At 38.6% G+C, this 288,358-nt stretch overlaps 1 protein-coding gene across 4 annotated transcripts; it reads right to left on the reverse strand.

Moving 5' to 3' along the window:
- Positions 1-57,354: 57,354 nt before the first annotated feature.
- Positions 57,355-201,252, reverse strand: SEMA3D (semaphorin 3D). Of its 4 annotated transcripts, none has more exons than XM_082308691.1 (18): positions 201,202-201,252; positions 154,837-155,027; positions 136,664-136,824; positions 124,001-124,063; positions 122,154-122,273; positions 117,903-117,996; positions 114,445-114,573; positions 108,914-109,056; positions 94,866-94,980; positions 94,374-94,443; positions 92,889-93,033; positions 80,131-80,353; positions 76,383-76,471; positions 74,653-74,694; positions 73,239-73,396; positions 70,991-71,055; positions 68,615-68,754; positions 57,355-58,820 (listed from the first exon to the last, which is right to left on the reverse strand). In XM_082308691.1, exons 2-18 carry the CDS (start codon positions 154,949-154,951, stop codon positions 58,407-58,409), a joined length of 2,286 nt encoding a protein of 761 aa, XP_082164817.1. In that variant the 5' UTR covers positions 154,952-155,027; positions 201,202-201,252; the 3' UTR covers positions 57,355-58,406. The 4 variants fall into 4 exon arrangements, with proteins under 4 accessions (XP_082164817.1, XP_082164816.1, XP_082164815.1 ...); XM_082308690.1 differs by having other exon boundaries at positions 201,146-201,246; XM_082308689.1 differs by lacking the exon at positions 201,202-201,252 and adding an exon at positions 201,102-201,150.
- Between the last annotated feature and the right edge of the window lie 87,106 nt (positions 201,253-288,358).

The raw sequence follows: 288,358 nt of genomic DNA on the forward strand, positions 1-288,358 counted from the left end.
CCCCGAAGCGTTTGTGGCTATGGATAAGTTCATGCCAAAGCAGGTGTATCTCAAAGCATCTATGGCCGTGGCTATGTCTGTGTTGCAGCAGATATACCTCTGAAGAGATCGTGGCCCAAGGATAAGCCCACATTGGAGAAGGTACACCTGTCTGTGGCTGTAGATAAGTCCTTGTTGCAGCAGGTACACCTTGAAGAATCAGTGGCTATGCATGAGGTCATGCTGCAGCACCTCAAAGTGTGTGGCCATGGATAAGCCTGTGACAGAGCAGGTACTCCCCTGGAGGGACTGCAAGCATGGGTAAGGCCATGTTGGAGAAAGTTTACCTCTGAAGGGACTGTGGCCGTGGTTAAGGCCATGCTGGAACAGGTGCACCTCAAAGTGACTGTGGCTGTGGATAAGTCTATGCCACAGCAGGTATAGACTGAAGAGACTGTGGCTCATAAATAAGGCTCCACTTGGAGCAGGTATACCCCTAAGGGACTGCAGTCTGTGGATAAGTTGAAGCTGGCGTAGGGGCAAGGGGAGGACTTCATTGCAGTGTTAAACCCTATAACCTGGACCAAAGGGACCAAGGTTGGAGATTGTAACGGAAATACCTTTAAATTGTTGTAACCCATGATTTGAGTTGCACGTTATAGGTATTACTGTAGCAGGACCCACCTGAACCAATGGCAGACAAGCCTTTGAAGAAGCAGTGCAAGTGGAGCAGTGACCCAACCTGATCTTGTTTTGGTGCCCAGTAACTCCACTCAACACACCACCTCTCCTGTCCTGAGTGACCACCATATCAGATGGAGCCCAAAATCATGGACTAAATGAACGCCATGGACATTTTGTGGACATTTGTGGACATTTTATAGATATTTCACAGGGGTGGTCCCTAGACTAAGGGAATGATATCTGTGTATTATATCAAAAGATGGGAAGGGGGAGGGTGGGGGGGTGGTCAACGAGGATGTATTGGATAGTGTGGTACCTGAGCATGATGTAAATGGTATGGAATAAGGGGTGGAGAATATGATGGTTTTGGCTGGGATAGAGTTAATTTTCTTCATAGTAGCTAGTATGGGGCTATGTTTTGGATTTGTGCTGGAAACAGTGTTGATGATAACACAGGGATGTTTTAGCTAATGCTGAGCAGTGCTGACACAGAGTCAAGGCATTTTCTGCCTCTCACCCCACCCCAGCAGCAAGGAGGCTGGGGGTGCACAAGAAGCTGGGAGGGGACGCAGCTGGGACAGCTGACCCCAACTGACCAAAGGGCTATTCCATACCATATGATGTCATGCTCAGCATAGAAAGCTGGGGGAAGAAGAAGGAAGGGGGGGACGTTCAAAGTGATGGCGTTTGTCTTCCCAAGTAACCGTTATGCATGATGGAGCCCTGCTTTCCTGGAGATGGCTGAACACCTGCCTGCCGATAGAAAGTAGTGAATGAATTCCTGGTTTTGCTTTGCTTGCATGTGAGGCTTTTGCTTTACTCATTAAACTGTCTTTATCTCAAACCACAAGTTTTCTCACTTTTACTCTTCTGATTCTCTCCCCCATCCCACCAGGGAGGAGTGAGGGAGTGGCTGTGTGGTGTTTAGTTGCCAGCTGGGGTTAAACCACAACAACCAGACATGGAGAAAATGGTAATAGTTTTGTCTCCCTTTTTAGCAAGACAATGTTAGATCATTTCTGTAGGAAATGGCATACCCAGGTTCCTTTAGGCTGGATCTACCTCTGACGGATGAATCTTCTTTCTGTTTACCATGAGAGTGCTCTGCAGGTTTATGGGTTTAGTTGTCTGGATGTACTAGCTGGATATGTGATGATTAGTCACTATATTAAAGAAAAAAAAAAAAGGCAGGGGGGAAGGGACATGAGCTTAAAACAGAGCCTGGAAGAAAGCAAAGAAAACAGAACATGATCCTATAACATCTTTAGCCTCTTCAGGGAAGAACCATCTTGATTTGGTGTTGTTTATACAACTTTTTTTTGCTTTTTTAATCCAGAACACATAAGAAATCACTAAAACATAGATCAGAACAACAGAGTATATGTACAGAAAAGAGTCTCAGTGGGATGAGAAATAAAGCAGTAGTCCAAATCACTTGACATTATTCTTTAGCAACACCTTAGTTTGTATCAGAGTAGAAAGACCTTGTATAGTTTAGTTTAACGCAGACATGATTCACTATGACAAAAGATACTTTCATATCACTGAAGCACACATACATCTTCTAGAACAATAATGCCTTTATGCCAGCTGACGCAGTTGAATGGTATTGTGACATTAAATAATAAGGTAATGAATTTAAAATATTTGTCATTCCCTTTTAGTAACTACTTTCCTACCTGGAAAAACTCACTAAGTGGCTCTCATTAATCTTACTGTGAAAATGGATATAAAGGCAAATAAAAACTGCACACCTGCATTCTGGAATTGAGCTGTCTTTGAAAAAAAGAAGAGGAGGGCAGACAGCAGCTATAAAGAAGGAGACCTTCCCTTCAATTATGTAATAAATTCAAAGGAAATGCCAAGAGGGTGGCAGGCTACGCAGCTGAGGAAGAAGAGATAAACCAAGAAAACCAAGAAATAAAGACATTAGGTGACCAGATAGACAGAGGTATGTTAACACCCTGGGAGGAGGAAGGAAGCATTAAAGATCATTCCACCCACTAGCATTTATTTCTCAAATTGCGGGTTTGGTGTTAAAGGAATTTAAAACATCCATTAGCCTTTCACAGGGAGAATAAGTCATGAATTATAACTGCTAGGGAAGCAGTGGAAGAAAAACCAAGTCTGGCATATTTTTAGAGCTAATTTAAAGATTTATGTTATAGTTTAGATCATACAGCATCTTCTTACATTGCAAATGAAATTAAGAACGTAGATTTTGGTTCTTATTCAGGTTGATTAATATCTCCTCACTGAAATCTATAGTGCTATTAAGAATTGTCATTTATGCTTTCAGAATCAAGCCCATGGAGATGTTATAAACACTAAATAAAATTGCTGTGTTTACTCAAGAGGTGGCCACAGAAACTGTCCTTACTATACAATTTGTTTTAATACAGCAACATTGGGAAAGTATACATAAAGTTCACTATTAAAGCAATCTTTTAAAATTATTTTTTCTTTAAAAGGGAAAATATGTGGCTAACGGCTCACTGCAATGAAAAAATAGGCACAAAAATACATATTTGACCAAATTCTTCTCTTTGTCACACTGAGCCCACACAACTGGTTCTAGTGGGGACTTTCTGCTGCAGGAGACAGAGTTTAATGTATTACATTAATGAATGATAAAAGTTCCTTTCACTTCTCCCTTTTGCTCTACTTTTGTATTACTAGGTTTGCTAGTTGTGCTTTTTCCATTAATTTTTCAGTCTTTAAGAATGCTAATATAGTTTGCTGAGAAAGCGAGCTCTGCACCACCCCCACTTTACTATGCAGAAACGATATAGATTTGTAACATCTCAATAAATAAAGATTCAGTATTTGGCTTAAGCTATGGAGCATATTTTTTTCTAGTTCTTAATGTGCTGAATTTGCTACCTTGACTGGTGGCGATCAAACACATGGGGATTCAGCACTGTAAATCAGGCACAGAGAGGGAAGCAAGTGCTACTAGCCAGTGGATTATATGAACAGAGCTGTAGCTGCCCTAAAGTCTTCAAAAGAGATTTTAAATTCAACTCCAGTCATGTGTTATCCCAATACAGAAGAGTGAATTTCTCCCTCAGGGAGCTTATACTAGCTCATATAGTAGTCTTATTGTGGAAAATTCACTTCAGCCTCAATTTACAGTATTCCCCCTCTCTCTTCGTCTCTCCACTTCCTATCCTCAGGCCAACAAAAGAAAATCTGGTTTATATTTCTCAGCACAGCATTTGTTTTCACCTCTGACACACACCGAACAATCTCTACAAGCAAGCGCCATGTTACCAGCAGTGCCACGCTTCTCACCTTCCTGTCTAATCACTCATGGCCTGTAGTGCCTTCTGCCCAGCTCACAACCAAATCAGCAACACCTCTCCTGATAAAGGCTTATCAAGGGATTTTATTCAGGGAAATGAGAAAATGCACAAGATCATAATTCTGACTTAAATGGAAGCTTATCTTCCCAAAATTATAAGGAACGCTTTCCTAAAATGGATGATTCCTGTTATACATATTGTATAGCCAAGTGTCAGAAATCAAAGACAGAACAACTTTCCTGTAGATGCTGTGTTTCAGAATCACCTTTGTTTCAGCCGCAAAACTTTTTGAGTATAACAGCTGAGTTAAATACAAGCAACTAGAAGATAACATTGAGCCAATTTTCTATGACTAATCAGTGACTGTATATGAAAGGAAAGTAAAAAATGGTGATAAACCCTATGCAAACTCAATTTTCAAAGATGTCTTAGCCTGCAGAGGTGTGTTAGTTGAAAAGTCTCATGTTTGGACCTTAATGGGATTTACCCTAAACTGTATATTGAAAGTGGTGCTCAACAGCCCCTTGTTGTATGCTTGAATACCATGAAAAGCAAACACATTCAAAAACCTCCATATGATTCTGTAGAACCATGAACCTGTGACTTAATAAACATTCATATCACTAGCAATTTAAGCTAGACCTGATTTTTTGATTCATTATAAAAGCTATTTTGATCCTTGCTTTAATGCAGACCCAACTCCCAGCTAACCTCAGTACAGCCACTCCAAATTTTGCTCATTTTACATTGCCCTTTCAGGCATTTGGAGGCTCAAGTTTTGTGCTCATGCTTAGCATTCTGCAAATGGATTTGCAAATGGCCTCTCTGAGATCATTCCTATAGCTAAAACTATGCATGGTAATACAGATGGATTAAATATCATTGTTCTAAACACTATATACAGACAACTCCTCCTCAAGAGCATATAAGCTAGGTAGACTAAACAGATGAAGTCTTACAGGGGAAGCAGAGGCATAACAACCTGTATTTAACTTATAACATTGCTACACTTCCATGTATGAAACCTTGACTTGTTTTTGTAAACATTTTTAAGCCTTGGTCTAAAGCAGTCTGACTACTGTCAGAAAACTCTGTTTGAAAGAAGAATCAAGTGATTTGCCCAGGTTGCTAAAGCAGCTGCCTGGCACAACTGGGAATAGGATTGAAGTTTCTGGAGCTCTATTTATTAGTGTGCATCAAACTTTGTCAAATTTGTGTTCTGGTGATAAGTACTGAAATCTTAAGTAAATGTGTGCTTGTAGGAGCAAAATTTTTTTTTTAATCTGAGATTTTCCACTCATTGATATTAATCTTGTCACAGTCCCTCCAAGTCCACAGCACCTTTCTGTTATGTCAGACTGCCATTTTCATCTCTCAGATGCAGACTGGGCATATAAGTGAGTTATCTCTGTTTCTGTATGTGGTGGGTTAGCTTTGGCTAACTGCCAAACTCCCACCCAGCTGCTCACTCACTTTCCCCCACAGCAGGAGTGGGGAGAAAATAGGAAGAACAGGGAAGATAAAGTCCATGGGTCAAGACAAAGACAGGGAGATCATTTACCAGTTACTCTCAGGGGCAAAACAGACTTAAAATTAACTTTATGGCCAATTAAAATAGACTTGGGTAATGAAAAGACAAACATTAAACTAACACCTTTTCTGTCCCTTCCCAGGTTCAACTTCACACCTTCATTCCCTTCTCCTCTAACCCTCCTCTGAACAGCACAGGGTAATGGGGAACAAGGGGTTATGGTCAGTATATAATGGTTTCTCTCTGCCTCTCCTTCCTCTCCACACTTTTCCTCTGCTTCCCCATGGGCTGCAGTCCTTCAGGAAACATCCAGCTCCTGTGGTGTGGGGTCCTCTATGGGCCACGGTAGACAACTGCGCTAGTTCCATTGAGCACCTGCTCCTCCTCCTCCTCTGACGTTGTTGTTCCCTCTGCTCTTTCTCGCTCTTTTGGCTTCCTCTTCCTCTGCTTGTGTGGCATTTTTTTCCCTTTCTTGAACATGTTTTCACAGAGGCACCACCCACTTGGCTAAGGGCCTCAGCTATGCCCTGGTGGGTCTGTTGGAGCCAGCTGGAACCAGATGTGTCTGGCATGGGGCAGCCCCAGCCTCTCCTCAGAGGCACCACCCCTGCAACCCCTCACTGCCAACACCTGGGCATGGACACCAGATACATGCTGCTGGACTGGCAAAGACACTCCAGCCCAATGTGTGATGATCATTGCCTACATTCAAAACTGATTTTAGGCACTTAAAATTAAGCCTAGGTGAACAACAGAAATTACAAGCCAAGAGCAGCCCTGAGGAGAAGAACTTGCAGACGTTGCTTGATGAGAAGCTCAACATGACCCGACAATGTGTGCTTGCAGCCCAGGAGGCCAACCATATCCTGGTCTGCATCAAAAGAAGCATGACCAGCAGGTCAAGGGAGGTGATTCTGCCCCTCTGCTCTGCTCTCATGAGACCCCACCTGGAGTACTGTGTCCAGCTCTGGAGCCCTCAGTACAGGAAAGACATGGACCTGTTGGAGTGAGTCCAGAGGAGGGCCATGAAGATGATCAGAGGGCTGGAGCACCTCTCCTATGAAGACAGGCTGAGAGAGTTGGGGTTGTTCAGCCTGGAGAAGAGAAGGCTCTGGGGACACCTTAGAGCAGCCTTCCAGTACTTGAAAGGGGCCTATAAGAAAGCTGGAGAGACACTTTTACGTCGGCATGTAGTGATAGGACAAGGGGTAATGGCTTTAAACTGAAAGAGCATAGATTTAGATTAGATCTAACGAAGAAATTCTTCACTATGAGGGTGATGAGTCACTGGAATAGGTTGCCCAGAGAGGCTGTGGATGCCCCATCCCTGTTGAAGGCCAGGTTGGATGAGGCTTTGAGCAACCTGATCTAGTGCAAGATGTCCCTGCCCATTGCAGTGCGGGTGGAACTAGACGATCTTTAAGGTCTCTTCCAACTCAAATCATTCTATGATTCTGTAAAAAAAGAAGCCTGTTCAGCTACTAGTTCACCTCAGACAAATCTGAATTTGCAAAAAGTAATTTCTCCTTGCTAACACTGAAAGAGTCATATGTATTTTTGACTTAGCTTCTTTGCATACCAGAAAAACAGCAGCCTGATACCTCAGCCATCATATCTAGCCTAAGCCTTGAGTGACCACCTTGGATTCAAAGAAACAAAACCAAATAACCAAGTACAATCAAATGTCTTCACATGACCTTTAAAGTCATCTTTATAGCCTTGCCTAATTAGGATCCAATAATGTTGATGTTAACTTTGGGATGTGTTAACTATAGTACAAATTAATGGAACAGTACAAAGAAATGCTTTCTTCCAGCTAATTAACCAGTTGGTACACTGCACAGTCAACAAATTATGCTGAGATTGATTAGATAGGTTGATAGGTCAACATTTGATAACCATGTTTTCATTCCTACTCTTCATTTTATAAAAGCATTCAGAAGACCCCCTCCCCCCCAAAAAACCCAACCCACAACCAACCAAATAAAAAAACATGAGCCAAAATCAGTTTGAAATGAGTGGAAATGTTAAGGACTTTCCCCTATCTAAACAGACGTTTCCATACCCAGTAACTGAAAACTTGCTAGTAATGTTTTCAGCAACTAAAAGTTGGTGTTGTACATTAGATGAAGACTGACTCGATGTAGTTTATAAATTATTTTAGGAAGCTAGGATGGGAATAATAAAGAGGATATTTCGATGACTGAATATGATTTAGTTTTCTTTCAAATGCATTTAAAAATTTTAACAATGCAGTTTTAAAATGAGAGCAATCTGATCTTACATGTGCTGAACTTTATGAGATAATTAATTTAATAAATGCAAATTGCAATAAGGAACTGTTGGCAAATGATTAGGTCATAAATTTGATGCAACTGAAAATACATCATGATAAAGCTGAAAACAGATAAAAAGCTTCATTTAATTGCACATGTCATTTCACAGATATTTGAATACATATTTCACTTCAGTAAGCAAACTTGCCCTGGCCGATTTGACACTTCTTGTGAGAAATGTGTTGATTTTTCAGAAAAATTCAGATATTATCAAAAGACTTCACCAAAAATAGATATAGATTATTTGTGTGATGAACAGTGTGTCTTGATTCAGTGATTATGTGCATCTTCCAGGATATGTATTAGGAAAGGAGCTGATATGCTTTCTTCAAACCCTAGGTCTTTCTTTTTTTTTTTTTTTTTTTTTAATGGTCGTATTTATGTTATCTTTGATACAGCAGTGGGATGGATGTTTGCCTTTTATAAATAGACCTGAATAGATCACAGAAACTTCCCAAGTATTGAATCTGCTAGGCTGAGGTTAAATTAGAGTTATGTCAGTTGTATATTTAAAGCTCTCAAAAATAACGAAGCACTGAAATGAACTGAAATGTACTGTAAATGCTATTTTAAACAGTGCCCTCTTTGAATAATACTGTTCATGTCAGGGAAGCAAAATTAAGAAAAATACATGATCTATTATGTGTTTTCCCAAAACATTCCTTATAATAAAATTTTATTCCTTGTTTTTCATGAATAAATAACCGCAAAAAGAGAATTTCCATGTTCCTCCACTGGATCCAGAAACTAGGCCCAGAAATACCATAATCTGCCAAAATGCTTTATAATTACTTAATGCTGGTATTTTACATTACACAGTTATCAGGGAGTAGGGGAGGAAGGAAAAGAGCAGAGATAAATCTGTGAGCAGAGGCAGGTGTCCAGGACTGCTTTTTTCCATGTCAGTGACCTCTTAGCTGTTCTTCTGACATCACAAATCCCATAGTCCTTCCTGCAGAGTGCTCCACCCAGCACAGCAGAATGTCCCCATTCAGAACAGCCCTTAAACGTCAGCACATTTTCTGAGGATTTGGTCAGGAGGGCATCAATTCTTTGTCTCAGTGCTGGATAAGGACGTGAAACACCAGGCTATTACAGAGTAAGTGATGGGTTGATAATGTTTTAAAATAAACATCCTGGCCTGCACTTTCAAAACTTAATTGCAATTCCTTTCCCAAAGAGAAATTTCTCTGCTCCTATTTCCTATATCCTGTTAAGCTGCACAACCAAGGGGGAAGGAATCAAGGCACAGGCATGGTGTCACTGTGGGCACATCTGAGCTGGATTTCTGCTGACGTTTCTCTTTTCCTGAATGGTCTTCAAAAGGCAACTCTGCAAGGATTGCAGAGCAAGCTGGCCCACCTTTGTGAATTTGAGATTCAAGTGCTGCAACTAACTGTGAAGGTAGTTTGGCCCAAATCCACAAGGGTGCTTGTTTGATTCCTATTAAAACACAACTGTTTTAAATGACAATAAGATGATTGAATTCTTCTGTGGATTTGGGACCCCGGTTCTTCAAAGGGTCTCAGCCTACTAGCTAAGCATTGATACATGACAGTTGAAATTTTGTTGGATTTTAGACTTAATGTCTTATTAATAGAATTAGATTTTGTCAGTATATATTGACTAATTTTGCTTTCAATTAAAGTGTAAATTATGTGGTAAATATCACATTTATTCAGGGACCACAGAAACAAGCTAAATACTGTCATCACACTAACAGTATTTTTAGCAGGTTTCTAACTTCTTTTGTATAGCAAAAAATTATTTTCTCAATAACCGATATTAATTTTAGACAGCAGAGCACCTGTATTCCCATGCAGGGCTCCAGCTTTTCATTTTCTCACTCTGTAGTATTAAAGGAGACATCTTTCATCATATCTTATGTAGTCAGGAGGAAAGTAGGGCTAATTCTCTAACAGAGGGAAAGAACTGGCAAATAACCACAGCCATGTCAGCAAATTCAACTCCTGACTTTCCAGGCTGCTACAACAACTAAAACCAACATATCCATTTCATCCATGCTCTATCCTGAAGGTTCAGAAGGTGAGAGGCAAATCTTGCTATGTATAAACAGTCATCTACAGTATATTTGACAAAGAAATTTTATTGTCTTAAAATGGCTTGACTTCTACCACCCACAGTGTAGAAATACAACAGTGGAGCTTGTAAGCCAGCTTCCATCCTGTTCTAATGATAGTTTAACAACCAGAAGAACTATAATGTTTAAATATAGAATTATTTCTGTTTACACATTTAACTATCCCTGGTGTTACAGGGACTTTGGCAGTTTACATCATATCCTCTGAACAATAGATATGTGCAGCCTGCACTGGGTGAAATGGTACAGCCATCCTTTAAAGGATTAAAAGTTGTAGCATTTTTGTTGATTTTTTGAAATTGCAGCTAATCCTGTCTTTGATATGCAATGCCTGTGTTGGCAGTCTCTTGATGCTGACAGCATCTAGATTCAATTCAGGATCTCTAGCTTAAATTTGCCACTCCATCCAGACATATAGGCACCAGCCACTATGGTGATGTCTCTACTAGTAAATAAAACAGGGTACAACAGCCAGCCTGCTCAGCAACAGGATATTTAAATAAGAAATGTTAAGGTGAGTCATACATCTGAAATCCTCTCTTTGCCTCTTGAGGATTTAAGTCCTAAAAGCACATGCACCTATATGATACAAGTATTGAGAGATGGGAATCTCTTCTGTCCTTTAGGTACTTCATGTCCTTTAAATGTGACTGGCTAATAACACTCACATTTGGCTAATACTTTGCAACTTTCCCTGAAAATTACCAGTGTTTTTTTCTTTGCATTGCACATAAAACTCAATCACTGTTAGACTGAGATTTGAATTCACTCATTTTCTTCAACATTCAAAGCAGAATTCAGGATTTAGTTTGACGCTTTTGAGCAGGCTCATCAAACAGTTGATCCAAGACTAATTTTTTCAAGTAAAATTGTGCTCAGCTTTTTTTACCTTCACAGAATTATCTTCTACTGTATTTATTTATAGCACTGATTGGATGAATGACATGTATATTAACCATATTGTCCTCAGCTCACAGTAGGGTTTTTGGGGTTTTTTTGTTTTTTTTTGTTTTTTTTCCTCCTATGCTTCATATTAATGCAGATCCTTCACAGATGTATTGAAAAGTACAACCAGACTATCCCATTGCTAAGCTCTGATAAAAAAAAAAAAAAAAAAAAAAAAAAAAAAAAAAAGCTTTTATTGTTTTCTCACTTTGGAGAAAACCTATATTGGATGAGTCAATTTCATGATTTCCTTGTAGAAGTATGAACTGCTATGCTTGCAATTTGGTCCAAGGTTATGTGGAGCACAGCCAAGTCTCACAATCTGAAAGGTCACAAGAAAGGTACTGAATCTCCAGCCTGCTCAACAGAGACCTCAAGACTTCTGGTTAACATTCTTGCTTGAACTAAAAATTTGACATCTTTTTTGACTCAGACCCCAGTGACTACAGTAGGAGTACAGTGAAGTCAAACCCTCTGAGAACTGGTTTTGCTCTTTAATCACCCTTTCTAAACCCTTATGATTTTTCCTTGAAACACCAGGGAAACACAGGGTACAGGTTGAAAATTGCTATACTAAAATGCATCTTTCAGGGGAAAGAAAACAAAACAAAACACCAACCATTCTTGATTTAAAGAATCTGCTTTCATTTTACAGTTATTAAAAAAAAAAACCCTGAAATCCAGATGATATTGCTTGACTTCATGTTTCATAAGAACTGTTTCACAGAGATTAAAAGGAAAAAAATATCCTTTTTCACTAAATGATGTGTGTTTTCTGTGGACTGCTAAAGAAAAGTCAATGTACTTCCACTGCTATCAAATCAAAGGTGACAAAATTGTCTTTAGAAATTAATCAGTCTTCCAAAGTTGGAAGTCTGTTCAGGAACTATGCTGTTACTAGATAGCATGGATAAAATGTATTTGGCCTATGTGTGCTCTTGGTTTATATCAGCACATATATTCTCCAGCGCTAAACACAGCTGTGAAATAGTCAGTGAAGGAAGAAGACGGTGTGGCAGTGGGAGCATTTCTCCATTTCATAACCTGAAGCACATGTTTGCATTGAGCATTACTAACAGGCAACCACAACTCCATTAGCTACTTCTTTTTCCCCACTGTCGTTAGCATTTTTAGGGATAGTGTGAGAGACGTTGCTGCTAAAGAAGGGACAAGGGGAAAAAAAAAAAGAAAAAAACAATGAAAAACTTTTCAAAAACTCAATAAGAAAACACAAAGCTAGATTTCCATCTCTGTTATGCCCTAGTAAAGCTTATTACCACAGGTCAAAGGTGGAGACATTTTAAATTGTGATTTTGAAGGGTGGTGACAATTCTGTATCTCTGTGTTTATCAGTCATACATCTGGTTTATATCTGTGCATGGTTATAATTTGTTAGCATCTTGAAGTATTTTTCTTTTCTTTATTATACTTGAGTACACTGTCCTAGCAGTTAATTGACATAACGGAAAGGATTGCAAATATTAACATAAGACAAAGATATATATAAACTAATCCTAGGAATGTAAGGAAGTTGTCAAAGATTGTTAAAATACAGGGTGACTACAACGATAAATAGACCATAGGACATATAAAATCCTTTCACATCATTTTGATATAGGAGAATAACTTGATACAGAAATGATATAATTAATCAGTTACAACTAAAGAGCTCAACTGAACTGCAGGGATGGAGGTATATCTACAACTTTTTTCTTGTAAAGAATACTTATACCATATAGTCATACTGCATGGCTGCTGCTAAGCTCAAGGATGGCAAAAAGTAAAGAAAGACTCGTTTAGGAGATACAGTAAAGACATGCAAAACTAAACCTAGTGAAATCTATGAACATAATGCAAACTGGTATGACAATAGAAACTCAACAACCAAAACTCGGTATTGTGATACAGAGTATATGCAATGTGATCTAGTAATTAAGACACTGAAACTAAGAAACTGGCAAAACCAGTCTGCCTTTGAGTTTGTAACTATTAAGTTTCATATCTAAACTTTCTTCTAAAAAATTTTGAGGCATAGAGTATTTCTTAGTGCACCGATTACACCTCTTAGCACTGGAGTTAGAACCAATACCTCTCAGCTCTTTTAAGGATACATTGTTACTTGTATATATCCTGTCCTTTTTGTTCCTTATATCCATTCAGGGTTCTGCTGTTAAGACCACCCAGTAACAGTACTGTTTATGACACTATCTCATACACCTTAAATACAATGAATCTAAAACACTAAACTTGGGGTGGTGGAATTTAGTATTGATAAACCAGATAATATCCTGACACATATTTTCTGCAGTGGTTTGAAATTATTTTAAAAGTAGGGAAAATACGTTATAAAAATTGTATAGCAAAGACAAAAATAAGTAAACCAAGATTTTGTTAACTAGAACAGAATCTTGTGTAACTAAATACACTTTGTTATAAGTAGTTCATATTTATTTATTCCATACAAATTAATTGGTCAAATATAATAAGAAAAATTATTTAATAAAAGTTTGACATGATTTGGGGAGAGTATAGTGACTATAGTGAACTAATTTTTGAGTAAATATGGCCTCCCATGATGTCATGCAGGTTAGAACAAGGTCATACAGCTGGTCAAAAAAAGACATACAGTGTTTGAGGTTTTTTTAGATCTTAAGTACTGTATCCATACAAAGATTTAAAGTAAAAGTTGGAAACCCTTAGCTTTCTGGTAAATAATATAATATATCCAAGCCTACTGGCTCCTCATTAATCTACCCTAAATTCCTCTTTCTCCCACACTTAGAAACATCAATATATTTTCAAATAATGCCCTCTGAAGAATTTATTGCTGTTTTGTCTATTCTTATTTCTAGACTGGTATATGACATACACAATCTTAAAGCACAGTAAATTTTGAAAGGAGTATAGAACTCTTTCCCTTTATCGAAAAGCTGTCTGCCTGTTGAATTTTTTTTTCCTTTCAGTCACTGATACGGTATTGCCAGAAATGATGTCATGCTATTCATATCATTATCTCACAATAACACTTTTTTAGAGTAAACCTTAATCTCCTAAATCCAGTGTACAGTGGCTGTCCAAACAGAATCTTTTTTTTTAATAAAAGCCAGGTTATAAATTAAGTGCTTCTGATAAATGAGAACCCCACAGTTCTGTGGATCTAATCCTCCCATAGAGAGAAATATTTGACCAAGCATAATGTGTTTCTTATGAGGAAGGTATCTTTCACAAAGGAAACAAAGCATGGAATTTCTGTAACATTCCTTGCATAAATATTCCTATAAATATATTGCATATGGAAATAATAATAAAAAGCCAGCTACTTTCATCACTCTTTTTGGCCCAGGAAACAATAAATAGGTAGGAATCCTGGCCAAATTTTTCAAAGCTCAGTTTCTGAAGGTAGTCCTATAAATTCTATCTATGTGAAAGCAATTTTCAGAGGTACTGAGAATTCACAGTTCTCACTGATTCCCATATGAATATAGGTACTTATTTCTAGACACTCAACTTTGTAAATTTTTGGCATGCAATTCAGCTATATAAACTCAGGATTTGTCCCAATAAAAACATGAGTGAGATTTATCATTGCTTCTCCTGATATTTACTGTCTCTATCTAGCTACTTATATGGTCCCATCAGCATAGGTTTTGAGCACCTCCCAAGATTTAAAAATTAAAAGCAATAAATCTCTCTCTCTTATTTCCTGTCTTCCCAGTCTAGAGAACACAGTTTGATTCATTTATTTGGCTTTGTTTTTTTCAGTCTGTGAGCTTGAGTAAAAGCTTGGGGCGGGGGGTGGGGGGAGAAGGATGCTCTTTCCAAAGAATAATTTAGAGATATCCAAACTAGCTTTTAAACAAGCAAGGCTGGAGTGCAATTCAGGCTGTTTTGCACCTCTGAGAAGAAAAGCTCATACCTCTGAGTTGCATCCTGCTGTGGTCATGCTGTCTCGTGCATGAATTGGCTCCTTTACAGCTACCTTGGGCTTATCCTACTCTCTGGTGTGGCCTGTAGAATAGACATGCCATAAATTATATAGGGGAATTTCACTGTTTTGTTCCAAAAGTGATGAGGCCTGCAGCCGTGATCTCTCAGGGGGTGAGCTGCACACACTTATCTTCTCTCCCAGACTGCTCATGCTTGGGCCAGATCCACTCAGCAGTGAGTCACGTCCACCAGCTCCCGCTGGCCAGCTCCACTTCCTAGCCCTCACCTTGCTAAGGGCAGAATGCTCTGAGGTAAAGAAGCAACTCTTGCTACAACATGTCCCTGCCATCATCTGTGAGTTTTCCTGTGTCCTTCTGGACACTTTCCCAGTCTTCTTTTGCTCCTCTTCCACAAGAGATTATAGTCTCTACTTTGGAAAAGGAGTAAAAATAGTCTTAAGTACCTTATAACCAAGGTATTGCCTGTGAAAACTATAATAATTAGAAAACAAATCAATTATTGGTTTACACGTCTACACCAAAACCTCATGAGGGAAGCTCTAAATCCCCCGCTGTGATCAGTGTGGTCAGAGAAGAAAATCATGGTGGTGTGTTCAGGACAGCATGTTGCTAAGCAGGGCCTGCTGTTGTGCTTCAAACAAATAGTGGCTTTCTTGGTTTATGAAACTTCATTCCTTCATTCCTGAGAATGGAGAATTGCATTAGTCAAGTCTGAGAGGGAAGAATTTCTACACCAGCAGAGGCAAGTGTGTGTTCTGGTAGAAGAGACAGTTCTCTGGCCCATGAAGATGGAAACTGCCTTTTTCAGGCATTCAGTAGCACTGACAGGAAGGACTCCCATTATTTACTGACTTCATCATGAGGCAGCTCTCCAGATAGGACTGGGAAGTTCAAAGAAAACAATTTCTCCCAAGCGCTCTTTTCTCCCTTGACTGGTCTTTTCTTTCCCTCCCTCCTTCCCTCCTTCCCTCCTTCCTTCCTTCCTTCCTTCCCCCCTTCCTTCCTTCCTTCCTTCCTTCCTTCCTTTTCCCCCTTTTTTAAAAAGCACTTTATTGTTTCAGTCTGGCTCTGAGGAAGGTGGAGAAGATGTAGTTTCTGTCTGATACAGAGCTGAGCTAATTGTGAATTGCCAGGGACACTGACTGCTGATATATTAGTCCATATTGCTACGCAAGGTTTGTAGAGATGTTGAACAGTACAGAGAATGTTAATGATTTCTCCAGGAGAGAAAATCTCCAGGGGAGATTTGAAGGTGGAGAAATGTTGGCCATGGAATACGTCAGATACTACCTGTGGGAAAACAATTAAACCAGTTCAAGTTTTTGCCATTTAGTTTGCCCATCTCTGATTGTCAGGCAGAAATTACTGGAGAAGTTAAAGGAAACAGAAATTATTATGTTTTTCCATGTAAATGTACTGGAATCTGGCTATGCTCAGAGTAACAAGCGTACACTCTTTAGACATTAATACAAAACAATAATAAAAAGGATGTATAACTTAGAGTTTACTAGCACATACCTATTTATGTAACCATGGTTTGCAGAGTTTTTTCCAGTGGCTCAGCAGACATCTTTTATGCTGTTTTTCAGTAGTCAAAATATGAAGAAAATCTGCTATATTCAGCTTGTCCCTGAACTGATTTTACACCAACTTTTAGTAACGTGGAAAATTTTAGCAGCAATATTTAAGTAAGAAAGGTACCAAAAGACACTTTGCAAAACAATGCCTATATTTACTCTGTGTCTTTCTAACAAACTTAAACCAAAATATAAATAGTGAGAAAAAGGACATTTTTTATTTAAAAAGGAATTTTTTATTTAAATATTGAAAAAAATAAATCTAGAGACTGCACCACCACAGCCATTAAGCATGGCCATGACACTGTATTCACTTTCTACCCTGTAAGACTACCAGGACAGGAGAACTTGGCTGGACCTCAGGAGACAGCCATCGCTCCCACACCTGGCTGCTGAGTGTGATACTGGGGTGTCCATGTCCATCATGGCAAGTTAGGGCTGTTAAGAGAAACACAGCAAGAACAGTAACATTATTTTCCTAATTTTCCCAATATTGTACATGAAACTTGAGGCACAGTCAAGAATTTGTACCTCAGTCCGACACATCTGTTTGCTGGGTATATCTTTTTTTTTTTTTCTTAAAATCCATGAATGCTTCTGAAATATACTCACTACAGGAAAATCAACATGCTTTCAATGGAGTTACATAGTCTGCTATGTAAGGTAAGTACCTGATAGATACTATATCATATAATGTTTTGTATTTCACATTTTGTTGGGTTTTAAGCTGTTTACATATTGCCTGGTATAAGAACTAGGACTTATTCCACATAGCTTTCCACAAACTATTTCTCTCTTTTTCTATGTTTATTTTTTTAGCAGACCTAGAAATTTAAAATATTTTCCTACCCATGGGACTGAGGCCAGGGCTGGGCGATATTTCATCACAATAGCAGATCATGAAAAATAACGGTTGTGTCAATGTTTGGAAATGGCACATTTGGAAGTGAAGTCATTATTTATAGGATCAGAGAGGTGCCCATATACAATGATCTCAGATCTAGAATGTAATAGATATGGGGTGATTTTCTCAGATGAGATGCCCTAAAGTTCAGAGAAAAAAAAAAGCCAACCTCTTGCCTCCGCATTGAAATACTTTAAAATAAAATTGTGAGCAGTCAAGATGCCAGCTTAAAAAATTCCTTCATTTTACATGTAGTTAGACACTTCCTTGACCCGTACATTATCTTAGAACATGCTTTTGAAAATCTTAATGGTTTAACTGGCATAGGCTCCACAATGTATTTTCCCCGTATCTTCAAACACCTACATCAGTTCAACAAGCTAGAGGAGACAATTAGAATAAATATTTTACTAAAAATGTTCTAAGCTAAGTAGCTGGCTCTGCACTATTCTTTCTATTTATGGCTTCCTAATGAACATTAAGAATGTGCTGAAGACATTCTAACAGATGGATCACAAGGAAGTTCTGTACATAATTTACATTAACATACTTAAGTTTTTCACAACAAAGCAGAGATTTCAGAAAATTAAAGTTTTTTGTGGTTTCTTTACATAATCTTGTTGTATTGGGGGGAAACACTCTTGCCAATTCTCATGATTTTATTTCATTTCTTATGATAATTGTTAGTTGCTGAAGATAGCTGCTCCTAAAACTGAGAAGTATGCAAGAATCTCACTTTTCACTCAGAAGGAAATGTAGGAAGACGAAGAAGAGGTAATTTTCTCTCCTTGCTAATCAGAAGCAAATATCAAAGACTCAAAAACCAGACAACACAATTTTCCATACCTGGAAAAATGACTTTAAAAGTCTTTATTTTATTACTAAAAAGATTTCCAAATGCTGGAAACCTAGGAACATTTAATGCTTACAGTGAAGATGCTAAAGATTTTAGAGTATTAGAGGTCTGCAGTATAACAAATAGCAGCTTCATGTCTTTAGGGAGCCTGAGTATATGCCAAGCAGAGGAGACCACACAAAGTCTGTAATTATTGTCTTGTCTGGCAACTCTGAATTTTTTTAACTGGCCAGGTATCATACATTGCTGGGGAAATATCCAGCACATGGGTATTTTGTGGATCTGACGGGAAAAAAGAAACAGCAATGAAAGCAGAAAAATAATGAACCAAGCACAACCTTAAGTCAAGAAACTTCTAACTGCAACAGGGACTCACTGCGATTAGCAGCGTTTTCCTTAGATGTCTTAATGGTCTATAGGCAAGAAGGCTGATTCCCTGTTCAGTGAATCTCCACACAGCATATACAGTGTAAGATTTAAGAAAACATTTGTCTAGATACCCAGTGCATTCCCTAAGCATAGACATCCTTGATTTCTTCTTAAAATAGATGTCTAAAATAAGTCAGATGAATTAGTCCCTAAAAGTGCATATTTCTCTCCTCTGACATCACCATGACCCCAGGAGGAGTATCTGAGGAGGAAATGTAGATGACTGCAGTAGATGAGACCGTTCCTACCCTGAGTAGCAGAAGTCTGCTTGCTGAAACCAACCTATGCAGGCTACTGTATTCTGTTTCTCAGTGATAATGCTGCTTCTGGTATTTGAGTTAGTGCTGTTAAAGCTGAGCTGTTCTATGCTGACTGTTTACATCATGGATTGTCTTTATCATTTCTGTGAGTAGCAAAGTAGAGAAACAGACTCAACCTGTCAGGAGTTGGTGTAGTTTCCAAGCAGGATATGGCATCTAAATTCTAAAGGAGCCAGGGATTGAGTGCTTTCTCATGCAACTCTACACCTTGAAAAGTCAGGTCATTTTTAATGAGATGCCAGTATTTTCAAATAGCTGTTTCATATCAAACACCTGTCATTTCCATGTTGGCTTTAGTTCTTTCAAAGCTGATTGTGGAATAGAGCTGGAGAATAAATTTCTTGCCATCTAAAATGGTTGTTGACATAGAATAGCTCAGGAATGTACTTTTGGCCTCTATTTTATAGTGTAAATCTGTGACTCATTTTGACAATCTAAGTAATCTCTTTATGATCTTAACTTTTTTCCTTTATGTGACTGATCATCTTCTCACTTGTTTTGATCAAAAGCCCAAAAGGTATGGTCTTTATTTGGTTTTGGCAGTTTGGCCATCTTCTCTAGTGGCCTGGGAAAAAAAGAAGAAAAAGCCTAACAGTGCAAGGAACTGACAGATGGTTACAGTTTCCTGACAAATTATTTATTTGAATTCTGAAACACTCAGCTTTTACTTATGACTTTTTTACTCAAGTTTTAAGAATCCATTTATCAACAAGAATGATCACATATTGACCATACCAGTACTCAAAAGCAAATGTATTCATTTATTCACTATACGGAAATGAGTTAGTGACAAGTGAACTGATTCAGACAAAACATCCAAACTAAGGCTTTAGTCCAAAATTTGAACTATTACAAAAAGCTTGTCTCCATTTTTTCTTTCTGCCTTTTTCTAAACTTTGGTTGTATGTTCCTACTTGGTATCACATGCACTCACATGTATCTCTTTTTCCTTTCAGAAAACTGATTTAAAAAATCTTTGAAAATATAAAGTTGCTTTTCTTTATATTTATACATATCAAGAAGGATCAATTATTATCAAACATATATATGGTATTTTCAACAGGAAACTCTTTTAACATGAAATGATTTTTCATTTAATGAGAAATTTTTTCACTAGGTTTGAGAAAAAAAGCTGTCGAACACTGGCTGAAAAGTTTGCAAACTTTTTTTTTATAAAAAGAATTGGCTTTTCACACATGAAAATAAATTTTAACTGTTAAAACCAGTTTGAAATTTTCTGCTCCCTCACTTCTCTCTCACTCCGTTAAGTGGCTTCTTTTCAGTCAGCAAGTCAAACAATCCTAACTGCCCCCCCGCCTTTCGCTGGTACTTCCAATGGGTCAGTATCTCCATCATTAGCTAAATGTTTTGGTTGAAAATGGTAACAGATCAACCCTAGAGTAGCTACAAAGTAGGTTTTTGTTGTTATTGATGCTGCAGTTTAATGTGAATGTTAACATGAATTGCTATGAATATTTCTTTCACAGGGAAAGCTATATCTTTGCAATTTCATTACTCTCAAAAGGGACTATTTCTCTGTGTAATGCAATTCACAGGTTATATATGTGTATATATACATACATATGAGTATGTGTATTTATCTACACTGGTCTCTTAATTTTAAGAGAAATATAGTTTACCAGTAACCATCCACTTAAAAAACATCACAAAATTGAAACACAGATTTGTCATATATTCATTGCCCAGTTTCTCTTCCAGTACAGTGAAGTTTTGCTTCTTTTCTTAGACATATGGTTCAGTGTTTCATTTGTAAGTATATCTAAGAACCATTCAGACCTTCGGTTTGTTCTTTATCTCATTAAACAGTGATTGCACATACACCGAATTCTCATGCTACACAGAAGGTGTATTTATTGTGTCCCAACTGAAACATTTGGGAGTCCAAGCTGGAAGTAGTCTCTTCTAAATGTAATATTAGATGAGTGAATGTGTGTGTGTCTATGTGGGAGGGAAAGAAAGATCTTCATTTATTCCACAGTAAGCCCTGTGGAATGGAAGCAACCTGCCAGGTAGACAATGTAACTGCAAAATATTTGATTAATGTTACTTTTACAAAACAGTAGCATGTACTTGAAGCAGGCATGTGGAAAGTTCCAGGTTTGTGATTTGCTTGTCCTAGGTTACTGTCTGTCCTAGGATGTGAGCTGTAGTCCCTTTTTTCCCCAAAGCCTCCATGAAATCTGCAGTAGGATGAAACAGATGAAAGAGATTTTAGATTGAGGGACAAAAAAGGTGTATGTTCATTCTGAGTGTGCAGGTATCTTAAAAATTAGGTCTTTCACAAGAAAATTTATCTCACATAGTGATGACCTTAACAGTGAAAATAAAAGCCTTGTCACAGACATTCAGATGCTATCAGCCTAGTAACAAGAATATCCTCTATTGATTCGAGTAACCAGCATTTCAGTGACACAGGACTCTAGCTGCAGAATCAATATTTAGAACATGATGAATGGGTATGAAACTAAGAAAACACACCAATCAGCCTTGCATCTGAAGGCCTTCTCTAATGGAAAAAATAACTAAGTGATGTAAACAGAAAGGGCAAACCAAGTGACAACCTGCAAGACCACCCATCTGGGCTAGGCAGCCTGTTTCAGGGTTATCTGACTGTTTCCTTTGTGCCGGTTCACAGAGTGACTATTGCTCTGAGTTTTGTTGACAGTGACCACAGATTAATTAGATCAGTGCTTTTTTAAAATGTAAACATTCCCAAGTTAGAAGACATAGTTCTCAGTGATTTTGCTAGAAAACCCCATATCCTCATAGATTGCTTAACTGTTGCATTTCTGCAACACAACCTTCCTTTGGAGCTTCCAGCAACAGAATATAAGTGATAGCTTCTGAAGTTGTGCAATCACAGCTATTTACACTATATTTCTACCATACATTTTAGAAAAAAAGACTTTTAAAACAGTTTTACGACTTTTTGCTGAGAATTGCAAAAGATGTCCAATGTCAATTCAAAAAAGAAAACTAAGCATAAGTTACATGCAGCCACTGTGGAAGAGGAACGTTACACTATAAGTAAAAATAGACATACTAAAATATTTAATTGAACTGAAAAAACTTTACTAATGCTCTTTATGGTATATTGGGCTTTGAAATAGAATGATCAGAGGACTTGAATAATTTCTTTTTATTGTAAGCCATCAAAAATTCAGCTCAATGAGTCAGACTCTTCCTCACAAGAAATGGTACTATGCTCCACTAACAGCCCTCATAATTTCAATGGCCTACTTTTTGAAGAAAAAAGTATTCAGCATGCATCACAAGCCCTAAATAATGCAAAGAGCTCTTGCATCTCTTGCTTTTAGATATTTGATCCCCTCCCTAATTTCAGGTGCTGGTTGCTAGCTGCTAATGAACACCTGAGCTTTCTATAGCAGATCCATCTATTCCCAGATAAATGCCTTGTTCCTCCCTTGAAACTGTTGAATTATTACCTTTACTTCCCTCCTCTGGAGTCCAAGCAAAGTGCTAGGGGAAAGTGATTGAAAGCTCCAACAACATATTTAATTATTAAAAAATGCAATAATAAAGGGCTTGGGGCAGATAACTGCCCTTCTTTTTCCAGTTTGGGAAACTCTTTCTTTCCTGGTTTTACAGGCTCCCAGACTGTACTGTTTCTGACTATAGAATGATGACCAATAAATAGTTTTACTGATCACTGATGAGCGCTAAGCAATACAATTATTCCTGCTTCTCCTGAGACAAGCACACAAGGGAGAGATCAGCAATACACTAGGAGCCAAAGTAACGCCCTTCTCCTTTTGAGAATGATATCCATCTCCGACAGCAAATAAAAAAGCAGTTGAAACAAGATTTCATGGGCCTCAATTCCCACAGCTTTTTCTGGGCATCAAATTTGATCACCATTGTAAAACATTCTATGTGAGTAGCTTGGACATTGTAAAAAAAAAAAAAAAAAAAGGAAGAAGAAAAAATCCCAAACCCTTTAGTTCTGTGTAATTTAGAAAGTAGAATGAATCACTTTTGTGGAAGACATTTTGATGTGAACCAGACAGCTTTTACATCAGTTTTCCACTAAGTAAAGAAAGGATCCTATTCCTCTTTGTTGAGCTATTGTACAATTCTTTTACCATGATTTACCTATTGTGACTCCATTTTTTCGATTAGTGGAAAAGAATAGTAGCTGTTATTTGAACCTGGTTTAAAATCTGAAATCAGTATGGGGTTACAGGAAGAAGATAGCTAATATATTATAAATTAGTTTCTGGGAATATGACACTGAAACAATTAAAATACCGTGTAAAATAGTTTTTCAAATCCAATATTTCTGTTTGGTCTTTTTCCCTTAATAGAAGTGATGCTCTCCCACAACAATGTTAGAAAGGAAAAAAGGCTGGAGATTCTTCATTAATCTTTGAATTGTTCTTTCTTTTCAGAATACATAACACTGAAGTTTAAGCCCATAGACTCCATATGTGCTTTTATTCCTGGGCCAAACCCACAGATCATTTTTTATTATTACCAACATGTATGCATAATGGATGGCTACCAGATAGTCAAGACTCTTGTTTTTCTCATGTCACTGACAGATGTTTGCATAAAGATTCAACTAGGTTAACCTCACCACATTAAAAAAAAATATTTCAGTTTACAAGACATCACAAGCCATAGGCATTTCAGAATATATTCCTGCATGCATTGAAACAAAAAAATATAGAGATGTATCTAAGGTTCACACAAAACTCTGAGAATGTTCCGTGGTGCTGAATTGCATGCATTTAATATGTCTGAAAAAAGGGAATGTTTTGGAAAAGAAGGGGGAGGGAACAGAGGCTTTCATGTGACAGGCATATGCAATTATAGAAAGATTTACTTTAATTTACCGCTGAACAAAGAACTTATAGGTACTCCAGGCAAATGGGCTCAGCTTGAATGCTCAACTGGATTTAATACTTTGCTGAGTCATATGTAGGGGTATCATGGTGATACCAATCATCATCCTCCAATAACTACATATTTTTTACATCAATGTCATCTTTCAGCTTGGATAAGATTTGGACTTACTGCAACAGTAAACAAGAGGTTAAAAATAAAAGCTTTCCAGTCCTTAAATTAGTACTATTTCCATTTCACATCTGCTCAAGCATCAGAGATTTCTCTCTAAAGCTGCCAGTGTTATTCTGTTCTGCTGACCCATAAGTAGCTGAAATTTGGGCTTACTCCAGTGTGTGATTTAGGGGTTACTCTCTCACTCACAGAGCTAGCATGTGGTCTTTTTTTGCTATAGAACTCCCTTAGCAACCCACACTTCTCTCTTTGCCAGGCTTTCTCTTGTGGATTGTGAGGGCTTGAAAACACATGACGTCCAAAAGCTTGGAGGTCAGAGCTGGCAAACTGTAGCTTATTGTTGAGAATTATTTTTTTCTGGAACTCCAGAAGGAGAAGAGTTTGCCTTTTAAATTCCACAAGTTCTGCTGAGTTTTGTAGGGACAAGTGTAATTTCTCCATATTTGGAAAAAAAAATATAAACATTTCTTTTCCTTTTCTCTTCATACAAGCCAAGTGTTATTATCTCACAAGGACTTTTGGGAAACATTTTGCTTCTTTGATCATTTTGTAAGATACTATTATTATATGATTCCACCAGACAATTTAAATTCTGTCCTTAGCTAAAATACTTAATTAATATTTAGGCTACCTCTAGACACCTTGCCAGACTTTGAGTGTCCTTCACATGTTCTTGCTAAGATGTCATCTTTCAACTGCAGTGAACCAACACTATAGCTGCCATAGAAAGAACTGACTGGCTAGGGTACTCCTAATGCTTGGCAGAGTCTGGTTTTACACACTTGAATGCATACCTAAATCTACATGAGAAGGTATTTTCATATGCCCTATCTTATTAGATACCCATGTGTTTCCACATTCTCCTGAAACTTTGGAGAAAGAGTGACAGAAATCTTTCTTGAGACGCGATCAGCAGTCATCAGGATAACAGTAGCCAAGGTGACCTGTCTGCAAAAGCTTGACTTTTACTGAAAAAGAAAACAACCTCTGACACAAAAGTCTGTGTCTATACTCCGTTGGCCAACCAACTTTTTAGAGTGCACTGAGCATTTTATTGGCCTATTCCCCTGCCTAGACAGAAGGTAGGGAGAAATATTGGTGTACTCTGACTGGTATGGAGCTGGGATGCAACTGGGCACACAGCTAGGTGTAGAAACTGGGAACTGCTCCAGCATCTGATGATATTAGGCAGAACATAATCATGTCTGCTCTGCATCTTTACTGCTTAAGGAAATATAAGAATGGTTTTAAGGCTCTTACTGTTTTGAGATTATCAACACCAAAATTTTTCTGTGAATTTATCACACTCCTGTATAATGGCGAAACATTTTTTCTCTAGTTGTGTGTATCTAGTGGCTCAGTAGCTGACTTTCAGTGAAACAATATGCTATATACATCCATGCATCTCTAAATAGCTGAAGTCCCCATGCAAGAACCGTAGCAACAAGCATCTGCAAAAGTGATCATACTTAGAAATGTTATAAAACATAATACAGGCGATATGGTCAAGAGGTTATTTAAGCCTTCCTTGCTATTCAGAGTTCTATTATTGTCTTTTGTAAGCAGTTCATAATAAGAAAGCCTGGTTTTCTGAAAGCCATCAAATACTGATTTTTTTACCTGTTCTATGAATACTAGAACATAAAAAACAATAAAAGCTTCCTCCAAATATAAGTTAAATCATTCAGGTTAAATCCTGGCACAACTGAAGTCAGTAGCAAAATTCCTGCTGACTTCTGTGTTCATAGATCATACACAACCTCCATTTTTGAACATTTTTCAGTCTTCAATGTATTTAGCCTTATAGCCTCCTGGTGAGGCAGAGAACAGCTGTAATTTTACAGATGGCAAAGTAAGTCATGAAGGCTAGGATTCATTTAACCAGTTCCACCTATTGAAAGTTAAGCATTTAGTCTAAATTGATCACTTATGCTTCTCTAGTCAACAGAAATAGATTTTTCCTTCTAGAGGAAATCTTAAATAAAAAAAAAAAAAAGAAAGGAAAAAAAAAAAAAAAGGACGAAAAACCCACAAGCAAAAATAAAAAGTCTGGTTTAAGTAGGAAGAATCTCCTGAAGGAAGTACCTCCGGCATAGCATAACTATTTTGGGATGAGGTCACTCTCCCCCTTATTCATCTTCACTGATAATGGGAAGATCTCTAGATGACCGGTTTTCAGAAATTGAAGTGAGTTAAAATCTGAATCTGCAAAGGAACTTAGGGATTACTGCATCTATTGGTACAATACATAACTTCGGATCACTATATTTACTGGTAGAATGCTTAACTGTTAAGTTAATGCTTAAGTGTTTGCCCACAGTGCAGTCTGTGGTTAGACCTTTGGTTAAATATTTGAGTTCCATGTACACTGCTCCTCAAGGTGAAGTGCAGATGACACCTGAGATCACCAACCAAAACAGACAGTAGGAAATATTTAGAAAAAGAGAACCGTATCCCTATTCCTTCTTAGGAGGCTCAGAGTCTGTATTCATGATAAAGTTCATGATAACGTTCAGCTAGAGTTCAGAGTTTCGATTTGTCTCCTGCTGCTGGACACCCAAGATGTCAATTTCTAAAAGCACAGTATAATATCTTCTATACATTATCTCCCTGCCCAGAAAATTCAGACAGGTATCAGAAAACCTGGGTTCAAAGCTCATATTCTCACAAAAGGACTAATTTCAAATCCACACCTCTCAGTCCTCCAGGGGAGAACTATGATGTGAGCTGTTTCAGGTGAAAATGTTTACTTTGTTCCACTTAGAAAAAGATTAATGATCCAGTGAACAAGAGGGATTATCCTTTTGTAAACCCATTGATTAAGACAGTCATTGGGTAAAGTGGAGACCCGGACTTTGGTCTCTGCTTTCGGACTTTCAGGTAGTCTAACTCCAGAAGCAGAAATCAGAAACTGAGTTTCCCTGCCTCAGATACCAGCTTGCTAAATATTCTGTCCAGTACTCTTCCATATCTAAGGTACTGTTAAAGTTTCTGGGGTGGACTATAGCTCTCAGAGACACAAAATAAAGAATGATATACCTTAGAAAACACACAGAAATAGAGATGTCATTTGCTTCCTTATGAAGTGTTTTCAATGGGAAATCATTTGCTGAATCTCTCTCCTCTGCCCATAAACCCTTCCAACATTGTAAACACTTACAGTTTTAATGTTCCAACACAGACAATAGCAACTGTTTCTTCCTGAATTACATGTGCTTGCTAACCAGTGGCTGCAGGCAGATGTGTTCACCCCATCAAAAAAACAGTGAAAATTGGCCCGGAGGTTTATTTTCCCAGGTGATTGATAACCACAAACACCTGTATTTAAATCAATAGACATCTTAAGAATTATGTGAAGTAATGAAGAAGCAACAAATCTTAACCTTGCTGCTGAACTCCTTGACAATTTAATGGTGTTTGACTGTGTGATATTTTAATCACAAGACCTGAACCTGATCAGACAAAGAGGGTCAAGTTATGTCAGTTTTTTTCATCTGTGAGGTATGCACACCAAAATTATGGGTTTCTTTTCACCTGTAAAGGTATGGTAGCTTCTTAGTATTACATTTTACTTGAAAAATATGAAAGGAAAATCTAAATAATCACACATAACACGTTATGTAGTCTTCAGTAAAAGTCTACAGTGGCCATGTACTATTCATGGCTGTGAATTCAGAGACATTTGTCAGTGGGGGCATGTAGCATTTTGACTATTGATACAAATCCTAGGGTAAGTGTCCTGTTACTCATGTTACATCTTTTAATAAGTTATAAATTAGATTTCTATCTTCTCTTTTTCTGCCTATCATGCATAACTGTTAGATATACAAAAGACAGTGTAAATTTTTTTTATTTTTTTTATTTTTTACCATGAAAATATGGGCAGTAAGCTGACTTTGCTGTATTTCTGTTATTTAATAGCAGGAAAAAGATAGCAGATAAACAAACTCATTAACATAAATATATATAACTTTTGCTTACAGGACACTTATGGAATGATGAAGCTTCTTTCAGTACAATTTAGTACTGAAACAGCATTAGGAATGCAAAGCTTATCCAATTTAATAACTGGAAAACCTATGTGATATTATGATCCATGATTATCGATGCAATCAGACATTTAAACTAAAAAAAAAAAAGATATTTTATTTATAAGGCAAATACATGAACACCATAATACAATGACCAGACATTAGGATACAGTACAAATACTAAGTTTATTTGTCACTGGAATAATTTTCCTGGGATTGCGGTAAAGTTATCAGAACTTTAAATATAAGGTATGATGAGCAAAATATGTGCTTGGGTTGAACACAGTGAGCTTTGCAGGGGAATTACTAGGTAAAATGATGTAGCTTGTGCCACATCAAGAATAGAACCACATGATCATAACTCCTCTTTCTGCTCATAGATCCAGGAGCCACTGGACATCCATCCTTGCTACACTTCTCTGAGATGATGATGCTACCTTGCCTGTTTGGTGCAAATGGGGTAGATGTTTTCCTTTCTTTTTATTTTTTTTATTTTTTTTTTTTAATTTGGATATCTAATATGGAGAACTAGGTAGGACTTTGATAAAGTCGTTGCCACACAAACCTTTAAGTAGACGCTAGAGTAAGAACTAAAAAATCTGTTGCTTGTCATTAATGATTTGGTTTAGAATTGAATTAATCACCCTTTGTATAATTCATTAAGTACATTAGAATATTAAGTTAATTTAATGCTCTCCTTTCCTGATTAGGATATTTTGTCAATCTCTTCTTCATTTAAGTTTACAGTGTCAGGTATTCCAATCAGTGACATTTAAACATGACTAATTTCAACTTAGAGGTGCAATCAGTGATTTTTCACAAGCAATCACCCCAGTAGACTAAGGAGGCTGACTCTCTTTTGGGAAATCATTTTCTTCTCCAGCATTTTCTGGGAAACAATCTGGTTTGAAGGTAAGCAGTATTTTGAATAAGACTCAGTAGTCTTGGCCTCTGGTATTTAACCGGAGTGTTATAAAAACAGGTGCTAATGTCAAGCACATTATGTACTCGCTCCCCAGCAGTTGTTAAGGTGATAGATAGTGTGGTGGAAAGCACCTCTTGGCAGATGAAATTTCCTGAAATGTCCTTGTATTCCACACCAGCTGTGTAAAAGTGCAGTCAACAGCCATGCCCTGTGGGCTGAGATGAGTGATTCAGTTATGAAGTTTCTCAGCTACAAAGCTTGGAGGCCAAAGTAGGAATGTGAGGGAGTGGGTGAAATCCTGGCCCTGGTGGAGTCCAGGGGAATGCTGCTAATAGCTTTAGGAAAGACCAGGATTTCATTCAGTGTGTTTTAGTAATTAAAGTCAGGTAAGATTCTCAAAAAGACAGAAACTAAATGAACTGTTTTGTTGGTTACAGGGCAGTAGCATTTCCACTGAGAACCATTGAAAAACTCACTGCTGGAAAACTTATGTTTGCCTTCCTTCACTTCCTTCACAAGTTTATATCTTCTAAAACAACAACTAACATCAACTAAACCAAATCTATTAAAAATTGTCCTGATTTCACCCACAATACAATAATGACTTCAAAATTTCTGCACGATCCAATTTTAGCATTGGGCTTTCTACACACCATAACGGCCCGTAAGGAAGGAGCTACGCTGAGAGTGGGAAACACACAACAGCTTAAGAGCAAAATTGCTGGAACATTTGTATGGAGCAAACAAGCACTCGGATTGCAAGGTCGGTGCCAGGCTGCCTCTTGTTCCAGATGAAGGGTGATACAAGGTCACTTCTCTGTCTCCAGGCTGCTATCTCTGGTGCAGGCTGCGGTGCAAGCATGAAGCACCAATCCCTACTCTCAGCCACTGGCTTCTCAGGAATATGCAGGGGACAGCTATGCTAAGCAAACAAATAAATGAAAGAGCAGCAGACAGGTTCTTTCCAATATATGGCTGCTAAGGAGCTATTTTCTAGGACGGTCTCCTAACAAGAATATTCATTCACCATCAGAACAATGGCTGGCTTATTTGGAGTATCTGAGGAAGGAGAGGTGGGACAGAGGCGTTCAAAGCTAGAAGGCATTCCTTTACAGGACTGGTTGATTGTTAGAATATTCAGGACACCAAAGCTATTTCCCCTGAGCTTTAAATATGAGAACTCACTTGAACTTTTACAGAGTTTATTTTTACTGAGCGGGAAACTACAGTATTGTACTGCTCCATGAAAGAACAGAGATTCAGGCTTAGTATTCACAACCCTGACCCTGTGGCTTGCACATATGTATCGTGAGAGGCTCTTCCATTACATGATCACATAACAAATTCACACCCTTATTCCCTTTAAATAATTTGCAACTGTTTGAACCTGAGAGTTTCTCACTATTCAGCCAAGCTCCATGCCAGCCGACCACAAGTGTGCACCATATGAGCAGCTGAGGCTCTTGCTGCTCCACTGGCTGTACCACCAGGATACACTCCCCATTGCCGGGCAGCACGTGTCCTGCTTATGTACTTAGACACCTTGTTTTTAAGATGTTTAGGCAGGTGGTGTTGTTATGGCCTGTGAAGCAGATGTGCATCTATGACTAACAGATCATAAAATGGAGAGGTTAATAAAGGGATAAGAGGTGTCACACTTGCAATATCAATGGTGAGATGGGCTCAACGGGAGTCCAAGGTGTAACCGTTGTTTAAAGGATATTATGTGATTTGTGAGGTTTATTAAAAAGTAAGAACTATGTCTCAGTCTTTGCAGTTCTCTCTCACCTTTCCTATTGTCTTCTCTCCACACTCCCCATGTATTTGCAAAAGAACTTTGTAAGTACTGTAGTCAGTTATAATATCTCTTTTCCATACGTGTTTAAAGCATAAAGCAGCGTAGTTTGTACATTTTGTTCTGAATAATCTAGTAGGAAGCTTGAATGGCCACTGTAATGTTTTTGGTGTGTTCTCTCTCTCTCTTTCTTCATTTCTTTTCATTTTTTATTTATTTCAGAAATGAAAAGACCAAGCAGCACATACTGAACCATCATTCAGATTAAATAAATAGATAAATAAATAAATAAATAAACAGGTAAAATAAAAATATTTTATGAAACAAAATAGCTCAGGAAAGCAAATGAATTAAAATAACACTTCGTTACAGTAAACCTGAGTTTCACAAGTCCTTTCCTGAAGTTCATTTAAGGTCAATCAGTGCTTAATAGAGAGTTAACAGCAATAATAGTAGGAGTAGCAATTAATAACAATAGCAAATTAGAAAGGAAGAAAAATGTGATTCTAATGTGGGACCAACGGAAGCAAACTGTGCACTATTTAATGAAGTAGATTAAGGATCAGATTTTCAAGTGGTGTAAACTCTCCTGATTTCATGGATTTCGGCTCCAACATTTTATTAGCCCTGCTTTTCTCTTTGATTCACAACCGGATCTACAGTAAATTTCATCTTAATTTTTCTCTGACTGTTCCCTGATTATTTCTAGCTTCTGAAACACAGCTAGTTCAGACAGAAACTGTATATACTTAAAGCTTTACAGTGCACAGAGAAATTTGGTAAAACAAATGGCTACAACAGTGTTTTATAATTTTTATAAGAGTCAATACCTCATGTTAAGCATCAAATATCTTCTCCGGAAATCACTGAGATTGCTTTTTTTTTTTTTTTTTTTTTTTTTTTAAATAAACCTACTCTATGATAGAGTACAGACATGTCATATAAAGGGATACTACAGGTAGAATATTGTTAAAAATATTTAAGTTGCAGGTTTGAGCACTCTCAACCTCAAACTGGGTAGGCTAGTAAGAACTTAAAGGACTGAGACTGAGACAGCAAAGGGAGTAGATCTGATGTTTAGCTTTTTAATTTAAAGCTCCCACCTTGCAAGTTTAGAATCACAGGATAGCAACAGACTCTTAACAGAATTCTTTTAAAATGAATATTTAAATGTTTAACTCGGACTCAAACCAGGAACTTTCTTTTAGCTGAGTCATCAGATACAGCAGTTCTCAGCTGGAAGTCAGTCTTTGAAGATCTTACAGAACCATTAATCCACATCTACTAATTCACCAGACTGAAGAACATAATTCAGTAACTTTCCAACTGACTCAGCAGTCCTCAGGAACTTGTGAGTTATTTGATTTTCATCCTTCATGAAGGGGAAGAAAAAAAAAAAAAAAAAGAAAAGAAAAAATGGTAAAAATATGAAAACTTTTAGATATAACATCGATTTCAAAGCTGGCCACAATATCTAGGCTCTCCGCATTTCCTTCCTGGATTGTATTTTATTTAATAGAGCTGACACATTTGGAGTATCAAGTGTACCCTGCACAAAATTTAATACCTAATTACAGAAAGTGACTGAAAGCCAGAGCAAAGATGACACCAGTTGACAGTCATTCCAGTTCCTTGGCTTTGAAACAACATTTTTCATTGTTCAAGTACTAAATATCAGTCCAGAAAACTTGATGCTTCCCCTTTGGACTGTGTAGTAAATGAGTCTTTTCCTCCAACACATGTGCTTATGCAGTGTTTTGCAATTAAAGTGTGTGAGTAATGGAGTGTAAAAGAGTATCTCAGACATAAATCAAACATGTGCCCTCTGGATCATGTGAGATTTTGCCCAGACTTGAATGATCAGGAACGCCTCTTGGCAAACAATCTGCATTTTCAAGATAAGACCAACTGCAAACGGCATAACTGGGTGCCGTGGAGAGTATCATTTAACTTCACATGGGAATACTCTAGTATGTAACACATCATCTGTAACTTATTCCGCTTCAAGAAAATGCACGGCAATTTTAGAAGGCTTGGTCTAAATTACTGTTAGAATGTAAAGATAAACTCTCAGTCCGTGAAATATGGAGGCATTCAGACTATGTTTTTCAATTTTGACACTTTGCTATTAGGAAAGGACATGAGAGATTATGGCCAAACCTGCTTGTTTTGCTTTCAGCAGAAGTTGTGTTAGCCCTGTGCTGATTGCTCCTGAAAATCTTGCCTCCTTTAACATGCACCTTCGCGGTACTTTGTGTTGTAAGGGCAAAGTTCTCCCATTTGTGTAATTCCTTTTCATTGCAGTGGGACCACATACACATTTCACATGTTGATTAAAACCTTATTGTAGGGCTTGAGGGCAAATTTCTCATCTTTTCATACTTTCCTCATTCCTAGTGATGTCACGGGGGGTTGTACTCGGATGAAGCAAATGGATTACTCCATACAGAATAGAAGACTTAAAAATAATTAAGTTTTCACATGCCACTTGAAGAACAATAGTCCTGAAAAAAAAACCTGCAATTAGCTGAAAGACTTTATGTTTTGGCATAGTTTCTTTTTCAGTGGAATTTGAATTACCATTTCAACAACTCAGATGAATGCAGAATACTTTTAGTTTCAAACCACACTGGATATCAGCAATATTGATACTTTATAAAACTGCTAAGAAAGGAGAGTCAAGTCCTGCTTATGTTACTGAAAATGACTATTCAGATTTATGATTGATTAGTCAAGTTTCAAGTGATCTGTATTTTAATAAGAACATCCATGACAATAGTGATATAAATTTATATTTCTTCCCCATAGTTTGACAGTCCAAGACTGCAATGATCAGTGACAGAAAAGCTAGGCATTGTTTTTTTCCAAAAGAGCAATTTTCCAGCAAAAACATTGACTAGGCGAGATTTCAAATTTCAGAGGAATATGACATTTTTATCAACATTTTTTTTTTGAGGAAATCATCAGAATGCTTGCTTTATCTTGGTAAATAACTTTTAAAATACAGTCTACTTTAAAACATTTTAATAAACTCTAAACAGAAATATTTCAGAACATTTTGTTTGACGTCAAGTTTCAAAGTGTTTGATATTTTGTAACAATTCAGTAGGAAAACAAATGTCAAAATGTCAGAATTTCCCATGGGTTGGAAAACTTTTAAAGCCCACTCTTAGGACAAGTATTACAGTAAATTGTAACGATGAAAACTTATATGAGGTTTGGGAATACATCCTCGTAGGTAAACTAATGAGCAGTCTTTTCAAAAGCTATGTTAGGACATTGGAACCACTTACTAATGGAATCAAATGGAACTAGATCGCAATCATACTTCCACTCCTTTGAAAATCTTAGACATAAAGAACAAAAGAAGGAAGACGTTTGAGCAGATCGCACCATTAACTACAACAGATTGCTGAATTTTTGGCCCTAGAATGATGAGAAAAAATTAACATTGTACGTCCTGATTCCACCCAATAAGTTGAACATCTTCAGTGACATTTAACCTTTATTCTTCTTTTAAGTAGTGGAAATGTGTAAGTAAACTTCACAGTGTCACAGTGTTAGTTAGAAGAGCACTATTCAGAGTTTCAACCTGAAATACTTGGAAATTAATCCTGGCATTGGTACTCAGATAAAATGATGTTTTAGAGTAGCTGCAATTTTGTTCAAATATAAGTGAAAAGGCTAGTAAAAATTTAGCTTGTAAGTTTTGTTTTTTTTTTTTTTAATCCATGCTTTTATTTCTCCTTTTTGGCTGTGTTTTTGGTTGGTTGGTTGTTTTTTTTTTGTTGTTTTTATTGTTTGCATGCCTGTATTTTTATTTTGGTTACTTTTTTTTTTTTTTTTTTTTTTTTGAGCAAAACAATATAGGAAGTTTGCTTACAACTACAGAATTTCTGTATCTGGTAGTCAGATGTAGCAGCATTAGAAACATACATTTTATGGGTCTTGAAAATGAAAGTATTGAATAGTTACAATGTGAATTCAATCCATAAGCCTCCGGGTATAAATTGATCACCATATGGGGTAAGGAAGAAATATCCCCTACGGTATAATATCACATGTACTAATTGGGTTTACCGCCTTCCTCTGAAGTACCCAGAATTGAGACAAGATGCTGGATAAGATGGATTATTGATCTATTCTGTTAAAGCAGTTCCTCTGCTATTATATGCCTCCCTTAACCTGATGACTCATTTCAGGCAATGGATTGCAGCAGCTCCAGCTTGGGTGTCTGACATACACAACACAGCAAGCCATGACAAAGAATCGGGAGACTTCCTTGCTTAGCTCATGGCAGACAGGAAACTGTTATTTTATTTGATAATTTTGGAAACCAGTAGGAACTTTATTTGCAAAGCACCTAAACCCTCCAGTTAGTGTCAACAGAAGCAGCAGGTGTTCAAGTCCTGGAAATTCATCCCTTGGTCTACAGTGTGCATTAAATATATTGTAAGGGGGTAGGCGTTGGGGAAGATAAAGTGAAAATACAGGAAAAAAGGTTAAAGGAAAAAATACAAATCTTATGGTAAACATTCAAATACTCAAGGATGAGCTCTAAATGGGCATCGTATGGACATCTAAGAAATCAGAAAGATTTTCTCAAGGATCTAAAAATTTAGAACCCAAATTACAATTGTTAAAAAGTATGAAGACAAAGTTGATGGCATGGTCAATGCTGCCTGTAGCAGTCTCACTCTCTACTTAATTTTCCAGTTCCTGTCTCTATACTCTCACTTTCTCCCCTCAATCTCCTGGCATTCAATGCACTAGATATTGAGCTACCCCGAGCATGTATTTTGCTCCTATTGCATTTAAAGGGCATTTGTTATGTTATCTCCAATGGGATGAGAGTTTGGAGGGGCAATGAACTTGAGACTTCCTCCAAGAGGTAGCAAAAAGTTCAACTTCTGAAATCTCCGGCTGATAACACAGGTTGCACATACTCATACACATACACATAAATATTAATTTGTGTTATAAGGCTGGGGAAAAGAATCAGGGGAAGTCTCAAGATGTAATCAACAGCATAGGAAAGCTTTCTTACTCTGTCCTCAAAAGTTTATCTTGTCCTGTAGAAGCAGTCTGAGGTTACTCAAATCCCTCCCCTGTCTTATAAGCACTGTGTGGAATGAGGGACAACTTCATAAGTCGTATGCAAATTTTCGTCATTGAACAACAGTGTGTCAGTATCAGACTCAGTATTTACTACTCTAACCAGTTTTAACCTGAGCTAGATCTGCTTTTTAATTACCCCTAACCCTCAAGAAATGGCATATATCTTTGAACTTTTTCTTTGATTGAAAAGTCAGCATGAAGGCTGGTATCAGACACAGGTAAATTATACTGCATGAACTGAGTTCATTGCCACCCTTCTGTTTGATTTCTCCCAACAGTCAAATATATTAGGATCTGCTGGGAAATGTGTGACAACAGTTTTTTTAATTAAGTAAATGTAGCAAGCTCACATCTTTTGCAGCTGTCAAAGGAGTGTGGATACTTAGAGGACTTACAAGAGGTGATTATTTGATCAGATTGTCAAGTTGACAACTGAGATTCTGAGGTTCTGCAGGAATCAGCATCCTAAGCATGGACCTGTAAAACCAGGGACTTCATCCAACCTTCTGTTTGACTTGGCAATAATGTATCCACTGATAAGAAGCAGGACTACTCAAATAGACACCTTCTTGGGGGTGGGGAGGAGATAGTAATCCAGCCAACAGATTTGCTGGTGCTTGCAGCTGAGCATCCTTGACAACAGGAGGCATCAGGAGTCACATTTTGCTGTTCTGCACTGGAACAATATCTAAGACATTGCTTCTGCTCTGATCGGCTGGCTCTTGAGCAATTTTGAATTTGCTGTTCACCAGCACATCCAGTTTTTAGTGAACTAGGACATTGGGTTTTATTTCATTGCAAAAAAAAATTATATCCTTTTAATACAAATCTGATTAGCTGAGGAGAAGAAAAGTAGGAAAGAGAAGTCTACCCACCTACTTTCTATGGACTTGTTCAAGTAAAGAAAAGATTGTGGGAAAGATTTTCCAGATGACAGCTCTCCCAATCTTTCCACGGAGACCTTGCATTCCCATTCACATCATGCTTCACTCTGAATCCCTAAACACAACAGATAATCATGCTTTAGTAAGCACCTGCTTGGCTTATTTGAAGAATCCTTCTGTAACAGCATTAAATCCTGACCTTTGACTTTTCCTGTCTGATGCCAAAATGATTATTTCTGCTGATTTTCAGTTTGACATCAGGGAGCAATTGGTTAAGCCTCAGATCCTTCACCTTGTTATCTACCATTCTTATAGATGTCTGTCGTGTTTCTGTACTTCAGATTTAGAAAGACATATCTAATATTCTAAGAACTATAGAAAACGATGCCTCAATTTCAACTGATGTTAGCTCACTCAAAATGCAAAAAAAACAGTTTTCTTTTCTTGTTTTTTTTGTTTTTTTTTTTTTTTTTCTCCTGCTTGCCCACAGAAGCTTTTATGAATGATAAGTAGACTATTAACTCAGTTAATAGAAACCAAACAGGCAGTCACAGACAAGTCTGAACCCTGTAGAGTTCAGGTCACCTCTGTAGAACAAACTCTGTTAATGATGATTCTGTTATTGCTGATCCCACCTAGATTCAGACAGGAAAAAAAAAAAAAGAAAAAAGTATCTTTTGGATTAAAGCATGTTGCAGATTTGTGCTGTCTTAGGTAATGACGAAAATAACTGACATTAAATATTACAACATTAAAAAAATAGAAGCATTGGTTTGGAAGGAAAACTTTTATTTTTCAAGTCAGTAAGACATTTGATTTCAGATATATATTAATAAAAGCGAGATGAATGTACATGTCAGGTATACCTTGGAAATGAAGCATTCTTTTTGAATGAATTACCTATATTTTGAAGACAAGATGATATTTTTTCAATCTTCAGTTTACCAAAAATGCTGACAAACTTCCTTCTAAAACAAAGTTGAAAAAAAAACCCAACCCACACTCAAAAACTCTGAGCTTCCTACAAGGGGGAAAAAAACCCCAAACTTGTAGATGGTAAATTTTAAATTTGCAGTGTTAAAGTTGCCATTACTAGCAGCATAAGTAACATTACAAACAACTAGTAATTTTGGTTGCTAATAAAAATGTAGCTCAATAGAGACATGTAGTTCCTATGTGAGCAAAATTCTGTGCTAGCCCACTGCTGGTGAAAAAGGAGACCCAGATCAAGGACTCTGGTCCCCATAGTGGAGTAAATACAGATGCCGCACTCATGCTGCTAGAGCTAATAAGCTTGCGCCATCCTGATGTACCCGTTGGGTCAGCATGGATCTCCACTATCTCTGGCAACCTTATTATGCGCTCCAGTGATGGCTGATCCATGCTCCAGCGATCTCACATACCAGTGAGATTTCCATAAAAAGCTGATGTTAGGAATGCTTTGGCACTTGTATGCAATGGAAGCTAATAAGCTGAAGAGCTCAAACATACATCAAAGTCAAGAAGCTAATGCCTAGCATGGGCAATAACAATGACAATGTTCTGGGTGATTTCCACTTATGATGCTGTGTTTTAAGGCAGATCCATTGTGACAATTTCCTAACGCATTCATTCAGAGAAGCACAGATTGTTGGCAATGTGACGTTTTAATTTAAACTGTTCAATCAAATCACGTTAGATGTCATTTGTTATTTAGTCAGGTCATTGAGGTTGTTTCTGTTATTGCTGATTTCCTCCAAGTGCAGGTCACATCATTAGCTGATATCAGTGCAGGAGCTCCATTTTACATTAGCACTTTGTCTTCTTTACAAAATGGATGAATTATTTTCTTTTCATATTGGTGTTTTCTTCAGTATTACAGTTGCTTCCAGAACCTGCCTTTCTCTGTCCAGTCTTTCAGGCAGGCAGATGTTTTATTCTGAATTCATATATGATTAGTGTGGTTAATCCTACAGTCCACAAGAGTAAAGAGTTCCCTACCAAATCAGCATATTTTTGATTCTCATCCATCCCCCCCCCCACGCTAACAGAAATAAGGAGAATGTATTGCTTTTAATATTCCATTCAACCTGTCCTCTGCAGGGCTGCCCCAGCACCACATTGCCACTGTCAGCAGCCAGAACATCTCTGCTGTGCCACTTGACTGGTTGGAGACCAAATCCCTTCTCTTACAAGTAGATGCTCGTGCTGGTTTCACTCCCTTTCTCTAGTCCATCTTTTATTACTTTATCTTCTTCAATTACCTGCTGCTATTGACTCTCCATCCCGGACAGTATGTTGCCCTTTATCATTTGGTTTAGCCATTTGTGGTGGTGTTTCCCCCCACCCCCGGCCACATTCTCTGGCATGCAAACTGTGAATTTTGTTTTCAATGTGCCAATTCAGCACTTTATGAATCCTACTTGCACAGTAGCTCCTGGCCTAAGTCTGTTCCCACTGAGGTCAGCTGGCAGCATGCCACAGACTTCAGTGGGAAGAGTATCAAACTGTTATTTTAAGTGCAAACTCAGTCCCAAATCTGTAATTTGAAGGATGACATTATGTCTCAGCCTCACTCAGTTTGATCTGTTGATATTTTAGCCAGCTTAGCATCTTAGATCACGTTCTTGGCATGTTGCTCTGAAGCTGGACACTCCCCCATCTTTTGTTACCATCATGATTATATTCTCCATGGGTTCTTACAGTGCTCTCATCACTGTTGTATCTGAGGCCCTTCCAATTATTCATTAAGTGACTAACATCTATCACATGTAATTCATTCCTGGTCTCCCAGGAGGAGCTCAGTGAAGAGTTTTGCCATGGCTTCCTCTTCACCACATCAAACACAAGCTATTCCCTGCCCTACCCATCAACTAAAAATTAGAGCTGGTAAGAACATTCTGTCTAAAAAATCCCTCTCCAGCCATAATGAATGTTTCCAAGGTCAAGACGTTGCACTGTTCCCTATGTAAGGGTATGTTTTTGCTCCAGGATGTGTCCAGATACAGATGTCTGAGCTACCTAACTCTGCAGGAGGGCATCTACATTCCAGATGTGGATCCTCTTTCAGATCATACCTACATTCACATTGGCATTATGTGCCATAGTATTGATTATTTCACAGATGTAGCCTGAGGAGTGTAGCTTAAAACACTTAGGAAGATGTGCTGCAGGTATGGCTTGCCACACACTGTCAGGCAACGTCCTTGTCCTCCCAAGTCCATCCACAGAAGCTTCTATTCCCTCATTGTCTCCCTACACCCCTCACTTCTGTCTATTGACACAACACAGAACTGGCACTGCGAAGTAAAAGAGTGACTTGCTCATACAATGTCTCAGGTTGAATATTGTCCAAAGACTGGGAAGTGAAAGAAAGAAGTGAGAAATATCATGGTTTAAAACAAGTGATATAAAAATTAGAGTGCTAGTTAAATTAAGGAAAAATTGTAGGAAACTACACTAGCATGTTCTTATCTATTAGGAAAATATTAATTCACTATAAAAATAACTTAGAGTCACTGAATACCCCAAAATACAATTGATTCCAATGGGGTAGGAAATATTCAGGATTAGGGCTACATGGGGGATTGGAATTGCCTCTCATAATACTCTTCACAGTTTTTTATTCTTCATTAGAAAAGAAAACAAAACTTCACAAAAGCTGCAAAACTTAAAATTGTATTAAAATAACACTTTCAAAATGAAATCTTAAGCATCTTATCTCAGAGGATGATTTCAAGTATTAGTTTGAACTGAGTGTGCATATAGGACATTAACATGGGATATGAAATATTCAGATTTCCAAATCATCTTTCCAGCTTTGCAGATATGCAAAATCAGTCTGTCGCAGGCAGATTAAACCCAGGTCTCATCCTTGCTCAGTGTTATTATGCATTAATGCATAAGACCACTATGCACAAAGAAAGGAGGGTTAAGCATCCTCTTCTTTCTTATCTCTTTCCATCCAAAATCACATTTTGTGAAACTAAAACTGGAATAGTTTGAAACTGAATACCAGGGCTTTTCTGTCTTAATGAAATATCATATTTTAACAACAAACAACTAATCAAAAGTGTTACCTATGTTTTTGGGAATAATTGTCATGAGGACCTAACAGTTGTTTTGGTTTGATGTTTTTTTTTAACACCATGTAAAAAGTGAAAACATGTGAAAGTAAAAACTATTATTTCCAAACACTTCATCATTTAGCACATGAATCATGGCTGTGGCAAATAAAATACTTTTGGATGATTCAGTCTGTGCAGGGGAACAGCAGACGGTGTACGATGCCACTTGTCCTGCTGGCCCTCAGAGGTGCTATATTCATCTAAAAGCAGATTGGTAACAGTGCTACTGTAAAATATTCTGATCACAGACAGTCACCAGATTGATTTACCAGTAATAAGATTCTTTAAAAAAACCCAACCCAAACCAAACAAGAATCACTTGGAGTAGTGGTTTTGGGGGCCTTTCTTTTAAAAAGTACAGGCTGAAATTCTCACCAATTCACTAAACAGCATGGCTTTAAGAAAACATCTGATTTTGGGAATACCACAAGAAAATCTTGACAACAACACTGGCAAGTAAAGTGGAATAGCTATATTGGGAGTAAAATAGTCTATTTTGGTTAGTATAAAACGTGCTGGATCCTCTGAAGGAAAACATTATTTTCACTAGAAGTCTTTATTTAAAATCTGGATAAGTTTAGGAGTGATATTTGTATAAAACTTTCATATGTTTCTTTTCATTAAAACAGTTGTAACCTTTCTCCATCCCCACTGTTTATGTTTCTAATGGGTCCCCTGAATAAAACACTCAGATATTATAAATAATCACTTTTGCAATTAGCCTTCCAACTTTCGAAAGAGTTATTGGATGAATCAGGAATGCAGTATGACCAGTTAGGTTATTATGGAACCATTAATAGGCAAATAAATTCTGAGACAGCATGGGAATGAAAACCTCTCCTCTTTCAGAAATGGGCTTTATTTTTACTTTTTGCTAAAGTAAATTGTTTTAATTATTCGTACCACAATAGTCAAATGTCTGCAGGAAAGTATTGCCTTTGAGGGTTATCTAAATAGTTACTCAACTCAGTATAACTTCACAGTGGAAGACGGAATCTACATTAATAACATGACATACGGAAAAACCCCTGTGATCTATAAAAAAATCTGTGAGCGAGATTAATTATCCTCAAATAAGAAGCCTTCTCTTGTTATAAAAATCAGCCTGAAAAGCCATACATGTATCAGTAAAGGAAAGATTTTGCTGTTTATAATGGCATATCAATATAATGAACATTAAATTTGACTCCTGTTGGAAAGCAGAATTTTCCATTTCTTCCTCTGAAATGCTACCTTTCTGAGTACCTTGAGTCTTATTCTAGTACATCCCCTCTCTCTCTCTCTCTCCGCACCCCCTGCCAAAGGGCATGATACAGGGCTGAAATCCAGGGTATCTAAGCATATTAAAAAAAAAAAAAAACAACTTAAGTAAAAAATATTTTTGTTGGTCTAGTTCTTTAATTTTTCCTGACCTGTTTCTTAAAATTTTCTTTTGCATTGTCAGTATAGCCACAGCATTGAGTTTTGGTAGAGATGGCAGAAGAAAGGAGGATATTTAAAAAAAAAAAAAAAAGAGTAATTTTAAGCTTATTTTTAAAATTATTTTTATATTTAACTCAAGGGACATTTTTATTTTCATATGAATTGCCACACTAGAACAGATTAGCCACTCACCCTGATGTAATACTTTGTCTCCAGAAGTTGAGGTGTCTAGTAGAGGAAATCAACAGAAAGGCACTTTACTATTCCATACTGTCTTATAGAAAAACAGCAAAAAAGACTTCTGCTGTCAATCAGCATTTGTCTTGCAAGGATAGTAGGAGTTAGTAAATTTGTCCTATATTGGATAAAGACAGGTCTAATTACTAAATTATTCAGTGGTACTGATGGGCATTTGAAGAGAGTGCATACTAAAGCCTGGTCTTTTTCTATTTATAATATATACTGATATACCGTCATGCCAGATTTCCCGCTATATAAGCTGAGAAAATTGTGCTGTTGACAGTCACATCTTTTACCAAGTAAGAACAGAAATTCTATGCCACAAATCCAGATTCGAGGGTTATATACCTAAATCTTTCTGTACCATATGTTTAGCCTGAGATCTTGATCTAACACAGTGACAGTTGGATACGATCTTTATTGGCCTTACCTTTGCAGAGGTTAAATGCACAAATGAAACCGGTCTGTGTAGATTTAACTAGATTTTTAAAATGATATGAACAGGGTGGCAAAATGCACACACAGAAAATACAAGCATCTTTCCTTTGGTGACCCAGGTTTGATCTGATTCCGCACAGAAGCACAGAAAATGTTAAAGGTCTGGGTTATGTTTTTGAAAGAAGACTCCATAGAAAATATGCACACAAATTACTATAATGAAGGACAGTTGGCAAAAATGATAAGAATGATAAGAAAAAAGAGTGAGCATATTTTAGACTGAAATAGTCTTTCGCTATCACATACCATCTGTTTCCACAAAGCATTGGAATGATGCTTAGCAGTGTTTTCCTAGCTGGAAATAAGAAAAAGGAAAGTATTTCTGTCAATTCCTCATGATCATGCTAGCAATTGTTTAATGCCATGGTTCTGAAAATCTTTTCTTTGAAGTCAGACTCCTTGGAAACACTGAATTCACAGTTAATGGCAATATCTTAATGTAAATCAACAAATAATTCCACTGGATTTTTATTCTTGCACTCCAAAGCAAATGGAAATATTCCATGTTCAATACTAAATCATTGCTTTTAGAAAAAAACACACACATGAAAAAGGTATTTCAGAGCAAGTTTCACTTTCATCAGCAAGTAAGAGTTTGGGTTTTGTTTGTTTTTTGTTATTTTCTCCCCCAGCTCATCCCAGGCAACACAGGAGCTGTTTGATATTTAGACTCGTTGACATTTAAAAACATTGAAATAATGAGACACACCATATTTAAAAAGTCTTCTATAGAAGGAGTAGCAAAATTGAATGAACGACTTAGCAAAACATTTAAAATACTTGGCAGAAAATCTAGGATTTTTTTTTTATTTTATGTTTACATAGTTCCATTTGAAGCTTTCAAACAAAAATCGGATGTATCTACTACACTGTGAAATTACACAGTTAACTCTAGGTTTAAGCTTAGCTGAAACTTGCCTGAGCCTTTTCAAATGCTGGTATAGAACAGAAGTTGCTTCATTTTAATCAATTGAATTATTTTCTGACACAGGAGCTGCTTAGTGAGGAATAATGTCAGACTATGACTTACAACCCATTTCTTCAACGCTGCTTACATCATCTCCTAACTAATCATGGAGAGGTCAAAAGACTTCTACAAGACAACTCACTTAATAGAGTCCTACTTAGCACAGGTCAGACAGCAAAATGGGATTCTAAAATTATGCAGTGAGAGTGTGTCTTTGGTCAAGTCACATGGAATAACTGTGCAGCTCTGGGGCTTTTTTTTCCATTTTGAAGCAAAATGAATTTATGACCATGCCCATGTACTGCATTATGTGTTAAATGAATGTACAAAGCATCAATCGTTCAGTAGCACAAATAATTTTGTACTTTGCTGACACATACTGCATTAAGGTTGAAGAAGAGTGCTCTCTTTGCCAAAGCAGGAGATAGGGACTCCGAGTCTATTATATCTTACTAGCTGTCTTAATCACTTCAAACAATTAATTTACAAGGAATTTTGAATAATACAAGGACATATCTTTAGCCCCTTATCCTCAAAACATGGTTTAGGCAATTTTGGTATGGAGTTTGAGAGATTACTGGTTGTATATAGTTAATAGGGAACCAGAGGTAGCAGCACTTGGCCATTCATAAAATCATAGAATCATAGAATCGTTAAGGTTGGAGAAGACCCTTAAGATCATCGAGTCCAACTGTTAACCTATCACTGCCAAGTCCACCACTAAACCATGTCTCGGCAGACTTCTGTGCCACTCGTGAATGAATAATGTCCACTAGCACCTCATGGGTGGGTTCATTGGGAGAAGGTTTTCAAGTGAATAAACTTTGAATAAACATTTTGGCTAGTCAGAGCAGACAAATTTATATTGATAGCAGACTATAGAATTAAAGCTGGAGATAGGTATATCCAAAAGGTTCTTCAGAGCTCCAAAACACCTTTTTAAAATTTGAGAGTTTAGGTTATTTACAAGGACAAGTGGTTGGGAAGAGGGACGGAGAGTTAATGGTTGTGGAATGAGATCCATTTATGGGACTAACTTTCAGATAATCTATGAATCACAGCACAATTAGGAAACTTTCCCGCTTGCAGTTTGCGTCACGGCAGCTTATTATATCACCTATACCAATAAGAGTGCAAAAGACCAGATTTTTGGTGCTAACTCCATATTCCCAAGTCAGACTCTTTAAATAAAGTTTTCTTATTTAGAAAATCTTATATACAGGCCTCTTGGAATTTGAAAATAGGTCAGCCTGCCTATAGAGAAATAACTTACGCTTTCTAGCGACATTCAAATTCATTTAGTCTGTGACCAACTTCCATGTAGTTAATAAGTCATGCATTTGGTCTTTAGTGTGCCAGTTTTCATAGCTATGGTTCTTCAAACTCTGTGATACACTCATTTGAAGGTTTAGCAAAGCTGTGTTTACAGCACAGCAGTAAGCTAAAGAACATTGGTCAGATTCAAATGTACCAACACAGCACTTAAATGGAGCACAAATTTAAATAGGCTACTAGGAAAATAAATAAAAGAGGGTGTGATTTTTAGGCATGCCTTGGAAATTTTGAGTGGATCAGACTGACTTTACTGAAGCTGGAATTCAGTCAATATGCTGGAGGCATATCAGCCTGGCCTAAATTAAGTTAACTATGAATGATGTAAGGGAATGACCAGGGGCTGGGATTGCACTCCATCACATTTCTGGTACTTTCAGATATATCATTTATGATAAGCAAGTGGGAATGATGGCTGTTACCCTGTGATCAGTGAGCAGATGGATCCCATATTTCAATAGGAAGTAAAGCTACAAATGACACAGCGAGATAAGGATGGCTTTTGCCAATAGCCTTTGATAGAATATCTTTTGTAATAAAATAAGATCCTTGTGTATGGGCTATAAAACAGCATTTCAGAAAATGCTTTGAAAGATTTTTATTTTTTCCTTTTAAATATTGTGGTCCTGCAACAATATCTACAAAGACATAGGGACAAATATGCAACATCTGTGTATCTTATTTCTTTTTTCAAATAGGCCCTCAGCACGTTCACAGATGTATTTTTCCAAAAATAATACATACCAGAAAACACTATCATTTCCATTATTTTTTTTATCAAGAGAAAGGAAAAAATTGCTATTATTTTCATTTCAGCATAAGATTTTTTATTCATTCTGCCACCTCTGAAACAATGATGCTTATGACACTCACCACAACATAGTCCTTAGTCACTCAGCTAGTTTAGGACTTACCTTGTCCTAATATGTTTTAGGATGTGTCATTAAAATTCATGTATACGTCTCTCATTGTTCCCAAAAAGTTCTGATCAAGATTCCGTATTTTCGATTTCTCTCTCCTACAGGTATCACATATCAAATCACTGCAAAAGAAGGTGGTGCGGCCTCTAAAATATTGGTCACTTCTTCTAGGCTAAGATTTCCTTAAATCTTCTCAACTTTCTTAACACATGTATTGCTGTTGATATGTTTCTTAAACAGTTCCTGTTACTTTAATTATTTACATATATGCCTCAGCCAAAGTTCGGATTTGTGATTAAATGTAAATCTATATTATTCAAACAAAAAAGATTCATCTTTGAAAAACCATGGTGTATGACAAAATGCAATATAGTATAAGACATACAGCAGTCTTCCACATATACTTTCCAGGTCTTTGAGTTCCTGTCATTTCATTTAGCCAACTGGTTGCACATTGCATAAAACAAGCTTCCCATATTATGTCTGAAATTTTGGCAGTTTCTTAGTATTATGTTTTCCTCTTTCAAATAACTTCTATCCATAAATGTAATCCTACATTCTGTTATGAATAAAAAAGGTCTCCTTACAGTCTAAACAAAAGCAGAACATATAACGCAAACAACAAAAGCTAGAAAATAAAACCCAGAAGATTTAGTGTCGTGTGTGGAGAAAAAGGACAAGAGCACTCATGATGAAAAAAATTCTTTTAATAGGAACAGAATGGAGTTGCATCAGTGCGTAAAATAGCATGTGCTTCCTACCACTTATATTCCAGAGCGTTTTCATTTATCACAGAGGACTTTCATATGCTGTTTTAGTGACATCGAAAAGGACGAAGGAGGGAAGCTGAAGTATGCAACAAGTGAATTGTGAATTCCTGAGATAAAGGCACCTCTACAAAATGGAGCTTAGATTGTATTAAGTGAAATAAAACATTGTTACCCTCTTCACCATGTTTTAAATCCTATAGACAGGAAAGCACTTTGAAGCATGGTCCACGTGAGAATATGCCATCCCCTCAGGAATAAGAAAGAAAAAAATATAACAGAAAATAAAAATGCTTACCAACTGGAAGGGAAAGAGACAAAGGAAAGAATATACAGATTCAGAAGGGTTGATTGTTGCCTATTCATGTTCTTCTACAATTTTCTTTTCAGAAAAGAAAGTAATTTGAAATGAAAGGTGCAATATGCCTGTTTTGTGCAACATACTTTACTCATAGTCCATTCTATCCAAAATGAGAATATAATTATAATTTTCTGACCTGGCAGCATATTCTCTACTGCCATTACCTTCTCTGTTGTCAGGAGGTACGTCAGCAGAGACTTGGATTCTCTCCTTCTAAAACTGCCTTAATGCTGGTTAAACAGAGTCTCATGTTTTTGGCTTTGTTCACAACTTCATTCAGCAGAAAAATCTGAACATTCTGAAAACTGAAAAATACTATAACTTATTTCCTGTTTAAAACCTTGGGTTTCAATCTAATTGAAACAATCCTCCTCTTTTTCTAGTGGCATCCTGCAGATGACAATGTTTGACTGAAGCTTAAACACCTTCAGAATTTGTCTTTGCAATAAAAGACAGATACATAAAGAAAAAGGTTAATTCAATAGCTAGGTTGCTAGCCAATATCTTAAGGTTTAGAGTTCACTTATTTCTCTGTACCACAAATGTTAAATTTGTGATTTAGGGCTAGATCCTTAAAAAGACTTGCTGGCACTCTGCAACACAGCTCCTGAGCTTTAGCTGCTTAGTTTCCAGAATGTATTTTTTTGTTCTGGACTTTATGACTGGACTGCCTACACAAAGCTGAAATGGTGTTGGAAAAGTGGGAAAAAAAAAGCCCAACAAAAAACCAGCTGATGGTTAGATTAACAATGACTGGCAATCCTGCTTGTTGCCTAGAAAAGCAACTGATAAGTCTTCTTGTACCATGCCATGTTGGGTTTACTCTCAGTGCCCCACTGACTCACACAAATCCACAAATCCTTGTGTATGTTGCAGTCACACAGCCAGTTTGGGTCACTTATGCAATTATTTCAGGCCCAACAGATTTTCTGAGCACACGTCTTGTCTCCAATACATTAGATTCACTGCCTTACACAGCTACACACATGGAGAATCAGAAGGATGGGCACCAAAGCTACAATTTTACATTATTAAGGTCAGACCACTGTTTCCCATGTAACTGGGAGCAGTGGTACCTTTTTCATGTAATAACTAGTAATAGATACATCTTCCTGTTTGGCATTAGCTAAAGTAGCTCTCACTCAGCACAGCCCATGCATATTCTTGGTATAGTCTAGGTATACCATGCATACCCTACCTTCCTTACCTTAAAAATATGTTGGAAGACACAAATTGAGACACACTCTGAACATTGACTTGTATCAGATTAAGAGACAGGGAATTTCTAGTCTTTCCTCCATTACAGGAGAATTATCAGTGTTTCCTGCAACTGTCTTATTACTTATCTGCAAATCTGCTCTTCAAAAAGCTTTGGTCCAATGCTGTGCTTTGGGGAATGGAGCAAAGTTTACCTTGGCTACCAACATCTAAGGGCTTTCCCTTAAGGGGAGCAACAATTTTATACTGTGACCAGTCTTCCCTGTAATGCAGTATTACCCCAAATTGATATTACTTTGATTACATAACAAAATTCTGTGTTTCCTTAAATAACAAACCTTAATGACAATGACTCTCATGTGAGTATTTTTAAAAAGCTTCCAATGTGCCCAAGCTGTCAACTTCCAAAGCTAAAACAACAGTTTCAGTGCTGCACATGCCAACACCTGTGCTCAACTTGAAATCACTGAGAACAGTCCCAGGCATGGAGAGAAGCAAATCTAGTATGTGTTAGCAGATACAGTCCAAACACTGAGTGTTTGTCGTTGTTTTCTTTATGAGGGAGAAAACAACAGCCAAGTTTTCCTGGGAGAAAGTTAGGGACCACACCTACCTGTAAGAGAGAAGCAGAAAAAGAGCAGCTTTGTCTTTTGCTGCTGATTTTCTTTCCTGCATGTGGAAACACATCTAACACTGAAAGACGTAGTTGTAATGTAATGTAATTGCGACACTGGAAGATGTAAAAAATGATAGCCATTAACACTTTTATTGCAAGGCAAAGAATCAAACTTTGGCCAAAGAGTCAAGGTTTGTCATTTCCTGTCTTAACAACACTTCAGTTTCATCTAGCAACTCTTAAAAATGCTTGCTAACTTTTTCCATTATATATTCAGTTACAAATTCTTATAAAGAATTTTAAGCAAAAGCAAGGAGGGAGATAATGTGTATTAGCATTTCATAAATTGTCCTCTGTAAGCTAGTGTACATTTTTGTCCAGTATTTGATGAGCATTCATGCAGAAATGTGCTTAGGAACTGCAGAGTCTGTCATTCTGCACCAATATGGTTATTACTCTATAGAGTAACTACATGGACGCAGTGGTGCAAAATACATGAACCCTTAAGTATCCTCTACACCATGCTTTACTTTGCAGAAATATAAATGATTATGAACAGGCTGTTAGCTCCCAGTCACTTATTTTCACAGTACATATGGACTCTGTGTGTGAACACATCCCAGAACACTTCCCACCATTTGAATCATGAAGGGCCGGATTTTACCTCATACCTCTTACTTTAAGCACAGACTTCCTCAGCTAACAGCCCTTCTGGTTTCTAAGGGCCTGAAAAGAGGCACCACGCACTGAAAAGAGTGGAGCAGAGAGAGCTCAGGAAGCCAATCAACTCTGGAAATGTTTCTGAGTAACTGCAGAAGAGCTTGTGTGCTTCTTCCTGAGACTCATCACTAATTGTCTTGAAGTTTGACCCTGCTAAACCCTTACAGAGAAAATGACAGATTTCAGCTTAATTAGCTTTTGTTTCTCTGATTACACACAAAACAGTGCTGCATTTAAGCTCTTACTGAGCAAGTGGTGGCAGAAAGAAGCTGAAGGATTTCTTTCTTTCTTTCTCTCTGACACCCGCCTCTGCTAACGAACCTGGGTAATCAGCCAGCCTGTGCAGAGCACCTCTTCTCCTGCAGGAGCTGAAAGTACTTTACCAGCTGGATGTGGGACCAGATCTGGGACACGCTGGCAGAATTCCCACTTACTTCAATGGGACCAAGATTGATCCTACATGAGACATTATCAAATACAGCCACCTGTGGGGAGGGAGTGGGGGAACACAGCAGCTGCTTAGCAGTGCATGGTAACACAGAAACAAGAATTCAGGCTCGGAAATGAAGAATACCATATCCAATTGCAACTGCAGGTGGAATTTAGGTGAGCAGAACGCTATTGCTGCAGTTGGGATTTGGCGTCAGCTTTCAGGCCGGCAATACCCTGGGACCTTTCCCAGCAAAGGGTCAGAAGCATCGTGGTCTAATGGACACAGCATGGGACTGGGAATCAGGCATCCTTGAGTGCACCAATGCAGATGTCCTTGGAAGTAACATGCTGACGGTCTGTTAACAAAATAGCCTCCTCAACCTTTAATAAATCCCCTGAAACACAGGGGGCTGCACTGAAGGCTAGAAGTGGAGGTGGACCAGTCAGCCTGTTTATTTTCCTAAAGACTTTTTTTTTTCCAAAATTTCCCTCTCCCCGTAACTGTGGACAGAGACAGCAATACCCGATTAAAAAAAGAACAACCCTTCCTTCTCCCCAATTATCCCCATCCTGAAAACCCTCTGAGGGGTGGGAGACAGTCACATTCCCTTAGAGCCAAAGGTGCTCCTGAGGCAGTCCAAGACAGATGGGTGATTAATTTGGCTTCAGGGTAACTGTAAAACACAATTCCAGAGCAGCCTTTAAGGACAACGGTAGCTACTAATCACCTAGAAATGCATGCATTAAAAAGCTACTATTGAATTTAAATTAATAAGCATAGAGCTGCCTATTATGTATTGCTTTGCATGTATTAATCTAAATCACTATGAGGCCCATGGGTTCTCTAAGCTGTTTCTGTAGACTCACTCTTTTGGTCTTAGGCACATCCTCGGTGGAAGGGTGAATCTCAGACAGTCCTTACTCAGGTAAGATTTCTGAAGTAAAACACTTTAGATTACTGAACCTTGTAGTAATATCTTTGCCATTTCCATGACGTGCTGCAGACTTTGTTTCTCTGAAATCTCATATTTTACTCTGTAGTTGGACATGGGTTTAGAAAAGAAGCAAAAACTCTGAATTTGCTGTTTATTATAGTACAAACGAAATATACATTTGTTTCCATTACTTTTGCATATAGGATTGAAATATTTAGTAAAAGAGCAGGCATGGCAAACACATAGCTTATTTAAGCTATATTTCAGTTGTCATACCAACTCAATGAGCTGCATCATTTACAAATAGATACTCTTATCAAAATGTTTCAGTCTTATTACTCTATAAATAATTATACTACAGAGTGAAAATCAGCCTCACTCACCAAGTCAACCTAAGTACCACTCATGCCTTACAAATTAAAGAAGAAGGTATATGGCATGCAATTAATTTGCTGGGCTTCTGAAGGAGTGATGAATTTCACCTTAAGAGAAAATATAGTCTTTACTGGTCAAATGTGAGGTATTAATCATAATCCTTGCAGCCAGTCCATTTAGCACGACTTTTCATTTTGGAATTTGGAATTTGGAGGTTATATGCTTTTGTAATCTCTTCCTTTCTTCCCAGCCAATATACATCCTGAGATAGTCACTGGGGGAGAGGGGAACAGAGATGCATGCATCATCAAAAATGAAAAAAATATATAAACATTTGGAGATAATATTTTTTCATTTTTCATTTGTATTTTCATAGATTCGTATGCTTTGCATCCAGTTTTTACAGCCAAGATATGTTCACAGGCAGTCTTAAAATGTGATTATTAGAATTCAATTCTACACAAAATGTTCTTGAAGAAAGTCACATAAAGTTTCCAAAAGAGGACATGAACAACCTCTGATGCTGCTTTTTCTTTGTCTTTTTTGAAACCACATGGAAATACAAAATATTTTCCACTTCCACTTACAACTTTCCCTTTTTTTTCTGATGTTTTTGCAAAGAGAGACTTGAAAGTGCAGATCTTAAAAGTATTTTAAGAAAAAAACATTCTTAGTGAAAAACATTTTTAATAAACATATTTTAAAATGAAAACTACAGCATTTTTTAAAAATAATTTTTTTAAAATATGAAAATAAATTCAGAACAGGGAAAACTGTGAAATTCTCTTCATGTATTTTTATTTTGAAATTTCTGGCAAGTGTAGATAACAGACCTAATAACGGACTAGATTTTCTGGATCTTTTTATATTGACAATATCACAGAAATTAAAAAATATACCTTCTGTAAATCTACCCTCAACTTCAGCCTGGGCCAGAGAAATGGCACAATGGTCTTTATACTCTCAGCATAGCCATTTAAGCCAGAAGACTTTGCCCCTTGCAAATGTACTATGTTGTCTTCATACCAAAATATCTGCCCAAGCCTTCTGTTCCTCTTACTGCTTCGTCATATGTTGCACCATCAGAAAGCATCTGGCTTTGGGCATGGTTCCTCTTAGCAGGAGAAATAACATGAAAAAAATGAGTAGAACACAAAAAGCAAACCAAACACACAGATACACACAAAACAAAACAAAACAAAACAAACCCCAAAAACCCCTGAAACAGAACAAACAAAAACAAAACACCAAAACATTCCCCCAAAAACTCCAAACCAACCAACCAAAAAAAAAAACCTATTCCATCCCTGTAAAACCCCCAAAAACCCAGTCAAAGCACTTGTATACCATAAGAGGAAGGGAAGAGAATATGAAACACCACCAAAACTGAGATGTGTCTGGGCTCCTTACAAATATCACAACCATCTATGGCTAGACATATGATTTCCTTGGCTTGTACTGTTTGAAACAATTAACCAGCAGTCCATATCACCAAAAAAATCACCTGGAAATGTTCTTCTGGGTTTTTTTTTACATCACATGGAAAATCTTATGCTTTAAAGCACAAAAGACTTTGATTTTAAATTGGAGAATTATACACAGCAACCACATAAGCAAAAAGAGAAAGGAGAGCTCAAAGCAACAGTCCCAAAAATTTCCTTTGTAAATGAAAACCCCATCTGGTCTCCAATTTACCTCACAGTGTTTGGTTTGCATCTGCAACTGAATGCAAAAGCTAATGCTTAGGAAACTCATCGTCTGAAGGCAGACTGCGATACTATGCCTTTGTAGGGATGTTTATATGTCGAGGAAACACCAGATCCCAAAGTATTCCTTCATATAAAAGTGGGGTTATGTGACAGACCAGAAAGTCTCAAAGGCAGGAGACAATGGGCTTAACTGGTGGAAGCAAAAAGCAAGAAAGTAAAACCCAGTCTTGCTACAGCTGTCAGACCAGATGTTTCAGCCAGACATTGGCAAGTAATAAACTCAAGATTACAATTTGTTATGTATCCTTACGTGACCAAAAAAGACAAAGAAATACTGGTGTTTCTAACACATTTTAGGATAACCACTGTTTTGATGTATAGAAATAAACTCTTACAAATCTGCCTGTAGAATTTATAATTAAACTCTTTCCCCATGCCTTCTTTTTTGTTACTGTAATGAACTTATTTTACAAACCTCAAAATCTGGATTACAACTGCAAAGAATGTCACACTTCAGCTAACGACAGAAGCCTAGTTCAGGGTAATATTAGCAACACTATGGTAAAATATTACAACAGAGACCATTTAAAGTTTATGAAATGTAACAGAATATATTAGAGAGACATGTGGGCTTAATTTTCCATTCATGCAGATGTAATTCCTTAGACCTCCAAGTCTCATCTACAACTGTGTGCAAGAAGAACCAGGCCAATATACTCTACAGAACAACACATAGCTTTGGGTGTTTGACTACCAGACTATAAATACATTATGGTCTACTTAGTCTACGATTCAGTTCCACAAGAATTTTGATCTCTGCCGTCAGTGGAAGCTGAGCTGAACCTTGACTATTGAAATCATATTTGCTTTTTGCAAATTAACCTCTATTACAAAATGAACAGAAGATAACACACTCCTATACACATATGCTCATACGACAAAACATTAGCAAACTCAATTTCTATTAGTCGTTATTAAACATTGAGACATTATTATGAGACACGGGCTCACTACAGGAATAATGAGTAATAATAACAAATAATTATTCATTATCTGAATTGTTAAATGCAGATCAATACCCATAATGGTTAGATTAAAGTGTTCATAGCATTTGAACTGTGGGAATCTTCTGCTCTCAAAAGCACATGAACCAGAGGAAATCTGTTGCATTTAACCTAATTACTTCATTATGAGTGACATAAGAACCAGGTCCAAAATCTATGTATGAACTGGAAATTATTCAGGTTCTTAGATACCTCAAGCAATGTAAGTTTAACTGCTTGGAGAGAAAAGTATTTGCTTATGGCAGGAACACATATTCACACCTGTTGTTGGAACAGTTTCCAGTAACGGAACTAGTTTATCACAATAAGTGTTAATACTTTATTCCTTTTTCTGCTAATCCCATTTTCTGTTTTATTTTAACTGACAGCAAGATCACTACAAAGTTTAGGGCCCTGTTGGGCTTTAAAGCTTATGACAGTTTTCAGCATTTTTATAACTTCAGCTCACATTGTGTTGGTTATTCTAAGAATCTGCTTGAAACCACTTCAGTTCAGTCCAGCGCTGACCTTTTGCTAAAGTAGGGTCAATGGAAAGGTTTTGTTGAAGGAAAAGATAATGTACTAATAATTGGACTCCCGGTTGAATGCATATGTAAATAAATATCTATGTTGTATCATATGCGCTAAGGGATCTGTTTAAAACGTACAGTTATTAAGGTGGAGGCAACTATTTTCCACTCTGGACCAAAACTTGGTTTAACTTCATTTTTATGGAGCTCTTGAAGGAGGCAAGGCTCAGTTTCATTTTAACTATGGGCCTGTTGTGACTCATAGTACAGCTCACAGCAGCCCAGCTGACCCCCAAATCGATTTGAAATTTAAGCAGACTTAGAGTTGAGCCTTTAAATTATACAGAAGATGAAACTTTTTGAAAAGAGGGGATCTTCTGTTACAGTTTCTAGGCTAGCTCATCCTCTGAACCCCTCTCTGGGACTGCAGGTTGTGCAAAGACCCACTGCTCCTCCTGCTCCTACTCCTGTCTCACAAAACCCTGTCTTACCTCCTGTAGTGATGCCTGATATGTCCCTCTCATTCCCCGGTCTCCAAGGTCCTCTGGCCTCCTTGCATGTGTAATACCTGCTGTGCGTGAGGGCCTGTGCTAGCCCTGCCAGCTATAGCATACATCTTACCCAGTGTATCAAAACACAGTTTTACCTATGCAATATTATTAAATATGCTCCCTGGGGTGGCATGAACCCAATACAGCACACTGGTTTGGAGGATATTGAATTTATTTCCCATGATGGAAGAGGCCTTATATCTCACTTGGGGTTTTACACTACCACTGTACCCCAGACTGATGAGGTCATTTCTTTAAGAAGAATCTCGTTGCAACAACATTTGAAATAAAAGAAATGAAAATTGTTTTTAAGAGTAATAACATTTTAATTCAACCATTTAAATCTAATGATCCCAGCACTGAGACCCTTAGTCATCCCAGACTTCTACTAAAGTCAGTGGGGGGGGTTCATTTGTAGAACGCATACCCCCAATCATATCTAAACATAAATCAGATTATTTAGTTTTCATGGAGGAGAAAAAATATGGAAGAAGAAATTGATTTTCTTTTTTATGAAGTAGGCAAACATGTGATGAGAGTTGTCTGAAATGCAATAGTTGAAGTACTGTGTCACCACTGGGGAGAAGAGTAGGTCCTTTGTCAGTGCATGCGAATGCAGACCACCTGTTATTCCATAGCCTTGGTGTGGTTCCACTCATTTACTTAAGTCAGAGAAATGGGACTTTGTGGACTGATAAAAATCTAATAAGAAATAATTGGGCTGGTTCTGTATGGTGACAGCATAACCTTCCAGCCAAGAATATTGAGTATCCCTGTCTTAGGGTGCTTTATATGTAGTAGTTAAATACCCCCCCATACCTCCTTTACGTAGTCTTAATTGGCCTTAAAATCAAGGTACGCAAAATGAAGAGCCTCTTGTGAAATGCCTGGCCTACGTTATTTTGCAGCAAAAATGCCAAGAAGTTCTCTGCATGTTCTCAAAATACTGTACGACTGGTTAGTGTCTTCAGCATCAGTCTTTCTGCTGATTAAAGGTCCTGTGCTGAGAAATTCCCTCCTCCCCACAGACGTATTTTATAATATTTAGCACTCAGTGCTTTACACTATCAAAGCATTGTATGCATGCTATCTAATATCTCCTAATTAACTCATACATCTCCTATTAAAAAAGCATCTAAAATTAATGACATATGGTATCGCTGGCTTTTATACAACACATGCAAACTCAGCTTTCGGGTTTTATAAGAAACGTGGGTAAGCTGAGATTCCTTTCTGAAATCTGACAAACACTTTGCCATATCTGACTTTCAACAGAGAAGAAATGAACAACGATGCAAATTGGTTCTACACAACGTATCGATCAGGGACTGAATGCGGACACAAACACCAGCATGGGCAAGGGCGAATCTACAGCTTTCAGAGACAACGTTTTCGGTTCCTTAATGAGGTGCACACCAATTACACGGGTTTCCCACAGACTTTGCTCTCAAGCTCTGTAGAATGCATGAGAAACAAGTAAAGTCTGTCGTTTTGGTATCCATCAAAGCTCTCTTCCATGTGAGGAAGTGGCTAATTTGTCATTTCACACTCAAAAAGGCGTGAAAGGCAAAACGGAGGGAGGTTAGATAGAAGGGAGGAAAGGGGGGCTCTGACTCATGAGAAGAGACAGTAGGCCTGATTTTGAGCTTGTGTTTGTTGCTGCATATCAGGAATAAAATCAATGAAATCACATTGATGTAAAATAGACAAGAATGAGGCCAGTGTTTCTTGCTTATATGGAAAAATTTACACTATTAAAACCAAAATATGAACCAAGGAACAAGGAACACTTTACAAATGAAATTATGGAATATAGCAAATTTCTAACTTAGAAGTTTTATTTACACATGGACATCTTTTGTTTTATTTAATTATAATAAAAGTATTAATTCCAACAATGCAAATTTTCAACTTAAAAATACATAAGACATTTGGGAGAAAATCCCAAAGAATACACACATCTGAGGAATGTCAGCTCTGTGTCAAGAGCACTGGTCTCAGCCACTAAATATTTTCCCTCATCGTCTTTTGTTTTAGCTTTGTTGTTGTCTTTTATTTTTCTTTTCCTCTGCATCAAACAAAGCTAGCAAAGGGCCAGAGAAACAGTCAGAGTCAAACCTTGGGAGAGATAGGAGAGGTGCGGGCAGGAATCCTATTTGTTAATAGGATTTGTGCACATACCTCCCACAGACCACTTAGGAAATTTACTCCCAAGCATCTCGGTGGCAGTTTCAATTAGAGTCAACATTTCATTTCAGCAGATGGACTGCAAACTGCTGGCTGCTCAAACTCTAATGAGTAATGCTCAATAATTCCCCTCTCTTAAACTATGATTATGCTTTCTCTTTTTTTATGGGGAGAATGAATGTTGTCCCTAAGCCAATACTTAATTTGATTTTTTGCTGTGCCTCTCTGTGCTAGCAAACCCCACCCATGTGCCTGTATACAAGCCCAATGGGTAAATTAGTGGGTATTTTTGCAGATCTGTCACACATTTCTACCATGCTTCTTATTCAGAAAGATGCCAAAGAACTAGAAATACAGCTGCCCTCCCCTGAAATGTAGCCACCTCTGGGGTGGAATGTGGCAGCAAATATTAACATGGGAACACGGACACTAAATCCTATGTGAAAATTATGCAGGAAGTACAGAACACAGCTCACTTAGCCTCCGGCTACCCAGAAATTAGCTAAAAGTGTACATCTTTTCTTATTAATGAATACATTTGAAATTATTGCCTGGTGTGTGGTACTCCAATAAGGAACATCTCATTTGGTATCGAATCCCACTGTACAGTCTCATACAGATTAACAGTGATGGTGAGCTATCTGATCTCAATAAGAAGCAGTGCTAATTCATAGGCAAGACGCACAAAACCAGAACACAGTATTTTTTTTTTCATGGAAAATGTCCTTTCTTTAAATAGCATTTACAAACTATGTAGACGGTGGCCTGGCTGGTTCATGGTGCCTTCGGTTTCGCTTTTTTTTCATCTCCTGCACATGCTTCCATTTGGCACCACCTTTGTTCCGCTGCCGCCGCTTCTCCCGGTGCCACATCTGTTCACAGTACTCATCCAGGCTAAAGCTGGGGCTGCTGACGAGCTGGATGTAGTCCTTGTACCTCAGCCGGGACTCTGTCAGCAAATCCCTCACCCGGCCCTCCTCGTCCTCAGTTTTCTGAGTGCTTTCCATTTGCCCATTCTCAATGACATTTAAATTCAGCTTCATGATGGTATGGACAAAGGTGTGCTCCTGGGCTTTGCAGAAATAGGCTCCTGCATCCCTTCTTTGCAAGCTGCGGATCAGCAGCCCGTGCTCTGTTTTGATGATCCTTTCGTCAGCCTTCAGCTGTGGGGTTGGACAAAGAAGAATGTGGTACGTGAGTTTCATCAGCAAAAACAGAACGTGTGTCAGCGCAATACTGAGGTGGCGAAAGGCTTGGCTGGCACATGGCATGCCCCATCACATGGTGGGGCATGTGCAGCTGGGACAGATACCAGGAGATCCGTTCAATGTCTGAGTTCTGCTCCTAACTATAGCATCTGTTATCACTGACATTTCAGCATGCAGTAGTAAAAGATACATGCTGCACAGCTGAAAGGACAGACAGTAATACTCATCACACCACAATGCAATAAGTTAGACTACATTCTCCTAGGAAGGGTAGCTACCTAGTGCCACAAATCCCATCCATTTTTAAACTGCTTTTCTTGAGGTATCTGTAATACATCCAATATATCAGGATGCCTGGATATATCTGGAGTGCTGGGGCTCTATGACACTGAAAATAAATACTATTACTGATTTTTAGAGTGAAATGCTGTGATTCTTATCTTCTTCAACTGGGATTTACAAAAGGAATTTGATCCTGGCTTTGACTCATTGAGAAGAGATTAAAAGCACCCAGTGAGGTTAGACGAATACAACCCAGCACAATTATTTTGTTTTGACTTTAAGATCTGTGAAGAACTTATAGAAAAAAAAAAAAAAAGTAAAGAAAAGAATGAGATTGTAAATGAGAGCTGAAGTCTTTTACTTATGAATGGAAATATTTAAAAAAATACAGCACGATCTCACATGTTAAAAATAAGGTGCACCTTAAAGTAGTAACACCATCAGGTAAGTTACATATCTGGTGATCTGAAAATTATTTCCAAAATAACCCAAGACTGAAAAAAAGCATACCCCCCCCCCAAAAAAAAAAATATCCAGGATGTGGCACTGGGCACCTAAGTATTTTTGCAGCTGGGGAACACAGAAGGTAAGTGATTTGCCAAAGACCATATAAAGATTAGTAGCAGAGGCGGAAGTAGAAAGCAGAGCCCTAACTCCCAGTGTCCAACACCAGCATTTCCTTTGAAAATGATCCTGGTCTAGTCCAAAGCTGTCACCTCCCAGGCGTGCTATGTTCTGCTGCCACACAGAGGCTGCAGCACACAACGGCACCAAAGGACCTGGAGTGCTGCTTGCTCAGCCTGCAGCAAAGCCAGGGCCTTAAACACAGCCTCAGCACTGCTGGTGGCATTGTTATAATGTAGAAAAACTTCAGCACAAGGCTGAGTCGTGGGTTTAAGAAGGGGGGGAGTGGGGGCAGAGAGAACCAACACAGAATCTGGAAAATTTCCCAGAGTGCACATCTGACCCTCCAGCAAACTTCAGAGGATGAAGATCAGGGAGGCATAAAGATGACTAAATTAGATTTATTCACAGTGGGTAAGCTACACACTGTTTCTTTATGTAAAAAATCTGCACATGATTCCCTCTTCTACTCCATGGGAAAAATGTATACATACATATGATTCTCCATCTGTTATGATTCTAACTCACTAGTACTTTATCATACTAGGGTCTCTTGGAGCAAAGAGATGGATGAGATGACCTTCTAAGGCTTTTAGCTTTACCCTTATCTAAGTTTCTATGATAATGACTTTGGAAGGGTTACATAATTTGAGAGACCACTTAGAGATCACCAGAAAAAGCAATACACATATATGTAATACATGCACAGAGAGAGAGAGAGAGACTTTGGCTTGCTACTGTATCAGCTGTAACAGTCTTCAGCAACATACAGATTAGGTAGGTAGGTAGGTAGGTACATAGGTACGTAGACAGATGGATAGATAGATATGTGGGTGGATGGATATAGGCCTGTGTCCTACTATTGATCTGACTACAGCAGAGACAAGAAATCAACTGCTACAAAAGCCTGGTCAGAACATGGCTCTGGCGGCCTGGTTCTGTGGCCAAGAATTTTTTGGCTCCTGCCACCATTTGATGGTGTTGGGTCAACCCTGAGCTTTAGTTTCCTTGTTTGTAAACTGTATATAAGCATGCCCACTTGGCACCAGCAGGGTGAAATCATACTAATTTCAGGAAATTCCTGGAAAATCGATTGTCCTGACAACAGGTGCTACATGAGCACAAGCTACATTTGATTTACTACACTGAGTTTAAACCAGAGAAATCATGGTCAAAACACAAGCAAACACACAGAAGACAGCAAGGATACAGACTAGAAAAGACCATTTTTCCACCTCTGGAACCTACAGCGTAGGGCAGTAGACCTCAATTTTATCAGCTGGTGACACTTCATTCCAAGTAAATGTACCTTTCTTACAGTAAAAACAGGAGCATAAAATGTATAAATGAACCCACAAATAAGTATCTGTAGGCAGAAATACATCTAGGGCAGGTGTTTCCTTGTGGTGCTGTACTCCATAGAGAGAAGCAGGAGCAGGGGCCAGGTGGAAGGGCACAGAGGCTTGGCTGTTGCCTTATGACAAGGAAGCCCCTCTTTCTTTTGCCCAAGTTTGAGAAATTTAGGGAAAAGGATGGGAAGAAGCAGCTACTTTCCAGACATTTGGGTTTCATAAGGCACTATGCAAAGACCAAGTTCCCACATTGTCTGAGTGAGAACAGGACCGATCTCTTTGAGCTCAGGGCTTGATGCAATTGCAGCAGTAGCATCTGCCTATCAGTGGCTCTGCCAGTATTGTAGTCTAGAGCATCTTGACAGCTGTGTACCTCCTACAATTGGAAGATCTCCAGCTGGCTGTTTTGGCTGGCTGGGTGCCAGTCCAAAGAACCCTCATGAGTGCTTCGCCTATTTTCAGTGAAAGGAAGGCAGAATAATGGCAGTTCTAGACTTGAAAAGATCACTGGACCCCCAAGTCCAGCACCCTGCTACTCATGCCTATTTACCATTTGTGTAGCAACCGTCACTTTCTAGTTGTAAACGTGTTAACTGATGGAGTTGCCTCCACCCCCCCCGCCTCGGGATACCGCAGAGAAAGCTAACAGAGTCTAAATTGGTTGTGTCCCTTAATCCCAGCCCATCACGACTCCTATTTTTAATGAAGCAACATTCTTACAGAATGTCCTGTGTTAACCTTGGATATTGATTTACGGTGACTGTCACCTCCTCCTTCTCTGTGCCTTCATTGTTCATTCCTTTCTTATCCTCTGGCAGGATGAAATTATAGCTCTGATTTCACACGTATTGAGCAACACTTCATTACTGTTTTCCCCCCTCACTTCTCTTTTCAGTATCCTGTTTATGTTGTTTTACCCATAGGTTCAGAACTCTTCCTGTCTTTCCTCTCTACTTTTTCCCCCACAGGGCTCTGAAGTTTCATAAACACCTGGCATTTCATTACTTGGTAGTAGATCTTTAACCTTTCACTTGAATGCTTAATGTGCTCTTTGGTTCCTGACCTATAGATGTAAAACATATTTTATTAAATTTCGAGGAAAATGAAAAGACTAGTTAGACAAAAGACATCATTTTGTTTTGGTCAATTGTGGATTCACTGCTCCTCCCCCCCCAATATGTCATTATCAATAACTCTCCTAAAATATTTGTAAATAGGATTTACAATTCAGCAGCACAAAGGCTTTAATTCATAAAAGCTTGCTGAGATGTGCTTAAATTTGAGCATACAATAAAAACTAAATATGAGAGACATAGTTTTGTTCAATAGGGAACAAATTGTAAACACAAAAAATTAAGCAACTGACTACCATTAACTTTCTTTTCTTAGTGGAGTGGGAGCAGATTTTTGACAATATTTTATCAACAAATTGTACTTTTTTTTTCTTCATGATAAGCACATAAGTTTGCCTTAAATTATATTACCTGCGTTATAGCACATGCCATAGATACTGGCAATATTTGACAAAGGGAAAAGATCTCCATCCAAATCAAACACTTGATTTTCAAAACCGGAATTTAAAACCTGAGGAAAAATAGGCATTGCCAATAATGATGGCAAATCCTTAAACAATCAGTAAGTTGGAAAACAACCAAGGATTTGAAAGTACCGTGGCACCAGGTTAGGTCAATGCCTTTTGTCCTGTGCTAATGAAGTGTTTAGATAGCTCCCTCTTTACAAATAATTCACATGTCAACTCTTTCACAGTTAAAACACTGCACCTGTCTGGGAGAAGAAAGTGGCTTCAAAGCCTGCCTTCCCTCATTAATCAACATGTGAAAAAATGTTAGAGGTAAAGCTGGACTAATCATGGGTTAGCTGCAACCCCTGAACAAATTGAGAGGAGGAGAAAGGAAAATGAGGAACATTTGCTGAGAATTCACATTCATCTTTGTTTTTCTATTGTTTTTTTCTTCATCCTCATCATTTGACTGGAAACAAAGATCACTCTGGGTTTTTTTGGCATTATTGTTACACATGACTTTGTTTCTCTTGTACTGGGAAAATAATCTTTTAACTCTAACACAGCTGTAGAGTTAATTTATCCTTTTTTTTTTTTTTAACATCTTTTTTTATTTACCAAGAAGCCACAGGAAAAATGAATAACATGTTGCTGGTACAATGTCATTATGGAGATGCATGATTCCTATTATTTTCAAGGTAAAGCTAACTTCTTATTCTGAGACTAAACTTTAAATTTCTACCCCCCCAGTATATCCAAATCAAAGCAGAACTGTCACATGCTGTATCTCAGTTCAGAGTTACTTCTTTTTTTTCCCCAGGAATCTGTCCAAAATATTAGTCTTACTTAAGAATCTCAAGGTATTGGGGGGAAAAAAAAAGCCAATGAGTCATATAATAAAATAAAAGAGTGAAAGCATGAGAGCTGTAAGTTGTCCCTAGGCTACAAAATGAATCTCTTCTTATTTTTCCCCCCTCTCAATCTCTTTCTCATTGACCTGCGGATTCAAACACTGAACTACACTCCTCTAACAGAAGGTACTACTGGAAACTCAGAACTTGGTGTATCTCCTCTTCCTTACTCAGCTTTCATCCAACTCTTAGATTTTAGGGCTGGCACTGAATCTGTGACCTTTTTTCACAAGATGCTGCTTACCAGATGTTTGTAACAAAGAAAATCACCATCATGATGCAAAAATCTCCAGCTGCAAAAAGATATGGAAACTTATGTCTTCGATAGACTGAAAAATGTCTTCTCAGTCTGGCTAAAACGTGGAACGGAAACATCTCTGCTCCAATGGGGGAGCTAGGTCACACTCTTGTGCCTAGCAAGATGTCCTGTCCAAGAGTGGGTCACACTCTTGCACCTACCAAAACATCAGATGCTCGTTAAGCTGGGTCCGGAAGGAAAACACAGCCCAGGCTGTGGGGCAGGAATATGGAAAAGGTGAGAACCACTGAAGAAGAAACCGGAATGTCCTCCTGCCTTTTGGTGGATTTATTTTGACCACCAGGTATGAATAAAGCAGGAAGGAGAGAGTTAAAAGTGATCTCCACCTATTCTGTCACTTCAGACCATATGGTTTGTTCTGTCCCCTGCAAGGGGATGTGGCAGCTTGGCAGTCCTGGAGCCGCAGGAGACTCGGGGTGAAAGGCAGCCTAAAGCAGGGGGGCTAATAGTTTTCAGAGCCATGGGGCACCAAAACTAATGGCTTTGTAGGGAGCTATGCATTTGCTTTTTGCAGTCCTGACACCTATTATATACATAACATAACACATAGGAATTTCTTTGAGAAATAAATAAATATCTGTTTTAAGCTTCAGAAAACTTCAGCAGTTTAAAACATTACGAACAGCTGACGTCCCCACTTTTTTTTATGAACTCCAGCCACCAAAATGCTCTCCCTCATCTCAGTGACCAACCCTGCATGCACAGGAACAAACATGATCAATTGCGTGAGCAACACTCAACACAAAAGCACTAGATATTTGACTCCTGACCTTAAAATGGCCCCAGACTACAGGGAAATGTACTCCTACTGGCAGCAAAATGACCTGGTGACAGCTCCTGTGCCACAGGAGATCCTGTCCCTCCCCACAGGTCACTCTGCCTGGAAGTCACATTCTGAACCATGACCCTAAGGGTGAAATGTCGGGGACATCCTGCTGGGCCAAACGCTTCCCATCTAGTCTGGATTTTGCCCTTTTCCTTCCCTCAGGAAGCTGTAGTGCATGTCCAGGACACTGCATAGCCATCTATTTGTAAAGCCAGGTTTAAAGACTTGCTGAGCCATTACAGTTCCAGCCCTGGAACTAAAAGTCCGTAACCTAAGTTCCAGGTGCACGGAATCATTTGCAAAGCATGGTATCGTCATCACAATAAGTTACACCGCTAAGACATGCACTAAAATAATGTACAGTGTTATTTGAGAAATCTGCTGGAGGAAGGGAGAGCGAGCAGAAAATATAATTGTAATGGGAAAAGTTATGGTAAGGCATGGGCTGAGCAAAGATCGAGCTACACATTAAACATGACCACACTGTTTCTGTCACATATGGTATTTTTGTCAAATTGAAGTACTTTGAAAAGAAAGTAAATTACTCTGCCAATCTTTGGATTTTCTGGGAAGGCCTCCAATTAGGCTCTAATACCAATGAATTCATTTTCACTGATAAGTCAAATTAGAAAACCTGAAAATCTCCATTTCTGGATCCCCAAATTAACAAGGCATTAACATTTTAACCTGCAAATACCCTAATTCTATCTAATAGGAGGAATGATTGTTCAGCATCTCTCCAGATCGGGTCATTTATTTAGGCAGCCATAGATGAAATTAGGAACTTTAGCTGCATGCATTTGAAAATGTGACATTTCTAGATTAATATCTTTATCTTAAAAAGTAACCAAAAAAGCTTCTTTTTTTTTTTCTTTTAAAAATGATATCTCCCAATATGATAATTCGAGACGTGCAAGCTGAGTTTGCTTAGAAGGCGTTCAAGTTCTTAGGACCCTGGAACTAACTAACCTGGGTCAAAATACTAGAAATTCTGTTACTATAAGAATTTTCTGGCAGGAATCAAACAAAACTAATAGCTATACATTGTCTTTAAGTGATCTGATCCTGTAATGATCAATGTGTGCATATGCATTTTTATAGGCTGTTATCTTCAAAGACTGCAAAAAAAAATATAAAAATAAACTAACAAAACCACTCCAAGGAGTTGCGGAACATGTGCTCCAACTTCTATTTTATCAAAGCTAGATGGCAGAAACACTGCTATGGCTTTAGGGACAATATGTGGTAAAAAGCTATTTGCCTACTCTTAGTATTCATAATGTAGAAAATCTGTCTGCAGATTTCTCCTTCAAATTTTCTTCTAAATTTGCCTCAAAGATTAATCTAGCCTTGTAGCAAAGCTTTACTTTTCTCATACAAACAGATGTCAGACTGTTTACACAGAGCAAGCCCAGTAAACATTGCTGTGGAAGGCTGCTAATGTGCAAAAATGTATGCTGTGTGCTTGCTGGAGCTCCAAATGCCATCACACGTATGCATGCATTCCCTTAGTCTCTCTCAACGTGCACATCCTTGGCACGTTGGGCAGTCCTGCAGTATTGGACATCACTGTGCCTGGGTAATTGGCATTTGGCCCAGAACAAGTAGCAGGGGGCAGGTCACTGCCACAATGAACCTTTTGGAAATACAAAGCGTGGCAAAAAATAATATAGCCTTAACTTAGGCTATGCTATATAGGTTTGCCTACTCTAACTTCGTTCAAAAGTTGGTTTGACCTGCAGTTTGTTCTACAGTCAAATAAGAAAGATAGCTTGAGCTTGGCTTCCTGAACTTTAGAGGCCTATCTGAACCCATGATTTATGAGAAAACCAACTGATTTTTTTTTTTTCCTAAATTGACACAGATAAAACTCAAAAGCAGGCCTTCAAAAGAGGCTTTTGAATCTTGAAAGTGTGACTTCTTATGATACAGAAACATTACATTCTTCACAGGGAACTGGCTGCTTTATGCAAAGTTTGTAGCTCTTTTTGAGAAGCCCAGGCACATGCTATAGTTGCAATACATTATTTTTAAAAATGACTGCATCTCCTCAAAACTTGACATAACTCCCTGTTCAGAAAAAAGAAAAAAACCCACACCAAAAAAAATCAAAAACCAAAAACCTGTTAACTATCTGCTTAAATTTACTTAAAAATGAGTCTTAAACACATGGTTAGAATTAAGCAAGTACTTCACTTGTTTCCCTGATCAAATATGTAAGTGCATTTACAAACTGTTGCCTTAGGGAAGTACAGTGCAGAGTCTTCTGTCCAGGACAGTTAAAGGTAAATCAATTAAAGCACAAAAAATGAATGCCCATAGGTCTTTAAAGGCTGATACACTTCTAGCTGGGTTTTCATTTTAACCACCTGTGGCTGAGAGCGTGCTTGGCCAGCTGATCAGAAGATCACATTTTTTTTCCAAGTATGGACTGTAATGGAGGTTAGAGGAGGTATTTCAAACAAGTAATCTTTTTCTTTTAGTGTTTAGTGCATGTTGTGGGAAGCACTGTGTCTATAAATTAATGAAGCTTCTATTCTCAGCAGAGGAAAGAATCTTGCCAATCCAAAGCATGAGTAAGAGAAGGGGAGTAAATTAAAAGTACTGCAGTGTCATAGTCAATATACAGCCTTGTGGGTTTTTTTGACTTATCTGGTGGAAAATCAGAAGTGCCTTGTATCCCCTTACTCTGGATTTCTGGGCCAAGACATAACCGGAGTTGCAACTCTGAGACTACTGCTATGAGTCACATCTCACCCAGAGGTGATGCTCTCATGGGCACCTGCCCTGGCCTCCATCTCCCCAGCCTTTAGAAAGAACCAGCACATTTTCTGCACTCAAAAAGTCTCACAGGATGAATTATCATTGAGAGTGGAAGACCGGTTGGGTGTTTGATAGTTCCTGTCATTTAAACTATTTTTTGTCTCAGATGAACATTTAACAAAAAAGCATATCTAACACCTGGGACCAGCTCATTTGAAAGGGCGGTCCTTTTCCCTTTTCCTTCCCCGTTGCCATGGTTGCCATCACAGCAGGACTTGGCCTCAGACACAAAATCACTCATGTAAGGCTATGAAGACTCCTGAGGTTTGAAACTTACTCAAACCCAGTCCAAATCAGTCCCAGCACATTGACCTTTTGGGCACATCGGAGGGCCACTTTGTCACTAGCTCAGAGAGGAATCATCAGGAAATTGTGCAGGGGGTATGCGGGGACCTGGAGGCTTCTTCAGGGCTTCTCCACCAGTGAGGACCTCAAACCTGCCTCCTGCAGGAATTAAGGGCCATCACAAGTCTTTCGCTTTCTACTCCAGATGCAAGGTGCAATTCTTTAATCTGACATATCTGCATCAGTGCAGAGTGCCATTTAAGAAAAATTCTCAGACTCCACTAACAAGGAAAAAAGCAAATAAAAAGCTTTTTACTGAACAGACCACTCTTTCCCTGGGGAGAGATGGAGAGAAGCAGCAAGCCATACGTGCAATTCTTAGCTACACTGCTTAACATGATAAGGGAATGCAATCAGACACTAAATGGATCAGAGATTTTATTAAAACAAAGAGATTGGAACATACTTTTACCTACAGAAGTAGTTGTGTTAATTATTGAACAAAAGGGCGCTTTCTTTCAGTACTTTGATTTTTTCACCACTATTTAAAGCCTACTTTATCTTTTCTTTTTTTTTAATAGAATGAGCATGTAAGTCAAAATAAATATCTAAATCTGCTTATGACACAGTGCAAATGGCTTCTCTCTTCCCCACTGCATGCCCCAAATGGTGATACCAGAATGCTATGTGATACCTAAGGTGAGGCAAGGAAAAGTAAAACATTGACTAATCCTAATAACTCCTGCCTCTCAATGCTCAGCTGAATTCTCTATAGAGGAAACTTGCCTTGATGACTATAACTTACCTCTTCTCGATGTTCTTCTCCAGAGCGCTGAATATACCACCTAATAGAGGCTTGCTGGGACTTAGGAATACATTCCAGAAAAGTTGAATTAAATTCAATGCCAAAAATCACCTTTTCATCAGCAGTTTCATGACTAATGCCTGGAAAGCAAACATGGTACAGGAGATTAACCCTGACCTGGTTTTTAAAGCACTGGGAAAATAGCCTGATTCAGAACAGATGCTATAAGAGTGAGTGAATTATAAAAAAGCAAAAGGAAACTTAACTTTTAGCTTAAACTATAACTATGAGGATTTAGAGGCGGCTGCTAACCATCCTTCAGTGCAACTGGTTTTTAAGGAGGTCAATAAAATCTGTATCACGAGCTTGCTCCATTTTAAAGTTGAGGCTTTCACCTTTGAGGAATTTAAAATCTGACCTGTATTTTTCCTTTAAGTAATGCAACTACTAAACCTGACCTAAAGCTCCTAAAGGTAGATTGTACGGTCTGGTTTGTTCATCCCAAACACTTTAAAGGACTCACAGGGCTAAAGTAAACTGAAGTTTACCTTCCATCAGTGAAATTTGAAATGCTCTATAGTATGTTTCAGACCAAACACTGAAGGAGCCATGAGCAGATCTGGGCTCCTTTCTTGGCCTTCTGTAAACCTGAGCAAGTAATTTCCAATCTCTGCATCTCCATTTCCCTTTCCAGTATGTCTTATCTGTGTCTTATCTGCCTTACCATCAGACTAAAGTTGTTTTTACACCCTGCCAATAACAGAAAGGAAGGTGAAAGAAGTGGTGTCTCCCAAATCCGAAGTTAGCTCAGCAATAAAATGAATACAATTTTGGATAGTTTTTTTCAATATAATAAGTGCCTATATGAGATCTATAGAAATTCAAGCTCTTTGCATTAAATGCTTTTCTTTTATTTCACTGTGCCACTGAGATTTCAGTAGAGCCAAACAACTTCATGCAGCCAATGAAGTCTCTGGGAAGGAATCTCACACAGTGGAGCACTGAATTTAAATAGGTTTGGGCCCATAATGTTACTAATTATCACAAATGGCATAAATAAGCCAAGAGCCTGGAGTGGCACAAGTCAGCTTCATGGTTTTATGGCACGCAGGGGTCATCCCCAGATGGATAAAATTTCTGTTGGTGGGGCTACATCAGGGCAAAGGATTAATACCAACTTCTGTGCTAAGTCATTTTACATTTGCCTAGTGAAGCCAGCTCTTCCAGTATCTCTTTATCCTTCCAGGAAAATGTGACATTGTCAGCCTTTCTGCTAGGGTTTCTATAACCTTGAGCTTTGCACAGTCTCAGATACCACTATTTGGAGAACCATGGTAAGCAGCAAGCGGGGAAATTCTGGCCCTTGGGAATGAACAGGAGTTTTGTCATTGACTTTAATGGAAATGAGATTTTACCCTGACTTTTTAACTATGTCTGCAAGCACACATGTACAGTCAGCGTCCTCTATACTGTGCAACAGACTTAAGTCTTTGATCCTGTGGCAAGCAGCTCTGATTTCTGCAGTGACTCACGCCGAGATTTGTGGCAGGCATCCAGCACCACAGCGGCACGAAAATAACCAGAGATCAATGGAAAGTGGTGGCTTGTCCCGAATCAAACGTTCAGCGCAGTGATACAATCAATACTGTTTTGACTGGGTTGTTCACTTTAATAAGCAGCTAGAAGAGCCCCAGACAAACCCAAGCTTGGCTTTGAATGCTTTTCATTTATTTTACGCTGCCGCAGAGATTGCCGCACAACCACAGGATTTCATACTGACAGTGCTCACTGTAAGAAAAGTGCTACAGTTGCCAAAGGAGCAAGCCAGACCCTTTGGCATCTGAAAAGAGGGTGTGGGAAAGGGAGGGGGGAGCTGATGGGGAGAGGGGGATAGGCTCTTGTTAATAACAGGAGTATTTAAGTAGCTGTGGGGAGGGGAAGGGTCTGGTTTGGCAGCTAGAGCTGGGCTTTGGGACTTGTGTCAAGTGTATGCAGCAGAAGGGGAGAAGATGGCACGTTCCCCATTCACTCCTGTGGGTTTCCTGTTTCTGGATGAAAGGAGGTCCTGGTACCTACTTGTAGGGATGTGTGTGATGTTTTTGCATCATGGGCACATCTTCCTCCCCTGGGTGAGTGCTGGGGAGGGCTGCTTGTAAGGGACGCAAGGGTGCTGTCCGATGCTGGCTACCCCCTATCAGCCCTGGCTCCCCAAATTTAACTGCCAGGAGGGGTAACATATAAGAAATGTGGGAAAGGCAGCTGCTTTAATGGTGTTATTCTGTCAGGCTCAGCAGGTTTTCGCAGACAGATGGAGACCCTTACAGCAAACTCTGTTGTCAAAGTGACTAAAGAGCAAAAAAGGTACAAAACACTCACTGTCTTCCACGTCCCAGCACTGTGCAACAGGGTCTCCATATTTGACGTCTTGCCTTCTGGCTCGCCTATGGGAAGAGCATGCAAACTTGTAACACTTCAGGCATAATTGTTGGAATTCATCAACAAAATACAGAGGAGCTCAGCAGATGTGGACTCGCATTGCTCCCACCCTACTGCTGACAATTACAGTCTTAACTAAAACCAGCCTCACCCTCAAAGCAGCATGTGGCCTAGAGAGATTTGTACAATTGACATCAAGAGAAGGGCCTGTGATTTGGGAAAACCGCTGGGAGGGGAAAGAGAAAAAGGGAGAGAAAAAAATCTGCCTAGAATAAAGAGCGTGCAATATAGTGACAGAAAGAGCATCTAAATCTGCTTTAGGAGCACGGGGCATGGGTCTCCTTGTGGGGTGGACTGTATTGGAAACACCTAAAAACATCCTTAATGTTGTATGTCATGGAAAAGGTCTGAGGTTCAACAGGTGATATTCAAAATTCAGCTCAGGATCAGCCCAAGTTAATAATGACTAGTAAACCAACCTTTAAAATGAAGAGAAAAAAGTGTATGTTTTCATTTGGTAACAAAAAATTGACAAATCTGATTATCTTTCATCTTTATGGACAGCAAAAAAGCTTGAGACAATGGTCTGAGATGGTCTGCTCCCTTCCACAACTAACTTGCCTGCTTACCTCTGTGTGTGTTACTTAAACTCACTGTGATTTACTGCAATTTCAGTGTAATAGCATTTAAAAAACAAAACAAAACTCTTCCTCAGTGGATGACTGCAATTATCGCCAAGGAGCTACAAACAAAAGTTTGTGTTTAAATTTTTTAGTAGAAGAATTGGAGACCCAGGGAGGAACTGGTTCATCTCTCACAGCTACACTGGAGATTGGTGAGACTGGAGAGCAGGACCTCCTATGTGCAGAGCAATGCCTCGGCAGGACAGCAGGTTCCCGAGGCTGAGCTATCCACTGTGGCAAAAGCTGTAGACATGCTGGAAGCACAGGCTGCTACACAGAAGAAAAATATTCAAGTAACTGATCTACTGGAGGATTCCCAAGGCCGGTCACCCATCCCTTGTTTTGGAGCCACAGACTTTTGGCCTTCCCACCAAACTGCACATCTGTTAAAAAGCCTGGCCCATCAATCTCCATGTCCCAGCCCACCTCAGGCTTCAGCAAGCCTCATGTGTCACTAACTTTGCAGTGAGCCTGAACACTTGCTTTTCGCCTTTCATTTATGCTTCTCTGAATTTAGTTTGCTTTGGCTTTGAGGGAAAACACATAAAGTTCCTTGACACCATGACACGATAACCTACGAGTCATTAACTTCAATGGTTTGTCTAATTGCTCAGGTCCCAGCCCTGCAGCCCCTAAGGTAGAAAGTCTCATTCCAGAGCCTGAGCTCAGACTGCAACCTTCGACCCTCACTGCAAGAATTACTGTCAGGAAGGCTTCGTTCAAAGGGGAATGAAGAGGCTATGAAGGACTCAGTCTCAATGAGCGAGCTTAGAGTTCTGGCTAAAACAGCCAAAAACTGCAAGAGGCACATTCAAAAACTTAGGTACTGCACTGCTAGAAACCGCAAAGTGCTCTCCCTCCATGCAGATTCATGCTGCTGTCCTAGCTGGTGAGTACAGAAAATTCAGATTAAGCTTCTTTCACTGTGGTAAAACTGCTCCCAGTGCAGTCAAATCACAGTACTTAAATCTCTGTCTCCCTCTCATGGCTAGACTGCAAATACAATCAATGAGAGTGACACTCTTTGAGCCAAGTTATCTGGGTTAGTTAAATCAGACAGGAGAAGCTTGTTCATTTAGATCAGGGAATTAAATGTATTTTATTATTAACCACTCTGGGATGCTGTGTTAAACCACGCTTTATAACTACAGTGGTGCCCTATGCAAAAGGCAGAAGCTTAAGAGAGGGTCTTCCATCTTGGGCAGAGTCAGCCACAACCTGGATCTCCAGCTGAGCATCTCATGCCTTAAAGCATTCAGCATAAAAAAGGAAAGTGATGGATTTATGACGTTAGCTGGAGTAGCCGAGTTACTGTCACACACACTTAAACAAAGGTATGCTGTCTTCACAACTCCTTGAGCAGAAATGTGAAACATGGCCAGAGTATGAACAAATTTTAAGGCAAATGACATGCTGAGTAAAAAGGAAACATGTTATGATTGGGAACCTCTAAAATTCTTGCAAGCAGCAAGATCTTTTAGTGCACGTTGTATTTTTTTTCTTACCTTTTAGAAGTGGGGGCATATCTGGAACACGAGTTTCCATCCCAGGCACAGTATGGATCTCTGGCAAGGCAGCAGTCTGCACAAGCCTTCCCATACGTGTGACATCTGTGCAGAGAGAGCTGAACCAATCCATCCCTGGAACCAATGTACAATTGTTGCTGCAAATCAGGCAAAGCGAATGAATTAGGAGCATTCTCCAAGTAGCCCGTTTAAAAAGTTCCCTTCTTCAGCACCACACTAGCAGACTTTCAACCTTGTCCCAGATTTTACAAAACAACGGAGAATTCCTCCTTTACTGTAAAATGTTTCTGAGGGCTCAGTGTGCACTGGCTAGTCCCCATCAATCCCTGACAACACGGCAGAGAGGAAAGGGGACTGCAGTCCTGGAAAGACACCAGCACTCAACACCCTTACACCTTTAGATTTGTGCTGTAATAAAAAATCAGAAGCAAACCATGGAAAGAATGGTTTAATAACACATTTAAAAACAAGTGGCTGGATAGCCGTGACGTTAAGAATCTGGGAACTAGGGATGACCTTGTGTGAATAAAACTTCATCTTCTGCTTCTGATCCTGAGGTAGGATGGGGATAATATTACTCCCCTCTCCCCGACGTGTGAGTAGATTGCCTGTTGAGACGAGGGTGGTCCAAGTGCTTGCTGTTGAGCCGGAGCTGGCTCATGCAATACTTCCAGCTGGCCTGCCACCTTTTTTCAGGGGAGATGGGACCCAGCTGTGCTGTGCGTGCCTGAACGGCAAAATACCTCCTCCCGTGTGAGGGAGGCGTGTTGTGCCGGAGCTGCTCTGGCCACTTCTGTGGGGCAGGGAGGGATGGCACTGGTGTCACGCTGCCTCCCGAACGTGCATGTAGCCATCATAGAGCTCGGAGCTGCCATAAAACTGTTTCCCATCGGGAGATTCCCAAGTGGGACTAGCCCCTGTGGCTGCCAGGATTGGACCACCCAGATTTAGACTGCAATTTTAGAGGAGGGGAACAGGTTTTCAGTCTGTGTGCACACAAATTTTAGCACAATGAGGCCCTGATCTCTCTTGGCTACTAATAAAAATAACAACAATAATAGTAATAATAATTTAGTACTAGATTGTAAAGAGAGAAGTACTTCCAGTATCCGGAAAATGAATGTGCATTGACTTCATTCACAATTCCCACTACCATATGACTAAAGATTTGTTTCCATGAATAATTACCAGCTTGGGTACACAAATTACTGTTTGTAAGCAAACGTGAATTAGGCAGGCAAACAAGTTCTAACATATCTCCTTCTTTCCAGATACATTTTAAGAGTCATCCAAGGAAAGCTTGGCCAGTAAGCAACAGGTGTCACCTGAAAATAACAAGCTAAGTGTTCAGTGTACCACATATCCTGCAGTAATTAAACGAGCTTGTGATTACCTGCTTCTGAGAAATGTCCATGGTTGAGATAAATGAAGGATGCTGAAAAACGAATTAGTAAGGTCTATTAGTTTACACATTCTTGTTCTTAATGAAAAAGAGTAGAGAACTTAACATACAAAAAGTAAATAAAATTACAGATCCATTTGCTTGGTTTAAACAAATATTAAAAACAAAAACCCAGAAATCACTAAGTTCATGCTTCCAAAAATACCTCCCATAAATTTTCCCTGCTGCTTATGAGGCAACTGGCTTTAATTCTTAGAGTTTGCAATCTATCCCATCCTGGAGACTGGCAATGATCCTTCACATCAAGTTAAGTTCTTATTAAGCACTATTTGAAAGGCTTAGATGGCATTTAAGGGAGACATAGGCAGATCCTCTGCACCAGGATGTATTTCACTGCTATGAGATGCAGTGAAATTTTTGCCAGTGACTGATGTAAGAACAGGACAAAGCTCAGAGTATTATCTATCGCCTAATAGAAGATGATTAATCTAAGCCTATTGTTAAATGTTAATGCAGTTCGAGGAAATAAGGGATGGTTTTTCAGCCCTGCACCCTCTTCATTTTTCTGGATTCAAAAGCATAGAGTTAACGGTTATAAAATGTTACCAATAAAAACGTGAAGGAATGTCTGCTGAGTTGGAAAAAAATAACCTTTTTTTTTGTTCTAAATATGATATTGTACATTGGCTCTTGACGTAATGTTTTAAGAATGCAGCAAATTGGTGCACATACTGAAACTGCCGATTACTTGGCAGGCCACTGAGTAATTTTGAAATTTTCAAACTGATATTTATAATTGGTGTCCAAGACAGTGGGAAGAAGACATGGAGATCCTTTAAATCAAAATTTCACCATACACATGACATATCAAAAAGCATATGGAGAAATATACTCTTTGAAATAATTATTAAAGATCCTGTCCTTACACTTGGAAAACACTGGAAAAAAGCAAAATGAGAATGCAAAGAATGAAGAAGGAGCTACTAAATGGAAAAGAATATCAGTAGAGAAGACACAGGTCTCCATTTTCCTACTGTAACAGTATGTTGACATCAGTTCTCTCACCAGCAATGAGGTTAATCAGAAATTGTGCCTGTGCAACGGAAAGCAGGTTTGGGCTTTTTACAAGCTCAGTTTACGAAGTCATTGGTATTAGTAGGGCTCTGGTTACTTTTCTTCTTTATCACTCAGCCACAATAACCAAATCAAAATGGTCAAAAAAGTTGAGTCAGCCTTCACCAATAAATTAAAAAAAATTGATAATCAAAACTAACTTTGTTTTATTTTCTTCATGTTTTCAACTCCTAAAGCTGTTATTTTAAAGAATTTCTCTCCATCTGTGGAATTTTGGTTTTTGTTTGTTTGTTTTAAAATAATTACAACTGTCTTAAGAATAGTCCCAAAGCTGAGACAACAGAAAAAGTGGCATTAAAAATAAAATACTACTAATAAAAAAATTTGGGCTTATAAAAAGATTTCAAACTAGAACAAGGCAGGATACATGAAACTTTCTATGAGTTTGAAAAATCATGGTCTGTTTGGTTCTGGACTTTTTTCAATTGACTTACCCAGAGAATACCAAGGCATTTAAAAATTTACATAGTGTCCCTCTGGAAACTTGAACTAGTTCCAGTAAACAAACAACCAGACAGAAAAAGCAAGTTTGGGCCTTAAAGTCCCCTGAATAATATTTAATTGATGTTGTGGCTGTTAATGCTTACCTTGAATACCTGCAGCTCTTCCAGGACCACCTCCTCCTTAGTCCACTTCTCCTTTGTGATACTCACAACTTTCAGGACTGTGCCTATGTCTGAAACAAATGTTCATAACGTAAAACCCACAGTTATGTTTTGGTACATATGTGCCACTCCGTTTCATGCCCTGAAGATAAAGCTAATGCATCAAGGATTTAGCCTTCAAACAACGTCTATCCCTATCTGCATCTATTGCTATCTACATAGCTCTATACAACGCATTTATGGTTTTACTGTATGGCTGAGCCAACACAATTGTAAGCTGTTCCTGGCAGCGGTGGTCTAACTCTCCTGCTACACAAACACGAACGCAAACACACACACAAACGTAGACAAGCACATCTATGCTGCCAGCTAGAAGTTTCTGCACATTTGCTTGAGCCAGCATTGGGGCCCAACTGACCCCAAAAATATCCAGTTTAGGGGGTTAAATTAGCAGAAAATTACTTCCTCTTTTTTATAGAATTAATTTTCATCCAGTATAGCACCTTAATCAGAAGTAGGTTTCATTTTAATGTGGGGCATTAAGCAAGGCACTTTTTTCATTTATCTTTTAATTTTAGGAAATTTTTGAAGAAACTCTCCATTCAACATCAAAATCTTAATTTAATCATTACAGAAATTATGCCTTTGGAGTTATCTAGAGAATTTTTTAAAGTTAAATCTGTTCATCAATTTTAACCCGGATTCCTGCTTGGTGAAAAAATAGCTGCTCACTTCATCTCAGACCATTACACATTGGTGAATCTTGAACGGCCTTAAAAAGAACCCTTAAAAACTGCTCAGGGCAAGTAGGCTGGGTGCTGGGATGTGCAGCGTGGAAACGACACAGCACAGCTTAGTTCTAAGCACCATACATAGTATTGAAATGATGAAAAATAATGCATTATATTGGAAAGAATGAGATTTTCATTTCTGTTTTCCCAAACTACTGAATATCATATGACCAATCAAAGCCAAAATTATTTCAGTTTGCCTTATGCATTAGACCTTTTTTAGTTTGTTTGTTTGACATAATTGCCAAAGCCTGCATATGTACAAGTTGGTTGCATACATTCAAATATATAATAAGCTTCTGATCTGCTGCTCAAAACCTCCTGGGTTATTTGGTATATCTGTGTTCAGTCTCTCTACATAATATTTGAAATTTTATCTTCGAGTTTATTTTTTTCCATAGGATGAGTTTAGAGGATAAAATAGAACAAAAACATGTGCTTCTGGAAAAGAAAACTCACTTTTAGGGAAGGCACTGCAGATAAATAAATATCTTCATATTATGGAGTGCCATCTAGTGACTGTATGGTACGTGCTGGCCTTGACAACTCTGAACCAGAGTTCAGAATGAAATTCTGAAAGAATTAGCATTGGTACTGGGTAGTAACAGTTAACCTGGGAGTATTCGAGTTGCTGGTCTCTCAACATAATCTTATACCTATGACAAATTTTATAGTGGGGGATAGCAAACATCTGAAAGCAACCTCTATAGCCATCAAAAGCATATTTTGTACATTTTAGCTAGTGAACTCATCTTTTCTGACAGCTAAGTTTTTAATTACTTTTTCTCACTATTATCAGAAGAAAAGTAAGTTTTAGTGAGTACTCCCAAATCCTAGGTATCTCACAGCTTGGGAATGTGTTCCCTTTCCTTCTCTGTTGACTATATTAAAGATTGCATTCAGGAAGTAACAAGGATTTTCCATCATAATGGCTAAAGCTTATTCCCAGCCTTAGGCAGCAGGGGAGCAAACAGCATTTTAATGTTTTTTTTTATGAAACTGTGCTTTTCTCTCTGACACTGCTGTACTTGACTTGTGGGGATCATAGAGAGAATCTCACAATATCTTTTTTTGGAAGACAAGAGTTGTGAGAGGGGTTGAGCTGAAAGACAAACGATCCAAGAGAGAGGCTATCTCTGGACTCGCGTATGTGATAATGCAGCTGGGAAGCTCTTGAAGGCTGAGACAACCCACACTTTATAAGAGCCAATGCTCTGTGACAATTCACTCCTTTCCCCAAATCATTTCAGAATATCCATACCTATCAAACTGTACTATATGACACCAAATTTGCTTATAGGCCAGATAAAATGCTGTGCAACCCAACAGCACTGGGGTAGGATTCAAACAGGAATCTTTATGTCCCTGCAGCTCATGGCAGTAGCTCAACCACTGCCCTCAGATAAACCTTTTCACCTCCATGTACTTTAGTTTCATCTGCTGTGAAATGGTGATAAAAGCAATGAACTCCTTATTAAAGTGTTCAGATCTACCAGTGAGAAGTGCTTTTTAAGACATATTACTAGTGAGAGAATGTCAAATTGTGGATTAAGAACATGAAATTTCAGTGGTTTAAGATGGTAGATTATTACTTCAGAAATATTATGAATACGTATGTTAATATTTCTTAGCGTATCATGCTAGGGAGGTGATAGTGCCCCTGTACTTGGCACTGGTGAAGCCGCACCTCGAGTACTGTGTTCAGTTTTAGGCCCCTCACCATAAGAAGGACATCGAGGTGCTGGAGCGTGTCCAAAGAAGGGCAATGAAGTTGGTGAAGGGTCTAGAGCACAAGTCTTATGAGAGGCAGCTGAGGGAGCTGGGGTTGTTTAGTCTGGAGAAGAGGAGGCTGAGGGGAGACCTTACTGCTCTCTACAACTACCTGAAAGGAGGTTGTAGCAAGGTGGGGGTCGGTCTCTTCTTCCAAGTAACAAGAGAGAGGACGAGAGTAAACAGCCTCAAGTTGCACCAGGGGAAGTTTAGGTTGGATATTAGGAAAAAATTCTTCACCAACAGGGTAGTCAGGCACTGGACCAGGCTGCCCAGGGAAGTGGTTAAGTCCCCGTCCCTGGAGGTATTTAAAAGACAGGTAGATGTGGTGCTTGAGGACATGGTTTAGTGGTGGACTTGGCAGTGCTAGGTTAACAGTTGGACTCAATGATCTTAAGGGTCTTTTCCAACCTTAACGATTCTATGATTCTATGATTCTGTGCTGTTGGGTGATTCATCCAGTGATTCTAAATTAAATTACTATGGTAAAACTAGACTTTTTCCTTAAGGCATATAACTATCATAAAAATGTAAATAGACACATAATTATCCATAGAAAAACTGCAAAGCAGGTTTCTTCCCCGACAGAGTAGTTTAACCTCTCTGTTTAATCCTGGTCCTCTTGTTTGGAGCTATTCATGTTGCCAAGTTATATCTTTAAAAGTATTTAAGTGGAATTGATGCCTTAGGCTCAATTTTAAATCCTTCTTTGCTGTTCACATGAGATTTAATGCTGAAGCACCATGTCACTGCTGATAACAGGAAGTACTCCTTGAAGGTATTGAGGTTAATTTTTTTTCTTTTAATTGGTTATTGATGTGCTGCCAGCAGGAATTGGAGCCAGACTACCACGTAATACAAAGAAAGGTACTGAATGGTACTTGGAGGCTAAGAAAGTACAGGTACTCTGACCCTTAACTGGTTTATCACCTAGGGACCAGGAGGCATTAAAATCCCAATAGTAGCAATCTCTTGAGCTGACAAATTAATCTAACCTTAGCATTTGCATGAAGAAGATGGTACAGAATCAGAAGCATCTAAATACTTCCTGAAGCTGCATGCATAGGAAAAAGATGTTAATCAACAGGTTCATTCAGGACCTGCTGGAGTAAAAGTGTTCTTAAAGGATGTGGTTTGTGCAGAATGATAGTGGAAGACCTCTCTCATACCTGTTCCTAGGAAAATAACATCATATTGCCCATCCTCTGCCATGACATGATCCACCACAATCTGAGTCAGACGATAGTCCACGTTGATTCGAGTGAATACCGGTCCTCCCGTCACTGGGTAAACGGATTTGTACATCAGTGGATGGCGTTTAATAAAGCTAATGACTTCATCGGGGAAGTCTCTGGTAGACTTTATGAGTGGATCATAGGTTTTGCTTGGACACTGAATGAAAGAGAGAGAACAAGAAGTTGAGAGGAATATTAGGAAAGAAGTACAAGTAATCTGTAGGTTTCTTTGTGTAGTAGGAAAGCTTCCTGGTCCAGATCAGCTATTTCAGTTTGTAAAGCACATTTTCCAGTGGTTGGTAATTTGATTTACAATTGAAAAAGCTCAGTGTTGATTTGAAAGCATGGGAGCACATTGGTGGTGCGTGATCCTGTGGTTCTTCAAAGGGTCATTTTCTCCCTCGTTTCTCCACTCTCGCCTTTTCTCTTTTTATTTTTACCTCTCTTCAAAAGCTCTTCCCCTTCATCTTCATTTTCCTTTATCCTGCTCCCACCTATTCTCCTTTATCTTTTAAAACCACCCAAAACTTGTTAATTTGTTTCATCTCACTCAGTTGTACTACTACTCAGAGTTATAAATCTTCTGTTCCTGTTAGTCATATGCCCACACCTGCAACTACCTATAGATATAAGCAAGAAGAAAAATCCTTATAGGCTTTTCTTCTTTCTCAGTCAGAGATTTTGGTAACCTAAATCAAAACTTAGAGGGGAGATGAACTTCCTTATGTTCTCTAAGATACTGAGGAAAAGAAGACAGCATTAGAAAAGAGAAGTTGTCTGATGTTAGATAAAATGTGAATGAATTCATATTTATTGCATTAACATATCTGTAAATACAAACTATTAAAAGCTACACAAATTTTTCGAGTTTTACCTCCAAATGGTCTTTAAGACCATAGTCAAGACCCTTTATGTTTCTTCATATAGCAGTGTTCCTGATGAGACTATGAGACATGCCTTAATATTCATACCACTATCACCAATAATAAAAATACATTATTATTATGAACATTCAAGCAGTACATTCAGTACTGTGATGCACTTTGAACTTTTTTTTTTTTAATCATATGTTGAGACCAGCAAAATTTAGCCATGAACAATCTAATAATATAGGAAAATATCTATTTTTTCTTTAAATATTTAGAAACCACTTGTATACAACAGCATAATAGATGACATCAGTGTAGGCCACTTTGGAAATTTGGCCTTATGAATGTCACAAATTCATATTCAAGTAGAAATCAAGTTTTCTGTGAGAATACATCTGAAGCCAGTAAGAAATCAGGTTGCTTACTTATTTTTCTCATCCCAAAGCAGCACTTGGTCACCCTTATTTCATGTTTTGAAAGCATTGCTTTAAAACCAGAGAAATTCTCATAATGGGCTCAGTACATTTGCAACGAATTTCACCTCCTCATTCCTTGCCCCACTCACAGGTGCCTTATCACGTTGGATATTTTACAAAGACAAGGAAATCAAGTCTGGAGTGAAGGACACCTGTCATGCTGTCTAGCTCTCATTTCAAGACACAGGTATCAATATGCAGTTAAATTTGCTACATGCTGAACTAGTGCAGGTATCAGTGTAATGGTTTTCAATAGCAAGTCTAGAGTGCCCTCCGGTGGCTATCATGGGATAATCTCAAGTATTTAAAATGCAAGATCTCACAGATCAAAGTTTTTCTGTTTTGTTTTTTTTTTTTTTTTTTTTATTTCTCTTATCCAGGCTGAGTTTCTGCCCTGTTGATGCAGTGAGCCAGAACTGGGCAAGATCCTCACCAGTGTGCCCTGACATTAGGCTAATGGCTTGGTTTCTCTTGGGAGATACGCTCAGAGTTACTGTGGCAGAAGGCCCATAGTAAATGATTTAACCATGTTCATTTTTCCAGACTGAAATACCCACAGCTCTCTTTTCCCTGTATATGGTCTGAAATCAGAGGCCATAACTTTTCAGTAAACTGCACCCCCTATGCCTCCCATTTATTTTTTTTCTAAAAAAGGCAGATTCTCCAGATGCTAGATGATCTCTGTAGCTCATTATTTCTCAGAAGTGACTTTCCTTACTCATCCACATAGCTTAAAATCTTGCCCAGGCCCACGACTTGGCTGCTGCATCACCCTTTTCTCTGGCTTTGAAGAGCACAGTCACATCCTCTTCTAGTCCAGACAACTGCTACAGCATTCACTCCCTCAGACACTTCCCCAGTGTCACTCATTTATTGCTGGGGTTGGCTCCCACCTCTAATAGACCCATCCCGACAAACTGATCAATTCAGCTGTTTCTTTGGCTTACACAAAGTAAGTTGGTTCTCACACATCTTGCTTGAAGACCACCCACAAACCTACTTCTTCAACCTCCTTCAAATTTTTCCCTTTTGTGCCTTTTGGGGTGAGCCCAGGAATATATCTGCAAGGTCGGTCATGTTGGTGACTCATCATCTCTCATGCTCACCTATGTCTGCTTCCCTTCCTTCTCTTTTCTGCCCCTTGTTTTACACTCAGTCTCTAATCTGAGTCTGAGAAAGCTTCTCTTTTGAATCTGGAGGCATCTAGACGTATTAATGGGGCACAACAAATCCTGGATAAGACGAACTGGAAACACTATTCCAGTTGGTGACAGCTTTTTACATAGAAACTGATGATTGCTTCTTTTTTAACAGTATTTTTAACTAAGTAATCCCTGTGTTTCCTGCCAGGTGGAGCCATAACACAGCCTGTGAAGAATGAAATGTGATTAAATAATGCCTTTGTAGTATGCCCGGAAAAAGTTAAGATTTGTGGTGAAGTTGCTCTACAATCCTCCTTCATGGCTAATTTTGGCAGAGGAGACTTTAGTTCACATTCCCAAATCTCCAGTTTGACATGTATTCAATCTATGGTGCCAGTTGAGGGCTTGTGGTTAGGATTTGTTCCACTATGTAAGGTTTGGCATTATCCAAAACATTTGCATTAGGAACAACACACACAGCGCCAAGGGCTGAGCATGTCCCTCCTCCATTGCTGGCAAACTCCCTTCTCACTGCTACACAACATCAGTCACTAGTAGTGAATCCGTCTCCACAGGCTCAGGACCAGCCTGGACCCTTTTCTCCCGTGGGTTTCCACTGCCTGTTCTCTTCCTGGGCTGACAGATGCACACAGCACACTCTGTGGTAGTGCTTGCTAAAAAGAGAATGTAGCCTCTGCCCAGCGCATACAGGTGTTGTGTGTACATGCTTAGAGATGAATTCTTCATGCAGTAAATTCAGCTAATACAATGCAGAATTATTCTCATCATATACAGTTCTATGTGAACATGCACCTGCATAAATACCCTAAAGGCAAAGCCAATAGGAACTAGTTAAACAAAAATTTGACTGCGGATGACATTCTCAAAAGTATCAGAGACTACCTGTATATTCAGAAACAAAACAGGCCAGTGAAGCACAGACCAACTGATGTTCTACATCCACATCTACGGCCACATCTGAAATGCCTGTTGGGGGCAGTTCATGGTCTACCTTAGACCCCAAACACCGCCACAGCATGGCCACAGGGAGGGTACCATTTGGAGCATGCCTAAACAGTGGCAAAGCCCATCCTAGCATTAAACAGTACGGTGACTATGGGTCTGTACTTGAACTTGATCTCTGGTTTTATTTAACAGAGTTGTAGCCTGAGTGATTAAAGAGTGTACAACCTATTTCCATTCCTTACTTGGACTGATTTTTAGGGCTATCTAGGGACCTAACAGATTTTGTGCAAGTGCCCACTTACTTAACGTTGTTTCAATCTGTATCCTCATCTTCGTAAAGGCTCTGAAACTGTTTATTGAAAATAGGTTTTAGGGTCCTGAATCACCTAATATATTTTGAAAATTCCTCCATGGACAGTAAGCCTGTGCCAATTTGAATTAAGACATACTGCATTGCATATTCAGTCACTATACAATTTAATGTACAGCTGTGAAAGAACTGACAAGAAAAAAAAAGATGGGTTTGTATTGTTGTCCTGTGATAATTGCTCAAAGGACATCCCTTGGAAATACAGTTTAATACAAGTGAAAAAGAAGAGGAGGAAAGTCCTACTGAAAAAATGGTTCAATTGGAAATATATATTGCAGTGAGTTATCCCTAGGGGTTTTATGCCAGCTTTTCTGTAAGAAGTTCACATTCTGCCTTGCTGGGTATGATCTCCCACATTCTGTTTTCTGCTGTGTTTTCACAAATTAAAGTCTTTGCAAGGTTGCACCCTTGAGGTGGGCTCTAGTCAGCTTCATTTTTGAAGATAACAATATCAGTTAAATAATTTCACAAAGAAACACACGCTTTTGTATTATATAGCAAAAGAGACTACAGAAAGGCAGCGACAAAAAACAATTTTGATTTTTGACTTTGGGGTAAAAAAATAAAGTGAACCATAATACAGGATAAATGATTCAGACAGCACAATAACTACACAGAAACCAAATCACGTGCACACTTTTTACACAAGCAGTACCTCCGGAATGAACATTTCTCCTTACCTTTAGAACAACAAAGGTCTGAGTCTTTGCTACTTATACCAGAACCAGACCTCAAAACCCGTACTGATGTCAAAAGCATGTTTATCTTTGCAGGGGCAGAACCAAACTTTTTTGGAATCAATAGAAAGAAACACATGTGCTTTAATTGCCTTGGATCAAAATTTTGCATCAATTTATTCTATACAGGATGAGAAAAAAATGCATTTCTTCACTTCCCCAACCATGCAATAACTCTCTTCCCCCTCACTGTGTACTAGAAGCTGATTTTCCCTTATATGTGCATTTTCTGTGGTTCATGTTTTCACTCACTACTCTCAGTTACAGTCTGCATCTTCTGGAAATTCATTGATTGCTCACCTATTCACAGCTCAATCCCAGAAGTCTATTTCTATGTGAAAAATGGGAGTAGCCCCATGGGTCTTAAAGATGTCCTAGATTTTTGCCAAAAATGCATCAACAGAGGAAGATGAGAGCAATGACATCACTTACTAAAACCACTAGGATAAAATATCTACCAATACAGAACTATAAAGTTGTTACAGTAATCCCAAAGGCCCAAACCCTACCATGCATGATATAGGGAAATGTTTGCCAGCTTGTGCAGCTAATTTACTAGAAACAAGGGCTAAGGGTCTGATCCAAACATCCGCTTGAGTCAACAGGGCCTTTTCCAATTATTTCAGTGGGCTTTGGACCCCATCCTAAGACAGCATGACCACCAAGAACAGCTGGGCAGGTGTGACCCTGTTATGCTTGGCCAAGGGAGCTATTTCCAGAGGCATCACTCACTGTGGCATGATGGATGGAACAGGGGAATGAAAAATTCATTTTGGCCACCCTTTGGCAAAGTCCTCAGGCAGCTGTTTAAAACTATGTCCACCCATAGTTGCAGAACAATTCCTGTAGGCTTGTGCTTCCTTTCATAGCAATCAATAGGATGTATGATGGTAAAGGCTGCATGGCCAAGTGGGTGAGTGAAGCAGCCTTTCACCTCTGAAAATGTGAGCTCACATCCTGTTGCATGTCTCATGATAATGATATCGGTGTTCTCTGCCCAGTTCACAGGGGACATTTATTCATATCATAAGCACCAGATGCCGTCTCAGATATGTGATGTCTCCCATTGGAGACAACAAGAGATTTGCATTTATATCAAATGTCACAGGAGTAGGTTGGCAGGGTTGTTTAATGTAGACTACAAGAGAATCTGGCTCCATAAAAGTTCTTATAACACCATCACTGTGCTCTTTCAGCATCTTCTGCTTTTGCAGCAGGGTGGGATACCTCTCACCTGACCTAGATTCTTATCTTGGCTTTGTGTGAACTGCACAGAGGAGGTGCCTATCCCTTTCTTTTTGATAGAGAAGTCTGAACAACTAGCTCAGATTTGATGCTTTTCTTCTAGATAGCTGAGATCAAGAAAAACGAATCACATTAAATTAGTAAAATTAGTACTGCTAGATAAGAATCCTGCAAGAAACTTATTTACCATATAATTTATTCTTCTAAGGTTGCTTAGGCCTTCACTGCCATGAATGATACCTTGATACAAATATAGATGTTAAGAAATGAAAAGTAAACAAAACAACAAAAAAAAAAGAAAAATATCCAACAAACAACAGAAACAGAGTTGAAAGTGCTAAGGGCATCTCTATTCAACTGCTGTGTAAACTCTGTGGCACAAAACTTTTAAAGAATCAATTCAATAGTTACTTACAGTTTTTCCAGTGCCTTCTGTGTGAGCTCGATTTGACAATAATCACCCTGGACTAAGTCCTGATCCCAGACAATCTACAAAGATGCTTTTTATTCCCTCACCTTTTATTTGTATCCAAATGTAATCAGGAGGTGGTAAACTAAGGCTAATCTTTCTCAAATAAAAGCAAATACACACTAACTTAGCCACACCGCACATACGCAAGCTTTTCTCTTTTTTTCGCTTGTCTTATTAAATTTGCAGCTTAGAAGAGTGCTGGATGTGTAGATCTCACACAATACTGAGACATACGGTGTGACTGTGTTAACATCATGTGGGAACCCTGGCCAAGATTTTCAAAAGCTAGTGCCAGAAGTTAGGCTTCTACATAAACCTCCAATTTGCCAAAATGCATAGTGCTTCACACCATCCAGTGAAGTCAGTAAGAGCTGCTGGATCTAACACCTATTAAAATTGTGACAATTATTTGGGAACTTAGCTGTAAGGTATGTAAAAAAAAAATCCCTTTCATTTAATGATGCATCTTTAGTTCAGCAGTACTGTTGTCTACTGACAATTTTAAAACAGAATGGTGCTCCCTGTGAGCTTCAAAGGGGTTTCTATTTCAAATGCGTTGAAAATCCCAATTTAAAAGTTACTTGTCACACTGAGCCTTACAGCCACTTAACAATGAGACTCAAACACCCATAGGCTAGATACACAACAGGGACTTGATAATATTGAGTACAGTAGGCATGTGCTTGGCAGATTTTGCAATGTTCAGGCTGGGAATTTTTATGCATTTCACAAGGAGAACTAAGCACCACACCAGCAAGTCACTCTCTTGGGAGCATCTGAAGTAGCCAGTGTGAAACATTTAGGAGTGAAATATTTCTTAAATCTCTCCCATATCGGTCAATTAGATGTCTTAGTCTGGGCTTCACTCCTCAGGGAGGTGTCCCTTCATTTCAGGCATGTGGACCAGAGCCATCCTGGGAGCTCCTCCCACCCTCCTGTTGAAGGTGTTTCACTTTTCATGGGATAATTACCTCTCTGCTTAGCCAAAAGTACTAAGAATGTTGCTCAGATGTTAACCAGGGAGGGAAAAGATCTGTTTTCCTCTGAAAATCTCTCTATTTTATGTTAAGTGCAGTAGGAACTGGAGCACCAGACCCTCCCTCAGAGTGAATGAATTAACCACATGGTCCTTTTCTCCCAAGCTCTCAGTGAATGAATATTTAACTAGCAAGGAGATATGGCCTTGTAGTCAGCATTCTCCTACGATGTAATGTAAACTCTTCCAAGCTCTAAATAAGTTCCCTTATCACTGATCCATCAAGCAAAAAGCAGAGAAACAGAAGAACTACCTTCAACTAGTCACTTCTTTGTTAAACGGGGACCTCCCACACACCCAACACATTGAACTTTACTTGTAGATTTTATAAAGAACTGCAAAGTCTGAGTCCTGAGGGGTTAAGATATAACACCGAGGACTGGTGTGAGCTTCCAAGATGCCCAGAAGTACTTTAAAAAATGGGGTACTTATAGGTTTATGATCTTCTGTGGATTAGATGACAGCTGAGAGATGACTCTCAGGGCATAGGCACTTATGTGTCATTGCAGATTCAGCCACAAGCCATTCTGAAGATGAAACTTGGGTTCCTGAGTAGCTTAAATACTGTGTGGCTTCTTCTCTGTAGTCTGATCAGAGCTGCACAATACATTTTGCATTTGGACATGCCTGCAAAAAGCCTTAGTGCTTCTCTACAGGATGAGTAGGTTGTGCCAGAAAGACTGGACACTCAGCAGGGATACTTTCACGCTAACCTTGCAGCTACTCAGAGCAAGCCTGGAAGAGGGCAGGGGAGAGGGGAATGAGTCAGGTTCTGCAGGAGACAAACAAACAGCACGAATTTTAAATGAAATCAACCTCACTCCACCCCAGCCACAAGAAGTACAAACAAAAAACAAAAAAACCTCCCTACCAATAATTTGAAGTGCCCATTTTTTTTTTAAGATAGAGTTTGCATCCCACTGGATGTGCAAGATTTGTTCTACCCTGTTCTAGTGTTTGTCTTGAGCACTTTGTATTGCTTTTCCATTTAACACACCTGTGTTGTTGATAGAAAAGGCTGACATAAGAAAGCATTAATCTGACGCTAGCTGGGCTGAGACCTGCTAGGTGAGTGAACTTGACTTTGCAGGTGGCACTTCACAATTCTCTGCCGCCCTCTGCCAGCAGGAAAGGTGACGGGGTTTGCAGTGTTTCGAAAGACTGCTATGAATTGAAAGGTGATTCATGTCGGGGAAAACAGGTTGGTAAGTAAGAGGAGGTGGAGGAGGCTTTCTCAGGAAAATAAACCCATAAAGTGAAACATTTCACTTAATTAAGCAGCCCCATTTATAGTGGGGAGATCAAAGGAGAGAGAAATTGGAGAAGCAAAGAATGCAGTCTATCCCATAAAAAATCAGGTGAAAGAGGAAGATAAGTCTAAAAATAACAAGGGAAACCTGTGCAACCCTTCATGTTTTATGAACACACTTATTAAAGCAGCAAAACTAACCAGACAGGAGGAAAGGGGGAGGCTTTTTGGCAGACAGCATTTCTCTGTGGCTCAGCCAAGTCCCAATGGGATGGACACCACATCTCGATTAGCCTATGCACTGGATTAGCAGAAGAAATAAAGGAAGGGGTTTCACTGAAGAAAGGAAGAAAAAACAATAGAGAGAGAAAAAGATGAAAAAGATCACAGGAGAATCTGAAGGCTTGTAAGGGAACTTGTTTTAAGAAAAATACAGAAAGAATTCAGGAGCTCAGGGCCATATTCAGAGCTGGCTTGGAAAGAACTGAGACATAAAACTCTTCAGATGGACAAAGGCAATGTTCTGGGCTGTTTCTTCTTGTAGCTAAGAAGTGACTTAGACTGCAAGAATCTTACTTTTCTGATCCAGAGCTTTGTTTTGAACCTTTGGCAAATTAGTAAAATATCCAGATCTATCAAAAATATTTGGTGTTGCCTTGGATTGCAGCTAGAGTCCTAGGTTCTGTAGTAGATCAGACTAAGTGTTAATTTGCATCTTTAAACACTGACATTCCTCTAAAAATCTGAGCTTAATGACATCTACTCACCATCAATGAAATGAGGGTGACTCCTTTGTATCCCATCAGAATTTCCAAATGGGCACTGTGAGTTGCTCTGATACTGCAATTGTTACAGCTAAATAGATAGGCTAGAAATGTTTTTTTCCTCCTAATTCACTGAAAATCTTGTTCAAATGGCTTCTGTGATTACTGGGAGGGCATTATGAAAACTCTGTTTCAGAATACAGAACACTCTAAAGAAAGTCCTTGATGATTTCTTTATCAATGGATAATTTCCTGGGTGAAACCCTAAGAGACTGGAAGAAAACTGGATTTGCTATCTGGGGACAGCTGCAGACATGAAAGTCCAATTTTTAAACATCTAAAGAGCAAAAGTTCCCTTGGTTTACAAATCGGCCTTTGTGCCAGGGCTGCCTGCTGCATGTTTTTTCCGTTGTTTTTTGTTTGTTTGTTTGTTTTTTAGCTTCAAAATTGAAATGGATTTGAAGCCTTGCCTCTGTTTAATTTCCATTATTTCCACTTGCTCTTTAATACCACTGGGAGAAGTTAGAATAAGAGAGATGTACGTTTTGCAGCATCAGTGGTATGGAGCGTGCCGGAGAGCCCCAGTCACTCTGTTCAGGGGTCTTCCAACGACGCCAGAGGGCAGGCGGACCACGCCGCAGCACCAGCACCCGGGGCAGGCAGGGGCTCCTGCTGCCTGCACGCTGCTCAGCATTGCGAAGGCATGATATCATGGTCATGGTGGGAGTTTATCTCTGACACAAATTGCCACAGGAAGCATTTTGTCCAAATTTCAATATCAAAGTGGTCACAGCCTCTATAGTGAACAGCTTTATTTACTTAAGAGATAAAGGCAACTGAACAGAAAGTTAAATTAGGGTAAGAATTCTCCTGCTTCTGTATAAATGCTGAAAGGAAGTCAATGCCTCTCTCAAAGCCAAACATCAAAGGAAATGCATTTCCTAGTATAGCCATTTTTAGACTTCGTCAGTAACTTAAAATATAAGAAATATAAAATCAGCTCAGTACTGACTGTGCTAACTGTAGGCAACACTTAGGTAGAGGTTAAATTTAAAAAATGTTCCAGTAACCTAAAAAAGGATAGATCATCCCTCTTTGGCTTTGTTCTGAGCATTCCTGAACCACCCCATAGCTGGCAAGGAATGATGAAATTAATCTTTAACGAAGAACATTTCAGTATTCACACTGCAGTGTTCTGCAGGGGTGTAGCACGTTGCTTCTTTTCTTTGCCTTTGAGCACTGCACTACTTTTTCAGATCCCAGCCTAAATCTGTTCATATCCAGAGGTTTGGCATAGCCTGTTATAAGATGAGAGCATGGCGTGAATCTACTCATTTCAATACCCTATATTAAACTGAGTCTGAAGTATGCTGAAGTCTGAAAGTAGTCCAGCTCACTAAGACAAAAGATAAATAACTATGCAGAAATACATTTCCTTATACTCATAGCAAATATTACAGACATCTTTGTTCCGAGAGCTTTCTTCAGTAAAATCCACTTCCCTTTTCAGTCTTTGGGCAGACAAACTCCTACAGAAATCTACTGGGTATGAAGGTCCTAAAGATTTTTATAAGACCTTTTTCTCAGAGCTGTTATCATCAGGTGCTTAAAGGAACCAGTTGGAGAGTTAAGGGACAACTTATGGAAAATATTCATTTATCTTTAAACTTTCCAACTTTTAAAATACTTGCAAGCATGGATATTCAAATCAGTGATAAAGATCAGCACTGACATGCTTCAGCATGACACGTTTCCTTCCTTGCGAATCCCAGCTCAACCATGTGATGGCTAATACACTCAAAAATGCAATGAGCTTATGACCCGTCTATCTGTGCAGAGTGTTCATCCTTATGGGGCACTCTGAGTTTTTAAAGAGAGTTATTTTAATCTCTTTAGATGCCATGGGACCAGCTATTGTTCTCACTGCACCATTTTTGTACTTAAAACTAAATGCATCTGCACTTCTTAACCAGTAATGGAGTTGGCACATACTTTAAAAAAAAAAAATTAAATGTGATCTTCTCTTCTGGGGGTACTATATATTCGGCGTGAGAGAGAGATGCGCAAGCCTACAGTGTCTAAATTGTCTAAATTAGGAGCGTATTTCCTCCAGCAGCGCAGAGCAAAGGCAAGGCAAATCAATCTCTGGAGCTGCCTTACTCTTTATAGACAGAGTTGCCCTTTGCAACAATCCTGCAGTTGAGAGCTCAGGGCCCAACCTGCTGAAGCCTGGGACCACCGAGTACAGCAAACAGCATGGGCTTGGATCATGGAGTTGGGTCCATTGGAAGGATGATGAAGAAAACAGAGAGACACAAGGAAGTGTGTGAAAAGAAGAGCTAAATAAGATAGATAATCTGGTTTGAAACAAAGGTTACACCAGTGCTGATGTCAGAGAAATGGTGCAGAAACACCCAGCTGGCTTCTAGGCAAGGTACCAGCAGCAGTCCGACCTCAGTAGCTCAGTGCTTGGCTGGATTTATGCAGCTGCCTAGTACTAGTTCACTGAATACCTGACCAAGATAATGTAAAGCTGTCCTGGGTAATATCTATCTTACTCTGAAATCATTGCTCTTTTACATTCTATGTACAAAGAGTTGCTCAAAGTTGTGAGGACTTTTTTAAAGTAGATGTATTTTTTGGAAATACCATTTTCTTCCTCAGCTGTAATGTAGGTCCATGCTTTTCTAAATTTAATACCAAGACAGAAGTGGGGGAAGAATTCTTTAATAACTCTTTCAAAATTTTCCAATTTGTTTTGGCCCAATTGTTACATCTGAAGTCTAAGACATTGGGATTTAGAAGTGTTTCCAGATATTAAACTTCTCTTTTCTTCCTATCACTTACCTTTCATCACATAAAATCTCCAGCAACTAACTCATTACTTTACTTCAAAACACAGCACATGCAGAAACACACATAATAGAATCAATGACCGTATCTCAAGGAACAGGATTTTAACAGACACACAGATAACAGAAATACAGACTTCAAATAAAATGCCTCACCATAACTTAATACTCCATAAAGAAATATCTTTGGCTTTTTATGAAGTGTTGATGCCTTAGAGGTGATCCCAACAGATATAAATATAGCTGTACAGCAGGAGACCACAATATGAGAGACAATCAAGAAACAGACAGTCTGGACAAAATGTTATCTCAGAGATATGGAAAAACATATATTTATATATATAAACATATAAAGGGTAGGTTGATGTCTGAGCTGTCAACAGAAGGGAAAGGGTTGAGAAGATAATTTGAAACATCCTACGTGGAAAATATAAATTAGCAGTCTGGGGCGTGGTGTGTGAAGTATGATTGGTTTTGAGTGAAAATAGAAGTATGTAATTAAGGAGACACTTACTGTACCAGGTCTGGGATATGGGATACGACCTTCATATTGTACCCACCGATGATCCACACTCTCTTTGTGAGCATAAGGGCCATTGAAAACAGCTCTGATATCTGCCATGCTGTACACACAAACTGCAGATCCCTTGAAGACAGAGCTGAAAAAAGAAGACAGATTGATATGTATATTGTAAACACATCTTCAGTGCATGCTTCATCCAGTGAATTAATTAATTCCACAGGGTCTGATGAGCTTTGGATCAATCCTACACCTGAGAGCTGATATAAGTGGTGCTAAATAACAGATAATGTGGACAGGTCTGGTAACTACAGATATTTAATATCACTGTCATTACAGTTTAAAGCTTTGCTCAGTAGAAACCTGGACTTAGCCTTTGGGACCAATTGACAGGCTGCCATTTTTTCTAGTGGCTGACAGGTTCTAGCTATCATTTACTAGCTGTTATGATTAGAATTTTCTGCAAATGAAGGACATTCCTTTACATTGCGTTCACATCTGGAAATCTGTATATTAGTAATATTACAGATGATGTGTCTGAGAATTACAAGTTGCATTGGACAGACAATAAAAAGAGATAGAAAGAAACATTTATTTATTTTTCTGTCTTTTTCCTTTTTTAATGTGATTTTCTCAAAAAAACCCTCAAACAGTTCAGTTTTCCAAAGAACACCATGCCACGTTGTTGAGTGGCATGTACTTTAGTTACTTCATATGCCCTTTCATTCATTGTGAAACATTTCATTCAATTTTAAATATTTTACATGATTATATATTCTATGGAGCCACTGTAGTGGCTGCTTCTGAGTTAAAGAGTGCCTTGGCAATTTTTCATTATACTCATACTGTTCAGTGTTTGGCTAGTCCTTATTATTTACACTTAATTCAAAGGTTCTGGAGATAAAAGAAAGAATTATTTATTTCCTTTCTGACAATTCTATATAGAGCACCTCACTATCGGAGCTGAGATGTTCATTAATTAATTAATCTGTCCCCATGAGATAAAGATGGGTTATTCTTCCATCAACTCCCATCTATAAAAATACTGAAATATCACTTTAGAGAATAGTGAGTTTTGATCCTAAGAAACAGCTGATGTCAAGTTGTTGCTTTTGGAAATAAAGCTTTACTACAGTGATTTGTCTTAAATAGTAACTACTGGTTACTCAATAAATATGACTGAAATTTGTAAATTCAACCAGATGAGGTTGAAATAAACTAGCACGCTTTTAATTGTTAAATTTTAATTATTTTTTACTATCATTCTCAAAAGTCAGGCAAAGATTTAAGGACATAATTTATATTTTAACTTCTGAAAATATTGTCATTAGTGACTACAGTCCCAATATTGCAAGCCTTATTCAAGCAGTCTCTCACTGCTCTCAGGAATCAGGATCTAGTGATAAAAGGGTTTAATAAAAGGCCTGAGTAAGATCTTCAGCATTTCCTTCCAGAGGGAAACGTGTTCCTAATGCATACCTTGTTGTAGTGAAGACTCCATATACAAGTGGGTTTCTCTCGTCTCTTGTAGAAAGTAAGAATATGTCTCCTGCAATGGGAAAAATGTTTTATTTTTCTAATTAAACATCCATTGAACATTTCTACATTTGCCATTTATAATCTGGAGATTTGTAAATATGTAACAAAGCTTTAGTTTTGTCTGAATTTTAATTTCTGCCATGTGAATTTGTGCTAGCATTCTGAAGTTTGTCCACTTGCAGATAGTCTGGTTTTTATACAGAATCAGCTTTTCACTTTCCAGCTTTTGGAGTGAAAGTGAAAAAGCCTGCATTTCTGACCAGACTAATTCCCGTTATAATCAGGGACTTCTGATAAAAGACAGAGATATTGCCAGCGCTGTTTGGAAAATGAATTAAATCAGAACAAGACGTAGTGCTTCTACAAACAAGAAAAAAAAAAACCTAGGCAAAACTGATGTAAAAATAAACCATTAAAGATAACTCAACTTACGCAGCTCATCAAAATGTGTGTCTGCTCCTTCAGGACCAGGTATCGAGCAAACAAGCCTGGCTTTCAGAAAAGTAGTCCACTTGTTTATTAGGCTCCGTTGACCTCCCATATCATTCTAATAAAGATAAAGTAAAATGCCTTAAATATTAAACAAATAAAAAGAGCTTTAATGTATGATATTTGATGGAAACACAGTATTGATTGTACTTCTTCAGTCTGATTCCACAGTTTGATCTTACCACAACTATGACAAATAAAAAGTCTTTTTTGTTTGTTTGTTTGTTTCAAAAAAATTGCAGGACAGCCTTTTTATAAGTACCTCCAGTAATCACTTCTCAGCTCAGAGAGTGAGCAACTAAAAATTCCTAATTATATCCAAATCTTACCAACTCTACAGCTGGAAGGCTGTGAAACATATGACTATATCATATGATTTCTTGTTCCCTGTGACGCTAATTTTTGCAATCAGTTCTTCTTGAAGAATTCTTTACAAACCCAATAATAATACACAACATTTTGGATAGATTTCTCAAAACAGAAAAACTATATTCATCAGTTCTGGTGATGTAATTACTGCACTGTTTGTTTTGTGTACATAGTACAGAGAGATATGCATTCCAGGGAAAATCAGTCATATTACTTTAATAATCATTGTTATGGAAATATCAGTCTATCCTCCAAAAAAGGGATTTTTTTTTCATTTATTATACTATGGGTTTCCAAGACGCGACCATACTTGGTCAAATTTCCTTTAATCGTTGGAGAAAGAAAAAAATCTATAAAGGGTCACTTGAAAGTTGAATTATCCTCCTGAAGGGTAGGTGTCTTTCTACTGACTTGAATTCTATGATCCTACATGCTTCAGATAGGTAGGTGGAAGCAAGACAGGATACACTAATTCCATCTAACTACATTTAAGAAATTAAGATATTTCTAAAATATTTGTGGATTTTCCAAAATGTTCCTTTGAAGGGAAAGAAATAACATGACAGAACTGTTTCAAAATGCTGATGATTATGAGAAGGAAAGTGACAAAAACAAAATTAAAAAGATTGTCAGGAAAGAAAGAAAAAAGGTGCGGGGGAGAATGGGTCTTAAAGAAAGTTTTAAATTTTAAGAAGCTGGAACTAGGAGTTTGTTTAGGAGCTTACCTCCTTCCAATGAGTATATGAAAAATCTAATGAATGACATTTATCTGTCCCTTTTGGCCCAAAATAACAGATCTATTTAGGTTCCACAATGCTATTTAGGCTCCAGTTTTCTCATATTGAAAACTGTAAGGGCAATGATATTGCAGCAGGAACAAAGAATTCAAATGCTTCAGAGAAACGTTATCACCAACAGTAGCCTCCCAGCTATAGGTTCTGAATTACCCTGTGAAGGTGCCTACTTCTTTTCATTTACAAACTCCGAAGCCTAGGGGATCTGTGCTGTAAATTTAAGCACCACACATTTGATCATAAATATTCATCCCCTCTGGATTCATTTGGAGAAATTAATTTTTTTCTCTTTTTTTTTTTTTTTTTTTTTTTAATTGGCTCTGCAACTCTGAAGGTATAGAACCAGCTAGTAGGAAACACTGGGTAGTGGGAATTACATGGTGTTTCCATGGATTGTATTTGGCCCTTTAGGGCTGTCTCATAAATATTACAGGCATTCAGAAAGATGGTTTTAAGTGTTGAAATTCACTTCACAAGGAGTAACATTTCTCTGGTAATGCACTCTAACCGTTTTCCCTTTTCATGTACTTGCTACTTTTAAATAGGTTAGCTCATTTGGAAATGATTCCTGTTAATCTATTGCCTTTTGAACTCCTGTTCACAAGAATTGCTACCTCCTCTCTTGATTTCCTGAGGTCCTTCCAAGCCTGAAGCTTTGCATCTAGCCAACAGATTTACTACAAAGGTGTCAAAATTAGCAGCCTGAAGCCAATAGGAAAACGAAGCTCTGCACGTGTGTGTTCTGTTCAAAGGCATGGCAGATAGATAAACTTTGTAGGGTAGTTAAAACCAAACAATTACAAAGATGCAACAAAGAAATCTTAAAAAGCAAGAAGTGTTAAGCTTTTCCTTCCTCTGGCAATTTGGATTAGCTAAGCAATTCTCATGTTGCAGGGCTTCCACTTTGATTTCTGGTGGATGCGTTGCAGCATCACAGGACTCTGGGATGTCTCTAACTGCCTGACTGGGATCAGAAAGAGGGGAGGAAGCAAGGTGTGATGGGGCTGGAATGGAAAAATCACCCTTGTCTAGCTCCTGCTCCTGTCATCGCAGGCGTTCAGCTTCTGCAAGAGATGGGAAAATACATACTTGTGTTTTACAACCCTTAAGTTGTGATCCAACACAGCATTTTCACAAATGCTTATTTTAAATATATCAGTAGTTCCACTGAGTTCCTAAAGAGTAGTGTGAACCAAATACTGTGCTCAAAGAGAGCAGTCTTAGCAACCGCTATGTGCTTTAAAGTATAAGATTCCACTGGATTTAAGATGTATCCATATTTCCTCGCTCTCAAGCCAGGACATGATGTTAACCACGTTACTTGAATTTAAGAGACATTAGAACACATATTCACTAGGTGTGCCTTACATATCCAAAAGTTGCCAATAACACTGTACAGTTTATAAAGGAGCAAGGGGAATTCACTGACCAGCCAGGACTCCATGATCTACCAAGTTCTCCTGGAGACAGAGAGTGACAAATTTATGGTGCAGAAATGGAGAGACTGAAAAGACCATTCACTGGTTTAGACAGTTACACATATAATATGCTGACATATCCTCCAATATGCTTCTTCCTGCTGCCATGGCTAAATGAAACAACATGTACATTTTATTAGGAGGATGTTTTTGTTTGTGTGGGGTTTTTTGTTTGTTTGTTTGTTTGTTTGTTTGTTTTTTATCTGCCTCCATATAATACTCTTCAAGTCTTTATGTTATCTCTGAATAAGGCAGTGTCTTTGCTTTCCTTGTACATGCCCAGGATTCACTGACTAAGAAAGTGCAGGAATTGACAAAGGCCGTGGCCATTTTATCTACAGGTAGAATTAGCTCAGCTCAGGCCAAGGAGGTTCAAAAACTATTAATAGTATAGGCATATCTTTGCTGCTGGACTCTCTAGTAGTTGTCTTATTAAGCTATGGAAATCTCAAATTTTTTTTAAGAAAGCACACCCTTTCCTTCCTAACGCTATTTTTTGGTGCATATTAGGGCAGTCTTTGACATGTCTTGAGGCTTCAGGTGCTGGAGAACATGCAGTTATTCTCCTTTCCTTCAGACGATGTTGGCATGAACTCATTAGCTTTGCATCATATCTGCCTAGTCTGTTGCAGATTCCTTGGACCATCATAGTTCATGATTATTGGCCTGTTAGAGACTGGACAAAGGACATATTGGGCTAGAATCTTTTTGAGACTGGGTCGGTACAGAAAGAAGACAGACTCTTCTGTGGAAAAGATTGTTTAATAATATCATTTTGTAATGAATCACTACCTTGCTCAAATGTTGTGAGCTGGATGTAGAGCATGACATTAACATAATAAGGTGTACAGGCTGGGTAGTCAGTGGATAAGAAAAAGTTGATAGAAGAGAGAAAATCACCAAAGCAGAGGCCAGTCAATGCATAGGTGAACAGAAATAAGGATTTAACACAAAGTTATAGAATCTTAAGAAAACTGCTGGACTGATTTACACCAAGTTAGGGTTTGCCTCAACCCTGCTGGAAGTGTGTGGTAAACTGAATGCACTGAAATTATTTTGGTCAAGAGATACTGGTACTGAAGACAAAGAACATTAAATATTTCAGGGAGATGAGACAAGAAGACAAGATAAATTTAAGTGCTGAGAGAAGGGGAAGGCAGCATGAGCAAGCCTTTCATTCCAAAAATATCGCTAATCTACTTGTAACAGATGAGCAGCCAGAAGTATCTGAAATCTTATCTTCCAAAATATCACTTCTAAGCACACTGGATTAGCAGTGTTTACTATAAACTTTGTTACACTACAGATGAAGGCACTTAGGACTGTATGTTTCTTTTCTGAATATAAATAAAAGTTTAATTAGCACTTACTGCTTTGTAATCTCACAGGCTGTAACAGATACTAACACTTCTGCCTGAAATACCTTCTTTTTAATAGAAAGAAGTGCCTGTAAAATCTTGGTTACTTGTGTTTTCCTGAGTTAGAGATTTAGATAATTGCCAGCCAGAAGGTGGGCACTTCAGTCTGTCACCTGTTGAGGAAATATTACCAAAAAATATCGCAAAGATTTAAACACAGAAATATATAGATAAATAGGGAAGTAATCCCATATGATTTTAATAAATCAGACAGACATTTATTCTACAGAAATCCTAAAATTTCAACCCTTTCCAATGACCTAGTTCTAAAAAATAATTTGTTGGAGTGAGAAATCAGATTTCTACCAAACTACATTAAGAATTCCAATATCTGATGTACAAATCTAATGAGTGCAGGTAAGTGTATGGCTTTCTGACATCCAGGAAGAATGTTGTTTAAATGCCACAATGTAAAATTTGTGAAGTAAATTAAGGTCATATCATATGCCTTTCTTGGGAAACTTCCATGGAAATCTCAGTTTTCTGATCTGGAATTTTTGTATAACTGAGCAAAGCAACAGGCTTTTCAAACCCTCTAGTTAAAGATAAGTTTATCATGGAAATAAAAAAAAAAAAACAGAAAAAATATTGCTCTACGAACAAGTGATTTAAAAATCAACTTTCTGTTGTATCTATTTTTTGTTCTATTGTATCATATATTATATAAATGTAGCTTCATTCAAATGCACAAATGTTAGTCTTGGAATCCAGTAGGCAGGAAAACAGATGGCAACAAAGTTAAAGAACATCTGCATCTGTGGGGTTTTAAATATCTTATTTGTTTGTAAGTAACAGTGACAAATTGAACATTAGAACAAAAAGTGCAGTTTTCTGAAAATCAATCAGCATCAAAGATGTCAAACACTGTGATTCATAAAACTTTAAAGACAGTAATTATCCTGAACAGCCTCTTAAATTAAAAAAAAAAAAAAAAAAAAAAAAAGACAATGAATGGAATTTCTAGAAGCAGGTTATTAATTAGAGCCAGTGGCAAGATGTGCAGAAGGACCATCCAAAGTGAATTCCTGACCTGAATAAAAGGAAATGCTGGGGAACAGAGGGGGAAAGTGCTGAAACAGCAAAAGCCCCTGGAGCCCTTCTCTTGTGTGAAGCCTAGCTACATTACAAAGCCACCAGAAATAAATGGCATTCCCAGCAGCAAAGCCTTACGTTATGGAAAAAAAAAAAAAAAAAACAACTTCTAGCAGACTTTATAAATGGAGAAACAGCCAACAATCTTCTTTAGACTTCTGTCTTTGAATTCATAGTTCTTTTTTAATTATTTCATTTTACTTTGCATATTCTGGCCCTACCCAACTCTCTGTTAGGTACTGACCTACCTATTGACTTGAGAGAGAATAAAAATACATTTGCAATATAAACAAGAGAAAGGAGGCACATGCGATTTTAGATCTTTGACTGCTCTGCTATGGATACCTTGAGTAAACTTGGGAAAGTCAGTTCATCTGTGTCTGCAGTCCCCATCTGACAGTGAGAGTGGTGACTCTGTTTAGTAATTCTGATGTTTCTATGAGATTACAGAATCTTTCACAGGGAAAGCTTCTCATTATAGGATTACATATTGCTTCACATAAGATGGCACTACCCCCTCTCGACACTGCGGATATTGCTAGTGTATAATAGTTCTGCTGCTTGAACTAGTTGATCCAAAGATGATGATTTGGGTAGGACTCAGCTTCATGTACCACATGCTTACTCACAGCGATGGCCCTTATCAAGTCTAGCCTGGCAGAATGATGCAATTCTTCAGCCTATGGGCTGTCCCTTGTAAGGTCTCTGCCAGTGCGGTCGCATTAACACATAATTAGACAACAGAACTAAAGTTGTAAACATGCACAGACCCCTGATAGGAACTGTGTGGAGTTGCACATCACCTCAACAAGGAAAGCCTGGAATAAACTTAGCCCTCCTGATTTCCAGGGTGATGTGTCAGCCTGGTATTTCTACAGTGCTCCTCAGACCATCAGAGTGCAGGCTGCATGCCCTTTATCTCCTCCAAACATATAATCAGGAGTTCCTCTAGATCTATGTCGTTCGGACATCAAGCTTTCCCGTAGGCAAACCTGCTTTCAGAGAATACTTCTACAATCATTTTTCACATCTTTCTTGAGAGCTCAATACCGTCACAACTTGAAACAGAAAACTCATAGTCTAGAGTACAGATGTGCAAAACCCCAGGCTGCTTTTTAATCCCTGAGACTTGTCATTTCTGAATGCATTTCTGAGATCATCATCTATCACAGTTCAGAACCTAGTGCACAGCTTGCCCCAGCTCCCTGCTTCTTTTCCCTATCCTGAGACAGAGCCATTGTGTCAGGCACTAAGACTAAAGGGTCCTCATCATTAGTTCAGTGTATTTACTGATCTCATAACCTGTCACTGCTCTGTACTGGCTGGCTTCATTCCCTCAGTGTAAACCACACTGCTTGTTGCAAAAGGAATTGGAGAGGTTAAGTAGTATCTTCTACAGACTAAGATTATAGGCTGTGGATCAAATCATTCATTGAGTTCTGTGCACGTCCAACGTTGATTGCACAACCAGGGTCAAATATAGGGTCAAAACCAAAACAAACAGAAAAGCTAAACATATGTCTCAACCCATGTCCTTGCCTATCTAGATAGCAGGAATAGGCAGGAGGGGCACACATCTCTATAGTCAGCGGCATGCAGGAGTGCCATCAAGCCTGCTTTTGGCTTCCTTGGCTGAAATGAGTAAATGCCAAGCAGGACTGAACCAGGGAAGCCTTTGGCATGAAACCAGAATGAAGCTCAAGTAGCTGAATGTATGGCAAGATGAACCAGTCCCCTGACCCCACACCTTGTGGCATTGGAAAGCTGACATGAGACCTATGGGTAAAGATGCCACTCTGGGCATTCATGTATTTCTAGGCATTAAGACAGTGGGAAAGAGGGTCTTTATCGCAACTGAAAACCATAATAAAAACTACAAGACTGTAGGCCACATCTACTGTGGAAATGCCCTCTGTCTGAACTATGAGCGAGAGAAGCAGTGGTTTAGCTTTGAGTTCCTGCTCCTCAAGTAGATTTGTTGTTATTTCATTCAGAATGACAATGTACTCACATTAAGCATGTATAACTGGTTCACTATGGAAAATGTTTTTATTTTGGATTTAAACATCACACCCAGAGGTTTCTACTGAATTATCTTTGGATGGGATCCAAACTGGAAAACCTAACTATACAGCAGAAAAAAATTCTGGACTGTTACTAACCATACCATGAAAAAACAAAAGCCAGAAACTAACAGGCTCAGGTAAAGAGAGGGAGATAACAACACCAAGTTTGAATGTGGTTTGGGACAAATGAAATAATAAAATTAAGCTTATAAGTGATAAAGCACCATTTTACCACAAGGCCATTCAGCAATTCTGCTAAGATTACCTCCAACAGGTTTGCTAGTATTAAGAACATTCCCCAAAACCATTCAAAGGCTGCCACAGAGTAGATGTACTTTACTATACCCATCATTAGGCTGTTCACTCCAACTTCAATGGAAATTTGAAGTGAGCAAAGGGTGATGGCTGAACTAATCAAAAATATTAAGGAATTCTCAGGAAAATCTACATTAAATTTTTAGTATAATCTGTTTGCAGTTTATTTCAGAGTATTTGACTTGCTTTTACCTATCTGTCATCTCTCCTTTCCTATATACTTAATATAAATTATATGATATAAATACATTAAAAAGATATAAAAAGACAGAGAAAAAAACAACAAAACTTCAGGTTATGAAATGTAGCATTCTTGATCATGAAGCTACAGGCATGTCAGGTGACTAGATGGATCATGCAATTGATGTCAAATAGGAGACCAGAATCTATATAATTTGAATGCACTGAGAGCATTTTGAAAGTGAAGCAGTGTGAGATGCAGCACAGGCATAGGCTGGTTTCTTTCTGAAGAAATAGGCCTAAATTTGCCATTCAGAATTTCACATTCTTATTTAAATAAGAACGCCTTTTATTTCACATTCCAGGGACCCAGTAGGGCAAAGCTCCCTTTATAGTCAGTGGAAAATATGTCCTTCAAAGTGTGATTTGGGTGGAAGATGGAAGGAGTCTTCCTCTAAAAAATAGTCATCTGCCTTTATTGATTGAAATGAATGCCTGATAATTATTTTCCTAGCTTGGATACACCAAGTGCCTAGAGTCACTAGCATGGGACAGTGTGACCTCAGTATTCACAACTACAGGTTGAGAGCTGGAAAAGCATGAGACCAAAACACAAAGGTAGGTCAACATCTTACAGAGTCCATTAGAATTTAGCATCCTGAAACATCTACATTTACAACAATGTACTCAATCAACAAGAGCAAAGCCTGAACTGCAAACTGTGGTACATTTTTGTACTAAATGTACTGATAGGAAAAAAAAAAAAAAAAAAAAACAGGAAGCTGATTTTATCACATCAGAAAATTTCCAAAATCACAAAGTCATCATTTGCTACTCTTAGAGATATTTGAACATCTGAATCAAAGCACTCTGAAGTCAAGGACTCCGGATTAAACATGCGAACTCCACTCCAATTAACTCTGCAGGCTTCCCACTTTCAAGCCAGTGGGTTACTGACAATGTCTTCTGCAATGAGTCTCTCTGGCAACTAGAATGATTTCCAGAGTTTGCTTCAGAGGCTGTGCAGCTGCATTTCCATAATCCAGTTTTTAAAGCTCCATCTTGACACTGCAATTTCTTTTTCATTTTCCCTGAGGCTCAGTAAAATTCAGTCACACCTATTTATATATAAACATAACTTACATATTTTTGCTTCATCTGCAAATCATGATTTTCCCCCTCAAAAAAACACCAGTTATATTTTTGAAACACACCCATGAGGGACAAAAATATACAAAACTTCCTATACTCATGCCTGTACTCTTGCCAATAAGGAAAGTTGGACCAAAAGACCTGACAAAGCCTGATGTTATATCTCTTAATTCATCACAGTTAGAAGCAGATACAATATGGAACTGGCCTGTCTCCAACACATCAGCCCTCAAAATGAAATCATCTTGATGAGCATCTGCTTTTCTACATATTTTGAAAACTTTCAAATGGCACATAATATTCAAATATCAAATTTGGAAGTCCAAGAGGAGCTGGCTCCTGAAAGACCCACTGCTGCAAAGGTGCTCAATGGGCAAATGAGGGCCAAAGTTTTTCTAGGGATGACATCTTTGAAGTGGTTTTAATTATTATAATAGAGAAATTAAAAAAAAAAAAGAAAAAAAAACCAACAACAAAAAAAACATTACCCATGGTTAGCATTGTGGCTAGGCAATATTATTGTGACAAAGAAAGTATGCAAGCATGTAATATGCAGTAAGTTAAATATCGTCTGGAATGAGTTGCCTCCAGAACTGGAAGCAGGATAGCTGCACGAGCATGGCTCTGAGCCCAGACTAATTAGCCCTGCTGAGAACATGTTAACATGGCTATTTTGCTTCCGGGACCCAAGCTAATACGGCTGAACGGTAAAGCATTATGCTATGTGGACAACTCAAATGGTTTTGGAGATAGATCAGTTATCTGCACAGTGATGCATTACACAATATAGAAATACAAAGAATGTTAATGACCCAGTTATCCCTAGTCACAGTAAAGGCATGGCTAGACTACTTCCAGGACAAGAAAAACACCTCCTAACTTTTACACACAAGAAGCCCCACGGCAGAGCCCACCGGAGACCCTGGACTCAGAGTCACAGAGGAATAGCTCCCTGCTGCCATTCCGGGAATACAAATTGCCTTAAAGCACCAGACAGGAGGCAAGGTCATAGCCTTGAACTCTGCTCATGTTCATGGCTTTCGAAATAAATCACATTACCCAAAGGTGGAATGCAGGGTGTGTCCTGGGCTCTCAACTCAGGAGCTCTTAAAATGATTACATTCCAGTGTGTTTAGAAAGCACAGTTTAACCAAGAGGGCTGTGCCTAATTGCTATATTCTCGTCCCCAGGTACAGCGCGGTATATATGAGGGTGGAGGGTGGAATGGCATACCAAAAAAAAAAAAAAAAAAAAAAAGACAAAGAGCTCACTTGTTCCCACTAGAACAAAGGCTGCTTCTGGATACTGAATACTTTGGGAAATATGGGAAAGCATCAGGGGCTGAAGTCTGATTTCTTGGCAGTTGAAGTCTCGGAAATTAGTCTTTAAGACTTTTGCAATACATCATCAAAACCATTAAAGAGAAGCTTGTAACCGAGCAAATGCAAAACGCTGTATAATAAACAGGTTTTTCATACTGCAGCTGAGAGACTAGTGCTTTTGGCTAATTTCCACTCCATTCCAATAGAATGAGGCTGTAACTATGAAAAAATGTGTTTCTATATAGAAAACAAAAAAACAAAAACCCCAACAACCTTCCTCCCTTTCCAAAACCTTTCTGTGGACTCCCATAAGCTAGGATTTTCATTTCTCGTTTTATTTGAGTGGGGAAAATACGAGGGAAACCTAGGTCTTTTCTAGAGCTATATTTGTGCATATGTGAGGTTGTCCTTAAATAGAATTACAATTCTGTCATCATTTTGTGGTAGATATGTATACAAAAATGTAGCTGACTTGTTCCTTGGCTGCAGAGGGCACAGTGTATGGATGCTGCAATTTTTTCTGGCTCAGTGTGTAATGACTGTGTTGTGTCTTTAGCTGATGCAAAGTGGTTCAGCAGTGTGGGCTTGAAGACAATGTAGCTGTAAAAGCTTATGCCTGTGTTTCTAGCAATAGAAATACGTGGCTGCATGCTCTTAAGAAGTGAAGGTTTGTATGATCATGTAATATACATATATGTATCTATATGTGTTTTAAAAAATAAATAAACATTGCTGGCTAAGCTTTAATAGTTTTTTGTTTTTTTTTTTTTTTTTGCTTATGACCTTACTTGAAAAGAAAGCAAATAACCCAACAGATTACACTTTATGTAAGTAGGAACATACCATAAGTAGTATCAGGTATTACAGATAGGCCAATGATACTTTTTCTGCCTCCCTCAAACCAAAAATAGGAAATGTCGTTTGCCATGATAAATTCCACAACTGGTTCCGAAAGTGACTGTTGAAAGCACTTCCTCCCAATTCATCCTGATATCCTCTAGTGATATACAGAATGCACATGACGTAAATCTAAATTAGTGCTATTTAGTGCTACAGGGGCTGTGTTATTACAGCGCATGCTTTGAGACAGTAAGTATAATCTTAAGAAGAGGACAAGTAACAGCTGTTTGACTCTGGGTGAAGAGCTACCAGCAAGAGTATTGTAATCTTCTGGGTCTGAAAGTAGCTGGGAAAAGGGAATGCTTTCCAGGGAAGATTTTCTCTAAGGGGGAGGATCAGTGAGAGACCTTATTGTTGAGCCATGGACAATTAGCCAAAGAATTGGCTGCATTGACTAACCTCCTTATTAAAAACAAAGCCTATTCTAATTTCAGCATGTGTCTCTGGCATTAGTGTACAGGAGACCTAAGGCACAGTGAGGTAGAGAGCAACTGAATTCTAGTAGAAAAAAACTGATTCACACCAAGCAAATTTTTTCAAAAGTTGCTGGGCTCCTCCCATCCACTGTTATTCTCTGCTTGCTAGGGAAAGAAGGCAAAGGCTTAACTTTATGCAGTACAGGTCACATTAATGAGGCAGTGCAAGTAGAAATTGTTATGTTATCAACTGTTGCAACCAAAGACATTGATTCCATATCAGAGAGAATTAAGGATAGCAGATGTTTCATATCACAGCACAGATCCAGAGGATCTCAGTCTATAAACAGAGGAGTCTATTTGCATATTTTAATTTATATTAAATACCCATAATAATTCTCTTTTCATTATAATAATTTGCAGTATAATTTTTTTTTATTTGCAGATAATCAAGACAGATATACAAAAAACCAGGAGTCTGAATTTTCAAGAAAATTCTGCCTCCATCAGGAAGTGCTCAGTAAATAAAGAAGACATTGCAAAACTAACATCAATAATAATCACCTTACTTATTGTTTTGACTATTAAAAATAAAATTCAAGACATTTTTTTCCCGTTAACATGATTACTCTACAAATTCAGTTTCATTTGAGGTACAATTACGCATGGTCATTAGGATTTTCTTACAATACATTTCCTTTTATTATGATATCTTATCTCCTTTTTTCTCTAGGTAAAGGATGCTGGCAAACTCTAGCTAATATATCTTAGTTTACTATAATCTCTCATGTGTCTTGGCTTGAAAATGTCTACCAATTTCTCCTAATGCATTAAGTGCTTTCTCATAATCAGCAAACGCCATGTCTAGCAGCAAATCATATATGTTTGCATTTCCATTCTGCCATTAATCACACTGCTGTGAAATACCCAACTAAAGATTATCCATTCTTTCGTCTGGCTAAAAACCTACTAGAAAACTGATTTGTGAATGAGTTTTTTGTTTTCTTAACATTTTAGGTCAAGGACAGAAGTGTGAAATGGCTGTGGTCACTGAAATCTGGATTGAAGTCAAGAGTTTGCTGGACTGCAGAGCAATCTCAGGTTTACATATTCATAAACGTGTCCACTCTTTATTTTTCAGTGTGTGTCCATTAACTGAATGGGTGCTCTTCTCCTAGACACATCTTACCGTCTTACTGCAAATCACAAACTCTTCTGTTTGTTTACTAATTTTCAAGCTTCTTAAGAAGATAATTTTCACTGCCAGCAGAGTCATATTGCTCAGAAAATGCAAGTAAATGAAAGCTTCTGAACAAAATATCACAGAAATGTACCTACTCGTGAGATTGCTATGATGGTGTTGCTGATATCTAGTTCACCACATGAGATAAACATTTGCTCAAAGCTTATATTTACTAATATGAAGTCAACTTTAAAGTCCCATTTTCCTGACTTTCACCAGCTATTCCTGGGTACCTGGATTCACTGAAGACTTAAGGACAGGATGGGAGCACTTATACTGACTGCTTCTGTTCCTACAGTATTATGGGACAAAGGAATTGATAGAGAGTATGTCTGACACAGAATTCAATAGACCCTTTTGCTGTAGTGGGAAGAAGACCTTAGCAGAACCAGCAGGCTGTTAAACAGCAAGATCTACAGTGACTGCTGCCTTCATATGCAGGGATGGTTTATATTCTCATTACCACTTGAATTACCACTTGAATTATGAATACCATATGAATACCATAGGGGCAGAAATCTTTCATAAGGGGCAAAACCAAATATAATGAAAGAGAAAGTGAAGAGAGTAATCATTTAAAGGAGGTCAGGCACCAACCAAATGAAACTTTTTACACTGCAGCAGACCCAGAGCCTGGTTCCTCCTGGTCAACAGGTCAAGGACTGCACTTCTTCTCAGGGGAGGAAACCTCTCGGCAGATGTGGGTGTAGTTCAGAAACTATATACACTTTTAGCCTCCCCTCACTCCTACTGATTATCAGGAATGTGCAGAAACAAATGACTGACCCCAGCTCTCAGTAATGAGCAGGAATGATGTACTGAGCTAGGCTGAAGGGGTGGGTTTGTATATCTCTCCATTCAGTGGGCACTTTCCACAAAAACCCAAATACCTTGCCATTGTGTACACTTCGACAAATCAATCCTCACTGAAAGCTTATGAAACAAAGCAGGTCACTCTTGCATATCTGAAGGTCAATACATTATTGTTTAGACATAGGATTATAACTTATAAACATACTAGCTTTTTTATAAAAGGTACACAGTCAATATCAAGTCTATTTTTCAGACAAGTAAATTTCAGATGGCATTAGTAATCTATGTTCAGAAAAATTACTACAATGGCTCATTGGGTAACAACAATATTTCCTTCTAATCTGAAGGGAAAAACAGATTTCCCCCAGAAACAAAACAAACTTTTTTTTCTTTTTTTTTTTCTTTAAATAAAATAAAAAGATAGAGTCCTCACCTTACAAACTCTCCCAACTCGGGAAAGGATTGTCCTGTCAGATGTGCCACTATCTTGTGATATTTCTCGGAAAAAGAAGTAGATTTTGTCATCATCTGGGTTATAGGTGTCCGGGATGGGAAAAGTTCCAATGAATTTCGCTCCTAGAAGTTCCCAAAAAAAGTTTTTAAAAATCTGAAGAAAACTCTTAATACTTGCTACTAAATTTCTGCTTCAATCAACGTAACAGTTTGTTTGGGTTGTTTAAATCTGCTTTTTGCAAGAAATGCTAGAGCATGCCTTGCCTTGGCATGCTGAGCCATTATGTTACTTCTGGTCTCTTCCAACACAAGCTTGGGTGTCTCTGCCTGCATCCTATAGGCATGTCTATTGCACCAAGAATTTAATATACGTCCTTCACTGTCTTCCTCAGCTCCCTCATCCATGATCTCCAGTGCTGTTCTACCTGCTCATCAGTTGTGGTTTTTTGCTTTTATTTTGTTTTCTTTTTTCCTTTAAATTTTGCACTAAAATCAGAAATTAAACTAATTCCAGGGGTCCCTGACTACAGCAGAGCAGGCAACAACAGTGTCTTGCACAAGTGAACCAGATACTTGGGGAAGAGATTTTTAAGACATTCCCCAATGTGCTACAATAGATGAGCTCTTCTGAGAGCACTTGGATCAATGATGTTTTTCTTTAAACAGAGTTGGCTATACAAATACAGTGCAAAGAGACCCTTGACTCTAAAATACATTCTTTCAGCGATAAAATACACAGTCTTTGTCCCCCATAAGCAGGCAGGCTGCAGTGGAAAGCAGTAAGGAGGGTGACGTAAGATGGTAGAGCAAACAGAGCACACTGGCGATATGTGGGGAATACTATTATCAGCTTTTAATACATCTTCATGCCTTTGTCTTTTTTATAGTGATTGTTACTTTATATTAGCCTTGAAGGATTTTCACAATGAACTCTACGGTACACACAGGACAAAAAGAGGGTCCTTGATTCAAAAGTTCACAGTCAAAGGCTTGAGACAAAATGGGATGTGTTTAAGTGCTGAATGTGCACCTTCATGACAGAAGAGTAAATTTATGGGTCAAAATAGCCACAGTGCTGCTTCCATTTTAAACCTTTCTGACACTAGAGAATGGCGTCAGCAGAAAAATGAAATGATGCAGGCATCAAGCTCTATAAATTTAAGTTAGGATTTCAAAATGAGCCTAAAGAAAATATTCAATTACCCCTCAGGGCCTGTAAGGCTACTTTGAAGATTAGATCTCTAAGCGTGAATAAATACATAAATACACTTCCAGTATGGTTTCTTAAATATGTGGTTAGCTAAATAACCATTTAATAGGAAAACCTGCGAAATACTTCTATAGCATGCTTTTGAATTTCACATAGATTTTTTTTTAATCCACATTTACAGAACAAAACTCTGAATATATGGGGTTTTTAAATTAAATTTCATTGCTTTACTTGGCAAGCCAAATGCAAAAACAAATGTCTCAATACCAGTTCCTGGAACAGATATAGAAGAATCTCTAACAAATTAAAGGAACACAAATATTTTATGATTTTAAATTACAATTGAAAACACTGAAGTTGAAAGTTAAATCCAAACAAAAATACACTGTAAAAGATATGAAGACAAAGAGACTGAAAACAATTTAATGAAAGGATCATGATCTGAAAGGCACATTATGTTCTGCAAGTGAGATCTTTGTCTCATCTTTTGTAATCCATCCATACAACATAGAAAAGTGCGTTTAAACCAGCTGTGAATTAGGTTTTTGGATACTTTGCATGGGAAACAGATGATGATGATGATTTTAAACCACTGTTTGTTTTCCCATACACACAGTTGTCTCCCCCTAATTGCTTCAATAGAAGGTTTTCCCACATACTAATTTCATGGCTGGATTGTAGGTAACCAAACAGGGGATTAAAGGCATCGCGAGCTCTGAGAATAGATGGTAAAATAAATTCAGGTGTTGCTCATGCTTTTTTAAACATGCTTTTGTGGACTAGTGGGAAGACCTGTTACACCTAGTCCTTCCCTGCTGGATTCGCTGGAGTGGTTATGTTTGCTGTTGGTTACCTGCCGGTTATCACACCCTTCTAATACCAGCAGTAGTTTATAGACAGGGTAACCATGCATGCCTTAGTAAGATTTACAGAGAAGTAAGAACCATTAAGCTCAGAAAAAGAGGACAGCAAATGAGTATCAAATCCCAGAACATGAAGAAATGAAAAAGCAACCCAAACCAGTAGGAGGCAGGGGCTCTTTGTAGTTGGGCTGCCAGAAATATGTGTCATGATAAAATGCAAAGGACAGCGCTCACCTCATTTACCGTTAACGGTCTAGAAGTCAAGCTCCTAACCTATACTCATCCAGGTCCTCTCTCAGGGAGGGACACAAGGAAGAAGGTTACAATGTTAATCCTTTTTTAAGAGAGATTCCTACAATAGGTGGGGTGAGTCACCCTCTGGAAGTGTCACCTCTCTCTGTAAATTACAGACAGAGACAAGCAAAATGACTGAGCTCAGACAGGATGCTAACTTTTGCCTTTTAGAGCTAAGTGAGCTGAATCCCATCCAAAGTTCACAGGATATAAAGAAGTCATTGCCTGCAAGTCTTTGCCCTGGCAAAGACGACTAAATTGCAATTCAGGGAAGCACTCATTCCAACTATGGCTTTAGCTTCCTATAAAGGAGTGAGGAATGTGCAGCTGTTTAGTGCATGCCTGTATGTAGGGCTCGAGTATCCCACCATGGGACGCCCTCCCATGCCCGCTGGGCTGGAGTGGGGCAGACTCGGTTCCAGTGGGTGGCTTTGCCACCAGCCCCATGCGCCTCATCCCCTGCCCCGGCCACGGGTGAAGCAGCGCCAGTCAGAGGCTGTGGGAGCGCCTGATTCTTCAGCTCCACAGGAGAAGTGCTGAAGTCTGAGCAGAGGCAGCATCCCCCCTGTCTTCAGTGTCACCGTGTGCAGAGTATGAGCCTGTGTGAGTGTGAGTCATGGGAAAGATTAGCTGCCTTCCTCCCTTTCTCCATTGTGGAGCTGCTATTCAGTCATTGAGATTAAGACGTCTTAATTAGTCAAGATAGAGATGCCCTGTAAGGAACTGGAAAGTATCCTACGCATTTTCCCCTTACGCTTTGTCTTTCCCTCCCTTCCCTCAGGAAAGGATAATCCTGTTTCCAGAAACAGAATAAGACTAAACTTTAAAAATATTAAGGTGCATTATAGCGAAACTTCCTTAGCGCTCTGGAAGAAAACAAGTTATTCATTTTATGCTTATCCTAAGTAAAACATGAGTCACGCCTGGAAATAATTTATTTCTAATTGTACAATTACTCAAGTATGTACAACTTTTCCTGGAGGTCTAACACATGCTTGGTAAATGGGTGGTAGATTTAGGGAAGAGGGGATTTAGATGAGATGGGAGTTTTAAACCTGAAATCAAGTAAATATTTTCTTTATACCAATATCGGCTGAAAGCACAAATGTATGTAATTAGTAATGTTACACAATAAACTAGAAATATATTGGCTACCCTATGGCTTATTGCAGAAATGATCCCATCATTTAGAGTTGCACTCAAAATTTTCTCCAACCTTAAAAGGACCGTTTCAAAATATTAAAAGCACCTAGTTTATATCTATGCCTCTTAGTATAACAGTGCGTGGATTGTGTATGTGAAGTCTTAGACAGACCGTGGCTGTAGTTTTTTTATAGGGCTGGAAACAAGGTAAACGTGAAGAATATATGGGGTCTTCAGTGTTTATACAGTGTGGGGTAATTTTCACATCGCACTCTAACACACTAAAGCTGTTTTTCAAACCCAGACATATTAATACATTATTCTCCTTAGAAAACTTTCACAAATGCAGACACTGTAAGTGAAAACAGAATAAAAAATGAATCAATCTAAAAGAAAGAAGAAAGGCAGACACCCTCTACCCAGCCTCCAAACTAAAACATAAACAGTTCTCAAACCTTTAGTTTATCCTATGTTCTTGTACTGCTCCCTTGCCTCAAACTGCTCATGAAGAAACATTAATAGCATAAAGAAATGTTTGGACTTTTAAGCTATAAGTTCTTTTGGGCTGGGAACTGAACCCTGTAATGCTCATCAAGGTGGATCTATACTAATGATAACACCAGATGCTCCTCAGGACCACGCTGCAGTAAATCTTTGTTTTTAGGATATTATAGCATCCCCTAGGAAAGCGGCTACCCCAACCATCTTTCCATGCTGAGCATCAGCAGGCTGCCAGTGATAAAATTGGATATTCAGTTGCACGATTAGTTACAGTTAGAGAACTGCCTGCTGGAAGGACGCATCCTGGTTCATATTGCTTACAGCCCATTTCTGGTCTACATTGCGCAAGGGATCTGTAAAAATGAGAGACAGGAGTTAGGAAAGGTGGGACAAGAAAGGTTTTGAGCACAGGAGGTGAAAGTGGGATAGGTCAGTAGAGTCAGATGTGGGATTTTTCTCTCTGTCCAAAGGACTGCTCCTATTTGGAAAGGTAAAATGACTTTAAGTGGCTTTTCCTTTCCTCCTCATATCCCAGCAGAAATCCTGAGGTTATGGAGTTACATCTAGACAGAAACGTAAGGCAACATCTTAGAAGAAGAGAGAGAAGGAGTAGGAAAAAAATAATAGAAAAAAGAACACTTTGTCTTGTTAAGGTCTCAAAGAGTTAAGAGGCAAAATTATCCCTTTCAGAAGTTGTCTGCTGGGAAGACAACCTAGCCCTGTGGCTTTACAATACACCCATAATAGTTACACAGGCATCCTGAATCGGGGCCAGTGTTGCCACATCTTTAAAGACAGTTGATGGCTAAAAGGGGGATGCTTTAATTGAGCAGGGTTAGCTTGTGAGCGAAGTTTTCCATGTTACTCTGTGTGTGGTTTGAGAATGGCTGGGTGTAAATGCAGCCAGTTTTTTAGAGGGTTTACTAGCTCAGAATGTTTTTTAACAGGCAAGAAAAAGCAGTGTTTTCCTTGGGAAGCTATTTTAGGGTGCCCTTAGTGGTTTTAAAATGATCCTCACAGCAACAAAGGGTATTTTTCCCCTCAAAAAAGAAAAAGAAAAAAAAAAAAAGACCTCCTACCTATAAACGTGGAATTTCTAGTCTGTCATTTCAACATGCTGTAGGGAACAGCTTTTAACAAGTGATCGGAAAAAAGGGTTTAAAAAAATTTATTCCAACAAGACTGGAAATAGAAGCATTTAAGTCATGGTACTATTCCAGTTACAGGACTATATACAGATGTATAGATCAAAGATGGAAAGAATGATTAGGTCTTAAGCCCCTACTCTTTCCTTAATTAGCATTTTCACCTCTGTGACATTTCTCAAGTGCATTTTTGTTCCACTGAACTTTTTTTAAAAAAGCCTACGTAATCCAAAGATACCATGATACAATATCTATATTTATAGTTACTGGACATATATTTATATAAGAAAGGGGCTATTAACTTTAGAGAGGCAGGGACAATGCAAATGACAACAGCATATGTTTGGGATCTTACCAGTAAGCCAGTAATGTTCAGAAATGTCAGTTCTGATGTAATGGTGGTCGTGAGAAGGGCCCAGAGAACGTGTTAGAGCAGTGTCTTTGCCAAGGAAATCAGAAGCTGTTCCAGCATAAAGATACTCATCTGCAAATGAAAAAGAAATAGGGTTTCTACAGCTGTGGGGTAAACAAAATTAAAACTATTTGTGTTTTGTTGGGTGAACCACACCTGCGTTTAATTGGCCTATGAACCAATTTAATGTTTTAAAATATTATTAGTTTATATCTTAATGGGATTTTGGGTTCTGTGAAGTTACTTACCTTTAAATGAGGGTAATATTTGTAACTATATGCCCGAGAAATAAAGGAGTCCAAGTCTAATTTTCAGATCTTTTAGTCACTCAGAAAGGTAAATCCCCCAGGCTTTAATGGGTGCTGGGCTCTTAAGGCTATAAAGGTGTATTTGATCGGAGCATCCTGCCATGTGAGCACTGACCATGGACCTGGTGAGGTCCTCACCTGAGTGGTGAGGACATGACCATCTATTGATTCAAGCTAGCTCTTCTGTCCCAGACTTGCCACAGCTTCGATGGCTGTGCTGCTCCTGGGCTTGCGCTAGTAAACATGATGGATATTTCACTACAGGAACTTCACAGCTTGGCCCTTTCCTAGTGTAGGGATCTCTGTCCAACACTTCATTCACAAAGAGGAATTTAGGCACTATGGGAATTCTTCCCAACTATGTTACATGTTAATGGTAGAAATATGGCTACAGACCCAAATCATGATCATTTTAACATAGCGAGTGGTCCCACTAAAATAAATAGACATCTTGCTTGAATAAGGGAGCCAGAATTTGTCTCACAAGGGAACTATATCTGTAATAGAGTACAGTGTGTTTGCTGCAATTGCAGTTACTATTTAGTCTTCTGCCAGCTTTGTGGGTAATGCAAAAATTCACAATCTTAAGAACTGCACAATATTTTCTGTTTTCCTTCAGATCTCGGTACTTTTCTACAAAGCAGCAAAGGAACAGCATCACTGTGAATTTTTTTTTACTGCACAGTGCATTTTACAATTCTCTTTTTTCTGCAAAATAACAAGATAGCTTTATTGGTTGGAGGAGTTTGTTTTTTGTTCAATGACTTGCAACAATAAATCCCTGGAGTTTGTAAAAAGAAAAAAGGTTCATATTCATAAATGATAATCATATAGAAAGGTATATGATACATAGAAATCCCCTTCCAGGAGTTCCTTCTCCAGGTTTTCTGGTACTCTGAGTGGAAATATTTCACAAGATCTTTTAGAGAGAAGGCCTTTATTGAGAGTGAGTGCAAAATAAATACCATTCAACATAGATGTTTTGTGTTTTCATTTGAAAAAGATGTAAGAACACTTAAAAAAATAAGATCAAGGGGAAAAAAAGAAACAAAAAACCAAAAAACAAACCACAACCCATGATCCACAAGCACTTTATTTGGACAAAAACAATCTATCAGCTTTTTTCCTCATTATTATTGTTCCTTATGTATTATTTGCATGACAGTATTGGAAAGCACATCTTTCAGACAGCGTGTCGCCTTTGTAAAGAAACAATAGTGCATTCTGAAAGGTATTTGTCATAATGAGGAATGGGCAGAGTAATTGGTGTTTGCTAACTGACAGGCACTCAGTGATCGATAAATCTGAAGGACTAATAGAAATTCTTCATCCTTGCTCAGGCTCTGCTGACAAGGCATTTTCAGGACTTCTCTCAGCTTTTGGTATCTCTCTTTCCAAGTTCCAGTTATTTACAGAACAGTTTTGGTGAGTGGTAATTTGTAAAAGAAGATGGATGATGAGCAGGTGATTTTTCAGTCAAAAAGACTAGCTTTTTAAATTTATCTGTGGAATTTATTTGGGGCAAAATGTTGTGTAGAATTCAAAGACAGATTATGCATTTCTACAAAGAATGAGAATTACTCAGTTGTATTAACCTACATACATGAGTGAAAATTTAATGAAATATTATTTAGCTCATATACGTATAACTGATTACAAAGTGTTTTCTGAATGGTGCAAGTAATCTTCATTGCCATTTAGCAGATAAATAAATCTAGGCAGAGAGAAGGGACATGCCAAAGGTTATTCCTTTCATCAGTGGCGGAGATGGGAACTAAGCTCCCCTGCATCCCAGTGCAGTATCTTATCCATGAGCTATACTGGTCTCCTAGTACTTTTGGGAATAAAGTAATCATCAAAAGATAGGCCAAGAACGCATTCTCTGGTCAGGCCTGTAACTCTTTACAGTGCTCCTTGTACATTATTGCGAAGCACTTGACACCAGGCACAGTCAGAGAAGGGATACTAGAATACCCTGACTGTTAATTTTATCTAGCCTGAAAATGCTTAGGTACCGAAGTTCATGTTTTAGTTAGCTAAAAGACGGCAGCTTCTTTATTTCACAAGAGTTAACAGTCAGCAGTCAAAGCACTAGAGTGCTACTGAAATTAACCAATGCAATAATAAATCATGGAGTTCTAGCGCATCTTTTAAAAAAAGAAAAAAAAAAAAGTTAAAGTTTCTAGAATCCCATTTTAAAAATAGCCTTCACGGTCATTAAACCATACTAGGGGTCCCTGAGAAGAATAAGCTCTGGCTTTAATCTATTGTTTCTAATAAAGGAAGTCCTGCCCCATCTGTTGGGTCAGAATCACAAATCATCTATCTTATTATCTGTGAATAAAGACTGAACATTAGTCATATTCTTTTTATAACACAGAGTGACCGATACTTCAAAGCATTGTCACCACTGCTCTTTGGCTGTATATGAAAATGTCATGGTGCTTCACTCTTATCTTGTATTCATATGCTTGACGGACAAGTTAAATGAAAATTGTCCAAAGCTATGACCGAAACCATGACAAAAGTAGCTCTTATAGTGATTTGAAATCCGGAGGTCAAGCTGACATTCCTCGGCACCAAATGTCAGACCACACAGTGCTGCGATGCACACAGCAGGCAGTTTGCGCTATCTTGTTCCTAGGCTTCCAGCTTCAGAAGTGGCTACTCGAGTAAATAGAAACCGCAAAAATGTATTTATGGAAATAGTGGATGTCAGCAGACTTCAAAGGGCAGAACATATTGATAATTGCAGAAAGAGGCCCAGAAGCGCTTGAAACATTGTTCGTCCATGTGGGTTTTTTGTTGTCTTCTTAAAGGAGAAATGACTGGGTGAGGATGAAACTGCCTTCCTGCTCAACTGGCAGAGGCTTCGCAGCTGCTCAAATGTCTCTGTTTGTGTTGCTGCATTTCCAGCTCTTTGGTGTCTGCAGACTGAAGGCTCCCTCAGCTCCGAGAGCACTAACCAGCATCGGAAAGATGACTAACACCAGAGGAGCTCCAACCATGGCATCTGCTGAGCCTCTGACCCCAGGCTCATGTACAAAGCCATCACATGTCTGAGAGGAGCACCTGGCTCTGATGGTTTCTTACCTGCCATCACTGAAGCAAATGGCTGCTGAGGATCAAAAGGGCATTTCAACCTGCCAGACTCCAAGTTCTGAGTATCCAACCGGAATACGGTTTCCTGAGAATAAACACATATTCATTATCCTGGTGTGGCCACAGAGAAAAACTCAGACAAACTGTTCTGCTAACATATGAAGTGAAGGTGTATTAGAACACGCAGCCATCATCTCAGCATTGATGTTTACAGTCTGTGTCTCTTTTTTATATCTGGATTTTTTTCAGCCATTGTTTTAACGTATCCTGTTCACTCTATAGTGAAACACAAATCTTAAAAAAATACAATTATTTAAAAAAAAAAAATGCATTGTTCATTTCTACTCAAATTAAAAGCTGGATTGTACTTAAAAGGCACTGAATTCTATTTGGGAAAGTGCTGATAGAGTGTGTTGCAACAGGAGACCCAGAAGGGATTCTGGCTGACTCCTAAATTTCTCCAGGGACTGCTGAATAATGTTCGCGGCAGACACAGTTCAGCCCCTTTTAAATGAAAGCAGCATATGCTCTCTCTTGTTATTTTTAACAAGGCTAATGATACAAGAGATATCAGAATAGATCCTTTCTTGCAGTTCCCAAATACATTGTGATTAATTCCTAGGTCACAGAACCAGGGTATAGAGGGAGGTAAAGAAAAGAAATTATTTAAAAACTATTTCTGGTGTTTTCAGTAGGTAATCAACAATTCAATTGCTGTAAGCAGTAATTTGAAGTTTTACTATAGTTTTGAATTGTCAAAATGCTTTTATTTGTTTCTGTTATTAGTTTCCTAAAAGCACGCTTAACCTGAAACCTGTAGTGAGTCCTTCTGAAGGCAAATTGATTGCTCAGAGGAACAGTCTTTGCAGATATAGAGACCTGATTTTCGGAGTTCTGCTGCTGTCAGAGAAGAGAGATCTCCTACACAAGTACTGTTAACATCCTCTCCTACCTACAGTGCTATTTAAAATTCCACTAGTGTCCAGGAATCAAGTAATCGTGGGTTTACTGTCTTGTAGAGACATAACTTTTGAAGTTATTAAAAAAAAAACAAAAACAAAAACAAAAACAAAAACACCTCTATGATTTAAACAATTACTTAAAAAAAGGTGAAGTAAATTTAATTATTTGTTACTATACCTCCATCTTGCAAGAGGACTAAAGAGTACAAATTAAGTTAAGTATGCCCAACGATGGCCACATAGGATCAGACTTCACAACACATTAATTCAATTCATCTTTAATGTACATCAGATTATAAATGACCAAACCTTTCTATTTCATTGAGATGTGTTCTAAACTCTCTAGACTCAGAAGGCAAAAGCCCAGGATATTGAATAATTAAGCTCCCTAAGAGAAAAGAAAAATCAATTCCAATCTATGAACATAAAATCCATTTCCTCCAGCAATCTTGGCTGATACAAAACAGAATTTAATCATCAAACAACAACCCTTGTTATCTTCCCAAACTTGTGGGATATCAGGTAAACTAAATTCTCAGGCTAAAGTGGATCAGAGCACACCAAGGACAAAACTAAATTGAAAATTAAGCATTTTTTTTACTGACAATGCTATATTAGTGTCCCATTCTCCTTTCTTCTAAGATGTGCAATCCTGAGCTGCTCAGAGGATTCTTGCTGTATCACATGCAAAGGGGCTGTCTCCAAGTCCAGCAGTACTCAGGGGGCTAAGGGCTTTATAGATCAACATCAAATATTGCAGACTTCACCCAGACAAACTAATGGATACTACCAGGCATTCACACAGAATTAACCTCCTGCTTTCATTTCAGACAAAGCTTTCAAAGAAAAGAGCGTCCCTTGGAGAGCTGTGGCTAACAGCACCAACCAGGCCAAACCTCTTCTTCACCGGCCAAGAGAAGTTTTGGCAGTGACTTCAGCAGTAGCAAAACTAGGACTTTAATCCCCTTTAATTGTGTGATCCCGTAGGGGATTTGTACTGCTTCAAAAGCAGTGTGTGCTGTGGTTTTGAGTCACCTGATCCACACTGTTTTCCCCTCTGTTTTCACAGCACTGTCACTGGCCAGCAGACCACTGGGCAGATCCACCAGCAGCTTTCAAAGGTCAGCGGGGCACTGCCTGGTTTCGCAGCCTCCATGAGGCTATCTCAGGCCCTGGCTCTCCCAAGCATCCCACAGCTTCCTGTAGAGGTTTCTAATTACCAAACATCCATTATCCATTCTTATAACCCAGAGACAAAAAAAAAAAAAAAAAGAAAAAAAAAAGAGGGGAAAAGAAAGAAAAAAAAACCCTAAAAGAATGGATCTGTAATAAAAGTGCTTTGAATTACCACATAGGACTCCTGGCTTCAGTTCCTACAACCAGGAGACATTTTCAGCTGTCTATCAAATTCACATCAATGGGTCTGTCCTCAGCACCCTCCTGCCTTGTCACATTTATCTGGAGAGGCAGTGCAAGGGCAGTGGCTGTTAGGTGTTTGGGGTCCAAGAAAGAAAGGGAAAATATGCCTGATGTTATTCAAAGCTGTTAATTCAGTAGGAGACTGTAGAAGAGACACACCATCAGAAGAGGCATGAGTAGTGCTGAACACTGTCCAATCTACCACTGCAGCTGAGCAACCAAGAGGAATGCAGGAGAGGCAGGACTGGGAGACAGTGAGGGGATTAGGAAATACAATACCAGGATTCTTCTTCCATTTCCTCTCATAAGGTAATTGGTCACGTCTAATTGAGACAGACCCCTTGTCTAGACTGGCTGCTGGACTGAGCAATCAGACCAAATCTATAATTTCATAATGTCTGATGGAAACTACCTTCACAAATGAAGTAGTTAGAGGTGCAATGGTAGAGTGAATAAGGCATCTTGCTAATGACCCAGAGGTAAACCAGAGCCTTACTTACACTCTTCCTGAGAACTGTTCTGTTCAGTTCAGCTGTGTATTTGATCATTCAGGCTAAGGAATCAGCAAGATACAAGGGATCTAAAATTTCAGTTGCTTCAACTGGAATATTTAAAGCAATGAAGCAAAAAAGCCTACAAAATTATTTCTTTGCAAGCCCAATTATACAGCATATACCAAACAATACCAGGAGCATTAATGGCTTATTAGGGAAAGAACGTCACCATACAGATTTCAGGCAGCTTCAGTTTTCTGTGACATAGGCAGCCCCTCTGGGCTGGTCAACCAATGCACAGATTATGCGGAATATAATGATGGGTCTCAGCCTGGACAAGCATTAACAACTTTTTTCTTTTTTTTTTCTTTTTTTTTTTTTTTTTTTTTTTTGGTGAGCGTCTGCTCTTGATTCTGTATGTCAGAATAACTCCAATATGTACATATTTCAGATTATCACATTTAATAACATACCATTAGACCTCATTTCTTGTATTCTAGAACTTCACTGAGACCCAAAGAAAAGAGAAAGCTATTTCTATAGCAGTATAGGAAGCCTGCACCACAGGCAAGCAGCCAGACAGGTCACATCTTGACACCGTCTGAGAACAGAGCCAGTGTTATAAATATAGCCAAGGTGTTATACATATAGGAGTTAAAAAGAGACTTGTGTACTAAGTGGCTGCTTGACACAACACCAAAATGCTTCTGTTGTGGGGGATAGGTCTCAAACATTTGCCACTTAGGACAGAGATTTCTTTGTCACCAGCAAATGAAGACCAATCAGCTGCTAACTTCAGTTCAGGAATACGCCACTAGTGATGGGGGATAACCAACATCTACTTAGCGACAGGACTGCAAACCATCTGCAAAGTCCAGAGGTGCTGTCCTTGGACTCAGGCTCAGAGACCATTTACAATCCCTGTATAACTGTCATGCACAAGGCATAGGAAACCATCTCTGTGGACCAAGGGTATATACACATTAAAAAATAGAACTATGAGTGTCATCTTGAACTCTGCATGCATTTGTGTGTGTGTAAGCAGAATGTATGTGCAGAAATGAATTAATAGAAAGAAAGACATCTGGGTTAAATGTTCTCTTATTTAATCATACAAAAGTGTCATTCTGAAGAACTTCGTGGATTAAGCCTTACTGAGGAAAGTGCTTTGTTCAAAAGCTATATGCACATATCAAATGTGAGAACACGAGTTCCCGTCTGACCTGCAGGATCCACCCTGTTATTTATGCAAGCTGCTGTCAGTTCATTTTTTACACACTCTCATAGTATTTTCCAATCTATGATGAATGCTAAACAAGATGAGGGTTATTCCTTGATATGTCAGAGAAGTGAGGAAATTAAATTACCTCTTTGTGAGTTCCAAGTTCAATGTATCCACAGAGAGGGTGAAATGCTCCTGTGCCACAGACATAAACATGGGTTCGGTTGTACGGCTGAAGAACCCTGATAAAATTGGCACATTCTGTCTATTGGGAAAAGAAAGAGGAAGGTTAATTTTCATGTTTATTCTTCTCTTTCACATTATATATTGTACTAGGTTATAGCCATATTATTGGTGTATTTAAACTCAAAACTACTGTAGCAGAGACTGTTTACTAAATAGTTCAAAGTTGTGACAGCTACAATTTTGCAGTGGCTATCTACTAGGCAGTTCATCAATCAGACTTGCAAGCCTGCTATAGTGCTTACAGCCACGAGAAGCTATGTGGTTACAGCACAGTTTGAAGGCTATCTCCTCAGCCTGTGTTGTAGCAAACAACCCCTGTCAACAACTGGGCAGAGGTCAGAGAGGCACTGGGTTAGTCTGGCTACAAATCCTCCTGCCTTTGCTCCCAATTCAGGGTTCTGTGCAAGCTTTAACACCAAAGATTACACGATAGAAATCATTGTGGTGGACTGAAAGGCTTCAACATACTTCCAAGGGTATGTTTTGTGTATGAGTGAATTCTCTTTGCACCAACCACATCCCACTGGTCACTTTTATTTGGGCATTTCTGAGTCCTATGGGATGCTTGGGTCAGTTCTGGCTCTAGCTGGGCTTGGTCCTTGCTGGTAAGTAGCACAGGCGGTTGCTGCACGCTGCAAGGGTGCCACATGGGGTGGTAGGAAAGGCTTGCTGCAGCCTTCCCCAAAATGAAATAAATACATATACATACAACAAGGTACTTAGGAGAGAATACACAAGAGCTATTCATATGTTCAAGCTACCACCCTACACCTAAGTGAGAGGTAAGCTGCAGAGAGAATGCAGGAAGCAAAAAGGAGATATTTATGATCTATGTCCAAAACAAATATTCCCCTTCCCCTCTCTGGTCCCTTTCCTTTTGTCTTAGCGTAGAAATAGATCAGCACAAATCCTCCATATTGACCAGTATCAGAATTTTCCCAGTGCTCAGCAGAGGTGTTGTTTAGTTTTTGTCTGCTGTAAAGATAAGGGTAGCAATAAGTTAGGATAAAAAGTTGAAATTCCTCAGGCAGAGAGCTGAGAGAATGTTTTGAGCTGGAGTCCACCTTGGTAACAGACAAGCTGGACAGAAACGACAAGATTTGTGGAGAGAAAAGGAAGAGATTTTATTATACAGCCGGGAAATGTTTATATTTATAGTGAGCTCTAGACACATGATGTAATCTGTGCTATGAAAAAGAGATATGAAAATTCTATTGTATATATGAATGCACCTTAAATATACTTCCTAACGAAGATTTGTGGTTCCACAGAAAAGCTAACGAGTCTGAGATTTTGTTTTAATCTTAACTGCAGCTGTCTGCAAATTAAGTTAATTTGTACTCTGCTCTGCTACTCTGTTTCATTAATGAATTATAATGAAGTTACATTCAGGATATTCCCAAGAAAAAAGAAGCAGTTTGATGGGAATGAAAGGACTTCAGAGGAGTATTGCCTGGGATACATTTCAGAGTAAAGTCTATTCATCTCTCAATGGCATTTATTACATACAAGAATGGCTTAGTATGATTGTTGCTTGCAATATTGAATGTTTTTTTCTTGAAGCATTAACATTTAATGAAAAAAATAGAAGTGTAAGATTTTTTTAAATGAAGAAAAAGCACTTAATTCATTAGTTCAGGAAAAAAGTGTAACAAGAGCTTACTAACCCATTTTGTGCATTTAGAAACAAATACACAGATATATAATATTCTCAGCAATAATAAAAAAAATATATACCATACTTACATGGGCATCTTTCCCAGCTAATTTGCATAATTCTACCTTTTCTTTTGCTGCAGGCCAGTAAATCTGTAACACAGTTAAAATAAGACAAAGATTATGAATATTATAAATTGTCCTGTGACTGTAGTTTAACTATTCATTCAAAGTGAACAGTTAAAACAGATTTATGCATGTTGACGGAATTTTCATGTAAATGGAAATGAACATAACTTTGAATACAGGGTTCCATTACAAAAAGTGAAAAGACTTTAAATCAAAACCCTTGTTCTTTGTTCATTTCTTCATTGGCTATATGTACTTTTTAAAAGTACCTCGTCGATGTGACACCTTGTCACCATTATGAATTGTGTGTTTTTCTCAAAGATACGGTGAGCCAAATCATCTTTAAACTAAACTGACTGCAAAACAAGGCAAATTGCATTTGTGGTGAATTTGGTCCAGTGAACTTGGCAAAACTGTTATAAAAAAATACTTAGCTGTTACTGTCAATTTTCAAATGAAAAGAAGTTTTGTTCAAAAAACTAAAGGTAACTTAAGGGAAATTTGCAGAACAAAAAGTACATTTGACAGAAATCAATAGCGCATGGTTTAAAAATGTCACCCATCAACACTGAGTTTACTGAGAAAATTACATAGAAGTTTAGAGGAGAATCATGTACCTTAGATAATTGGTAGCATGTATTATTACTGTTTCTCTTTCTTCTTTCACTCTTTGCTTCATTCTTCACTGCAGAATTCTATTAACTAGATTTTGGTGTAGATGGAGCCAGATGACAAATTACTATCAGTTACTGTAACCTCAATTATGTTAGTGAAGAAATATCAGGGAACAACAGCTCAGGTTCTGGCTCATTGATTTCAATTAAACAGTCAAAATTGGATATTACTGAGTATATGTTTGGCTCTATTAAATTCAAAATAGAAGCTAAATATAAAGTCTTCCAGAATCATGATGCTAAACATAGATCTTTTTTCCTTCTTATTTTGACAAGACAAAGCTATAACCATTTCTCATGACTAATAATAACAGCAACAACAAATCACACTAATTTTTGAGCAAATATTGGTTAGGAAATTGCCTCAAGTCCCAAGAACCAGTATGCAGATTACTAATAGTCACAGATGCTTTAGAGTAGTGGTGAGTCTCAAACGACACTTTATAAAATCTTAAATAGTGAAGTATACAGAAATAATGATTTATTATAATATGCATTAGAAAAAAATAATCATCAAGGAAGGATGCACAATTCAACCACATGCAAGAGGAGTTAACTGCTGTAATATTCTGTTTTCCTTTGCCCAGCTGTTGGCACCTTGTAGAATGTGGCTTGCCACATACCAGGCTTAGACCCACACCGGTAAGGAAAGCGAAAGAGTGCCCTTTGTCAAACAGCTTTATCACTGTCCAAAATCTACAGTCAGTGTTCCTCTCAATCTGGAAACAGTCTTTTAATTTCACTTCTTCCTCTTCTCTTCCCAGTGAAAATGGATGTATTGCCTTTCCGTAAGGAAATTAATTTCCTCTCAAGTGAATTTACAGTTACTTTTCTGATTAGAAGCTCTTAGTAAAGATAACGTATTTTAAGTAAGTAAGTTACTTAAACCTTAACCCTTTACAGCAATATTCACTTAAAGTCAGAGATAAGGCAGTAGAACAACATCTCAGCGCTGGAGCATGAATTTACTTTCCCAGAGCATTTTCTCAGAATGATGTCGTGATAGCATCCAGGTACGAAAACGCAATCTGAAATCAGCCATGCAGCGTGTCTGGATTACATGGCGTACAATGCCAGTACAAGTACAGAGGAAAGTATTGGGAACATGGGATGAGTGTCTCTTGTAGCACTTGTCTGGCGCAAGTGCCACTGGGTGAAGGAGGAGAGCTGAGGCTTAAGAGGCGCTGGTGAAGAAAAACTGATGAAAAGGAACAGCTGGAGGAATATAAGATCATGGATCTCCACATACATTTGGCCAAAGAGACTTAAGCTGAGATCTGATATTCAGTTCTCTTGTACGTAAACTTTATGCGCAATCCTGCCCAAGATCCCTGTATCAGTAACAGAGAAGGCTAGAGGTCATTGAAGGTTTTTGGAGATTTTTGGCCAAAGTTTAGGTATCCAGTTAGGTAGACAAGGTGTTCCTCTGTAGGCTTTTGAAAATGCCCAGCTCTCCTTGCCAACTACACAGAAGAACGGGATCCCTGCTTTGGGAGGTCCAGTTACATTCAAAGACATCTGCTTGAAGGCATTACACATATTAATGGACTCGACTCTGCCCTCAATTCTTCTCCAGATTCCTTCGTGGGAAATAGTGTTTGTCATACAAGGCTGAGATAGACACACCCCGCTTTTCTATGATAATTGACCACAGTTAATTATCATTAAAAAAATCAATTGTTTTACTTTCTGGCTGCTCAACAGCCTCAGTATTTAGTATTATACAAGGCCACATTAGACAATGAAAAGTGAAGCTAAGTGATCTAACTTTAAAATCAATTTGCAATTACATATGGGGGAGTTAAAGTGATATTTATTTGCTTTCCATATGAGAAATGAGAGGTTCCCAGAAACTGTCAGTTCTAAATTGCAATAGGTCAAGAAAATTGCATAATAAATACTGACCCAATGTGGTGAGCAAGAAAGCATAAACTTAATTTTTTATTAGATCACATGCTGTGTAATAGTACCAGAGGTCTAGTTGCCTCAAACACTGACACACAAGTAACTTTACACATGTAAAATAGTCTCACTGAATTTTCACATGCATAAGCTTATTCACATGCATCTGTGTTGACTTTTCTGTAGGGGGTGAAATTAAGTCTTAGTATTATATTTTATTCAGACAAGTTACTTAGTTTCACAATATGCAAAAAGTAAGACTAGATGCTCCAGTTGTTTCTTTTGTATTTCAAATCTTTGAGCTTGTAGATGGTTTGATGCTTTGAAATTGGTCATTTTTTTCATAACTTTTTTCAGCTCACATGCTGAATTCACTATGGTAACATCTTATTTAACAGTCTTTCCTAAATTCCTCAAAAAGTAAAACCTCAAAGAAAGAAAAAAACCCCAAACAACCAAAGAATACATAATAATGGTGACAACACCACTGCCATATAAAATTATAATCATTTCATGTTACAAACTGCACAAATTATATATATAATATATTTCATGGTTGCATCTGTATCTGAAATGTCTGGAGAAATCTTAAATACCTAGGTGGGGTTACTGAATTTAAGGTAAGAATGTAACTAGTTGAAATACATGAACTATATACTTAAACAGGATTATTTTCTTCTCTTAATCTTCAGTTTATTTTCCTTGCAAAATATCCGTATCAAAATTCCAAAGGTCTGCTACTGTCATGATTTCCTGATTTTATCTTCTATAGCCCAATAAAAAAGAAACCCTTACCATTACTTTTAAATTATTTTACAAATATTTTCTCAAATATAGCAACAGGAAAGAAATTAAAATCTCATAATAAATGCAAGTTAGTATGTTCTCTGCTAGCAGAGTGAAAGAAAACCTCCCAGGAGTACAAAATTAAGTAGTGCATAAGTGTAGGACAGATAAGGTATCACTTTAAAGGGTAGTTGGAAATTGATTTCTGATTAAAACAAAACATTAAAGACCACAAAGGTCCTTTTCACATCAGGAGCGGAGTAATTTCTAAAAGTAACATTTTTCCTTCCTCCAAACATGCATTTTTACTATAAGAAAGGAATGAAAAGGGAAAAGTGAATTAAAATTAAAAAAAGAAATATATTATTTACATAAATAAATTGATGCATGGATGATATATATATATATCATTGTATATATATATAAATAATAGCTGGACTCACTTCTAAGAGTTTCATTTCAGCTGCCATCTGTCATGAATTAACAATACTGGTTACAAGCAAGTATTTTCTTCATCTTTCTGTATCTATCTTTCTCTATCCAATTTTGTTCCTAGGCTAACACTTAGACCATAATTCCTTAGGGGAAGTGATGCCTCAAAAATAAAACAGTGAACTCTGATTCCACAGAAACTCTTGTATGAAATTACAGCTTTTCCAAGAATCATTTCTAATGAAGATACTAAATCTGGGATGATGCAAGGCTTTACCAAAAGAGTGGAAAATACTACATACTGTCACAATACAAAAGAGGAGTAACACAAGATATCTAAAAAAATTAGAGGCCTATTGGTCTTATTTCATCTGTTTGCAAGGCTTCAAAACAAATTTTTAGTTAGGGACGGAATAACTTAAGTTTCCAATGAAAATGAAGTATGGTACAACAGACAATATAACTTGGTAAAGAGCTGTTATTCCACCCTAATATTGTACTTTTTTTAGTAACATAGTTGAATTGCATCCTGCATTGTGTGGTAGAGCTCCTCTTCGTCAGGGCTCCAATTAAGTATTTCGTAAGCTGCCACGCGGAAACTGATTAGCTCAGCTGGCAAAAGTAGGCATTGTTACAAGAAAAAATGGTCTGATAAGTAAAAAGTTTGTGGTAGAAAGTTACTCATGGAGTTCCTCAAGAAATAGCGTCAGAGCTTATCCTATTTTCTATACCTTTCAGTAGCTTTGGCAAAAACCCAGTACTCTGCAACATGTGCAGGTGACACAAAGTTGGGAAGCATCACTAATACAAATGAAGACTGGTAATATTATGCAGGAAGAATCAAAGGGCTACAAAGACCAGAATTATAAACAGTCAGAGGAAATGGGTATAAACTGGTCATAAATAAATATAGATTGTAGATTAAAAATAAATAAATCTGAAATATCAGACTAACGGGGTTCTGCTCTGTAGCAACGACCTTGCTAAAGAAGTTGCATGAAGTACCCCACAAGGCCCCTTACAGTAGATTTGGACCAGGTTATGAAAGGAATAACTGCTACATGAGGTAGTTGCTGGTGATAGCAAGGAGTGAGACCAAGTGACCAACATTACTCGTTCCAGTTTCATGCCCTCAAGATAGTCATGCTCACGCCAGCAGCAAGCACTTGAGTGTTCCACTGAGGTCGATGGCTTTCAGCAGCCTTGGGGGTTTCACTGGAGCTTCTCACATGCCTGACGCTGCACACGTGCTTCAGCACTTCTCTATCAGTACAGTCTCTGGTACGAGAAACCCCAAAGTGTTTTATTAGTGGTACATGTAGCACCAGCAGGATGTGTCCGTATCTGGAGTGAAGGACATCAGCTGATCAGCATGTCTTGTAACACTCAGTCGCTGAATGGGAGTCCTGTGAAGAAAGGCATTGCTTCCTTCCCATTTCGAAGGAATAAGAGTTGGCAGAAGCACTTGGAGGAAAATACACTGATTTTAAACAGCTAACTTGATACAGCAAGAGAAAGCTTGCTTTCTTCCCTTGTTTTATTCTATGTACCAGATTTTTGTTATATTGATGCTTGAGGGAAGTAATGCAATAAAATTACAGCTTCCTGGGCCTCAAAATGTCTCATTAAGGCTTTGTGAATCATGTAGACCATAACTCAGAATCTTAAGCTCATTGGCATGAGTAGATTCCCCATAAGACAGTCCCAACTGCAGCTTCCAAAAAACAAAGTCAGATTGAGCTGTAAACTCATTGTCACGCTGGCATATGCAATATAGTCCCCCTGAGAAACTGTCCTCCATAAGAAAGTACTCCCCTGAGTGAAAACAAAAAAAAAGGATTCATGACTTAGCCCAATGTGACCATAAAGTGGGTACAGTAAAGAGAGCAACATGATCCAAAAACACCAAAGTCAACCAGGAGACAGTCTAATCCCAGTTTTGCTATTGCTCTACTATATGTGACAGTCAGGTCTCAGTTTTCCCACCACTAAAATGACAATAATGTGACATGTTTTTTTTTTTTTTTCTTTTTTTTTTTATGAACTTAGTAATTCATAGCTGAAAAATGAAAAGCAAAGAAAAACAGTAAGATCAAAGAGCACTGAGAAAAGATACGACAGTGATCCAATAAGACTGTCACACTACTGCATAAGACAATATCATAAATATCACAGCCCAATACCGTAAGAGTGGGTGTTCATGGATTGCTTCCTGAGAACTAGGACATTTGTCACTTCTGTATACTGACCCTGGGTCACTTCACTGAAAATTACTGCAAGCACTAGAAATTTATTGAATTTCCCAACAAACACTGGAAAGAATTTCATGCTTTTTTAGTATTATTTTTCTGAAAACAAAGAGTATTTTAATTAATGGGAAAATGAGCTGATTTTAGCATAGCATGCATGTATACCAGTTGCTCTCTAAATACCTCACATCTGTTGCATTCATGTGTCCGGTATGGGAAGTCCACAACTTGGGGAACTGGACAGATTGCTCTCATATACAAATCCTAAGAGGAAGCTTACCCTAAGCAGTTCTTATAAGTGGCTCCCACTGTACTTAGTGTAGTCTGGAATTCACTATTTTAAAGTCATCGGCAAACAAAGGAAGTTGATATATCTAAGTTCCTTATCTGAATTTCTCCCTGTATTTGAAACCTAACTAGGCTGTCTTCGGAGTTAGATTTTTCTACCTAGCTTTCTTTTCAACAGTTTTACCTCAGAAATACTTAGAGATCCCTAAAAGCCAGGAATGTATTCTTAAATCTCTTTTACTATTTTAACTGCCACAGACATTCCGTCTTCCAACAGGTCTTCCTAAATCTGACACACTAATTCCTATACTTGAAGTATACATCCAGGGAGACATTTGACAGGAATTTCCAACTCCAATTATTTCATAGTAGCAGAAAATTGGATCTCTGAAAGATATAATTTGACACGGTGGGTGGAGGGGGGGGGGGGGGGGGGAGAGGATATGAGGATCAATTCAGAGTGATTTACAACACTGTGGGAAGTGCCAGTGTATGGCATTCTTTATTTTCACACTGCTGTCAAACTGAGTAAAATGCACTGGAAGTCAGAGGGAAATAACAGTTGTGTATTTGGATGACACATTCACAGACCTTTGGTAGCTTAAATTTGGCAGGTGGCAGTTAGAGTGAAACCTCTTATTAGAACCAAATGGGCTTTTTATACTGCATCTGTCTGAGACAAAGCGAGATCTCCACATGCCACAGTTCTCTTAAACTGTGATCCATTCTCAAACACAATTTAAGAAGTAGCTAATGATTTCAGTACTTAAAGTTTTTCTGAAAAATGCATTTTCATGTGTATGTTATGAGCATATGTGAAAGCTTAAAGAAAATGGACCCGATGCTGATTTCATTTTCACTGGATTAAATCTTGAAAGGCTTCAGTGCTTTTACACTTCATTTTCCACAATGCAACCACAGCAGACTTCGGACTACCGTCTGTTTCTCCTAAAAGGAAACCACACACCAGGATTTTTAGGGTAAATGGCATTGCTCCTGACATGTTTATCACTGCAGACTGAAGACAAATCCTACCTTTGAAAAAGTCAAAGCCCAATATGAGCAAATGTTTTCAGAGAGCAGGATACTGGTGGTTCTTTATACCTAAACATATCGGTAAAACATAAAAATGACAGCGGATGTTTATGGAAACATAATTTATGGCAACAATGCAAAAGGAAATAACAGAGACACTCTCTTCCACCTAGGATTGCTGTCATTCTGGTTACATACTGCTTTCCTCACATCTTGCCCCTGTCTGTTCTTTTGTGTCTGTAAACACTGCTTAAAAGCTTCCGCCTTGTCTACACAGGTGCCTAAATTTAAGTCTATCAAACGATTTTATGGACTCCAAAAGAGGTTCAAAATAAGAGTTACATAGCTCACTGATAAGAGTTCTCCAAGGTCTAGCAAGCACGAAGTTATCACCTCTGTCTCTGGAAGTCCCTAACCTGAAGCACTGTTATAGCTTCTTCTTACACTCTTCCTTCAGTGCCCACTGCTGACCATCTTTGGGCACAGGACACTAAACTATATGGACACCCAGTAGAATCAGTCTTGTTTTATTGTAAATGATAGGTAAGATGATTTCTATTTCTATTAATTTTTGGAGGAAGAGAAATACTCTAAAAAAGGTGGAAATGAATATCCTATGGACTGCAGCACCCAGAAAAGTTTCTTTTGTTTCAAAAGCAGGGCCATCAGCATGCATTAATGCCTGGGAGCTAATTTTGCATGTGTGGAGGGTCAAACCCTGCCTGTGTCAAATCTCAGCCTCACCTTACTTCTTTTCTTAGAACTTTTTCTATTCACAGAGACTGAGGACAAACCAACATGATCCCAGACGGACTCATGATCATCCTCCTCCAGTTCCACTGGGTTTTTTCCAGATTTTTCCAGTCCTCACGCCCCCACTTCCAGAACTTTACATATCTCCAGTGGTTTCCGTGTGACTCTGGCCTTTACTGATGCCTTCTGGCATGCCTTTTTCTTCTCACAGGTCAAGAAAACTTCACCCTCAGACAGTCTACAGCGTTTGCTAACAGGCAGAAAGCTAAATTCCTTTGACATATAGAATGAGCAGCCTATATCTAGAGGGTGCTGTTTTACATAAATATGGGTATGTATTTCTATATATGTTCCCCTTCCTGCAGAGATGGGTGATCACCCAGTGATAACAGTGCTGCCATATATCCCCACTTGGACTGTTGGTAAACAGTGGAGTTATAGAAAGGTGCAGAATTTCTTTGCAGCTATTTCATAAGCATTTACGCAGCTGATATATATATATATGCATATGTATTTTTTACTGTGAAATACAGATAAAAATCAATAAAAAAATGGCATAAAGGGTAAGTCACAAGACAGCTGCATCCGGTAATGCCAAAAAAATAGTAGCAACTACAAACTAAGGATGCTCCAAGCAACAATAATTTGTGACCCTGTGCCAATACACACTGGGGCAGATGAAAACAACTTGTTCCAAAGCTGCTATTGGGGATCTGACATGTTTATCTATTTGGCCCACATGTGGCTGTGTCTTCTAGCACTGACAGCTCCTGCAGGTTGGCAGCTTTTCAAAAGCTTGTCAGCCCTTGATAGCATTCCTATTCCTGCAGAGATGGGCGGGTCGCGCTGCGGATTACACAGTGATAATAGTGCTGACATATAACCCCGCTTGCACTGTTAGCGAGCACAGGACTTACACAAAGGTGCACCATTTCTTTGCAGCTATTTCATAAGCATTCACCCAGCTGACAACATTTTGTATTTAGTATTTATTTAGTTTAAGGAGTAAAATAACAAAGGCTTTAGGCAAACTCACAAGAAAATTCTATGTACCAAAGTAATCTTTCCAGCAGGATCCCAGAGATTAGGATTCCAATAGAATTTCTTCTCCAGCTTTCCAGCCTCTCATGCTACTAAATATGTTTGCTTGTTTGTTTTACACTGCACTTCTACTGCTTATGGCACAGTTGTCTTTGGATTTATTGCCCACATTTGCAACGCCCTGTATGTAGGTCGCTGCTCTTCTCTGCTTTCTTTTGCTGAACATCTTTATTTTACTCATAAGAAGGAACCACAAATCCTGCAGTTTATAAATAGCTTGCAACACTTGTCAGGCATCTAAGGATCTTTCAAGAAAAGACTATGGCAGTTGATAATGCTATTCCTGCAACACGAGCTACAGGCTTCTATTCAGGACAAGTTCATAGAAATTATATCCCTGCTACAGAAAGATGATTATCCTTGGCTAAGCTTTAGATATTAGAGTGCAATCATTTTAGCTTTCTGCATTTGTCTTTCTTTCTGGAGGACTCTTCTATTATACTATGGTACTTATTGTTGTTTTATAATAAGGTTTGCAAGCACTGGAAACTGGATGGATTTTTTCAAGCTGCCAGCTAAGGAAGTTTTCAACCAATTACACAATAAATTGAATAAAAATTACAATGATTTAAGAAATTGGAACTCCAGAAGAATTATTGATTTATTTCACCAGGAAAAATATACCAGGAAAGAAAATCATAACTTAATATATCTAAGTTAAATTAACTAATTTAGGTAAATAATTAGGTTGCAAAAAGGAAGTTATTAAATGATATATATGTATACAGTAAATAAGGGAAAAGTATACAATGCTTTTGATGTTTCTTTGCATACTATTCCAGACATATGTGAATATAGAGCATCAGACTCTACAATATAATCGTGCCAAGGAATTATATCCACAGATGATTATTTTCTGAGAGTAAATTGTTGGGGATCCTAATTTGGCTTTTTAGTGTATCAGTAGTTCCTACTATAACAAATATCTGAAATTGAGAGCTTTTTTAAAGTAATCTGAATCTACCCAGCACAGAACATTCTACGGTTCATGTTCAGTTTTGTTTTAAAGAATGAAAACCCCAAACTATGCACAATTTTAGATTTTAGTTTCAAAGCTCTTACACCTCTCTTTCTTACCCCCCTCAACTTCCTGTCTTTTAACCTTCCTCCCTCGTAGTCATTAATAAACATATCATTTATAGGCAGAAACTTAATATTCCAATCAATTACTTCTCATTTTAGTGGCTGCATATAAGCAGATATATTTTTTTTCCAGACAACTCTTACTCCAGAGCAGTACAAAGGACACACTTCAGACCCTTGTAGTCCCGACATGTGTGGTTTCCTCGCACCGGGAAGGCCTGGAAGCGAGCCGCCTGGCCCAGCGCCAACCCAAACCATGGTCAGTCTAAACACAGTGCCGGCAAATGCTACTTTCTGACACTTCGCTGCTACTGGAGAGAATCCTTTAGCATTGAGACCTTGTCAGTGACTGAGATTTATACACAACCTCTCACGCAACTTCCTTCATCTCATCTCTTCCCTCCCCAAACACTTTTCTACTAGCTCAGCACAGAGGAACCAAAGAGAAATGCTCGTGTGATATCATCTCATGTTACCTGGGCATTTACCTAAAAGGATAAGTTTATAAAGTTGCTGAATGCCCGTAGAGATCTTGGAAAATAGCACACCAGGATGCTTTGCAGAGCTTTTCAGTCAGTTTTAGCTATTTAAATACCTTTTTCTCTGTCTTTTGTCTGAAAAGTTAAAGATGACCTGGATGGTTAAACTAAGAATTAAAAGTATTTGAACCTGCAGACAATCATTTATTTAGTCCAGATATACAAGTGGTTATATATTTTATTCCCTCCTTTCAGGTTACGACAGATATGTAGTCATATATTCTCTATTCAGCTTACCAAATGCAAATTTTCAGCCCAATATAAAGTGAGTCTTTGCTCTACAGTATCTCTATTAAATGGCACTGTCTGATTGCACACTAATTCTCCTGGCTCAGTCTGTGTTCTGCACTTCTTGGAAAGCACAACATCCATAATGATCAGTGGTGGTTTGGCTAAAGGGAAAATGTTACCAGCTTGGACAGAGGGGAGGATCACGCAGGGTGCTACTGCCTCCAGAAAGCTCTGAACTAATCAAGCCCCGCTGAACATAACGGGAGGTGACAGCTCTCAGCATCTCTCAGGAGGTAAGCAGCACCCCACAGAAACAGAAATCTGCTTTTCACACAAACAAAATTTGTTTTCTACAGAAAGCCTGTGCCAGAAATCAATCTGTAGTCTGAAAATCTGCAATATGAATAAAACTGATATTAATGCAATATCCTGAGGAGGTGCTGGTTTTTGAGTAAACTACTGAGATGGCAGACACAAGTTAAGTGTTTGATAAAGCATCCCAGGGAAGAAATATCCTGAAATGCTCAGAATCTGAGTTTTAAAGAAACTGGCATATGGAGCATTGCAGAAGTTAAAATCAGAAATAAGATACTCAGCCTGGTACTGTATCTCTTCTATACACTGACAGCAAGTGTTGCACTCAAACATGTGGGGCAAAATAGTTCCCTGTTACACCTGTTAAGCCCCTGTGCTGCAGTTGTATTAATTCAGGGTCAGTTACCTCTTCAGAGCGGACAGCAGAACACAGTAATTTAAAACCTCCTTCTGGTACTTAAAGAAAATATCAAACACAGCTGAGAATTTAAATTTTCTTCAGTAAGTAGCATATCTGGAACAAGCAGGAAAGCAGTTTTCATGTGTGTTCCTGTGCAAGCATCTGTTTTTCACATGTAGCAGTCAATTGTGCTTACAAAAGCTCCAGTTCATTGTGTCTGCTAGAAATATTGAAGGCTAAATTGCCATGTTATTATCTGGAGTTAACATATTGTCATAGGGCATGGGCAAGGGAGTACAGTAGATCCCAGTGGAAGCTTCTCCTATCACTAGTAATTCTAAATATTAATACAAATGTTAATATTAAAATTGCCACTAACATTTTTACTATAATTTAAACCATCCAAATTGCCTCTGTTCTGTTTAATATCAGTAAAGTAATCCCAGTGATGCCAGAAAGCAAGGAAAGAGCTGTCTTCCGTTATCTTCTTTCAAGTGCTTTTATGTGAGGAGGGTGACCATGAGCAGAGAAATTAAGAAGCAAACACTCTGAGCTGCATTTTTGCCTATTTGCTGATATTTTGATGCTACTTTCATGCACTGCAGGGCTCCTCCACGGTAGCTGACCTCTTGCATCTTCATCCGTCTCATAGGAGATCATATAGCATGAGAAATTCAATTGATTTAAGATAATCTGTATAACTGTAAGAGGTGAGATTATCAAATCCTGTCATTGCACAATGAATCTGCCAGTTATGCAGTGAAGAAAAAAGAAAAGGAAGAGAAAAAGGAACAAAATTGAACTTATGAGATGAACTCTGTGGAAAATAAACTGACCTTTTTTACATTTTTGTTTAAATCAACCAAGTTGAGCAGGAAGATGTGGTCTTTAGCCCCGATTAGCAGCCGGCCCCTCTCCTCATCTAGCAGCAGGGTCCGAAAATCAAGCCCCTCTGTTGAGCCCAGGAATGGGATGCAGCTGTTTGAAAGCAGCAAGTCTGTGGGAAAATGAAGAAAATCTTTATAATCAAAATGTTTACATATGACTCATTGGTGTCTTTTATAAATATATGCAACCAGCATGGAGCATGCTGGTGAGATAACTGCAGTCTTAGAGCATGTCTTTCCAGGGTCATAATACAGTTCCTGTTAACCTTGGTTTTCTTTGTTTTGTTTTTGGTTTTTTTTTTTTTTTTTTTTACTTCCAAATTGGGTAATATTTACTTTCACAAAACATTTTTCTGTAAGAAATTTTCTTAATATGTTATCTCTATGACATAAAGGAATCAGAAATTTAACAGAAATTAGAAACAAAAAAAAAGACAGATCTTTGCAAAATATGTGGTATTTCTTTCCTTCATTGTAAGAAAACTAATGTATGTTTATATCATCATACTCATGGATACACGTGATCAAGGATTAACATGTCACCATATTTAGTGCTCTACATATAAAGCAGCAAAAAAGGTCAATACCAGCAAAGAGTGGAGCAGGAAAGAGTGGTTAGATGTGGCAGGTATCATAGATTCATAGAATGGTTTGAATTGGAAGGGACGTTTGAAGATCATCCAGTCCAACCCCCCTGCCATGGACAGGGACATCTTTCACTAGATCAGCTTGCTCAAAGCCCTGTCCAGCCTGACCTTGAACACTTCCTGTGATGGGGCATCCACAGCTTCACTGGGCAACCTGTTCTAGTGTCGCACCACCTTCATCATAAAAAATGTTTTCCTTATGTCCAATTTCAATCTACCCTCTTTCAGTTAAAAACCATTGCCCCTTGTCCTGTCACTACAGGCCCCGGTAAAAAGTCTTTCTCCATCTTTCTTATAAGCTCCCTTTATATAGTGAAGGTCACAATAACATCTCCCCGAAGCCTTCTCTTCTCAATGCTGAACAACCCCAACTTTCTCAGCCTGTCCTCATAGGAGAGGTATTCCAGCCCTCTGATCATTTTCATGGCCCTCCTCTGGACCAGCTCCAACAGGTCCATGTCTTTCTTGTACTGGGGACCCCAGAACTGGATGTAGTACTTCAGGTGGGGTCTCATGAGAGCAGAGTAGAGGGGGAGAATCACCTCCTTCTACCTGCTGGCCACACTTCTTTTGGTACAGCCCAGGATATGACTGGCTTTCTGGGTTGCAAGCACACATTGCTCCCTCATATCGAATTTTTCACCAACCAGTATCCCCAAGTCCTTCCCTGCAGTGCAGCTCCCAATCCAGTCATCACCTAGTCTGTGTTGATATTGCGGATTGCCCTGACCCAGGTGAAGGATCTTGCACTTGGCCTTGTTGAACTTCACATAGTTCGCATGGGCCTCCTCCTCCAGCCTGTCAAGGGACCTTCAAAGATCATTTAGTCCAATTAAGTGAGGATGGCATCCCTTCCCTCAAGCGTATGAACTTCACTCAGCTTGGTGTCATCCACAAACTTGGTGAAAATGCACTGAATCCCACTATGTCATTGATGAAGATATTAAATAGCATTGGTCCCAGTACAGACCCTCGAGGGACACCACTCATAACTGATTTCCACTTGAATGCTAAGCCATATTTATAGTTGAGAAGAACTGGAAGGAGGTAACAACCATAAGATGTATAGAAAGTTTGATATAAGGTTCAATTTGTCCATTGTCTAATATTAAGTTCTGCTGGCAGTATAGAGAATTGATACAATTAAATTTTCAATTACTATCATTTCACGTGAAAATTGAGCTCTGAATCAACAGCCATTGAGCAGAAGTATCTTCCTAGGGCATAGTACTGAAATGAAGGCAATATAGGGGGCATATTAAGGGGAGCATCCAGTAGCAACACCTCTAAGATCCTGAGGTCTTTACTTTCCTTACAGAGGTGGCAATGGGTGGCTGTTCCTGCATCCTTGCCCTCTCTGCAGAGGAAGTTTTGCCTATTAAAAGCACAAATTTGACACTTAAGTTTTACTGTGATTTAATAGTGGCTTCCAATCTCTTTCAAAAGGTAATTAAGAAAAACATGTTTCTCTGTGAAACTAATGAAAGAGTCTATGCTTCTGCTGTAAAAAAGCTAAAAGGCTGTAAAGTAAAAAGTCTGTAACCTTTTGCTTAATGAATACTCTGTGGACATAATTCTGGATGAGGACACAAAAAACATATAGAAAAGAGCACAACGAGAGTTTAGTCTTGTTGGGTAGTCATTAATTTGGGGAGAACGAAAATAAACATGTGAATCAGTTCTTCCACAAGCAAACTCTACAAGCTAAACTATTCAGAAATCTTCGGACAGAAAGGCAAATCTTGTATTTAATTGAACATAAAATTAAGGGTATTTCCACTTTTCTGGCACCGGATGGACAATGTAGCCTTCCTGCTAGAGAGGCCAGACTTACAGCACAAGTTATTTACACTTCCTGATCATGGTGAAAATCAGGGCCAGTGTTTTGCAGAGTAACTCCTGAATGAAATAAAGAGAAAAAAAGAAAACCAAAACCAAACTCTTTTCTCCAAGGTCTCTCACAAACATGTGACAGGCAAAGCAAAGATTAAGTCCTGTTGCTGGTTAATAAACAGCACTGTGGAGGAAAAAATATTTTATCATTATTAATCTGACTACCTGGTATATAATTATGACAATTATATTTTGGCTCAGTCACTTCTACTTAACCTCGTGTGGTTTTGTCTGGCTCACTGCTGAATGTTGTTACGGTACAGTCTGAAAACAAATTGTCTTGTATTGCAGCTTCTATTCCCCTAGGTGAGATTTATTTGGCAATACTTTGAAAAAAATCTTACTTCACATTGAAAAATTAAATCCAACATTAAGCACTGCACTGCTTTACACCAGCACTGTTCTTTCTCACATCTTTTATAAAGACAAAGATGTCAGAGTTTGTTTTTTTTTTTTTTTTCTCTAAAGTAGTAACACTTTAAAAGACCTGCTTATTAATTGACAGCAAGATCACTTAGGAACAACTTATGATTAGCATGGTACTATAAAAACCTAAGTCCCATGCAAACTACCTCTTACACTAGAGCTGGCTGATGAATAGCCTAGCTAAAGAATAGCCAAGCCACTGTAATAAAGAAATATGTATTTCAAAAAGGAAAAAGAAAAGCTCTCTAAACACAGAACTTCTGAGGTTTAGCTCATTCCACTACTGTGTTTTCACCCAATAAGAAATAAAGATGTATGCATCCTGACACTTGCTGTTACTGGGTTCTGTTACTGGACAGCCACTTCTAGTAAAACTCTATTAATTTTTGTGTTTGATGTAGATGTGTCTTCATTAGACATCATATTCTGTACAAACCTCCCTTGTTTTCTCTGACTGGAAATTCTTGGTACTAGATATGATGGAGGTGTTTATTAGTATAGAGTTCTCCAATGATGATCACAGTACAGCAGGAGGTTTTAGCTCCCTTGGGCTACTCAAATTCTTCTTGGCTGATCTCTAAAATACTGTTTATCAGCTGAGCATTGCTGGAGCACATAACTTCTGAGTAATAGTCTTTCTTTCCTCCACCCATGACATAAGAGCTGGCTGCATTACTAGATTATATGATCCATTGTATATAATAATAAATGCCTTATAAATTCTGCAGTCTAGATTAAATCCTTATTTAACAGTTCTATGTCCCAATTAGTGCATAGGATGGAGGGAAGAAGAGGAATACAGGATCACAATATCTTGTAATTAGTCATTCACAGGCATTAACAGGAATAAACGGGAGACATTAATGAATTTCACAGGCTTCTGTATTTCAGCAATATATATCATCCTCTGTTACTTTCAAATGTCTTCTGATGATAAGCTTCCAGTCATATCACAGTGCTCGCCTGTGGGACATGAGTAACTAAGATGCAGAATATGAGAGAAAATTCCTTCTCCTCTGCAGTCATAGCAATTTGATCTGAGTAAGGATAAATGATACGTTCATGCAAATGCTCTAAAGCACTTTCATTGCTTAGAGTCATGCAATCCAAGGGCCTTTGCAAGTGTGTCATTTGCCAAAATATGTAGACCCGATTCTCCACATACCTGAAAGGAGATGACTGAGACTGCTCTCCACTTCCCATTTCTTTCTTATTTGGAAGGAATGATCTCTGTAGTGACCATCCCAAAAGGACATTTGTCATCTATTGCTTAACACTTCTAGTATTTCTCAGTAAAGAACCTAGGACAGCTACAACAGGGGGGAAAAAAGCTGTCTCAGGACTGAAACGCCCAAGTGGGAATGAGCCCTGCCTGGTGCCTTGTACAGTCATTTGTTTCACTGCATCATAAGGAAAACATCTGTAAAATGTTCCAGATTGAAATGACAGATTTCTTACTGATGCAAACGGCAACGCAAGCTGCAAAGTGGTGAAGAATCAGGTTTGGCCAGTTATTTACTAACTATTGAAAAGAGCTTGGAAATAAGACTCTGAACATGGCCACTGATAAGATTAAAACTGAAACATGACCTAATAAAATTTGTCAAGTAAACATTAACAGAGAATTGATTAAATTACAGCCAAATTAATCATTGTTCTCGCTCCATAAAAGCAAAACAATCTAATCTTATGGGTTGAAATTGCCCTTCACAGCGAGTTATATTTAATATCACCAAGGATATTACACTGGAAAAATTTACTATGGAAAGCATATTTGCCTGATGGTTTTCAAGCTTAGAGCTTAGAGAAAGCTGTTGATTTGAATCACTGCATCTCTGTAGCCAGGCTAATATAGAAACAGCATTCTCACAATGCACAGAAACAAAGTTAGTTACAGGGATGGTCTTTCATGAGTACACATTCAGAATTCAGTTTATAGTGTGTATTTGCTGTGTTACTGAAAATTAAATATTTTTTTTCCAGTCTGGCGATTAAATGAATATTCAGCAAACTCCCTTTCTGGGTTAATATTTCACTGTTGAGTGGTAGAAGCTGGAATAGTGATTGTTGTTTATTAATTTAGGAAAGTATCTCAGTGGACTTGGCTCACAACAGCATGATCATTGCTTGCTTAAATAATCTCCAGCAGCAGAGCCATGGCGTAAAGGCTTTGAATGAAAAAATGTCATCCTGTTCTGGTAACATGTATTTACATTTATACAGCATATTTAGACTTCTTAGCCTGGAGTCACATATGCTGCCATTCCTTAACTTCAGCATGGTGTAAGCACGCAGCAATCTGGAACCACTTGGTTGAGACTCAGATGTGCCTTTGTGGCCAGTCACAGACATTTTTGTAATGATGGGCTATGCCTAAATTGGCAAAAAGGGAACTCCTCAACCTGTTTCAAAACAGCTACATCTAGTAACACCTTTGAAGGACTCTGAATGTAAAGGCTTTATATGTATAATTCTGTAATTTTCATACATAGTAAAAAAAAAAGTCACATCATTTTCCTCTAGATAGGAGCAAGTCCTTTCACATGACAATTTACATGGGTATTCTGTGAATCGTCAACTAAATTTTTGGGATAAAGAAATGTCAATATGGCATGAATACAGCAATTTACTTAATTCCTAAAGTATTCTGAGTTTAAAAGGTCCAATGGACCACAGATGTATTTGTATGAAGGCAAAGAGAGTAGTTCCAGTCTACTACCAGTCTCTACTACTTATTCCGAGAAGCAAGTTATACTGCATCTCACCATGGACAATGACGATTTGTTGTGCATGCCATGTGGCTTTCATTGCTATACAATGAATTTTATTTGGCCTGGAGGAAAATGTCATATTCATGGCACAGCAGGGCCTTTCCAAAAGGATATAGATTACTGGGAACAGAGAAAACATGATTTCTTGTTGGCAAAATATTGTGTCAAAATCTTGGTTCTCTTTCTGAGTAATACCCAAAACCACCTTGTACTCCAGCACATATTTTGGGGTTAGGCACATTGGAAAGAGAACTTTTTCAAAGATTGCTCCAAAATTCAGGAACAATCTGCTGCAGGATTTAAGGCATTTCAGGGCATTTTCACTTTGAGCTTCAGGCACCTCTGTGGGCTGGCTCAGCAATCAGCAAACTAAACATTTCCCACATCTCCATTTGCAAATACGTATTGATAGATATCAAATCTGTCAGTATTTTACAACCCAGAAAAATCATAAGTAATTAAAGTAGCTCTCATGCACTATGCTTCTCAAACCATCTTTACAGACAATGGTAACTAAGTAATAGCTCTCTCTGTGCAGTGCTGTCAAGACTTTTTTACACCTTTCATTGGGAAGGGATAGATCATCTTATCTTCAGACAACCTTCACAACGGCTACACCACCCATAAAGACAAAACGAAAGAAAAAGTAACTCATGCTGTGGGACCAGATTCTCTTTCGTATCAGTAAAGCTCACTTGAAAGGATGTGCTTATGCAAGATCAGAATTGAGACTACTGGAGATTATATAGTGCATCTATTTCCACGCCAGGGGTTGTAATCAATCTACAGTGCTGTCTTTGCCTGACTCTTTGTTTTTTAAATCTGCAAAAATGGTAATACTGTAAAAGAAAATAGGTAGGTGCTTACCACCAAAAATACACCCAATTAAAGCATGAACTAAACAATTCTCGTTTATGTTTATGGAAGTGTATTTTAGTTGCATTTTAACTGCAAATAAATTTGACTAGTGAAACAGCTGCATAAATAACTTGTAAAGTGTTATTATTGCAGGGATGATTAAAAGCTGCTTTGTGACTTCATGTTATTGAAGAAAAAATGCAAAGGCCCAATTCACAAACCTCACAGAGCCAAACCAAATAATTAACTTTAGACAGCACAACTGAAAACGTATCTGAGTGAAACATTTCCTTTTCTGAAGAAGACCTAAGACCGTGGATTTGCACAGGTTCCCTTTTCCTAAGTAGTTTATCTTTCTTGCAAAACTGCCAAAGTAAGCAAACTCACTGTTGTTTCCAAGGCAAAATTAAATTACTATTTTTTTTAAAGTGATACTGTGGATATTTAAAGAATATGCACTACAAATGTAATTCAATATAAATGACTGGCAAGCATATGAGCTTTAGTAATGCGTAGATAATTTTTGGCATCTCATCACACATACCTGTCCATTAAGAATGCCTGGCACATCAGTGGACTTAAAAAGTACCAAATCTCCTCTCTAAATGTAAGGCAGAACATGCAAACCCATCACCTCTATTTCCTCATTTCAATTTTCAGCACTGAACTTACCTTTTTTCCCTTCATCTCTCACAGATCCTCAACCTGCCTGCCAGTCTCATGTGTAATGGATGAATACTCTGAGCTATTTGACTGAAATCTGCTTTCTTCCACTTCAGTCTTATTTCAAACTCCCTTCAAAGTATCCCTAATGGTGAGGGGATATTGCTTTCTAAGAACATACGACTTTTTCCTTATATTTAACAGAGTAAAATTTTAGGCCATTATTGAAGTCAGAGGCCAGTTTTCTTCTCGACCATATAGATGAGAAACTGTCAACTTAACTAGAGACCACGCTCAAGCCCTGTCTTTTAAAATTATCTTCCAGTGACCTGAGTGTCAAGCAGCTGAGATAAAACCTCTGCCCTGTTCTGAGGGAGATGGCTTACAAACTCACCTATTCCTAGAGCTATTCTGAAAACCCACATTACTAGATCTACAGTGGCAAATAGCCTCTGAACTTATTGACCCTGGGAAAAGGCAGCTTTAAATGAATTCTGCTGCTCCCACACTCTCTAGTTAGAATTTCAATTTTTTGATGCAACTCAAAATTCCCTGCTGAACAATTTCCCAGACTCTTGTCCCTCCCAATCTATCAGCCGATCAAATATATAGAAAGCAAGAGAGCGATGACAGGCCAAAACCAGTACATAATGGCAAAATTCTCTTTGACTGGCTTAATCAAAAAAGCTGAGTTAAACTCACTGATTGTGAATAAGTTTTCCTGCTCCAACTAGTCTGCCATCTCCTCTCATAAACCTTCCAGATACCTTTAGGTGCATAATCATATGACCTGCAATCAGAAATGCATGAATCTTACGAAGGACATAGCCGTGGGGAATGAAGTGTGGAGATTGGTCCATGCTCTGATGAACAGGCGACACAAACAAAATGCACTGACAATAGATTGTGCCTACTAGACATCTAGCATCAAAACCATCTCAGGGATCTGGGACTTGCATTCAGTTGCATGAATGAACACACTCCACACTGCAGCAGTGGACTCATTCTTTCCTGCTTGGATGGAGACGTGTATTGCACTTTGCAAGTACGTCCAGGTGTTAAAAACGCAACATGGTGATCACATTTAGCACTTTAAGGCACATAGCTCTTCCTTTGTAAAAGTATGGTTCATAAAATTATATGCAGTGCTATCCCTCCTTTCAAAACAAATTACTGTCATTATATTGCACTTGCCTTCAAAATAGTACCAACCCTTCATTTCAGACTTTACTTCAGAGGGATGCAAAAATGGCTAGAGTATTTTCAAGCACCTGTACATGCAATTTTCTACTACCTGCATCTTCAGAGAAACTTCTGAGAATATGATACTCTTTAGAGAAGCACACAGCACTCTGAGGACAGAGAGAGGAGCTCTCTACTACATCTTATAGCCCATATATCTGTGGGCTGGTAAAACAACAGCAGGTTGTGCTATTTCTTCTGCCCATACTATCTGGTAGCAGCTGTACAGAACATGACACATTTTTAAATCCTTACTCAGTTTTTGCTCTGTTGATGAAATTCCAGCCTTAGGAAGCAAGATAAGTGGAGTTTGTTTCACACTTGGAGCAAATGAGAATTTTGTTGTGGATTTCAGTGTCCAGGATTTAAACCTGCAAGGAGTTTTCTCAGGTAAATCTGAGGTATAATTGGCTACAGAAACCTGGATTTGGCTCAGTAGCTGCTCTGACACTACCCATAGGTGCTGACAGTTCTCTTTCGGAGTCTGACACATTTTATTCAGACCTGCTTTCTCAGACTGCGCATCTGACACAAGGACTTGCTCCATTGAGCCTACAGCTGTTATATATGAAATATATTATTTTTAAAATGGTCAGATATCTTAATAATATGTTCACTTTAACATTTTTTCTTAATAATATGTTCACTTTAACATTTTTCTCACCAGGTTCAAATGTATTTTCCAGCTTCCTAATTAGTGTAACGTTCGTAACAAACTAGACAAAGTTTTCATGCTAAAAGATGAGAGACCTTGAACTGCAGTGGCATGAATAACTCTGTTGTAATAAAAGTGTCAGATGGCATGAGCCTGGAATACACATTAATATCAATACTAACAGGCTTAGGAGAGATACAGAGCAGCGTGAGCTACTCGTGAAGAAGGTGAGTTGACAGTGCAAAGGACAGTTAATGCCAAACATTTGCTTGCTCAGTTACTTCATTAGTGCCTCTGTTTTGAAGACTTAACAGCTCACAGGCAGAAAAATCCAGATCTGTTGTCTATCATTGTTATTTGCAATTTCCATACTAGTGTAATTGTATACTACACACGGGTTACAACCAGTGTCTGTAAGCAACACAGATTTTTATGAAATCATTCAATAGCTGTACGTCCCACCCTTCCCCACCCTCTGCATGCTCCACAGACACACAGACACACACCCCACTTGCACTTGCATCAAGACTTGGAGCCAGACCCTCAGTCTAAGCACTGGGGCCTGCAATAATTTTATCAGCTGAGGATCTAGCCCTGAGGGTATACCAAGAAGCCACAGGAGCCACTCTTCTTTTTGACTCCAAGCATTGGACTAGAGCCCACACAAGCTGTATGGTCAGGCTGTAAAGCTAAATAAGATACAGAGATAAAGTCCTAACTACTAATAGCGTATGTCCTTGCCAAAGGGGCTGACGAGAGCTGGAGCTGGTGCAAGAGAAAGGGCAGGACCATGCATCTGGGAGCAGATGAGCGGGGAAAGAAGTGGATATGTGTGTTTGGGGAGAAGGGAGCAGGGAGGAAGATATCCTCCTTCCAGAAGCAGCATGCTGTATGTTAGCTCAGCTGCCATGAAACCACTGTCTGAGAGAGCCTGTAAGATCTCTTAAATGCTGATGGTCCTTCAATGCACTTCCCACAGACCCCCTGAGGGCAAGAAAATTTCCTCATTACTGGCTTCCAAAAGCTCTTCTGGTTTCTTGATTCAACCAAGACAGGTCCAGATGGACAAGGAGGCAGTAAAGGAGGTGAAACCAGGTCTGGGAAACAATAACCAGCTCACCAGCATGACCTGCTACCCAGCAAAGGCAGCGTTTGGCAGGGCTGAAGGGGCTGTGGTGGGAGGAGTGCCTGCACAGGAAAGGAGGCGAAGGGCAGGGACCTCTGTGAGCAGATTTACCTGTCAGTGGAACAGATATTTCCGCTGTTGGCAGCAAACCCGCTTTAGGGGAGGTTCCTGCTTGTTCTCCCCACACGTAACTGCTTGTTCCTGTCCCTGCAGGGGGGTTCCCTCTCTGACATGGGCCAGATAATCTTTCTTTCCCATGCTCTGAATGAGGAATGAGAACTTTTATAATGACGGTGGGGGGCATTAATATTTTAGCTGTTTAAACCATCATGACTGCTGGTTGAACTCACAAGGCAAAATTAATAGCCCTGCTCTAAATTGCTACAGAAGTGCAGTACAGAGATGCAATTGCTTAGTCATTAACTGAGGTAGCTGCACAGGATGGACATTCTCTAAGAAAATGTGGTTAAAATGTAAAAAATGACTGTTTTCAGGAAACTGCAAAGATTTTTCTCCTTATATTCTCTTTTCAGTTTTCCAGATATATTTTATTTGATGAAAAAGCAAGCAAGTGTAGCAAGGTAACTCAATTGGCTAATGTGAAGGTAGGTTTTCAAAATAGTTTTGCACTGGCAATAACAAAGGACCTCTTCCAGCAATGAAAATAAAACCAATTCACATTATAATAGCTTGGACTAGCATAATATTCTCCTATGGCAAAGTGAAATATAATTATCATTTTCTGATATTGACAGGAGTTAAGTTCTTATGAAGCCATGAAAACTAGAGGTCATTGAATATCTGCATTAATTCCCTTATATGTTAGTCGTTTGTCTTGGAGTTGTGCCTAGCAACCTCTGTCAGATTCGGAGTCCCACATGCAGATGTGTAGGTGGACCTGATATCTGCCTTGGAAACTTAGGCAACACTGCAATAGGACCACACTAACTAAAAATTGCAGGGCAAGGGATATCAGAGATAAGTGCCTGCACAAGGTAACAGTGTGCACCATCATATTACCTCCTGTCAATTATTAGTATATAGGCATAAGCTACTATTTAATATTGGAGGGTGAGGAGGTTGATATTTTTTATTATTAATATTTACATTTATTTATCCATTTTGGGGCACCAGTGGGTGTCATATAGACTGCTGTTATGTTACATATTTAGTGAGAAATATTTTTCAAAAAAATCCAGGGTGCACAGATGATGCAGAAGGAATTGTAAAGTCATCCCAAAGCTGCCAGATAAATTGAATATAAAATTTCAGGGTCTTCAGTAACCTGTTAGCCATCAAACTCTATGGTACAACACAGCATACTTCTCTGGGACAGCCAGGGTTTTGATCACAAAGGAGAATGCCTGTTTTCTCAAATTAGTGGGAAAAAAGGTACCTTTGTCACTCCCACCCTTGTCTAAATGCCTCTGTTAACCACAGCTAGCCAATCCCTCTGACTTCTCTGATAGTGCTCTGGTGTGATAAAGGAAATTTTGCCTCTGTCTCTTTCTGCTATCTCTTTGTGTATTTATCTCCAAAGGACTTTGACTACAGAACAGACCTCCCCTGCACCCCTTGGCCCTTCTTTGAGGAACTCGTCTATAAATGGAACAGCAGAAATGGGGAGGGAGGAAAGGGAAAGAGGATGTGACTCGAGGACCTGCGCTGCAACCACAGATGTCCACCGCTAGACACATGCTGACGTCAAGAGGATCATGCCCTCAAATTAGTGCATAGAAAGAGAACAAGGTTGGGATCTTTGAAACTACTTTGAATTGGGTTTGCTTTACAAATGTCTTTAGTAAAAGTGCAATTAGACAAATATTTTTGAAAGTAACCTCTTCAAAGCTGATGCCACTGGTCATGTATCTTCCCCACGTTCTTCTTCTAGGGAAGCAGTTTTTGGTGTTGTCTCATCTTCCTTTTTAGAAAGGATCAATCATTCTTCCCAAAGTCTTACTCTTTTGTTTTTCTTCTCTCATCTTCTGAGATTTAATCAAGTGAACATTCAGCAGAATAGTTTGGTATTTTGTGAACACAATTCTTTTTTTTATCCAATTGAGGCCCTTTTGTGATCACGAAAAAAGGAAAACTGTTGTGAGCTACAGGCTGTTTACACTGTTAAGAGGTTGATACGGGTCAGTTCTCTAAGGTTATTCTTAGTTCAACTGCTATGTAAACTGTTGATGTCACTGACTGGAGGCTGCTCTCCAGGACATTATATATATGATAATTATATGACAGAAAATGCAACATATAGTTGGATCTGACCTCCAAGTTTACTAGTTTAAAAAAGGAAAAAAATGTCTGTAAGAAACTTGCTGTTTTTCCTGTTACTAAAATGTAATAAACGCCTTCAAGTTTATACGTAGTTTACAGCATATACAAGAATCTTTCCTCCCAGGGACAGCAATGCCCATCCATCTTCAACCTAGGGTACATTTTAAGTCTCAATGTTCACTGCCTCCAGAAAGCATTTTTGAGACAAAACAGTTAAAATCTATTTCATAACTAGACAATCATCTGAAACTAGGATCTTAACTCTCACATAAATATTTTATGCTACTCTACAAAGGAATCTGAGCTAGATTTTCCTGAGAAATCACAAATCATCAGAAATGAATTAAACAACAAACAAGGGATTCAAGAAAAACAGCACTTCCTCACTCAGCACATTTTCCTTGATCTTCATGGGCATTCAGAATTACAGCTGCTGATATTACCACAAAAGCATGTTTTTACTGATTTTTCTTCCTCTTCCTGTAGAGCAAGCACAGCTGCCAAAATGCAAACTCATTTCTAGGCTTTCTCGCACATCACCAGTTTACCGTGTTCCAACCATTCATAGTTGTGCAACACCCCCATCGTAGTACTGGGATTACCACAATGTCACAGGCAGTTTAAATGAGGCTCATGGAGTTATACAATTGTAACTATATTTTATATGCATAATTAAATGATGCATGACATGGAAATATGCCAGCTTTACTGGAACAGAACAAGCTGACTGCTCTAATGCAACAGTTAAGCATCTCATCAGTCATAAAATGAAACAGGTTTAAAGCAAAAATTGTTTAGAAAACAAGATGCTTGACATTGTAAAGTGCATGTTCAAAGGATCATTTTTAGGTCATTAAGGAAATGTACTAATCCAGTCAAGTTTTCAGAAGAATTCCTGGCACCAAAATGTTACCCTCTGTTTGCTTTTTCACCATGTTGTAAGAATAGATCACTCTTAGGGGGAAGAAAATGTATGCAAATGTAGAAGAAAATGTATGCAAAACACTGCATGAAGCTAAACAATCAAACGTGGCTAATTTCTATGTAGAGCTGATGATTTAGCATTGTCATCCTTCAACAGATGAGACAGCACTGCATGTCTTTAGTTTACTTACTTAAGATGTAAAAAAGGAGAAGGAGCAAAAATTTGATCCTGCTTCAATTTACTTCAGCGGCAAAACTCTTGCTGTGACTTTAGTGGGAGTGAGACTGCATCTTAATTCATTCCAAGTGAAGAAGACAAAATCAGCTGAAAATAATGTTCTTGTTTATTAGATTTAAATTACTGTCATAGTTGTTTTTAACAGTGTCAAGTAAATCCTGTTTTAAAAGTCAAAATTTGCCTTCAGTCTTGCTTTTTCCTATGTGCTGTGTCACAATGCAGGCTCCTGGTCCTCTGACCAAATCAGCACTGGTCGCAGCAAGCATGGCTTGCTTTTGGGGCATGGCCGCATTCCCACATGGGAATAATATATGTTTGTGGATGTTAATGTGGATATGTCACTGGTGATAATGTCCAAATTTGGGCTGGGGCATACCCCCCAGCCAAGAAAGCAGGGTGTACACTTTTATAATATAGATGTATTCTTTGAGTGCACAGACTACTTCTAAGATGTCCATGAAAAGCAAGAAAGTAAAGCAGATCAATAGGCTTAAATTTGCAATTAGGAGTCTGCATTTCTACTGGAAAATTATAGGATGGCCACAAATTGAATAAGGTTGAAATTTTTTTCTTTTTTTTCCTAGAAGGCAATCAGCCTTCTGGTATGGTTATTCTCTGCCTCTTCCCATAAAGTAAAACCTAGAAACACACATAAAAAATCTGTATAAAAGTACCTGTCAATAAATTAGCAAAGACTACTACCCAAAAGATAAACAGAAATAAGACTGTCTACACTGTATGAATTAAACACATTCGTATGTATGAATTATGACACAAGCTGTTCCATTCTTCAGTAACAGAACTGATGCTGTCCTATAAATGACATTATTGAATGAGATGAACATGTACAAAAACCTTCTGCATTTGCTGTAGAGGTTGGAATGAGGATGTTAAATGAGGTAGCAGACAACAAGGACATGCTGCTTAGGGAAGCTGAATGTCACTTCTCTGCTTGAGGAGTTCTGCAGTTTGGATGATGGTCACAGAGTATCTCCAGCTACATGAAAATGGATGATAAATACACACTGTTGCTCTGAGACTGAATGTAGAGTTATACAAAGACTTAAAATATGGAGTATTACTGAAAAATCAGCCCCTAGTTTTCTAAAGACGGTAATCTTCTATTAGAAGACAGTTTGTTCGCCTTCTCCTAATATTAGACCTATAACATCATAATAAAAACATCTCATAATCTAAGAGTATCTAAGAGATATAGATCAATTAATGTCTATGAAGTGAGAGCACCCTAGAAGCATCATGACAGCAGTGACAATTTCTAGGATATGAATGACATGCGCCAATATCTAAAAGCTAACGTCTAAGTGAAGAAGATAAAAAGAAATATTGAAGAAATAGTCAATTAATGCATCGGGGAAAATGTGGGAATATAGGATGAGGTATGTAATTAAAGATCATAGTGTATTATATTAACACAGGTGCAGTATACATGACTTCACCTCTGTATTACAAGATATTTTAATTGACTTGTGTGCATTTATAGTTTTATGTGTGTATGATTTTTTAGAATGCATTTTTAGAACTGGGGCAAACAATAAAGGAAATCCATCATATGACATCATGTTGATACCCACATCATTCACTGGAATATCTGTATCTTAACATTTCCTGCACAGATTTCCAGCCCTTAAGCTATCTCACAGAAGATGAAAACCTATAACTGCCATGTAGACAAGCTCTAAAATTTTAATTGCTGTCTGAATGCAGAGGACTTGTGACGCACTATGGTTTATTGAAGCACTCTTGCGGTTAAGACACTTCTTTTAGCTACCACACCCTGCTCCTTCTCCCTCTTCCTGTATCCACCACTGACTTATTTCTTTCTCTCTCAATTTTCTCCCTCTCTGTGTTCCTTTAATATCGTTCCCTCTTCTTCTTTCTCTCTTCTTGTCCCCTACACTTACTCATCCTCAGCATTCGTCACTTGGCGTTCCTTTTTTCTCCTTTCTGTCAGGGCATGGGAAGAAGCAGTCTCCTAGCCCTCAGCTGAGGTACGCTGGGCTGCAGCTGTGAGATGAAGTAACTGCAGGGGAAAGTCCTGCTCGCTTCTAGCTCTCCTGCTCAAGCAAATGCTCAGGCGTTCTGGGAAGATGGAGCCATGCCATCCCATAAACTCATTGCACTTGGAAGGGGATGAAACCTTCCCTTGAAAGACAATATCTTTAGCAGCCAAATGAACACACATGTGTGACCAGGTTTTCAGAGCTGTCTGATGTGGCCAATTTTGGTCAGTTTTCCATAAAGAAGGAAAAGGGCCCCGTATTATCCTTCTCATGATATTTCAGGTCTTAATTCCAAAGAACGGAGATGCCAGGACTTGTCAATGACATGACTGTAACAATTTTATGAGAACTGGCAAGACAGTTCATTTCTCCTACATCTTATTCTCAGAAACACTGGAGTGATTTTGGCTGGAATACTTGGGGGGGGGGGGATAGGGGGGAAGGTAAGCTTAATTCTGACAACTATATTAAATAGTCAGGACATCTGCCATGCTGTTATCAACCACAAAAACATGATTTAATTATGACAAGCACCACCTGCACCATTTACAATGCAGAAGTGTGAAAACAAAGCAGTAACTTCTTTCTTGTTCCCTATGGAAATAGAAAAATATCCCCCCTCAAAAAAAAAAAAAAAGAAGGGCAAGAGAAGGCACAATAAAGTCTGATAATTCTCTTTCCTTTGGTTTTTCAGTTCCATCACAGCTCTCCAAATTAAGATTTATGTGACATTTTGTATCTGTTGTTGCTTTTTTTTCCCCCTACAGGGATATAGGTGGATAAGTTTGGATAGGAAACTATCCCTCAAGCCAAACTGAAAGGTTTATAAAGTTGCTAATAAAAGTTTGGGTCAGGGCCTAAATATCAATCATCTGCTCATTGTCTTTTTAAACGAGCTCAGGCATTTTCCCAACCACTCCCAGCAGGTCTCTGCCACTATTTTAAACTAAGATTTCAGTGATTCTTTTTTTCCTGTGTTGACCTCAATAATTTTTCTCTCTCCCACTCCTTACCTGCCAAATGCATCCATCAGGATTTTGCCAAAGGCTATCTGCTTTTGAAGTCAAGAGGAATTCACTAATCATGAGTGTCAAATTCACAATAAATGCCATCACCATATGGTATATGCTGCTATTGGGAATTATATCAAAAGGCCTAGCTGTGAAAAGTCTGGTTATATGTTAGGGGGTTTTTATTGCTAACTTTCATAACTCATGTCAGGTCTTTCAGTTTCTGTATTCATTGGCTTAAGCGAGTGCAACTGTTTCCTGAATTTATAAAAATGTTGTCAAGATCCCTTGATCTCTCTTCCTCTGTCTCTCTCACAAAAACACATACAAACACATATATACACAAGGAAATACCATACACAGTGGCATACAAATCTAGCAAAAGAGAAGCTTGTAAACAAATAGTATGTCATTGTGCTTACTCAATAAATTCCTGTGTATGTTAAACTCATGATAAACATATCATAACCACAGATGAAGGCTTTACAGCCTCCTGTCCCATCACACCACCCTGAGTGTAATTCTGTAATGCATAGGAAGAGCTAAGTTTGAAAAACTGAGAGCAGAATTAGGTCCCATAAGGGCAGGGTGCTGACATAACTGGAAAATAACTAACCAGAGAGCATTTGCTTTAGCTAAAGAAGACAACATCAAAGTGATGTATCTCTGTGCCTTGTAAAAATTGTGGAAGTGTACTGTGCATTCAAAGCAACAAGAAATCTACCTTCTTTAAGAACTTGTCCAATAAAGAATTAAAAAAATACATCTGTGTTTGTTTAAAAGCCTCAGCCTGTAATATACTCAACAAGTACACATAAGGTTAAGAAAGTCCTCAGAAAAACACACTTTTGTGATCCAAAGAGGTAAGAAGAAAGAAAACATTTCAAGAGTTTCCCATACCAACTTAGTGATAGAGGGAAAAAAAAAATTACAAAAATAAAATGTCAGTGCCATTTGAAACACTTAAGGCAGCTCTCTTGACTTTCTGTGACGCTCTAGAAACGTGTGAGTGTCCTCCATGTCCCATGTCACCCCCACCAGCCACATGGGAATGGTTCCAATGGGCCCCATGGCATTTCAAGTAGCCTATGTTTAGGCAATGACTCTTCCCTAATTTATGTATGGTATATTAATATCCTCTAGGAGCAAACTGAAATAATAATTTTAAAACCCAGTTATATCTCAGAAATTTGTACCTCTCCATCCAAAAAAGAGAATTTAATACTGTCCCTAGGCAGAATTCATCCATCTTTAAGGCTTTGTAGGGACAACTGCATTTCGTTTTCCTGATTAATAATACAAATGAACCTCTGGCAACATCACATCGAAACAAAAGTGGCAGAATCAGAAAACTGCTGAAAAGTTTACCTTTATAGGAAAGCTTAAGTCTTGGGATATTTTGTTTTGACGTTCCAGTGACTGGAAGGAACAGCATTGCTAAAGATAACAGGCTGCAGGCATGTGGTACTTGGGAAGCTCTCATTCTGCTCTCTTCTTCTGTATCTTCTTTTGCACTATGGTGAAATATCTCCCCGCTTTTCAAACAATCCAAATTTAATCTGGAATCAAAAAGAAAACATCTGTAGATCTTTTGCATTATTATATAAATAATAATTCTGAAAGCAAGCCAGACCTATATTTAAAGAGTAGTTCATTTAACACATTTGCTACAAAAGTATTTTTTCCTCTAGTATAAATCAAAATGTTGTATATCTCTTTCTTTAATACTAAACTTACACACTTTGAGGTTGGAAAAATATATAGAGTTTTCAAACACCAATGTGTAGCATAGCTAAAGTTTAAGCACAAATTAAATTAATGCAGTATCCATAAAAAGAACATTTGCCATTCAAAAGTGACCATACAACTCGTTAGTTCATACCGCTGCATTGGATATCTTAATGTTTTATAACTCTCTCTTTATCTCAGTACAACAGCTATTGTATGTTTATGCCATGACTAGAATAAACTGTAATATCTCAGATACCATCGATGTACAAGCTGAGTTAACAGTGAGTACAAACGCATCATAAACTTTCATAAATAAACTAAGAAAATTGGATAGAGCAAGCAGTTGTGTTTAGTTTTAATAGAGAAAAAAGCCAATGCGGCTGATGGATTTAAATATGCTTTCAGTATGATCTTTCTAGCAGAATAACTGCCTCAATTCACCCACCAAAATGTCCTATAAACTTTAATGAGTGGTTCATGCTGAGTTCAATAGGCTGATATGGGACTTTGTTAACACGGTGTGCAACTAAGCCAGCTTTGCAACACTTTTCACTTAATAACAGTCATTCATAATCCATAAATCTTACAGTGTTTTACAAATGAAAGTAATTATCACTGTCCTTATTTTCCCTATGAAAAAATGAAATCATAAAACTACAGTGAACCTATTTCCTCAGGGCCACACGGCTACCCCAGTAGCTGAACAGAAATCAACAACAGTCCTCCTGGTGTCCTGTTTGTACCCATTTATAAGGGATCCTTTTTGCCCAATATCTCCACTTTTGTCTATGAAATTATTTGAAACGGCATCCTGAGTTCTGAAGGCAGAATTTGACAGTTAATAAATCACAGAGGTCAGAACATGAAAATATCTGTGCGACCAGATCCTTTCCCCTGCAAGTGCATGATACTAGAGGTCAAGGGAGATAGTTAGCGAAATGACGAATGTCAGTGTTTGAGTAATGCTGTAAATCAAGGAGTAAGGAAATGCTATGGTTAGTAGAGAGATTAATGGCTCATGACATGCCATGAAAATTCTTTTCTGAAAGGTACTGAAACCTCCTGATTAAAAGAGTAATCCTAGGGCCCACATCAGCCAACACTTGCATGGACATCAAGGGAAAGGCTCCTTGTGAGCCCACGAGAGATGCTGCACAGCCTGTGGCCCTGGAGCCACTCCACAGGTCTGGCACTTAAGCTCACTGAAGCACTGATGCCAGAGGACCTCTGTGAGCTGCAGAGGCATCCAGAATCAATTTAGCACCTCATGATGCAGGCAGTACATCCTTCCTGGCATGAAGGCACTGGAAAGAGGACCCCTTCAGTTCTCCCTGCCAGATGTAGCTGGGGCTTTCTGAGGCTCCAGACCTTCTGCCAATAGCAAAAGACAAGGGAGTGTACAGGAAGGGTGTGACGCGGAAAGAGAGAGAGGGAAACAATTTGTAAAACGCCCGAAGCATCCTTCCTGTTGCAGAACATTGATCTTCTTTCTTCTCAATCCCTTCCTCAACACTCACATTCAGTCTGAATGCACCACTTTTGGCCAAGTGCCATTACATATTCATGAGATGACATGGAAAGAAAACAAAACAAACATGAAATGCCTCTGGTTCATCTTTCCCATCCCTTTATTAGAGTACAGGATTCTGAGAGAAGGCCCTTACTTCTTCCATGCTGGTACATCTATTTGTGGTTGGACTATGAAGGACTGCTGTTGACTAGACTATCACAAGGTTATATCACCTTAAAGAAATTTAATTTTGGGGGAAGAACGGGAAAAGAAGGGGAGGGAGGAGGGGGAGGACTATATTAAGACTAGACATATCAGCCCTGTTCATCTTCAACAGGATGATAGACACAGACTATACTTCAAAAAGATGTAATTAAGAGGGAGCCAGTCTCACTGCAAATATGCTGAGAAGTCATGGCTTGAGGGTCTGGGTCTCAGCCAATAGGGATCTCACCAAAGGATTTGGGACTCATTTTCTCCAGGCAAAGTACAGTGAAGAATCAAGACTAAATTTGTCACTTATAGAAAAAAACAGTTGCCTGAATGCACTGTCATTTGCTTAATTGCAGATTAAGGACTAGCACCAACCTTGGCCTTCCATACCTCACAACCTCATTTTTTCATGTAGGGTTCTTTTGCTAATGGAAACCTTCCTTCTTTTTTTTTTTTCTATTTTTTTTTTCTTCCCCCTTTTATTTGAATAATGTCTGTGAAAAACCATTTGCTTTAATTCCTGACACAAGGCGGTTAGTTTACACTGGAGGCAGCTGCTCTCTGAGCGCGAGCCAACCCTGTCTTGTCCTAGATTCATTGCAATCTGGCCAGATTGTCACATATATTTTTAGTTTATGATGATCTCCTAATAGAATTTCAGCTTCTACACAGAGTCCTTCCAGCAGTCTAATGACTAGCTCAGGTTAATGAACTTCAGACCAACTAACTGGCCATTAATCTTCAGGAAATATCCTTCCTCTCTGTAACATATGCAATGTCAATCAGTGTCCTGTGCTTAAAAGAGCCATAGACACACTGCTCGGAAGTAATCAGATCCATGAACAGAAATAAAACATAAAACCGAAAAACAAATCTCCCTCATTCTTTCCTCCCCTCAAAAGTAAGAAGAGTTTTGTCAGAGGAGGAAAAATTATTGTTTCCTTTATTTCTTCGATACTTCTGCTAAGCACCAACACACTTTAAAACTTCCTCATCATGAACAGACCCAAAATAAATGAGGAAAAAGAGTCTGAAAAGAAAAATGCTGAGGGTAAAACTGCTTTCCCACCTTGGCTTCAGCTAGGAAATATCTGCACTCTGTTAATTATCACCTGCGAGACCAACTGGGGAAGGAAGCTATGCATACACCTCGCTGAAATAGGGGTATTTCCAGTGGAATAAAGAAGCTATTATTTGCCCCATGTGGGGGTGGGAGGCGCGATGCTGAAGAGGGGCTGAGGTGCCTGGCTCCATTCTGCTAGGACCTCCTTGCAGGGCTCATAAATTCCTAACGGGCTGTAGATTAAAACTGCCAAAAGACAAAATGTTGATCTGCTGGTGTCCTGCCATCTTGCCAGAGAGAGGCGGCTAGACGTAACTGGCACATGTGTGATGTCACGTCCCTGAAATGAGGTGTCACCTCCCTGCAATTGGTCAGATTTAGTGGAGCCTATAAAACAGATTGCTCTGAAGCTACTGTCTGAAACAGGAAAACCTGGAGCCAATTTACTAAACATAATTTATTCCAGGCCCTTTGTTGCAAGAAACAGAGCTCTTCAGCCTTCTCAAACACACAGACAGTAGGGAGCTCTGTACTTATGGGATTTTTTTCAGATTGTTCAGCTTAAACCTGTCTAAATGCAAAATCTCTCATTTGCAAATACTGTGTAGGTTTCCGACTTCTCCTGGCGTCATGAAGTCCAGAGCTGAAAGGACTGTGACCCGTCTGCAAACGCAAACTTTTTTAACAGTAGTTCACGTAAGTCTCAGTTTAATTCCGTAACAAAAACCTATACAGAATTGGAGGATAATTTAAAACCTGTTTCCAGTACTGGTTTTCCAAGGCCATTTCAAAATTCAGAATTTTGTACTCCGATAAAGAGGACAGTGAAAACAGCCTGCAGCAAATACAGAAAAAGCAATTAACCACATGGTATGGCTCAGTTATACTTAATCTAATAGCAAAGTTACAAATTGCAAGTAACTACTGAAAATCTAGAGCAACCTTTGAGTTGGTGCATGCTGATTAAAAAAAGCTAGAATAGAATAGAAAAATGTCTGATAGTCACTATGGACTTATAAGTAGGCTGAATAGGTTACCTAGACCATTTAGTCTCAATATGTAAACTATTATCTCTGATGCCCAAGTTTTTCTTTCTTCTCCTCAGCTATCCCTGTCTGAGATCTTGGGGTTTTATTTTATTTTTCCATGAAGTGAGAAGAGAGTAAAAGATGTCCCTTGAAAACATCACCCAAACAGCATGTTTAGCCTGTTAGATGAACATATTACTTTAAAGGATTTAAAACTAATTAGCTGCAAAAAGAAACAAAAAGTACCCCACCTGCAATTCAAACGTGTTGAAAGGTACGTTATCTGTTTATTCATATTATACACATACTTTATATATATGCATATAAATTTAAAGCACATTACTTTGCCAATATACAGATATATGTTTCCAATGCATTTACCTGTAGCTGTCTCATCTATAAATTATCACATATATTCCAAGAGGAAGATGACTATGGTTGTCTACCATGTGGTTCAAAACTGAACTATCATCATGATCTGGATATCAAATATTCTGTGCTAATAAGAGGGAAAACTACAAGCATACGTGAGTCAGATTAATAACTCATAAAATAGACTAAAAATAAAATTATATCTCCAGACTTACTTAACATCCTTAACTTACTTTTTAAATAACAAAGATGACATTCATCCAGAGCACAATCAAACTATGTTCTTGTACCCCTTAGATAGACAGTCTGTTGATATATTATTTGGCAGAAGAGGCTTTTCTCTTCATTGTGAAATCTCAGTTTAAAGCTAACTCCATCCAAGAACTGGTAAACAGTATTATTCATCACTATTCTCCCATTTATTAAGTAGCTTTTGTGCTGTTTATAGTGCAGCAAATGTTCTCTTCCAGGATTCTGAAAAATTCTTCTTTTTACAAAAACCCCAGATCAGTATTACATCACTTCCCAACACTAGCAAAAATTACTGAATAAAAAGATAATGGTACAATCAAAAAATACTTGAGCGTACAGTAGGTGATTTGTTTTGTTTTGTTTTGTTTTGTTTTGTTTTGCTTAAATCATTGGGTTTAATATACCTGATGCAGATAAGATTTTGCCATAAAGAAGACCTTGCTATTGTTAAATATCCAGATGAATAGTAAGGACAGATACGATGCATAACCCAGCTCATAATGAGTTTTACAAAACTTTACAGTCTTTACCTTTACTGAGCTCCCCACAGGATTTATACCCTATCCATTCAACACCAGTAATTTGGAAGGCAAGAAAAATCTCTGCTCTGATTCTCACTTGAGAAGAGCCAAGTAGAGCAAAGAAAAATGAAGGGACTGAGAGACAAGGAGGATGCAAATGAGGGAACAGAGTCAGCAAAAAATCTGTTTGTATTGCAGAGAAACATCTGAAAACAAATAAAGCTCTCCAACGGGTAGAAAATATGTTTGAGGATTACATTGGATTTTTTGTTCATTAAGAGAAGGATAAACTGAAGCTAAAGTAAAAATGGAGACAAAGGAAGTAAAACATGAGAGAAGAAGAATGAACTCACTTACTTATTTGGTTTATTTTTTATAGTTTTCTGTATCTTTCTGAAGCTAGTCTACTGATAGAAGCATTTACAAAAGACATGTACTCTGTTTGGAGATAAATACTGTTAAGAATGGGTAACCTTTCTAGAGTGGTCTGTGTCATGCTGCTATGAAAAGCTTATCTGACCATGAAATTTACTATCGGGCACTTAAAATTATCCACATAGGAAATGAGCACTTTATCCTCAAAAGATACCAGGATATTTTTCAGGTCAGTGTCAGTGGGGTCAGGATTACACCCAAAGATTTCACGTAGACATAGAAGAAATCCTTTCAGAACGGGACAGATAGACAGACATGCATGCAGACATGTTATATATCACTAGAAGCAGTGATTCTGAGAAGTTTTATCTGTAGCATTATATCTTTTGGACATATAATGCATAAATCTGCATAGACTGATGATAAAATAAATGCTACTCTCTAACCCTAACTTTTTGTATATTGTGTCTCCTTAAAAAAAGAAAATCAGACCTATGGTTTTACATTCTATAGCCTGTTTCTGAAGCACAATGTCTATTGCCCAAGAAAAAGGATGGGATGGAAAGCAATTTGTCATCTGATAATGATATTGCAAAAAGGAGATAGGCAGATGAATAAAATGTCTCACCAGTCAGATGTGCAACTGATATCTTCCACACATAAATATCTACATGCCTTTCACTCTAAAGTTAGATGCATTTGCATCTCACATGGATTTTTATTTGGCTTTTTTTTCTTTTTTTTGGTGGAAGGAAATGTGACTTCAGATATTACGTCTGTAATAACAGCTTCCCATAGGCTCTTTATTTAGAACCACATGAGAACACCCTACATGTGTGATCACTATAAAAAAAAAAGAAAAAGAAAAAACAGAAGCCAAAGAAGAATGCAGTGTATGGCACGATTTAGCAACACATAAGAATCAAAAGGAACCCTAAGCCAAACCTCAGTGTTACATTATTTTAAGTACAGCATATTTCCCCAGCAGACCAAAAAAACTTCTCAAGCTATGAAAAGTGATTCTAAGATGGGTTTTGTAACTTTGGCATCCAAGAAAAGAAAAAGGCAGTAGGAAGAAAATTCCTAGAGACATTAATGAAAAGGTAGACTAGATGAAAACCGTTTCCTGCTGAGTACCGTGACATCTGAAGGTTTTTGAAGAGAGCCAGAGAATTTTCCTCTAAAATGTCTGTCACCACCTGCAGCACTTGGGGTGGCTTGGCTCAGCTCTGAATAAAGTAGACAGGGAGAGAACGCATGCAGGAAGCTTTGCCTGTGGAACAGCCTTGGCCTGCTGTTGAGAAAATACTGAAAAGCCAGAAAAGTGTCATGATGGCCATCAGAGAAACGAAATGCTCATTTTGGGGAGACCTGCCTGAACATTTAAACACTAACAGATTGCATTTGTCCTGCTGAAACCTGAATTAACCCCAGGCAGCACTGTCAAGCCAGCTAAACCACTGACCCTGCAAGTACCGTTCTTTTGCTGGAAGAGACATATACCTACAATGGCCAACTCAAAGGAAGGATTACAGTCTCTTTTTCACCTCCAGGAATTCTTGCCAGTGTTTTGCTATGGAAAAACTGTTCTCTGTACCTCTTTTCATAGAGAACCTTCTAACATCTGCAGGGGTGGAGCATGAGTCCTCTAGCAGTGACAGTTCTATTACCAGAGGTCTAGACTGGCTGGTATTTCTGGGGTCACCAGTAACTAGTGGCAATGGCGTATTTTACAGATTAGTTACTTGAACAGAGATTTGCCCTACCGTGTATTTTGCATGCTTGTGAAAAATCCAGCTTGATGGGAAAATAGTGTAGCACTCTGGTGAAACTTGTCATGAATCAAGTCCATACTTCTAGGCATGATACGGCAACAAGGTAAATAATAGTACATACTCTGAAAGTGTATAGCCAGTGAGCTGTCTGCATGGATATATCAACAGATGGAAGTAGCTAGAGCTCTTCTGTCCTTGATCCAAGTAATCCAGACCTAAGCCAGCTCCTACCGTTGTATGGTTCCATTAATTGCATACTATACAACAATATATTACACATTTCAGCTATACATGCATCAGAGGCACCACTAGCCAGCCAACTCTGTGTGCAGGCAGAAATACTTTGGTTCTGCTTGCAGCTACGCAGCCCATCCATACAATCATAACCCAGCAGACCCTACTAAAAAAAAACAAACAAGAAAAAAAAAAACAACCACAAAACAAACCCTCCTCAAAATTAAAAGCAATAAATGAATGAATATTTACATTTACAAATATATTTATAATGTTAATTTAATTTCACAGCAAATACTTTATTGTGCTAAAATTTGTAGCTAGATTTATCTGATGTAAGCGGAATGTATTGCCAACCAGTCTGGAATTTTGCTTAAATGCTTGTAGGCACAGCTGTATTTAAAATCTGCCTATGGAACTCTCAGAGAAAACTAAAATGTTACACATATTAAGGACAGGCAACTGCACGTTGTAGTTGGCATCTTAACATAATTAACCATTTTTTGAATTATTTCTGTTGTACTAATTCTGATAGGAAGTTTCATTAACTGCGAGTATTACTTAGTTCATTATCAGCTGTGTAAAAGTCTGATCTGATAATTTTCAGAAGAATTCAGGCTAATATAGTTTAGTGATGGTTAAAAAATGTGCACTTCATATGGCAGCTGAGCTTTGATCAAATATGTACACTGCATATCCAATGGCATGTTTTTTTAGAATTCCTTTCATCGACGTATGGCCTCATTATTTGATGCACTGTCAGTGAACTCCATACAGCACAGTCTTCAGGGCTTTAATATATAAGCTACAGTATAGGGAGAGACATGTCGGAAGGATTTTAATTTACACTTCCAAGAAATTTTGATTTAATAATTCATGACTATACACTTGAACTATTGGAGGAGGGTTTTTTATATCCATTGTCCAACTAATTTTGGATCAACATTTTGTGCAGTCAATATGTAAAATGATATACATATGAATGTGTACACTGCAGTGCAGTGATCTGTGTTGGCACATTAACCCAGTTATTATATTGTTAGGCTGAATGTATTTTCTTTCTTCCTAGTTTTTTTAAAATGTTTGATTTCATTTACATTTGGAGGATGTGTGACAGGGAATCAGCAGAGCCACTATAACACATCCCATTTGTAAGCTTACACAATTCACTAACTTAATGTAGACCTATTCTTTCCGATGGGTTTCCCTCAGGTACTCATCACCACAGCGCCTGAGCGGTTTAAAAGCTTTAATGCCTCTATTCTCTATCCTTGACATTATGAGTTAATTGATTTTTTTTAATGTTACCATAGGAGATGACATCACTTGCATAAGGTCACAGCAGCAGTTAGGACCAGTACCCACATCCCCTCAACGTCCAGGCAGTGTCTTAGTCACCCAGCCACCCTTCTCACCAGGGACTACACACTGCTGGCTGTGATTCCTGTGGTGAGATCCATGACTCACATACCACTTCTTCCAGTGTTTTACTCTTGATTTAAGCCCCTGTGCAAACTGCAGAAAATTACAAGCAATTGCAGTTTCATTTTCCATAAACAAGAACTTCACAGAGCTGTGTAAGGAGTAACGCATGGCCAGTGTGAGTTCAGATGGCAGGTTATCAAAGCTTTAACAGTCCCCTGTTCACTGATCACCAACTTTACCATTTTCAAGGGTTAGAACATGTTGCTATTAGACCCTAAGAGAACTTTCTGCTTGTCTTGCAGCAGAAATCAATTTATATTTTGTGCAATAAAGTTGTTTTGCTGGTCTATTTTTAAGCTGCTTTGTGAAGGGTGCTAGCATGACAGTTTCTGGAATCTGAAACAGCCATACTGAAAAAGAAAACAAGAATTCAGGCATCACCACCTCCATTCAACGGAGAACTATTTCCACTTTGGTTTAAAACCACAATAACTTTCCTTTGTCTCGTGAGGACAAAGTGAGGACACAGAGTGCACAGATGAATCAATACTTCACTGAAAAACAGCAAAGCTTTTTAGACAGTTAACCAGTTAGTTACTGGGGAGTTGCCATAATCACAAGATCAATACAAAAAAGGTAGGTTATAAAACACCATTTCTCATTTCCTTTTCCCCAGTAGACACTTGTCCCCTAAGATGATGAGGCAGTCTCGATCTTGAGGGAGTTCTGAGCCTTCATTGCCTACAAGAATGGTCAACACTGGAACAGGGTCTCAGGGAAGTTGTGGATTCTCCATCTTTGCAGACATTTGAAACTCGACTGGACATAGCTCTGAGCAATCTGATCCAAAGCTGAAGTTATCCATCCTTTGAGCTGCAGATGGGACCATATGACCTCCTGATGTCCCTTCCAACCTAAATTTTTCTATTAGTTCTTTTACATTAGTCCTTCACATTGAAGGCCTTCAGCAACATCCAACACTGTTCCACTGATCAACTTAAGGCTCCGTCAGCCGTAAAATGGTTTTTCCTACTCTCTAGTGATCACCCTTATCTTTCCAAAGACTCTTCTGATGAGGGCAATGCCTGCCTGATCTGCTCACAAATCAACTCCTTTACTACTGAAATCTGACTGAAATCAGGAATGCTTGCCTTTTATAAAACTGTCTGAAAGCTGCAGTAACTCAAGAGCTGATTCACAAGCAGATCATAAATACCTGTATCAAGAATAGCAACGTGTGCACAGGACAAGTGAAGTACACACAGAATAGATACAGACACTGCATTAGCTATATAACTTAATCCCATATCTGTAGGCTGCCAGATATTGTTCACCCATGCAGTCCTGGTTTGCCCATCCCATAAGAACTAAACACAGAACTGAGTATCAAAATTATTGACACTGTTTTTGAAATAATGCTTTTATCTGCACTGATGAGACAAGAAGGGGATTTCTTCCAGGATTCCCCCACTGGAGCTCAAAGAGGAAGCTGGGTGAGAAATACCACTGGACAGACTGCTGACACCCAAACCAAGCCAACGAGTTCTGCTCACCCAGAAGACAAAATGTCAGCTGCGTGTTCCAGCCTGACCTCTCTTTTCTGTTCAAATTAGCAATTCCTTCCTGCCAGTCTATTATCTCCTAGTTGGATCAAGAAGTGGAAGTCACTGTAGTTACTACATTAAATGCTTCTCAAGGTTATGGGGAGAAAAATGACTAGAAAGGATTTGGCCTCCATGCCGGCTTAGCTAGAAAAGGGATGTGGTGGAGAAGATTAAGTTGTGTTTCCATAGCCACGGCTGAGCAGGTGGCAAACATCCACCACAGGTGCTTGTTCTATAGAGGATCCCACTCCCTGGTAAAACAGGCACCCCCCAAAGAAATTATGGCTTGAAGATATCCAGGACTCTTCATGTCAGATGAGCCCTATGTAAGTTTATGAAACCCCTTGGGATCATCATGATTAACTGTCTTCCTTAAGCTATTCCCTACCGGGCTTTAGTGCTTTTAAACCACTGACCCCTTGAATTAAAGAGGTAGATTTCTCTTTTCACAGCTGTGACTCAACACAGGGAGGAATTCAGAGACATCTGAAAACAAAGCCAGGCAGAATTTAAAACAAAATCCTTCAATGACAAATTTAGAGAGTGATGGCTGCAGCTGGAGCTTACAAATATAACAACTAACCAAATGAGCATGCATTATACAAAAGCCTTACATGGACAGACCCTGTGAAGGGCAATTTCTTCACAAGGAACCAGAAAAACAGAAGTACTAGGTATAAGTCATCGGAAAAACTAGATATTGGCTCTTCAAAAGAAACCTTGGTGCATGGGTCCTTCAGCAAACTAAATGGCAACCACCTCTGAAACGAGGACATAGGTGATAACCTGTTAGACAAATTAACTTTTGATTTCTTTTTTTTTTAGTCTGAAATGCAAAACTGAAATTCCTGTGCCTGGAGAGGAACAAAACACTAATAAGATGTAGTTTTTAGAACCTATATAATACCTTTCCTGCATTCAATTTAAAATATACAGTAACTAGTACATACATTATTGAGTCTTTGCAAAGGAAATGTATTCCTACTATTCCAGTTTCACAGCTGGGGAAGCTGATGCTAAATGTACTCGGTAGCCATCCTAGGAGGACTTGAAGTGAATAAGGAGCGGAATCAGATTATATTAATTAATAGCTATCAATGCCACTATCTTAAATATGATATGCTTCTTTCTACCCAGTCAAATGGGCTACCTGACACAGCATATGAGTTTTAAATAAACATGCACAAGTGTAAAGACGAACTTTATAAAATGTAGCAAATACCTTGAAGATACTCAAGCATGGAACACGGTTACAGAGGAAAAAACCTATTGACCATCTTCACACAGTACTGCAAAAGCAAAACAACAATGACTACTGGAAACTGCTTCCCTTGTCTGCTCAGCTGGAGTATGTGACTTGCATTAATGGCACAGGGAATAATGTACTTGCACTCAGACCCAGGACTGACTGATGTCAAATGCAGTTCAACCATTCATATTAATGGGGATCAGCATTTGTCTGAGGGTATGGAAGTCTCTTAGACCTTAGGGTCATGAATTGACAAGCTATCGAACATTTTCTCTGTTGTGCTGACCATCCTCCATCCTCAATGAGATCAGCTGTCTAGGCCCTTAGTCCCACTACAGCTGCTTTGTGCTCCTCCTGAGGCACAGAAAGAGCTCATTGCTAATTCTTTCTGCATAATGTGCAATGCAGGGTGAGGTCCCACAGCTCCCTTTCTAGGACACACAGAATAGTCACATTTCTCTGGAACCCAGGAAAAATATAGACGCATACACGTAAACTGTGAGTTTTCTTATTCTGGAGATCTTATGATTGACTAAGACATGGTGACGGAAGTGCCAATAGTGGCAAAGAAAAATCCCACTGAAAGTATAATCTAAAAAGAACAAAGATGACTAACAATTTGTACCAAGAAAATTATTGCTAAACTGCTATCATCTCACACCATTAATAAACTGGGAGGAAGCAAAAAGCAGTTTTTCTTTCAGATGGACTTTATGGAAAAATACCTTCTCACAGCATTTTTTCTTGACAGGTTCCAGAGTATCTATCAGCTTGTGGGTTGCAATCACTCTAATGACCAGTAAGCAGTTATTTCAGCTGGCTGATACAAGTCTGTGGCTGATATCATCTGCCAAAACATTAAAATATGGAAAAAAAAACCCACTGCAGCAGAATTTTGTTCTTCTTACTACTAAGTAGAGCAATTTTGGGAGTAAGGACAGTTACAATTTTCACCATCATCATTTATACTCATCATATTAAGAACAGAAATAATAACACCGACAACCATAACTTTTTTTTCCAAACTTTTTTTGCAATAGCAATTCTGCCAGAGGCAAATTTAAATTTTATGGATGATAAGAAAGTAGGCTGTTTCCAGTGACATTTACAAATTATAACCCAGCTCTGGCAGTCAGGACATGCAGAGTGAGTCAGTTCAAAAAGCCCACTCAAACCTTGGCATCTCTATTCCTTTAGAGGCACCTCAGCCACATTCTTGTTTTTCAGAACTGCTTGTATAAACATTAAGAAAACACAAAACAATAAAAAGATATGAATCCAGCATGCAAGGCCAATCCTAACAAAGGATGAGACAAACAAAAAAAACAAGACTAAAATAAATGCCTTATGTGCATGATAAATTTCAATATTATGAGTCGCTGAATTGACTATGAACTATGAATTGACCATGCCCCTTTTAATTGTTCCACATAATGATCTCCTTTCTGAAAAAGAGGAACATCTTTAGCAGATATAGTTGCTACAGCTGATGATTGTTAAATCTTTGCTTATCAACAGTATATATGTACTGTAGTGCAAGTTATGGTACTTAAGTTTGACTACAGGTTTAGAAAGCAGCACATAGGATGTAGGAGATGTGCAGCTAGATCAGCGAACACCTTCTGTATGTACTTGGAAAATTACCAGCAGAAATCACCAAGAAAACAATGCAAATCTATTCCTCACAGTAATATAAGGTGAAATGGAAAAGCTAAAAAAACAAGACTGCAAACCTGTGGAGTCAGTAACTGAGAAAATAATCATATTTGAGCTTCTTTCAACATTAAACTTGCCTCTCAATTTGCTTGCCTTAGCAATATGTATCACAAAACACATTACTGATTTTCTACATTTAAGCAGTTCTGGGTTTTCTCCACCTTCAACATTCATTTCCTGTTCCAGAAAAACCCTCTCACACAACAACTCCTTAGCTAAATAAGAATATAAAAATGTTTGTAATGGCAAGACTGAAGGCTCATCCAGTCTAGTAGCCTGTTTTCAATAGTAAGTGTAAGGAAGAATAAGAATAGAACATTTATATATGATATTTCCCCACCCTTAGTGCTCCCCCTTCTCTCCATCTATTTTCAGCTCAGGAGATTTCCTGAGCCTATTGTGGCCTGTCTATTTTGTAACCCCCAAGTAGATATCACTTTCAAGTACTTGTCCAGCCTCCCTTTGAGCCCTTGTAAAATTCTTGCAACTGCAACACCATCTGGCAAACAATTTTATATGTCTGCTACCCAATGTGTGAAGAACCACTTCCAATACCAACAATGCAATGTGACAACACATTCATTTCCCCTCATATACCACCACCTTCATAATATTAGCCAGAAAGTAGATCTCACCGGGACATAAAAATAAGAAGATTCTGATTGAGTTGTGATGACCACCCAACTGTCTTGACATTAGAAGCATTTTGCATGCTACCTCATTATTTTACTTTGTATAATAGACTCACAGAGTGGCTGGGAAATTAAGAGAAAATTGGTCAGAGAAAACTAAGAAGGTGATACTAGTGGTTAGCTCCAATGAGTGTTTGCTGTCGAAGAAAAATATCTTGCTATGGTCACTGCACAAGATGAGATGTAATATTTCACAACTAAATCTTTGGTCAGAATCCAGGACCAGCTTTGAACATTCAACCAAAGAAGTTTTTCCCAAGGTTGGCAAATACATGGGTGAGGCAATATCACAACTTAGATCAGTGAAAGAGAAACCCTCCAGGTTTCACAGCCAACTGTGGCTCAACACCAGTAGCAGAAGGGCTCCCGCTCATCGTTCTTGGTGAATATCTTCACGCGGTAGGATGGAAAAAGCACCCCAGTACCCAGCAGTGGGGTAGCTCTGTCATGTTTCTCCCTGACAAGGCCCTCTGCCTCTCTCACATTGCAAGAAAATTCAGTTTTACTGGACTGAAATGGCCAGGCTTTTCCACATCCAGAACTTTTACTCTCATTATAAATTAAATAAAAAGAGGGGGAAAAGGGCTTTACTTTTGCACAAGTTGATACTATATCTTTAAAATCTTCTGTTCTCAAAATTGTTAAGATAAATAATTGAAGACATGTATTCTAAGATTTATGCCATAAACTGACTATATGGAAATACAACTATAAGCTCTATTAATCTTCACGTTTCAAGGTGTGAGTGCTGTAAGAAACAGCACCTTGCAATTTAGAACAGTAAAATTGTGAAGATTTATGTCTTCCATTGAAACATCTGGTCTTACCCACTCTTTGTGCCAGAATGGCAGACTAGATGAGCTACTTGTTTATTCCAGTCAGGTGTTTCCTTGACTCCTGGACTTTATGTTAAGACATGATGAATATCTTACTCCCACTGCAGAGTTTTTACTCTCATGAAGTCAATAGGTCAGAACTTGAAATATACAGCTCAGGAAAGGGATTTCTCATTTGTTTGTTATATTCTAGTGGATCAACAGACAAATATAAATGCTAAAAACCTATTGTGCTTTATATACTCCATACTTATACTTCATACACGCATAGTCATTAATTTAAGGGCCTGTCAGAATACAGCTTCTTTAGCAATATCCCACATAGTGAATCATGAGGGGTAGTAAATATCTGAATGGGTTACATCTCATAAATATACTACAGTGAGCCCTATAGAAAAAGTTCCTTTCCTTTTACAAGAACACAGTTTTCAACTCACTATTATAAACTGCAATTATTACAAAGGATTAAATTAGTTATATTTACTTATTTAGAATTAAAAATGATTTAGTTCTTTTGATTATCAAAAGTCAAGTTTTAAGTTAAGTTAGTATCTGCAGTGGATCACGATAATGTAATGACATTTCTGTCATTGCCTAGTGAGTGTCAGAGCTGTTTCAAAAAATACATATATTCAAAAGTTCTGTGACTTTTTTTATCAAAAACTAAAATTAAAAAGATGATGGAAAATATTACACTTTCTGAAAAAAAATCCTCATTAATTTTTAAAACAGAAAAGTTACACCTCCTTTTTCAATTACAGCTACTTTTAAGATTTTCCAAAGGTAGCTACAATTTGGCTTTGATCCCACTAATGCAAAGTGCCAGAAATACCTAATTATAGCAGGGAAAATGTTGTGTGCACACATATGTATGTGTTTGTCTATAGTCTACATGAGCAATTGAAAAATTTCCAACATATACACACATAATTAAAATTACTCTTATGCAGGGTAAATTTGAGTTTAAAGTAGAAAATAATGGAAGGACAGCAGAGACTTCTCAGTACTAAAACATAATGCTTTATTTAATGGGTAATCCCTGGAGCACATGGATGTTTACCTCACTCTGGGCAAGCTCAAGTGCATGGACAGACAATTACAGTACTTCAGCTGGTGTATGATAAGTTGTTAAGCAGCTGTAATGCAATGACATGCTTTCATGGTCTTATAGACTGCATTTTGATATTTTCCTCTATGCCAATATGACTTTTGGCTCCCAAATATTAAATGGCTAAAATATATCAGCATGTTCAACGTTAGAATGCCTGAATCTGGATCCACAAAGCACTAGAGACTGGTAAAAACTGGAACCTATGTCTGAAGTTTCTCCAAGTTTGGCAGGTACTGTGTCTGAATCCACTCAGCCTTCAGAAAAATAAAATAATAATAATAATTTAAAAAAAAAGACAGACAAGATTTTGCAATAGGAAAACCACAATACAGTTACGTTGCATTGTTTCTGAATAATGGCTGGATAGCAGACATTAATATGACCAATTGGTTGAATTTGATCAAAAAAAAATTAAAAAATGTAGACACAGACTGTAGATTATTAGTAAATGCTGGCAAACAGCTTCAGAGAGCCTCCAAGTTTTGCTTTGGGAGAACAGCAAAAGGAGAAAAGATATTGCTAAAGCTTCACTTCCCATGACTTTTACACCACTGCCTCTTGTGTAGGGTGCAAAATTCTGAGACTGATGTTTGGGAAAAGCACAGCTTAAATTATAAAAAAAAAAAAGAAAAATCTAATAGATGAATCAGGAGTTACAATGAACATGGAACCTCTCAATATAACATTAGCTTTTTTCAGCTATGTTTTAATGTTTCATCATGTACACAGGACACAGATTTCATTGCTTTGGTCAGTCCTGCAGAGGCTATTGAGCACCTTCTTCGGTGTGGTGACTCTTCACTTCTCAATGAAATCTCTGAGAGCTGAAGGCAGTATTCATTAATTTTCTAAGCTTTTAGACTTTATATAAAAATCTTATTTTTCTATAATTTCATATTAGTAGGTAAGGAAAGTTAAATACAAACAGAGAATATACACTGTTTTGCTTTGTAATATGTGAAGTCTAAAATCTCAGAAATGCCTACTTTTCTGTATTTCTTTCAATGTATTTTATCCAAACTTCTGGCTGCCAGTGTAAAAGCAGTCTTAAAGTAATTTGTAATGTTGCTATATCCATAATAGTCTAAGGATATAAATGATGCAAGATTCACAGAAAACTAATTTGTGCATACTCAGATATAGCCATACAAGGTATGTATATGCATGTCTTATTCCATAGGGAATTATTGTGATTCACAGCACCTGAGTATGAGCTTGCAGCTTATTATGATCTTATGTCTGAAATATTAAAAATAGAATGCATTTTAGAGGCTTTTTTTGTTATGAAGCAGAAAGTACCAATCAATGCTCATCTATATTTTTGTTGGCATAGTTCTGTATTTCACACAGGAGACCTTTGATATCAAAGCACGGCTGAAATATCAAAATTCCTTCAAATACTTATCTATTTTAATGATAACTACAGCTGCACTCAAAAGCTGCTGCCCTTGGTATCACTTACATTCCCACAGGAATATAAATTTCTGAGAGGCAAGGGTTTAAAAATGGTATTCTTCTCAGGGCACTGGAGAAACACACAGCTTTATTCTTTTGATGCTGCATAACAGTATTATTGGGCTAACGTGCTGAAATATACGTCCTATTTTTTTTTTTCCTGAGGCTTATCTACTCTCACATTATTAATCTGAAAACAGGCCAAAAGAAAAACCAGGAAAAGAGATCCAACAAATTCAGAACTCAAATACTGTCATTTGGGCCACTGAACATCTTCAGTGGAAGCAATTTAGTCCAAGGCATGGGAATATTGAAAAAGAAACATTATGAAGAGGCACTACTGAAAGCTGGTTGCTATCTGTTTGAGATCAAAGAGTATCAAAGCAAATATGAAATTGTCTTATAGATGAGGTAATAATGTACCTAGTGATCTTGAAATGAATTGCTTAAATATCTATATTTCTAAATTCCATTTTAAAATGTGTGCACTTAAATCCCATGAGTAATTCAACAATGATAATCACACAATAGTAATATAAAATTAAATTTCAAAATGAGGTCTATTCCATTCTTGAATTAAAACTATTTCTTTCATCACAGTAATGCCATATTTTTTTTTTAAACCTAGTGACTATATTTGTTTAATGTAATTCATAAATCCCTGGTTATCGATTACTGCAATTTTGCTCATACATAAGTTATCTGATGTGCACTGCTATAGCTGTTTGATATATATTTCCAAATCCAGAAAACTAAGACCTAGAGACACATCACCACCTCTTGCAGAAATGTCACTCATGCTATGAATAAAGCATAAGCTTAGAAAAACATCATCACCCAACAAAGAAATAGCATTTGCTGAACCAAATACATGTGTCTGGAATTGTGCTCCCAAGCTAATTGGAGGCAGGCTCTGGTGCCGTACCGCAGGACGCCGCAGTTGAGAAATCCCTCAAACTGGTCATGCAGAGTTCAGCGCGCCATGCAACAGCAATTGCTTAACTGTGGGTGCAGGAGGCTTGGCAAGAAATCTCAGAAACCAGACTGGGAAACAATGCTGTCATTTGTCATGGACGACCTTGGTGGTGCAAGGAAGCCAGCCAGAAGGACAGGGACCTGAGAGCATCAGCGCCCGTAAAACAGTGATGTGCCATTGCAAAGGGCAAGCCCCAGTCTGGGGGATAGCTGGGGCTGTTGTACAGTGGAAGAGCACTGGGGGAGAAGAAAGGTAGATAAGAGCAAGAAAGGATGAGGCCTCCTGAGCAAACTGGAGGCAAGCACCTGTTCCTGCAAGTGCTGCCCCAAACCACCACTGCATCTGTATTTGGCTGTGTCAGGATGGACTGGGGCAAGCCTACGCCTGGGACGCCATAGTGATTGGCATAGGAGGGATTATTACCTCTTGTTAATCTTCCTCTCAAAACTGGAGGAACACCTAGGTGAAACAGAAATTATTTGCTATCCAAATAGCAAAAGTTGAATGGGAACATGCATATCCACAGCTGGCAGATTGTTTTATCCAAGGAGACTATCAAACTCAATCACAAGACATGCAAAACCTCTATGTCCATGTTAAGCACCTAATTCTAAACTGATGTTTAATTTAGAAAGCTACTGCTGCAAGATGGTAGGCTATGACTCCCTGGTATATCCAAAGACAGACAGAGAAACAAACAAACAAAAAAAAAACTGAAGGAGCTTGATCACTCGCAAAAGCCTGTTATAATTTTTAAAATTCAGTAGGTGCAAGTAATGAACTAAAGGATACTTTCACTGGGATCTGGCCCAGTCTGATAGCCAAGTTGGAGGAGAGAAAATTTCGAAACTGCAACAACTCCTCTCCTTCTTTCCTGCGTGTCAGACTAACCCCGACCCTGGGTGTATCTTCTAGTTCAGCCTTGTCCAACATGTGGTTCCAGGCAGGATGTTGCCTATAAAACCCTCATGCATTAATTCCACTAATTGGAGCGTTCAAAAGAAAAGCAGAGCTTTCAGAGGGGGACCAAAAGGCAATGTTGCCTTTCCAACAGTAATATGCTATCAGCCACAGCCAAGGCTGGGAACTCATGCATTAGTGAGGTAACATATCTTCACAGAAACCATTCAACCCAATCAGCCACACTGTGGACCTTGATTTATCCATCTGACAGCCCTGTTCAGCCCTGCTGGGTTGGACTTTGCCCAGTGCCACCGCCGGGAAGCTGCAGAGCATCTCTGTGAAAAGCACCTGCAAAAGGAGTGGAGAGGGAGGGAGGAACACTTCAGATTTGGTAAAATAGGTTTAATAGAGTTGGAAGTGGAAAAGGGCTGAGCTGATTACCCTGTGTGAACTGACTATAGGAACAATACCCAAACAAAAGTCAATCTAACACAACTGTTACAACAAAGCCAGTTCTGAAAGACAAAGCTGACAAGGCGACATCTTTTTTAAAAATCCTCAGGATATTAAGTGCATATTTGTGTGGTGTATTAAGAAAACTAACGTCATGACAACAGCTCAATTTAGCACAAACAATAGGCCAATAAATACAATACTAGTGCTTTAAAATAATTAAGTAACCATTTGTTCTTGCATTTATGTTGCTTCCAAATACTGGCAGAACTCCTTCAAATAAACAAACAGCTCTTTTTTTTTAAATGTTTTAAAGATTACATGTTGGCAGTAATTTAGGAGATTCTGGACATTTGTTCCATTCATCTGAGGTGAAAAAAACAGAGACACATCTATCACACTGCATTTTCACTCTTAGAAAGCCAAAACAAGGGCCCTCCAGGGAATAAGAAGTTTAATTATAAACTATCACTGCAAAACAAGATAGATTCTGGGACATATCTCTGGAAACACATTCAATACACTAAGCCAATATAATCTGAAATGTTTTTTGTTTCTTTTTTTTTTTAATGCAGGGCTATGGCTCTTTTTGGTGTCAAAAGAAAAAGCCAGCAAAACAGTGATCAATTACAGAGGCTCAAAGTTTAGTGCAAAATAATGTTCATAATATAGTTAGTGATTCTTCAGAAGCACTCACGAGAACAGAAAAACACAAGCTGTGTCATTGACCAGCAGCCTGTTTGTTTTTAAACTGTGCACTAGGTTCGTGTTCTGCAATACTGAAATGTGAGGTCACAGTGCACAAGAACATCACCTTCTCTGCACTGCAGTTTTCAGTTTCAGTTCCTATAGAGCTTTTTATAATTATCAATTGTCACAGCAGAAGCATCTCAATGAAAAACAGAATTGCTCCGATATTTTTTCCTTTTCATCCTCCCCACCAAGAAAAAGTAGGAAATTTATTCCAAAATCGTCAATTTGAAATATTTTTAATCACACATGATGCATCAAATAGTTGATTTATTTTTGTCCACAGAAAATTCCTCTAATAGGAAAACATGTTTGTTGATAAATAAAATTTAAATTTAAAAAAAAGTTGAAAGAAGTTGTATCCCTCCTACAACTCAATGAGGCTATTTAATAAGGCTGCGTTTTAGATTTCCATTGTGTAACAGAGAAGAAAATTAGTTATGTCAATAACACTGTCAACAAGGTCAAGCCCCATAGGAATCCCTATGAATTCCTTCTAAAATCCTGTGTAGATCTGTAAGCTATGCCATGATCTTACCCACCACATCGGTGAAGTGTGGAGCTTATTTTAAACAACTGCATACTGACAGCCTAATTCTGTTTTCACAAAGATAAACTGGATCTCTAGAAAGGCATAGAGCTGTCTCATAACACAAGAGGTGTCCATCACGTAAATTGATTCTCCTGAGGAATTCCTGATTCTGAGTTGCAGAAGTAAACATGAAAGCTTTGCAGTGAATCTAATTTAGAGAAATAAATACTGAAGATTCCATGTCCTAAAGTCCACACATAACATTGAAGATGAAAGCTAATTTACCTTTTCTAAGAAGATACATTTCTACTTAGATCAAATATATAAATTGGTAAGAATACTGTTACCCATGGTAATACTATTGCCCATGTTCAATACCTTTGAATGTATTCAAGCCTCTTGAGATCATGCAATTTCTAAACAGAATAACATGAAAATGCATTTTTTTTGATAATCAATACTTTAGAAAAGCTTACAGTTGCAAATAGTGATTATCTGATTATTCATTCTCATTTTCCTTCTCAGCAATTAACTCCCTTGTATTTTACTGAATGTCTTCACATTTTTAGTGAAAGTAGCAGAGATTTCTAATAAAGATTTATAGCAAAGTCTCCACTATGGAGCTGTATCAGAGTAACGCAGAGAGTAATCATTAAGGGACACATTGGCATGTGCCCACAGACTTCAACGAAGTTGCACTAATTAGGTAGAAAAGGATCATAACCATCATGGCCCTATAATATTGATGATACTTGTGTTCACTAGTACACAAATATTTAATTTATCATCTTAGTTTTAGCTCTGAACTCTTTTGACAGAATAATTAGTGAGTACATTTATTCAGATAATTTGGATGGAAATAGAGCTTGTCTTTAATAATTTTAGTGTAAATGTATTTGATAATATCTCTAAGGTTCAGACTCACCTCCATTCAATTTAGGTACCTGAAAAATAGAAGCTGGCAGCCTGATCACTCAAAGCTACATGCATAACCAACGAAGAGAAACAGTAACCACTAGAAAGTGAAACTACCAACCTGAGCTCCTTTGCGCCTTCTGTTGATTTTAGTTAAGTATCAGATCCTATATGGGAGGAAAAAATGTAGGTCTATGCTACCACTTGTTTACCTATTTGACTGTACCCAGACCAAATAAATGCTTCCGAAACCTATAAAAAACATTACTAGAACAATTACTTTTGTTTCTCCATTTCCAGATCAACATATCACTACTCCTTACATAATGCCCTTCACTGAGTATCATTTACTGAAACATCATAAAACCCTGACATGTCTGAGCATGGTCCTCTGCTGTAGGAGGTGAAGGAATGAATCCCTCTGACGTTTGTGTAACTGGCTTTTATCCTTCTGCTACTAAAAAGGAAAAGTATATTAGCGATGTTAGGTGTACATGTCCTTATTGTGGCAGTATTCTCACTTGAGAGGAAATGAAAGAAAATGTCATGCTACACAAAAGGGATTCCATGATAAATGAAATGAGAAGATTACAAGGCCAAGAACTGAAAAGTTACAAATGTCAGCACTACAGCTGGAATGTGATGGCAAACAACATGATCCTGCCTCTCACAGTAAGTCTGTGAAGCAAAGGGAAAATAAAGGCAATGTTTTACTAAGCTTATTTAAAAATAACAAGACAACATTTCTACTTCCTTCATGTCTTTCTCATTCCATGTCCACCCTCTGCAGGAATGACCCAGAGGTCCTGAGGAAGACATGCTTTCTGATTGCATGGTTAAAAAAATGCAGCCTAGTGCATATACATTAGAGAGTGGGAAGGAATGAAAGTGCAGACAGTTATCCTTTGGGATGCTGATAATAAAAGCACTTGCAAGTTATTTCTCATTGTTTCCAGTGGAGGGGAGCATGGCTGCAAATCACTGAAAACTGACACATCTACATATCTGTTAGTGCTTTATTGTTATTAATCAAAATGAAAACAGTATTTTCTTCTATTATCTATGCAGATATACCCTCTGTATTGAAATAGTTAAAGAGAGGCCTGATTAATCCCATATACTATTAAGGGTTATATCCTTGCGTCCTCTTGCCTTCCAAAGCAGTGAAGTGTTCTCCTCAGTGATTGTCGAAGAACCAGACTAGATGATAGAATTTCCATGTCAGGTACCAGAAATCTTATGAAAATGTAACAAAATATTGCTGTCCTGGAGATACAGAAAATGGGATGGGAAACTTGTCCCAATCCTAGATTAGAAACTAAAGGCAAAAAAAAGAAAAATCTTTTTTTCTCTCTCCCAAGCTTTTCTATTTACAAAATTTGTAATTCTTTTCTTTTTGTATACATATAAATTTGCGAATGTAACTGAAGCAAATTGATTCAAGGAACTGAAAACATATCACTACTGTTTCTTAAGACCCCATATTAGGCAAACCATCCATGACTAGCTTCTGATACTACTTCTGTCACTGAGGTTTGGGTAAAGAGCAGAGCAACTTTCTCCTGGAAGGTCCCAGGACATTTCACTTAATCTTCCGCCTCCCACTCTGGGTGTCACTCACATATTTCAGTTCCTCTCCCTGTGTGGCCATACTGGGAGCACTCACAAGCTAAACCCACAGGAAAGAAACAGAGAAGAACATGAACCGCACAAGAGCCTGCCTGGACAGATTGAATAATGTTCCCAATTTGTTAAGCACTAGAAGACGACTGAACTTCCCCATTGTTATTGTTTTATCATTCTTTTGAAATCATAACTTAATGCTTTTATTCTCTATGAACTAGTGCACTAAACACAGTAACTTTATAGTGAAGTATTAAAAAAACACTGATGTAAACATATAATAATAATAATGTAGATGTACTTACATATGCTTATGATTATTGTTACACATGCCTTTTGGGAAGGCCATATCAAATCTTTAAAATTTATCTTTAACCATGGCCCAAAATTCAGGGTTCTGTTAAATACATTCAGCCTGAATCTTTCTGAGTCTCCATGTGAAGACAGTATAGGCTTTCAAAACAGACCAAGTCTGGACATAACATAACAGGATCAGAGACATACTTCTGCTGCAAGGGAAAGCACTTCAAACATCAGGGTGCCAGTCTGTCAGCACTTATCACTCAGTGGGTTATACTATCTCTCTAGCAGATTCCCCTTCCAAACTTATACTTCATCACACTCCTGACCTTGCTGCATATGGCCCCTTCAGCAGAGTTCAAGTCTGTATCATGTAAAGCATGGAGAGTTTATTCACCGCTTCTCATTATCATCTCAGAGCTTTGTTCATTGTAAGGCAAAATTATTTACTCTGCAGTTTTGGGTGCGTTCATGGAGGAGGAAGGGATGAAGAAAATTCTAACCAAGGAAATGTTATGCTGCAAAGAAAATGAGCAAACATCCGCCCGTTGATGAGCAAATGACTGCTTCTGCGCTTGCTTGGTGTGCAACTTTCCATCCAAAAATGGGATGGAAACCGAGACAGTCAGGCCATATTGAGCTCCAGCTAATGAAATGTTTCAGATCAAGAAAAACAGGCAAGACTGCATCACTCTGGCCTGCATCGTATGGACTCTTTTTTTTTTTTTTCCTTTGAAACATTCCATTTGCTGTTCAAGCCAAGACAAGAAAAGAAACATTTTTAACCTTACGGGTCTGACGTAAGCCTACAAAATTAAATAGCCAGGGCTGAAGTGAGGCAGGTTTTACAGTTCTTAAGTAGCTACTCTTTGTTCCCTCCTTAACAGTACAGCTATAGTCAGGGAAAACGTAGCAAGCTGCGAGCAAACAGGCAAGAGCAGATTCAACTTGCAACTTTCAATTTGCATTGAAAACTATGCAGGTCAGGGCCACATGGTGCTTAATACTCTACAAATAAAGGGCAAGTATCAATACCTTCCCTGATGAGCTTACATCTAACAAGACAAAACAAACAAAAGATGGGTGGAGGAAAAACCCATGTAATTAAAGGAATATGGTACAATCACCCCCAGTGCAGCTCTGACTTGAGCTTCCAGGCCCCAAACCTAAGTCTGTATCAATAAATAAAATGTGCCAGACACTATTTGCAGATCCTGAGACAGAGCAGCCTGGCACAGCTTCTGTCCATACAGCTAAACCCTCATTCTCTTCAAAACCAAGTGGTCTCATCCATATTGCCTCCTGGGAGCCACTCCCCCAGCTTATGATAGGGTGGTTTGGAAATGTGCTAGTTGACGAGAGCAAAAACCAGGCCAGTGAGCACACTAACAAACATCATGGGCTATTGCAGGTCAACACTGTCTTTTGGCCTCGTTTAACTTGCAAATACAGATGTGACCCATCTTCCTCTCCTGCGGTCTTCCTGAGAGTCCCTGTACTCACAAGGGAAACGTGCCACCAAGACCATCAGCCAAGAAAGATGATAGGCAGTCAGTGACAGAGCAAGCAAAGTAGCCCATTATGTTTTGGCACTTAAAAAATACTGCCTTTCCTTGTGTAATTTCTGTGGAAAATATGAGACACAGCAAAACCATGCAAAATATTCCACAGTGTGAATACAGATGTCTGAAGCAGGCTAACATGACCATCAGGTAGAAATTAAAAAGGGAAGGGGGTTCTAGGTTTTGTGAGGGTGTGGGCAGATAAATTACAGGTGAAATCTTTGAAATTTAACTCTGGTTTTAAAAAGGCAATGCTAAGCTAAAACATCAGCTGGCTTTTATGATCACTGAAACTCTCTGTTTTCAGAAAAGCTTTGACAAACTTGGAAAAAAACAGCAAACAGCTGATATCCACTACAGTGCACACAACTGTCCTCCTACAAGATCCTGCTCAGGGACATGCTTTTAGAGCAGAAGTTCATTGACTTCTCCATGGATATTCTTAATTCACCTTCCCTGAGATATGGACCTCAAAAAGAGAGGCGATAAAAGCCATGCAGGCAGCACTGTGACAGGGGGGCACTACTGACCTCCGGTACTTGTCACAGCCCTTGTGCCACATGTCACCACCTCTTCCCTTCTGCCAGAGGACCTCTTCATGGAGTCACTCTCAGCTGCAGTCACCTTGCCTGGTTTACTTTAAACACCTTAAGTTCAGTGCTGCTGTACTTGCTGGAAATGAATCTGAAGGAGTGAGGACAGAAGGCTGACGATGAAATGAGAGTGGAAATGGGAAATAAACTTTTAAGATGGTAGGGTTACAAACAAAGAAGGATATAAGTCCCTTGCTCTCTTCCACCACATGCTTAGAAGAAGGGATTAATATCTGATCACACTCAAGAAACTAGCGAAATTATTACTAGCATCCTCTTGTCATATTCAGTAGATATGCCCAATTTTTTTTTTTTAATTAAATCAATTCATGAGAAAGAAAAACTAAAACAAATAAATAATCAGCATGGATCTTGGAAGAAAGAGTTTCAGGAAATGTTTTATGGCAAAGAACAGCCCTTCTGCCATCCAGCTGTTTGTTTTGTTTTAACAATTCATGATAGTTGAGCTTCTGCAGCTTCTTTTCTTTTTCCTATTCCAAAAGCCTTGTGGATGTTTCTCTTTTAATTTTGAGCCCACTCTTGAGCTGGGAATTTTTTTCCCAACGTGTGAGTGTGAATGATATGAATGGAGATTGCGCAACTGCTTACCTCTTCTCTTGCTGCTCAAGTTACCTGCCTAACTCCTCCTGAGAGCAATGAAAGAAACCTTTTTCTTTTCATGGGTTTATTTGGATCTGTGGAAATGAAGGACTCTTAGTCTCCCTACATGCATTTATAAAGTCTTCTGCAGAACTGAAGGACTTTGTTTAGTATGAAGAAACTCTGAAATCAGGAGCCACCAGTTTGTCTGACATAGAAAGAATCAGGACTCTGACTTGCACAGTTCTCAGCACTTACACCTCCAGGGATGCTGGGCCTCCAAAAGGTAACAAAAATAAACTATATGAAGCCACAGAGAAGTCTCCCTCTTCCAGCCTGGGTAGAAGGACATCAGGAAAATGGCCACCATGGTTCCAGCTAAACCGTAAAGACTAATGCAGGTGCTACGGAAAGCAGATAAATAAGAAGGTTTGTCTTTGTTTTCCTCTATGTATACATTGTGTCTGTAGACACAATTTTTGATTTAACAGGCCAAATCCAACTCTTTGAAGTTAAGGGAAATGCCTTGGTCTCTTCAATCACATTCTCTTTGATTTACTTATTAATGTCATTTGTGATGCGAGATAAAAGCACCCAGCAAGCTGTTACACTCCCTTCAACAAACAGCCACCCAGATGCTCAACAGCCGTTGCAGTGATGATCCTAAATCAAATCCTATGTGGTTTTCCTATACTAAATACCATACACTCCTGCAGCACCGTCAATGAACAACGGGAGAGATCGGCTCCAGCAGCCACCAGCCACCAGCATGGAAGCCCATCCCAGTCCACCAGCACAGAAGCCTGTCCCAGCTCAGCAGCAGAGACTGGTAATGTTACTTCTGCTCCAAGTTTGCAACTGCATGTTTTTCCAAAGATGAAGGGGAGAGGAGGAAAAAAGAAAAAAAAAAAAAAGAACCTAGCACAGAGGTTATTTGACTGAACCTTCTGGCACTGAAACAGGTTCCTGTGTTGACAATTAAGAGATTCACCCCAGCTCACTGCCTCAAAGCACTGCAACCTAAGTGAACTAAGTATTTTGGACCAGGGTTTGCTGACAGAGATGCTGCTTTCCAAGCTCTTGCTCTCATTGATATCCCAATGTCTGCAAAAGCAGTTAAAATGAATTAAAGAAATACTGCAATTCCTTCATCCTAAATTTAGTCATCTGAAAACTAGGTGTCAGTTCATCTAGTTTCCATTTACACTCATTAGAGAGAAACAGGCACTTTAGGGACTGATTACTCCCAGCCATTCCAGACTTCTTGGATGGGAAGCAGAGGTGTCTCCCTCCCTGCTGGTTAGACAGAGAACCTATAAGACCATTTGAGTTGAGATACTTAGAGCTTGCCCCATGGAGCCCTTGATCAGGGTTACCAAATGGACATGGAGCTCCAACAGGTGGAGTCATGGGTCAAATAAAAAAGTATTTGCACAAAAGAATCTTTAAAATGAAAGTGGATCAGGGGCCTGAAAATGATAACTATAATCAATTTCTCTCAAAAAGCATCTGAGAATTGGTACTACAGGTCCAATGCTTTGTTGTGACAAGAAACAAATTGTCAGTGGCCATGGACTTGTTCATTTCCACCTTCCAAAACCCCCCTCAGCAGTCCATCAAATCGATTGCAAGGAACAGTTATCTACAACTATGCAAGAGCAAATTACTACACCTTCATGACTCCAAGTTGAATGAGAATAGTAATACCTCATTTCTGAGGTACATATTTGTTCTCTAACAACGTATTAACTTTTTTTCAGAGGAGTTTTAACTCCTGCTCTTTGTACATAGTGTGCAGTCTAGTGAGGCTCTGAGTGCAGAGGAACTTTACAACAATGGCTGTAATACAGGTGATAATAATACGCGTTTCTGTTGTGCATTGCCCTTGCACACCTCAAAAACTATCTGTATCACTCAGTTAAATTGTTTTGCTTAATGTGATCTTACCTGGTGCAACATAAACAATCAGTGCTGTGTGAAGAGAGAGGAAGCTACTGCAAGCCCCTGGGATACTGCAGCTATTGCTGCAGCTGAAACTTGGTCTGATTGCTTCACTTCAAAATTTTTGGCTGTTTTTTTGCTATTAGTGTTGGAAAGCCTCCAAAATAAACCTGGTAAAGTCCTGAGCATCACAAAAGATACATTCTTACCCATACTTGTAAATCATCTTTGGCACACTTCCTGATTTTAGTAATTATAGATTTCCCCCAAGCTCCCTGCACATTGCCCATAGATATAAGGCTTTGTATGATCTGTCTTCTAATTCAGAAAACTACAGCAAGCTATTACATGAACCCCACATTAGACAGTACAGCAATTCAATACTAAAGCACTGTTTAGGTCTCTGTATGGTTTTCTTGATGGATGTTACACTGCTGATCTATTTTTATGTATTATTTATACTGGGATAGTGCCTAGAGGCCCCAGTCAGGGGCAGGACCCCATAGCGCTGCACATACTATGAAGGAGGATACAAGAGCCTCTCCTCCTTACAACTTATAGTCTAAGTATATAATGAATGACACCAGATGGATAAAACAGTCAGAGGGAGTAAAAAGTGAGAGAGTTGTTATAACAGGCAGAGCACAACAGCTACTTAGCTATATATAGGCAATGTGGTGTTCCTGTCACTGTTGTCTGCTTTCTCTCTGTCCTCTGTATTGTGTTGTATGAGCTGCAGTGGCCTGTGGACAAGCACTCATGCAAAGCGTCATCCTCTGTGTGTCTGAAGCACTGGGCACTTGGAAGTATCTTTCACTGCCCACATCAGGCATCTAGGTGAGATTCTGAGGATGTAAACCAGAGGAAAGAGGTAGGTACTTACAGAGGATGATTCAGAGCCCCTGAATTAGGGCATAAAGCAGATGATGTGAATTTACAGGTTTGGAGTCACTCATGGGAAGGATTAGGGTTTTGGGGTGTCAAGAGAGCCCAGCAAGAGGCTGGTCTCAGTGCAGTTCACATAATCTCCACCTTTATTCCCTTACACATTGACAGTGCAGAATACAAGTGCCTCAGGCATCTGCATTTCTGCAGCAAGAACAGCCAAGAGTCCTTACAGTGTCCAGTAACACGGTGCCTAGTTCAAGTCCAGGCTTTCTGGGGAACCAGAGATAGGTGCATCTCCCACCTAATTCACCAGCTAAGTCTCACTCAGGTTGAAGATGGGCTTTTAAGCTCATAGCCTTGTGACCCAAATACACCTCTTCAATTTGGGAATTCTTATTTCATGTCCTGATCTGAGTCAGGATTGGTCCACACCCAGACAAGATTCCCACCACCTGCGCGAACACTACATCCTCCTCTAAATTCTTAGGACAGTTCAGCTCTGATTTCCCAAAGCAATAGCTGTTGGGTCTGCAAGGTCAAGAAAGAGCAATAAACATAAACTCCTGCAAACACATTTTGCTCTTCTGAATTCAGCATATTTTAGACATTCCCAAGCTATAAGTCTAGTCCAGTATCATGTGTAGCCACAGGCTCTCTGACACCAGTTCCCTGTCCCTGAAGTGACTGATTGCTCACTCATCCCTGCCTTTTCATCAGTAGATGAGCCAGAAGACAGAGGGCTGAATAACAAAGGGAATCTCTCTCTTCCCTTCCCTTCCCTTCCCTTCCCTTCCCTTCCCTTCCCTTCCCTTCCCTTCCCTTCCCTTCCCTTCCCTTCCCTTCCCTTCCCTTCCCTTCCCTTCCCTTCCCTTCCCTTCCCTTCCCTTCCCTTCCCTTCCCTTCCCTTCCCTTCCCGTGAAGTAGGCAAGTGACAAGCAGTTGTGAGGGAAATAAGAGTCCAGCTGCATGAAGATGAGCTCTGGCGAGGATGGAGGTGGGAGCTACCAAAACAAGAGGGAAAAAGCCTGAAAGCAGGCCTTTTCTTTGAAGAGTGCAAACCAAAAAGTGTAAACTAGTCATAAGGAGATGTTGCTGTCCTGTAGGGTAATGACCGTAATAATATGAGGGAGGACTCTATCACTGAGTCACGCCTACAGCAGGATAAACTAAGCTCATCTTTCTTTGAAATGCAAACTTGTGCAATTGCATGGGTTAGCAGGGGCCTCAGACAGATCATCTTGGTCTTCCTCATCAGTCTGTATTGCTCAACCTTTCCTCAGATCCTCAGCATCCTACAGCTGCTTTGCACATGGACCTCCAGCAGCTCTAAGAGAAGCTCCCAGAATTTTTGTAGGTCTTCTCTGAATAAATTTCATTTTCTGACATAATTTTTTTTTCTTTAAACTCACAGTGCCCATAGTTGTATTTTCTCTGAGGATCAGTCATTTTCAAGGAGGTAGCTACCAAGTAGAGGTAACACAGTATTTCCAGCTATTGTGAGGCTGTTGTATTAAAGCAAGAGACATTAGGAGTAGATTTCCAAAAGAACTCAGCTTCCATTTAGTTATTAAAGGCCTAGCTTTTCAAATGTAGTGTTAGGTAACTTGGGACATGTAGGCCTTACCGGAACTATAATGTTCTTTGTTATACGTGCACTATAGCACTTTGGGGATGTTGCTAGTCTGCAAAAGGACTTCTTCATAGAAAGAGGAGAAGTGGGAGCTCTATCATGCAGTTAGTTTTTAATAAAAGACTTCCTGAATGTTTTATGAGAAATAACAGAGGAAAACACAAGTTCTTTGAGGTGGTTTTTGTAATTCTTTTAAAAGATCATTACAGCAAATACACTCATTAAAGACATTTTTTTACCTTAAAATCAAGATGAGTTGATTTTATTTAATCCTTTTATTCTTAAGATAACATTCATGTTGCCTAATTTCAACCATCTGAAATTCAGGCATTGTCTTGGATCCCTCCAGAGAGGGTGGAAGCAGGTACTGCTGGGGTGAATTCATCCCCCGACTCAGATACTGTCACCGAATAAGGTGCATTGCCCTTTGGAGCACCTCATCTCTGTACTAAAAACAGAGGAAGATTAGGTGACCACCTTACACTACAGACAAGTGAAATAAATCCCATCTTAACTGGTTTTTCTACTCAGTATACTTACATGGCTCCCATTGTTACTATATCTGAACACCTATATTTTCCAAATCTGTTATTCTCACACTCTTTTTATGGCACAGGGTAGTTTTTACCCATTTACAGACATAGAATCATAGAATCATAGAATCGTTAAGGTTGGAAAAGACCCTTAAGATCATCGAGTCCAACCGTTAACCTATCACTGCCAAGTCCATCACTATACCCTGTCCTCGAGCACTGCGTCTACCCATCCTTTAAATACCTCCAGGGATGGAGACTCAACCACCTCCCTGGGCAGCCTGTTCCAATGCCTGGCTACCCTTTCAGTGAAGAAGTTTTTCCTAATATCCAACCTAAACTTGCCCTGGCGCAGCTTGAGGCCGTTTCCTCTCGTCCTATCACTTGTTACTAGGGAGAAGAGACCGACCCCCATCTCGCTACAGCCTCCTTTCAGGCAGTTGTAGAGAGCAATAAGGTCTCCCCTCAGCCTCCTCTTCTCCAGGCTAAACAACCCCAGCTCCCTCAGCCGCTCCTCACAAGACTTGTGCTCCAGACCCTTCACCAACTTCGTTGCCCTTCTCTGGACACACTCCAGCACCTCAATGTCCTTCTTGTAGTGAGGGACCCAAAACTGAACACAGTACTCGAGGTGCGGCCTCACCAGTGCCGAGTACAGGGGCACTATCACCTCCCTGGTCCTGCTGGCCACACTATTCCTGATACAAGCCAGGATGCCGTTGGCCCTCTTGGCCACCTGAGCACACTGCTGGCTCATGTTCAGTCAGCTGTCAACCAACACCCCCAGGTCCTTTTCTGCCAGACAGCTCTCCAGCCACTCCTCCCCACATATATATATCTGAGGCAGGTAGAGGCCAAGTTTGCCAGACCTGCAAAGGTATTTAGCAAGTTACTTGTCTAAATGAAGTGGGTTTCAGTCTCAGCTGACTAACACTCAATGATATAGACAAAGAAGTGGCAGTCGGGTGCCTTTAGGAATTTGCTAGGATCTAAGCAGAAATGACTTGCCTAAGGACGTCTGTCATGGAATTAACCCCAGGTCTCCTGAGCTGCTGTACTAACCTTTGAAATGTCCTTAACATTAAGCAAATCCTCTGCTGGTTTTGGAATTAAACTTTTGAAGTATTTACAGTCCTGTCGTCTTCTTTGTCAAACTCAAACAAGCTATGCACACTCAAATCCTTTAATTTTTCCTCATAAATCAAACCTGACTCAAAGACTCCCTTCCCACATTTATTGCTCTTCTCTAAGCTCTCCTTAGACGTTAACTTATCAGTAATAGCACAATGAGGCCAAAATTCCAGGTTGGATTTTTAGGTGTTACTGTGATACATGTGCACACATGCACACCATCATAAAGTTGGACCTTTCACTAAAATCCGTGAAAACGTTATATTCACTTCAATGAGCACGGAGTTCTGCTCTGGTGTGTAGCATCTGAGTAATCTGTATCACAGTACAGCGCACTGATATGGTCTGTTGCACTTATAGAAATAACTGACCAAGACCTTAAAATTGAAATACTTAGAGCTTGTCAACATGAGAGTCCAGACACAGTAAGATGTGAATTAGCAGCGTATTGACTGCTCTGCAATCACATCACACATAAGTGTATATTAGAACACTTTTAATTAGAAAGCAGCTTACTTCACTTTGAAAGCAAACTTAGGATATATACCCTGTGACTGATCATGCAGAGAGTTAGTGTGAAGAAGATACCACATTGCACACTGTTATTTTAGTTTAACAGCACACTGACTTCTGCATGTAGACAAACCTTATCAGACCAGAGCAGGCTTCAGTATTGGGCGATATGTGTTTCTTAGAATAATCTTGGGGAGAACTGCTGAATGCTAAGCATGTCCTTTGACTTCCCTGGGACTTGCACCTGGGTCGCAATAAGGGTCAGTTTATAAAAGAGGTTCAATTCATTTCATCTATGTTGATTTTTTTTTGGAAATTATCTCAGTATGGTGAAACAGAAAAGCAAGTTTCTGTAGGGAGAGAGAGGTGACAGTCTCACACTACTCAAACAAATGACAAGATAAAACACTGGTACTATACAAGTGCAGTTCTCCGCTTCTAGGACGGCAGCCTTGATCTCTAACTAATCAAAACAATCCTATATCAACTTTGAATTATCATAAAAGCTTATCCATGTTTTGTTTTTAGAAACTATAAGCACAGAGTATGGACAGCTTGTAGGAAGCATACAGGTAAAGTATCATACATCTTTCAAGAAAGGTGTTTAAATAATTGTAAAAGGTTTCCAAGACTTCAGATTATTAGAGGGACATTTGATCGACTCCTGTATTAAACCGACCACAGAAACCTTACACAGTTACCCTTATATTGAATCCAATAGCTTGTTTATGGACTAGCACTTATTGTCCAAATAGGACTCAGTTTCTGGGGACATCAAGAAAATGAGATTCTGCAACATCCTTTCCATTTAATTGCCTTGCCCATCTTCTGAAATTGAAAAAGATAAAACTCCTACACCAAAATGAGAAAGTTTTGCCCAATCACCCAGTTTCAGGACAAGAAAACATGTTTGTTCTGTGTCAGGGTTTCCAACCTATGTCTTGTGAACCACAAGAGGAACACGCTACTTCGAAGTTTTACACAACCCAGAGAATCCCACGCACGACCATATCTCTGTAGGGAATGAAGAATAAGCACTTAGGCAGCAAACACTGCCAAAAACTCAAATGCCTATTTTGGGACTTTCTCCCATCCTAACAGAAAAGCAGGAGGTGGAAATGACAGCTACACGAGAAAAGATACCCATGGGACTGAGGTCACATCTTCAACTTGAGCATGTCCAAAAAGAGCTCTAAGCAATTGCTGCTGCCTCCACAGTATTGCTGGGTTTTGTTTCTGAGTGGTGGCACACACAGGCTAAGCCTGGGAAGTTTTCTGTAACACAATATATTTGTAGCTCAGACCAGATCCCATCAGTGGGATCTAATAAGACTAGTTGGAAAAAGACTACTGATCTTCTAAGGGAAAACACTGAAGACACTGTGAGGATGCTGAATCCATTTGAACATAACGCCTGCATAGTCTTGGTGGCTCTACAGAACAACCTTTGTTTCCACCGTATCAGTCATTAATTTCTCCTTTCTCCCCCAGCACCTTTTCAACTTTTCTAACTGCTTGTGCTCACACCTCTTCTCCCATGTGGCTCAAAGAAGAATGAAGAGAGACAGAACGATTTAAAACAGAGTCATGCCTTCCAATCATCAGAATGCTATTTTGTTGAGAAAAGAATGAAAACAAATAGACAGTAGGGATATTACAGTGCCTACTGCAAGGCCTTGTGAGATTCCCACAAGGTCATCAGAATGGACCATGGTAATCTCTACTGATGTTTGCACTAAAGATAATAATGCTACTTATATTCAAAGTCACTGTGTCCCAGTTATTCTGGCCTTACATACAATTTCACTTATAAAGGTGAGTGCAGCACTTCATAGACAAGATAATCTAATAGTTTATCTTGGAGATGTCAGATCCCACTTTCCATTGTGTCATGTGAATTCCTGGACGGAAAACAAAACACAATGAATCCAAATACATTCCAAAATGCTCTTCTCACATCACTTTAGTGGCATTTACCTTGTTTGCAGGGAAAGGAAGGAAGGAAAGGACAGAAATGATGGAAAGTACTTTTTTAAAAAAAAAAAATACTATTCATTAAGGCAGATTTTATAATCCTTAAAACAGGATGATATCCTAAGGTAAAAATAGAAATAAAGCCTGTCTTTACAAAGAAAATTACTATCCATATTTCAGCACTGACCAACTGCAGAACAGCTGTGCCTGTGGTATTGGTGACATAAATGCTTTCACTAACAAAGGCGTTTTTACCATTGCCTTGAAAACCTGACACAAGACCTGAAATATGTCTGAGTTCTCACCCTTTAACAGCTTAACACCCCACATGCAAGATTGCTACTGAGTAGAGTACCCCTGGGGAGGGAAGTTTTTTCATCATGTTGGGACCATTTCTGGGAATTGACAGGATACAGGATGACTGTGCCTGGAGTTTTTACTAAAGCACAAGACAGAGTTAAACTGCAGGAAGCAGATGAAATTTCAGAGGGGAGAAGAGTTTGGAGGCAGGAGCAGCTTCTCTTGTGCTTTGAATCCACCTGGAGAACTGCTGCAGCAAAGAGGTGAGGATGGCAGTTCCAGCTAGGACAGACTAAGCCCTTGTGCCACAGGACACGCTGGCAGCCAGCACTGACCCAGCGCAATGGAAAAGCCATGGATAAACCAAGCAGAATCACACCTTGGGTGTTAAACTGAATATGACAATTTCATTCTGCTTTTTTTTTTTTTGCTTTGAAACCAGATGTTTGGGATTAAGAGAGACAAACTCCCTGCCCTTTTTGCTGCACGTACCTCATGCTTTTCTGTCAGTCTGTGAAAAGATACAGAAGTTGTCATTGGAGCTTTCAGCAGTGTTTTGTGCCTAAGTATTTATTATCCATCCTTACACATCAATGTACAAAAGCAATAAACTGAGGAAAAAACCCAACCCTTCCATCCCTCTAAGAGCCAAAGCACAATAATTAATCTATCACCAAGTAGCCAGGATTTGATTTTAAGCACCATCGAGGAGATCAATGTCTGTGTTACGAGTTTCATAACCATGCTCATGTTGCCATTTGGGAAAGCAATGAACTGTAGCCAAGTCACAGGAAGCAAAGGACACAGGGCCTTCAGGCTTGTGAGGACAGCATATTAATTGATCTGTGCTTTAAAGTGTAAATCTCTTTAGGAAAAAAAAAAAAAACATAAACCAAAAAACAGATATATGAATTTTCAGAGGGATACCATAAGAACATCAGTCTACCATTTCCCCCCTCACATATATTTTATTTTCCAAGTTTAATCAATCTTCAGCTTAAGCAGTCTATAATGATTTCATCTAAAATTGGAAAACCTTCCCATGTGAAAACTCTCTTAATTTCACTGAAAGGTGCGTGGGTTGTCAGGGTGTTATATTGGGAAAGATATTTCTTTGCCATAGATTCATTTTTTACTTTTTTCAAGCTGAGGCAGCTTTATGAGATAATATACGTCTGCTTTTTGTAGATGTCACTAGAGGACTATAAACACCGAGTCATAACGCCAGAACAAATCTGTACACTACAAACAGTATTACCCAGGACACCGGGTAATAGACAGCACAGAGCAGCAGAGGTAAATGCACCTTTTCTTCTACAAAGAGGACCTAAAGACCCTTAAGGCTGAACAATGTTAGTAACTCTCTTAGCTGCATCAGCTCTCTCACTTTTTCCTCAATTAGGTGGGACTGACATTCCAAAAATTATATCCAGTCAGCTTTTCCTTAAAGCCTTTAAAACTTTAAGTTCAATTTACAAAATAATAAATTGAATCTTAAACACCTTGAATTTCATCCCGTCTGAGAAAACCTCAGTTCTGACATTATATTTTGTAGAAGACATCAGATCAACAGACCACGATGATTCAGGCAGTAGTTATGTAAAGCATCCTTGTCTATTAAAATTGTTTTAGCCAAAAGATTAGATTAATAAACAGAGATTTATGATCTTAACTGCCTTTTCAGTCAGCCAGGTTCAGCATTAGAGACCAGTATAAAACCTGTCTTCTGTTGTTATCAGGTTTTGCATGTAGCCAAACCTGCTTAACAATGTCCCCCATGGCACCTGGGCCATTGGGTGCACATACAACAAAGTCGTGATTATTCCAAACTGTTCAGTGCCTGCAGCGTTCAAAAACAGGCATTGCTCTGCCCACTTGCAAAGCCAGGGTGGCCTCCAAGCGTGCCCAGTTCTCCCACAGACTGAAACCAGAAGAAGATCTACCTCTCCCAACACCTTTTATCCAGGAGCCCCAAGGTTAGCGCGCTCCTTCAGGAACAGGTAGGATTGGACTCCTAATGATTAATTCAATAGTGTAGTTCAGTATCAAATAGGAAATATCAAAAATTATACCAAAACGTTAATTGGAGCAGGTCCAGTAAGAGAAATCTTATCCCTGAAAGATGATGCTCTAACCATGCCAAGCCACAGTCCCTTTTTTGTTTGGCTTTTGATAACAGAGCACTCACAACAAAGTGGAACCATGCGGCCTGAGAAAGCCATGGTCCCAATCACCAGCAACACCATCGCTCAGACATGCGCTTGAAAAACTGCACTTTCAGGTCACCTCAGGCAAGAGCAGGCACCTGAACCACTGAAATATATGCTAGAGATTTTTTAAAATTTATTTTAATTTTCATTTTATTTTAAATTTTGACACAAGAAAAAGACTGACCCTACGTAGATACCTATCTGCTGGGAGAGGTCATGGCTGAGGATCCCAAATGAATTTAGGCACTTAAATCTGCAGCTCCGGGCTTAAGGTGCAGAGTGCTCCTCCTTACTTTCTGCAAGCTGGCTTACACAGCCCTTCCTCGTGACTTGTGACTTTCAGGGATCCCACCACAATCATCAAGTCAGTGCACAAGAAATAGCACTTGCTTGGTACTTCAGTCTCTAGCTTCTCTTTACAACTCTTCTCCCCATATGTTTTCAGTGTATACTGCTAACTTAAATCTTTGATCTCCTCTTTCAGCTTTTAGAGCTGCTCATTTCTTCTAAAGACGTAGAACTGCCCTTAGCTATTACAAATCACTCCACTAATTTGAGTTACACATCTCTAATTTACACCAACTGAAGACGCAGCTTGTTATATTGATTTTTTTGGAACATAACAACTGCTGTGTGCTATCATCATTTCCATGGACACTGTCCACTTCCTCGGTGCCATAGTTTTATCTACAAGCTGTAGCAGAACTTTGCCCCTCAGCTCCAGAGTACATCACATTAATGGGACGTGTACAGTGGCTTGTGCTAAATTAAAACCCACCCATCTGTGAATGGTTTTCCTGTCCTTAAAATTATCATGAAATCCATCACCCGGGACTACTTTTGCAGGATCGCATTCAGGTAGTATACTTTATTAACTTATAAACTCTGAAATTAAGACATGTAGATTTAAAGATCCATTGACAAAAAAACTGCTTACAAAAAAATGGTATTACATTTCAGCTTTAGGAAGGGGATAGAAGTAATAAAGATATCTGCTTTTATTAGCTCACCCTTTATGCTTGGATTTCTGTTCCTTTCAATTGACCTGTTTCTACAAATTAATGACTTACAATATTTTGCTTTTAGATAGCAAACTGGATGACACCAACTGTCTCCACTATTAATGTATTGAGATACATGAAGATCAGGTAAAAATTGGTATGCCTGCTCCCTAGATGAAAAAAACCTGAATTATGTTTTCTCCTTCTTGGTAAGCTTGTGTTTCTGCATAGTGTTTCTAGATTTTTCTCTTTCTTTCTTTTGAAGACAAGCATTCTGCTCCAGTTGAAACACAAAGGCTTAGTCTCCGACTCAAGGTATTACATGGCTCAATGGATCCAAGAATTCCAGATTTGCTCATGTGGAGACTTTGTGCCTCTAGAAAATCCTCTAACTTCCTTATAATATACCTCCCCAGAATAAAGTGGATTCTTTGAAGCTGCATTGTTCAAAAATTAATCTGCTGAACTAAGGAGGTCACAGGAACCAAAAGTCAGGTTAATTCAATGTAATTAATTTATTGAGGCATTAGGCCAAATTTGCTATTTATCTTTCATGATAGGGGATCTCATAATGCCATTACAAATTCAACTTTGCCCTGATGCTTGCTTATATCATTCAACAACAATAAAATAAGCTGAGAGCTCTGTTTATTCTATGAAATAAAATTGTTTTTATTACTTGTCTTCTTGAGGAACCCACATCTCTCAGTCTTCTATGCTAGCTGACTCTTGCCCTACACTATGGTTGAAAGTGGTTTTTGTTTCTTTGTTTAACTGGATACATCATGGGTGCTAAGCACAAGAGGACCTTCATTTCTGACTGGGACCTCCTGATGCTACTGCAATATAGCTAATAAATTAATAAGAACTTCTCTGAATGAGAAAAGGTCTACTCCTTGTAACTAATGACTATACAAACAGAAGTGATAAATCATGAGTATCCATATCTTATGCATGCTTCCTACTAAAAACAAGATTTTAAGAAATATGGAAGATGATAGACACAAATTTGTTCCTGTGTCTCCTCTGATTTCTATTAAGCAACAACAGATCTTCAGAGATGCAACATGCGATCACCTGTTAGTAGGACATACTGTAGTAGCTTTGAATATTTATTTATGTCCTTAACAAAGGTTTTCAGGCACCTGCTTAAAAAAGAAAATAAGTCGTGAAATAAAGTAAATGATTGGTATTGTATACGCAGGTGGAACATGTCTTTCAGAAGTTAGAGAATGGATATAGGAATGTTACATCTTGCAAAGGTACAGATTATGAACAAAGTCAGAAAAATAGTGTGGAGAACCTTACAGTCAAGGCTCTTTCTGTAAATCTTGGAGAAAAGGAACTAGGCTTGCAACAGTCTATCACTACTTGTCATTGCCCTTCATTTTATTTCCTTCTCTCAAAGTGTAGCTTTTTAGCTCTTTTGATACCAAAGGATGTTACGAACAGTTTTCCCTTATTACACTGTTCTAAAGCCTTTTAGTATAAGTCTTCGTAAAACCTCACATATGTGCATTATAAAATTACAGGGAATAAGTTCCATATGAAAAATTCATCATATTTCTTTGTACTATTTTTTAGCAGAGATTCTGACATTAATCATGAAAGCAACAGACATTGTTTTAATTCTTCATTGTGGAAGGAAAAAAAATATCAACTTTTTGCTTTTGGTTGAGAAAGAATTTTTTACATACTCCCTCTCTGCAGTCTCTCCCTTACAAAACCAAAAAAGGATTTTAGACAGACAAAAAGTAACCACAATTATATGGAGTGTGTCATTGATAAATTCCAGGGGAATATAACAAGCTAGGTAGGCACATACCATTAGATCTAGCTGTTCAAAATGTTAAAATTCTAGCCAAGATTAAGATGGAATATTTGGCCACATCAGCCCTCAGGACTGCACTTAACTTTTAAAAGACTTGATCTGACTCTAGATTTAGACTTTGGGAAAGTACCTCTTTCAAGAGAGCATTTTACACAGCAGTCTATCTTTAAACATTTGCTTAAATCCCTTGAAGTCACTAGGTACAGATAGACTGAGAACAGACGCAAGTCTTTAATTTCATGACAGCCTTAGTTTTGTATAATTTTCAGCTAATCCTAGGCTTTCTGTTTCCAGTGCATTTAGTTCTGACTTATGGTGATGCAAGATGAGATCAGACTTGGGGCTGCAGTGTCTCTAGGATTTTTGGAAGGGGACATTCCAGGAAAATCAGTAACTTCTCTCCTCCCCATCCCCTTGGAAAAAAAATAAATAAGAAAACAACAGCAACAAAAACTCAGCATATCATTGGGGTATGCTCAGATGTTACAGAACCAATTAGCCTCTCTTCTTCTGCATGACATCTGCTTCCTGCAAGTCTCCTGATTCACTGACCAGCTAGGTTGCAAACAGTCTAATTATGGATATTTGTTTTGCTTTTAAACTGAACACACTAAAAGAAAAAGCTCACACGACTCTTCTTTCTGTTTACAATAACACAGGAAGAAAGATATGCAAAGATGTACAAAAAGGATCCGTGTTACTGAAAGCTGAGTAATATATACAGTGTGAAATTCATGCAGTGCTGAAGGCCCTCATGAGTTGCAGGTCTCTATGTATATACAAGCTCTAGAACATGAATTTGTCTTTAGCCTTATATATCCTGAACCCTTTAGGATTCATCCTGCAAATTAAGGTTGCAAATAAATGCCTCTAATGTACTGTGCTTAGTCTGACGAGTGAAGCTGACTATTAGGTAAACTGTTAGGTACCAGCAGAGCTCTGAACCTTAATCACATTTTCCAGTTATGTTGCAGGGAAGTGGAACGATTTAGTTAAGGCCAGCGTAATGTTCTAGGCTTAAATACCGTACCCATCACCCTGATAGTCAAATTGAGTCAATGATTCAACCCAGATGGGAATCCAGGTTCTTCTTGACTTACTGTTATCTGTTCTGCCCATTAGGCTATACGACTTCCATAAATTATTTTGGAGTTCCCTTTAAAAAAAAAATAAATCCACATGATGCTAAATGCTGCCTCCCAGCTGTAATGCAAACTGGAATTTTGGACCACAGCACTGCTCCCTGACTCATCCTGGATCCCCTCCATACGACGTTGGATCCATGTAAGCTGGGGAGAGTGGAATAGAAGGGCTGCTTTTTTTTTTTGCCCTTTTTTTTTTTTTATCACCCACTGTCAGATAACACGTGGATGTTCACACAGCATATCTCTAGGATGTGAAAAATAACAATACCAGAGAGGGGCCTTTCTGAATACACAAGGATAGAAAGGAGAAGATAAAAGGACTAAAGATTTATACAGGGATAATTTAAGCACTGACTCATTGCCATTGCTAAGTTTATAAAATACATAAAACCCAGACAGAAATGTTGGGGCGGAGGAAGATTGTCTTAAGAAGTACAAGAACGGTGCAGCACTATAAAAAAAGATAAAAATAGCACACCCATGGAGCAAAGATTTGCTTCACCCAAAGTTTAAATACAGCCACCATGCTTCACGTCTCATGGGCATGGCTTTACTATGAGGTTCTCTGTTGCTTATTTGTAGTTGGAGAAAATCCAGAAAGCAAGGAAAACAAACACATCACACGTTCTCTGCATCTATTTGATTTCACAGCACTTAGCATGCACCTGAAGCATTTTCCACTGGTTAAAAAGACAATGGGCCAAATATAGCTCTGGCTATCCCGCAGGCTGCCTTGCCAGGAGAACGCGGTGGGAAAGCCTGCTTAACAAGCACCGAAGGATTCCCCCATGTAGGAAACCTCAAAGACTATAGAGGTGGCTCAGTGGCCAATTCCAGCACTGGGGGTTTTAGCCAAAGAAATGCTGGCATGTGCTGGGAATTCAGCTGATTCCCAGCTGATGAATCAGCCTCTCCAGAACCACAGGTAACCGGTGTGTCTACATTGCAGCGGCGCACAGTGAATAGACGCCTGACATTACAACCTCTGTGTTTTTAAAGGTAAAAAGAATACCAAAAGAAAAAGCAAAACAGAGATTCAAAAAGAATCTAGAAATGAATCATTATTTTGACCACCCTAAGCTGACAGCATGCTCACAGAGTGACTCTGAGTGATTATGACCTTCTGCAAATTTAACTGTAAAGATCCTGACTGTGTGGGACATTTGCACCTCCACTTGTTCTGTGATAGAACATGGAAAGAGACGCTGAGTATATCCCTTCTGATAGGACCAAAATGGGGACAGCTTTTGTTGGGAGTGTTTCATTCTTTAGCTTCACTTTTTAATACCTTGGTGTTTACAGTGTTGATTTGCTTAATTATCATTATTTAATCTCTAAGTAATAGTGATGCAGTGTCCTCAAACACTTTAAAGAGCTCTTTCCCAATGAACAACATCTATTTCCATTTAATATTCTAGCTTAATTAAAACTTTTTTTTTTTTTCCTAGGGCCTTGTTCCATTTAATTCAATTCCAAAATCCCAGTAGAATTTCAACGGTGCAGTATAATTTGCGTAATGAACCCAGTGGTATCTACAGTGAAAATATCACCTCTCAGGGGGGAAAAAAAAAAAAAAAGCCACAAAACCATTGAGAAGTAGAGGGAGATCAGGTCTATTACAGTGTTTTGGAAGGTCAGCTGATGGCACAACCTGCAGATGGAGAGAAGCAGGTGGAGGCTGGTACTTGGGAGTGGGGTCCAAAAGAAGTATCACTCTCCTGGGGATTTAACAGCAGCTACCCACCAAGGCAAAGCTGAGGGCAGGAATACACCTCGAAATTATACCTTTTGGATATTTAGTCACCTCACTCAGCACTACCGGAAAGTCACTTCTCTCTTCCTGGGATTATTGTCCTGAAAGCATCTTATACCATCTCTTATTCTTGTATTTTGAGATGCGGCAGAGGATACTGGTGAAGCTGCTAATTTCATTTCTGGTTAAAGCACTCCATGGCCAGAGCCCACATACTGGCTGCGGAAGACTTTGGCTCAAAATGCTTCTGCCTGGTTTGGAGCACATCTCTGCTTCAGCACTGCACCTAACGGGGAGTCTGCTCTGTTCCCCGTACCCTGAGAATCCCTGTTGAATTGATCCAGTGGTAAGAAGAAGGAAAGTAAATTAGTTCCTGGATCTCAGGCTAGTCTGGATGTCCAAGCCAAAATAAAGTTCATATAAAAGTGAAGCCAAGCTGCTCAGCCTGATCAAGGCTAAACTGCTTCTATTTATGAAGCATCTCAGAGCAGGACTTGTCTTGGAAACTTTAAGAAAAATAGGTGTTATACCTGCAGAATCTGGGTACCTCTGTTTGACAGATGGATTACAACTATAGATTAAATTACCCCAGTTCCTCTTTAGAAAGCTATTTAGATACCCAGCTTTCACAGATTTAGTAAAGATCTTGGCCCTTACATGCCTTGCAGGAGATGATGAGTAGTGCTTTTCTGGATCAGGCCCATAATAAGCTAAACAAACTAATTAAAAGGCAAAGATGAAAATCACATCAACTAATATACTAATGAGGGTTTGAAAAACAGTATTAAAACGTTGTGCCATGTAGTATTAAACACCTCCTAATTGTAAACAGTGAAATCAAGTCTCTTTCCTTGTTCCCTGGATTTGCAAGTAAGTAGTAAAAAAGAAAAAGTAACATGCTAAAATTCTTGTAAAAGTTCTTGCCTGCATCTTCATGGCCTCTGTCAGAGCCACAGATGCAGTGCTGAGCTGCTGCTTTCTCAGCAAAGCGCTCTCTGCTTATGGTCAGACTGCCCCATTGATCTCTATTGTTCTTGGACAAGTTTTCCCATTTCAAATCAAAGTGAAGCTTTTTTAAAGGAAACATAGGTGGCTGCTTTGTGCTTCTTCAGTACACAGTCACCAGTTACCTAAGGTGCTTAGGAATGTTTCCTTTATAGAAGCAGTAACTTTCATTTTGCAATATTCACTGCAAAACAAGAAGCTTTACCACCCTCTGTGTTATTGCACAAAGCAAAGTAGAGGTTGTCAGTGTGAGAAGACAAATAATCTCATTTCAGTGAGCACCCCAGGCGAACCAGGTGCTCTACATTTCCTAGTGATGGACACTTTCAGCAGAGTCGTGCTTATGGCAGTGCTGGAGAACTATGTGGAAAGGAAGGAATTTTGCCATCGCTCCAGCATGCAACAGTTTTGCTGGTAGGCATGGGCTGATTATGCCCATGTTGCCCTTCCCATCACCCTGAGACACTGATGCAGAAGAAGGTGCAGAGGTGCCGGGGCTGAAAGAACGAACCACCTCTCCCTCCGCCCGCACGGGTCCCACCTCCCCAGCCTTTAACCCCTGCTCCCCAAAACTGTCGCCTCCTCTCCCCTGACCCCCCAAATCCACCTCTGCCGCACTCCCAGGGCAGAGCCGAGGGGTTTTCCGAAGCCAGCCCACCTCACCACCTTGATGACAGCAGGGCAGGTGGCCCGGGGACCGCCGCCAGGTGCCGGCACCCGCTCCGCGGCAGCCCCGGCGGCTGCCGGAGGAAAGGCGAGCGGAGGGTCCGGGACAAGCAGGGGGGACCCCATGCACTTTTCCACAACCCCCTCCCTCCACCCCTTCTCCGCGGCGGCGGAAAAGTGCTCCAGCGCGCAGCGGAGTGGCGTAAAGTCGCGGGGGGGCTGGCTGGTACCTGCCGGGGAGCCGGAGCGGCGGCGAGGTGCGGGGTGAGGCCGGTGCGGGGCCGGGGCCGGTGGCCGGGTTTTTGGAGGCGTTGCGAGCGAGGCGGGCTCCTCCCCGGCGGCGGCGGCGGCGGCGGCAGCGGAGGGTCTCGCTCCTTCTGCGCGGAGTGTCAGACTTTCCCCTGCCTTCCCTTCCTCCATCCCCGCCACCCCTTTCCACTCCCTCGCACGCACATGCACACCCCTCCAGCAAATGGGCTGCTTCGTGTGCGTGTGCGTGTGCGTGTGTGTCAGCCAGCTCAGACACACACCCACTGCTGCTGCTCCCGGCGCAGGTCACAGCCCCGGCCACCAGGAAACATTAACTCCGTGAAAAGTAGCAGAGTGCACAGACAGACACACAAGTACACACACAGGCTGTGGCAGCAATATGCCCACCCTGCTGAGACCGGGCACCGAGGGTGCCTGTGCTCACGTACTTTCCCCTGGACCACAGACCTCTCCTGCACTGCTGAATCACACACCTGTGAGTTTGCACAGGGGCTTCCCAAACTAATATTGTCATCACCTTGCACAAGTGCTGGTCCAGATCATAATGCCTAAAGCAGCCTCAGGTCCACTCACATTATTTCTGTGACACAGTCCCGCTGGGGCTGAACTGCAGGTCACTGCCTGGTAGACTGGGAGTGAAAAAAATATAGCAAGCTCACCACACTTACTGATAAGGAGAAAGCAGCTGGGTAGTGGCCCGTAGCTAGGGGTTGGTGCACATTTAAGAGTAGCCCACGTGCAAAATTGTGGCTGCCAGGGATACATCTGCTTTTGCATTTATTTATTTTGCCTGTGGAATGTGCTACATCGGTGGTTCTCCAGCTTTTGCATGCTACAGACCACTTCCTAAGAGAGAATTTCTCTCCTGGACCAACCCACTCCCACACCAAACCCTTCTCTCCAACGTATTTCCTTCTGTGGCTGCCCGAGGAAGAGCTTTTCTGCCCACAGGCTGAGAGCCATTGAACACATGGCACAGATAATATCAGGCACTTCCAGACAAGACACACTGGGGCTCTTTCAAAAAATGTATTTCCCTTAGTGAAGAGCTCAGATTGAAAGTCTTCAGCTGGCGACTCGGTTGCAGAACAGACCCTGACTGTTGCTCCCATGAAATAACAGGAGAACCAAACGAGTCCAGGGGAATATATTGGAGTTTCCACCATGTTACCCACCTCAGCAGAACTTCGTCCTCACCTGCCATTCACATAGAAGTCAGATGGGTGGTCTGGGTATTCAGGACAGGATCTAAACATGGGGATTTTTTTAAGTTCAGCAAAAGCCAGCTTTACACCTTTTTATCTAGGTTTTTAAAACAGTTTGCTACCACAGTACCAAGCTGATGTTGTTTTTATAAGCTTTGCATGCACAGACACACAGACTGTACTTGTCTACATATGTCTTATAATCCCACAAAATAAACGGAGGAATTTGAAGACAGGTTGTTTCATAGTACCCATTGGCTTCTGCTGTTTTAAGGCCTTCAAAAGTAGATCTTACACCTGATTTTCCACATTAATTTCATTACCATCAATAAAACTTACCATTGCTTTAATCCCTGGATGGCACTGTTTAATAAAAATATCATTGTGATTGGTATGATGCAGATCAGAGCCCAGTTCGTGTTTTAAATGCCTGTGGAATGATTCTTGCACTTTACCTTGTTCCCAGATACTCACTGAACATCACAGGCACTCTGCTGGTAAGAAGAAGCTCAAGAAAGAGAAAATGAGGAGCAGGTTGATGGAAGAAAAATCCCTGTTAATTTTTTAAGCATTCATTAGAAGTACAGAATTGGGCTTTGATGTATTCTGAAAACATGAACCCTGGTAAAAAGAAAACATGCTGAAAAGTACTGCTTGCTTCATGTACTGGAGTCGTTTCAGACTCCTGTGAAAAATAATTCAGTATGAATGTCCCCTTTTCTCATTTGTGGAACCAGCCTGCAGTCTCTGTGAAATGTAAAAGAAAGGGTTTGGGAAATGGCTTTAATAGCCACTTTTTCTTCTTGCAAACCATGAGAACACATATTTTTGGTGGCATAAATAGCAGAAGATTCATCTTTCAAGAATTATACAAGCGAATTCGTGAAATAATTAAGCTCTTCGTTTATTGAAGTGGAAGAAACCAAGAAAAAAGATGCCCTCTTGTGGCTGTTTGCTGAATGAAAACTGAGAAAGTTCATAAAATTTCTGTGCAGACAGTGCAGAACGAACATGCCTTTTTATTCCTTGTTACTAAGGCTGTAACTAAGGTTACACAAGGTCATACCATGAACACAGGTTGAGGAGACATTCACGATCTGCACAGTATCATTTTAAATGATCAGTTGATGCATTCCTTGGCATTTTATTTTAAACCACTATTCAGAAAATCCCAGAGTCGCTAAGTACAGCTTCACTAGAAGACATTAGAAGGAATTTTACCTTTCTCAGTGTCTGCATTAATGCTACCTCTTTGAGTGACCATTTTGGTCAGGACTGCGTTTGCCCCTTACAGGGTGTTCTAAATGCCCCCGAAGTTATAGGAATTTCTGCCAAATTTACGGAAATTTTTTAAAGTTTTAATAGGAAGAGAGGGTTCCTTTCAACATTTTGAAGATGTGATGATTATAACGATGACATTATTTTTCCTGCAGAAAGGACGCTGACTATTGGATGGAAGAAGTATTCAACAGGTTCTTCCAAACATGAATTGGAAAAGTGTTTTTTTTCTCCCTTTTTTATCCTTTACAGATAACTTGAGGCTCCCCTAAGACCAAATTCCACACCCAGTGCCCTGGGCAACTGTTCAAATTTCCTGCAAGGCTGAGTGGCTTATAAAAGAGCAGAAGCTGAACATCAGATATCTGCATTTTTCTTTTCTTATGGTTGAATATTACAAGCGTGAATTAAATAATCAAATAGATCTTTAGCAAATAATTAAAATTAGGAAGAGATGTAAGGTGGTTTTGCTACTTTCTATTCCCTTCCTTTTCTGCTTGATCATAAGTCTGAACACTGTCCAGATACTGTAATGCCAAACTGGCACATTTCAGAGAAAACTATTTTCATCTGAGATAAATCGTCAAAGCATATAGATGGTCTCTTAGTAAAGGCTGCAGGAGAAACACGAGACAGCAGCACACTGCCACACTATAGGCGTTTATCTTTATGCTGAGCGCTATTATTCCTTCTGTAAGTAGTGACAGAAATGCCTGCAGCACTATGCAATGCAATGATGTTGCTTAAATCTCTTAAGGAGAGAGACAGTTTTCCAAATGTAAGGCTAAACTGCGCCTAGTGAATCTCTTCCAATTGAACAACTACGCGTTTGGTGTCTTTGAGGTCCTTCGTGAGAAGATCCTGTGACTCATATCCATCTCTGAAAATTTTCAAAGGAACATCCCACTCTCTACTGACAAGACTGAGAAATTGGGTGTTGACTTACAAACATGGATGGCTTGAAGTCTGTCAGTGCTTACTCCCAGCCACCCATCCCTGCCTCTGCTCCCAGCACCAGACATGAAAGTGTCAAACATGGAGCAACTTCTGTACCTGGCATATTAAACACAGCCTTTTCATCTGCTGGATTGTGAACTGGAACAGTGAAGGAGCTGCTGCATGTGCAGTTGAGCTCCTCATCCACAAGTGGGGAAGCCTTTGGAAGGATGAGGTGGGGACCAATCAGCTGGGGGCAGAAACTACCTCATCCAGCCAACCTCAAGTGCCTGTATTTGTGACTCAGCCACCAATTGTGCCTCCTTGGGAAGGACTGGGTCACTAAGCACCTACAGCTACTGTGCAAGCACATTGGCAGACTGTGTCCCACACTTGCAATACAGTCAAATTCAGACTCCAACACTGTCCAAGAATCTGGATCAATATTCTCTGAAGACAGCAGGTGTATTTCCACTGACAATAATGGGACCTGCACTGATTAATGGGGGACTATATAGAGGAGAAAATTATATACATATATATGTCACGGAGTTACTAAAAGTCAGGTGTTCTAAAGAGGAAGAGTAAGAAACAGAACAGTGAGGTATTGAACTGCTCCCTTTCAGTGCATCAGGAGGTAAAGGCTCTTTTTCTGTGCTCTTTCTGCAACTCAGATTTTTGTCTTGTCTGAACAGGAATAGCCAGAGTTTGCCCTTTGCCCTGTGCTGATTCAGCTAGGCTGACCTTTGGGAGTCTCCAGAGCAAGACAAGGGACTCTGCTCACTCCCTCTCCTACCAATTTGAGAAGAGAAGAACCTGTTTTATTCCAGTGTTGGTAATCATAATGTAGCACCTGCACAGTAATGCACATTGATGTTACGTCTTCTCCCACCCCAACAAGCCTTAAAGGCAGAGTCAGGATCTGCTCCTTTCTTTTCTTTATAACATAGTTTGGAGAGAGCCTTGACGTTGCAGTTGTAATCTGATTTATTCATAACAGTATTTCTTCTTAAATAGCTTTTTGTTCTGTTTTTTTGGTTTTTTTTTTTCCTTTAGGATAAGTATATGCAGGTCATTACAGAGAACTGGGAATCTGTATTGCAACCTTATTCCCACTGCACATTGTGCTTGAGGAACATAAAGTTGCAAACACTGAGCCTGCAAACTCTTACTGACAAGGGTTTCTGTAAGCCCTTTAATTTTGTTTCTTACCTGATCATCCCAAGTTCTACTTGATCTAAAGAATTGGGAACAAGAAACAGTCAGATCAGAGAGAGAAGGTCATGGCTCCTTCAGTCTACAAGTTTGTGAAGAAGCTCAGCATGCACTGTAGATTGCATCACAAGAAATCCTGCTGCAGGTTAGGATGCATAAAGGGAGGCATTTCTAGCCCCTGCGGCTCCCAAATAAGAGCAGATTTCACTTCATTCATTTCTATAAGATGTAAGAGAGAACCTGTCTCCACTGAGTTGATGTTCCAAAAAAAAAAAAAAAAAGAGACAAAGGGAAACTTTTATGAAAGGTGAAGTGAAAAGTCTAAGATATTACTTAAAAGGGGACAAAACCTTCCTTAAAAGTATTAGGTAGAAGCAGAATATCCATCTTTGTCTTGCTGCCAAATTCCTGGCTAATTATCAAAATTTAATCATAAAGGATCTGATCCTGAATTACTGAACATGTTCAAACTCCATTGGAGTTCACAACATTCAACTTTTTTTCAGCATGTCACAGAGTTAGGTACAAATTAAACAATGTCACATCCCAGATACCTTCTTGTCACTATTTAGTCTCATCCTCTCAAGACTTCAACTGTGTCATGAAGCACCTACAATTTCTACTAACTTTAGTTCAAGCTTTGGTGCACAATGCTTGTGGGATCTGGCCCAAATATGATGAAAAGAATGAAAATTTTGTCTATAGATCATGGTTGGGATATGAATTTGGTCTCTGCAAAATAAATAGCATGACAAGAAAAAAGTTCCTTGTATTTCCATGTATGGCCTGGGTAACAAAGGAAAGCAACTCCTGACAGCCCACAGTTCTATGTATCTTATGAGTCAGACAAGAAATTAATTTCCATGAAAAATTAACTGCAGCTCATTTTCCTGCTTTGTAAAAATTAAACTTCTATATTTCTAAGGAAGGACATTTCTACCTCCTGTTTCTACTTCCAATGAAAGCAGTGGTTGAACTAATTGGTTTAAAGCATTATCCTGCTCTCACTTAATAGTAACAACTGCTGTATTGATTTATTGGCTTCAGCACCAAGCAGGGGAGGGTAAGAATAAAATCAGAATAAAATCAGAATAAAATCAGCTCTGAGCAGTTCCCCTCAGCAGTGGCTGTAGCAATAATAAAAAAACTCCTCATTTTAATAAAACATGAGTGTTATTACAAGAAATGGTTCCATGTATTTTCTTATCTCAGAAGACAGGATATCTAGTTCTGTTTATCCTTAGCATGAACAAATCTTTGTGAATGCCTGAAAGTCACTTTTTTCTAGTGAAAATATGTACTTGTGGTTAGTAGAAGACAAGCATTCAAGCAATGGTTCTATAGATAGAAATGTTCTTTCTGGCTCTGAAAGACAGCTTTGTCCAAAACACACTCTATTTATTATTTATTCTTGCATATTTTTGTTTCCCACCCAATTTAGGGCAAAGCTTAACTCTAGGTGATCACTTTGCAAGCAAAATAGTGTTAAATGGAACCACATGCCTTAATGATTTACAGCATACATTGCATTAGCTCATGTTCACTGTCCTTAATAAATAGCTATTTTGATTGTATTAAAAGATTGTCTCCCTTAAACTGTAAACATTAAATTTGTTATAGCTTCATCAGCGAGAACAGATTGTTGTTAGTAGCTTAAGACAACATACTACTGGCCAAGTCAGTACAAAATTCTTCCGGAAGATGGGAGTTATCAGCAGTGTCAGAAGGCTGAAAACAGTAAATTGGTATAGTATGTTTGTTTACACACTCCCTCTGTTCTGTGTTAGTATTCTGTTTAAATCCTTTCATGAAATACCTGTGCAACAGGTTTGAAGGAAATGGACTCTTAACTTGAAGATTGTCCCATCATTTCTAGTGCAGACAGGCATATATTCATGGAAGTTGTGGATTTGGGGAGCTCTGGAGGGAAACTTTAAAGGTTTAAGTCTGGGTTTCTCTGTACAAGAAACCTAGCCTAGCCAAAAGAGGTTAGTGAGGCATCTAAATCCCACTGAATGGAAGCCAAGTCCCAAAAGCTTAGCAAAATCCCTGCAGCATACATCATCATATTTTGAGTATCTCGACAATCCACAGTGAGCTACATTTTGAATTAGAAGCGTATTTTGTGGGGAGCTGTTGGGAAAACATCAGTACCATTTTCTTGTCTTTTTTTGCTTCACAAGTCAACAGAACTTTTTACAGGAGCACAACTCACTTCTGCCCACATGGTCAGGTGTAGATTTATAGCAGATGAGCTGGTTTCTGTGGGAGCTGTAGCCCCCTCACCCCATTACCGTGGTTCTGGTCCATATGATAAAGTGAGTCCTTCTTGCATACTACTCCCATTTACATCATAACTGTATCCAGGTTTGATTGTACTATAGCATCACTATGGCCTTTAGACTACCACCTTTCTAGCCATAGGAGGCATCAGTCATTACTAATATATGCCTTACACTAAATAAAGCAATGAATATTGCACTCATTGGTTCTCTCCAGAAGTAGCTCAGTTAACAGGTGTACAGATCCCAGGCTTTGCTAATAAAAAACGTTTGCACTCAGTTTTGCAAACAAACTTATTTCCTAAAACCTAGGTTTCTAATCATAGAGTCTCCTTATGCAGATTGATGTCAATCTCCCGCCATGACGATGCATCCAATCATTTAAAAGAAAAAAATTATAAAATACTTTAGAGAAGGAACACAACTTCTTCCTTAGTGCTTTCTGTATCTCTCCTTTGACTGCAGAGGGAGCCTACATGTCTACTTCTAAACATCTAACATTAAGTGAGTGAAACCCACCCTGAAGTAGTACAGCTGAAGCCAACATAATTACATACAAAGTGTTTTCAGGATCAAGTCCAGAGGTTATTAAGGACTCTGTTATGAAAGGTGCTATTCATCTCAGCATTATAACATGGAAACACAGTGACCACATGTTGGTGTTTCTTGTTGAACAAAATTACCTTCAGAGTCTGACAAAAAGATATTTTATTCAAACTAAACAGATTTTTAATTAATTTTGTTTATTTCTCCTTTCAGTATAAATCATTTATTTGGTTTTATACTAGATTTAATCCAGTTTACATCAGCAAGATTTCTAGATGTGGCTATGCCTGGCTGCCATTCAGTCTTCAGGGCTATGGCTTAAAAAATTCAAAAAACAAAAAAAAGAAAAACAAACTAATAAGTTTAGCATCATTGAAACCATGTGCATCTATATAAAATGCTTATATATTCAGTGGCTCTATCAGCTGAGAAGACTGTAACTTGAACTCAAATGTGAAGGATCCCAGTGCATTCAGGAGTCAGCATTTGATAATGTGGTTTGGATAGATAACTTCTGTCCTAGCAAACTGCAGATATGAAGTGAAATGTGGTGTATAGATTGGTTTGGTTAGCTAGCTTTTAACATTTTCTCTTTCAAACTTTCTTCTTTCAGCAAATGAGGGCTTTTGTTATTTATTGCAATGAGAGCAGACCTGAGGCCATAGAAAAGAATCTGCAGTGAGTGAATGCTTTTGAAAACAGACTTGCACAGCAAGTGTATTTATATGTTGAAAGCTGCTGTATCTACCAAGTCAATGCATAGCTCCAGTTGCTTTCAGTTCACAAAGAAACACAAGTAAAAGTAATAGAAAATGAAAACAGTGCTTTAGTTTAAAAAGGAAGACTGCAATTTTTACAAACCAGGTACTTTTCAACAGTTTTCTTCAGCATAGAAAATTTTTTTCATAGTTAAATATTGGTTAGATTGGCAGCAGAAAAAAAAAATGGAAATTAAGCTTAACTAATACCTTCTCTCATTGATACTAATAGACATGTTTCCATAATTTATTATTATTTATTAATTATTGAAGTCTAAGCTACTTAATAGCTACACATTAGTGTCAGTCAGACGAGAAGACTTAGCTTATATGGAGAAAGACTTTAAGGCCAAAACTATGATTTGATCACTTATCTCTGACCTGACTCAGGAATTTCACTGGATGATCTCTGAGCTCGGCCTTCAATCTCAGGCTGAGCTAGAACAGATACATAATAAAAAAATGCCGGTCCTGAGCTAAGTAACTAGAAGGAAGAGAAATCCCTGGAGAAATTGTTCCAATGGCTAATAACCATGATCATTATCAAGATGACTGATTTTTAAAGTAGTGTTAGAGCAAGCCCCATTGTAGCAGTATGTTTCAGCATCCTGATTTTTGGAAGGCAAAGGTACAACAGCAAATTATTTTGGCATGTTAAGGTCTCTGAATACATGAGACACTGTAGACCATTTAGCAGATATTAATGTATTGTCGGCAAAAACAAAAAACAGAGCAGATCCAGATGTATGTTGAGGAACTTCAGCTTATGTCTAAGCAGTACTAAAAAACCTGGTAACTTCTGAGTTTAACTGGGAGTATTTACATCTATCTCATATTTGGATGTCAAAAGGCATCAAAGAATCACACTGTGCTGTTTGTGAAGGTATTTGTTGAAAGAGACAAAAAAAGTGTGATTTAAAAACTGGGTTTCAAAAGAAAATAATAAAACACAAATAAAAAAGAATGAGGGAAACAAATGAAGTGATTGTTCACAATAGAAGCATCTGCAAGGTCATAAAGAGCTCAAATATGTATCCAAGCTGTAACTTATGTGACTGAGGGACAAAGACTGGTCCAGCTTCTTACGTTCTTCCAGGACATATATTGCAACAGCGAGGACTACTGCCAGAATCACTCTGTATTAGATCAATCCTTTTCTAAAGGAGACCAAAAAATAAAATAAAGGAGGAATATTCTCATTAAATAAGGCTTTTTAAAAAAATACTGGTGAAAGTACACTTTTATTTCCTCACTTCCTATTATTCAGTTTGTGACCTCTTTTCTTCTGTTTCGTTCTTTGGGATACTCCTTGGTCATGCAGAAAGCTCAACCATGCAAGTGTGAGCCAAAACTAAGGTATCGATTATGATCCAGTCACCTGAGACTACCAATTAGTCCAAGAAGAGAAATAGGCACATCCAAAGAATACGTGATCCTGTTCTATAGAGGTCAAATGACTTCTTCTTTGGAGGAGCCCCACAAAGGCAATCTATGGTAACTAGCTCATTGTCAGAACTTTAATCTTTAGGTACGTAAAATCAGGTGAGATGACTCTCACCCATAACTAACCCACAGGTGACGTTTTTATGTATACTGCCATTCTTCTTATCATTTTTGGTGATCATTCGGTGGTTTCTGATTAAAATGAGGTGTAGCCTAGGAAAAGAATAAATTTTCCTGTGCATTTGTATAACATCTGACAAATAGATCTAACTCTTTCTGAGGTCTTTAGTTATGGTATCAATATTTATGTTTTACATACAAATAAGTAAAAGCAGATTGAATTGGCAACTGCTTTGAAGAACAGAGAGAAAATTTTCACCTGCATATTTTACTGGTGTAAGAAATTTTAAAAGCAGTGTGTGTCTTTGCTGTTTAATGTTGGATTCAATTCCTTCATTTACATAAATTAAGGAATACATATTTTTTATTTAAGTTGAACACTGATATAGCTCTAGAGATCACTGAGGAATTACATTCATGCAGGTGAATTGTTATGTGCTAGCTCAAGCATGAACTTTTTTTTTGCATACTTTTCTATAATTTAAATTATGAAGGTGGTCAGTCTGAGTTATCAAAATTGTTCTCCTGGCTTTAATCTGTGAATGAAATCCCGGTCATTGATGGTAAAAGATTTCCACCAAATTCAAAAGCCAGAATTCAGGAGCATGGCTCTGAATACTGTCAGGCTCATATAATAATAAAGATACCCGTTCAACATAAGACTTTAATTAATCATAGGCTCATACCTTTATCATCAACGAACAAACCCTGTATAGCAACATGCTTCAAAAATCTTAGGAAATTTGACTGCAAAATGAGGGATCATTCTGACTCAGGAACATTCGCAAGCCTTTAGCTTCTGGAACAGGACTAAATGCTCAGGTTGGTGTCAATGTTATTTGCTTTTATTTTCTATGGGGTAAATTTTAATCCAGTTTTCTTGGCTTGCAGAGCCTGTTTGGAACTTCAGATCTTTGATATTTTCACTCATCCTTTACACATAACATCATTCATCTGCCTGGTTGTAGAAGATTTTGGCTGTCTGAAAGTACAAAAGCTGTTTCTTTTGGCAACATTGTTCAAGAGCTAGGTTTCAAAAGAGGACCATAGCTAAGGAATACACACTTTGTATACATGTAATGTAGTATTTTACTTTTCTAAAAATCCAGCAAATTTATATTGCAGGTGCAAGTTGTCAAAACTTGTGGTTCTTTCAATGCAATCCAGAGACATAACTGTATCCATATTTTTATGAAACACCAGTTACATGTTCTAATTGTAAATTACATAGCCTCTGTTCGTTTGATGGCCTTTTCTTTGTGTTTATTGAATCTAGAATTAAACTATAAAGGAAAACAGATTTGGCAAAGATCTAGGTGGTTTTTGGAGTGATCTGAAGCAACTTTCTCCTGGGTTTTGCGGTGGTTGCGGCAGAAAAGGATTCTGTGTTCATGGCTTTATGGAATATCTTTGGATGCCTGTACAGACATACATTCTTCCTTTTCCAAAACAGTTAGCCTGGAGTTCACTGAAAAAATCCAAGCCTGGTTTTGTGATACCACACCACTGTTGAGGCAAAATACAAACCATGCATCAAACTAGTATTTTTGTAATGGACAATGCCCATTAGTTTCACTCCTTTCATATGTGGCCATAAGAATCTAGTCCTGTGCATCAAGAGAAGCAGCTCATGCACGTCAGGCTTATTTCTGGGATAGAACAATGAGAGGTTTTGCAAACCCAACACAGAAAAAGAATTAGCAGAAGTCATAGTAATCATTTTTCAATGCAAAAACACACACAAAAACAACCAAGGAAGATCCCATTGGGAACAGAATTTTATATTTTACTCTCATCTAGAGGCAATAAAGAGAGCCAGATTTTCATCCTAATCCACAGGAAACACCAGAAAAACAGAACAGTTACAGAGATTCAATCCTTAGCACTCTGTAGTTTTTCAGTCTAGGACATGTTATTTTCTTTTCTTAATGATCTACCTCACACCAGGGGCTGCAATGGGTGAAGTGTCAAATAGTACTCAAGGTGAGGAAGAAGGGTGTGTGGAAGAACACACCATTGCAAAAAGGAGGTAAACTGGGGATACACTAATGCCTAAGCCAAATCTAGAATAACTAACTGAAAGGCATGGTTGTGGGAAGGAGCATGTGTACCACGCAGCTGGACAGAGATGAAGGTGGGAATTTCTGCCTTGCAATCACTGCACTTTGAGCCCCCCTCAAGGCTGCTACAGAAATTTGCCTTGTATCAAGACATTTACATAGCACTCTTTCACCATCGATACTGCTGCAGCAGAGGGATAAGGGCTCTTAAGATTTTTTTTAAGCAGGGAGCCATAGACCCAGAATGTCACTGTTAGTCCTGTGCAGTCCGAAGGGGAACATAGGCAGATTAGAAGTCTGCAAAGTAATTAAGGCAAGATAGAAACCTCTAGGGAAAATACCCAGAACAAGCCAAATTTCACTACTCCCCTGCAAAACAAGGGAGGTGAAGACTTGTGGTGGGCTGAATCTGAGGTCCCATGAGTCACAGGATGGATTCTTCAACTGCTAATCTCAGCTTTTAGGGAGTGACTCTAAAAGTCTTGAGTAGTCACATCTTCAGGTTAGTGGAAACAGCAGATGATTATTCTCTCAGATCAACCACTTAATTAAATATAGAAAATCCACTCAGTTATAGCCAACCAGACCCATTGACCTCAAATTTTCAGTCTCACAGTATTTCTTTAAAGTGCAGCATCCTGTCCATGAACACTCAAGAAGAAAAATGTGATAAAATTTACAACTGTCATATTACATATGTTCTCCAAAGACCAGATAATCTTCTGGCAGACATAAACTCACCAATTTGTGAAGGAAACTGTAGTATAAAAACCTCACATATTTTTCTTAACTGATACCCCACAATGGCACTAACATTTTTCATTCATGGTCAGATATATGTTTTGAAAGATGATGTGTGAAAGTAGACTTAAGGTTCAGGTCTACCATTTTTCAGTGTGGGCACGATTCAAAAATGGTATATACTTTTCTAAGCAGAGCTTCCCTTCTAGCAGATTATTTTGCATGTGTCCTTTAGAGGAATTCTTGCACCTTCCTCTGAAACTTAAAAAAAAGTGGTATCTGCTGGAGCCAGGATGAGGAAAAGATCTGTTATTGCTTTGAACAGTTGTGTTCTTTTTACTTTACTAGAATCAGAAAGAGGGATTTTACTTAGGTGCTTTAGATTCTTAGATTTGATTAAAGCAAACATATTATTTATGCAAAAAATAGAAGGAAAATGTTTCTAATTTTTTTTTTTTCCATGTCAAACCTTTTTGCTGACATGAACAATAGACTTCTAGGAGGTTTTTTGTTGTATTCTTGGTCTCCCAGTAGCTCTGCTGATTTCTCTGTTTCTGTGTTTCATTATGTCACTTTGCCCCTTCCATGACCCTTAAGCTATGTTATTTTCTGTATCTGGTATACAGAAGCAAAATACCCCGAAACAAGTATCTAGTATGGCTTAGGGAAGAGTGAATCATGAGCCACCAAAATCAACAATAACTGTAAAATTTGTTGGTTGCAGGATTTTTTTTGACTAGGGACTCAAGCCTTTGTTCTTACTTTTTCATTATGAATAGTGCATTTTTTTTTTTGTCTCTGTATGTTACACACTAAATCTGCAGCTCAGTTCAATAGCAGATCCTTGGCTGATGTAATTCGTTGCAGAAGCACTGACCTCGATGAAGCTATGCTGAAACACTGCAATGGACTGAAAGTATGAACTCTGTTGTGTATTGCACAATATCCTACCACTTACGCCAAGTAATACACCGTGTTTTCTCTGAAAAACCAAGTGGTGAAATGATTTATTAAAAAAAAAAAAAAAAAATTACTCATTTTCCATTGCAAGAGTGGGTTAGACCTAGAGTATATTAAGCATGTTAGTCTTCTATGTTACTAGCCATAACTTAAGAGAGAACAGTTTCAATGTAGAATGGTTAATTTGTATTAGCTGCAAGCAGACCCCACTTGACATGTGAAGTGAAAGCCATAAAATACCTTAAAAGTGTCAAGATTTTGCTGTGAGAGGGTTTTGGTGGGGGTTGTTTTGTTTTTTGTTTTTTGGTTTTTGTTTTTTTTTCAGAACAAATGAAAACACAAATTTCAGAAGCATTTTTACCTTGATAAAATTTAACTTCCTTGGGATCATTTTGGTTTTTCATCCTCATTAATGAGCTGGAATTTGAACCATCTTCATTCTACACAGGTCCTCTTCAAGCTGTGAGCAGAAAGAATCAATTGTGAAATATCAGCTATGTTTGCAATGTATTTCTTGTTCATTTAAAAGCATTTCTTAAGTGTTCAAGGCTATATTTTTTTTTTTTCCCCATACCAGTTTGATCCTATCTTTGCTTTGTTTTGGTTCTGTTTGCCAGACAAACCCACGCTGTCATCTCAGTTTTGCCTTTTGTCATTTCATTTTTCTACACACTCACATGTGTACAAGACTCAGAATTTCTGCTGTAGACCACTGGAACATAAAAAGATACCACTAATGAGAATAAAACTCTATGTAACACACAAAAATTTTCTTATATAAATACTTTGTGACACTTAACCTTCTGTCCTGATTGATAATAACATAGCATATATAAAAATTAAACCCAGAAAAAATATTAAAATAAATGTAGCCTGAGGATTCTCATTTTGTTTTGATCATGAAGAAAAAAGCTGTCAGAGTCTGAAAAACGACTGTTGAATGAGGTCTCCACTGGCTGAATTCACAGTTTAGTTCCAGTCATGGGTAGCAGCAGTAGGTTGTCATCCATGGACTCAGCAACGACAAGAGGGAGAGACATACATACACGTTGTGCATGTTATTGTCATCACAACCAGGTGTTATCAGCTGCCATTCTGCTACACCACTGACCTGCTTGACTAAAGGAATTGCACCAAGCACTATTCATAGATATATATTTTTCCAATCCATTGTCAGTCTCCATTATTTAAAGGGTGAAAGAAACTCTGCATATATTTGTCCTGCTCTGCACTACCAAAACACAGAAATTCAAATAAAGTAGAGACTTGCTGAGAAGCCCTTCAAATTTGTGTCTTTTATTCCAAATAAAATAATGTGTAAAATTATACAAAACAAATTAAATTATATGTGGATGGTTTGTAATTTTTCAGCCAGTGGGAGACCTTCTCTTTATAGCAAAAGATGGAGTTAAAAAGGTTTCCTGAATATCTCAACATATATATTTTGAAATGTTCTAAATAGCCTTCCCCAGTGCCTCACTAATTTTAAGATTATCTTACCCTTTAAGTGACCTGATGGCAGTCACTTAGACAGCCAACTAATTCCCTGACTTGTTCATTAAGATTATTATTGGAAACCTTAAAAATTCATTATGTGTGAGCACAATGAGAACAGGACAACTTCTTGGCTTGCTGCTAACAAGAGATAAGTTTATTTTTTACCTTGAAAGAGAGAAAGAAAAGACTCTATATTTCTCAATCTAAGCCTATAAGAAAGACGATTCTTGAATATCTTACATTTATGCACATAAAAGACATGTAATTCTTCCATATTAAAATAAATCTGTGAAGGGATATTACTTTGGGACATAAGTTAGTGAGTATATCGACTAAATTTAAGTAAATCATAGGAAAATGATGGGATAAGAGACAAAGCAAGCATTCAAACTTTAGGAAACTGAACAAATGGAAGCAGGAAGTTTTGTATATACAAAATTATAAAATATATGGCTTAAATCACTATAAATACAGGAGTTGATGCCTCATGGAATAAACCTCTTCATGAAGGCTTTTTAAGGACCTAAACCTGATAGAAGATAAATTCAGTTTAAGTTTTTAAGTTTCAAGAAAGAGCTGGAAGAGGGGGAAAATCTGTTGTAGAAGACTTGTTTACCATTATAAGGATAGCTATATATCTAGCTGTATAGGTATACTTATGAGGGTAACTATGCACTAAGTGCATTAAAGGGCATTGCTTGACCTGAATGGAACTTTAAAAGGTCCTGAATACTTTTTCCAGATTTTTTTCATTTTTATTATTACTTTTTATGTGATTACATATGTGTTAGTTACAAAATTGTGTGAAATGCCATGCCAAAACTAACATGCAAGATGAAAATTCACAGCAGTTTACTAAGGACATTTTTTAATGTAGTGATAAATGAAACGTTCATTTCTCAAGATCAAAGCATATCCTATTGGAAACAGTGTAACATGTAAATATATAACTGTTGCTGAAACAGCTTTTTCAGATGAAAATGTGCTGACATTTTTGTAACCATTTCTAGATATGATGAACAGCTCTCATATGCAAGTCATCTTCACCATTGTCTTCTGCCAAGGTGGAGAATGAAATGCCTTGTGCAATGTTTTGCCAGGTGATTTCTTGGATTGGTTTTGCTTGTTGTGTTTGTTAAATAGGTAAGTAATTTTTTTTTTATTTTCAAAGCAAGCAAGGTTTGTGGTGTCCCTGACTTCTCTGGAGCCCATCCTGAATGCTGCTCAGTTCTTTTATCATCAAGTTTGCACTTGGTAACAGCAGAAGTGGAGTTGTCTCTGGATGAGTATATTTGAAAATAGGAGACAAAAGGACAAAGAGAAGTTGTCCAGTTCACTGCTTCACATCACAGTTTATTAACAGCTCAGGCTCATCAAACAGCATGTTTGGTCCACTAAATTTCATTATTAAAATTCCTTGTTCAGCCTCCCTGCTCCCTGCTGAGCAATATCCAGCTCACTGCTGAGCACCCTGCCTGCTCAGCTGGTGGGGCAAAGCAGGGTCAGCCCACCTTGCTGGCTGGGCTACATCAGTGCAGCCGAGAGAGTCAGCTTACATCTCATTGTGAGGACCCTGGAAGGGGCAGAGGGAAGGAAGACCCACCCTGGAAGTAACAGGTTTGGGATTGGACCGTTCCTGTGAGGAAGAGGAAAGGGTTTGAGAGGGGTTTGAGGGTGGTGGGAATAGCTCTGACACCTAGGAAGTGTTGAGGAAGGGGAGAGGTGGCTGCTAGTTTTGCCCCTTCTAATTTCAAAGAGCAGCATCAAAATGTCAGGAAACTTTCCCTTTTCTAGGGGGGGAAAAAAAAAATCATTAAAAAGACCCTAGGTTTTGTTAAAAATAATTTTAGAAAAACTTACTCCATGTTTCCAGCTTGCAGGAAATTTTAAAAAGAAATCTTTCAGTTTGATTTAGATAACAAATTTTCTTTGAGAAAAGCCTTGAGCACACATGTCTCCATGATTTAATTAACCTTATAGCCAAGTCTAACAGTCACAAACAGAATTGTACAGAAACCTACATTCCACTTGCCACTCAAATGAATGGTCAAGTATTTAATACAAAATGACTTTTAATCTCAGGCAGAAGAAGGAAATCTACAACCTAGAATATTTTGGGTGTGTGGGAAGGTACCAACATTGTATTTATTGTTCTGTTTCAGTTAGACATGCTGTAAGCAGGTCTATTGGGTCAGGACATGCAGGTGGGCTAGGCAAGACAAGAGGACGAAGTCATGCAGGAGGATGAAGGCATGAGTTTAGCACCTTGCTCCTGGACATCCTCAAAATAGACGTTTCCTGCCACACAAATTCAAATGTCCTGGGATGCTCCTAAACTGACCTTTAGCTCTGTACCCTGGAAGACCCTGCAGTGTTTCAAAACAAAGACCTCTTAAAACTTCACTGTAGATTATAGTCAGCCTGTGCCTCAGTTATCTTTCCCCAGTAAACAAGATTTGGGAGATGTCTGGGGTGTGCTTAAATCCCACTTTCATGTGGAGTTAGGACAGGCTAAGATTTACACTCAGATCGGGAACCTTCTTCTGCTCTGCAGTTTCTCAGTTTAGATGTCACATGGGAAATTATGTGGAATAATCACAAAGGATAACATGAGGGAATCTAATGTCCACTATTCCCTTTTTATTCCCTGCTGAGAAAAAAGATCTGCCCTGCAGGGCATTTCAGAGCAGAAGCCTAATGCAGCCTCTTGGAGTCAGCCTGTAGGAGCTACTTTCTGTCTATTAAGAACAAAAAAAGCATCATGATGCTAAAGTTCTGTGACTAACCCCTTAATCTGTTAAATTAGGCACTTAAGGTACATACAGGGTTAGGTGGGAATTTGATAAATATTAGTGGCACCTAAATGATGGCTTGGGATCCTTAATGCAGCATTCAGATGCTGAAAGTGCCTTCTGAGATCACCTGTCATCTCTTTGTAGCTGTGAATACTAACCTCAGGCAAACCCTTTTTGTTTCAAGTAGCACAGGGACTTTGCTGGCACACAGTCTTTCAATCTGAGTATGTGTTTCCTTATAACTATTTAATGATAAAATGGCCTGGTCTCAGAATTTCGGTATGAAGTTTTGAAGATTTAATATTTCATATATGTGGTTAAAAGCAAGGCTTGGAAAAAACAGAAGGAAAATGTTTAACATCTGAAGTTAAGTCATATTTATCACATAGAAAACTTTCTATACAGTTGGATAAAGTCAAGACTGGGACAGTTGTACTCAAGTTTAAGAAGAAGGGAACACTGTTTGGACAAGAATATGTCCTTTTTTTAGCAAGAGATCTGTTTGACGCTTTACCAATGTGCTTTACTTCAGAAGTGTTACATGTGGTTACTTCATAGCTCCACACTCTCAAGACACTTTCTTTTGTTCTTGCCTTCTAAGCCAAATGCACTATTCTAGCATCAAGATTAAAGCACCAGATGAGGTGGTTCATATTGGAGCACTGAAGCCATAAGCTATCATAGTTAAGTGGTCAGAGCATGCTATTTGTTCCAGGGATGCAAAAATGGGACTTTTCAGAAGGCCTGCTCCCTTCGACTCTAAACATGCTAGCAAGCTTGGGAAGAAGGGAAGGAGGAAACTTTTCTAAATGGCCAGCTTCCTCCATTGGCATCACTGCATAGTGGCCATCTGTTCAGGCTGGTTCCCAAGGACATGTTTGGCTTACCAAACAGCCCACATCCAGGCTAGCTTTGTTTTACTTAATTCACGGGTTGGGTTAAACTACCATATGGCTTATGGACTCTTATGGAGTCAGAATTTTAAGTCTACTTTTGACTTTTTCTCTGCTTAAGTTCCACCCTTCAGACCTTTTCTGAACAGGAAGGCCTCTTATGATTTAATACATTGAACACCATGTCTAATTAGAGCTTCCCAGAACCTCAGAACAACAGTCCTGGAACAGAACAAAGACCATCTATATCAGTATCTGGTCTCCAACAGTGGCTAGTCACGGGAAAATAGGCAAGCAGGTGGTAATTTTATGCAAGAACACTCTTGAAGAACCCATGCCAAAGACCTCATTCACAGCTAAAATGGCCTCCTCAAGTTTGACATGATGTATTCATGTGAGAAAACCTCCCATGGTCCATTTCTTTCATGAATTGGTCAGTTGTGGGTTTTTTTTAACTGATTGTCCAGAATATTTCATGAGTTCCATTGTTTAACTATATGTTAATAGCCACCTCCTGTTCATTGAGCATGAATCTTGCTAAAATATTTGATGCCCCAAAGCTCATGTATTATGATAACTTCTCAGCAGTCACTCCTTATTCGCCATTTCCCATACTACTTATGTTTTTTCAGATGTCGGTGATGATCTTCCCTTCAGTGTTCTGTTTTTTCATGACAAATAGGCTTTATCCGTTCAGACGCTTCTCATATAGAAATCAATGATCATCAGCTGTCCCTCTCTGTACTTTTCCTAGTATGACTGTGTTTTTTTTGACGTTACATTCAATATATCCTAGACCTTTTGAGTATATAATAGAGTATAGCTTTTAAGTCATTGCATGAGTGGTAATTATGTCTCAGGAAGAAAATTGATTTTTATGGTAACACCTTACAGACACAAAACATTCTTGCAGCCATTTTCAAGTAGATGGTCTGTCAGAGACTGTAGGCAAGTAAGCAGAGATCATGGAATAAGAACACAAATAAGGTAGTTTTTTTGCAGGCTGGTTAGATTTAGAAATGGATCTAGAATGTGCACTTTGTAAATGGATTTAAGACAGAGATACTTTTAAACATTCAAAAAATCTCTTTTACTTCAGAATAAAGAAATTAGTTACATTTAGAAAGATTCAGCTGTCTAAACCCAAACCTCACTCTTCTCAGATCAATAAAACCTTTCAGTGATGCTTATTTCTCCTAAAGTCAATGAAGTTTGAACCATATTCCTAATGACATACTCTTTTGGTATAGAATTTTAAAAGCCCATTTTTATCAGATCAAAACTCAGACAGTGGTTATTGTTCTCAGTATCTATTTTTAAGTGATATAACCTTAATCCAGCAAGTCCTGAGTCCATGATTTCTCTGCATTTAATTCACAGCTCACTTATGCTTCTCTTCTGAGACCCTACCTGGGGTACTACATCCAGTTCTGGGGTCTCCAGTACAAGAAAGACATGGACCTGTTAGAGTGGGTCCAGAGGAGGGCCATGAAAATGACCAGAGGGCTGAAACACCTCTCTTATGAAGAAAGGCTGAGAGAGTTGGGGATGTTCAGCCTGGAGAAGAGAAGGCTCTGGGGACATCTTATTGCAGCCTTTCAATATGTAAAGGGAGATTATAAGAAAGATGGAGAAAGACATTTTACCAGGGTCTGTAGTGACAGGGTAGGGGCAACAGTTTTAAACTGAAAGAGGGTAGGGTTGGATTGGGCATAATGAAGAAACTTTTAATTGAGGGTGGTGAGACACTGGCACAGGTTGCCCAGCGAAGCTGAGGATGCCCCATCACTGGAAATGTTTAAGGTCAGGTTGGACAGGGCTTTGAGCAACCAGATCTAGTGATAGGTGTCACTGCCAATGGCAGGGGAGTTGGAATAGATGATCTTTAAAGGACCCTTCCAACACAAACTGTCCTATGCTTCTGTGATTCTGAAGTCCTTATTTCCTCCAGTAAAGAGGCAATGGTTCAGAGAAGTGCTAAATAAAGGCCTGCCTTGCAGTTATTCTTGTGGAGCTTGACAAAAATCATTGGAAGAGTCTAAAGAATTATTTTTATGTTTTAAAGGGTATGGATAATTACTCCTCTTTCTGACTTACCCATAAATACCTCATATTATATTTTAATCATCCAAATAACCCAGTCAATCAAACGACAGTTTTACACAGGGGTTCGAAGGCAGAGTTTTAGCCTTAGCGAAGAGGGTTTTTTTTTGGAGTTCCACAGAAAAGCTAATTTGCTTTCTTTCTGGCACTGAATATGTAAAAGCATAAAGGCGGGAGATTTAGCCTAGAAATATAGAAGTCTGTGAGAAATAACAACTGCTCACTATACTGTACTCCATTACACCCTATGAAAAATTGTTTTTCCTTCACACAATGTGTTCTTGTAAAACACACTTTGTATATACAGTTTTTGCATGCATATGTTTATTAAACTTTCGTAAAACAGGTTTGCTTATGGAGTACTTTTGAATCTATGTTTACCTATAAAGCTTGTCAGCCTCTGTTCTAGCACAGCCTTCGCCTCAGGAGTAATGGAATTAGCTCTACTTATGTCAAAACAAGTCCCTATTAATCTTGTCAAGAACTAATTAACAGCTTTGTTATGTAAAAAATGTCTCCTTCCATCAGATAAAGGGAGAATGCAGATAAAGCTGTTAAATGCAGAAGTCACTGTAGCCTGGGAGCTGCTGTGAGTGGATGGCACCAGGTGCAAAGCAGACTGTAACACTAGGCAAACATCACCCATTTCTGCTGCAGCATTTCCAAAAGCAACCTCTTCAGTTCAAGGACCCAGGGTGTGCTAACCCAGAAAGAGCGGGCTTGCTGTTACCAGCTAGCCTGAACTGCCTTTTACGCTCATCCGCTCCAGTCTAGGACCCCTTCTGCAGCCTACATCTAAATCACATAGGTGAAGAAACACTGAACATGCAGTTTCTTTTCCAAATTCTGACCCCATATAATGTCAAAATCATTTTAGACATTTCTTATTTAAGAAATGTCTTATCTAAGTCAGTGAGGATGATTACTACAGCCTGAAAGACTTCATGGGGAGGATTATATGTGTCTAGAGCCCACTGCCTTTCCAGGATCACACATCTACAAACAACATACTCTGCTGTGCAAAGGTCACTAACTAACATATCTTAGTTAGCTTTTTTCACTCAAAATGCTTGAAGTCTATAAATAACATGTTGTCTGGCAGTACTATAAAATAAACTATCAAAGCAGAAATTACAGAGCATGTTTTCATTAACTCAACCCAGTGCTTTTATTCAATATTCTTAAAATGCTCTAAGAGTTGCTGTGTCCCAATGCACCATTGTGTTGGCACATTTGCATTTTCAGATGCTAAAAGAAGTATCAAAATAATAGGACACAATGCTCATTTTTTAACATGTTCTTTTAAACCGTATTGCCATTCTGTAAACAAACTGGGTTTTTTCATGCTTCCTTCTAACCTTACTAATATTTATCATATGAACTCACATGTTTCACAATTATTAGTGTTGTAAAACTAAATATAGGTCTTTATTCTAGGATAATCTGATTTTTTTTTTTTGTACTCTGGACTCAGTACAATTGCTTAAATGTAGGAATTTAGTGCTATCTGAGTTGCCCTAGTATACATCTGCATGTGCAGCTACAGTGGCAGCGTCAGCACATAGCTTCACAAGTAGGCATCTACATGTAGATATCTAAATTTAGGTTTAGTCCATGAGCTGAATCTCATTCTGAGAGACAAAATAATTAGCTTTGTCTTGATTTTATCCAAAGTTTTCCAATTTGGAAACATAACTACCTGTACTTTAGATACTAATTATCCTAACTCCTTAAGTATAGAACATTAAATAAGGATACTGAATAAGCATCCTAACAGTTTAGATAGCAAGTAAACATCAATAAGCAGTCACATTCTTTATTTATTGTGAAGGATTGACTCTGAATCCTTTGCTATAGAAGGAGAGAGTTTCATTTGTACTGGAAGGAACTATGTGGTGTTCTCAGCACTTAACAAGAATGTGCAATGGGAAACAAAAAGCCTAGATAATAGATTAGTAATCAAATTGTCTAGAATGCCAATCTAAAACATTTTGTAACCATTCTCATGGCAAACTGGCATCTTTTCAGGTTTCATAATGAAACTTCAAAACCTGAAATTTCAGGTTTTGCTGTCAGAAACACTACTGTTTTCAAAGTATCCTGAGCAACAGATTAATAAACAGACTGGAAAATGTGTGAAGAAAGTTTGATCCTATTAACAGATACACATTGAACATTTCCAGGGAAAGGCAATGCTGCTGTTTGCATATTGCAGCGTACGTCCAGATTTGTCACAGGTAACCTGTGAGACATACTTGGCTAAGGAAGAGCAGAGCTGTTATCAGGCACAGGAGACTCTCAGGACTCTCCCTCCTGTCTGTAGCCCTCTGCATTGACAGTGATGAGTGGAACAGTCCCAGCAGGGATGAAAATGGCAGGGGAGACATTTGCTATGAATGAACACTACTCAGCATCACTAATTGCTTACACTTTGCCGGGCTGGACAATCTGAAAGTGATTCTGAGTGTACGTTCATAGAAATTAGTGATATTCCTGCCATGCTGACCCAGCTGGCATGGATCTTTGTGAGCAGAATACCTAGCCCATACCACTGACAACATCCAGATGCCACTGTCAAAGCATCCACCTGCCTCTTCTCTGCTACACACCTCAAAATCATTTCATGTGTTTTATAGATCTTTCCTTTCAGTGTGCAGAAGATCCAAGAATTCCAGCTCTTTAGGCCACTGTGTCACAGACAATTTCAGAGTGATGATGCTGGAGAAGAACAGACTTTCTGACAAGTAAATGTACTGACAGAGTAAAGGAATATGGAAGTGGAGGTCATGAACAGTGACACAAGATTTCAAATAGCTTGAACAAACAATATTTCTGAGTGAGGTTGCTGACATAAAGGTAAGCTGTGAGGCTGTTGATGTTCTCTGCTAGTTACTTTTGAAGCTAGGAGTTATTCTTTAGGTTCTTCATCACATCTGCACATCATACAGTTTAGCTGTGCTACTCTTGGTCACAGCATGTTGGAAATGACTATTCTTTCTTTCCAGTGTTGCAAGAAACAGTAAGCATCAAAAAAATCACCTAATGTCAAGTCCCAACTGTCAGGGTAGCACCTGCTCAGACAGTGCATAGTTAAACTGTGGTGTATACTGTAGCAGGCTGTAGTGGATGTCAAAAGCCTACAGGAATTAAAATAGGGATTAGACAAATGGAAAAAAAAAAAATCATAAAAATCACCCTTATATCAGAAAGTCCCTATGTTGCAGGAAATGCTGTAGGCAGATTTGTAGTTGCATACAATACTCATGATGTAGTTAGGGCACTTCCCTGATTTATTCTGCAGTGTATTTCCACAAGCTGAGAAATAAAAAATATTTTGCTGATAGAATGACTGATATGAGGATATAGGTTTATCAATGGGATCCCAGTGCTCAGTTGGGATTTTTTTGTATCAATACAAACAACAAATATAAAACTTAAATTCAAATTCATGCTCTCAAGGTTCTTTTTCCAACAGAAGCTCCAATACAAAGCAGACTTTTACTGAAATATTTAGTGTCTATCCTGTTTTAGTTAAAAAATCTAAGTCTGAACTCTTCAGTCCCAAGAGAATGATTTTTGTGATGATGAAATTTTCCCATGTGCCTACAAACAAATCCAGTAACTCTCATGTTTCATTTCATGGTTCCCAAAAGTGACAATGCAACAAACTGCTGTGTTAATACCGTTATAAATTAAAATCATGTTAAGCAATCCATGACATAGTTGCTAAGAATGATTAAAGCAAACCACTATGTAAAAACCCAGTGGCAGCTTTAATGTTCAAACAATGCAGTCCTCATCAGACTTAATAGTTCACTGTTTGACAGTTTTCTTACTAGCCTCAAACACTGGAGAATGAGATGCATTCCTTTTATTTTAAAATGTGTATATTAAGCAATTTTATGTGAAAGTACAGAACTACACATTGTTGCTCATAATGTATATTAGAGATTCCCCTTTTTTGGTAGCTGTGTAAATCCAAAAGGTATTTGTGTTACAATAAAATGTACAAAATTATTTAAACTATGATGTTAATACTGAAATTTTGCATTTGTCAGCACTTTTTTGACAGCTTCATAAAAACCAATAGCTACATTACCATGAGGACTTTCATCACCTTTGATTGTTTAACCTTTTCCCACTATTTCTAGTGGTGGTTTGATATATAAAGAAGTAGCAAAGAAGTGCTGGGAAACATTAAATAAATGAATAATTTAAAGTCTGGGGTTTTTTCCTCTGTTTGAATTGAGAAAAAGTGTGAAAAAACAATTCTATGGTAGTGGGCTATATAAAGAATTTGAATGTGCAAGACGTCATTACAGGAATGTCAGCTAAAATTATCAAAGTTAAATGCAGAAATCTGGAAGCTTACATTAAATTTCAAGCTGGCTCATTCGGAAATTTGAGTCTAACGACTAGGAGTTATAATGTACTTTTAAGCATTTTTCACTATTCACAAGGGACTGGTTCTCTGCAAGCCTTTTTGCTCCCGCATAATAATGGAGTCAGCAGAACCACTCACATGTGCAAGTGTTCAGAGGAAATGTTAAAAAAATGACATATTGTGAAGGCAAACCAAAAAAATAATAATGCCCTCTCCCCACCTTACAGTCAGATGTGAAAAAATTCAGACATCACCAAGCATAGGTGTAAGGGAGGAAGGAGATTCTCAACCAAGGAAACTTTTACAGTAGAAAGATTTATTTTAAAATATAACTGTTGCATGTAATTTCCTTTTATAAGATGTAGATGCGACCCAAAAGATATTGCAAGGAAAGCAAAGTTGAGTAAGCAGAACAGGGGAAAAAAGAGGTGTAAGGAATTAACAGTCAGCTCTCATAAATCTGTTCAGTTCCACTCAGCTCAACTGAACCATGTCAGTGTACGCCAGCCAAGGAAATTATATAAAAAGATTATAAAAAGATTTAGTGAGGAGATAATGGAAGTCAATGTATTTGGGTGTCTAAATCTCTTTGGCACTCTTTAAAAATCCATCTGCTGCCTTTGTATTATGTATATGTACAATGTCTTAGTATAGCGGCTATTGCGTATTCTGCATGGCTAATTGATTAGCTCTAATCTAACGTCAATTGCCCTAAAATAGATTCATATCATTCTTTTATTTTATTTTCACTGTAGCACTGATTTTGTTAAAGTATTCATTCTTCTCTTTGGCTCCTATGATCTTAAATATTATTATATATTCTACCCAGATGACCTCATACCTAGCATCACAAACATGTTGCTAGGGCAGTGAAGATGGGTGACGTCCTCAAATCCTTTCTGTTTTTCACAAAAATGAGCTTTTATAACAAATCTTATTCCATATGAACAGTAAAGTTTAGAACTAGAAATGAAGGATGGGATTCATCTCATCTAGCTCTGGGTTCCAAACAATTTAATGAGTTAAAATGGCCAAGAGTTTGTTGCAGCTCCTGATTCCCCAATGCAAGAAGACATGTGCTCTGCTCTCTACAGCAGATCAGGAGATGAGTCATCATCAAGATAAAACAAACTGAATACATCAAAGTTACTACTGTGATGGCTTGTAAAGTGCCTCCCTGGTCTATGGTTTTATTTATATCTGGCCTCAAGGATTTGAGTGGGCCAGAAGAACGGAATCAGAAACTTTCTAAGAAACTAGGTTAGGATACTTTGATGAAAAAATGCCTATTCACTGATACTGAATCTCTGTAAACCTGTATAATTTTCAATAATGTATTTGTAAGGAGGATGAAGTATCTGATCACAAGTATGTAGCCTATCATGGTTAGGGCATTCATAAGAGAAAGTAAAAAGATCACAAGTGGGCTCTATACTGTGTATTGTAAAAAGATGACTATCTGCTGTCTTCTTCTGAATGTAACATTATGCTCATTCTGCATTTTCACCAAAGCCCAAATCTAATTTATGCCATCTTTTGCATCACTGCTGGCAGTGACCTAATGACCTTTTTTGTGTTACAGCTGAGTACACAGTTTCCAGTTTCTCATGACTGGAAATCCTTCATCTTCAAACTCACTAATTGTAGTGTTTTGTTTTTGCCAAGTTATAATATCATTTTAGTCTTACTGGTACCAGATGACGATGGGAAATTCAGGGATGCCCTATGACAACAATAAAAATATACACATGAGGCTTACAGAGGAGTCTGGGATTTGAGTCACAAAAAGAGTTTGTTTGGCATCAAGTTTTGGCATAAAAATTTCTTGTATTTATTTCTTCTTAAAACAAATTAGTTAGCTGGGACCCCCATCGTTCTCTGCTGTCAATCAGAAGCAGAGCTCAAGGCTTCCAGTTGAATGTCCTCGCTCAGAGAACTGGTGACAGAAGTCTGGTTGTATTCATGCTGCAGTTGTTTACCCTAAAACAGCAGTCCAGAACAGAAGTCATAGGAAATATAAATAAATATATGCCCTGAAGTGGTCAGACAGTTGGACTAGATGATCATTGTAGGTTCCTTCCAATAGAAAATATTCTATTCTATTCTACTCCTATTCTACTCCTATTCTACTCCTATTCCTACTCCTACTCCTACTCCTACTCTATCCTATCCTATCCTATCCTATCCTTTTCTAAATAATTCCATAATTTCTAATACTGCACATGTATGAGATTGATTTTCCATACAGATTGGAAAACAGTTATTGGTGTTATTGGTATGTTCCAGTTATAGAATCATAGAATCATAGAATCGTTTAGGTTGGAAAAGACCTTTAAGATCATCAAGTTCAACCACTAACCTAGCACTGCCAACTCCACTGTTAAACCATGTCCCTAAACACCACATCTACCCATCTTTTAAAGACCTCCAGGGATGGGGACTCAACCACTTCGCTGAGCAACCTGGTCCAATGCCTCACTACCCTTTCAGTGAAGAAATTTTTCCTAATATCCAACCTAAACTTCCCCTGGTGCAACTTGAGGCCATTTCCTCTTGTCCTATCCCTTGTCGCTTGGCAGAAGAGACCGACGCCCAACTCACTACAGCCTCCTTTCAGGTAGCTGTAGAGAGCAATAAGGTCTCCCCTTGAGCTTCCTCTTCTCCAGGCTAAACAACACCAGCTCCCTCAGCTGCTCCTCGTAAGACTTGTGCTCTAGACCCTTCACCAACTTCGTTGCCCTTCTTTGGACACGCTCCAGCACCTCGATGTCCTTCTTGTAGTGAGGGGCCCAACACTGAACACAGCACTCGAGGTGCGGCCTCACCAGTGCCGAGTACAGGGGCACTATCACCTCCCTGGTCCTGCTGGCCACACTATTCCTGATACAAGCCAGGATGCCATTGGCCTTCTTGGCCACCTGAGCACACTGCCAGGTCATATTCAGCCTGCTGTCGACCTACACCCCCAGGTCCATTTCTGCCCGGCAGCTCTCCAGCCACTCTTCCCCAAGCCTGTAGCATTGCATGGGGTTGTTGTGACCCAAGTGCAGGACCCAGCACTGGCCCTTGTTGAATCTCATGTAATTAGCCTTGGCCCATCAATCCAGCCTGTCCAGGTCCCTCTGTAGAGCCTTCCTGCCCTCCAGCAGATCGACACTTCCACCCAACTTGGTGTCGTCTGCAAACTTTCTGAAGGTGCACTCAGTCCCCTCGTCCAGATCATCAATAAGGATATTAAACAGGACTGGCCCCAGTACTGAGCCCTGGGGAACACCACTTGTGACCAGCCACCAACTGCATTCAACTCCATTCACCACAACTCTTTGGGCCTGGCCACCCAGCCAGTTTTTTACCCAGCAAAGAGTATGCCCATCCAAGCCATGAGCAGCCAGTTTCTCCAGGAGAATGTTCTGGGAAACTGTGTCAAAGGCTTTACTAAAGTCCAGGTAGACAACATCCACAGCCTTTCCCTCATCCACTAAGCAGGTCACCTTGTCATAGAAGGAGATCAGGTTAGTCAAGCAGGACCTGCCTTTCATGAACCCACGCTGACTGGGCTTGATCACCTGGTTGTCCTGTATGTGCTGTGTGATGGCACTCACAATGATCTTCTCCATAACCTTACCCAGCATGGAGGTCAGACTGACAGGCCTGTAGTTCCCTGGATCCTCCTTCTGGCCCTTCTTGTAGATGGGTGTCACATTTACTAAGCGCCATTTAACTGGGACCTCCCTGTTTAGCCAGGACTGCTGATAGATGATGGAAAGTGGCTTGGCAAGCTCCTCTGCCAGCTCCCTCAGTATCCTCAGGTGGATCCCATCTGGCCCTATGGACTTGTGTGTGTCTACATGGTGTAGCAGGTGGCTAACCATTACCCCTTGGATTACGAGGGCTTTGTTTTTCTCCCCATCCCTGTCTTCCAGCTCAATGGGCTGGGTACCTCAGGAACAACTGGTCTGACTATTAAAGACTGAGGCAAAGAGGGCATTAAGTACCTCAGCCTCTTCCTCATCCTTTGTCACTATATTACCCCCACATCCAATAAAGGATGGAGATTCTCCTTGGCCCTTTTGTTGCTAATGTATTTATGGAAATCTTTTTTGTTGTCTTTTATGGCAGTAGCCAGATTAAGATCCAGTTGGGCTTTGGCCCTTCTAATTTTCTCCCTGCAAAAGTTCACAACATCCTTGTAGTTCTCCTGATTGGCCTGCCCCTTCTTCCAAAGGTCATAAACTCTCCTCTGTTGTTGTTCCAGCAAACAGATGTTTTTAAGAATAGACACTGAGCAAGAGAGAAATAACTGTAATTTCAAATGTAGCAGGGTCACTGCAGAAGATGTTAGAGACATTATATAAGAAAATGTTACGCAGAGCCTATAAAGAGTGGGGAAAAGGATCATTCAATGAAGAAGCTACATCACAGAGGTCAGAATATGTAAGGATGGGGTAAGATCAACTTTTTTTTTAAAAAAAAAGAAACAAAGATATAGCAAAAGCATCGGCCTCACAAGGCAGCCAAGCAGATAAACAAAGAACGAGCAGTGGTAACTCTGCAGGGCAGACTTAGTTGATATTAAAGGAACAGCACCCAAAACCCTGTGAATCTTTGTGTTTCATTGATGACAGTGTTCACAAAGGTGGAGTGACTAATGGAAGAGTGAAATCATAGAATCACAGAAACATTAGGTTGGAAAAGACCCTTAAGGTCATTAAGTCCAACTGTTGAAATAGGAAATAGCATGTGAAATGGAAGGAAAACTCAGCATTAGATATTTTGACCTAAAGAAGCGGTAAACAGGGAAAGAATAATATGCTTTCAAGATTTCTGGAAATCCAGCCAAACAAACAAAATGCTGATAAAATAACAGCTCTGATACATAGGGGTTTTCATGCATTTGCCAATTTGGAGTGTTGTCATATGATGGGAAACTAGAAAACCTAGTAGCTGTATATTAAAACGTAAAAAAAAAAAAAGAGAGAGACAAGGTGATTATATTCTTAATAGTATTACTCAAGGCTTAAAGAAAGTTTTGAAGAAAAGACAAAATAAATTCAAAACAAAATTAAAACCAAAATAGTCAATTGAAAATACGACAAAAACATTGATTGTCCAAAATGTCTTGTATTAAAGATCCTCAATCTTCTTTTGATAGAACACTTCAATGTCTTATGAGGAAAATGTGGTAAATATAGTCACATATCTGGACTTCAGTAAAGTATTTGAGACTGGGTCACAGGGGAAATTTCTTGGGCTGGAGACAATTAATACACGAACTGGAACTTGGCTAAAGAATTGCTTAAACGGGAGATGACAAGCTGTATCTAAATGGGAAGCCTTGGATCACATGGACATTGCAGTGGAATTTCTCAAGGATCAAACTTGGACTAACTTCATGCAATGTTTTCATTATGACTTTGGCACAGAAACCCAGAAGTGATCTAATAAAACATGACAACACAGAGTTGGAAGTCATTGTCACTGTAGTGAACGATGGGGGTGCCATAGAGAAAGAATTGGATGGCCTTTTGTTAGAGAGACAGAAATGGGAGAAAATTCAGTACTATGAAAAGTGAGAACATTCATTTAGGCAGCACTAAGACTTTCTGCTGGAGGGGTTGGATGCTAGGGGCTTGAAAGTAACAAAGAAGAAAAGAAGACTGCATACTAGAGACTCACAGCATGACTGTGAGCTGCTAGCATTACAGAGCTGTGTAAAGGCATATGTGATCCAAAGAGAAAGAGGGAAAAAATGCCTGTGTACAAGGTAATGGTAAAACCTCATCTGGTGCAGTGCACACAGTCTGATACTCAAACAGCAGAAAGACGGAATAAAATGGGAACAAAATGTCCGGCAGCACCATAATATGGAAGTCATTTGAAAACTTCCAAGTACTGGTTATGGTTCGTTTCTTATTGTGAAAGGCAAACTGTTCATAGTCCGCCTGCGACAGTGATAACTTTTGTGTTTTAGCCTTTCTGTCTCTGCAGAACCACCGCCAGGTAAGAGCACATCCAATAGCACAGAGAGCCTAAGGAAGCACTGATCATTAATGTTTCTTCAAAGATACCACATCGTGCTGAAGAATAAGCAAGGAAGGCTGAAAAAGAATGTTAGTCTCTGAACAGTTTTCACTGGGAGATTTTCTGTACAAACTACACGACCTCATTGTGTCTATGTGTTTTCCATATCCAGCAGTATGATCTGGTATGATCTGACTCCATAAAAATAAGTGAATTAATATAGCAACAATTCACTCCAGTCTTGCCTGAAATCCCATCCAGTCTTTGAAAACTCAGCCATCTCTATGCTCCTATTTGAACTACTTCTAGTTCATTCCCAAGTTAGACAAACAAATGCAAACATCTTACTTATCCTGTGGATGGAAAATGTTGGGGTCCACCTTCCCATCTTAGTAACAAAGATTATAAAAGTTATCCATTCAAAATAATCTGATTTTCTGCAAAATAAGAAGTGAAGAATTTTAACTTCAGCAGCTAGCACACTGTCTGATCAATCCGTAAAGCTCTAGTCCCTGGACAAGGAAGCTAAAGCAGCCTAGTATTAAAAAAATTAATCATCATCATCATCATCATCATCATCATCTGAGGCCGTAATATGAAACTTAAGTGTCTGAGAGAAGCCAGTGAACCAGAGCTTTAGCATGCAGCTATTTCTTGTATCCTTCTTTTCACCCAGCGGTACAAAGTCCTTAGCCTGATAATTAGATTAGGGTATTATGAGGAACTGATTTGTCTACTGAAGTCTATATTCTTTATATTTCTGTTCATCTTGGAGTAGGATATTTGCTAGTTCATTTTCAGTGTTTTCTTTGAGAACATTCTTCATTACATTTGCTTCCAAAGTGACTTTCCAGTACTGGGCAATGCTTTTCAGTAAATACTTTATTTCTATAGTTGCTTAAAAATAAATTTAAAAAAAACCCCAAACTTCAGAGTTACCAAAGTCTGAAACAGAATCTGAAAAGTAGTTTCAACTAAAACAAAGAATCGGGGCGGGGGGGGGAAACCATCAATTTATCTTTTTGAGGCATGGGCAAATATGTTTCTAATTCCAGTTTGAAATTATATTCTATATTTCAAAAGCTGAATTAAATTTAAAGAAAAAAAACAGGTTTTGAAAAGGGTTCAAGAGTTAAACCAAACTTTCCTCAATGCCTCACAGTAGAGGCTTTTGATCTGGGTATTTTTCCTATTTAACCTAAAATTCAGATCCTGAACATACATTTTTCTTCATTTTTACATTTGGCTACTAACACCAAGACCCCGGGGTTAGTTTGGCTCCAGTGACTTGGAGCCTCTTCAGCTGTGAGCAGTGAGAGTCAGTAAATACCTAGGAGTATTTCAGCCGGGAGGATTACAGTCGTGCCAGTGTTTCCCAGAGCAGCTGCTGCAAGAAGCTTGCTTAATACCTGCTGCCTGTAAAAAGAATTCAGCAGTAAACGAGGACTTGCCACAAGACCTATGTCCAGGTTTACTGAGCATGCCTGGAGAAGCAAGGGCACAGGCATTTTGCTTTCTTCAGGGATATATATGCCCCTTAGAGTTAGCTGTAGTTGTGAAAGTAGGTGTTTAAGGGTTTAGAAAAGTCAAGGAGAAGAAAACCTGGTCACACCACTAGTGTTTCTGTAACCTGTGCATGAACTTTTAAATTAAGTAGCTTTGTTCATAAGCCTTAGTTATCTGGCATAGAACAGTTTCATCGCTAAAGCCAAAAAACCCCATGTGGTTTAGAAAAAGCAGTCAGTCCCCTCAACTCCTCACAGCCCTTAAATACACTAATCCAAGAAATAAATATATAAATCTGTTGTAAAAACTCATATTACCCAAAATTTGTTTTTAAAGGCCCAATTGCTGAATAGTAAGGCTTGAGGGTCTTTTTCATCTAACTGTTTTGGAGGGATAGAAGAAAAACAGGTTTTATGTGTAGAAAGCAAATACCAAGCAGGGGTGTTTCAAAAAAGCTGAGTAGTTTGGTTTTAATGAAATCCTTTTGTGTTTGTCTTCAACTTAGAAATCACAGCGGGTTAGTTTAAAAATTCAGACTACTTTCCTGATAGAAATAAAAGGCAGATTAAATTCCTTTTACAAGCTTAGTGTCTTCTTTGAGAGGAAGTAAAAGCGCAATTTAAACTCAAAGTGTAATTATAAGGAGCTCTTTTTTTGTGAGATGGAAACAAAAAGTGAATTCCACCTGGCTAGGTGAGGAATAAGTGTGTGGTCTGGTGATAGTCCAGGTTCAACTCTTCTGAAGACTTGTCCAAGGTAATCTAATCTCAGTGTCCTGTCTCCCAGTTTACAGGAAAGTCTAATACCAGTTCCCTGAAAATTATCGAGAAGATAAATACCTGCAGACTGTGTGATAAGGAAGGCATCATACAATTACTGTAGATTCCCAGTTCTTACAATCTAATGAAGGAAGCGCGATGCATTTCATAGATAATGAGTTATTCAGGCAACAGTCTTGCAGTACTCTGCTGTAGTACCTCACACATTCTGGTTTTTATTTCTTCTCTTATAGAGAGAGAGCAAATGATGCTATTAGCATACCTTGACACAGCACTATAACAACATGATTTCTGTTGTCTCCCTCAGCCAGAGCCCCCTGAATAACCATGTGGGAGACTGAAGTAAGAGAGCCCATACACTGTAGAAGCACCCAGGTCTGATGAAAAGATCCCAAGGGACGATTTCTTGGGTCCTTCTTTGCCAAACTGTTACGGTCCTTTCTTTTGAACAAGCCTTTTGTGGAACAATTCTTAGGTTTTCCAGTAACATATTGGGGTCATTTGGGAAGGAAACCTCTCAAGTCAGCTCTGAATCAGAGAAGCAAAACGCCATGCTGCTTCCCACTACCAAATGCCAACCTGATGGATCAGTTATTCACTTGGTCAATGAAAGAGATTTGGGGATATTTTTAAGAGAGTTGAATGCAGCTACCAAAAGCTTAGGACTTTTTCAGCATTTTAGCAGCCTGGGCAACCCATCAAAACACTGCACAGAAAAGCCTTGCATTTGTAAACCTTGTAAAAGGTTTTTTTTCATGCAGTCTTACTGATCTTATAACATGGTGTGTCATATACAGTAGATCTTCAATGTTAAGTGGGTGGTTTCTTATCTGTGATGCTAAGTCTCATCATATTATCTCAAGTCTTACAATAGTTGAAGGATTTCTGAAAATTCAGCTCCAAGCTTTGCTTTCATATGAGATCCATTTCCATTAAAAATGGACAAAACATCAGCTTTCAGCTTGTGGCAGAAAAAAGCTTGGAAATTCAAACCATAGCAACTTAAAAAATAGAAAGCAAATAGAAGATAGATACATGAAAAATGCTTGGAAAACATTGTGTATTTTGAGTCTCTCACGTAAGCCTATGATTTTTCCAGTGTTTGGGAATGGTAACAATTAATTTTGCCTATAGAATTCATGTTAATATTACTCATGTCATGTTTCTTTGAAACTCCTGAGGGATATCTTCTCATCCTTGGAATTTGTTCCTGTTAATTTTAAAAATTTCTTCTTTGTTTCTAAGCCTTGACTGAGCAGAGCAGACATGAGATGAAGACTGTATGAATAAAGCTTTACACAGATGACATTGCAACACCCATCAAATGAAGTTCAAATCTTGAAATTAAAAACAATTGGACATATAGGAATATTTAGACAGATTCAGCAGAGCAGTTTATTTTCATTCTGCATACAGGTGCCCCTGATATTTTCTCTTTATTTATTCTAATTGGGTCTTTCAAATGGTTCCTTAAATTCACATTCAGAAACTAGATTAGCTGTTTAATCTTGGCTGCTACTTGAAATGTATGTCTTAGATTAGATTAATATCAGCCAGAAAAACTAACTTGTGACTTCAAAGTAGAAAAACTGGGTGATGGCTGATAATCAACCTAAAATCAGCTGTCATGGGTCTCCATTAACATAGAGAATGAGAAATCACTGCGGCAAGTACTTAGGTAATCAAACATTTTCTAGGAATGGAGCAATCAGCTTTTTTGGTAGTTTAACCCGAACACAGATTATATAAATCCTGGTATCTGTATTTAGAGTTAACAATAAAGCTTATGCCTGTTACACCTCAAGGGTGAACAGAACTAAATAGAGAAACCTAAGCCAAAGGCCAGTCTTGGAATGAGCATCCTTTTCTAACAGACATGGTTTCCAGATGCAACACAATCTCCTCTATCTGCATTTAGTGCCTCTGACTGAATTGTTTGCTAAATCAATCCTTCTTCCTCACGATTCATGCGTTTTTCTTCAAAATATAGCCTGTAATTCAATTTGTGGACAATCAAAAGAATTTCTAAGACTAATGGACTTTGTAGACACACAAAAATTCCACTTTTTCTAAAATGAGGAGTCACATTTCTTTAATGGAGGTATGATATTTGAACTAGATGATCATACGATCCAGAAGCATTTTCATCATGAAAACTGAATTATGAAAATAAAATGTAAAGTCTACATCTGTATATGACAAATATAGACAGATGCAAATTTATATCTGTCAGATATATTGTTATAAACAATATAATATGTTGTTAAATTCTAAAGCCTGGACTTGTCTAAGTCTAGGCTATGCTCCCACTGCATTTAAATGTTTAATTTTTGACATGTGAAGTGTCTTATTGAGCTTCTCAGGTTTGTAGAATGATGGCATTTTGGAGTGGATATCTGATCCAGGCTTGTCCATTTAACTTTCCAGACATTTTTATTGTCATACAGCACTCCATAGTGAAAGACACACATCAGTTCTCTTGCCATACGAAGCTCCAAAGATGGAGTGCGGTCTGGAATTTAAACACTTATTTGGTCTAATGGGGCTTTACCATGCTTAAAACTTAGCATATTGAGCAACAAGTGAAGAGCTGGAATCTAAATCAAGTGTACTACAACAATTGAACAAGGATATGTGTGAAGAGGGAAGAAAAGACAACAAAGGTTAAACAATACTGTGGATATCTGGATTGAAAACACTTTAAGAAACTGAGTTTCTTTTTAAAAGCAAGGATTTTCAGTCTGAGTGGGTCCTTTTTCAACTGCAAAGATTTACGTAGCTTTAAAGCTGTTTTCTAATATTAAATGTTTTCTTACTTAGCATAACAAGAAGCAAATAAAAGCTGGCTGATGTGCTCAGCAAGAACTTAATCCAGCTGGACTGAATGAGGTACAAATACAATTAATATCTTTTTACCAGGAAATATATTATATTTTATAGGGTCTTATTTTTCAGAAATTGTTCAAATAAAGCATCCTGACCAGTATTTACTCTAGGAGACAGGATTTTTTTAGCTGTTAGAAATTCTCTGGTCAATGCAATTTCCATTTTGTAGGCTCATCTGTTAAAACTAACTGGAGATTTTTGGTGCCAACTCTTAGACATCTGTGTTGGCAACTGACTTTCCAGGTCAGTGCTCAGCACTCCTTCAAATCAGGACTCCATTAAAGTTACACAAGCTGGACTCAAAACCTACTTCTTTTGGAATCTTGCTTTTATGATTAGCAGCTCACTCTGCACTAAGACAGCTCCTCTAAAGATACCAAGGATGCCACCGGCCTTTCTTTTACACTGAACCCAAGAACTGGTATGATTTCCACCTCTATGGAAAAAGCAACTACAAAATGCCAAAGGATGCCAAAGATCAGCAGTTCATGAATAGAAGATCACTGCCTACCCTGTCTCTGTGGCCTCTAGAGTATGTTTTTTTCTGTTTGGCCTTTTTCTGTTGCTACTGTTACTTCCTCGGGGATAAGATTTAAGTGCACTGAAGGGCTTGAGAACAAAGTTATTGCTGAGAAAGGCAAAATAAGGAAAGATCATCTCTACTCTAAAGCTTAGAGTATCTTCCACTTCTTTCAAAGGTCTGGATGAGACTTTACCTTTGCAAAGCTAAAAGGCTATAAAAGGGCAAAAGCCAATTTATATTTGTACTGTTTCTTTGTGTGTTTTTTTTTCTTGATGTGTGCCACGCAGTAGTCATTGGATGAGAAAAGACTAGACGGATCTTTTGTCTGATCTGTAATGGTAACCTTCACACCCTGATTTGTCAGGTTCAACACACTGTGTTGTTTGATATCTGTGTGGAAGGAGGGTCATTTTTGCCAGTCAGCAGTGAATGCTTTTTTTTGTTAAATACTTTTTTAACAGTGTGTCATATGTTCAGCAGACATCAACAGCATAGCTCCAGAAACAAATGTAACTACAGGAATTTTTATCAGCCCAAGACTCAGGCATCTTCCTTTCTCCATCATTTCTCCAGGAAGCATCTAGTCACGTGGCCACAAAACTAGGAGCCAGGGTCCTATAATTACTAACTTTCACTCTTTTCCTCTGTAACTTTGGATATTTTTAGGGAATTAAGCCTCTAAAATCAGCAGTAAGTTTCAGGTGTTATTACTGAGACACAGAATATCAAAACATGGTTTGTAATTCCCATGCTCTTTAGTTTATCAAGCGTACAAAGGAAAACCGTTATACAAAATGTTATACCTTCTAGCCTCAGCGTAATATTCATGAGCTACAGATTACAACTATACATGAGAAAAAATGCATATCCACACATTGTATATTGTATTCTATACACTTTCCATTTTGTCTGCCACTTGAGATAGGGTTTTAAAGTCATGCATAACCCTTCATTCACACAGCTTATGCAAGCTTGCATTGATGGATGAAACTCATACTCACTATGTATATGGGAAAAAGCACTTTATGTAATCCTCATAAATCCTATAGTGGTGTGAGTGCTGTTTCAGCTGAGACATTCCAAGGGAAAATGAAAGATCAGACTCCAACTGCATGTGTTAATTAGATGATTGCTTTTTGTACCATTGTTATCTCAAGGGACTTGTATAAGAATAGACAACTGTGTAGTTGATTGGGATATTAACTGATCATCTCTGGAGGCCTAAGTTAAAGTTCTACTAAGACTCGCATGCATTTAGTTATCCCTCTTAATTGTCCATTAGACAAAACCATGGCTTAATGTGGTAAAACTGGTTCTTTTTGTTCAAGGAGAGGTCAAGGGCTGTACTGACAGAGATACTGTAGTTCAGGCCTGAGATGTGCTGGAAGGTTTGGAAAGAGGAATCCAGCAGAGCTTCTTCTCATACTATGCCCTGCTTAAGCAAACGCATCTCCATGGGGTAGCGAGGAGAAAAACTGGAAGAGCACCAGGAGCTATTTACACAACTGGAACCATTCCATCCCCAGTCAAGTGAAGCAAATAACTGTATAAGCATTCTCTATTTCAGCCATCCAAGAACAACACAACAAAGTGGACATCATGAGAAGTCAGTTGCCATGGGCACACAAGTGTCTAACTGGGAGAACACCCACATACACTGAACTTTGGTCCAGCAAATCCTAACTCTAGTTCTTTTAGTGCAAGTGTTGCTGTCGCTCAGCTTTAAAAACAACCTAGGAGCTTCAGGGGAAACATGTGGAGCCACTGGATAGGTCCACCTCTGAGATGAGACAGGAAAGAAGCAAATACAACATCCAGCTTAGACAGAGGTGAGATATCTTGTTTACTCACACCAGGCTCCATAGATACTGGTTCCACTTGACTAGCTCTTCAAGTCTGTGTGCCTACCCCTTCTAAAAATACAGGCTGCTCAGTGTTCATTTCTCAGGGAGTCTTTAGATAAATTCTGATAGGGATGGATAATTCTTGTAGTTAATTCTAGTACCAGCACCAAAAACTTGTGTGAAAAAGTCTTTGGATGTTTTTAAAATCTTACTTACCCATGGTTGTTCAGTTTTGAACATGGGTAACAGGTTTCTTCCTCTGCTTCACTAACTATAAAACCCAAGGGCAACTGAGCAGAATTTGACCAAACCAGCTGGACAGTAAAGTCCTGCTTTTAAACATTTTTAAAGCTAGATCGAATGAAAGAGGTCATTTTCCTTGTGGGTGCTCCTGCATGTTCTTTTTGGTTTAGAAACAAAAGGAGGCATGAACATAAACTCCTGTAATGACACTACCATTCAGTGCCAAATGCAATAAAACCTCATGACAGAAGAAATTATTATTCATAAGTCATAATTTAACTCTGCTGCCTCCCTTCTTCCCAAGCACACTTCCTTCTATCTCTGCAGTGCCTCCAGCCTTCCCTTCCACCCCTCATAAAAGAAGGATAGGAAAAGAGATTCTTAAGCCATGGCCAATGCCTTTCCTCAGGCTTTTCTTGGACTTGCATCTTTCTGAAGAATAAACTCTTTGCCAACTGCCAAAGCAGAGGTTTCATCTCAGAGTCCAATGATCTAACCTGGAACACACTCGCCTAAATAATGTGCTCCACAATAACCTCTCATTACTCAGTAATCACAGAATTCATCCAGAATTTGGAAAACACAGGATCAAATTTTGTTTCTAACAACAAAAAGTAATTCAAATCTTTCACCTCCCACAGCAATCGTCTCACCATTCAATAAACCAGGGTATAATTTCAAGTGAATATGGCAATCTTATAATGTTAGAAATTTTGAAGGTGTCCTCCAGTTTCTCCTTTGAGAACTTTGAGTTAAATATACATTACCCCATATAAAAATATTAGCACTAGTTATTCCACCCACTTTTTTGAGACATTCACCTGAGAAGTGATAACTATGCTCCACTTTTGTGAATATTTATTTATAAAAAGTAGAAGAGCGCAACCATGATGCTGCCATAAAGCTATGCTTACTGCATTCTTTTAGGGGGGAGCAATTAGGTTCAAATGTCCTCAGGCAGAGTGATGCATTGAACCTGAACCTGGTCCTGACCCTAAAAAAACCTTGAATCCTGCCCAAGGATTTGATAGCCTTTACTGACGGGGTATTGAATCAGGAGGGTAAAGTTGTTTTCCAGTAGCAACTTCTTTCAGAAGAACTCTAAGTCTCTCTTTTCTTTTTGGTTGGGTTGTTGGACAAAAGAACAGGTTTTCAGGTTTTTGCCTTTTCAGATCTGAACTGATTTTTATCCTGTACCTAGTCATATACAATCTTCTTTTTCTCTCTCTCTCTCTTTTTGATTCAGTTGTGGAACTAAAATAAACAAATTACAGCTCTATTATTTTCACAGCCCCCTCACAATCTATGCCAGCTCTCTAATCATTATCAAGTCTTTTGAGGGCCTCACAGCTGAGAGGGAAGACTGGAGGAAGGGGAAAGCAAAGAGTAGCTGTGTCCATCAACACACAAGGGTGGTACAGAGCATTGCCCCAGGCTATGTCACTTGGGACTGAAGTGATAGGCAACAGAAACCCAAACTGAATACGGATAAAGCTGATGCTTTGACAGCAGGAAAGAGCTAACAGACACAGGATGACCTGTCTGTGCTCAGTCTTGGTAGGACAAAAGGAGGCTCCTCCATGGATGCCAAAGGCCTAACTCTCAGTAGTCAAGTCAGCTTCAAGATAAGGAGGTGTAGGTTTTTTTGTCAATCACGTATAAAACAGGACTTCAGAGAAGCAGTTTAGTACCTCTGAAGAGGCTGCACTGTTCAAGAACAATATGTGATATGTTTTACTGGTTTGGATGCTTTAGGGTACTTCTGTAACTTAATTCCCCTCCTGTTTTTATGTAACATTTACTGGCTGTTTTCCCTTTCCCAACAACAGAACGATTCATATGAGAAAGACAGCCAATTTTTCTCTATTAAAAAAGAATCAGGATTGTAAGAACCATAAAATTATGTAAAATATTCAGGCAAAATATCTCTAAGTGATCAGTTAAAAATCGTCCCCTCATTAAGAAAAGGCATATCTTCAGTACAAAGGAGACAACGTGCCATCTAGTACTATGCCTTCAAGAGATGCAGAAGTGCTAAATTAGACTGGCTTGTGATATTAACATAATGTTCACATTATACGTTTGTGCTGCAGTAATTCCCACGAGTTGGCCTTTAAATTGCCTCAGCTACTGTAGCAGAACAAAGTAGTGCAGAAACAATGAAGAATTTTCACATACTACTCTTCCAGTGACTGTGGCAGTGGTCTCATTGCAGTAAACACAGCGAGGGTTACAGTCTCGGTCTGAACAAATTTGCCAGCTAATACCATTGCAACTACTATCTCTGTCAGAGAAGATTGAATGGCTATTTCATTTCATTTTATTTATTTTATTATTTTATTTTATTTGGAAGTTACTGGGAAGACTGCGACTTGCCCTATCCCATTGTTACACTGTCATTAAGTCACAGAGGTCTAAGCCAACCCTGGAGAATTTTTAAGAGCTTTGCTGATTCTGCATGCCCAACTGTGTGAACAGAGCTTAAGAACTTGGGTTTCATGTGGAAAAAAATGCTTTTCTCCCATAGCTTTGTGGTAATTGACTTTGGGAAAAAGAGGACTTCAACTTTGCAAGTTTTAAGTCATTTAAGAAAGCTGCAATTAATATATTAAGTCAAATTATCTGTTTCTGATAGCTGCAATCTTGGCATGTTCTTAAAATACCCACAGTCTGAGTAACTATGCTACTTATGTATTGAAGCTTTGTGGAATCTGCAAGCGACGTTTAGATTTTTAATGGCTAAAAAGTCAATATTCACACTGTATGTATTCAAGACATAATGAAATCTTGCTGCACTTTTTCTACTTTATCACAAAAGTCTCGAGACAGAGTAAAAGAAATTAAAATATTCAGTATACTATTCTTTTTTCTTGGGAAAAAATATCTCTAGGGGATGTCATATTGTGTTGTCTTAAGGCCCAGTTTTAATGAGTGGAAGTTCAGGATGTTTGGGACCTACTGGGACTGTACTGTTTGTTTGTGATCTTACCCAAGTTGACTGGTTTGGAGCAGCAGGAGAAAGGAAAGGAAACTTACTCCAGGTTCATGCTAAAAAAAAAAAAAAACCAAACAAACAGGAAAAACCTTATGAATCCACTTATAGTTTTTGGGTCACAAATCCTTAATTTATTTTCCATGTAGAATATTTATGGTGGGACAGTTTTGATCTCTTTGCAGAAGAACATTGCAATGCTAATATCAGAAAGTAAGTTACTTTTCTGGAGGTAGATTTTTTTTCATTTTCACATTGCAGGGGGCTGACCCTTCACCTTAATGCCTTGGTCATTCATGTTATTACTCTGCAGAGACCACTGGTCCAAATTCAAGTGATCTATTTGACTTACTATTTCGTACCCTTATTTGTTGGTTTTATTCCTTTTGTGAATGTTTTTTTTTTCAGAAGTACATCAAGTACAACTTGCTAGTTCATATTTTCAAACTCTTATGAGCATATTTCTAAAGTTTCTCACATCCCAAAGGAGGTGTCAGTCTCTACCGTAAGGTTGTGATATGGTAACCAATTTACTAGTAGTCATCGTAGCAAAATTGCCTTTCTGGCATTGTCTTAAGATTTTCCCAACCCATGGCACAAAAATCAACATAATAGAGAGTATTGAACATTTTATGGTGTGTTTGTGAATGAGTGTCTGGGAAAGGTCAGGCTTCCATAAGGCGGATCAGCCACCAGTGGGGCAGGAGAAATGTGCTCTGCTCCATTCTTGTTCCACCTCGTCAGTTTTTTTTTTTTTTTGTACGAGAGCTGAATTAACTTTTTGAGTGTCCTCTCCCTGATGGAAAATGTGAAAGCCACCAGAATGGGTAGCAGATAATAACAATATGACCAATGGTAGTTTATAATTTTTTAAACTAATGTGTATTTCTGCCTAAAAAGCAAAAACTAACAATCCTTCCCTATTACCGATTCTCAGTATTTAAACCAGGTTTCATTATTTCTTTCATCTTGACCATCACATTCTTGAAAAGCTCCTTTTAAATACTGTCAGGGCTATGCCAATATAGACAATGTTTCTCCAGGTGATGCACTGTGTCCCAAATTTTTCTTCCTGTGGGCTGATACTCCACTGTGTTGCCACTTTTCTTGTGCTTCAGCTACAGACTCTCTCGCTGCGTCTGTGTCACGAACAATGGACAAAGACTGTTCTGTGCTCCTGACCTCCAATGACATGGCACGGCCTGCCTTCACACACTTCATCTAGCTTCCCTCCAAAGAAAACCAGGATGGAAATATCCAAACTGCCCATGGGAAACAGACACAGACATGCTGTCTACTGAATTGTGCCCAGGTATTGTCTGGACAATGCTAAATGGCACAAGGCGAAACACTGGCAGGGAGCATGGCAACAACTGTTAAATAATATAGATATTGGTATGCTCAAGCTCTGACTTGCTCCCTGGTCATGGTTTTTTAGATTATTTACTAGTATAGATGTAATCTCTGAGGCTGGGACCAGCTTTTATTTTTGTTGGTGAAACAGTGTTAGCCCAACAGGTTCTTTATTACTGACAAAAGCTCTTTGGAATGATGGAAATAGTATCCTATTACTATAGTACATTTCTGATTTTTCTGGGAAACTTAGCTTGTGAAACTAGAGTAAGATGAAACGGAGTTTATAGCGGTTTTTTTCTGCATTTTTTAAAATTATTATTTTTCTTTCTGTAACATGAAACAAAAAGACTTGGAGTATTCCGAGTGAAACTACTAAAAATGTCCATAATATCTTCTGTTCTACTGGAAAACAGAATAATTTTTCTTTCTGAGTATCATTGAAAGTGTGGCTATCCGCACAGCCCCTGTCAAGAAATAATATGGATGGTCTAAGAGAAAGAAAAGCAAATCAGGAAACTGCCTGCAGAGATAAGAGGGAGGAGGATTTAAAAGGATAGTGTTTCCATAAATCAAGGCAACCGGTGACAGCTTTAAAGTAAGGGTCAAAAACATTGCGAGAGGTGTCACTTGGATAAGAAGTTAATCCAAGTTTCCATCTCTCTGCCTTTAGTGCTTGTTCAAGTGGAAGTTAAAGATCCCATAGCATTATTTAAGGATCATAAGAGATTGATATCCTGCCCAAGTTCTCTCTTTCAGGATCATCGGAGACCTCTGCACCGGTATCAATACACACAGATTTATGCGATTGCTATAAACAAAGGAACACATTTGTCTGCATACCAATGCTACAGTTTATTCAACTTGTTTGCGTAGCTGCAGAGAATGTTAAATCGCCAGAAGAATGATGGGTAGTGTACATTGTAAAACCCATCAGGATGGGTTTGCAATGAGAAAAGCTGAAAAAAAATATAATAGAACTCCCTGTCACAGAGGATTCCAAACAACCATGAAAACTGATCATCAGAGCATCCCAATACCTACTGACCCAAATAAGAGGTTTTGCAAAAATTTCTCAAAAATCCCGAGATGCACTGTGTATGGAATTATGTTGCCACATCCTAATAGAAATTAATGTTTCCACCTCAAAAAAAAAATGACATTTATACCATTCTCTTGGGTGTCTGAAACCAAAGAGCTGAAAAGCCAACATGATCATTTAAGGATTCAGATTTTGCATTGCCTTACACCGAGTAGCCTTTACTCACAGGGACATCCTTTAATGTGGGATTATTTTCCTGCAAGTAAATTCAGTTGATATAGGTTTTGAAATGGAAAGTATATGAGATAATTGCCCTGAGTAGGAGGGAAATGGTGCTTGTGTTTCAATGAAGCAGAAGTCAAACTACTGTGCTACTCCCACAACATATCATCAACAGCATAGGTAGGAGCTCGGATGTAAAAATGTAAAAAACCCTCTTTAAACTGACATGTAGAAAGCAAACCTCTAGTTTAGGTATGACCCAATCCTGATTCATCCTTCCTTAATTTTCTTGGAAGTCAGTCGAGTTGCTAAAGAGCTTTCATGAGTAAGAAATCTATCAAGTGAGCTATTTTTGAAAGTCAATAAAAGTATTTTCCTATTACTTTGTTTAAAGAAAGAAAAAGGGATTCTGTCTTAATATTATTTACATAAATAATTTTAGCAGATATATACAAACTAGCTAGTGAAGTATGGTGCTTAGGAATGGGAAACTGAAGGCAATGTGAATATGATTTAATTTCTGTAATGTTGCCATGAGTCTTACCCTTCTATTTTCATTATCCAAATGGAAAAGGGGAAAAAAAAAAAAAAAGGTCAGGGAAGTGACATTTTTCAGTACTAATAGCAAAAAGGAAATTAACTTGAAGGCACTTAACAGCTGGAAAAATTGAAAATTCTGAGTCTGATTTTCCTTTTACACCAGTTTTAGACCAGTAGAACTAACTCCATGGGATCAGGCTGTTGGACAGGTCTCAGGGCATGCTTCCCAGAATGATGATGAAGTGGAAAGGAGTTTCTTTAGGTGGCTGAGTTCCTGTCTAAATTACTATTTGAATGCTAAAGAGATTTTGCTCTAATTGTACTGTAGATAATCTGCAGTCTTGCATAGAAGCCTTTATTATTCATATCTAAATATAATAAATCTTTTCAGAAGACTTCTTTGGCCTCCATTAAGTTAATTCTGACAATCCCAATGGAGTGAAAGCAGTTCTTTCGAAAGGGAATAATATTGCAGGTGGAAGGAGGAATTTAAGTGGCTGCTCTAAGGGAACACACAAGCTGGAGAGGTTACGATGGGGGAAAAAAATCCTGTATGCCAATTCGCACAGTCCCTGTGGTGGCAACAAGAAGATTTGCATTTGTGTGAGATGATTTCTGTTTTATATTGAAACACATGTGTTAGTGAGTTTGAAGCAAACTGACAGTATCTTTTTAACAGAACTGGAAATTATGAGCAGCAGGAATGGCATGACCCTACAGAGCACTAGTGTATAATCTATTTACCAAGATAACAATCAAGGAAGAATCAATAACATAAAAACAGTGGGGTTTCTTCCTAGGTAACAAGTAAATAAAGAGGAAAAAAGCTTCCTGACTGATGTTTCAGTGATTCCCCGGATTATGGTTACTATCTTTTCTTTGATAGCTAATTTCTGGAGGACACTGAGAGGTTGTTTTTTTGCAAAGGTGTTGAGGTAGCAGAAAGGTTTAAACATCTGAAAAGTGTTCAGATGTTCAGCTGCCATCATGACAACTAAATGCAGATTCAGTACTCCAACTAACTAATCTATGATTTCGTACAGTGATGAAGCTCCCCGGATTGATTCAGCAAGATTGCAGAAAACAGCCGAAAAGGTCATTACTGATGCACTGCATGTTTGGAGTAATTTGAAAGACAAATTAAACATATAATGATATTTTAAAATTTGCAAATCCCTACCATTAATAGTACTTTTGAATTGTAATGGAAGATTATTAGTTTAGTCAGGGAACATTTACATTGCACACAGATTGTAACAGTTTGCTGTTACATGAATATTGTAAATGATCTTTAAAATAGTCATGGGCAGCACAGCTGGAGACAATAGGCATCACAGCTGTCTGTTTGGGAATTTGTTTAAGCTCCTATGTTTGCAATGAGTACCAGAGCAGCTATTGCCACCTCACTGATGATTGCATCACTCAGTGTAAATAAATCCCCTGTAATTTCTTAAGTGTTATTCTGTGTTATCCAAGAGTAGAGAGAAGCAAGAGTGTCAAAATGTCAGTGAGAGGCCAGAAAGAAAATATCAACTGTCCTTTCTAAAGAAATAAATTACTTTCCGTGGAAATACTGTATTAAGAAGTGACTCTTCAGGTAAATTACATTTGTTTTTAAAACTTCATTGAATGTTGATGAGCTGGAAAAGATTTAATAAGACATTTCATGTGTTTGAATAAGTGAAAATAAATAATAATCCCCCCCAAAAAAGAATTGTATTTGGGATAGAGCCAAAAAATTACTTGCTGATCTGAGAAAAAATATTTTGCTTTGAAATGGGAGAAAGACTTCTTTTGAGCAGTGAACAAAGAAATAAATCATTCACAGTTAGCTGCAGATCTCAGAGCACTTTAAGCAAGAACCATAGTTCCCATATTGCAGGTAGGGAGGCAAATTGACTTCATTGCAACTGCTCTGCAAGTCCAGGATCAGTGTGGGAGCAGAGCTGGAACATGTTTGGTCTGCCCAGGAGAGTAAGACCAAGCTGGTTTAATGAAACTACTTTCAGTACATCGACCTGTCTGTTTTCTACGACAGGGAGCTCTCTGTGGGTTAAGTTACCCAACCGTGATTAAACTGCTTGCAGTTCAGAGAACCCCCCATTACACACTGCAGACCACAGCCCGGACTTCAGGTTTCATATTTGAAACTTTGGCTTCAAATCACAGCCTGGTGCTCTGTCAGTCTTCCCACACTGCTACTTTGTGGTGTTTTGCTCAAACTTGGTTTCTCAGTCATGAAGCAGTTCCATTTTCAGCTTTACACTTGAGTTTCTGCCTCCAAGCCTCTGTGTGCTCCTGTCTCACATTTGATGGGTGCAGATCACTCCTGCTCTCCTGTGCATGAGGACACAGGTAGGTGTCCCTCACGGGGCTACTTGCATTTCTGGAAGCTGTTCAGGCTTTGTGATGAGAGAAGGTCACAATTTGCCTGCCTCTTCATCAGGTGGTTGGGAATGGATGGCAGGCAGCTCTCGTCTCTAATAATAGCCAACACTAAGTAGAAAATAATCAATGCCTGTATGAGAGCTGGCATCAATCATTTTCATGCTCTCAGGGAAAATGTGGACCAGAGTTTGATTCCTGCCCTGCCCTGGGAGCAGCTATGCACTGCTACTTGCTCAGGCTCACACTAGCTTTACAGTTGAGCTCAATTCAAACTTTTTTTTTTTCTTGATAACATCTTTTTTTAAAAATTCTATTCTATTCCTCCAGTTCTTATTTTCCAGGGCAGTTTAAGTATACTATCTGCATTACTGAAGTCAGGCTTTGGTCGGTTGGCATTTCTGTCCCTGGAGTGATTTGCTGGGTTACTCTTCTAGAGCCTGTGCTGCTACACTGTGGGGACTGAAAAGTATCAGAACAAATGCAGGAAGATGTGCCAGCTCTTGGTACATGCTGAAAAATCCCAAAGCGACAACATTTGGCAGAAACAGAAACATTGTTAATACAGCAAGCCACTAAAATCTGTGTTTAATCATCAGAGCACCATCTCCCCACACTTGCAAGAGAATTTTCAAATGAGAAGGGAAACCAAAAGGCAAATTAAAGTGTCACAGAGGGTAGGAACAAAGTATATGCTCAGAGGTTTAACTCCTTAGAGCAGAACTTCTCTTCTTAAGCCACTTTTGTTTTACAAGTGGGAAAAAGATCATGATCGGATGTACGTGTTTTTATTAGAATGTGAGTGAAATGACCATATTTCAGTTAAATCCCCAGACACCCACTAGACCATGCTTGTGTTGAAAGCATTAAAAAAAATTGAGGTAGAAGAGGCCTATTAATGTTACTTCTGCTGGCTGCCAACACAGAATTCTTTCCTACAGACCATTATCTAGTATTTTGGGTGGGATAGTGGAGTCACTGACAGCTTTAATGAAGACAGCTCCTTCTTTTGCTGTGAATAGAGAAATTTTCTCATCCACGCTAACATACCGGCCCAGATTTGTGTGTATGTGTCTATAGGTCTAATTTGTAACTTCCCACCACACACCACTGAAAAGGAAGTTTCATACTCAAAAATTACTGCAATAGCATAGGAATGCCAAATAGTCAGCAAGATATGACAGATACAAAGGGCATACTGGCTCGTTTCTAATCTTCCTCCATTTCACAAGAGTGTTTCAGGGCTTTATTTTTTTGTTTTGCTTTATTCTTGCCAGGTTAGGCAAGTCATTTGTTGATTTTAAGGTATGCAGAACACATGGCAACTGGGGATGCCAATGTGCCACTCTAAACAGAAATGTGAACCTTAGTTTTCCATCCCAGATTTGCAACGCTATGAACACAGCTTCCGAGAACACAGTAATGATCTTGGTTAGACACTTAGTCACATACTCATCTGGGATTAATCAGTGTTGCTCAATGAAGATTGGTGAATTTACAGCGACTGAAGATGGAACCCTCTTCTTAGTCATTGGTGGTGGAACAATTGCTTTTCACTGAAGCACAGTGGGCAGTTGTAAAATGTTTGTCAGGTAGAATTGAAAAGAGTAAATAAAGTGCTATATGTGTAATCCTTTGGCCAGTCAGTTATATAGGCCAGGTTAAGTTTCTTGGGATCATTAATAAAAACCAATTATATCCCCCAGTGAGGATCTTAGTAAAATTATAGTGAACTATCTAGGTGATCAATGAACTAAACTTCAGTCCTGCAATCAAGAAGACAAATAAGCCATTTTTTTAAGGAGGATTTAGAAATGGGCAATAATAAAATAAATAGGATAATATATGATAAAAAGTTGTTCTTTACCCAAAGTAGTTCCTAAAACATTTTAAGTCTTCTTTAATTTCTTGGGAAGACAACTGTTTGGGCAACTGGCTGCTTTCCAGACATTCTATATTAATGCTCCATTCACAATTTGCAATTTCCAGGGCTTTGACAACAGTCCTGAACTTTAGTAAGGACACATCTAAGTTACAGCTGACCCAGAAATGTGAGCTGCCATTCACTGTACTGAGCTGCTCTTGCTCCACTAATCGTCTCTATTTTCCAGTGATTTCTGCATTTTACTGAGAGTACATGTAGGATGAAGGACCACACACAGTTCTTCCTGCTAGAAGGAGGCTTAATAGTCTTTTCAATATTTCCTTATGGGTTGTGACTATTGCACCTCTAAGCCACAAAATGTTGCCTTAAATTAGGGTAACACCTCAGCCCAGCCATGCCTAAGCATAATTAGTTTGTTCAGACTTTCACAGATTATTATTACAGCGATAATTTCTTCCAGGTTACAACAAGCTTACTTAAACAAAAATGTTCCCAAACACCTTAGCACAGAAAAATGCAAATTGAACATGATTCAAGCTTTCACTTTGGACCCTTTAATTTAACTCCCATCTTCACCATTAGATTCAAACCGAGAGTTCTGCCGTGCTTGAGTTTCCTTTACTCTGAATGTCTTCTGTTTTTTTTGGTTTGGTTTTGTTTTTTTTTTTTACTTTTCACGTTTCAAACACCAGAAGTACATGTCTGGAAATATCAAGCACTATTACATGATAGACAGAAAGAGGCACACAGTAAACTCAAATCACATCAAAGATTCCCAGAAAGCACAATGATGTCAGGCAGAAAATGAACATACCATGCCTGTACTGCTCAAAGATGAGTTTTTAGTTCTGAAATATAACAAACAGGAGCAAGAACAAATTCTTGGCCAAATTCTATCTTTTTCTTCCAAGCATTCTGTGGCCTTGCTGGGTGAAAGTTGAGCTTTTGGGGAATGGGGTAAAAAAGGAGAGAATCCTGACCCTTATAAGCACCCAATGTAGCTGTAAAAATCAGACAGTAAGGGATAAATCTTGTTTTGCTACAAGAACAAGATTGTTCATTGGCTTTACTGAGTTGCACTGGTATAAAAAAAAAATCTAATTCAGCTTTGATGTGAACAGTTGTCTTCCAAATACACACTTTGCTTTCCAAAAGCTGCATTGTGTACTTTTATATAATGTTAGCATTTCTCTTAAATTGGATAAATGCACATGAACGGAAAAGGTTTCATGCAAATGAAACAAAGAACACATGTTGTACTAATGCAAAAATTGTGCTGACCCATTTTGTTGCCAAAGGAGTCTCTCCACACCTGTTATTACTTCCATCAAAACTAAGACCAGCCTCCCATCAGGTGGCCTGGACAAATTTCCACTTGGAACTGCTGTCTAACCAAGTCTTTAGGCAGCAAAATGCAACACTTTTGGACTGAGCACACTCAGGAATGTTTTTGACTGTGAAGCACAAAGCTAAAACCAAGGGTCAGCTGCTCTCTGGGCTATTAGCATGGAGTGCTATCAGCTACTGTTGTCCACTGCTAACTTATATCAATACACTATTCACTTTCAGCTCTGTTTTCCTGAATCTGTATATTTGAATGTGGTTAGGTGGAAAGACTGTCCCTCTGCAGGGCTGTTTAGAACTATCAAAAGACTGGCATAAATAAAAATTAATGGCAGTGTAGACTTAGATTGTTTAAAATGTGTCTAAATTTAGGAATATACAGGCAGACTTTTAAATATTCAGTAGGTGTCTAAAATCTCATAATGATCAAGAGAGGTTTCGATAATATGGTTGACAGCACCTGGAAAAGCTATTAATCTCCTTTTAGAGTAGACATCTATGGCATGATTTATTTGCCTGAATATAAGCATCTAGTGCCATACAAGACATACTGGCATATCAGATGATACAGAACAACAGGGAGGTGCATGCTCATACAGAGTGACAGCTGGAGCCCAGGTGAGATACTGTAAAATATTTCAAATGACCTTAGACTCCTCTGTTTAGGCAACCTGACATTGACCATCTCTAGCTTCTACTGGATTCCATTAATTTATCTAAATTTAAGTATCTGACATTAGTTGAAATGCCCTAGGAACTCTGAGACTGTTGCACAGGACTGGAAGATACAGCAAAGTACTTACAGCAGAGCCATGTCCTTCTCAATTGGCAGATGAAGGCCAGGCAGCTGCCATAAGGTGTCTCAAATGCCACCAGACATCTAACGTGACTAAATCATGTCCTAGGTATCCACTGACTGCCATGAGAGATTGAACAATGTCTCTTACTCACCTGGAGATACTTACATCATAGACACCTAAATTTAGGTGTCCAAATTCAGACCTAAGTCCTACAAATGACTAACTGCCTAGCTGAAAACATCTTTTGTTTCATCTCACCTTTTAAATTCAAAGTGAAAATCTGCCTTTTTATTTGAAGTTGTACAGCACAACACTATCCCGGTTTAGGTCATGGAAGTTATTGCAATGGTAAGGAAACTTCTGTGATTTCCATTCAGAAAGTCTATCCATTAGTCCCTTTTAAACTGAATTTCTGCTTACTCTGGTGTATATTTTCCTCTCTACTTTGTCTGTTTGATGAAGTAATACAGAGAAATTGGCAAAAGTGTGGGCTAATAATTCAGTGATTTGGAAGTGTATTTTTTAAATCAGACAGTCACCAGAATGCTTGAATCAATAGAAACCAGAGCACCTCTAAATGTACAGAACATAAAGTACAATGATTTTAAGATGCAAAAGTAAAAGGAGAATAACAAAATAATCATTCAACATTCCAATTAAAAATGAATGATGGTGAAATGTGGCAGATGACAGCTGACAGATTGCTCATGAAAAAATGCAAACATAGTAATGATTACAGACTGTCTACAATTAGATGGTGGACCTCATACACAGAGCTATGAATTAAGCCCAACAAAAGAACAAGATCTGGAAAGAAATGAAAAAGGAGGTTGTGCTGCTTGTCTCTAATGTTATGAAGAAGGCTAATTTAACACAGTTTCCCTGAATGGGTCATCATCAGTGGAAAGACAGATCTAAAAGCATGAACCTTTGCTCAGGATTTAGTAGTCTCAATATTTACAAGTCAGAATGGTCTGAAACAACTTTGTCTAATTACAAGAGAGAATGTGACTTAAGTTTAAATTACTCTAATATTAGCTATAAACCTACTGTACAGCCAGATGTTTCCCATGAATATTCTTCGCTTTGCTGAAGCCCCATCACTTATACCCTCTTCTGTGTTACAGTCTAGTTACAAAGCAAACTTTTCTGCTAAAGAACTTATCTAGTTACTGTACTATATAACTGCTCTGAGTTCTTCTACTTGCACAAAGTAGAAGTGTTGTTTACTGCAACAAATTTAGCTTTATTGGAATCATTTTCTATGTGTTTTAGTAGCAGCTGATTTTATGTCCATGATATAAAAATGAACATGAAATTATAGATGGGAAGAAAAAAAAAGAAATTGTCTAAAGCTCTCTGCTCTTTAACTGGAATGTTGTTTGGCGTAGCAAGCCTGCTGATGCTGTACATCCCATGCAATGCTTCTCCAATTCCCATTTGTTCCCATTTTACTGAGGTATTTTTTTGTTTTGTTTATCTTAGCTTGGGTTGTATAGAGTTTTATCCATGTATCAGATAACAAAACTTAAGCTTGACCAGACAGAAAACAGTTATTCAAGCTCTAGTCATCACCATTAACTGAAAAAAGTCTCTAAGTGAAAAGAACAGAATGGTTATTTCAGGCAAGTGAAACATGAAGCTATTAGGTTGGCTTGCTCTACTAGATTTCAGAGGACCATATGAAACAATCTTAATTTAAGGAAAACAAGCCCTAGTCAGTGGAATTGCTTATCCAGCATTGGTTGACTCTGGGAATGTACAGTAAGAAGATGATGTGAGTTTCCATTGTAATACTTAGATCTCCAAGTCTTTCAGGTGTCAGTATTCATTAATACTACTTGCTTCTCTGTGAATTGAAAACATTTAATATTAAAGCAAATTAACTGAAGTTTTCTAGAGCCTCCACACTCAGGGAAACATCATGGAAAAATTGTCTTCCTTTATGTTTTAAAGACACAGCATTATTCAGGTTACAGGAAAGTTAATGATAGCACTATAAACATACACATTTCTATCTGTAGTTCGACATCTGTATTAGGAATAGTGAGCCTAAACTCACTTTATATTTAATGGACTGTACTCAATGGACAATATCCTAATGGGGGACTTGAATCACCTTCTGAACATGTCACTGCACAGAGGGAGTCTAGACTGCAGTATCTATAGCATTCCACTATGCGCATGAGGTGATCAAGGTAAATCTTGTTACTACCAGTCTGGAGTTCAGGCTCTCTCAGCTCTAAAGAAAACCCCTCACACCTAATATTCTTAATAAACACTAATTTTTTCATTTATGGCATAGAATATTAAAGTACTAATTTACTGTGGGTGAATCTTTGGGTGAACATCCCTACCTTTAGGATTGTGTATGGAGGCAACGGTCTACTGTGGGTGACTGGGTTACTAATGCTGTATATTTTAAACTACTAACCTAAATGTAGAGAAAAATACAGAACTGTAAAAGCCATCAGGACATACCAAAAGTAGGTTATTCTCTCATTCATAAAAGGGAAACTGTATCGATGCTATTGTGTAAAACATTTAGATAATGATAGACTCTAACTGCAGAAAAAGAAAAATCAAGCTGTTACAGTTAAAAGGTTTACATGTATATTCAATTAATGTGACCTTCATAGGGCTTAATAGTTTGGGCTTTTCTCATTAACTTGTGTAACATTTTGTTCTTGCAAAAGAGTATTCAAGCTATATTCAGGCAATACCTGAAGAGTCATTACCATTTTTATTCCAAACATTTAAATAACCTCTGTAATGGGTCACTTGTTAGCTCACTGCTCAGATATCAGTCTGTTCCATGCTTTAGTTATAATGAGCAAGGATTTGTTTTCCAAGCTTTTACTGCGCCTTTGCTATGTACAAATCTTGTGAAGAACACAGTGTCAGAGACATGCACTTTCCAAACTACCCATGACAAATATACTTGATCACATCACATGGAAAAAAAAAAAAGATGTTGTTGCTGTTAGAATTATTTTGTTGGACTAAGGGTTTAGCTTTCAGTAAAGGAGGAAAGTGTTTTGTCTCTTATTACTTGCTCTGTGAAGAAAAAATCAGCTGTTTCAGAACGTTGAGTTTTTAATTTAAGCCTGCTTTTTGCATTCTTGAAGAAATGCCAAATGGACATTCCGGAGCCTGAAATACTCTGTTTATCCTCAATGCATACAAAAGCTTCACAGGCCTCCCCAACCACATGCCTCAGACTTGAGCTCCCCTCCCCTTTGGATGTACCTATGTTGAAATGGAAATGTATGACTACTTTCTGGACTTACTGGAAGTATTTTGTGTGCCAATGGTAGAGTATCTGTGGTATCTTAACACCAGCCCCCTGAGGATTTACTCAGTGTGTGAGGTTAACTTATGTCAATTTGAAGCCAAGTTGGCTACACTGATCCTGTTATTGGAACTATTTAATTTAGGGTGTGCGTTGTTGTATCTAAATTGGCACTTCAGAGAAAAAAGTTCCATGACCCACTATAATTCTATATGGGACCCACTATGATTCTATAATGTCTGCCACAACAGTATTAGACTATCAGATTTTCATTGTTTTTAAACAAAACTGGAACACAGAGAGTGTGAAATGTCAATGCTACCAAACCTAGAACCTTAAATATCAGCTAGGTAGGTCATGATTGCTTTCATAATTAGACAGAAGGGGGTAAGTTCCTTGAATCTCCTCAGTCTCAGAGACCTTTTATCCAAATCCATTACTTTCTATATATGGAACTGTGAAAGTCTTCCTAAAGTTCCTGAGTGGCTAAAGGTTTTATTAATTCTGAAGATGAAACAGCCTAGCCACATAAACCTCCAAATTCCTGACTATTGCTCCAAGTTCTACCCATGTTCTAAAATCATTTGTTGTAGTTTAACCACAGCTGGCAACTAAGCACTACACAGCCACTTGCTTATTCTCCCCCAGTGGGTGGGGGGAGAGAATGGGTAGGGTAAAAGTGAGAAAACTTGTGGGTTAAGAACAGTTTAATAATTGAAATAAATAAAATAAAATAAAATAAAATAAAATAAAACAAAACAAAACAAAACAAAACAAAACAAAACAAAACCAACACTATAATAATAATAATAATAATAATAATAATAATAATAATAATAACAACAACAACAATAATAATAAATTGTAATGAAAAGGAAAACAACAAAAGAGAGAGCGAGAGGAACAAAACCCAGGAAAAACAAGTGACACAACTGCTCACCACCCACTGACTGACACCCAGCCAGCCCCTGAGCAGCAATCACTGCCCCCCAGCCAACTCCTCCCAGTTTATATATCAAGCATGATGTCATATGGTATGGAATATCTCTTTGGCCAGTTTTGGGTCGGGTGTCTTGGCTATACTCCTTCCCAGCTTCTTGTTCACCTACTTGATGCCAGAGTATGGGAAGCTGAAAAGTCCTTGACTTAGTATAAACACTGCTTAGCAACAACTAAAACATCAGTGTGTTATCACATTATTCTCATGCTAAATCCAAAACACAGCACTATACCAGCTCCTGGGAAGAAAATTAACTCTGTCCCAGCCAAAACCAGGACACCACTGTAGAAAAAAAATTGTTCCACTGGCCAACCTGATGAAAGAAAAAGTTTGTAAAATTCCTCCACATGGATGCTGTGAAGAGATAGGAATATTTCTAAATGGTTCTGTAAATACAAAGTATTATCCATGACCTTAATGGTCACTTCTGCTCATTAACAGTAAAAGCACATCTAGTTATATACATTAAGCAGAAAAAAGTCTTTAGCCTGTAAGATAATATTGTTCAGTCACTGAACCTTCCCTCTGAGGCTTTTAAAGTGCTTGGGGCACATTAAGACCCTCCCTTAACCTTTTCCACTGACGATTATATGAGCATTGTCCTAAGTGATTAAGGCTCACAATGATGCAGGGAAATGGACAAACAGCATCTGACAGATGGGAAGAGAAAAAGTCTGGGTTGGAGGAAGTTTCTTATCATGCAGTTCACAGTCCTTGTCTGAACAGACATCACGTGCCAAGCACCATATTCTGAAAGAGATCTGCTTTAGAAGAAGTATCCTAGTCAAATAGCGCATTGTGGGTTTTTTTTTTCTTTTTCCATTTCTAGGTGGTTATTATATACTTCATATTCAGTCTGTCTTATGGAGAAAGACAAAGCAAGACCAAATGAAATAAGAAAGAAACTTCTCTCATTTCCTCCTACTTTCAGACACAGGTAACCTGGCTGGGACGTTACCTTGCACAGCAGATCTGCATTTGCAAGGAAATACACTGAGATAACAGGTATAATGTGACTCTTTATTTATGCAAGACATCTTCAGTCCCACATTGTATTAGGCAACCTACTGAATATTACACGTCATGGACATTCACAACCTATTTTTCCCGCAGTTTTCGAAATTTTTCTCTGTGCCATAACAATGTAAATAGGATCTTTGCCACAATTTCTAGCAACGTAACAAAGGACAAAATTGTTCATGTTGATTAGAAATTCTGTTAGTGTCTGAAAGAATGTTTAGAAATAAAATGCGTCTTGATTGACAAAGCAACACAGTAGTGATGTGTTAGACACTCAAATATATTATAACTGCAATCAAACTAGAGCATTTTTGGGGTTTTTTTTAGAGAACTCTTGTATTCTGCTTTAATATTTCCTACCAGGGCTTTTGCGAGAAAGCAGAACATGCAAACTGTGGATTTGAACATGCTTGAATGATAGAACAGGTTCTACTCAAGAAGTCTTTCATGGGAAATATTTTAATACACTGGACTTTAAGCTCATTTAAATGGATGTGTAGAATTTTGTTTATTCTTTTGCGGGTAATAAAAAGAAAGGTGGGTGATGATTTCAGACCTGTACCAAACCAGGAATTCAAAGCAGTTGACTTTTGTATAAATCCTCTGAGAGAAGGAAAAGACCACTAAAGCCAAGTCTGTGCGGCTAGATTGACTTAGGTGGGGATCAAGCCCACTTCCCCCATTTGTGAATCTTTGGGGCAATTTTAATAAAGATAAGAGGATTTAGAAAGTTTACCTGCAGGCCCATCTTAACAACATAAAATAGAATCAATTTCCATTAATAAAACCCAATAATTTCAAATATCAGGCAAGTCAGATCAAATATATGCTGTAGACCTTTTAGAAAATGTAGCGAGTATTGATGCTATGTGAGCACTGACTGAATATTTGGCAGCAACATGGGAAATAGTCATGTGTGTCTTTCATCAGTTAGATTCCAATTCAGTCATTGTACCAAAATTAAGGTTCATAAACTATGGAAATCAGTTTAAACAGAGTAATTTAAACTCTGTTGTTTTAAATCCTCTTCAACACTTACAATTAGAAATTCTCAGTTGTGGCATTTTTGTTTCTGAGTGCACATGTTGCCATGGCTACACATTGAAGTATTCACACAGCTTCTTGGGAATCAGGCATCAATAACAGATTGCTCCATCCCCACTGCCTTATATGTCCATCCCAGGCTGGCATTGACTCTGGTCGTCCTCCCTGATTTGGAGTCTGACCCCCACCCACAGGACAATGATGTCCCACACTGACCTCATCCCATCCCCATCCCCATGGAGGTGTCTGATGCCCAGGGCTGGGGCTGCCCTAGCTGCCCCCCAGCCTGCCCTGCTCTGGATTGAGGGGGACTGGCCCTGGCTGAGATGTTCTGCCCTGCCACCCTGAGAAGTCTCCTCATCTCCTCTGTCCCATAGGAAGCAGCTGGCCCTCAGCACTCCCTGACACACCCAGTTTCCTTGGTAATGCTTTCCAGACCTTTGCAATCTTTTGTTCACTATGTTTTTGCTGAATTTCTTTTCATGGAAATATGTGTGGACCACTTTTTGAAATGTTTTTCCCATCATCTATGAGCAGAGGATGAGAAGTAATTCTGATGCTGTCACTACTGTCATAGCTGATTAGGATTGTAGCTTCTGGAGAGAATGTAACAGACTAGTTCACTTCTATAATACAGAGTCATTTTTACTGCCTCCGTAAATCAATGTAATTGCAGGAATTTCATAAAACTGCATTGACGAGATACTCTGATCTCCGAGTGCTCTGAATCCACCTCAGCAAAAAAGTCTTCCTGGATGCAAACCTGCATGGTAACAAATTGCTTCTGTTCCCTTTGCACTTAAGTGAAGGGTCTACAGCAATGATACCTGCCTGCAGGTGACAATCTTTTTCATCACAATCTCTAGATATTTCTTACTCTACGGTATATGCTCCATGCACCACCTTTTCATCTTCCACGTGGCATCCCCACATTCAAGTCACACTCCTGCTTTTTGGTTCTCCAACCAGAGTTCCTCTGTGCTCTGAGCTCCTCCAGCCCCTGCCTCCATTTACATAGGATGGACTTCACCTTGTTGAATTCATGTCCTGCATGTCTTCACCTACCTATTGCAATTTCATCAGCTCCAGATGTCTGCCTTTATTTCCATCCTAGTCTTCCAGCTTCAGCGCTTTTCAATACAAAGAGCAGTCCAAGCCTTATTTCCCTGAGGCAGTGTAGTTCAATGTCATGAATTACCTAATACCACCTAGGAGGAATTCCTGTTTCTTCCAGACCCTTGACCAAGCACTGGAATTTAGCAAGAAGCATACCATCTCTCTTGATCCCCTGATTCCTCTCAAACTATGTACCCTGCAACAACCTTACTTGCAACCCGGATTTATTTGGTTTGTTTGCTTGAACATGCGTTACGTGCTCCCCAAGATTTATCTAATCAGTCTGAATTCTGGACTTAATATGAAAACAAGTTGTATTCCAGCTAAGCAAAAGAGTAAGGTTCTTAATTATAAAATTGGAAACACCTACAAAAGAAATGGACAAAAATAAGGAAATAATCTTAAACTGTGTCTTATCCTAGCTGTCACATGGGAGGGTATTACTCAACTAGTGAACTCAGGAGCTGCTAAATGAATTTATTCTTCCAGAGTAGAGTATTTCTGCCTTTCACTTACATTTGAGGATTTTCTGCTGAATGTTGACAAGGTTTGAACCCATGCCTTAGGAATCCTTTTATTTCTCTACTGTTTGAGAGCCCTGGGAAGAACATGGCCTTTCTTCTTGCTGCTTGTTGTCTATCAGAATGCAAAAGGAATGCTCTTAACCTTATTTGAGAATAAATCTCTTTAGGTACAGAGGAATCATGGAGTGCTGATTCTTCTATCCTGTTTACCTTTTCTCTCAGGAAATCAGCTGAATTGCTGTGATAAAAATGAATTACAGTAGTAAACCTACAATGTACCATTCTGTAAGCTACATATCATGAGATGTTTTTGGCACAAGCAGCCATTTTATTTCTGGTTTACTGGCATATTATAGAGAGTGCATATAATACGCTAATATACTTTTGGGGCTGGGTCACTGTGTCACAGTTTTATTCAGGAAAGAATTTAAGCATCTGTATAATACGAATTGTGGGCTTAGATCCCACAGGTGCCAATGGAAATTAAGCAGCTCCTCCAGTGCTGTCTTGAACAGAGATTTATTCTTAAACCATGTTCCTAAAATAAAACATTCTCCTTTACTCTAGTCAAGGCTGGAATAAACTAAAATGAAACACTTGTCATACAGGGTTTTGGTTGTTTTTTTGTTGTTTGTTTGAGGTTTTTTTTTTAAGATTTTTTTAGAATACCTCAAATTTTCCTATTCATTAAATGTGTTTGCAACTGTACAAATATTAAAATTTACTTAAAGCCTCTGAGACAGATAACCATAGCAATTTATACAGAGATGGATCTCAAACTTTCACTGAAATATTGCGTGCTTCATTTCTGAAGAACATTGATTATCAACACATAGCAAAGGCACTTCAATTAATGTCACTCAGTGAAGACAAAACAGCTGTATACCTATGTACCATAATAGCTTAGTCAAGGTCTCTAAGTCAGACACTCTTCAACACCTTGCACAACCTCTTATCACTCCTTTTGCTTTAAAAACCTGAGGCTTTTGTAGTTCACTGCTAGTCCTTGCTCACACCTGTCTCCAAACTTGTCCCATCTCCACTGTAAAACTGACTCGTGGCGGCAGCCCAGCCCATCTGCTGTGAGGGGTTAGGCCAGAGAGTATTTCTACCTCCACTTGCCTTTCCAAACTTGCTCCTTTTATAGTGTGCAGGATGCACTCAGTGCTGTAGGACACGAGCTCAGCAAGAACAAAATCCTCGAAGCAGCAACCCAACAATTGTCTAGTCTTCACTTTATAGCTTTCTGTTTGCAGCTTCCTCTTTCTACTAATGTCCCTCTTTCTCCTGCTCTTCTCCCTCTCTCCTTCTCCACCTCTCTCCTCTCAAAGTTACAGACCTTTTCCTGTGGGGCCTCCATCAGGGAACAAGTTTTCTTGTTCTCAAGAAACAAGCAGTACAAAGTTGGCATTCTCTTGTCACATTACCTCCCAGTTTTAATCAAAAAACCTTTCAAGAACATAAAGGGAAATGAATTATGTTTCCAACTAGAAGTCAGAATTAATTCAAGATTTGTATTGGAGAAATAGGTGGTTCTTATTTCATTTCCAGGCTAACCAGGAGCCTGGGTCTCATTTCAGAGCTGGTAATTTCTAATGCTGTTGCAAAAAACAGACAGCCTGCTGTTCACAGTCATCTTTATAATATTTTCCAGCACTGGAAATTGTTGACTAGCACGGCCTTTGAACAAAAGCTTTCACTATGCTAAATTTAGACGACAGTCCTGTAGCAAGTGTGTTTTAAAAGAGCAGTTACTAGATCGATACCACTTTAACCATCAGCTGGATCAGAACAAGTCTTCTTTAGCAGTTTTTCAGAAAATGTTCTCTTCTGGAAGGAAAAATATGGGCGACTTGTCCAGCCAGTACCTTTTATCTATACGTGGGGTCAGCGGTTTACCTAGGAAGATATTCAGAGGAACAGCAAGACCATCCACAGGAATATCTGCTCTAGTATATTAATGGCTCAGTTTCAGGAGCTCAGAGGTCCCAGTTCTGCACAGTCTGTATGATGTGAGCATTGGGTGCCTTAGGTAAAAGCACAGGGAATAGAGAACAGTCAAAAACACAGATGTAGGGCCTAGTCTATGGAACTCAACCACAAACTGAGTGTTTTAGAAGGAAATAGTTCTGAATAGTGTAGGCATATGCCTTGGCCTTGGGGTCAGGCATTACTCACTGGAATTGAATGGCTTTAGAAATATAGAGGTTGCCAGATTATGGACCACCAGATGAACAGATATGCCTTCTGTATAACCACAAGAAGGTGTCTATAGAAAAGAAGAAATTGGGATATACATCTGAATTGAACTAATTTTTAATGAGCTCCCAGTAGCTCATCGGTCGTACAAACTTCACAAATTGTCTACCAGAGATACCTTAGCTCTTTCTATTAATGACAGAAGAAATTTAAATAATCTAGACTACCCTCTACGTACCAAATGCGGAATTCAGTTTCAGACTAGGGATGCAATTTAGATCTCCAGTGTCATTTGAAATGGCCTAAAGTGTTGCTTCAGAAGATCACTGGTAGTGTGTCATATCTGACAGTTCTGTTCGTTTATCTTGAATGCTATAAAGCACCTCAAACAGCTTTAGATGCATAAGTCTAGGATACTGAACTGAACTTTATGTGCCTCTTTAAAGGTGAATTGAACTGCTCAGTAAATTCTATTGATGGTGTTGACTATATTGTCACTATAAAAAGAGATTAAATACCTACCTCACGTGTAAGTGCCTTTCATGTAAGTATATTAATCTTGATCTAAATGCCATGCCAACTCTGTTTTTTGAAAGTGCCATGGTGTCTACATTGTACGAAGAAAGAAGGCACACTGGATCTTGAACCCAAGTCACCAAAGGCTGAGAAATAAATTTGTGGGTGAAACAGATATATATAGGCAGCCAAGGGCTTTTAAGAAGAAGAGATAATATTGGTCAATCTGATGATCACTAAGAGTCATCAACGGTCTTAGCTTGATGTTAGCTTGCTTATTTATAAGCAGCCCAGGGAACAATTTTAAGGAATTTGAAAGTTAAAGAGATGGCCTTGTGGATGTGGCATGAAAGGCAGCATGGAAAGGAATATGAATACGTTCTTTCTGAAGTTGAACAAGTGACCATATTTTGACAGGTTGGGAAGGAAAGTATTTCCGTACTTGTAAGGTTGAGGTTTGAGTCAATTCCACTAAACAGAGCTACAAAAAGAAGTCTTAAAAAAAAATCATACAGTTTTCTAAAATGCACACATTCCAATCAGGCCTCTTCCATGGGATTTCTGGTATAAACCTTGTGATTATACTGGAATTTCAGAAACAGCTCGTAGGGCTCCCAAAACACAGGGAGGAGTCCCTCCCAGGGCTGGAATATTAAGTTGGCTGGAAGAGTTGTTGGCTTTACAAAACATTTGTGTTCATAATGAGATTTTTTTTTACATTTTTTAAAGATTTACATGAGAGCTCTGCAGGGATACGAGACACTTATCAGATAACTCACAGAAAAATAACTTGTTTAGTGTAACAGGCTTTCTCTGAGGCTGCCAGATATATTCCATGAGCACATGTAGTCTGACTTTTAAAAATACAATTTCTTAAAACATCATTAGCAACTGATAACTATGTAAAATGTCGTTGCATTATGGAAAATATAGTCGTACATTTATTGGAATAATTTCTTTGTACTCAGATCTATGTCTAAAACACGAAGAATCAAGTTTCATTTAATGTATTCATTGAGCTCTATGGAAAGAATACAAAGTGAAACTAATTCTGACAAGTCAGTGTAACAGAATGAACTCTATCTAGAGTATACTTTATTCCAATTCAGCTGTTAACATCCCTACCCTGCAGCCTCAGGTGTGAATTTTAATACCATGATGAATCTTTGTGGGAAAGAGATTCTTTGACACTGAAGTTGTTTATATGCTTTCAAGATGTTAATGTTTGAGGTATGGATATAACGCCTCCACAGTTCTGAATTATGAAATAATCACTGCAGATTACTGTAACTGTAAAAGATGATTGCATCTTTTCATGTAGATTCTTCTATAGTTTGCCAAGCAGGCTCATGTTTAACTGCAATAGATTTAAAGGAAAAAGCATAGCATGCTGGTAATTGCATATAGGAAGCTAGCATGTTTCCTTAATAAAGTCCCATCTTTCATGAGTACCCAACATCAACAACAGAATTTTCTTGAAACAGATCATTTTTTGCTTTCTATTTAGACATGAGTGGTGTATCAGCACCAAAGAGACTCTGCTGGGAGCGGATAAGTCTGTTGGCTGTTGAACAATCAAAAACCTTTCTTGTTTCTCTTTCTAAATGGACCCTTGTGTATACATTAAAACTGGTTAATTTATGTTGGAAAGAAATTTATAAATATATTTTCCTTTCAACCACTATAATATGAAAGGCCCAGAAACTGAAATATTTCAGGTTTTTCTTCAAAACTTGTTGGAAAATTAAATTAACAGCATTAATTCAGGAGTGGTTTATTGAACTCAGATTGTTTTGAAGCATTTCCAGTTCGATGACCATTTTGCTAACTCCAGGAAAGGGTTAAGTGGATTTTTCCTTAGCCTCCCTCTCCCTGTGAAAAACAGTCAAGCCACAGCTTCCATGCTCTCCCTTGGAAGAGGAATTTATCTGGTAGGCTGTGAAGTTCCAGACCTTTAGCAGGCCTAAACTCTTAGATTTACAGTAAGGAGTCCAGTGGCCCCAAACCTCAGTTTTCAGGAACAGAGTCTGCATTTACTCAGTCTTTCATGATCTTTCATGATTTGTCTTCATGGATGATCTTCCCTGAAGAGAGGTGCAACTGTTCAGTGAAACACTTACTTACTCAGTTTTGGTCAATTGCACCACTATTACTGTTAATGAAACTTCCAAGACGTGTTTCCTTGTATATCAGGGTTTTGTGAATAAGGAGAAAAACCAAAACCCACAAATGAACACTGCAAAATTTCTGATCCATGCAATACTTTGGAAGTGTGTGGTTTTGATCTGATTCAACTAGATTCATTATTGCAGGAAAATATAACTTCCTAGAAACTGGACTGTCTGCCTTTTGTCAATGCGAGTTTTCTTTGTGGCCATCTTCAAAAATCATGTTGATTTGGAATGGGAAAGTTGTCATAACCAGTTTATAAAGTTGTTGCTGGGGGTAATAAAGATTCATTTTTCCATCCTCCTGGGAGAAGTCCTCCATACTCCTGAATGCATCTGGATGCATGTAGATCTAATGGCTAAATGACTTGAGTACACAGTCATATTAGGATTTAAGCAGGTTAAATTATTACACATTTGCAATAATGTCTACATATTTGCACTTATCCTGTTTCAGATATGAGGCAATGCAAATCAGTTTAGAGATCTTCACACAACCTCACAATTGGGGGTGGGCTAATGACATCCATTATTGTCCAGACAACAATTTGAGTTAGGTGGCAGACAGTAATTACTAAACTATGATAATCATGTATCCCATGTCCTGATGCTATTATGTTGAATATTGGATAAACAATATATATGTATTTTCATTTTTGCTCTTTCTCTTTCTTTCTTATTTATGTAGTTGTATAAATCTATTTTTTTTCCTTATCCAGTGTTACACACCTGAAAATGCGCAATGTTCCAGAGGCAGTGGTTTAATTGCTACTGGATCTAACCTCCATATATCCATAGGCTTTACTCGAAACAAGACATGATGTGTATTACCCCCTTAATGGAGGTAAATTATACCTCAGAATGACAGTAGTTCTGTTTTTATTAAGGTTTCATTCCTTTTTTTTTTTTTTTTTTCACGTTTTCCTACCTGGGCTTTGGGCATATAAATTAAAGTTTGCTGTCAGACACACCTTCTAAACCAAACACTACGTTATTTTCTTATCATATTTGGAAATGAGTTATTTTTCCACACCTTATTTCTCCCCTACTTTACAGAAATAAACTTGTTATCACTTAAAAATACATATTGTTTTCATGAGGTGAGATAAGTATTCCCAGACACATTCATGAAACTCCCTCCAAGCTATTGGGGTTATCTTTAGATCAAATATAGCAAAACTTTTGGTTTGAATCCAACAACTGTCAATTATCACAACTCTGAAAATCCCAGAAAGAACCACTTGGCCTTCTCTTGCTTGTCATTTCTCTTCATTCATCCTATTGTGTTCTCCACTATAACAGTTTCTTTTCCCTCGCTGACCAACACTCTCTCTCTTCAGTGTAACCGTTCTAAGTATCATTGTCTTCTTTTAGTACTTTAAGGAATTCAGTCCTCTTTGAGCTCTACTCTTGCTTTCTTTTTTTCATAACTACATCAGACAGAATACTAGTCATCACTTAACATTTCTTTCATTGCTGAGTCCAGCCTGTACTACTGACAAAATGTTAACTTCTTCCTCATTAGCACTCATGCCAGGCTTCATTGCCCACTCATTAAGTTTGCAGTCTGCAGACATAAACCTGTGCCCCTGCATGTGCAACTGGAATCCCTAGTTAGAGAAAATAAAATTGTCATTATAACCCTAAACTGATTCTTTTAAAATTCCCTTTGTGAAATAAATAGAGCTCTTCAATATCTGGGAGGATTTGGAGTAGAGGTCTCAGGAATGTTTCTTTAACCACTTTAGTGCTGTGTGTAAGTAAGTTCCTAATCACATCTGACAATGAAAGCATAAACACTTGTGCTAGGATTTCTGCAACAGACATCAATAGCTGAGTTTGCAAACGTCAATAGACAGAAATAAGTGCTTCCAGGGTGTGATACATTTGACCTATTTTTGACATCTATTTTAAGATGTGATGAAATATACCCCTGCTAACCAATTCTGCTGTCTGCAAAGAGAGTCTTGGGTGACCAGCTACAGATTTTGATGTCTAGATTTTGTCAGTTGTATCATATACTTACTTCCACTCTGCATGAATAATTTGAATCTGCAAACTCAAAGCAACTCAAGGCAACATCAAATAAACTAACATTTTAAGCCATACCCAGAAGAGATCAAAGCATTAGAATTTACCAAGAACATATAGGTATCAATAATACTAATGAATGTAACTAGTGGTATCAGCTCAGTGTAAGGTCCAGAGCTTGAACACAAAGTCTCAGAATGGTCAGCCGAGTTATTAGAAAGTTGGTAGTTTTTCAACCAGAACAATATTTCCTGGATTTATTCAGAAGATCCATTGTATTAAATCCCCGAATAACATCTAATAAACACAGAGTCTTCTTTTATTACATCAAAGAATCAAACATTTCTTCCTCACAAGTCTGTTTTAATTTGACATATAGAAGATTCCTTTCAGAATTCTATTTACTAGTCTAATGGTAAAAAATTAATGGTTTGGATGAACAATTCCTGTCTTCTATTCCTAAACAATGATTTATTTACTTGTGCACAAGTGAAATTATAAGGTCTGAGATGAATATTTATATGGGCATAAGGCTTTTACAAATGTCTTCTTGGCAGATAGGAATCACACAAAACATTTAACTGAATTAGGCCATCAGACTAGATCCTGGTCACGTTTAAATTACATATTAAGTATAGTTCATTGTCATTTCTCTAGATCAAATACTGGTAATATAAAACTGATGGACTCTAATAGATGAACTTTTTTTGATTTCCTTCTTTCTGATCAAACATGTTTTTCTAATTATAGTTCTCACAAAAGCTTGTATTTTAATGTATCCACCTTCAGCCGTATGAATGATAAAATATTTTTTTAATTTAAAAAAAAGTTTAAAAGTGCTTGTACATTTCAATTTAACATAAATCTAGAACTGTTGCATGAGATGGAATGGATGTCATGGCTCCTTAGCTTGGGTTGATAACACTTACAGAACCAGAAATTTTTCTCTTAACCAATAAACAAGTACCTCAATTTGCTAAACTTCCAGGATAGTCATGAACTTTCCATGCAGATTTATATTTCCTATTTAAGGTGAGATTAGATATCCCATTTCCGCTAGCAAGGTTTTTAACATTTCCACTGGGACATGGTCTTAGAATTTAAGGCCCTAGCTTGAGAGCATGAATAAAGCTTGGTCAATGTTTGAAGTGTTGGATTGGTTTAAATGGGTTTTGTATCCAACATATTTAAAACAATGACACACACAAAAAAATGATTCTTTACAGTGATAAAAACCAAAGATTTATTCCCATAAGTTAAATGAGTGTTAAACTGGGTTAAGTGCATCTATATTAGGCATTTCCTCCTTTTGTCTACAAAGACTTGAAGCTGGCAGTATTTTAATGAGTTTGATTTAGTCATATAAGCACCTTCAGTCATGTAGAAAATGCCAAAATCCCAGTATTGAGTATAATGATTGACAGTACACTTGTGCAGTGTTAGACACAAAAAGTGGAGTTGGGGCTTGGTGATTTTTATGGCTGGTAAGAATTATCATCCCAAAAAAGTACTTTTATAGCAAACCTTATGAATATGTCTCAATATTTCAACATTCCCAATGAAGTTTATCATCTCCAATATCTTCCAGTGGTTTCTTCTGGAGAGGTCAGCATGAAAACATTATGCTGTTTAAAGATACAGCAAGACTTTGTGGATAAAGTTATGAATTTGCCTAATAGAGCATTCTTTCTTCATCTACTCACATTAAATGGATGAAAAATTCATTTATATTTCACATGTTTAAGAGTTTAAACAGAGCTGACATATTGATATCTTTTTTTGTTATCATTACTATTTAATGACCTCAGGGCTTTAGTTGTACTGCACTTGCTAGTACTTCAATTTCAGGGAATATTGTTGTTCAGCATATGAATTTTAACTGAACACCCTTTTCATGAAATGGGAACTCTCTACCTTCAAAAAGATCAGTGGGAACCAAAAATTAAAAACCTTCTGTATGTGAAGGCTTTCTGGCCAGACACTGTAGTGGGCAAGCCAATGTACAAGAGTATTACTTTCTTATCAGGAAGGATGTCAGGGAAATACATGAAAAAGCTTGCACATCTCATAAATGCAAGATCATATCTATTTCCTTAAAATTTTTATGATATTTACCATGCAGTACTTTCCAGTTACTTGTACTTCTTGACAATACTTGATCACCTTCAACTAATATTTTAAAATTTTTTTGTGATTATTTGGTGATGCACTTGTTTAATTGGTACCTGTACAAGGTCTGGCTAGGATAACATTAACTTTCTTCAGAGCAGCTGGTATGGTGGTGTGCTTTGCATTTGTGGCTAAAACAGTGTTGATGATAAACCAATGTTTCAGTTATTGCTGAACAGTGCTTTCACAGCATCAAGGCCTTCTCTCCAACCATCCCCCACCAAGGCCAGTACACTGGTGGTGGGTAAGAGGTTGGAAGGGGACATAGCTGGGACAGTTGACCCAAACTGACCAACAGGATGTTCCATACCATATGACATTGTGCTCAGGAATAAAAACTGAGGGAAAGGGGAGGATGCAGGTATATTTGTGTTTATGGCAAGTAACTGCTATGCATACTGAGGACCTGCTTTCCAGGAAGTGGCTGGACATCTGCCTGTGTTGGGAAGTAGTGAATAAATTCTTCTTTTTGTTTTATTTCCACACACAGCTTTTGCTTTTCTTATTAAATTGTCTTTATCTCAATCCACAAGCTTCTCTGTCTTATTTTCTCCCCTGTCCTCTTGAGGAGAGGGAGTGAGAGAGTGTCTGGGTGGGTGTCTAGCAGACAGCCAAGGTCAACTCACCACACTGTCAATTATGGGGAGCAAAGTAACACCCAATCAAGTGGAGGATTAATCTAACAAAATTACTTTGCTGACTCCAGCACAGTCACAGGCAGGGTTCCCCATGACTGCCTGTTTTAACTTGCTGATAATTGTGTTTTTCAAGACAGAATATAGGATGTATTCTCTCTGGTAAGGTTCTTCCCTTTCTTTTTAAGCTCGTCTTTTAAACCTTTTGTAAACATTTCTATTTAATTCTAGAAGATTCTTTCCACTTTGCCAGTATGTATTCCCTCTTAGGTAAGATGCCAGCTAAGCCATAACATCCACCTCCAAAAAATGTTCATTTAATACTGTTGGAATGACTTTCTGTGACATATGAAACCATTTTATGTCTGAAACACAATAACTTCAAAATGTACATAAAAAAATGTTCATCTGCCTTTTTAGTCACTTGTTTTGTAATGAAAGCTGAGGGTTTTCATTTAGCATCTGTAGAGTCAAAAATATGCATAGTAGAGGAGCAGTAAAATAGCTTTAAATTTATTGTTTATCCAATATTGTTAATTTACTTCTTAAGTGTAATGTGTACAGTACATGAATAAGAAAGCACATTTATGAATACGTGCAAGAAAATATGATCACTGACTAAAAGTGTAAAGGTCTAGTCATCACCATCTAGTCATCATAAAGATGCTGCCCTAATATCAGGGAGAAATTAGTAACCTATGTGAAGTTCAATGTTTAATATCTAATATTGATATTCTGTATTCAGGTAAAAATGTGTATTTGTTTGTAAATACTTATATGTCTTATTGGCCAGGCCAGCTTAATATCATCTATGTATTCCTGATATCATCTCACCACTCTTCAGCAATGTAACTGACTCAGTGCTGATTTTTTTGAGAAAATTCCACGAAACTGGTAGAACACTATGTATTTCAGAGGAAAGGGAACTGAAAAGAAAGCGAGAAAATAAGGACCACTTCCATGTGTGTTTAGAATACCTGACAGTTTCAGCAAGGGCTGTAGCCATTCATGTGCCACTATGTCGTTTGCCTGCAAGTAGAGATGCCTTTCAGCAACTTGAGGGTACTTTTCAGAACTCTGAATCTGTGCCAATGAATGAACATGACAACACCCTAATGGCTTCTTTTAGTGCTAAAATAAGGGTAGTAGAGGTAAAACAGAAATGAGAGAATAAAAGGGAGTTTATTCCTTTCCTCCCCCACCCCCATGGTTGTCACTCCAACATTGCGAAGATGAGGGAGGAGAAGTTGGAAGACAAAGAGAGAAGGGAGAAATAAAGAAGATACTAGGAAGGCAAAAAGTTTGAAATGCTTCACCAGATGAATTCCAAAGTCCCTGAGGAAGTTGCAAGCCTCAGGGGACAAATTAATTTCAATTAAAAAAAAAAAAAATCAGCAAAACCTGTCTTGAGATCACTGTTCTCAAACTAGGGGGGAGAGGATGGAGAGAAGAGGGGGCACATTGCCAGAAAGATTTCCACAAGAAGCACCAGCAGTTAGAGTCAAGGGGAAGAATCTGTTGTAGAAGTCATTTTGATCAGGGGCAGAGGTGGACCGCACAAGCAGAAGCAGCAGATAGGGGCTATAGTTCCTGGAAGCCATAGAGCCAAACCATTATTACTGTGTCCTATCCCAAGGCCTCCCATTGAGAAGCAAAGAAAAGCTAGTTTGAGAACCACTGACCTATCTTGAAAAAAATTTGTGCTGTTACTGTCTGAAGAATAATCCCTCCAGTACCCCCCCGCTGCTGCCTACAGGGAACTTGTTGGGTGGTGAAACTGGGTGGCCCAGAGCCTAAGAGATTACTAAAAGCCTAGAGAAGAGGACTATATTTTCTCTGAGCTATGCCAAAACTATCAAACATGATGTGAAGAAGTCACCTCACCTATCAGGCATCATTCTCATCCCAGCCAGAACTATACCATCAAACAAAAATTCTCTCTTTCTTGTCATAATTAGCTATCAGACTTAGTACACACATTTCCTAACCTCATGGTTTTCCCACAAGCTCAGGATTTCCTTATTCACCTGTGATAAATCCAGTCTTCCTTGTCTTCTGACATTCTTTCCTCTTCCAGCTGTGTATTTCTGGGCATTTCCTTAAGCCGCGTGTCACACTGTAAATGAACTATAGTAGTCACTCTCTACGGTGCCTCAGAGAACAAATTCCATAGCCAAATAGCTCTTATTCATGGCAAAAGCAGTACTAAGCTGAGGCTCTGAACACCTTGAGGTCAAAATCATTTCCAGAGAAGCATATTAATGTGTCTATATCTACTTTGCACAGCAGCAGAGTGTATCGTATTCAATGATTCATTCAAGTTTCTTGTTCCCCTTCCACCCTTACCCAGGGCTTAAAAGATAGGCAAAGCTTTGACAATTTCCGCTACTGGGTGAGTGTTATCCAAAGTGTACAACATAAATCAGGGCAGGGGATGAATAGTTGATTGTCTCTGTTCTAAATATTATCCTTTCAGCAGTACAGAAGAGGATTCCAAGCCCTGGGGGACTCTTCAGCCATGATTGTTGCAAAAAGACGTAGTTCTTTTGAGGAAACCAGAATGCTTCCATTAACCAGGCAATCTCTGAAGCTGAATCTTTATCAAATTTCCAAAGTTACATAATATCCCTTTCTGCTACTAAAAAAAGAAATGTGAATGAAGTTTTTGTACTTTTCTTGGTGGTTACACCAGTATGCCAGGAAACACAAAGGTTGAGTGTATGTACCATCTGAACTGTGTTCAGGAAACCATCAGCATTTAAGGCCATACTTTTCTCAAGTTAGTCAGGACCCTTTTACTGCCATTAGTGAGAGGAAAACTGGATGAGGGCTGGTTATGAAATGGTATAAAGCACAATGAGTTGGATTGTGTATTTTGTAGATCCTCATATAAGTGAGGGGAGAACAAAAGTGGCTTTAAGTTACTTTGATGCTTTTTATACCCTAGACTCTGCCAGAGAGCTGATTAGTCAGTAGTGAGTTAGAACCAAGAATAAGAAATTGTGTGCAAGGGTAAAATTAATCCAGGGGTTTCTTGTCTGGAGTTACCCTCAGTTTCAGTCAAAAGGAAGTAACATCGTTGTGTTAATGCAGTGTGTGTGTGGAGAGCAGGGAGGTTTTCATTTAAAATATTGCAGTGGATTTAATTTAAAATATTTTTTTCAGATATTTATTTCTGAATTTGGTGGATGAAAGCACCTAAGAGATCCCACGGAAAGTTGATAAAACCTATCAACTTACTGAGGTTTGTTGTAAGGTGCAAAGAAGGTAAATTTAAAGTATTCATTATACTATTCATAAAGTGTGTTTTATACTCATTTTCAGAATTCTTAATATGACTACCTCTCCAATTTTAGGACAATGTCAGTGACTGTTGGCTTGCATGAAGAACTGCAGTAGAGACCCAGTATATCATCTCTGAAGGCAGAGAAAATTCAGATGAGAAAACAGATGGGTGAGAGAAAAAGAGCTTCAAAGAGGAGTCTAATTTTCAGTACGGAGCAGAAAATTCAGTTCAACTATAAAGTTTGCTAAAGTTAATCTTGGCTAATATATAAACTATAAACTCCAGTAGATTACTGTTAGGATAGCAGTATTTTATAGCTATGTAATTTCTGAATCAGTCAGTAAGTTTTAACGTAGCAGACCTCCCAGGAGTGGCACATTAGGAAAAAGTAAGCCTGATGCTGTAGATGTGTATCTACATTGCAAGTCCAACCATGCACTAAACCTGCTGGGCTCCCTAACGCTAGCTGAGGCAATCCACAGTACTGATCAGAGACTAAAACACAATAATAAAATATAAATTAGCATAGGATTTTGTGCCTTTCCTTTTAGCTCTTGAAGAAGCAAAAGGGTATAGCAAACATAGCAATAACACAAAATCAGACAGACAAAAATACCACATCACAAGGAAATGAGAAGAGAGCTATAAATGTAATTGCTAATGCTAATGGGTTTTAGCTATTATTTGGAGCTCAGTTTTTCTAATCTGTCATCACTGGTGCGGTAAGCCATTGAGATTTGGTCCATTACACAACTCTCCCCTGAGATGTAGGATACTTTCCTTTCCTTATCATTTTGCTTTCAGCAGAACAGGTTATAAAACCCACAGCTCAAAATTGTAAAGATAAAACATTGGGTACAGTGATAAGAGTCTAAAATGATAAGAAACAAGAAGAAAACTTTGTCAATAAAGGCAGCCCTAACCATATGGAAACTAAATTACTGCTATAGCCAACAGTATCTAAATGCCTGGATTTCTCTCTATTTGCTGCAGAGAGGGAGACTGGGAAAAAACGAGTGCTTTAAATCGCTGTGCAGATGAAAGTATTACATTTCATATTGTCAAATGTATGAATGTAGATTATTAGCTTCTAAAAGTAGTTGTTACAGTCAGTGGGAAGAAAAAGGAAGAAAAATGAAAGATCAAAAGAATGCACAATAGCACTGTCTGAGCATCACAAGGCTTATCCTGCTCTTGGTGAATGACCATAACTCTGAAAGTTTACAGGCCTTTGGGTTTTTACCAAAGTCAGTCATGCAAGCTTCTCTATCCCCATAAGAAGAAGATTGATTTTCCTGCTCTTGGTAAAGGATTAGATAATTTCCTAGATTTGTTCTAGACCTCATTAAATAACAGAGAAGAACACATTCTACCCTGGTTATATGAATTGAGGGAATACATGTTGCGCTAGTTGATGATAATGGGGGTTGGTGGTAGTTATAGCCTACCCCTGCACGCTAGTTCCTGAACACCATTAGAAGCTGAAAAACTGATTCATCTTTTTTTGTTTGTTTTCCAGACAGTTTTTAATTTTTAGTGTGGGAAAGATTTGATTGCAAAAGGCAAAACACTGGAAAATTGAAGTAGTTTGAAGATGAACTTCCAATAAACAGTATAAAAATGCTGGAGCTGAATCATGGTGAAAAACAACATGTATATGTTGTATGTGCGCATACATATCTTTCAAGATCTGCCCGAGAACTCTTGTAGGAACTCTAGATTTGAAGGGAGCACAAAACTTCCTCTTGCCAATCTGAAACAGTCTGTAAAGAAGAATGACAAGATAAAAAAGTTTATTTAATTTCCAGGCATATGCTACAGCAATATCAAAGCAAGTTGAGGTCAAGAAAATATGTCCCACTGGCAGAGGCCTAACTTATGTGTATGTTGCTCCTGCAACCTCCTTTGGCAAAAACAGAGCAATCACAGGTCAAACAGAGAGCTTCTGCCTTCCAGGCAGAGGTCTTGAGTTTATGGCCTGCCCAATAACGTAACTATTGAAAAAGTTAAAAAACCCCAAGAGGGACAGCTGAACCCCTCTAGGCATAAGACATCACTTTTATGGGTTGCCCATGAAACAAGCAAGTTCATAGATCTTGAGTGACACATCATTTAAGCCTTCAGAATAGACCTGTGATGGTTCTCTAAACTAGGCTGAATTTCATTTTATGCCTTCCTGATGCCTATCATCATACACATAGATTTTCCTTCCAGCCATGAATATTTTGCCCCCTTCAAGTCAAAAGCACTGACACACGGCATGTCTATAACTGGGAGATTATAATAAAGAGATATTTGATGACTGATCTTCTGCAAAATATTCCCTAAGGATTGACCTGAAGCATAGCATATTGCAATTGTCTGTTCCCTCTCAAATTCCTCCTTCAGAACTTCTTCTATGAATTGTTGGGAAATTCCCAGCCAGCAATGAACATTAGTGATTATGTAAGTAGGTTTATATATATCACAATTTATAAATTTTAGTCTTCTGAAAACTGTTTATTTGGCAGTACATATAACTAATATATGGACCATACGTGTGATTATTTCCTCTAATTTTAGCTACTTGAAAGTCTAAGCTATTTAGAAATCTAGGCTCTTTCTAGCCCAGGGAGAACAAAATGGACTTCCCAGGGATTGATTCACCTTGACATAGGAGCAGAATATGAGATGAGTGGGAACAAGCATCTTCTGGAAGTAGCTTTTCCTATGTTGTCTATGAAGACTAAAGACTACAGCACTGAAAGACCCAGCACAGAAGGCAAAGTTGGACGGGATGAATCAGATTTCACCTGTACATGTCAAGTTAATGCTTCAGGTACTAGAAACTTTATCCTCACTGTCTATTGATAAGGAAGGAAAATATGACTCGTTAAACTGCAGTAAAAGGAAACTGAAGCAAAGACAGTAAGCAGTTTCCAAGGATAATATAGAAAACCTCTGAACTAGGAACTGCATGTCCCATTTATTAAGACCTTGGGTAATGTATTGGAGTTTGCCCTATCATTCCTAATCTCAGCATTTATAAATATGTTGTATATTATATATTTTCTAATTATATATTATTTTTTTTTTCAGATATAAATTCAAAAGTTTCAGATATAAACTAAAAAATATCACCATATTACGTTGACACCAGAGCTGACATAGTACAGTATTGAATCAAGTCAAAGGCCTTATAAAAAAACCAACATTATGATAAAGGTCAATTCCAGATTCCAAAGAATAAAAGACAAATACCAGTGTAACTATAGATTCCCAAAATGAGTAACTGAAACACCACTTTGACTGGAATTTCTCTACCTTGCAAATGAACTCAAGTGACACATTCCTTTTTCTTATGTCTTCCTGGAAAATATTTGTTCTAATTTAATTAATTCAGCAGAAGGCATTAATGGCTACAAAAAGAGGCTGAGAAAATTATAGGACCAAATCAGAAGTATGGAGGAAGACTGGAAGAGAGAATTTTTCCAACACAGAAGGCATTAAATGAAACATTTTAAATTTTTACAAGGAAAAACTTCAGTTGAGAATCTAGTCCAGAATTAACTGGCTTAACTCCACTGAAATCAAGGGAGCTAAGCCAGTTTGCATCAGCTGAGGACCTGACCCAATACCATTCTGTGAAGTAATATTCTTTCTGTCTTCCAGAAAACATTACTATGAGTGTGTGAGATTTTGCAGGTGGATTGGTCTTTTAGCACACAGTACTAGTTACAGAATATGAATCTGAAGTATCTTTACCATATTTACTTATCTTGTTGTTTGTCCATCTGGAGTTTTATTTCACCTAAAGCAGCAAAGCTGAGCAGTTGTTGATTCATTTTTAATTTATTTTTTAGGTTTTCTGAATGTCTTTTTTTGCTCAGTCTCTTAATTTTTGCACATATTTGAGTGTTACAATTTACTTTTGAAACTGTCTGAATTCATTTCCATCTGTCTAGCCATGCAGGAGTGGTTCCAGCTTCCCTTTATTATCTTCTGCTGCTACTTTTATCCTTTCTCCAAAAACTGGCTGCTTCTCTACTGCGGTTCATCCTGCACCTAACATCATTGGCTGTTACCAAAACAAGAACCTCCACCAATTTACCAACTGACTACCTGTCCATAAGCATGTGCCTGGTGGTCCATAGCTGTTCTGTGAAATATTTTAACCAAAGATAAGTCAGCACTATAATCATATGAGATCTTTGTTTACACTTTGGAATACATGTTCTTTCTTGTTTCAACTCCCAGGCAAACAGATTGTATCTGCACTGAGTGAAAGCGTAACAAAAGATAAACCTTGGCAATAGCACTTTTATCCTGAGTCATGTGTTAAAAGAAACAGCTATTGACATTTTATTTTGAAGAGTTAAGGCACCCAAGAGTTTTACTGGCAATGACTAAGTTGTTGAGTATTCCATCTGAAATAAGAAAATAAGACTTGTATTTTGGACAAGAAAAAGGATCAGAGGAGACGTGTCCACACACGCAAACACACACATGCAGCGTCAAAGTCTCTGTTTACCTTCATCTCTGCAGGGAGTAATCTTAAAACACATCCCAAGACCATTCAGTAAATACAGCTAATTAAACCTTCTTTTGGAGCCAAGGTTTCAAACCATGTTAATTTGTAGTAATATTTATCACATTGAGTTCCCTTCAGGGATGCCAGATGGATATGCTTTAGCACACATGGAACTGCTCAGACAAAATATCTTCTCCAAAAGGTGAGACTTTGACTGTATTCTTAGACTGATGAGACAATAGAAAACTCAGGCTGTCTTGGAGATGACTGAACTAGTCTGGAGATATGCTTCTGAAACAGCACAATAGAGTAAAGAACACATATGATACAAGGCTGATTAATGAACATCTGCTCTTGGATTGTACAGTTTATGCTTTCATTCAAATATCTCAAAGTACCATATAAAATCTGAATTTTTACAACGTATTTCAGCATACTGTGGTTGCAATATGTCACATGTACAGATGCTAAACCACTCTGGGATTTGTTTGTCAGAGAAACCTTGGAGCTGGATTGCAATGATGAAATGGAAGTGCAATTGTAATTGGAAAATGTAAGCTGATCATGAAAGTGCGGTTGGATAGTGAGAAAAGGCTTTATCAAGCCATATGCAGGATTTGAGGGCCTCCACAAAGTCACTTGAAAGGTGATGGAGAAAACAGGCATTCCTGAGGAACAACTAATCTCATCTTATATACGTATAGGATATATGTATCTAGGATATGTATAGGCTAAATCATTATCTTACAGTGCTGATCTCTCTCTCCATTGACAGTGAAAGGAGACTCGGGTGATCAGATCTGCTGTAGACATCTACACGAGATAGATACATCTAACAACATGTTAGTTGAGACCCACAACAATCACTCTATTTCATTACTTGCAACAAGGCCAATCCAACTACAGCATTGGTTATGTATTTATGGCTGCAACAATTTTTAATGAGTTGCCTCCAGAAAGAACATCCTTCCTGCTGTCATCTACTGACAGAGATTTTCTTTAGCTCAAATAAATTTATTAGGAAGGCCCAGTGTGAAAACCTGACTTCAAAGCAGATGAAGAAATTTTTACCCTACACAATGAGAGCAAGATTTCATTCCTAGGTTCTAGCTCTGCAAATGTGGTACAAATGATGATGTCTGAAAGGTGGGACTTTTTGTCTACCTTTCATCCATAGCAAGTTGTTCAATATTTGTGTGTCTGCTTTGCCATTTCAAAAGCAGAAATTATTTTTCTCCTGTCGGTGATTTTTCAGTTTTTTGGATGTTGGTATTCATACTTCAGGAACACTTCCAGAAAATAGCTAAAATGTGACTGTGCTGTAGTCTTGTTCTATAGCTTTATTCCAAAGATATCATCTGTCCTGTAAATCCTTGAATATAAATAGAAGTGATAATTAATACTAGAGGAACTCTGTGCAAAGTAGTGTGGATAGTGAAATACCATCTCTTTTCTCAGGATCTGGAAAAGCAGAATGAAGCATCTTTGTTCTTTTCAATTATATTAGGAGCAAAATGTCATACTCTACATAATTATTTAAACAAAAACATTAGAATGGTTGGACATTTTAACTACAGAGAAGGATCTGAAAGGGGTCAGATCCAGACAGCCAGTGCTCACCTCTTGAAGTCATAATGTGTTTGGATTAAACCTGTCCTCCAGAAGAGGCTGGAGAAGATTTTCTCCTGATGAAAACGATCATACATTTACCCTTATTCACACAAAGTGTTTTGCACAGGAAGCATTTAATCCATTTCTAAAATGTAGTTGACAGTAATTAGGAAGTGAGAAATTGATTACAAAGTTTGAGGTATCTGGATAATTATTAGATGGACCTAAAAAAACATGGCAGGATTCTGATTCAAATAGACATTATCCTTAGTATCTAACACTAAATCTGAAGCCTTTGTGTCTTATTCTTGTAAGAGCATACTGGTATATTTAATGACCCCTGTGCTCTAAGCGTAACGCCATCTCTGGCAGAACAAATTCTTGAGCAGCCAACTCTGCTTTTGATTTGGTTCAGAGTGAAAAATGCAGTGGTTTTTTGTCCTTTTTTACTAGCAAGAAAAAGAAAATCACTCTGAGTTCTCTTCTGAGGTCTAGTATTGCATTGTATCTCCAATACATACGCAATGACCTTCTGGGAGAGAACAATATGTTCTTAAACATTGTACAAGACTGGGCACATGGTCAACACCCAGCTGAGAATCAGAAAGAGCAGAAATGTCCTGCACTTGCTGCTGTAGTTTGTGCAGGCAATGACATAACATATTTAGCACAGGCTCTAGTGCAAGGAACGGAGCAGAGGTCACTTACCTGAAAATCACCTGGTCTCTCCTCTGGTTTGAGAGCCTGGTACACGAGGAACTTGCTATAAGTGCATCAGTTTTGCTTTCCATAGTAATGTCGCTGCTCAAATGGCTGGAGAGATAGGCCTGTCTAGGGTGAGAAAGCAACTGATTTATCCAGCTGTACCATGGGCTCTGGAGGCACCTTGCATCTGGAGACCCAGAAAGCTGAAGGAGAAAATGTGAAAAGAGGGTTATGGAACAGGCAGTGAGCAACAAGACTAAAGATGAAGAATAGCCAAGCACAAGGAGAAAACCTTCATGATAAACGGAGATAGGCTTTGTCACTTAAGGATCTTCAGAACAGGACTGCACTGGAGTTCTTTTTCTGTTCTCAACTAGAGTCTCATAAAAAACTTTTGTAACCCTTGATCAGCAAAATCTTCCATGTAGGAACCATTTTTTTCTGTGACAGTCTCTCAGACCATAACCCAAGACAGAGTTACTATTTTAATGAGAGCAGAAAGAGCAATATTAAAAAGGGGTAAAAATGAAGGTGGTAACAACATTCAGACTGAGACACTTTTCATTCTTTGATGTTTTGAAAGAAAGGAAATCAGAAAATGTGAGTGTACTTCTTGTTAGACAAACTCAGAAAGCATTAGAATAATTTTAGCCTGACGAAAGTATTGGAAAAAGAGGGATCGAGTTCTGTTTACCACAAAGCAGTATCTACAGCAAAAAGAATGCAATAATACATCTCTTTACTAAAATGCAATTGGAACACATAGAAACAGAAAACTGAGTGAAGCCAGAAAATGAAAGGAAACAATTTTTTTTATAAGCTGTTTTGAAAGACTAGCTTAATTTCCATTTCCTAAATCTTTTTTTTTTTTTCTTTTTTTCATTTAATGCTTGCTACAATGTGTATTTTTCTCTTTTAAAACAGAGTCTTTTGACCACTTAAGCAAAACTGATTATACTGACCGGCTGATGCCAAGGATTCCTTTAGGCAGGCTGGTCTGAAAACAAAGCTTCTACTTTTTCACAGATTTTAGATTGTAAAATGTGTTTCTATTCTGATGGAGAAGGAAAGCAAGTCAAACCTGGCAAAACTTTTTCAGAGGTAGGGGAAAGGAGGCAAAGAGAGTGGGAGGTAGAGGAAAAAGAGACGCCCAAAGAAGAGCTGCCAGCAATGTGGAGGATAAGGTTCTCATCTGGCATGAGAAGAACTGAGCCTCATGTTCCTCTTCTGAATCAGGCAGACTGCCCTGAGTGCTGGCCTATTTGGGTTTGGCATTCCTACCTTAAAATTAAATCCTGAACCCAAGAAGTTTGTTCAACAAAAGTTTTGTCACTTCAGAGTAAGAGACAGATCAAATTATTTACTGCCAGAATTTCTTGTTTGGTGATAATAATCTTTGTTTCAAGCTGTGTTGAAAATCAAGGGATTAGCATTTAAATGCTAAGGATAATCAGGACATCTGTTTCATACTGGGGACAAGTAGAGGACAGGAAAAAGGTATTCAAACATTAGGAATATACCTTGAGACTTTTTCAATGGAGAGGTTTACTTAATATCAGCTGTATAAATTCTCTTTATGACTGCTTGGACAAACAGACATCTTTTGTAAGAAATGAGTATTTTGCACTCTGAAGTGCTTATTTCTCCCCTTTGAGCCTAAATGACTAGCTCAGATGAAGACATGTACCTACCAGGCATTGAAACCTGGTGAGGTGCATCCCATGCTTAATTAACCTCTACTCCCTGCATAGTCAGTGATGACTCTTCTGAAAGTCAGTTTAAAAGGAAAATCTAATTTAGATATTCAGAGTGACCTTTTGGAGGAGGATAGTCTTCTCTGTGGGTAATACAGATAACCCAGGAAGACTTTTGCTAAGGTAAATTTAAACTTTCAGTAGCTTAAATAAAAAAAGAGCACAAAACCTTGCCAATGGTCAAAATAGTACATTTAAACAGTTATTGATGATACCAGTTTTACTGTCTGTCTAACGCTTGTAACTACTTGAAATCTTTTTAGCTAAATGATTGAGAATTATGCTAAAGGCGGATGGTGAATACTTTTGTCAGTGTCTCAAATGACATTTCAGCAACTTGCACTGTTCCCCCAAAATAACCCTCCATGAAACCAACTTAGCAGTCCAGCACCTCCAAAAGACATGTAAGTAACTACATTAGTTTTACAAGTAGTTATTCAGAGGGAGAGAGAAACAGACCAAATGGTTTATTTCAATGTATAGTCCAGGGAAAATCCAGGTCTGAAGCCCATACATCCTGACACCCAGTACTTTGTTTTTACCGTACAACTATCCTTTCACTCTATATTACTTTACAACATGCATAGCTGGGTTCCCAGCTGGAGTTAAAGCTGCAATGAAATGCATGTTTGTTATAGTCAGAATGTAAAGCAATCCCTGTCACTAAAGCTACACAAAGATTTCTGTGAGACCTCTTTCAGTTCCCTGTACCTCTCTGCTTTAATTTTTCCATCTGGAATAGCTTGTTTCTTCTCAATCCAAGTAGTAGTCCCAAATGATTTTTTCCTAGCAAATCCAACTTTCAAAAATAAGGGATGGATGAAAAATTGTGTAATTTGCATTATTAAAAAAGCTTACCACCAATTTTCAAACACATCATGACTGCAGGAGTTGGATGGTAGACACTTGAAATGTAATAGGAAGGTCAGAGACTTGCTGGAAAACAAGTGTAAACTGAATTATATGTCAAAGCTTAAAGAACATATATAATACCTTTTATATGAGCGTAGTACATTTTGTAGAGTAGTTTTTAGATCATAGAATCACAGAATCATAGAATCATAGAATAATAGAATAATTTGGGTTGGAAGGGACGTTTGACAATCATCTAGTCCAAGCCCCCTGCCATGGGCAGGGACAGATTTCATTAATCAGGTTGCTCAAAGCCCTGTCCAACCTGACCTTGAACACTTCCAGTGATGAGGCATCCACATCTTCACTGGGCAACCTGTTACAGTGTCTCACCAAAGAAAATTTCTTCCTTATGCTCAGTCTAAACCTACCCTCTTTCAGTTTAAAACCATTGCCCCCTGTCCTGTCATGACAGACCCTGGTAAAAAGTCTTTCCGTCTTTCTTATGAGCCCTCTTTATAGATTGCAAGGCTGCAGTAGAGTGTCCCTGGAGCCTTCTCTTCTTCAGGCTGAACAACCTCAACTCTCTCGGCCTTCCTTCGTAGGAGAGGTGTTACAGCTCCCTGACCATTTCTGTGGCCTTCCTCTGGACCTGCTCTAAAAGGTCCATGTCTTTCTTGTACTGGGGACCCCAGAGCTGGACACAGTAGTCCAGGTGGGGTCTCACCAGCACAGAGTAGAGAGGGAGAATCACCCCTCTCGACCTGCTGGCCACGCTTCTTTTGATACAGCCCAGGATAAGGTTGGTTTTCTGGGCTGTGAGCACACATTGTCGGCTCATGTTCAGGTTTTCATCCATCAGTACCCTCAAGACCTTCTCTGCAGGGCTACTCTCAATCCCTTCAACCCCAGCCTGCATTGATACTGGGAACTGACCCAACTCAGGTGCAGGACCTTGCACTTGGCCTTGATGAACTTCACATAATTCACATCGGCCCACTCCTCAAGCTGGTTGAGGTCAAATGCTAGCAGTCTGTCATACTGGGGGATTTCAGATGTTGCAGAGCAGTTTCTTCACAACCAAGCTGCACGGAAGTAAACATCTTTTTTCCTTGTAGAAAATTTGCATTTTCTGCAAGAAGAAACATCTTCTTTCCTTGTAGAAAATTTGCATTACCTGCAAGAAGAAAAGGCCTCCCCATTCTCCCCTGCGATTCAGAGATGTAGTGGAAATGGAGCAGGCAGAGCACTGTGAGGATGGAGCAACATTAAGGGCAAAAGTTAGGGGCAGCTCTGCTGCCCTACTCCAGTGCTAGGAGTCAGCAAACATCAGAAGTGGTAAAGCTCCATTTTCCCAAACATTTGCCTCCCTCCATGTAGGATCGGCTAATGGAAGCACTGGGTCTTTTGGCTGCGGAAGGCAGTATCTGGCACCGCAAGAAGGCAGTTCCACCTATTTTGTCACCGTTTCAGTGTTGAATCATAGAGTCACTTCTATCATTTCAGTGCTGTCCTTTCTCCAGACTACTGTCCAGTATTTGTCAAGGAAATATAGCTACAAAGTGGAACTGGTCCTTTCCTCTACCACTGCACAATCCAATAAAACCAGTGTGAGTCTGACTCAGTGACACACTTGGCTGGGAAACAGCAGTTAAAAAACAAAGTGATCTTAGCCCTGCTGCTGGGCCTTTGCTAGATGAGCCGGTACTGTTTGTTCCATAATGCTCACATACAGCTGGCTTGCTGAGCAGGGAAAGCCAAACTTAACACTGTCCTACAGTGCCTTGCCCCCTGATAATGTTTGCTAGTCTTAGTACTCTTACATTCCTTGCAGAGAGAGCATGATGTACAGTGGCTTAAGCCACAACACACACAAGAGACTAATTGCTCTATGAATTAGGGCATTGGAGTGCAATCTGAGAGACCTGGATATAAAAATATAAGCCCTTGGTGCTTGCTCACTATATTGTACAGAGAAAGTGGCTTAATCTTTTGTCTCTGTCAAATGTGGATAATACTTTTCTGCCCCAAACTGGGAGCTAAGGAGGAGTTTGTTCTTGTTGAAGATGTGCTCAAATACTGTTGCAGCAAGAATCAGAGGGGCACCAACAAAGAAAATTCCTCTGTGCAGACTTCAGCTAGTGTGGAGTAAATGATGGAGTAAATGTTATACTGAAGGGTAACAAATGAAAAAAAAATTCACAGTGGCCTCACTCATGAAATACTGATCATCTTGTGCTGTGATGGATGCAGTTGTACTGCAGGAAATAGAGGCTCACACAATAAAATAGGATTGCAATATATTTGTGCAAGGGGGCATGTAATGATCTGGCTTTTTAAGTAAGTGCTTCCTGTTTATTTTGTTCTCCTCAGCAACATTGTTCATATTCTTGCTTCTCTCCAAATTGTGGAACATATTTGACTGGAGGTGCTGAGTATTTCAGCCAGCAGCAAAATACAAAAATGAATGAAAACTTATTATCTAATAGGCAAGGAAATGCGGCAGAGGATGAACTCTGGATAGAGAGGAAAAGGTGTAAATTTGCACATTGGCCCTAAGTCTGTTTGAAAAAGGATACCCCATATGAAGAGCCATTGCATTACCCAGACCTATGTGACATTCTTCTGTATGAAGAGTAGTCAGATTCCCATGTTTCCTGCTGCTGGCTCTTCAAATTCCTTATCAATACGTTCCATAAATATCTTGAAGAAAGAAAACCTTAACTATGATGTCATCCTAATTATTCACAGTTAGGGTCATATATTCATGGTGAGGTGGAATCACATGGACATAGATACCCCAGTACAGACTTTCATGTTCTGTGCTGGGTCTTCTAATCTGGAGGAGTGTAACTCAATCAATGCAAGAGGTAAGCCCATTTTTATGTAGTCTCTGGAAACAGAAATAGGGCCCTAACAATAAAAACATACCATGAGGGAGAAGAGAACAAAAACCCAAAACTCAACTGTGTTTTTCTGAAGATTTAAGTGAAGTTGGTTTATTCATTGAAGTAATTCCCTTTTAAGGCACACAAAGGTACACAAAAAATATAAGCCGTTAAGAAGAAAATAAGAATTATAACAGTATACATTTTAGGAAGTATCAAAATGCAATTGATTCAGAGTCCTGTTGACATGTCAAAGCAGGGACTTGAGACAAACTGTGCTATTTCATCCTTTTACCCTCTCTGGTCATGCCTACCACTCAGATCAGTTTAGTACTTAGACTGGATTACTATTTTTGCTCTCAGCCCATCTAACAGTTTTGCAATTTTATCCATTTTTCTTCCAAACAATGTCCATTTCCAAATAATTATCTGTAGTTCTTTGAATGTAGTATATACCTCCAGATGGAAATGTTTTCTTAGAGTGATTATTTCATACCACTTATAACCAAATTTTAATCTGTCTTACTCTATGCAGAAATGAGGTCAAATACAGCATTCTTCTTACATATGTATTCATTGGTATGAATGAGAGTTTTAGGGACACAGGTAGATCAGGAGCCTGACCTTGCAAAAATAAGAGCATGAGTACAAAACATACAGCCATTTGCAATGCAGTTTAGGTGTATGCTTCCTGATTCATTGGCAATGTGCAAAACAAGAGTACTAGCTAGGTACTGGCTAAGGATTACAGGTCCTATTACAAGCCCTATTTCTAAATTGCTAGAGTGGTCAATGAGTCTAAAATACTCTACAGAACATATTCACTTCTTTTCCAGCTCCAAGTTTCCATGTGCTCAGTCTGTCAGTCAATATTGATATTTTTTTTTTAATTCTATGACTTCATTATAATACTTTTGGTTTGTTACATTTATTTTCATTCTTTAGCTACGATTCTTGCTCTAGCATGACCTTTGAGCCTGATCAAGCTTCTGCAGTTATTATTTTTTTATCCAAAGGCAGTTGACCAAAGCCAGACTTCTTTTAAAAACAGAAAGTCAGAGTCAATTTATGTTTTGTTTACAATTTTCTTACAAATATAAGAAAACTAAGGCATTACCTTCTTCCTTCTGTACTTTTCTAAGTCAAAGCTGGAAAAATGCAGAAGAAAGAGGGTGTAAAACATAAAAAAAAAAAAAAAAATCATCCAGTTGCACAAAAGAGTTGCAGATACATGCCTCAAAATTCTTAGTGAATACAACATTTTTGAATTAGCTCTGCTTTTCCTGTAATGCAGGAAAAAAGGCTTAGTGCCAGGTTATACTTGTATTTGAATTCCATTCAAGATATTACCCAGAAATCCAAACCAAGTGTGATTATTGATAGTCTCGGCATGTGTAGTGGAAGACAGCTGAGTGATAATAGTTTTGTATATATTATGGTATCTCATCAAGTAGTATGGTACCTCATCAAGTATTATGTGTATTTGTGTGTCATGCTACTTATCTCTGGCATGTCAAAAAAACATCTTGAGTGTTTTAGGATGTGAAGCGTGATGTGTGTATTTCCTCTTCAAAGAGCATGCTTTCCTCATTAACTTGAGGAGCAATTGCACATGCATGGGGAAGGAGTCTGGTGATCTAGGCCAGGTGGAGCTACATGGTTTTACAGATTTACACTTACTATACTGGACCATTCATATTATCTATAGCAAAAAGATTGCCCTTCTCAGAGATGAACTGCACAGATGAGGAGAAAGCACCACAAACCAGTGTTAAAAGTAATAGCTTTGAAACATTCAAATCTTATCCCTTTATAAATTAACAGATTAAATGATCCATGGAGGTAATACGACACATTCACCTGCAGCAAGAGATGTGAGTAAGGACTGAGTTCAAACACTCCATGTGCACTGAAACACGGTAGACAACCTGGGGTATGCAGTCCTGCCACGGGGATGTTGCTCCAAATGCCTAAATGGTTCAATCAATGCAGTGAGGATATTCATGCATGTGACAAAATTCAGATCTGTCTTTCAGATCAGATCTCTGAGACTTTCAATATCTGTCATCACAGTGGCTATTGCATACCTAAGATGCAAGGACATCACTGGAAACTTAAGTAAGTCCTTCATGCAGGAAGATGGTACTGCCATGCAGGAAGATGGTACTGCAAAGGGCTTTTCATCCTCAGTCAGATCAGTACGAATGCCCTGAAAATCCCCATGATAATGTCATGGCAGATGTGCTGTTTTGGAGATCAACATGTGGCTTGTTAAAGCTTTAAGAAGCAGACAGCTGTGATCAATATAAATCCTATCTCTCTTGGAATATTACTGAGGTTACAAAAAATGTGTTGGAAGAGTAAGAATCTGAGGGATGAAAAGTTTTAGGGAAGGGATCCCAGGTTTAATTTGCTGTGTTAGTGCTGTCCATGAGACCCCTCAGGAAAGTCCAGCGTACTGGCCCTGTGTCAAGCTCTCAGCAGCAGGTGTGTAACCTCTGGTTTTCCATTCACATACCATCACCTCCTTCCCCCAAGCAATGACTGTCCACAATATATCCTCACCCTACTTTACATTAGAATACCTTTGTTTCACTGGGATGAAAATGGGGATCCAATATTTATGCTCCTATGTTTGTAAATTCCTGTGGCAGGTAATGTGAACAGAGCAACAACAAAATGCTGCCACCAGCAGATCAGTGTTAGCTGCTTACCAGCTGATGGGGTAAACAGCATTGCCTAAACCACAGTGCTGGTATGAAGATGAAGTGTGGAGGTGGCACCTGGGACTGTAGTTGGGAACCTTTGGTTTAAAGGGTAATGGATGGG

Source organism: Platalea leucorodia (genome assembly GCF_965183815.1).
Source record: "Platalea leucorodia genome assembly, chromosome: 4".
Taxonomy (NCBI): Eukaryota; Metazoa; Chordata; class Aves; order Pelecaniformes; family Threskiornithidae; genus Platalea; species Platalea leucorodia.

Excerpts from the sequence above, each read along its gene's own strand:
- SEMA3D (XM_082308689.1), bottom strand. The coding sequence starts at position 201,142 with ATGACAATATTAGTTTGGGAAGCCCCTGTGCAAACTCACAG. Across the intron at positions 94,981-108,913 it reads GAGTTGGGAGAGTTTGTAAG|AATGATATGGGAGGTCAACG; the intron begins GTGAGGACTCTA and ends TATCTTTATTAG. Across the intron at positions 71,056-73,238 it reads TATGCCCCCACTTCTAAAAG|GCGAGCCAGAAGGCAAGACG; the intron begins GTAAGAAAAAAA and ends CTCTTCCCATAG.